This window comes from Grus americana, chromosome 1, assembly GCF_028858705.1.
Source record: "Grus americana isolate bGruAme1 chromosome 1, bGruAme1.mat, whole genome shotgun sequence".
In the NCBI taxonomy this organism is placed as follows: Eukaryota; Metazoa; Chordata; class Aves; order Gruiformes; family Gruidae; genus Grus; species Grus americana.
The window spans coordinates 10225855-10514212 of record NC_072852.1 but is presented as its reverse complement, the minus strand read 5'-3'; the positions used below and the strand labels follow the sequence as shown (position 1 = coordinate 10514212).

The 288358-nt window shown below is 37.5% G+C and overlaps 1 protein-coding gene across 1 annotated transcript; it reads right to left on the bottom strand.

Moving 5' to 3' along the window:
- Positions 1-60357: 60357 nt before the first annotated feature.
- SEMA3E (semaphorin 3E) lies at positions 60358-207853 on the bottom strand. Its single transcript, XM_054835466.1, has 17 exons — positions 207255-207853; positions 131147-131307; positions 122853-122912; positions 117966-118085; positions 99792-99885; positions 92884-93003; positions 90570-90712; positions 87673-87787; positions 87261-87330; positions 85822-85966; positions 80803-81025; positions 78066-78157; positions 76815-76856; positions 73630-73796; positions 67764-67831; positions 66111-66250; positions 60358-63567 (listed from the first exon to the last, which is right to left on the bottom strand). The coding sequence occupies exons 1-17, from the start codon at positions 207367-207369 to the stop codon at positions 63115-63117; spliced, it is 2328 nt and encodes a 775-aa protein (XP_054691441.1). The 5' UTR covers positions 207370-207853; the 3' UTR covers positions 60358-63114.
- Positions 207854-288358: the final 80505 nt, after the last annotated feature.

Genomic DNA, 288358 nt, shown 5'->3' with positions numbered 1-288358 from the left:
CAGGTTTGCTGGCAGGACTTGTGACCCTGTGGGGGACCCACGCTGGAGCAGTCTGCTCCTGAAGGTCTGCACCCCATGGAAGGGACCCACATTGGAGAAGTCCATGGAGGACTGTCTCCCATGGGAGGGACCCCAGGCTGGAGCAGGAGCAGAGCATGAGGAGTCGTGCCCCTGAGGAGGAAGGAGTGCCAGAGACAGGGTTAGACCACAACCCCCGCTCCCTGTCTCCCTGTGTCGCTGAGGGGAGGAGGGAGAGAATTTGGGAGTGAAGTTGAGCCCAGGAAAAAGGGAGGGGTGGGGGAAAAGTGTTTTTAAGATTTGGTTTTATTTCTCATTACTCAAAGCTGATTTGATTGATAATAAACTAATTTTCCTGAGTTGAGTTTTGCCCATGACAGTAATTGGTGAGTGATCTCTCCCTGTCCTAACTCAACCCACGAGCCTTTTGTTATATTTTCTCTCCCCTGTCCAGCTGAGGAGGGCAGTGATAGAGGGGCTTTGGGGGGCACCTGGCCTCTAGCCAGGGTGAACCCACCACAGCAGGACACCTTCCATATGGACACTGTACCTTCTGCTCAGTAGAGTTCAGAGAAGGGCAACAAAAGATCAGAAGTGCGCGAAATTATATGTTAGACAGTAGGAGTAAATCCTGAAAAAAAGAGAGAGACTGAAGAGGAACAGAGTAATTTTCACTTAAATAAAAGGATTGTACAGAAGAAAGGAATAATGTCCTTTCCATCTGCTGTGGCTGGGTCTTAATTATCAAACTTCATACTTTTCATTAAAACTGTCCCCTTAAACATGCTATGTAAAGAAAATACAAAAATATTCAAAACAATGTCAAAATATTAACATTGCAAAACCTTTTCAGGTATGAGGTTTTGAAATAGTTGAAGCAACCAGTAGACAAGAAGCCAAATTGACCCAACAAGTAACTGCCCATTACTAGGAATATACATTATTTTGTTAAAAGAAGGTATTACTGAAACAAGGTTGCACCAAATAGAACACAGATGCTCAAATTCAAAAGGCTGCATTTTCATTCTTTTCTTTCCTTTTGGCACCACAGCACATCTCTAGAGGAGAAAAAGCAGTGAGATAGCAGTGACTCGTAGTCTGCTTTCCACAGGGTATTTTTGTCTCTCGCTCCAAGGGAATGAGCACTACTTAGAATGTGAATCCGTTGAATGAAAAAAGAAGTCATCTATCAAATCTTTTACTGTAGAAATACAGAAGCATTTTGTATGCTGCTTTTATATTCCAATGTTGAAGAAACATATACTATTTAAAAATGAAAGAAAAATCAATGCTGCTGGAATTTGTTACAGAATCATAGAACCATAGAATCATAGAATGGTTCGGGTTGGAAGGGACCTTAAAGACCATCTAGTTCGAACCCCCTGCCATGGGCAGTGACAGCCTCCACTAGACCAGGTTGCCCAAAGCCCCATCCAACCTGGCCTTGAACACTGGGGCATCCACAGCTTCTCTGGGCAACCTGTTCCAGTGATTCACCACCCTCACAGTAAAGAATTTCTTTCTAACATCTCATCTAAATCTCCTCTCTTTTAGTTTAAACCCATTCCCCCTTGTCCTATCACTCCATGCCCTTGCAAACAGGCCCTCTCCATCTTTCCTGTAGGCCCCTTTAGGTACTGGAAGGCCACAGTTAGGTCCCCCTGGAGCCTTCTCTTCTCCAGGCTGAACAACCCCAACTCTCTCAGCCTGTCCTCATAGGAGAGGTGCTCCAGCCCTCTGATCAGCTTTGTGGCCCTTTGTGTTGTTGAATTGAAAGTGTTAGCTGGAACACGTTAGCTCATGAGTGCTTCCGTGCTAAGACCAGCCTTCTGGGAGGATCCTAAGTAAATGGTTGTGGTTAGCAGTAAATTCTTCAGAAGGAAATAAATATTTTTGTGAAATAAAGACAAAAGATGATACAACCTGCTGGGTAAACTTGGCACTGCCATTACTGAGGGAACTACAAGCCAGTTCTGTGACTCCAAGTTCTTATGGGACATGTCACCTGAGGAACAACAACTTCAAAAGTGTTAAATCATACATATTTTAGTCACTTAAATACTGAACTATGCTAACAAAATCAACATAGCAAGCCAATTATTTTTTAGATTAAGCAGATTCAAAGAATTAAATTAGTATGAATAAGTCAATCTTAGGACAGGTTTTTATAATATCAGAGAAACACGGCATCTCATTAATCAAATCTATCCTCTAAAAAGGAATGGGAATATGCAACTCTCTGGATTCCTTTTTCACAGAAAAATTTAGCCTACAGTGTCTGCCTCTTCCCTTCTTGTTTTAGGAGGGAAGATCGGTCTCTGTTAATGCTGCAGGAGAGACTATGCAAGTTCTGGCAATTGCTGTATCTGTAGTTGTACTGAGAAAAATACAGGATTGTTATACTCAAGAGCTCACATTATTGCTGGAATCGGCATCTTTGATCAGCTGGCAAGTAGTCATGGAGAACATAATCTATCAAAAGCCTACCACTACCCCTGAGGTTTTTATAGCCCATATAAACACATTTGGTTGCATTAAAAATTAAGGAATCATAATATTCAGTTATTTCTTTTGATGGATGAAAAAATTAAGTATACTAAGAGGAACAATAATGAGTGGCTTGTATAATAACTAAGTAAACTTAATGTCACAGTTCTAGTAAGTAGTTTGTGATCTAAATATTAATGTTACATTTTAATAGAACAGTACATAATGGCTTTTGTTCCCTTATGCTTTAATATTTACAAAAAAAAAAAGTTAAAAAATCAGGCTTTAAGTAACATGTTAAATTACAGCCTGAGAAATGTTCGCATTGAAGCACTTAATCTTTCAGAGAAATCCTCAGCCATCTGTTTGCCTAAGGTTCAGAGTGCTGTCTGAAAAGAAGTAGAGAATACACCTCAAAGTAATTTAATTTGCTTTCATATGCTGTCAGATTCTGTCATAACACTGAAGGTTTGCACCAAATAGTAACATACAGCCCAAATGCTTATGCTTGTTTTAGTACCATAGAGAACAGGCCCCTAAACAGGAAAATATTGTAATTCCCCCTAAAGACAAAACCAAACCACCATGTCTGTGTAGAATAAAAACACTAAATGAGAAGATAATTGTTCTCTCAGCACATAGTTTTCATGGAGTACTTCCTTTTCTCCACACTTACCTATTTCTTGAAGAACACAACAGATTACTGAGCGAAATGTCTAATACCAAACTTTAGTAGTGTCTTTACTACCTTCATTTGTACGCTCAGAAACAGCAGCCATTACATATTATTCTCATACACAGCACCACAGTTTCTGTAGCTCTGTCTCCTGTAGAATTTCAGGCTTCACCTTCTTCTCCTCTGAGGATGAAGCCACATAGTTCACTGGAGCGCTAAGTGAGAAAGCCTAAATTTACCTCCAAATAAACAGGTAAATCTAAGAGATACAGCATTGTACGTGGGCCCAGGCTATCCTATATATTCCACTGTAGATTATATATACACCCTAATTTTGCTCAAACATTTGCCAAATATTTCTTCTTGCATTGAAAAAATGTTCAGCCTTAAAAATAAAAAAATTGCAACCTCTCAGATTTGAAACATGCTTACAAATGAGTTTGAGGCACTCACAGTTCAAGTATTAATCCCATCAACAGTTAAGTCCATAAATAGGAGTTAAAAAAGAAAAAGAAAAATATATAAGTTTATAGGTAGGAGGAAATGCTAGGTGTTATTTTACTGTTTTATTTAATATTTTTATTCTAAGACCATTAATAGACCAAAGACATTTTAATGACAGAAGGATTTTCCAGAAGTGCCTAACTAAACTAGACCCCAAGTCTGATTTCTCACTTACAGAAGGCACCTATCTCCATTTTTCTGTCTCTAACCTGCAAGACAGACCCTTAAACTAGGTCCCTATTATTTTGTGGTTATCATAAGCATAGTAATATGATGGCCTCTACTCTGAGGACATTAACTGTAATACTTCTGGTAGGCGGAAGGAAAAAGGAGCAAACATTAAGTTTATCTGTGATTTGTGCAGGATTATTTGTAAAACTCATTGGTAGTCAGAAGCTTAACAATTAAAAGATAGAGATTTTCTGTACATTTCATTGAAGGTAGAAGTTTTAAGAAAGGTTTTCAGCACAGATGATTTGATAGATTTGCAGATCCTAACATATTTTTCCAAAGTGTCTGACAGACAGATCTTCCTGATAAGGTATGTAAATAAATGGTCTATTTTATAAAGCTTGATATGGTTAGGAAGAAGAAGCTAAGAGAACTGTGTCAGGGCTTGTGCAAAGAGACATCTCAAATTTCAAATTTTTCAGATTTAAAATCTTACCATGAGCCAGTTCCTTCCTAGTATTAACAATTTCTGTCCATAATTCCCAACAATAACTTCTAGATAAAGTAACATGAATATCTTAGAAGACATTTGTTTTAAAAAAAGGTATTTAAAAAAACCTTGTGATACTAATTTCTTCCCTTTCCCCCGATATTTAAAAATTATAGCAAACTTAAATTTTCATGATTTTGTAGTGTTATGTTTATGCAAATTTAGTTGTGATAGATTGTAACATCTTTTTCTTTAGCAGGTATGGGGCAAGAAGAGAGGTGAAGATCTTTTTTGATTATTCATGGTCTTTATTGCCTTAAATAAAATCTTCTTTTTTCTTTTTTTAATCACACTATCAATGATGTGGCATGCAGACTTATTTTGTCATGCTATTAATATAGCATTCTACTCATTAGAAACAGATAACTATATTTAAGAAATAAGAAGGATCGGTATGGTCATCTAGTTTGTTTTTCTGTGCTGCACAAACCAACAAATCTTCTTGATTTCTAAATTGAACCCATCAGCATCTACTTAATGTGCAACAAATGGTTTAGAGGACAAATATTTTTACCTAAAGGTAATGATAACCTATGACAGTAATCTCAAATTATTTAATTGTTCTGGTATTTAAAAAGTAAATGTTTAAATGATATTTAAATGAAAGACAGAAATTCTCAGATGGCTTAGGAATTAGCTGTGACCTTTATATTAAGCTGCCAAGTCAAGTCACTATCAACCTGAGCTGAATCTGAAACGCCTCATACTCTGGTGGCTAAATGAAGGCTTCTGTGAAATTAATAAATGCTTTTACCTGTTTCTTCACAGAGAGAGGTCTTAATTATGTTTTGGTTTGTTTTTATGCTACTCTGACTGGCACTTTTTTGTGAATCAAACAGAAGAAAAAGAAGATCGAGTAGGACAGTGTCAGAGAATAAAATCCTGTAGTTCCACACTGTTTCTCCAACTCAAAGTAATGCTTAGCTATGAATGGATATATAGAGTTGCACTAACATCACCAGGCAATATTTATTGCCTTCATTCAAACTGGAACACAATTTTTATAAGACCTGAAAGAAAGCTCCAAAAATTTATTAACTATAATCATTATCCTTCATAGACCTTGGGTCCTGGTTTGTTTGTATAAGACTTCACATGCACGTAAAAATGCCTTGGAGTAATAATCAATAAATAATAAATATTTTCTTATGAGAATGCCTTCATTCCCAGAAAACAGTCATTTCTGAGAGAAAAGAGAATACTGAAGGTGATGGTGAAGGCAGAAGTTAAATAATACAATTTGAGTTACCATTTACAATGCTGGAATAACATTTATTTGTATATTGTTCAGTCAAAGAGGGCTAAATAATAAAATATTTTTAAAAGATAAAGCCAAACCAAGCATTTATTATACTATATTTAATCGGAAATTCACAAAGTGTTACAGATTGTTTTCAAAAGTCCCCTTCTGTTGATTTTACCTAGATAGTACTTCACATATATACAACAGTAAGAAGAACCATACCAAAATTTACAGAGTCAGCATAGAAGTTTTATACTGAAAATTCATCAAAGCTGAGTCAACTCTAAATTCTCATTCAAAGTCACATAAGGAAAACCCCAAAAGCAAGCATAGAAAAATATGCATCTAGGAGGGGTGCTAGAACATTGTGACTTCAGCCTACAATAATATATTTGATTTTGCTAACCAATAAAATAGTTTAAGAATGATACCTTGTTAGGTTTTCTAGGCAGGTAAATCCATGACTATATCATTGAGATGATGATTCTGAGGAAACGTGAGCTGCCAGTAAGAATAAAACTATTTTGAAATAATCATTTGGCATAAATAAAATAATAATTAAAAAAATTAGAACTGTTATTTCAGGTCTAAAATCAGGGGACTAAGGCCAGGATTCATCAGATCAAATTCAGCAACCCACAGTATAAAGATCTCCCTTAGTTAGTTGTTTAAACTCTCTTTACAGTCGGTGGAGAGTATAAATCTTCTCTAGAACATGATTCATCTCATCTCCTGAAGTAGCCATCTAAAATAGGTTAGATGAATCATGCCCTAGATGTTTGTTTTTTCTTAACCATTTCTAAAGGGCATCTGGGCAACTAGCTCAGAAGTAGCCAGATGACATAAAACTGTGGGCTGCGTCTCTTTCAGCAAGTATGCCCTGTAAAAAGGAAGAATCTTTCTGGCCCATGAAGGTTAAAGCAAAACATCAGCATATTGTTAAATTTTGTTAAATATTGTTAAAAAAAGAAACACTGCCTATAAAATAGTTGAAGAGCTCACCACTCTGCTCTTGACGTATGTTTGGAAATATTACTGGAAATAATAGAGTAATAAGAATTTATTTTTTCAACCCTATCATAATGGTGTCCATAAATAACATCATTAAAGTATGCAATCGCTCATTGTGTAGCCCCCATGTGCACCTACAGTTCTGAGAGGTGACATACCCACTGCAGCAGTGGTATGACTTACAGGTTCACTATTGTGAGTTTAAAACATTTCCAAAGAGTATGATTGTAAGCATATTGCTTTTGGTTTATGGTATTCACTCCCTAATGGTTTTGTGTGAAATGTTGTTAAAAGCATTGGAAGGACGTTTCAAAAAAGCTGAAGAGTCAGATCTCTGCTTGGCATTACTACATTATAGATCAGCACTCTGAAAACTGGCATAGAAATCGCTGAAATATTGCTTGATTAAAATCTTGGAAGCAGGTTATCTGATTACACAGAAGTAAATGGTAAAAGTGGCTTGTTGTAAAATCATATTAGAAAAACATGAAAACATCTAATCAAATGTACTATGACAAGGATTCATCAGAGCTAAACCATTTGCAGCGATCAAACATGTAAGATATCAGTGGCTAAAAAGACTGCACTTGTAAATTCATTCCTGACCCTGTGGAGATGATATTAAATCAGGACAGTCATGTAGATGAAACATAAGGAGGTTCCAGCTTTATACACAAACAGGAGAAAAAACAAGCAAACAAAGAAACAAACACCAAAAGCTGGAACCTGCATCATCATTAAAACCTAAAATAACACAAGTTGTGGAGGAGCCAATAGATCTGACAGCACAATGGGCAAAACAATTCAAGAGAAAGACTAAAATGCATGGGATCTGAGGTCTCTAAGATCTGTGAAGCAAAGATCAAGCCAGAGACTACAAGAGAGATCTTGATGATATTATCTTTCTCAGAGAGTAAAAAAAAGTGTTGATAATGCAAAGATAACACCCTCTAAGAAGTTTGGATTGAAATAAGACTCCCTAAATCATGCACATAGTCAGTTATTATGGGATCACTCGTTATTACTAGCCTAGGAAAGATGTAGAAACACTTCTTTTCTACTCTGCCCTGGAATTTCACGTGTATAAATTGTCCCCAAATCGTAGTTCAAATACCACATTGCAAGAACCTCTGATGTCACTCCCATCAAGTCTGATATGCCCAGAGAAATTAAATCTATCACATTTAATAAGTATAGAAAACTAATTACCTTATTAAAGAACGATCACAAAATTACAAAATAATTTAAATTGGAATGAACCTTTGGAGGTCATCTGTACCAGTTCCAAATCAAAGCACAGCTAACTTCAAAGTTAGAGGATGCTCTTGGCCTTGTCCGGTTGAGTTTTGAGTACCTCCATGAATGGAAATCTGAAAACCTTTTTAGAGAAACTGTTCCAATTTCTGACCACCCTTACTACAGAGAATTCATCCTCGCATCTTTCTGGTCCACACATCTGCTGTAACCTGTGAATGCTGCCTCTTGCCCTTTTCACATGTGCCTTAAAGAAGAACATGGTTCTCCCTATAGCCAGCAACTTTTAAGTCATTGAAGACAACAATCAGATTTCTGCTCCCACCACCACCTCCCCACCCACTTCCTTCTCGAGGGTGAATAAATCTAGCTCTCTTCACATCTGCTCACACACCCTGTGCTGCAAGCCAGTGGCAACACTGATGGCCTTCTGCCAGACTTGCTCAAGTTTATTGAAGTCTTCATTGTAGTAAGAAGCCCAAAGTAGGACATAATACTATAGTTATGATCTCACAAGTACCAAATTAGAAAGCAATGACTACTTCTCTTAAACTGGTGGCTCTACCCTTAGTAAAGCAGCCCAGTAACAAGTTAGTCTAAACAATCTACTTACGATCAAACTTGGAATGCATTTTACTCAATTTCCTGAGTATATCCATATCCTTAATTTTCCATTCTTTAAATCTTCATGTAACTAATCACTATTTTGGAAACTAGAAATCAATCTAAACCAATATCCTAATCCATACTGCTGAGCATTTAATTTTATTAACAAATACCAGCAACAGTGTCACATACCAAAAATTTCCTTTCTCTGATTCAAGGATTTTAATCAGTTAGCCTATAGTTTTATTTATGCTTAAGTCACAATTTACACACTTTTAACTTAAACTCAAATTGAATCAATGGGAAAAAATTGATAGAAGTCTATTTTTTGACTGTTTCTGACAACCACATCTCCTAAGGTTATCTTCATATTTTGGCAGAATCAAATCTAAACCAATGTTACCTCAGATTGCTTAATGACTAGTAAGAAATGACAACAATTACATCCAGTAATATCTGTGCCCTACAGCATTAGGAGCCTTTCATTTCAATCTGTATCTCAGATTTTACAATCCCATTAAGACACAATTTCTGATATGATTTGTTTCCCTAATACCATTAGAGAAACCATATCACTACCCAGATCTCAGTCCTAGGTCTATTGCAAATTTCTGAGCACAAGTTCAGTACAATTTCTTATACCCATCCTTTCTCAAAGTAATTTTACCCAATTTGTTTAAGGCTGAAAGACACAGACACTCTACTAGCCCTAGAATCATAGAATCATAAAATTGTTTTGATTGGAAAAGATCTTTAAGATCATCAAGTTCAACCATGTACTTAATGCCAGTCCAACCACTAAACCATGTCCCTAAGCACCATGTCTGTGTGTGTTTTAAATACCTCCAGGCATGGTGACTCAACCACTTCCCTGGGCAGCCTGTTCCAATGATTGACAACCCTTTTGGTGAAGAAATTTTGCCTAATATCCAGTCTAAACCTCCCTTGGTGCAACTTGAGGCTGTTTCCTCTTGTCCTATCGCTTGTTACTTGGGAGCTGAGACCAACACCCACCTTGCTACAACCTCCTTTCAGGGAGTTGTAGAGAAGGATAAGGCCTCTGAGGGAATTTTCCGTGACAGTCATGGTCACTTAGCTGAGTAAAGATATTTCTGAAAAGTAGGTGTTCCTTCTTTTTGTGCCAAGACTTTTTTTTTTTTTTTTTTTTTTTCTGGAAATTGTCAAGAAATTAAGACTAAAGAGCTGAAATTAGGGAGATATGCTGCATTTTACTATATACTGCACATATTCTACCAGCCTAAATCTACATTGTGTTTCAAATGGATAAAGAATGAACTATATTACCTGCATCTTCCCCCCCCTCTCCCCCCTGCCCCATAGTACGTTTTCGTAAAGTAGCGGAAATGGCAGACGGTGAGATTATGGGAACGTACATTTTGTAGTTCTGGAGTTACTTTGGTGTGAAGTAACGCTTACTCTCTGTTAACAGACTCTCATGTTATACCAGTGCAACTACTAAGGAATAAATATGCAAGTTATAAGCAAGACTTGGATACAAGATCTAAAAAAAAAGCCTAGCAGTATGGTGACATTTGTTTATTTTTTTTAGCTGCATGGAGTAGAATGCACCTTGCATACTTTAACACATACTTATGATCTCAGGATTGATTCCAAGTCATAAGTGACATCAAAGACTTTATCATCAGTTAAAGGAAGTCATGCATCTGGATAATATCTCCTGAGGCCTTGTAAGTCTGCCATGAAAGCAAAGTACTATGTAGATCAGGGCCCTGTTCGTTACTGGGGCTTTACATTCTATCTTTATTTATTCAGACATAGGAAAAAGGGAGAAAAAAAAATATAGATTTTTTGAAATGGAGCAGGGGAGGCATATCTATGCCACATCTCAGATGGCAAAGAAACAACAGCTTATAGTAGCCATCCAAGGACCCTAGACTTACCAAGTCAGAGACATATTTTTATAATAGGAGTTTCCTACCTTCCACCTCACATTCAAACCATCTACTCTACACAAGTCACCTGACCCACTACACCAACCCTCAGAAACTGCCCTGCCTCTATTTCTCTATTGTATTTTTACAGATTTTTTTAAAAAGTATGTTGAAGGTACAAGTACTGGGAATAGCAGGACACTCTATGGAAGGAACAAAAGGACAGAAAAGATCTACAGCCCTGGGACCACCTACATGATGTTCTCCATGGGAGGCCAAGCAACATCTCATTTTACAATCTATAAATGAGCAACTGGAGGCAACACCAAATACTCCCATAAAAAGAAGGGCTATGGCTGCGTTAGTGCTGAGTTTCAGTCTCACACCCTCTGGATTAACACTCATCATGGGTAACCTCTGCTGGAACCACGTGATTCTCTGTGTATGGGATTACTGACAGAGTGAATGGTCAATTAATCTGGGATTTTAAGGTATCTCTCTTCAGAGCCTGAACACGTATAACAGGATAGTGTAGAGGCAGCCTCTTTACTTAAACCAAACCCGAATAATCATGGAGATGTCTTTTGAGATGATCTGGTTCAACCCCTTCAAAGGATAGCTAACTTCTATGTTAAAGGGGCCTCTCAGTGACATATCTAGCTAACTTCTAAATATCACCAATGGTGGAGATCCCATCAGCTCACTAGGAAGCCAACTCCAGTGTGGCCCTTTCCCTTGTAAAGAATCTTTCCTTTCTAATTCTAATCAGAATTTCCTTTGTTTCACCTTGTATCCTCTGTCCCTCATCATTTTGTGGTGTACCTCTAAAAAGAGTTTGGTGATCTCGCAGTAGGTAGCTTAACCAGCAGTGAGAGTCCTCTCTGGCCTTCTCAGCCAAAGTGTGAACCAACCCATCTCTCTCACTTAAAAAAATAATATTTTTTTTCTCAGAGCCATGAGCTATGAAATCTCAGATGACACTATGTGTTTCAGTGCACCAAAAGCAACTAGAAGACAGACAACATGTTCCCCCATTTTCCTCACACGTGTTTCTCAATACTCTATGTTCCTTATTACTCACTGCTCTCCATGGCTAGTCATCGCTACATGACCTGCAGAGAAGGTTCCTCTCAGAGTTCAGTTTGAAATCTGTAGCATTAGTCTGATCCTTATGTGATTAGCAGCATCAGGACATGGCTATTCTTATATATAATAGATGTCAATCCAACCTTAGAAAGTGTTCTTTGACTGACAGCAGGTTTGAGCAATCCCTTCCCTCTGGCATGCTCATAATGCTAATATCCCTTTCTAACCATGATAGTTTAACCGTATAGATCTCATTCCATGCAAGGAAGGAGACTATCACAACTCCCTAGAGATGGCCAAGTACTTTATTCCCACCACTGAATATATGTGGAAGGGAACTGAATGCTATGTGATGCATGATAGTAGTCTCAGTATTCACTTGAATTATACATACTTTGTTTTAATATATCAATTATATCAATTAATATAAGAGTAAAATGTCAGTTTCCCATAGGGTTTTTTTTTGCATTTCCAATAGAAGTTTCTGCCTTAGTGTACATACTTTTAACACCAACTCTACTTAACCAGTATATCACTTGCAATTATGGATCTTAGAAGAAATAACATTGTTTTCTAGGATATTTATCCTGTATTGTGGTGTTTTTTAAGTCAAAAATATAAGTTCATGCATCAGGTGGAAGAAATAAAAAGACCTAATACATGCCTGCTAGGTATAAAGCTACAGAACCAAGTTTTCACAGGGTACAGCAGTAAGTGGAGTGGTTACAAAAGTAAACGTTAAGATCCCCAGCTGCTGCAAATGAGCACAGCATCATCATCACTGAGGGAACTACACTGATTTCTACCACCAGATCTGTCTCTAGTTGAGTGCATGCTACAGGCTTTATTTCTGTCCTTTAGTTTCATTAGATTATTTATACTAGTGTGAGGGAGACAACTATAGAAATGATATCAGTTTGTATTAGAAGAGTCAGTTCTATATTTTCCCAAATATTTATTGTCTTATCACAGACCCAGCTGTAGTGGAGAGTGAAGGAGTATTTGTGACAAGCTTAGTATTCATTAAGCAAAGGAAAAATATCACTGTTATTCAACTCAGAGCAGCATTGCTGTTTGGAAACCCCAGGGAGATAGAGTCAGAAGCACAAGAAGCTGGTAGGCTCATCTACCACTTATAAAATAAATCATAAATTATCCAGAAAGATGTATGTACACTAAGAATGGAAATATGGAAATGGCGTTGTGCAGGAATGCAATCCCAAAGTTGTACAGGGAGTGTATAACATCAGTTGTGCTTGGAAACAACCACAAAACTACAAATGACAAATCTGTTTCCCTCTACCAAAGCCCGTCTCAGTGTATACCTGCCTGTCCCCACCAGCTGACCTTCAACATGGAGTAAGCTTGTCCTACAAGCCAGTGAGTTAAGGACGTGCTGAAGTACTGTGGTGGGTTGACCCTGGCTGGAGGCCAGGTGCCCACCAGAGCCGCTCTCTCACTCCCCTCATTCACTAAACAGGGGAGAAAAGGCATAACGAAATGCTTGCAGGTCGAGATAAGGACAGGGAGAGATCACTCACTAATTATCATCACGAGCAAAACAGACCAAACTTAGAGAGGGAATTCATCTAATTTATTACTAGGCAAAACAGAGTAGAGGAATGAGAAATGAAATCAACTCTTAAAACACTTCCCCCCACCCCTCCCATCTTCCCGGGCTCAACTTCACTCCCGGCTTCAACCTTCCCCCCCTCAGCGGCACAGGGGGACGGGGAGTGGGGGTTACGGTCAGTTCATCACACGGTGTTTCTGCCGCTTCTTCATCCTCAGGGGGAGGACTCCTCTCATCGTTCCCCTGCTCCAGCATGGAGTCCCTCTCACGGGGTGCAGACCTTCAGGAGCAGACTGCTCCAGCGTGGGGTCCCCCACGGGGTCACAAGTCCTGCCAGCAAACCTGCCCTGGCGTGGGCTCCCCTCTTCACGGGTCCACCGGTCCGGCCTGGAACTTGCTCCAGCGTGGGCTTCCCACGGGCCGCAGCCTCCTTCAGGTGCCTCCACCTGCTCCACCATGGGGTCCTCCACGGGCTGCAGGTGGAATCTCTACACCCCCTCATCCTTCCTCCATGGGCTGCAGGGGGACAGCCTGCTTCACCATGGCCTTCACCACAGGCTGCAGGGGGATCTCTGCTCCGGCGCCTGGAGCACCTCCTGCCCCTCCTTGTTCACTGACCTTGGTGTCTGCAGAGTTTCTTACATCTTCTCACTCCTCTCTCCAGCTGCAAAAGCTCTCTCTCTAAGTGTTTTTCCTCTTCTTAAATATGTTATCACAGAGGGGCTGATTGGCTTGGCCTTGGCCAGCGGCGGGCCTGTCTTAGAGCCGGCTGGCATTGGCTCTATCAGACACAGGGGAAGCTTCTAGCAGCTTCTCACAGAAGCCACCCCTGTAGCCCCCCCGCTACCAAAACCTTGCCACGCAAACCCAACATAGAGTATTAACATTACAGTAGTTACGTGTTATCCTGCAGCAACTGCGTTACTGTTTTAGTCAGTTAAGAGATAGAAATACATATCTATTTAAAAACCTACTGTTGTGGGGTTTGTAAAGGAAAACCTAACATTTGCACTATGTTTCACACAGGCTGATCAGGCTTAGCGTGAGGTGCTGGGGCTGACTGACAACACATCATTCCTTCAAGGTGTTACATTCATGCTGTTCAAATGTATGTGTGTCCATGTCCAAAACTTTAGCCAAAAAGAAGTCACTGGGGGGATGAGGCACTGGCACGGTGGGAGGCCTGGGGGGTGGACAGGCTGCTGGTGCTGCTGGTTGCACCGGCCAGAAACCCCAGGGTAGGGGTGGTGGGGCTGCAGGGGGGGTCCAGCACTGCCCTGGGAAGGTTCACAGCCAGTTCTAGCTCCAAAACCACGGTGAAACAGGCTGTAAACATTGGTGCTCAGGGGCGGTCAGACAAGCAGCAGCCGCTGGGGCAGAAATATCCCTGATGGACCACAGTGACCCTGGTGTGAAACACTGCACCTTCCCTGGCCCCGGGTATGATGCATTCTGCAGCTGAGCACAAATCAGTTTTGCAGGTGGCTCAGCTGCAGACGTTGGTGGGGTGGAAGTGAGAAACCAGAGACACGGCCCCTGAGGAAAGCTGGCAGGGTGAAAACTACACACGGGAACCAAACCTGAGGAAGAGAATGTGTTGACAAGATGATAGATTTGTCACGCAGAGAAGAACTGGGAATAAACAATGATGAAGTAATTAATGGAGAACTGAAGAAAAATGGATCAGAACAGCAAAAGACAGTATCAAAGATAGAAAGGGGAATACTGATGAAACTGTAATAAGCTATTTATTTTCAGATGCAAAAGCTGCTTTTAAATGACTGGGATGATCTGAAAACCCCACACCGCTGCTCCTTGTTCAGATGCTCATCAGTCATTTTTCCAAAGCTCTTTTGCCCACCATTTTAATGCCAGCTGCTGCAACACTGAAAATGCAGAAATGCTCCGGTGCTTTCTGTAGGACGCAGGCCCAGACGGAGAGGTGTCTTGCTGGCGGCCGGCTGCCGTTACCGGCCTGCGCCTAGCACCATCTAGTGAGCCTCGGCTGGCCTCTCTGAGCCCACAGCTTCTCTTTCCAGATGAAGTCGGTAAAACAAGAGTATTAAAAATAATATTTGGTAACTTTCAGCCCACAGAAACATTTGGGGAGCTGTGCAGCGTCCTCTGAAGCCTGAATTTAGGTGCAGCAGGAAGACCCGTTCCAGGTGACTTCTGAGGATGCAGATCTTCCTTTCTTTCAAACATAGGCCTTATCTGGGATAAGGAGCAGGGCAGAGGTGTGTGTTATGACAGCAGCATGGCTACCGAGACATTCCATAGATAATAATAAACTAGCTTGAGTGATTGTCCTTTTATTAGTATTATTGGTTAATTATATTGGTGATTAGACTAAATAATATTTTGTCTATTATTATTACAACATTTTTTTTAAAATCCTTAGAAATTAATGTATATTATTCTCTCCAATCAAGATGAGAACTAGTTTACTAATTAGTAGTTAAATAATTACAGCAACCAGCATTTCCCTGGGAAACACGAATTATTTTGCTTCTTAGACAGTTGTTGCAAAAAGGAGAATCAGTACATACTATATAATTATAGTAATAATTACCAGTACAATTAGAACATACTTCAGTCTAGAGCACTTTATGAAGTTAGGTGCATATGAGCCACATTTCACTGGGATACAAACTGACTTAGAGAAAAACTTCATTATTAGTCAGCTTCAGACCAGAAAACAACTTTTGGATCTTTCAACTCTTCACTCTGAACTTCTAATAATCTTCTAAGAATAAAAGTCAGAGTCAAGAAGAGGAAAGGTAAAATTCAGCAGGTAGATGCAAAGACAGAATGCAATATTTGTTTAATGAGATCCATTAACTGGAGCATAACCAGAGGAAGATTATTTGTGTTACTGGGGTTCTATCTTTTTATGTTGCTTTCTGATAATAAACTTGTTGATAAATTTCCATCTCTTTCTGTCTTCCATTCCCTCCTGTCCTCTTCAAAACATTACACGTTCAGTAGGAGACCTTGGGGGCACCTGGAGTTTTGCATGAATAATCCATCTTCTTTGGGAATGAAGTGAAAAATGAAAAAATGAGCAAAACAATCCAATCTCTATTTCTGCACACACTCACACAGTTGAAATAAATCCTGCACACAAATTCTTTACAGTGCTCCTTAGAACAGGATCTCTGGAGAACCACCCCACCAAAGTTCTTACAGGCAGTTTATGTTAGGACACCTCAGGTATTTGAGCAGAATTTCCATGTATTTTCAGCTTAAAACAAAAAGAAACAAAAGATGCCTGAATTTGTATTGTGCTTCTAAAACAAAAAGAGCTAACAATCTTTGTATTGTTCACATATTTGTATTTTAGCATAATTGACTCTTTCTTGACAAAGGAGGAAATGTTTTAGAAAAACCCCACAGAGGCTGCATTTAATCTCAAGTCCTAACCTTGTACCAGTATGTGTACTTTAAAAAGCAGTTTGAAAAGGAACATAGTATAGTAACAAACTAGAAATGGCTCAATAAAACAGTATTTCAAAGGCTCATGTCAGGTTTCACATTTGTATTTTCAAGAAATGGGGTGGCTGGAGTCCATCTTTATGAGGTACTTTGTAGATATTGGAGCACAGTGAATTTGATGCTTATGAAGGTAGGAGACTCGGTGTTATCAAAGCCACAGAATACGGACCCTGAATAATCTTTCTCAGCGAGTTTGCCTTTCCAGTCCCTGTCAGTGACTGAAGAAAAGCTCCTGCACCCTTCTGTTGGCATTTTCATTTGTATTTATACATTTTCGGTACATTCAAAACTGATTTTCCTCTCTTTTCACATTCATTCTTATGAGCAATATTGATTCATATGAATGGCTATTGAACAGACATTTTCAGAATGTAACAGTGATTCATTTAATTAAGGAAAATAAACTCATTTTGTGATGACATTAATTTCAGGTTGAAAAAATTAGTCATCCTTCTAGCTGGGTTTATGTACTATGCTCACACTACCAATCTGTCTTTAGTGCTTTCATTCAGGGAAGCAGTGGTGTAACAGAAAAAAAATGTTCAGGTTTGCAAATGTCTAAAGAAGTATTCAGTACTAAGAAATCAGTAATAATCTATAGGTAAAATTTGATGCTTTGTGGGTATATGATATGATATTAATGAAATTTTTACTGTTTGCTAAGAGAAAATAAGGCTAATTTAAAGAGATACCTCTCTTTCAAATAAATTCTCCAGTCACTTATATTTGGCAATGTCCTATTCATTAATCGCTTAACATAGTCTGACTACATAAAATTAGGTGAAGAAAAATTAAATAGAAAATTTGTCCCCAAGGAAATCAAGTGAAATGTGCAATGGACTTCAGGGAAGCCAGGGTTTAATTTAAAAGCTACGAGACATAGTTTTATTGAAGTGATACGTAGAATTTTAACTTTCTTTTTCATGCAGGCCCCATTCTGCCAGTTTTTCCTTGTGAATGCCTGTGTTTCCCCTGAAGGAAAATGTTAATGCCTGCCACCCAGCCTGTCCCTCATGCAGTTTTCTCCACCAAAAAGTGGAGTAAATTGGGTATTAAAATAATTCAGCTCTGCCTAAAAGGAATGTTTCTTCCTGTTAAGAACCAATTACCTGCTAAGACCCTTGAGGCTATCTGGAATTGTAACAGATTTAGGTTATCATAACTTACAAGTTTCCTACGAGTGCTTTCTATTTTCTTCAGTTTAAGGTTTGTTTTTTGGGGTTTTTTTTGTTTGTTTGTGTTTTTTTTTTTTTTAACTGGAATAGCAGACCCCACATTGAGCAAGGTTAAGTCATTCAAAGGACTGAAAACCAGGCTACTTGCTGAACACCAGAGTTTGGGCAACTACTGTTGAGTAAAATCTGTAGAACTAGCTGAGAGGCAGAGTTTCCATATGCTGGACGTTTTGGGGTTTTTTGTTTGCTTTCTTTTAGTTTCAGTTCAACAGAACCTGTTCTCCCCTCCCAGAGACAAAGGAATCTGAAAAAATGCTTCATCTTACATTTTTAAGAGTATGCTTACTTTTTACAGATTCCAGCACTCCTTCACAAGAGTAGAACTGCTGAAAATTTGTGACTTCCATGAATCTTGCCAACAAGATAGCCAATTTCAAGTGGCGTTGAACAGAACTACAACAAAACTTTCAAGTTAGCTTTGATTTAGAACTCTGAGTTAAATACTTAATGTTCCTTAATCAGTGTCTGGAGGGAATTAAGTACCACAAAATGGAATTCACTATAATTTCCTTAGTAAGTAACATGAAGCCTAAAATAGCTACTAGGAAAATCTGGAAGGGTGGAGCTAAGACTGAGTGCCTTTGTGGTGGTGTGGCAACTAACTGAGGATTACAAGGGGATTCCTATGTTAGGTCAGAATCACAGCTACAGCTGCTCTCTGACTTCCAGGAGCCAATATCACCACTTTTCAAAAAATGGAGCAGGAGTTTTTATTTTAAGTGTAATGGTTTTAAAGCATAAAACCTAGACGTTAACATAATTAATCCACTAGGTGAGGATTTTAAGCACTCAAGAACTTTTTTTTTTTTCCCAATAACTGTGTATATATTTTAATTTACTCTTGGAGAAAAAGCTAGGACTTTCTCAGTTCCCTGATCATGACCCAAGAGGCTGCATGAAAAAACAGATGTCTTCTTTCCCTGAACTAAGAAGTATTCAATTTTTGGTACACAAAACCAACCTCACCACACAGGTTGAAAGCTCTTCCTTAGAACAGGATGCTTGCCTGAGAATGGGAAGAGCTGGGAGGAGAGGGAACCTATTTTTCTCCCTTTAACTCTGGGGTTTTTGAATTAAGAAATGGAGAGCAAACATTATCCATAAGATCATAATTTGAATAGAAGTGGTTTTGTGTAGAAATGAATACAATTAGCACATTAAGTGAACTTTGAGGATCTCTAATGTGTTGATCCCCTTAGTAGACAGATAAGCATCCAGCTTAAAGATCTTGAACAAGATGAAACAACTTTCAAGCTGCTTGGCCCTACCAAATAGACACAACTTTTAACCAAAAACAGAAACAAAACTGTGGATATCTTTATAAATTTAGTAGAGAAAAGCAGGTTAATGTGGTGGGTTGACCTTGGCTGGACACCAGGTGTCTACCAAGCAGCTCTATCACTCCTCTGCTGCTGAGGGGCAGGAGGAAGTGTTGAAGAGACAGCATTGATGCTGTGCCAGCACGGCTCAGCAGTAGCCAAAACATTGGTGTGTTATCAACACCTTGCTGGCTACCGATACACAGCACAGCACTGTGAGGGCTGCTGTGGGGAAAGTTAACTCCATCTCAGCCAGACCCAGTACAGTTAAATTCACAGGATTTAACCTGTAAATATTGAAAAATTCCATCTTGGGTGGTTGGAGATTTTAGCATGTTAAGTCCTTACAAAGGTCCATATTTACATCTGGCATGACATCTGACTGACCTTGCAAGATGTCAACCCTCCCTGGTCTCAGTCATCTCATCTAAACACTTGTATAATTGTCTCCATGACAATAACGAACTCTGAAAATGGACCTTTATCTTGAAGAGTAAAATGAATGTCTAGGGCTTGCGAGAGTAGGACTTATAAAAGGACAAGAGAACATCTAGCTAGAGTAAATATGGCAGAGAAATGTAATTGCTGTATTACAACATAAGTCCTGCAAAATAAAGACAGATGGATAAATGGTCTAACCCACTCAGTCATCCCACCCTATTTCCCATCCTGAGCATGAGTAAAAAGGCAAGTGCTACCGAATCATTTCCTTATTCCTCATGATATTGTATTTATCAAGTGTATTTTCAATGTAGATGTGGGTGTTCTCTACGTATGTTAGGGACAAGAGAACTGACTGAGTAATAGGCCAACCTAGCAGAAATATGTTATGAGCATCACCATTTAAAAATATATTTATGAGAGCTGAAATTCAACATCATATAAACAAATACAGCTAAGTTCTACAGCCATATCTCAGCTTGGTTCTGAGGCTGGATTTCAAGGTATAGTTTGTGTTATTTAAAATATTGTTACTGGCAAGAAAGGTACACTACATATATAAAACTAAAGCATCGGAGCTGAATTAATGTTTTAACAGTCTAATCATCAAAATTATCTAACTGAAATAACAATTCATATTAACGATACAATTTAAATCATTACACAGAACCCCTCTTCCTATAGCCCTCCCTTTTCTCTGGCATTATGATCATCCTTCCAATGTTCCTCTTGTCCTCAGGTTGAAAGTTGCAGTCTTCTTCAAGAAGGAGTCAGGGTGGTGGTTATGATGTCAGTTTGTCAGGTGGTTATGTTGTCAGTCTTTGTTTGTCAGTTATGATGAGCTGAAATCTTTAGAATGGGATGGGATGAGATGGAATGGAACTGAATGGAATGGAACGGAACGGAACGGAACGGAACGGAACAGAACAGAACAGAATAGAATAGAATAGTTCAGTTGGAAGGGACCTACAAGGAACATCTAGTCCAACTGCCTGACCACTTCAGGGCTGACCAGAAGTTAAAACATGTTATTAAGGGTGCCGTCCATTGCTCTTGAACACTGACAGGCTTGGGGCATCGATCACCTCTTGAGGAAGCCTGTTAGAGTGTTTGACTACCCTCTTGGCAAAGAAATGCTTCCTAATGTCAAGTCTGAACCTACCCTCCCTTTGTTGGGATGATGTTCACAGTGGGTGAGAGTTTCTTCCTCATCTTTCTTGGGGTCCACTTGGAGTTCTGTTTACATGTTTTCTCACTGTATTTTTCCATCTCTTCGCTTGTTCCCTGCTGAAGTCTGAAACTTGCCTCCTCCAGACTCAGCTGATATCAAGGGTTGTTTCTTGCCAGGTAGTGCCTCCCCAGGTTTACCGGACCTTTACCATTCTTGGTGTTCACAAAGCTTCAGCTCATACAAATATGAAGCAATAGTCACTTTGCCACCAGGTGAATGTTAATATCAGCTGAAACCATGCCAAGACAAACCCAGACATGTTCTGACAACCTGCAATGTCAGGTCAGTCCAAAACTTTTACAGGTCATGGCAAAAATCACACTTCCTGGGCTACACAGCATTCATAGAATCATAGAATCATAGAATGGTTTGGGTTGGAAGGGACCTTAAAGATCATCTAGTTCCAACCCCTCTGCCATAGGCAGGGACACCCTCCACTTAGACCAGGTTTCCCAAAGCCTCATCCAACCTGGCCTTGAATACTTACAGGGATGGGGCATCCACAGCTTCTCTGGGCAACTCTTCCAGTGCCTCACCACCCTCACAGTCAATAGTTTCTACTTAATATGTAATCTAAATCTGCCCTCCTTCAGTGTAAAGCCATTACCCTTTGTCCTATCATTCCATGCCCTTGTAAACACTCCCTCTCCAGCTTTCTTGTAGGCCCCTTCAGGTACTGGAAGGCTGCAATTAGGTCTCCCTGGAGCCTTCTCTTCTCCAGGCTGAACAAGTCCAACTCTTTCAGCCTTTCGTCATAGGAGAGGTGCTCCAGCCCCCTGATCATCTTTGTGGCCTCCTCTGGACTCCCTCCAACAGCTCCATGTCTTTCTTGTACTGGGCCCCCCAGAGCTGGATGCAGTACTCCAGGTGGGGTCTCACCAGAGGGGAGTAGAGGGGCAGGATCACCTCCCTCGACCTGCTGGTCAAGCTTCTTGTGATGCAGCCCAGGACACAGTTGGCTTTCTGGGCTGAAAGTGCACATTGCTGGGCCAACCAACACCCCTGAATCCTTCTCAGGGTTACTTTCAATCCATTCTCCACCCAGCCTTGTTTGCCGATTTGTATGCATACACTTCAGACAATTTTTATGATCAGCATTTTATTTACTTATAAAGATAAAATATCTGATTAGGAGTTTCATATGGTATGCAGTCTCCAAGTTGAGAAAATAGTCCCTCTTGCTCAGTAGGGACATCCATGCCAGGCTAAGCCACTATTTTATCTCCAGCCCACAGCTGGAGGACACTGTGTGTAATAAACTGGACATACAAAAAAAGTCAGTGTGGATGTTGTTAATAAAAAATACGCAAAATTGAAAACTGAAAGTAAATACAATGGAAACACACATAATTGCTGTCTCCAAACTGAAAATGCTTTTCAGCTTTTAAGATCTAGCTCTTTGCGATGCATTTCTAATTAAGAGCTAGGAAGCAGATTTACTTGCTCATAAATGATTAAGAATGTAAGTTCCATTCACCTTAAGACTAAACCAAATTCTCCTACCATACAGGAGAGCCTAAGGATAGCTCAGGTCTTCCTGCAGCTGACTCAGATGATATAGTAAGTTGGCACGGACAAGGCTATATGTTTGGCATTAGATACTATTCATCAGGCAGGAAGATGGATATGTTCATATATATTGATTTCCCAATCAGTATACTCATCCTGAATAATGGGTAAGACATCAAAACTGGAAACAAATGTGTATGTTATTTCTACAAATGTCTACTTCTGCTGTATCCATAGTAAGGAATTTATTGAGAAGTGAACATTTATACTTTTCAGTGAGCTCTCTCTTACCTTCTTGAATTAAGAAAGTGCATATTAATTCCATTTGGATATTAAGATCACAACTCTCAAAGCTTTCAAGGCAAGGCCAAGATTTCTGACGAACCTGGCAGGGTGCTGGGAGAGCCAGCAGCTCCATGGGCTGGGGGTGAACGGTGTTGGGGGTGGCAGGGCAGGGCCTGTCCCCCCCAGCCTCGGGCACCAGCCACCTCCCTGGGGATGGGGATGGGGACGGGGATGGATGGTCTGGGATGTTAGCCAGTGGGTGGGGGTCAGGATCCAGACTCGGGGGGGCCCAAGGCCGGGCGCTGCAGCACTGCTGGAGCTGGAGCTCAGGTGGGGGCTGGAGAGTAGAGGCTGTGAGCTGGCCCTGAGATCCCCCTGGCCAGGCTCTGGCAGGGGCCATGCCGTGAGGCCCTGACACTCTCTCTTTCCTTAGTAGTCCTTCTTTATAATCGCCACACCGGTATTTTCCTCCCAGGTTGTAGAGGGACAGGGACAAGGGAAAAAGAAGACAGTAAAACTCCCAACTGTTTGAAACATCTGTTCGAGTGTCCCTGGCAGTGCTTCACGGCTGAGGTGAACTCCCTCAGCAGACCTTCACAGAGACGGCATTTGGTCACTGATATTTGCAGCTCACGTAAACGTACTCCAAGGCTGTAGAGCTCCTAACAGCTTCCTTCGCTTACATCAGTAAACTGCTCAAATGAACTCAAACCAGCTCATCTGTCCATACGCATCTGAATTAGCATTTGCAGGACTCCAGCCAGACCATGGCAATAATTCTCATCCTGTAAGTGGAACTGTTACAAGTAGCTGCTCATAAATAATACGTTTCAATTTTCAAGCTGTGTCAATTGGACACAGACCACAAAGCACATCTTTCTTTTGCCCATTTAGCTGCCAAATGGAGTGTGACTATCTGCAGATATAGAACACACTTTTCACACATCCACTAACACACAGTAAAAGCAGGATAATTGTACAAACTCACCTGCTAGCAAAATCAGAATGTAAATACAGTGAGGAGGAAAATTAGTTTGAGGGAATCATTTAAAAGTAGCATCGAAAGATTATTTGCACTAGTCATTGTACTTTGCCTCTCCATTTCTAGGAATGCATTAGTAAGCTCTTTTTTCGTTTTGTTCATGCTCGAGTCCTGTACCCTCAGTATCTAACAAAATTAACGAGGCAATTATCTGGCAAGAAAAGGTAACTCAATAGCTTATTCATTAAGAATACTTTAATAAATAGTCACAGCTTGGACTTAGTTCAGCACAAACTTGAACTGTATTTATTTTAAAGAGAATTGAGAAACCTAAAAAGAAAATGTCTTGACGAAATTCAAACCAAATGTATTAGTCCTAAGCCCCACCAAAAAATTCAGAGAGAACTTCAAAGATTTTTTTTTTAAATTGGACTTCAAATATGTAACAGTGTGAAGTGATCTAATTTTCTATGGGCACATTTAGAAGATGGTAAGAAAAAATATGAAATTGTAACAGGGTTAGTCAAAAGCTTTGGAAAAGAGTAGCATGCAGCAATTAAGCTAAAAAATGGCAGATTAAGGTATTCAAAATCTGCAAAAGGACTTTGAATTGGCAGTCAGTTCTACAGGTCTGGTGTAAACATCACACTACATGCTTGCCCAGAGAGGTTGTTGAGTCTTCATCCTTGGAAATGGAGACAACATTCCCCAGCTGGCCACAATGTCAGGATAAGAAACACTTCCTTAGATAGTGACCTCCGGCTTTAAACAATTGTGAGGGAGTTGAAATTAATATAAACCATATTTTATCTGTCCCCTCATAGTACACAGTTTATGTCTCTCAATTCTTACTACTATTTTCTTTAAATTTTTTTAGGCTTAGTGCAATAAAATTTGCCCTTTGATATCCATTGTCTTTTAACTGCATTCTCTGAAATTAAGGAAGCCCAACTGGTTGCAGTGATTCCCCATCTTCATCAAATACCACCCTCTCCCCTAAGTGTAGTTCATAATTAAAAATAACCCAAAGGAAATAATGAAATCATCCCTGTGGCTGGCTGTCAATCTGTTTCTCAAAATGAATATCTCTGGGGCTAATAATCACTTTTAACTACTGAGTACCAACAAGCATACTCACTATTTTGGGAAAAAAAAAATAAAAAAAAAAAGGAGAGAAGTGCTACAAAATATACACAATAAGTATGGGTACCTTAGCTTACAGTCTTAAAGCTGCAAGAGCCCAAGGAAGTTAATTCAGGCTGAAAATGCTGTCCTTAAGTCACCTGGCATTTTTGTTTTTCCCAATGACTTAAGAACAGATGGCCAGCCTCAATCCAAAATGTCTTTCTTTTCTGAGTTTGATTCAGCCCCACAGTACAATTTGGAAGTCATTTTTCCTGATTAATTTTAAACATTCTGCAATGGAAGAATGAGCTTTGATCTGCTTTCAGGACATTTACATCTTTTGTATGGTTGCTCTTACACAAAATGTAAATTGATGTTAGGCAAGATAGGCTATGGTAATTATGATTATTGTAATTGGTTACAAAATGTGAAGAGGAAAGTGGGAGTGGGAATTAGAAACTAGAGCAAGATGGAGAATCTCAGCTTCTAATGTTATAGGATACAGAATGTGCACTTGGCTTGCAAAAACCTCCAGATGCTTGTCAATGAAAAGTGAAAACAGGAAACAGAAAATCTGGGAGATCTTAAAGACAGATGCAAAGGGAGTGAATTTTGAAGACCAAAAAGATCAAAAGCAAGTCATTCTGAAAATTTTGGCCAGCATGTTGAAAGTTCCTGAACAGAGCATGAGGAGGTATATATCCTATAAATAAAAGCAATAAAGTTTTCAGAACCTTTAAGAAAGCAAATTGTACTTGCTTTGGCTCTCGAAATCCAATCAAAATGCAAGGAGTAGCTTCTCCTTCCTCAAAACACCTTTCATACAGACAGATTTCAAGATTAGAAAAGATCATTAAATCATGCTGCCTTACACCCCCCCTCTGAGTAAGTCATAAAGTTTCAAGCAGACTTGTACCTACCCCAGGCTTTAAACCAGTATGCTTTAAAAGCAGTCTGAAAGTATTTTATATTCGAAGCAAATATGTAGTGTTTATGAATACTTTCTGCATCAAGGGAGAGAGAGAGGAAGATATTCTCAGCCTTTTAGTTAAGAGCAACTTTGGGGTTTAAACTGGAAGCTTTGTCATCTTAAATCCTCTGTGTAACCTCCAGAGAGAAAAGACTTCACCATTAATTATGCTGGAGCTCAGGGAAATAAACTGTCCAGCTTAGCTGCCAGCCAGGGTGTGAAGAAGGCCTTCCCATCCACAGCATTTTTGTAACTAACCTAATCATGAACAATTTAATAACAATTAGATAAACTGCCAATGGGCATAATTTGCAAAGTCTATTTTATCTTTCCCAATTTTCCTAATGTGGATTAACTATGAAAATGGAAATATTAGAAAACCTAGAATGACTACTTATTTGTTTATTTGGACAACTTTGGCTCCCAGAGTTTGATTCTTGGTCAAGGTGATGGATCGGCAGGGAGCAGAAGAGTTGCATGCTCAGCTCAAGTCATAAATGTCGTGAAAGCAATGAAAATCCTTCAGAGTTAGATTGAATACTGTAATTCAGAAGACACAGCGAATGTAAATCACATTCATTGCCAATCCAAATGTTTTCTTGGTTAGCTAGACTTACTCACAGGGAATTTTATTCCTTTTAACAAAAACTGTTACTTAACTGAACTTCCAATATGAGAATAAGAGTGGTAAACTACAATATGGAAATAGAAAGATCCACACTAGGATTTCTCAGCAAGAATGTTAAGGCACAGTTTTGCCAAATTTTCTTGAATATATCTTTTTTGTTCAAAGAACTCCGTTAATTTATATCTGGTTTATAGGATTTGCTTGATCTGCACCTCACTGATATTCCCTGGGTGGAGTCAATCATTTAGAACATTGCTGGAGGCCCAACATGAACCAGGTTCTATCACAGCTGACACTGCAGCCTCTCAAAGAATCCAAAACATAAAGAATAGCTGCTATCATGAGTTTCTTGAGTGACATACAATTACGTCACCTTTCCCATATATATTGCTATTTTTTACTATTTCTATATGCCTAATTACATTTCAAAAACATCACATCATCAGAAACATCAGGACGACAAAGATATAAAAGGCTTTTTAAATGTGATGGATTAGATGTTAATCTCAGGTAAGAGATCACAAGGTCAAACTAACGTTTCACATTTAGGAAATTGTTCAAGTATGTAGACAGCTGTGGCAGAAGATGGATGCTAATGGACCTTTACATTTAGTTGCTTTTGCTTCCTTGTTACGTTGTCTCCATGCCACATAGGGAGTTTGCCAGGCAACTTTTCACCTGGCCAAGACCATCATCGATACACAAGTCCTCGACAAAGGTACTTTGAGTCCTGATTCACTACTAGGCAGGTGGTGACATTTTGTCATCCCAAATTCCACCATCTACAGTAGCATACAAGCGTGAACTTACATGCTTTTTCTCAATCAGATTGCTTTCATGTATCAGGAACTTTAAGTATACTTTAAGTCAGATTTCTCAATATGGATTTAATAGCAGTTATGGGGGAGGACACAAAACTCTCATGCACTTCTTTGAAAATGGAGTCTGTTAGAGAAGACTCTAAATTAAAGTGTCTGACACATCTTGCCATACATGTGACATAATCATCTGTCAGAATGCATTAGTGGAGTGATGAATTATGTACCAGTGCCTTCACTGCAGCTAACAGTGGAGTCTCATTCTTACTCTAGTTTCATATGGTTTTGGTTACTTCAAGGAAAGGAGCAAACCCCTGGCTTTTCCCTCCCCCACAAAGCCCCACAAAGCCAACCAAATAAGATGATTTTCCAGCTAGGTCTGTTTTTTTCACATATCTTTTAGGAGTTTTCATTTCAATCCTAGATTGGTGTTTTGATTTTAGATACTAAAGCAACTTTTAATTGTAGCTGTTATCTATATGGAAAGTATTAATTAGTGAGAACAGTGTAGGAAAATGTGTGAAGGCAGTCAAAGTGCCTTTTTTTTAAAAATAAATACAGATGAACACATTTGTATGTCGGCTTGTTTCCTTTTCTAAAAGCCCTGGGTTTTTATTGTGAAGTAATTGCGAAAAAATTCCATCAAATGGATTTCACAAAAGGCATCTTAATGGAGAGGCCAGTAAATACATTTATTACAGGTCTTTGTACCATGGCAGAGCTTAAAGGCTGAAGCTGAGACCAGGGTCCCACTTAGACTATCCACAGTATAAACAAGTAGAAAGGGAAAGTGCTTCCCTGAAGAGCTAATAAAATAAGTTATGAAAGGAGGTAGAGATGCCCACAGCCACATGGAAAATTGGTAGTAGAATAACAGATTGGCAGCCGCTGTCCCTGTCAGATTTTTTCTAGTCTCATGAAGAGAAGACTATATGATCATAAAGATGAGCTCAGTGGCCTGACTTTGGCACTGGCAGTGTCTGTGCTTTCCGTGACGGAAACGGACACCTCTTCAAATGACCCCACGTCTGGGCAAAGCGCTTACACCACATGCAGACATACACACCTACATTGTGGGGCAGCCTCTCCATACAGCTTATTTGTCACATTAAAACATAAAAAGTGGATGCAAATGTGTACAGAAACACTTTACTATAAATTGGAGTTCCGGCTCCCATCGTCCTAGTGACAAAAATAACGCATCTTTCTCTCTGCTTTTATCCCACAGACACCTATCTTGTAGGCATGCAAAAAAGTGAATAATCTCCCTATTGTTGCTGAGTCACTGTCAGTGTAACACTTGCCTACATATTTAATGAATCACAATAATGTGGCATGACGGCGGAGCTAGTAGGAGAGCAGAATGCGCTGGGGATAACCGGAGGTGTATGGGTGGAGATAATGCTCCTGGGCATATTCTTCAAGTGAATATTTCAACTCTGACATACCTAGGAAAGGCTAGTTTATCAAACCAAAGAAAAGTCATCTGTCTAGTCATGTGGGGACAGTTGTGGACAGAAATGCAGAAGGAAATTAAGGATAAACACTTCTGATCCAAACCACTGGTTACACCTGTCTTTTGGAGCATGGAAAAGAGAAGGAGTGAGAGGGAAAACAAAGCAGCACATCAAAGCCTTCCTGCTGAACTGGACATTGCTGGAGAACATGGCCCAGGAGAGAGAGTCACGTTTATGAAACAGACTGAGTGACCTGACTATTCTTTGCAGTCTCTAATTTTTGCTAAAAATTTGTTATATAGATTTCTGTAAGGAACCGGAAAAGGACATGCCTGGATGACCGGCTTGCCAACCAAATATACTGGGCATATTGCAGTGAACTGGCTGTTTCTAGCAGTTGGTATCAGACTTGTGTAGATGGTTTGCATTGCCTTCTTGGGCAAGAAAGGCCTGTCACCATCATGCACTGTGACTTGTTTGGTTTGTCCTGCAAAAAGGGACTTTTTTCTCTGCAACTTCTAAGCTATATTATAGCTTTGAAATGCAGAAGAAAATATTAAAGAAGTTATTAATGGAAAAAATACCTGTATATTCTGCTTTTGTTACTCTCACTGAGAATAACAGTGTGTTTTCAAACTCACTTGGCCAATTTTCACTAGTTTCCCAGAAATTAATGATATTTGATATCTTTAATTCCAAACATCCAGAGTCAGATTATAAGATGAAAAAGTAGCTTTTAAAAAAAAAAAAAAAGTTTTCTTGAAAGAAAACTTGAACTCATAAGCTGGAGTAACTTGAAAATATCAAAGTAGAAGGTATATTCATTTTAAAATCTCCTGATGTCATTATTTTCAGATAACAGTGTATGATAATAGTCCAGTGCTCAGACAGGACCACTTTGTAATATTTATTTGGCCCAAAAGAAAAAAAAGTGGAAGCATTCTGCTGGGAGCTCACCAAGGCGATCCCGGATTCTGGACTGAACTCACAACTCTGTCCTATATTTGACATTAACACAGTCGTACAATTATTTAAAACAGGAATGAGAAAAATACCCAACTGAACTGTGGGTTTCCAATGTTGCAGTGACCACCTATCTGGTGGAATTTTTCCCAGCTGGCCTTGTAAACTTTATTGGCTAAGCTGCATTAACATGTAAATCAGGAAATACTTAGCAGTAGTAAATGAAATGTGGGGAGATGTAAATGCATCATTTTTTTGTGAAGCAAACTATTTGTTATTGCAGATATAAAGTCTGAAAATGCTAAAATAGCCCATATATTTTGTTCTGACAGTCTTGGATTAGTAGAATGACATTCACAACAAGGACATTTTTAGTGCTGAACGTAAACTTCATGGATTTCATTGTTTGAAGTACAGCTTTTTTTAACAAAACAAAACAGCAAGCAAGTCTGTAACTAGGATGCTGTACCAACCAGACGGTACACTAGATAGAAAAGAAACAGCAGCCAGACAGAGTGTAAAGGAGAGTTAACCTGTTAAGAGAGTTAACCTGTATTTACAGAGCTTGCCTAGAATTAGTACTAACAAGATGAAGGAACTTAAACAATTTTGCTTTGCAATGTATCTCTTTACTTAACCAATATTCATATCCTATATATTTTCTCATATTGGCACTGCCATATCAACAGTTTATTACCACCTGAGGACAGTGCCTTGCTCCATTTAAATAATCAAAAGCCATTCCTCTCCACCACCCCCAGTAATCCTAAATTCATAGCTTGAAAATATTCCTATTTCTGCATTGTCCTATCCCTTTGTAGTACAGGTCTCACTTTCTCAGCTTATTTTTCCAAATCTGAATTTTTTTTAAAAAAAAAAGAAAAGAAAAAAAAGAAATACTTTACCACTTTCAAATGCCTTGAATTCATAAGGCATCAAAAGAGCACTGTGTACAAATACAAGTTTTGCACAACCACAGCCCTGGGTACAATGATGCTTCAGAGCTGTCCTCTGCTCAGGAGGTCTAGGCTCACTCTCTTTTCAGACAACAGATGTGGCAAAGCTCAGTCCTAGTAGGCTGCTGGTGCAGACAGACAGGGACTGACAACAGGACAATACATCATAGGCACACCACAGAGAGTTATAAATTAACAGTAATGGCAGTTCCACCCAGAGGTGACAAGTGTCCCAAGCCTACCAATACACACTGCAAACGTAACATGTACTTTTGAAGGCAAGATAGCCAAAACAGGTCTAGCTGCAGGATCCAACACTTCAACCTTAGTTTGGCACCCGCTGATCAGGTAGTTAGATACAAAAGGATTGTCACATCATACTGATTTTATATGCCTTGTCTTTCTGACAGTCCCCGTCCCCAAAGACTTCTCCAAATTTCAGTGTAAGCAGACGTCTCACACCTGGGGAGCGAGACTCACAATGCCAGGTTTGTGCATCACTTGATAAGCACTGCAGCCCCAGCTTTCCTCCCAGTCCGTGACCCCACACCGCGGTTCCAGCCAGATCCATGCTCTGCTCAGCAGCTGTATCTGCCACTTGACGTTGCTCCTGGGGAGGAAGCTGGTCACCGGCTGTGAAGCAGGAGAGTGGCTTTTTGAGATCCTTTGGGCAGCTGAGCCTATTGGAGGGCATGCCCTTGTCTACAATATCGTGTGCCATTCTCCCCTTTTCACATAGTTTAACATAGCAAGAGTAGATGTTGAGAGAGGGAGAGGGAGAGGAGAGTTTAATTATCAATTAAAGCTAGTATATAACTTTGTGCTCTGAGCATAAGTCTGCTGGCTGCCAAATTGGCAGGCAATTTGGCCCAATTAAAGCCATTTCAGCCTATTATTAAGCAGAGAGAACCATCTTGCTCTGCCCCAGTTCTTGGTTATTAGCCCTTCTTGCTCTGCACAAGTACAGAACACTTAGATGATTTGTTTTCTTTTGCAGGGAACCGTGTAACTCCTAGGTTTGCTGGGAATATACAGTTTTAGAGGAAAACTGAGGGTCTTCATCTTTGACAAACTGCTAAGAGCTGTCAAACAGGAGTGTGATAAGGTTAGAAGATTGGGAGAAGTTTATTAGATTTTAATATAAAACTTGGCTTATCTTGATGAAGAAACGTTTTTGGCAAAATTGGCAGCAGTTGAAATATATCAAGTGAAAATTGTACCTTTACCTTGACCAAAAAAAAATCCCAGCCTGTCTTTTCATTTTAAAGTCTTAGAACTGTTTCTGGAGGTTAAGCTGTGCAAGAAAAAATTGTTCCTTTTTATTAAAAAAATATTGATATAAATTGAGGACATAAAGACATATTTCTTCTTAAGTGGCTTTCATATGTAATTATACAAAATGCAGGTCAAAAAAGGCATTACAGGAAAAGAAAATATCATGTCTAGCTCTAGTGTAAAGAAATAAAATTAAGTTAATTGATAATTAATAGGAGAACCTGGAAACATAGCTATCTCAAATGGGCAGTAGCTCATAATGTTTTCTTTATGATTCATTTTATTACTCCAGTGTGGTTGGTATTGCTTTTTTACATTTTACCTGATCAAGAAATACTGAATAGTTTTGTGCAATTGTAGTACCTGAAGAATTAAATAGGGGACTCTGCTACAAATTCTAGAGAAGCAGATAGTGAAATTAATATGGATTATTTAACAGTCAGAAACTTGGGATTGACCTCCTATTGTCAGAAGCAAAGTAGATAATTTACAAAGAAGTTATATAGCATGTGCCTGCAGTGGATTTATCTAAGCATGTTACTAACTGCTTGTATAGCTGCTTGAAGGAAAATCTACCATAATTCTGTGCACATAGAGTTAGACTAAGCAACATACACTGGACCCTAATATCTCACCTACGTTGGGAAGTCTCAACCAGAGCTCATGTACCAATGTAGGAGGCGATGGTCACAGTAATACCCTTGGGGCTGCTTCAAGGGTCACTGTAATTAGTGAGAGAAGATTCACCAGCTTCATGAGCTGTGATTTCAAATGACTGGGTTCAAAGAGCAGATCGGACTGAATAGATGAAATTATGAATCATCACAATATCATATTTAATCTTTGTATGATTATTTAATTGTCAGTCCTATAATCATTACATGTATACTTTAGTGATCAACGCTATTCTGCCTCCCTTCATCCAGTAATATTTTTCACATTAAAATCCAAGAGCATCTATACCTTATACCAAAAAAATCCAGTTAACCCGAGAGTGCATTACAGCACTGTAAAATATGAAAACCCAAAGTTGTATAAAAATGCATTTGAGTACAACAGGCAATGCTTGTGTTTGCTCTCAGTCATCTGAGTGACACAAAACCCTGCTTGAAATACAGCGCTCTATCCCACCACCAAGGTTAATGTGTACACTCACGCCTCACCAGATTTCAACGTGACTGCCTGTACATACTAAATGATAGGTCCTTTGCATTTTCCAGGCACTGCAATCAATCACTTCCAGCTCTGCATCTGGCCTCTGTTTGGCAAGCCTGGTCATTCTTGACTATTAGCTGTACTGTGTCTTTATTAATCATACCGGCTATTAACTTCTTAGGTCAAAATCTCATTGATAACTATGGCAACAAATTATGATTATTACAGAGACCCAAGAGAGAAAACCCCATCTCAGAAAGGCTGTAAGCTAATCAAACTTTAATGATCTTTATATTCACTTGTCACCATTTAATCATTTGGGGACTGATCTTTATTCTTTTGCCCAATCTCTTCCTGCTACTCACACACATTTCAACCTTTATGCTTTTTTCCACCTTCCAGGGTGGGAAAAAACCCCCATAATTTATTGTATTACATGGTTTGTTTGGGTGGTTTTGCTGACCCTTACTAGTTGTCTTTAGTGAAGAGCAAGGATTGTTGTTTTAAAAGGATCACATTATAATCACAGCAGCTGTTTCCTGTACCTTGGTTAAGTCCTTTTTTTATCATTTGTTCATAGTGGCTCTAAACCGGTTCCTACCTCTGCCCTGTCTGGAGGAGCTATAACTGGTTTTGATCTGGCACTATTATTTGCATGGATAAAAAATTCTTGCCTGTGAATAGAATCATTTAGAAAATGAATATGAAAAGGACAGATTCTAAACAAATTCAGATTTTATTTGGGCAGAATATTTTAGGCCACCAGAGATATTTTCTGAATTGCAATCATAGTTGAATGCAGCCTTTCACAAGTAAGTCACAACTAAGTGAAACGTTCTACTTAAGAAAATCAGGAAAGAATATAGCTGAATTGTACTGCCTAACACATTAATAGAAATATCACTGTAATATCTGTGGACACAGAGAAGGCTGGGACAAAATAATTCTATCACTTTTTATTTAGGTAAACTTTGTTTAAACACGTGCACTCCCAGAGTTTCGATCAGCAATAGAGACAAGTGTCATCTCAAAGTCTGTGTCCAGGCCAGCAACCAGAAAGTCCTGTGTGCCAGTCCTGATTCTCACTCTTGGCAGGTAAATTGCCTGTGATTGAGTTAATGGCCACTAACTCAAAAGAGCTATTTCCTCATTTCCCTGGGGTAAATCTGTTAAGAATTGGGAAGAGTGATTAGTCTGTATTTTATGTGAAGAGTGCTTTGACTACAAAAGTATTCTGTAAGTGATGGGATTGTTTAATATGAAAGGAACCACAAGCAGATTTGAATAAATCAGAGTCTATATGTAACGAAACTTTTGGTATCTAAGAAATGTAAATCCTAGAAAATATGAAAAAAAAAGGTTTTTCTGTACTTTGGGAGATACAGGAAAAAAATTGATGATATGACCAGTCAAGGAAAAGTTAGGAAATAAAAGAAAATATATGAAAGACAGTGCATCAATTAGACACCATCAGAAACCAAGAAATTATTGGAGACATTACAGGCCTACAGACCTTTTTATTTCAGAACAGATTTTTTTGATACTTATGTGATATAAAACCTATTCAGATGGTTTTGATAGTGCACAATCAATCATGATCAAAATCACCCTAAAGTCAGTTCAGAGGCAATTTCAGGTTTGGTGGGTTTTACTTTTCCACTAGGTGTGATTTTTGTATTTCTTAGCTGAAAACAGTCTCATCGGTTTCCAGTTAATTTCACTCTCCATTTCTCCTGCACCATTCACATTGACATGGTTTCTGGTTGGCAAATACTGCAATGAAGTATCAATTTTTAAGCTATTATTGCAGAATATTCACCGAAAGCACATTTTGAATCCATAAGCACTAGCGTTTATTTTAGAAACATGATTCTGGAAGTTATATTATAATATACAATCAAGGAGAATAAAAACAGGCATTCAAATAATATAAAGTACCTGGAAATTATGAGTTTATCCTTAAAATAATGAATTGTTTGAAATACATCAATATTTAAATATTGGTTACCTATATTTGCCTCTCACTTTCTAAAAAAATCATTGAGTCCCACATTTTCATACTGTTTCAGAGTCATATGGGCTATAAATATGCATTTTAAAAGAATATTAAAAAGTTACAGTCTAAAATAAGAACTCGATTCTATGAGCTTACGTTTTTAAAATGGGAAATGGTTGTCCTTGCAACACTTAACAGGTCTCTGTGTATAGTTTTAAAGGGTCTCTGAGCTTCTCACAAACAAAACAGATCAAGAATTATTCTGTAAAACCATTTGCTATAATTTATTTGTATATATTTTTATACACAGACCAAAAGCTTCTCAGGCCTGTTCTTACTGCTAAACTAAGTATGAGAAACTGCTTCTAATTCCCTCCTGACTTATGAATTATTGGAGACTTTCTCCTCATAGCAGCATTAATACATCTCAATTTGTGTCACTACCTACCATCCATGTAACCATGTCTGTAGCTTTTTTTTAAAATACAAGGCTTATTCCCCACTGTAAAGTAAAGCCTCGTAACTCAGCCATAATAAAAACTGAAGAAACCCAGATGATTACAAAGAATCCCCAATTCACTCTTTTAGATAAAATCTAGTGTTATTTCTCTTTCAGTGCAGTATTTTCTTTGTAGTCATATTTCAACCAATGCCATCCATATCTTTCCCTGAAAAAAAAAAAAAAAAATGTCTGACAGCCAGGGAATAAAGACAGTTAGAAAGAAAAGGAGCCATTAAGATATAAGGACAAAAAGGAAAGATTTCCAAAGCCTTTTCTAAAGGAAGTAAAAGCAAAGTTAGAAAATTTAGAGCCTCACCCCTTTATTCTCTTGCACTTCATTAAATCTACCAGGTACCCAAACCCTATATTGACCTCTTCCTAAATGCAAGAGGTGTGCTTCCAACCAACTTCTTGGAAGACAGGTTTCAGATACTAAACTTTTCTGATGCAAAAAGTTTGCAGACACATTATCATCTTAAATCTGTTAAATAGTGCATGTTTGAGACTAACCGTGGCTTAAGTAATTGAAACGGTCATGGTAAGTTTGGTGATATGGATTCCAGACTCCAGCACCAGGACAAATCAGTAAGGGATGGTGATATCTCCCCTAATACTCTCCCATTCTCCACCTTTTTCCATCTCCAGGAACTTCCTGGAGCTGGATGTGTATTTCACAGAATGCAACAAATCTATCTGCCCTGAAGTTGTCCAGTTTGCTCTGGAGCCTGTGTAAGCTGTCACAGGTAATCATTCACCTGCTGCATGATAAATCACCCCCTTTGGTTTGTTTTGAAGCATGCTCCTACTAGCTTCATTTGATTCCCCCCCAGATTTTGTGTTGGTAGAGACAGTGACTAATCATTCTCTACCTACCTTCTCCATGCCACTTGCAATTCTGCAGTTCTTCATTATACATCCCTCGCTCAGCTCTTTTCCTGGCTGAAGAGGCTTTATTTACTGATCCTTTCTTCCTAGGATGGAAGCCATTCCATACCTTTCGCCTTTCTCTTTGAGGTTACACACTTCTGGACCATCCTTCTTAAAAAAGATACACTAAATTTTAAAACGTTGAAAGCATATTTAAGGTGTGGATAAAGCATGTATTTGTATAGCAGCAAAATGTCCAGAGACTATAATTTGATACATAAAATTCAGATTTTTTTCTCTTGTTCATCCCTTCACATTGATTTCCAGTGGATTCTTTTTTTTTCCTGTTTTACCACGCCCTTAGTCTCCTACTGTTTTCAGTCTGCCCTTGCTCGTATTACCTTGAATAGCTTCCTAATACTGGGAAACTTCTTCATCCTTTACTGTTTCCAGTTCTTTTTAAGATTTGTTGAACTACACAGTCCGTAGCAGAGATCCCTGAGGAACCCCACTGGTGATTTCCTTCTATTATGAAAGCTCAGCATTTATTCCCTCCTTTAGATTTCAGTAAAATAGTGATTACATTGTTTTAAGGCTCCAGTTATACTCCGTAACCTAGAGCTTGGGCAACCAGCTCTGATTCTGATCGCCTGTTTAGGGCACTGTAATAAATTCCCATAGCTCTTCCTAGCTGACCCCACACACTTCCAGCACCCATCACGTGCTCTTTCTTCCCTTCATTAGTTTCATTTGTAATTTTATTTCCTTTGCACAGCACTGACAGGAAAGTACACATCCTGGGCCATAGCCAGCAAAAGCCTACAAAATATATTTTGGAATATACTTTCATGTAAGCTAAGTCAGGCAACATCTGAAAACATAATATGGACAACATCAGCTTCTTTGTGGCGAGCTGTCTGGCAGTGGTGGGAATAACTGAATGCCAGGCTATCGCTGCTGTAAATAAAGTAAGCAGCAGGTAAATGCTACAAAATTTTTCTATATTTTTCAGCATTCTGTTGATGAATCTTGTTCTTTCTCCTCGTAGTTGTCCAGTCTTTACCAAGCAAAGCATAATTGTAATTGTAGTTCTGTTTTCCTGCTGATCTTTATTTTTAACTTTGAAAGAAATAAGCAAAACCAAACTACATTGTTATCCTGCTAGAATGCAATTTTCTGTTGCTACGGGCAACAAAGCTCTGTTTACCTAATGGGTTGTTTTGCTACAAAGGGGAAAAATATCCCCTGGGGATCAATGCAGATTGTGCCCTGTACTATCACATGTCTTATGACTAAGAGGAGCAGAGAAGCTTCTAGAGGGTAATGAACTTCAGTTACCAGAAAGAATTAATTTGTTCTCTGTCCTCTTCCCATCTTCCATTTCCCCAAGCAGAGCACATACATGTTACTTCTTGTAATGCAGCACATTTTATCACAATGCTGAGTTGTCACGGCAGGTTTTACTGACTGGTATATTTTCCTATTGTACTGCTTCTCTAAGAAGGATCATCATGAGAACAAAGAATGGCACAATATTAATTCATTTGCATTATAACAATGGGAATGAGAACAGAAAAACACATTGTCTTCCCATTGTCTTGACAATGTGGTGGGTAGAAGGAGGCCAAAAATAGCCTCAAATGTCCCGTGACAATCCGATGAGCAGAATGAGCAACAAGAAATTATGCATTATACTTCATACTGCTCTCGAAAGCCAGCAACGGCAGTGTTGTGGTGACATACCAATCCTTTGCTCTCAGGCTATGGTTATGTGACTGTGACTTACAGCAGCTTAGCAACTTATCTCCTCACAGCTGTGCTGCCTTTCTGGCCTTTTGTGCATACTTTTAGCTCTCTCATTTATGAAGCAGGATGTGTTTAGACTTTCTGACAGCTGCAGAAACGAACCTGTTTTGCCCCACAACTAGAAGGAGTCAGGAGCAAGCACTGGGTCAGCCATGGCATTTCAGCTGATAAGGGGCCATAATTAAGATTTCCTTTCTTTAGTTACCAGAAAAATCACAGCTAATATCAACAACTGTATTTGTTTTATCTTTTACAATCACTGAAACAGCCACAGAGCTATCCCTACAAAGGGGCTAGCTGCCATTTAGTTACCCAATAGATAAATCTAGACCTTCATAGTACCTTGGTTTTGTAGCTATGGCCTGTGGTCTGTAATTCCAGGCAAAGTTTTCCAGCTATAAAGCCTGAGTAGGGGGCAGGTGTGGAAAGGTATAGAAGAAGTTACCTGGCACTTCTGAGGGGTCTTTCAAACCAGGGGACTATAGCTTAGGCCACACTGACTCATACCTTAATGCAGAACCATAAACGTCCAGCGTTTTATTGGATCTATAGTCTATGTAACCAAATAAAACATGCTGTAACATTCTATAGACTGAGATATGATTTTAATTTTAAAATTTGCCTTTTTTTTCAGTACAGAAAAATGTATTTGTGGTATTGTTGTGCTTTTTGTAAGTTTTCTGCAAGGACCCTCTTTTTTTTACCACCACCACTTTTTTGCTCAGGACTCCCTGATGCCTTGTTTTCTGAAGACTATTAAAACTATAATCTGTTTGTTTTTCACAGTAGTCATGGGATAGAATTCTCGTTATTTTTGTTGTATTTATAATTGTTAATACTTCTCTACACAGAGTTAATGATTAACTGACTAGTACAGAAAACAGAATGGAGGAAATCAATACTAGATCAGAGGAGTAAAATAACCTGAGTGGTTCACAAAACCTGCAAAGGAAAGCAAACAAAACCTCAGATGACATGATGATGAATGCAGTGTAATAGCAGGGGATGGAAGAAATGGCTTATAGCTCTCACCCCCTACACTTCTATTTGCAGTATTAAAATGCTCTGGCAATGCCTCTTGAAACTACAGCATGCTGCTGCTACAAAGCACAGTGTTCTCAGTGCTAGACTGAAACAGATCCTCAGTGGTTAGTCAGCTGAAAACCAAGCAGCTCCTCCACCCTCTTAAAAGGAACAGCAATTTCTGTCCTGTGTGTGTCTTCAGACCAGACCAGCTCCTAAAATACATCCAAGCAGTTCTGATTCTGTTCAAATTATGCTTGACCTCACAAGGTGCAACTCAAGAAACTGGAAGCACAGATAAACCAGGTCTGCACAAGCCAAATCTCTCCTCTTTGTCTTACTCCTCTGTAGCAAAATCAGGGACTGCAAGGAAGTACGACCACCAGCAGACTACAAGAATGCCACACCATCTGGGTATTTTCTCAATATTGGAAGAATTCACAAACAACTATATGTTGTGCGCAGGAACAAAGTAGTCTAGAACATGTCATTAATTACAAATGTCCTTCTTTTCTAGAACCAAAAATACAGCAACTCACATTTACACACAACTCATTTTCCCAACAGCTCAGACACAAAAATACTGTGTCATATTATAATTAAAACCATTTAAAAATATTTAACAAGCTGAAGTGTAAAGCAGTATGAGTGTATGAAAAGAGGTTATTTTTTAAAAATCTAGCAGACTTTCAGGGCAGAAGGCAGCAACGATGGAAGGATAGAAGTTTTCAGCAAAATTGATATGCATAACCAAGCGTTTCCCATAGGGTTATCGCCTGTGACAAAATATTGCATCACAGCTTTCAAGTTACTTTTTAACAACTTAGGCTTTTTGTGGCTGTTGATAAGGCAAGAAAGATCATAATTCTTTAGATTTTCAAGAGTCCCTGCGATAGGTAGGTACTAGTACTTAAAATACAATGCAGTAAACATGGATGTTCCAATAAGAGAAGTGATTTCCTATCACAGAAAACTGCACTCATTGATTTTCACCAAGACTGGATTGAGAACCAAGGTCTCTTTTGAATGGAAACACTATTGTTAAATTGCTTAGACTTTTTAAAACTCAGAAGAGTACTTTTCTCTGTTAGACTTAACATTATGTATGGGCCTCTACAGGGATATCAACAGAAGATGCCCATAAATATCCAGCAATACTAGACCATGCTAGGCATTCTGGGCATCTGTTTCGGTTTGATCCCCATTTGTGTCATGATAGGAGCAGCACAAAACTGTTCCTTCAAATACTCCCCTTAAACTTTTCAGATGCCACAAAACAAGAAAAGATAGTCATGTGTATCAAATACTAACCATCAGGAATGATGTGATGTTTTGTGGTTGGGTGGGCGGGTGGGTGGGGTTTTTTCCCCAAAAGTTGCATTTTTTTATCTCTTACTATCTCAGAAGTAACAAAATGACTTAGCAGCCTAAATCTGTTCGCTTGCAGTGAGTCTCTGAAGTCTGCGTAGTCAGCACGCTGCTTCCCACTGCCAACTGCATCAGGTACAGAGCTAGGTGTTCCAAGGACTCATTGCCAATATAGAGAGTTGCTGGATTTTCCTCAAAGACCTGCCTCACAGCCCTACCAAACTCCATTCGAGTTCTATGGATGTAGGGATGTTTTGTAGGTCCTCACTGTAGAGCATGATTCTGTAGTACATCATATGTTTAAGGCTTTTGCTCAGAAGGAATTCAAAGCTAATTTCACTTCATGCATTAAATATGAGACTTGTGATTCTTGCTTCACAAAAATCCCAGAGACTCAATGAAGTTTTGACAATTCAGCTGTGTAATGTCTGTTCCTTCTGTTCCTGTGTGTGCATCTTACACCTTTAGCACTGAGGATGACTCACCACCCGAACGCAGCTGGAGTGAGAAAAACGGCTGCAGCCAGGGGACAAAAATCAGGTTTTCACCCTGCCCAGCTGCAGGGCTGTTCTGTGCTCACATGGTGTGCAGAGCTACTTGGCAGGGCTTTTAATGTGGCACGTGGCTGTGCCAGGCATAACAGATCGTGACACGCTGTCACATTAAAGCCCATGACCCGTACAGATGTCTGTCAGGAACCTGAGTGCAGAGACCATCTCTGCACCCTTTCCCCCTGCCAGAGGTTTGGTGGCTGGTGTTGGAGGTCAGCTCTGATGCGGTGCAGCCGTGTAGCCTTGCTGACTTGTTTAAGAAAGAGATCCTTTTGCCCTTCACTTGGGAACTGCATTTAAGCTCAGGCCCTTGCCTGGCCCTTGCTTGAGCTGTACTGCAAACGTGCCTTGGACTTGCTGAGCTTGACTCTGGTCCACAGGCTTGACTTCCCAGCTAGACCTTGGACTTGCCTCATTGCTATGGACTTGTCTGATCATCTGGACCCTGGGCTGAGCCCAGCTGCCATCCCCAGCCTGCCCCGCTCACCTCGCTCAGGAGCAGGCCTTGGTCGGTGAGGCCACTGCGCTCCCAGCAAAGGTAGCACATCCCCATGCCCTGCTGCTCCTTGGCAGTCTCACCCCTTCCACATTCTCTTCAAATCTGCAAAAAAAAAAAAAAAGAAAAAAAAATAGAAAAAAACTTTTAACATTACACACTGAACCATCTGTCTGGGAGATAACAGAGACCTGAAATTAGGACTGAGGTCTCACTGTGCTATACTATTTGTCCAAGGTAGCAAATAGCTTCATAAAAATCCTCTTTAGTTTCTATCTATCTTTTCCTGCCCCATGATGACTTATTAGCTAATGCTCGGAGGTCATGGAGAATGTTTGAGATAAAGTGACGCCTTCTGGAAAATGTCCCTAAATTGCCAGGAACAGTTAAAAAAATTTTATATATATATATATATAAAAAAGCTTTTCATTAAACTCTTTTTTTTTTTTTTTCAGAAAGGCAGAGCGACTTTGACTTTTCCTCTGTATCTTGACAGTATTAATGACATATCAGAGGTCTTGCTGTGAAGTGATAAAATGAAATTATCAGTTTAAATACTGTGAAGCATTTCTAGAATCAACATTGACTTAGAAGGTGAAAGGTGAATCTCTGTTCCAAATCTAATACAAGAAAACATGACTTTTTCTGCCACAAAAATCAAAAGGAAGATTACGGTGGGCAGTACAGCATGAGTGTACATGTATGCAGATATGAACTTTTCCTCATTAAGGAGAAATCATATATTTTATATATTCATTTGTGCTACTTTTTGATGTAAAAGTTAGCACTCATATAACTGATTTTGTTATAACTATTTATCCCATCATGAACTTGATTCTGAGGATGAGAATCTTTTGGCCAAGATCAAAGACAGGACTTGTTCTCTACACTTACTATAGAAGAAAACTACGGAAACTAAATCTCTGACTGTCAGACGGTTTTGTATAGGTTTAGGTTCATATAGATTCTCTGCAGACACTTTAAATTATTATCACAGCTTATGTTTTAACATTCAGTTGTTGTTGTTGTTGTTGTTGTTGTTGTTCTTGTTCTTGTTCTTGTCGTTATTACAAGCAATCAAATACAACTCACAGTGAAAAAAACTCAGTCACATCAATCTAAAAAATCAATGGTTTAAATCTATTCTGAAAGGCACCTCTAGCAGAGATAGGCAGTTGCATTACATCACATATTGTACATAAGTAAATAAAAATATTATTAAAAACATATTAGTAAAGCCTGACAAATAAATCATTCCAAAGTTAAAAAACATCACAATTAATTATCTTTGTAGCTTTAATTTGATCCTTTAATGTATATACATTCTTTACAATCTGTAGCAGAAGGAAATCATAGCTTTTCCAATAGGATTCCTGCCTTATTCAGGGCACCAAATAAACAATAAGTTATTCAATATTTTGCTTTATACTTGTACTGGTTATTCCTCATGACTTAAATTGTCTACAATTTGAACAATTTGAATTCCAGAGAATTTTTCATTTCTTTGATGGTCTGGCCTCTAAGTGTATAATAAATGCTAAAAGTGATTCATTTCACCATATTTCTCAAGGCACAAAAGAGTCAAAAAGTACAGATTTTTTTTTTTTTTCAGTTCAGCTAGTTTACATATAGGTATGTGAGGAGCAGACTCTACCAGACTGTATCAAACTATACACATTTAAGTTCACAAGTCCGCATATGTGCCATGGCAACATCCTGTCTCTGTCTGTTAGGGGCATACACCAAGCCTATGCAATGCCTTTCAAATAAAACTTGGTATAGGTCCTAGGTGGGAACCGTGGATGCTCAGAGTACCAAAACTGCAGATCATGCGTTACATTGTGGTAGCTAAGTCCTAGTCTTGCCAAAGAGATCTAAATCCTACGGGGGCCCTGTCGCAGCTCTCGGTGAGATGGCCAGGCTCAGTAAATCATGCGTGTAGAGGGTTAGGTACCTGAGCAAAGGAAGCCAGAGACCAATTGAACAGAGATGCACCTTAAGCACCAAGTCAGAAATGGAGAAGAGAGTAGCCTAAGAGCTGACCCCGAAGATAAATGTATTATTACATGGGTCAAGAAGTCATCATCTATTCCATTTTTCTGATTATAAGAAATGCCCCCAACACTGGGGAGCTGATGAGCCCACAAGCAGGCCTTGTTCAAGGGTCAGATAAGGCATCTGTAAAGCAGAGAAAAACTTCCCCTATTTTACTACCGATCTGGGACGGCAGACTGCTCTTCTTCTCCATCACTCACCTGGGGAATTGACTAACTCATAGCAAAAGGGACCAAACTGCCCATTAGTATAATAAGGAATGTCAGCACAGCTTCTTCATGTGTCTTTTTTCATTACTTTTTTTTTTTTTTTTTTTTACCTTGACCTGGATGGAGAAGGTTCAAAGACCTGTTTGGCAAAAATTCTCCAGCCCAGGTAAGCTCAGCCAAGCACAGAAGTGAACTGAAGAATAAGTTTATTACTATGGTCAGTGGTGCAAGTGATCTCCAATTCAAGGATTAAGTATGCCTCCCTGCAGTTTGGATGGAGGGAATAGAGTCTGTCTATCTGACAAGGAGTTTGGCGTTTTCAGGAGCTCAGGCTAAGATGGATTCCTTTTTAATTGCTGAGAGAGATGGCAATGAATATTTATGCTTTGTTGCAGCGTGACTGGTGGGTTTGAAAAGGAATTGATGTTAATTCTTTGACCCAAAGTTCTGCTAGGACATGAGCCTGAACACAGCATTATACACCAAAAATGTGTACCTCTATGCCTCAGGCAGACTATACTTTTATTTATTTATTTTTTCTCTCTGAAATGGATGGGTTTAGCTTTTTGTCTTCCCACAAGAGCACCTGCATTTGTATACTTGAATTTGGACTGCTTCCAGGCCTGAAGTTCAGGTACTCATCCCTATAAATGGTAAATTTAAAGAGGCAAAGGAGAAAGAAGTATCACAGTAAAGGCAGCATCTCTCCATGATCCACAGGCTTTTTGAGAATTTACCAGAGATGCCAGGTGATCTGCAGAACATGCATGCCACTGTTTCTCATCCACAAGGCAGAGACTTCCACATGGAGTGTGAGAGTTTTTCATTCATTTAGGGGAACTATGATCTTCATATCTAATCATATCCTTGCACACAGATCTTGGCATTTCCACTCATTAATAATGACTCCAAGTAGCTGTGCCTCAGCAGTTGCACGCTATGGATCACTGCATACACGTAGCATCCAGCCAGAGTTCGGAACTGATATCCTACCTTCCACCTTAATTCTGAGCAAACGTAGCAACACCATGAGGCTGATTTTCACTAGTTAGGTACAAGCCTCTGGGGTTCTTGCTGCCTTTTTGTGTTTGATAGCAGATTTTAAAAAATGAAAGATTGTCGGGACATTCCTTATTTGCAGCAGTAGCTTCCAAAACATTTTTTAAAATTTTGGAATGGAGTATAGACAATAGACTAACCCAATATTTTACATGTCATTTAAAACTATCAATGCAGAGGGTGTTGTGGGTTTTTAATTAAAAAAAAAAAAGCCATTTATCATAATCATGACTTTCATAGAAAAGAACTATCCTCAGCACATAAGATACAACCTGATGCATGTTTTTCACATTCAGATTAATTTAAACTACTGATGATTCTGTTCATTGATTTGCTTTTTCTTTAATAGCTGATAAGAACAACACATATTCTGGAGTTATCCATAAAAATTACTGGCTTTATTTAGATATATTGTCTTGTATATATAATGTTTTCCTTGAATAATCTTCTTCAAACTGTTATGTATATATAGTCCATGTTATATGTTTCTTTTCCTTTGAGAAAGTAAATATGTGATATTCCTTAGGCTGAGTAGAATGAGGGAAAATCTTACAGCACCGTTTTATGGCAGTTGTTCACCTCACTTTTGAAAATCGTTAAGGTGATGATTATAGCATGAATGTAACTCCCTCCCCTTCCTCTTTCACAGGCTGCTACAGTGCTAATAACTCAATAGCATATTCTTTCACATTAAGTTTATTAATTAGTTTAAAAGCTCCCAATTTATGTAAAAAAAAGTGAGAATACCAACTTCATTTTGCTTGCTTCATCTTCCCAACATCCATTTGCTTGGACTGCTATATTGAAGGCAGAAGATTCTTCTTTGCCCCCTACATGAAGTTTTGACTTCTGGTAGCTTTGCAGTTTAAGAAGGGATAAAGTTTTGTGTTTCAGAGCATTATAAATTTTTCAACTTATAGAAGATGGGAAAGAAGCAAATTTTTTGTACCTCCTTTATTTACCATTCCTGTGGAGCTAGTATATTTCATTGATGGACCAGTGCTTTGAGCTTGCATGGCTGTTGCTACTTCCCAAGGCAATTTTCGGTCCGGCATTCCATTTACAACACTGTTGAACTTAACCAGTGACAGTTTTCAAAACTCAAATTGTGAGCTGTAGAGATTAAACCAGATTCTTTCTTCTTTTTTTTTTTTTCAAATGACAGATAATAATATTTGGTACATCTTATATACTCTTCACTGTATAAAAATTCTTTCCAAATAGACTATGTAGAATTCTACAGCCCTTCTTAAAAATAAGGTTGCTTTCATAAGCACTGGATTGCTGCTTTGCTTTCCTAAGATACAGATGCTGATTCAAGGAGTAAATTGCACACCACATGTGGCAGTTGTTCAGTTTCATATTTCTGTCCCTTCAGGATTTGGGGGTAAATGTCATCCAAACCTGGAAATTTGTTACTCTTCCATGTACCCATTTCTTCCAAAATCTCTTCTACTGACACTTCTATTAGGGACAATTCTTCAGCTCATCCTGTGAGGAATGTGTATGAACCTTGTTTAGGAAACTCTCTAACCCCTGTTTAATGAACAGCACATAAAATAAATCTGATTTAGCCGTTTTCCTTATCCCCCTTGAATGCTTCTTTTATGGTTATCATTTATCAGCCATGTGAATTCTCTAGCAGGTTTTCTTCTTCTGATGTATTTGAAAATTTTCATTATTAGTTTTCATGCCTCTAGCAAGTTTCTCCTTAAAATATTTTTTCTTTTTTTTCCCTATTCTAGCTTATCTCATTGCAGTTTTATATTTAACTTGACATTTTATCATCTTCTGTGCTTTTGTTTTACAGTCTCCTTTTTTGGAATGATGACTTTTTGTTTTTAATACTTTTTTTTTTTTTTTTTTGACATTAGGCCATGATAGTTCTTTTTGTGTTTGTGTGTTCCTTATAAGTTTTATTCCTTTCCTTCTAATTAGTGGTGTATTTTTAAATTTAAGCATCTAATAAGACAATTTTAATTAATCTTTGATTGGAAGGGTGCTATACTGTCAGCAACTCTTTTTATTTTGTTCTAACTTCCTTCATCCTGTATGACTCCCATTACACAAATATGAAATTGCTGAATACGTTATTACCACTTCAGTCTTCTGTCCTGAACCAGGATGCTATTGATGTAAAAGTCAGTTGGTCCCTTGTGAATGCATTATATCTACTCTAATAAATAGTTATCAAAGGTGTTTTAAAGTGTAGGTTATACACCATGTTCCACATGCTCACATTGATTATGGCGGTTTAACTGAACTTTTACACTATTCTTGTTTTTATTCATAATTTTTGTAAAGTTTGTCATCATTTTCAGAACATAGTCCTCCTTTTATAATTTGGCCCATGCATAACTCTGTAATTAAATTATTTCTAATTCAACCAGGAATTTCAGATTATGTGCTATAGTGTGACAGAGATGGCTTAATTGACTCTGGTTATTTTTTAACATGAATGTCCCTCCCTTTCACAAGTGCAATATACTCTCTCTCATTCCTAAATAATTGGATGGTAGTAATAGACAGTATGATTATTATTTTCTTTCTATTCAAGTTTTCAACTTACATATTAAATATATATTTATCTCTTATATATTATTTATCATAAATATGTATTATTCAAAACTGGGTATTTTCATCTTCCAGAATTTAGTAAAATTATAATTACATAGAAGTATTATATAAAAAGTAAATTCTTGTAAAAGTATCAGTGCAGATAGTCAAAATCTAGCTGATTATTTTTACTTCCCCATTTAACTGAATTTGAAATGTTTAGCTTTTACTTCCCCTCTTGCCTAAATTTTATTTACTGCTGTTATATCCTTTTTTCTAAGAGTCCTTTTAAGAATGAATGTTCTCAAACTTTTTTCCTTTTTTCCCCCCTTCTTTATTGATGTTCAGTTCTAAAACTTCTTCAAAAATATTAAGTGCCAGACAACATATTTTTCTTCAGATTCCATATTTCTTGAAAAGCTTTCACTTTCTTTTAACCTAAACCATTTCTCTTTATGTGAGTGGATTTGTCTCTCTGCCTGCCTGTATATCCCTGTGCTTAGAACTGGAGATATTTTGGAGAACGCTGTCCAAGAAGTTCAGATCCAAAGCCTCCAGCCAAAAGTCTACGTCTGCCATCAGGACTCTCTCTCAGGACTTCTACGTGCCTTGTTGGTATCCTCATGAGCTGCCAACCACTGGCTCCTCTACAGCACTCTTATGGCTGCTTTGCATTCAACAGACTCTGGAATTCAACTGTGTGTATGCTTTGTAACTTATATACCAGCTCTCCATCCTGTCTTTTCTAAATCTTGAGCCTCTCAAACACAGATCCAATAGAGGCAGCAGGAACATAGCTGCAGGTTGTTCTTTGGCACCTTTATTTCCCATTTCTCCCTGTAAATATGAATGCCAGCTGGGGCCTTGTGTACCTTCCCACAATTCAGGCTCACATTTTAAGCACCGCAAAACATATCTGCATGTACACATTTAGGTTGGTTGTGAGAATAGAGAGTAAACAGCACTTAAAGTAAAATCACCTATGGATTCCAGCTGTTCCTGGAGTTTGTTAGCTGCAAGTACCATTTTTCATGCCCTAGCAACAGATTCTAAATAACTGTAAGACAATAAATTATTTCATGGGGGAAGTCAGACGGCTGCAGGCCAGTTGTCAGAGGTAAAAGATTTTGGAGCACACTGTATAAGAATCAGATTAGAGGACCTTGAACTTTAGTAAGAGGAGGTGGAAACTGGCAAACCAAGTTTCCCATTTTGCAAATTTTCAGCTGGTGGGGTAAGGGTAGACCTGTACCCTGTTTACTGAGCCTAGATTTGTGGTATGTTGCATTTTAAATATATCTGTATAAAGTTCTAGTTCTGAACACTTCAGTGCTGTGTCTTCCTCTACTTCCGGTCCAAGCTGGAAACACTTTCCTTTGTGTTTAATTGCCCATAAATTTCAGCTATTCCTGACAGATACAAATGCGAGTTTTTCATGCAACATCTTTAGGTCTTTAAGTATTTGTAAGACAAAAAGTTATTTGAAAGCTGCGCAATCTGATTCTTATTCAAGTTTGTTATGATTTAGGTGTACAAATAGAGTGTAAAGGGGCCATATGCCGGAAGGCTTTCTGAATTCTCAGTTTCTGGACTTACCATTACCCACGTGTTGGAGTTTTCGCATCTCTTAATGAAGCTATTTAGGGTGCCCAGTTAATGCACCAATGACAGCAGCCAGGCCAGCTCAACCAAGTGTTAGATACTTCTACTTATTTAGAGAAGTTATAATTTCTTAGGCTTACTTTGTACTGGAGGGAACACCACATAGGTTCTGGTTGTCAGAAGCAGGACCAGAATGAATGGGTTCCCCACTACTTTAGTTTTTATGAAGTGTTTACATTTATGCAAACCACGTATATATTCCACACCACTATTTGCTAAGAGGTGTATTTTGTATGTACATTGCACATGTTTAGGTGACTGCATAGCCTCAGATATGTACCCAACTCATAAACAGAGGGCAACACATGGAAACATTGGAAATAATTCTGGAAAACAAATAGCTCTTAAAGAAATTCAGGATTTTTTTAAAAACAAATTGTTTCTGATGCAATTGAATGTGTAAAATGGTCATGGATGCTTTTTGCAATAGCAAATTCAGCTTACACATCAAATGTCCATCCTGGTTTTTTTCTGTTCCTACTGTCCTTTGCCCCTCCTGTGCCTCCTGCCCAGTTGTATCTGTTATTGAATTCCTTGCTTTGGTCCCCTGCACTAACGCCACAAACCCTTGTTCAGATACAGCTGAGAGGAGTATATAGGGGAAGTAATCAGGGACCAGGTCTAGCGCAGTTGAAAGGCAAAAATTACTCAAGCTAAGAGCTTGTTTATGGAGTGAAATGGGGACTAAATTCAATTCAAAATTAAAATGGCACACTTGATAAATTATGCTGCTCATTTGCCTGCTCTTTCTGATGTGTGTACCTGGTGCAAAGGTCTTAGGCGTTACAGCTGTCCTGGTCTGCAATGTCAGGTAGAAAAAATGACATTCTTAGTTCTTTTCAGGAAGTAGGACATGTAGTACTTATTTGCTGAGCAACAGAATTGCATCTTCACTGGTTATCTCAGGTATATCCAAAGGAATTAAACTGTGGCTCAGAAATGAGACTCTGGAGAAACTATACAGTAAACAAATTCTCTCTGAATGTGTTTGTCCACATTTCTTTTCTGTATAGTTCTATAGATATCTAAATGTTTGTAGGGTTTTTTTTTTAACCCAGAAATCTAGTTAAATACCAAATGATGTATGCATGCAGCCTATTAGCATGCAGTATCATGTAATAAAGATGACGACTTAGGCATATGAGTTAGCTTTCAGAATCCACAATGAGTTTTTCCAAAAGTGGTTCACAGTTCATATTTGCACATGTCCAGACACATTGCTGCGTAAATCTAATGAACTGCTGATATTTCTCTTTTAAGAATACTAACCATGCTAAGTGTGCTAAAAGCTGAGTTTCAAGTTCCTCAAGCTAAGTCCCTGATCTGAAGAAGAGACTCTCTGCTAAGAAGAAAGTCTGTGGCTGATTTCTGTGAAGTGTCTAGTATGGTGTTTGCATCTAAATTACATTTTTAAATAAAATAATTCAAAAAAATATTCACTGGAGAAATAAGGGAAACTCAAGAGACTGCTAATGCAAGAAAAGCCTCACAGACATAATAAGAGATTTGAGAATACAGTCGTAGCAGAGAGACAAGATTCTAAGCAGAAAACTCCGAGTGTAACATCCTCATTTTCTGTGAACAGAATGCAGACTTTCACTCTGAAAACCCAAATTATAGACTAGTTTTGCAGATAGCTTTAAAACATTTGAAACTGATGATATAAACAGAAATGACAGGAGTATGAAAATGGTACTAATAGAAATAGCAGAAGATGTCTACAGGCAAGGTTATTGTGCCATGTGTAGTACTTAACAGTTAATTCAGCAGTTCCAAGGGAGTTCATATATCTAATGACAACTTTTGACTGTACCTTCGTTAGAACTGGCTAGGCAACCTCTAACTCTAAAAGCTTCAACTCTTGCTATCTAAAACAGATTCATATCATCTTTGTTACGAGCACAACCGATGTATGTGGCTTACACATACAGTAGCACTATGAATCATAGAATCATAAAATGATTTGGGTTGGAAGGGACCTTTAAAGATCACCTAGTCCAACCCCCCTGCAATGAGCAGGGACATCTTCAACTAGATCAGGTTGCTTAAAGCCCCATCGAACCTGGCCTTAAATATTTCCAGTGATGAGGCAGCCACAACATCCCTGGGGAATATGTTCCACTGTCTCACAAAAGAAAAAGAAAAAAATTTCTTCCTTATATCCAATCAAAATCTATACTCTTTCAGTTTAAAATCATTATCCCTTGTCATGCCATTACAGACCTGGGTAAAAAGTCTTTCTCCATCCTTCTTATAAGCCCTCGTTATAGATTGAAAGGCCACAATAAGGTCTCCCAGAGCATTCTCTTCTCCAGGCTGAACAACCCCAACTCTCTCAGTCTTTCCTCACAGGAGAGGTGCTCCAGCGCTCTGGTCATTTTTATGGCCCTCCTCCTGACTCACTCTAACAGGTCCATGTCTTTCTTGTACTGAGGGCTCCAGAGCTGGACGCAGTACTCCAGGTGGGGTCTCTTAACAGCAGAGTAGAGGGGGGGAATCACCTCCCTCAACCTGCTGGTCATGTTTCTTGTGATGCAGTCCAGGATACAGTTGGCTTTCTGAGCTGCAAGGGCACATTGATGTCTCATGTTGAACTTTTCATCAACTAACACCCTCAAGTCCTTCTCTGCAGGGCTGCTCTCAATCCATTCATCTCCCAGTCTGTACTGATACAGGTGATTGCTCTCACTCAAGTGCAGGACCTTGCACTTGGCCTTGTTGAAGGTTCATGAGGTTCACATGGGCCCACTCCTGCAGCCTGTGAAGGTCCTTCTGGATGGCATCCTTTCCCTCCAGTGAACCAACTGCACCACTCAGTCTGGTGTCACATGCTGATGGTGCACTCAATCCCACTGTCTGTCATTAATAAAGATATTGAAAAGTACCAGTCGCAGTCCCCTGAGGGAGACCACTTGTTACTGATCTCCATCTGGACACTGAACCATTGACTGCAACACTTTGGATGTGGCCATCCAGCCAGTTCCTTGTCCATCAAATAGTCCATCCATCAAACTCATCTTTCTCCTATTTAGTAATAAGTATGTTGTGTGGGATCTTGTCAAAGGCCTTGCAGAAGTCAAGATAGATGACATCTGTTGCTCTTCCCTTATCCACTAATGCAGTCACTCCATCGTAGAAGGCCACCAGATTACTCAAGGAAATATGGACTTCATGAAGTCCATAAGGCTTCTAATTTTAATTTCAGATAATATAATGATGGAAAGCAGAAATAATCCTGGGGCAGGGGTGTGGGGGTGTGTGTGTGGGGGGTGGTGGTGGTAAGAAAATGAAGAAAATAAGGACAGGGCTAAGCCTGGATCAGAGTTGCATGGGAAGAACATTCTTTCTGATCCCTCACATGAAAACTGATGAGCCTTCAGCATACCACATGGGCATCAGCTAATCTGAACATCATATTTCCATTTCATCCATTTGGTGAACTTCACTTAATTGCATTACATGTTAAACAGCAGGCATTCTGAACTCAGAGTAATGTTCTTCTTTAATGATGAAATTCTGCCTTGTTCACGTTATTCTTGGGCAGAGCCATCAGGTGTTTGATGCCTGGGAAGCTCTGATAATTGGAGTAGCTACAGGGCTTGCTTTCAAGTCTTGTAGTACGTACGTATGCCAGGGCTACCGGCAGTATTGGCTTTTCATCATTGTGACTCAGGCCTACCAGGAGGTGAGTTTTTTTCTACTCTGGACATCTTCTGAACTCAAAAGAATTAGCAGTGGAGCTAACAAGTAAGGAGTAGCTCTTCAATTAAATCCCACAGAGGGCTGGGAAAGCGATAAGGCCGAGGTGGATCATGTGGATCTCTCAGCAACTGTCATTGCTGTTACCAACCTGTGTGAAGTATTTCCTTCTAGCTCCATCTTTTTGAAGGTTGGAGCTTCATTCAGTCAACAAGTAAATCTGTGTGCACTTTTCCCCAGTACCCAGATCTGTAGTGAGGTAAGAAACTGGAGAAACAAGTTATTAAACATGAGAAAAACATACAGCAGAGAAGCCTTCTTCAGTTTTTAACCTGGATATGAAGAGGCACCAAAGAACATATTTTCACCTAGTACTTTCTCTTAAGGATAACTGTCCCTGTTGAGGCATGACATCTCTCTTTCAGGAAAAAGTAATGGAAAGATTTTACAATTGACGGGCACACAAATCTGAAGCCAGAGAAAGACATAAATAGCTTTACTTTGTTTTCAACACATACTAAATGTAGTGCAATTAATTGAATTGTGATGTTCACGGACTCACCAAATCACAGACTAGCCTAGATTGGAGGGGACCTGGAAAGATCATCTGGTCCAGCCTTTCGTGGGAGAAGAAGCCTAGATGAGGTTGTGTTATTTGCTTGTGGTAGAAAGTCCCAAAGAATTCCTGGTAGAATGGAAAGCAAAGTGCTCCTTGTAGTGATGAGGATGTTCAGTCTCTATCAGATCCTGCCTCTGATCTAAAATCAGTTTTCTTCTGAACAGAAATCTGATCCTTGGAGTAGCATAAATCAAAATATGGAGAGATTGCTTAGCATGGACATCTGTGTAGTAGCTACCTGCTCCTGTCATTAAAGAGGAGGCTGGAAATTAGTTGCTACTTTGCACACTATTGTGAATACCTTGAAGACTTGGCCACAAGGACCTAGCTCAGTGGCCTGAAATATGTTCTTGGAAATGTTTCTTCTTTTGCCATGTATTTGATAATCTCTACATTGTGCATCTTAAGTAAAGTCTCATATCTGTCACACAAAGCACATGACAATAAGATGTTTGTTTCTGTTCCTGCAGCACTTGTGTGGTACACCAGAAAAACCAGCAAGAGCAGTGAATGTATGAGAGGAAAACCTCTTCTTAGGACTATGATCAGAACAAATGCCTCTTATTGTGTGCCCTCAAACTTGTCACGTTAGGAGATAACCAACTCTTGCTGAAAGAAACAAAATAGTTTATCTCCAAAGAAAGCAAAGTTAGAAGTAATTTCTTTAAGTCTGTTACATAATATCTATTGATTGCAAATTCAGCAGGTTAATTTTACTTATTTAAGGTACAAGTCTTGTATGCATTAAAGAAAGACACTATCTGTGCTGCATAAATCACTACCTTGACTATGATATCCTTGATTAGTCACACCTTGGTCTATTTGCCTGTCTAGACCTTGTGTGGGGAGAACAGCCTCTGCTGTGCTGATGACAGGAAGGTTCTGTTTCAGGTAAGAAGAGATTTCCCACAACATGGCTTTTGTTTGTGGTTACAAAAATAGACTAATTACTTCATGTGATACGCTTTTTAATGTGGCTTAAAAAACCCCAATTCCTATGTAGGGGATGGACTGAATATGGGACCAGAAAGAGATCACAGTCTGTTTTTCAGCTCTTCCACCTTTCAAAGTCTTTTATAGCCTTATGTCTAGTGAGAGGAAAGAAAACCCACTTCCTCTACAGCCCAAATAGGATAGGGGCCAGGCATGATTCCTCTGCAGCTTTTGAAATTGTAGCCTCCATGCATGTACAGCTCCAACAAGGCTGGTAGGGTTTTTTGGGGTTTTTTTTTTTTTTGAGGCCTTTGTGTAATTGCAGTGATGATGGCTCTCTGTGCAGACTGAAAGCTCTGTGCAGCATGTGGCATCTGCTAACCAAATGGCGCCATTTGCTTACTTTTAATTCTGTGAAACCAGCTTTCGAAGAGGGTAAATTCAAAATACAGAAGTTACAAATACTTTTTTCCTACCTCCTTCTCCTGCATTGTAAAATATCAAATGCAGTGAATTGCAAGTAGTGATTGTGAATGTGAAATGGTTCCTCACATTCTTCATCCCCTTCCCTACCAGTCATCCTACATCCAGCTGTCTTCCACCAATGCGTCCCTTTGCTCTTGCCACATAGCTTTTGCAATGTCCACCAGAAGACTTCACAATCCGTGTGTTGCCTAATCCCCTGGATCAGAGCAGCGCTGCAATTGAATACACTGAAAACAGCCAGTGGTGAAAGTCATCGCTGCTGGGGCATGCTCCCTGGCACAACTGCAGCAGTGGCAATCCTCTTGGCAGCTTCAGCCCCACTGACAGCTACAGAAGAGGATGGGAAGGTCTTTAGCTTGTACTGACTCTACGTTCACCACCAAAGACACAGCAGTTGACCATATTAACCAGTCAGGAAGCACTGAGGAAGCCCCAGAAAGGCCACCCTTGCAACTGTTTCCTCTATTCCATGGTTTCCTGATTTGTGCATTTTAAGTGCTTTGAAAAGGATTGATGGGATAGAAAACATTTATTTATTTATTTATTAAGTTAAAAAAATATTTCTGGCTTTCTGGAGCATATTATCTATGCAATGAAAAAATTCCCCACGATTCATAATAACTATATATAACTATAAGTATATATATATAAAACTATGATAACAAATCACAATTCAAGGTCCTTTCTAAACGCTTCTGTGGGTAACCAGTTCTCAAATCATTATAGACACTAAGCCAACGCCAATATAAAGCTGAATATTCATCTACCACCTCACAGTTCTCTGTGCCCAGGGTAACATTTAATGAATTTCACAAAACAATGCCACCAAATGTGGAAAACAGTCAAAAAGTCAGAGTGCAGAACAGAAATGGTAATGTTCTAGGCTGGAACGTTTATAATTTCAAGACATTATTTTATATTCTGGAGGTTAAATGAATTTTTACCATGTTCACATTCTTAAAAGGTCAGTGCACGTAAAAAAAAAAAAAAAGTTATATTTTTTAGATGTTAAAAAAACTCCATCTTTGTTCTTTGTCAAGATGATTAAAAGGCAGGAAGATAGAAAGGCCAAGTATTCTTTGCAAGTTATACTTCAGGTTTATGAATATCTTTTTTTCACAGTAACATGGTATAAAAGTGAGTGAACACATAATTCCTCTAGTTTCCAAGCAAATCTAAACAATAATGATTTCTTATGAAGACTAGTCTCTCTTCAAATATGACCTCCGAATAAATGAGAATACATCACTTAATGATTTCTGCTGTTTAAAAACAAAACCCAAATCCCAAAACAAACCCCAAATCCCTCCATCCAAAACCATTTCCCAATATGCATTTTCTTGTTGAACGTTGTCAATATCATCCTCCTCATAGACTTTATTTTCTAGCTCTGTAAAACAAAATCGTTTAGAAGTAGTTACCATATTTTCAGCTGTATTGATAGTTCTGATGTTTTGGAGTATTTACTTTGAGACAAAAATTAGCTTGAAATGGTCTTTCTGATTACCTTACAGCATCATGGTGGAATTATGCTGATGAATCATCTCATCCTAATGAACACATCTGAAAAGGACCTGAGAGATTGCAATCTAAAAATGTCTATTTTTCTTCAACAATGTCGCATGAAAGGGTACAAGTCTGATGTGTGGCTGAGGGAGGCCCTCCCGTTGAGTCACGAGGTTCAGAAAGGACCCCCTTGCTTTCTAAACTCCTTCTCAGAGAGGAGCCTAGGTGCGGCTAGGCCCAGTCTTAGTCCCAGACTTGGTCAATGGTTTATGTCTAAAAGATTATGTGTGTAGCCACATATCAGAGTCAACGTTTGCCTGTCAGAGCCCCGCTAAGGATTTTCACTGAAACAGTTTCGCAAAGTTGAAAAGAAAAATAGGTAATTTATTGAGGCAACAGATATAAAAAGTTCGGAATTGCCATTGATAAATGCATTTATTGCAACAATTTTGAGCTCAAGTTAATAGTTCAGCGCTTTTGTTAATGATAGTTTTCCCGGCGTAACATCCGACATAATCAGAGGCGCAAGTCTTACCAAAGAGGCGTCCCTGCTTGGGGAAGAGAGAGGTCCAGGCCCGTCCGGGCCCATCGACCCTTCCGGATAGTTGGAGTTCTCGTCCTCAAAAAAAGAGGATTCTAAATGCCAGATTTATACTTTTGGCGAGGTGGGACTAAGTCAGGTATTGTGTGCCGACTGGCCCTTAACAAGGCTCGATGTGCAGTTGATCGGGGCTGGGGGGGAAGTGGCAGAGAACAAAGGTGTTCAGTACAGAGGTGCAGTGGTCTGTTTAGTTTTACCAAAGTAACGTTGAGCTGTGAAGGCTCCCCCGCACCCCAGGCGTCACTTAGTTGATTAAGGAGTAGACCCGTCAGGCGCTGCAGCTTGTTAAGATGAACAAATTGCTCATCTCCTGCCCCTGTTCAGGTCCGGTGCTTATCAGTGCAAGATAAGCAAGTTGCTCAATCCCTGCTCTTGCCCAAGCTGGACTCCCCCAGGGCCCCTTCTGCTGGGTCATAATGGCCCTGTATTCGGCACTAACAAACCTGGACTAGTCCGGCACCCCACAAACAACTACAAGGAAAATAAAAGAAGAAAAAAAACCCACTCAAACAAACAAACCCCAACACGTTCCTTCCCCCTCCCCACCCACCCCCCCAAAAACACCCCAAAAAACCCCACCAAAAAACAAAGAACCCTGAACATCCACAGGCTTTTGTACTTTAAATATTAATATGGACTGTACCCTGGACTCAGTCTGACAAGACCATGAATGGACATCACCATAAAGAGGCTTTATATTCCTTAATAGACTTACTAACCTCTGATTTTTCTCTTTTACCCTCTTCCAAAAGTTTCCACCCTCTAGCAGGAGTGACTGAGCAGGATGTGTTAGCCTGTACTACCATAAACTGAAGCTGCTTGAAAAAAAAGTTGATTAGTACAAACATGCCCTTACACACTGCTTTTGGAGCACAAGCTGGGGTCTCTGCATGGCATCACACCGTGTTGATTTAACTTGCCCACTCACCTGGTACCACACCGCATTGTGTCGTGGGGGAGCTTTGTCTGGCCATGGGCCATTTCTGCTCCTGTAAACCACAGAGTAAAGGATGCTAAAAGGTATTTTCATCCCTCTGGTGGCTGTTGTGAAACTAAGCAAATTTTGAACATAAAAAGCGCTATCAAATATTTTTACTGACTGCAAAATAATAATGTAGTAACTAATACATTTTAGCTGAAGAAAATGCAGTAAATTAATACTAATGATCTGTATGCCTGAATTAAAGCTACAGGTGGAATATTTCCATTACCTTGATTTTGACAAAGTCCACAGTGCATTCTTCAAATCCTGATTATTAATAGCACCTTTTAATACATCTAGCAAATTAAAATGCAGAAAATTCTCATAGTGCATTAGTTATGCCCATTGGTCTGCAAATTTCATCTCTTATTATTGGGAAAAGGAGAAGATAGTGAGTTACAGCTGTTGCAGCTTATGATGATGATGATGGTGATGATGATGATAGACATTATTATGTGCCATCACAGACATGCTTGAAATCCGTGTTGAGGGCACGGGATGAGTGTGATTCTTCAGAGTGAGAAAAAATCATTATGGGCTACATGTGTGATTTTTGTTGGATACGCTGAATTTCAAACTGACTAGAGATATTCTGAGAATTCGTAATTTGTATACAAATGCACCCACATTAAATGTAATCCTAGACTGTACTTCTTCAAACTTGGCTTTTGAAAGATGTGTAAAAACACTCTCAAAGGCATGAAATTCTGCAGTTAAATTAACTAACACTGCCAATAAAGAGATGTTTTGTTTCAATGGAAATTGCCGAACGTTGCAATTGGGGAAGTCTACTGAAACAAGTTATTCGCAATGGCTCTTTAGCCCACAGATGTTCTGAAACAGCATCTGTGACTCACCAAACCATTCACGGATCTAGGCTTCTCCTCCTGCAATTAAATCTGCTTTTTCTAGATATGGATAAGAATCTCAGGAAATCTAGGAACTGGGCAACTAAGACCCCCTTGCCCCAACTACATTCAACTATGCTCAGTCCTGCACCTCTCACTTCAGCAAATCATGAGTAGATGTGCGCAAAGGCTTAGCAATGTATTTCTTGGTTCAACATTACATAAGAGTCATATCCCAGAGGGGCAAAGTTATTTCGTGAAATGGGATTATGGTGATGGATTAGGTTGATATTTGGTAAATTTGTTCAGAAATGTGTGCATCACTGTAAGATTTTGCTTAACTCATAGCAACCAGTAGCTTTACTTGACATTGCTAGCTCTGCCACTTTTCTGTCTATAGTGCTAGTCAGATAACTTATTTCCTCAAAAAAAATTAAAATTAAAATTAAAAAAAAAAAATCAGTTATTACTAGCAGAGAAAGTAAATATCACCCAAAGGCAAGACTTGTCAATCGTGGCTTCATTTACGATAAATACCCACGTTAACTGGACATGAATTCTCCTTTAAAAGCGGTAATTTGGTGAACTGAACAGGACTCCAGGGCTGATAGGAATTGCAGACGTCCTGCTAGGTTACAGATGTAGAAAAGCTCACTTTCAGTGCCTCTTATCTGGACAGTGCAGCTTTCAGAGGCGTTTGTGCCTTCTGGACCCAGAGACATGAAGTTACATAAATAACTCCAGCCTCACTGCTCCAAGGTAGACTGAGCAGATTAAAGGACTTTCAGAAAGGGAAACTGACCAACTGCTTTTTTTTAGGGGGAAAAGAAAATTGATTTTTTCCCACCAAATTAAAAGAAAATAAATGAACAAGAGAAACTCTATAACTATGCTACTTATGTTAATTCAAGAACTTCTTCAAATATGACTGTTAACTCTGCTCTTCAGGTACCTGGATGTAGGGCAATTATTCTTCTCTCTTGCCTACGTAAAGAGATCTGGTTTATGCTACTGAAAAGTTGTGTAGATACTAAAATCCCATTTTGAGATATATAAGCCAGAAATTTCACAGCAGGCTAAAACTCTCCTGGCTTGAGGTCCCAACAGAATCTGAGAGCACAGTAGTTTGTACAAGGTGACAATAATCTCATTGACAACAGAAGAGCAAGAGCAAAGCAAGGTAAGTGTTTAGTCCAAGCGACCTGGCTTGTCCCTCGTCAGGCAGCAAAGCAGAGTTTAAAGCTTTATCCAAATTGTTGTTTCTCAGTGAATTTCCATCAATTAGAATCTTCTGGGTTTAAGTGACCATGTTGCACTCTCAGAATACATTCATGCAGCAGATGCTGCTCTAATCATAGCGTTCCCAAATCTACCTGACATTAACAGACTAAATCTACTTGTTGCTCTGTGCCACAGTTTCCCATTTGGCTAACATGCCTCTGTCTTGACCTGAGATTGCTCATAAAGTGCACAGTGAAGGGCATCTGTAAATAACAATGGGTGACTGGTGATCTGTGCATAATCATATTGTCTGGTGAAAATAAATTATGAGAAATAATACAGATTATTTCAGCCAAATATGGTTCTTAATTATATTTATAATTTTACCACTTCATGCACATACAAAATACATCAAAGTCATAATGAAAAGAAGCAGACAATGCCCCCCAAATATACAAAGAAGCATTTTAAATGACATTGTCTGTGTACAAGCACATTTGTGCGTATCCTTCCAAAATACATTGTCACTCTCTCTCTTCCATAGATGTCATAGCACTCTTTGAACAAGACCTTGTAGTTCTGAATTCTCACAGGCATTGCAACCATGAAAGTAGCAAGGTGTGAGATAGATAGAAATTTAAATTTTAAAAGGTAAATAAAAATTTAATGCCATTCTCCACATGTAACCACTAAAGGGATGGGGAGCTAAAAATACACGCTCTTGTATTAAATCAGGAATCCTGATTTGCATATCACATGATTTCCACCTGAAATCTCAGAGAATGAGACACAAAGTTATATTTGTTCCATCAGGCTGAGATGATGTTATTCCTTTCTAATAGTCCATTAATGGTACATTTGGCACTAGATACTAGCAAATGAATCAGAAAAAAGAAAAACATAACTCCTATTACTGTTGAAGTGGACTACATAATTCATCAGAAAAGGATTTCAGTAGTGTTTTAACAGTTTTCCATCAAGGATGCCAGTGAAGATTGTATAGGGGACCAAGTATAAATCAGTGATGCTTGTTCTGTGTACGCTGTCTCTTCCACAGCCATCAGTGCTAGCGCTTTCCATATAACTGCAAACAAACAGAGGATCCTAACTGCAACTAAGTGCCATTAAACTGTCATGGAAAAGTGAATTTATCCAATCTCCTGTATCAGGTCAAAGTTAGCAACTGAGTGAATTTATGCAAAGCTGTGCACAGCATCTGGTCCCATCTCTTAGGCATTCTAGCTAAACAAAATGCAAACCCTCAGATAAATTGATTTTCTTAACACAACTGGCTGATGGAAAGATTTATCTGCTGTTATACCAACACAAGGTGAAACCCTGTTTTCCTCATACTCCGGGTGCTGACAGTGTGCCCACAGGCCCCTTTCAAACACCGGGACAGTCTCTGTTCCCAGAGGAGCGCAGCAAAGCTCACTGATCCTGCCAGCAACCGCGCGATCATCTCACACACAGCCTGTTTGGGAATCACTGGGTTAGCATTGATTGCTGCGTTTGTTAACACAGCAAACTTCGCAAAGCTCTGATACCCAGGCTGTTAATTCCCACTAAATCTAACTTCTGTCAGAAGTTGAAGCTGAACATGAACTTCTTTGTAGCTGGTGAATCCCTTGTATATTTTCTTGGTGGCATCAAAATCTGTATCAGCTTGACTATTTCCCCTACTGGCATCATGTTGTCATTTGAGGAGTTAACTCATTTGTGATTCATTTGTGTTTATAACTTCCCTATCATTTTTTTTAATTTCCAATTGAAAAAAAAAAATCCAATTCATATTGTAATATCAGATTTCTCAAGTAGTGAAATGCTAGTTTTTCTGCATTTTCTACATCTGGTTTCTTGCACTTGAAGAAAGATTTATTATTTATTTATTTATTTATTTATTTATTTTTAAGTAAATCTTGAAAGACCTAGATTATAAGTGACTTTTAGTTCTTTGATCTCTCCTGGTATCACTCATGAGAGCAGCAAATCAGCCCTTTTGACCAGAGATCACATATCAGGAAAAGATCTACTGGGAGCAGACCCTGAATTTATAGAAACACAGCTGCATAATGTTCTTCTTGGTTTTAATCTACATCCTAAATTTTTATGACTGCATTTTACCCCCAAAGCACGTTAACAACATACAGCATTGCTTACTTTAAATTCTGTCTTTCCAGTATTAATGACTTCCAACACTGCCTTCTAAATCTGTGGATTCAGCACACGGAGACTAGAAGTGTGTGCTGAAAACAAACCAGCTGTGGATCTGGGTAATACTTCTTCGCTATACACATTTCTTCAGAAAATAGAGGATAATATCGGCTTTTGCTTTGTTTTGCCACAAGAGGGCACTCCCTCAATTCCTGTCATTACTAAGGCAAGATCCATTACTAGAGGCAAGATAGACTCGTTTTCTATCTAAACCATTATTCCAACTTTTTATATAAATAAGTTGAAGAATTTAGTTCTGTTTGTGTTCTCAGCATGCATTTGACTTACATCAAGTTACCAGGCAATATTATTTAGCTGTGAGAGCACACTGTGCTTCATAAATGACTGATAAGACAAAAAATGGTGGGAAGTAAATAGGATTTCCCTTCATTACCTTTAGAAATAGCAGTACACTGTATTAACACAACTCATTGTTCTCAGTGATAAACTCATACAGGTCACAATCAAAAGGAGAGATCTTAAGACGTGCTGCTTTCAGAAGCATGAGAAATTAGTGAAACTAAGAAAAGACACGTGTTGTATTTTTCATCCACTTGTGAATGCTTAGCTATTTGAATTTGTTAAATATGCCATCATGTGCAACAATATACAGCGCAAGCATGGTCCACACAGGAAACTGATTCGAGCACTCAAAGTCTGAAGATTGTCACGTCCTCCCTAATGCAAAACTCTGATTGCATTGACCTACCTAGAATCAGATAGTTAAGAAGATTTTGTTTAAAATACTTCTAAACAGTCATCATGAGTGTACAGTATAACTTACCAGAGCATTTTTGTTTTCAGTCCCAATATTCTATATATATAGACCTGTGTCATTTACCAAAACCAAGACTGTTTTCTCCCTCTTTCTTAAGTCCAAATAAAATTTCGCCCAGAAACTGTGGATATATTTTGTCCATCAAGAGTCAGCTATGTTCCTGGGCAACCGGTAATGCTCTGGCCGGATCCTTGCCTTCTTCTCCTGAGGGTTGGCATATTTCCACTTAGATGGAGACATTTTGAGCTTTTTTCTCTTCTTATCTGTACACCACACTTTTTCACAGTATTCTTCCACCCTCTGGAAGTTGCTGTAACCTATTAGTTGAAGAAATTCCTTGTACCATGGCTTTGATGCCTGAGGTATACTGCTCTGCACTGGGCATGGCATTTTGTGAGGTATCTCCTCCTCATAGTCTTTACTGAACATTTCATCTACGCGTTCTTCCTCAACTATTTCCAGGGTGATTTTCCTGACAGTGTGAACAATGCTGTGTTCCACCGTCTGACAAAAATAGGTCCCTGCATCCAGCCGATGCAGCTTCAGGAATAAGAGGCCGAGGTCCATTTTGATTATTCTATCATCTGTCTTCACCTGAAAAACAAATTGACGCAGTTATAGAGCACAGGCTTTTACTATTGCATTAAATCAGTGCAATTACTTCTGAACTGTACTTTCATGAGTATAATATTAAATTCTGAGAGGAAGATTAGAGAGCTATGGTCCTTTGATTCAGAGTTTTTAAGTAACGAAAATATTTACTTGAAGTAAAGCAGAGATTGAGCTGTGAAAGGAAAGCGGTTTAGAGAATCTGGCAAGCATGGAAGAACAGATAGTGGAGCAGATAGTTTCCTGTTTTCCCAGCATGGGTTAGTCACTCATGGCTAAATCACAGAGGGAAATAAGGTTGAAACATGCAAATAAACGGCTGGATGGAAAACAAGTGGGCATTTGCCAGCTGACCTGCAATGTGTCCCTGTGAATTCTCTTACACATTGACAAATAAGTGTCTGAGGCAACAGTCAGGTATTTGTATATCTAACTGCAGAACCACTGCAATTTTAAAGCCTCAATTCTGAATTTGGTGTTTGAGATCCCCCTACAGCTCCTGGCAGCTAGGTTATTAACTATGAGGCATTTACAGATGCTAGCAAGCAGGGAGCACTGAGCTGTCTAACCCAGCCAGCAGAAGTGCCCAGGAGAATGGAATCTCCGTCTTTCTATTTAACAGTAAGTGCTGAATATTAAGCAGAAGTACTGGGTGTTGGATAGACTGACAGCAGCCCTGCAGAGAAGGACTCAGAGACATTGGTAGATGTAAAATTGGACATAATCTGCCCTTGCAGCCCAGAAAGCCAACCATATCCTGGGCTGCATCACAAGTGTGACCAGCAGGTCGAGGGAGGTGATCCTGCCCCTCTACTCCGCTCTTGTGAGACCGCACCTGGAGTACTGCGTCCAGCTCTGGGGGTCTCAGTACAAGAAAGACATGGAGCTGTTAGAGCAGGACCACAAAAATGGTCAGAGGGCTGGAGCCCCTCTCCTATGAAGAAAGACTAAGAGAGTTGTGGTTGTTAGCCTGGAGAAAAGAAGGCTCCAGGGAGACCTTATAGCAACCTTCCAGTACATAAAGGGGGCTTATAAAAAAGACATAGAGAAACTTTTTGCCAGGGCCTTTAGCAATACCACAAGGAGTAATGATTTTAAACTGAAAGAGGGTAGATTTACATTGGACATAAAGAACAGGGTTTTTTTACAATGAGACACTGCAACAGGTTGTCCAGAGAGGTTGTGGTTGACCCATGAGAAAGTGTTCAAGGTCAGGTTAGACAGGGCTTTGAGCAGCTTGATCCAGTGAATGATGTCCATGCCCACGGCAGGGAGGTTGGATTAGATGACCTTTAAAGGTCCAGCCATTCTATGACTCTATGATTCTATTTCTCTCTGCTTTTATTTGTCTTTTTTTAATGAGTATATACTTACTCACAAAAAATGGAATAACTTTCAGGGGAAAACATTAAAGCAAATTAATCCTTGTAGTATAGTGTTCAAATTCACACTCTTGTTGTCCAGTATCGGCACTACTGGATCTAATGGGATGTATATATAATGGGACATCCTCCCCCCACACACACACACATAGTTCACTTCCTTTTGTAAAAGGCCTTATTAATAGTTCTATTGTAAGAATAATTATGCGTAGGTAGGGGTCTTCCATCTAAATACATGAGGAAATACCAAGTGTGAAAACCCATGCAGAGATTTGGGACTTGGACAAAACTTCAGGCAAAAATGTGCCTGAAGTGGGGATGGCAATCATCTTGCTTAATTTCAGATATTTAAAGCAGAGTGTGGCATCCTTGGTTAATTTTGTATTCAGTGGTTTACTGGTCCTTTTTTACCTGACCAGATGAACCTGTCTAGATTAGCTTGTGGTGATACCGCTGGCTGAAACTGCAACACCATCTAGTCTGACTTCAAAGGCAGCCTAAATCAGCTAGCTCCTGGGTAGATCTCTTTATTATAAATGTCCACATTTACTGTCAGATGAGTCCCACTCCAGAGATCTGCAGATGTCTATGGCCAAGCTGGTGTCTCGCTGCTAGGCTTTGGTGGTTTGGGGCTTTTCTCCCTATGTCCTTCCACATGCTAAGTGGGAATACCTACACTGATGTGGACCAGAGAGTTAATGAGGAATAAATATAACAACACTTATGAAACACTTTCATAATAGGGAAATATATGTAAAAGAAGCAGAGAATCCACCAACGCCCATTTTCAGAAGGTTCTGTAATGTAATGGGTGAGGCAGCAAGAATTAATAAATGTCACGCTAGACTAATACTGGGAGTAATATGTACACATTCCACCTCTGCAGTAACATACCAAGAGAAGTGGTGGATTCTCTTTTAGTTTGAGATCTTAAATCAAGTTTCACTATATTTTTAACATCTGGGTTCAAGATGCTGAATGCAAACACCAGATGAAATTCTCAGGTCTATTAATTCAAGAGAACAGATGAACATAATGATTTTCCCTTACACCCATGTACATTTCAACAACTGATGACAGGCCTTTCAGTGAAGATGTAATATTACTAACCACTGGCTCTTTTATTTAGGCTATAAGAATAATTACCTCTTCCTTCTTAGTTTCATGTGCTCGCTGGACAAACCAGATTACTTTTGCTTGTAAGGTCCGAGGGGTGCACTCCAGAAGGGTGCTGTTGTACTCTATTCCATAAACAAGTCGCTCCTCAGTCTTCTCCAGGACTTCACCTGGAAGGAAAAGAAATGTTTTAAAAATATGTGCTGCTGCGAATACTTGTTACATTCCATATTCGAGATATATTTACTTTTAAGAGTGAAGTTTAATTCAGATCAAACCAGATGACAGTGACTGAATAATAGTATCTGGGGAAGGTCTGACCTACTGAGTGAATTTTCCCATCATAGACTCTCACAGGATCTGGCCATAAGATAAACAGACCAAATTGTGCCATGATTCAGCTAAGATTTTACACAGAGAAACAGATCTCAGCCTTTCACACTGCTAATTACTTGGGCCTGGTTCTTATGAATAGTTCATCTATTTCATTTTCACTCAGTGAAACAGAAGGATTCAATACATGCTGAAATATAATGAATAATTAAATATTGTAGGGATAATAATGAGAGCACATAGCCTTTTGCATAATGAAACTCTTAAAAACTATCAATACCCTAACCAATATTATACATATCCATGTTATACACATGTATAAATGAATGTATAGTTTTGGCCCAAGGATGCTAATAAAAACAAGGTGAATGAAATTAATTAAAACTCGATTCTGCTTTTCCATCTAACAAAACACTTGGATAAGCTAGCATCTCTATGATGGAGGATATCAATTGCCTCATTAGTGAAATCATCTTATTCCATAGTAGTGAAAAATATTCTTGAGACCAATCAGTTTTATACCCTAAAAATACAGGCTTTGATATCATTGTTATTTCTCTGTTGTATTTCAAACTTGCTGTGTAATTAATATTTCATATTGCAATATAGTTTGCAAAAATCTACTATATCCTCCAATGAACTTCAATTTTAATGAAGCTTTCTCTGGTAAAATCTCTATCTCATATTTAATATCTAAAATATCTTTTCTCTGGCTATCTCTCTGAAATAACCTTTTATATTTAATTTTTTTTTTCTTCTATAAATGTATTAGGTGCTATCCTGCAAAATATTGAGGATGTCCAGGCAACTCTTTCTGTCCGTTTTGCCATTCCTGATACCAATGTTTGAAATCATCACTTTCCAAAGTTTAGACAACAGCATTGGACACAGTAATCTATCTTTTTTTAGAACAAGTGTTGATACTGATCATAAATACACATTTGTGTTCTTTCGTGTCATTGCCCATGGCTATGCTAGGGAGCTCCTTCAATTCCCATTTCTGGCTGAGCGTCCTGGCAGTATTTCATATTCATTTCAGGATGCAGCCCTGTTGTTTCCTATCCCTGCCCCATCTCACTTTCTGTTGGAAGTCCTTGAGATGCACTGGCCACGTCCCTGGTCTGAATGACAGGGCTGTGGGACTACACGAATGCATGGGTTGGACCCGACCTGCCATCGAAACAAAGACATCCTTAGACCTGGATGACAGGGGCTGATCCCCATGACTCTTATAGGAATATGTCAGAAAAAACCTCAGGTGAGATCATGGTCTGGCTTATACTCTTGGCAAAGTCTGTGCTCTCTGCTCCAGGCATTTGCTAGCAATTTGTAAACGTGTGAGTAGATTACCAATGAACTGCTGGCCAAAGCACTGCTGTGCTGCATTTCCGTGTCGAACATCTTGTCTGCGGAAACGTCTGGAGGGGAAAAAAAGGAATTGTTTGAGATAACATGTTTGGCTTACAGGTTGTTGGTTTTGTGCTAACGTGGCATTCATTAAAAACATAAGGAGAAAAATTTTGATTCCTAAAAATTTAACATTGTTGTGAGAAATATGCAATTATGCATTGATATTTTCTCCCTACTCAATCTATTGAGAATCACATGTCTGAAAAAAAGAAACCGAGTTGTCTGGGGAAGAGGCACAACTATGTGTCCAGTTTATACATAACTACACTGATGTTATAAATACTAAAACACGACCATCTCAACCAACTGCGCAACATTCAGTGCTAGGAAGAGTTGAAGGGACCTTTAGCCTGTCTTTGGGTTCTATCTCTCTGGAAGCCAAGGAAATTTTCCTTTTTTTAGTTTAGAACAGTTTGACTTGTATGTGAATGGTAGTTCTTTTATCCTTCACTCTCATGTTAGTTTTTTCACTTGGGAATCTCAAAGTGCAGAGCAAATACTTTATTTTATTACATCCGGGCAGTAGACAGTTGTTAAGCTCATTTTTCCCAGTAGGGAAACAGACACATTCATGATTTGCCCCTGACTAGAAAGTGAGCTAGTGGTAGAACTGTGGTCACAACCTGGGAGCCCTGGCTACGACCTGCAAATAATGCAATTGCTTGTGAGAGAAAAAAAAAAATGTTGTGAGTTTTGGGCTTAGGTTTTTTGTACACATTTACAGAAAAATAATGAAAACCATAATTGTACAGTACATTTGCAGAAGAATTGTGCTTTTATATGGCAATTTTTTTCTCTGGGTGTCCTGATAAATAAAATTAAGATTGCCTACTAAGGAAATGAAAGAGCCTATTGGGATGTCATATCTTGCCAGAGGTAGTATTTCCAACAACCTGGAATTTAGTTACTAATGAGACCTTTCCTATATTTGCATAAAGAGTAATTCTACACAGTATTACGAATGTCATACAGAATAGATTAACAAAAATATGCAATGCAGCAAATCTCACACAGCAGGTATGTGTACAGTATAAATCATGTATGATAGAAACAAGCAAAGCATAGCAGTTTTGTTATTCTTTGTATTTCTACTTAAATAATGCTTTTCTCCAGTCCTATGTGAACACAAAAAGCAGAATTTTTATTTGGTGTAAATTGAATTTACTGAAAATATGTAGATTTACACTATTTAACGATCTTGCCTGTGGATGTTACTCATCATGTTTCTAAACTGGCAGTAGACAGTGATTATTTTCTGAGTCCTGTCACCTGTATGGACTTCTGATCCAGTGGTGCTGGTGGACCGAGAGGACAGCTTTAACCTTTACTGATATTCACAGCAGAACCAGCGTTTTGACGTTGTTCTTTCAGGGGAATCTGCAAATTCAGTGGGGACCACATTGGGCCTTTTAGGCAGAAACACTAAAAATACGTGCATATTATTAAACAAAAACTGAGATTCTGAGATAGCAACAGGGCTTTATCATGCCCTGGGAGTTCTCATAGTAATGTATAGATGTTGCAGCCGTGCTTACTGATAACTCTGCAAAGTGTCAGTGCTGAATAATGCTGCCACCAGCTTTGCATAGCTGTGTATACAGATTATTCAGAAGAGACATTCTCTTGCACGGATATACATAAGTACTATAGACATTAGCCTTGAAAAATCAAACCAGAAAACCCTGCTGGTGTGAAGCCCAGCAGCCCTACCTAGCAGGAACAGGACAGTTAGCAAGCATGTGCTATTTACTCTTCAGTCCCTGAAGATCATTGAAGAGCTAAAAAATCCTGTAAGATAGGATGTTTCTCCAGTTGTTAGAACCATTCAGGAAAGAGAAACCTTTGATGGATTTTTACTTCTGTGAGTGTGAAGACTGGGGAAGATACATTTATTAGTGCCTTCACTTGCTACCTTTTTGAAGAGAAGGAAAAAATGGGGAGAGGTGCTGAAAGAGATGGAGATGCTGGGAAATAAACTTATTTCATAAATACTGACATAAGCCTGGTATTTGTTATTTTTTCTTAGTAATCATTTCATTCAAAATTCCATGAATAATAGAGTACCAGACAATTCCTGAGATAAACTACTATACGGAACAATTTTCAGTGACTAGCAAATGTACTGGATATATGGAAGTGGCTTTTGCAATTTATAACTTCATGAATTTAGATTTCAGTCTGCAACTCTGTGCTTTCAGGAACTTAGTAAAAATGATCTGCAAGAAAGCAACAGAGTCATCATCATCATCACCATCATCTTCATGTTTCTTTATTATTTCCCAGGGATAGACGAAGCAAAGTTGAAACGGTTCAGGGAGAAAAGGCATCGTTGCGGTTTGCTAAGTAAATCAGTAGACTGAAATCGAGGTTGCCGAACTAAATGTTGTAACAGCGTGACACTTGGGTTAGCACTGGGATTCAGTGGCAAGGCGAAGGCAGCCGCTTACACGCCCCCCACCAGGGTGTTTGCTGGTGCAGAGAGAGGCCAGAGAGGGAGAGGAGGCAGGAAGGCTACTGTCAGCTTCTTAAAATTAGCCAGGGAATCACAGGAATCACAGCCCTACCCAAGCTGAAAGATATTTTAAAATTACTTCAGCACTTTTTCAGCCTGGACGGTGAGCTGGCACAGCAAAGAATCTCAATTTAGTGCTTGTTTAGACATAAATGGAACCTGCCTAAATCAGATTGCGGAGGTAATAGTGAACTAAAGCATTTTTTTAAGTCCTGGACGTCTCTGCTTTCTCAAGCACACTTCACGGAAGTTGAATGCAATATAATTTCCTTCTGGCATCTTAAGTATTTGCAGTATGTAGGAGCTGTACACCTGTAACTACCGTGACATTGTGGTGGGCTGCACTGTCAGCATCAAGATATGAGATTTTGGGCACAGTTTTTATTTGTCCTCAATTAAATCCTATATCTGATTAATTATCCAGGCTATGCATTTACAAGTAATTATATTATAGGCTCTCACAGTTCAACAAATTAGTGCCGGCTGTCAACCAGAGGGTTTTTTTATTTATGCTGCAGTTCTCTCTATCTATCTCCTGTACATGTCTTAGTTTACAGTTTTTCTATTTCATGTTTCTCTAAACACTTGTCATACATTGGAGACATTAGGATCTAAAGCAGAGAGCATTTGAATCAAAGTGGGGAGGACACATTGTGCATCCCTGCTTCGGTTCAACTCTGCACCAGTAGGCCTGGAATTGAAAAGAGCACTCGGAGCAGTGCTGACTGCACTAGCAGGGCTGCTCTGACAAGTCAAAAGCCCACCTAAATGTACTATCTGAGGGCCACATTTGAGCAGATAGTGGTGGTACTAAAGGCAGCTCAAGTGTCCTCTAATGTAAGGCACAGCTCCACAAGTCCTGATGAAGTGAGGGCTGCCAGCAACAGGGGGGGAACAAGTGCTCTCCAATGCCCCTTCTAATCACGTTGCTTGTACTACCCTGTACAGCTTGAGCAGAAACCTGGAGTCCTGAGACAAGGTCAAATCAAGACCTGTATGCTCTGGCATGTAGTGTTAATTGTACGTGGAGCCCTGAGCAGCCATGTCAGGGTTATTGGCTGCTCAGGGTCAGTTGGTATCAGAAAACTCCGTGTTGTCTACCGACACCTGCCTTTTCCACCAGTGCTCTCCACCTGGTACCCAGCAGGAGGCAACTTAAAACAACTTCTATACACACGTCCTGAGTAGCTCTCCCTGCCTCTTCATGTACCACACAGTTAGTGTAAGCTCGTAAGTTTAAAATGCTCTGAGCTTCAGCTATGAGCTAAAGTGAACAAAGGAAATGCCATCCATCCCTCTCAACATTATTAGTTCTTGCTGGCTGTTCCCCAAACTCTTAAAGTAAAACAAGTTTTGCAGACTTCAAGAACATTCAATGGAGTGCAAATCCCTTCTCCACTGCTGCAGTGCTTATCTTAAGAGAAGGAGGCTGATAACAGCAGTATTTTCTTCTTTTAGAGACTGACCTGCTGAATGTTGGGGAGGTAAGGCACAGGAAGGTGCCTGGGGTGCTGCCCATATCACTCAACCCTGGATAAACACGTGTGTCAGGGGACTTAAGGGCTGCTACTCTGGAAATTGTCTTAGGTGAGAAATATGCTAAAAATGTACAACAGAGTTCAGGACCAAGTGAGTTTCTCTTATCTTTTCTTAGACAATAAGTAGCCTGCAGAACAACGTAAATGCTGATACAGTCCTAGCCGGCTGCTGGGAAATTTTTTAAACCTCCCCCCCCCGCCCCCCTTCCCCAAATGACTTTTACATCATTAGATAAGTAACCCATATGCTTTATAATTATGGTAATCCAATTTCTACTTAGACTGTAGGAAATTAATCTCCCTGACCCACTATATAGCTGCTCATCTTTCTTAATCTGAGGCCTGAAAATTTTAGCCAGACTCTTCTCACATTGTGCAGACAACCAGAGCCCTCTTCCTCCCTTAGGTCTGCTTGCAAGAGGCATGAGGAGACTATGCAATCCTGCTTGTAAAAGTGGTGTAGGTTTAACCTATGCCTCAGTGTAATAAGTCTAAGAGATTCTTAATTGCTGAGTCATTGGCTATATTTCTTATTTTATATTTTAATGTGCCCTACCCAAAAAGTTGGGTTATCCGATACTTTCTCTGTTTATTATCTTCTAGAAAAATCCAGAGAAATGTCCGTTGTGCCTGACTCTAGTCAACAGTGCATTTGTTTGAGTGCATCTGCGTTCATGGAAAGATAAGGTGTACAGGACAAGAAACAAACAAACAAACAAAACCAAAAAAACCCCAACAAACCCTTCCTGTGTTTCCTTAAGAAACAATAATCAATTTGGGATAGAGTGACTTGGTTTTGACTGGACTTGGTTTTGACTGAACCTTCTCCACTGTTTTTTAAAACTGTCTCCAGAAGTTACTCAATTAATTCTAATCCTTGCAGTCCATGTAGATCTAATATATACAAGAATATATTTGCAGAAACAGTAATTGTAAAAAAGCCACAGAAAGGATTTGAATTATAAATTAAAAAGTTTTGCTGACTAAGGCTAGAAATTACTCTCTCTAGTGGCAAAGTTAACTCAAAATCTTGTGAAAAGGTCTGAATTAAAATATGCATGTTCTACATGCTTGATCAAGTATCTGTGTAGCTGAATTTGAGGACGTGGGTTTGAGAGGGAAGGGAACAGGACAGGTATATGGGAAATTACTGCACAGAAGAGTGAAGGCTAAGAAATATGAATATGTGAATGGTGACAGAGAGAAGTCTCCCTAAGGGAAAAATTAAAGAACCCAAATTAGGGTCATGCTTTGAACTGGCCTGTAGAGTAACTTGTCTTTATAAATTCACTGGAGAAAGCCTAAGCCTAACCTTAGCTTTTGGAGAAACTCTGGTTTCATTTTGGCTGGTGAAGGTATTTAACCACTAACACAGATTCTTCTTTCCTTTTTTTTTTTTTTTTAAGTTTTATTATATATGTTATTGCAGTGTGATATATTCGCTGTATAATACTACCAAAATAGGTCTTTGATGTTACAAACCATCTTGCACACCATAAAATGTATAAGGAAACTGAGGTTTGTTTAAAACTTACTACTTAAATATTCCTGGTACTGCAGTCTATGCCATCCTGTTAATTTGGGTCCTTTGCAATCCCTTATGTTTGCGCTAATAAATTAGCAGCTAACATATCTTCTTACTACTCAGTTATTTTTATGAAGGGGAAGATATGAAGTACTTTGTGTTGCAGTAGGAACTCTGTAGGAGTAGCTATTTTGCAAAAAAAAGGATATCACAAAAAGCAGCAGGTCTCACCTCTTTGCCTGCATTCCTGTGGGATAGTATCGGGAGCAGGAGATCCCATCCCAAGCGCAGTACGGATCTCGAGCGAGGCAGCAGTCCGCACAAGCAGTGCCATACATGTCACACTGGTGGAACTTCACTTGCACTATGACTGACTCAGATCCAACGTAGAGCTGTTGCTGGAAAAAAATACACGATGTACAATTAAATTCCTAGAACTTCCACTAAAATTTCTGTTACCAATGGAGTTATTAAAAAATGTTAGCTTTAGCATTGCTTGCCAGTTGCGCATCCAGCCTGTGCCCTGAGGGAGGCAGAGTTACTCTGTAGGAAAATATCTGATTACAGACTAAACTCTCCTGCATGAGGACAGAGGATAGAAAGAAGATAAACCGAACGAGTTTATTTTGGCATTTCCTCACTTCTGAAGTGTAAGCTTTGTAAGCTCTGCATTTGAATAAGCAGGGTTTTAAGTTTCTTCTTCTTCCTCGAGATATTTTCCAATGCCTCTCTCTTTACACTTCCCTTCACCTAACTTATCTACAAAAAAAAAAAAAAAAGAAAAAAACCCCAAACCAAAAAAAACAAAAAACTTGATATGAAAGACTTTAAACAAAGAAGTTCAAATTTGCAAAAGTTATAAGCAACCTCTGTCTTAAAATGGGAGTTATCAAGTAAATTTAGCTCTTGATGTGGCTACTTACAATATGGTCACATATACACACGCACAGTAATATTATGATTTGTATTATCCTTCAATGCATAGGAGATAGTTTATTTTTCCTGGTACTGGGCGGTCTTTCCTTACAAACTAAATGGTCAAAATCTACTTCTTTAATATTTATTTGCAGGGATTTGGGTTTTTTTCACCATTAGTGTTAAGACTGTTTGAATCTTCTGAGTTCACATAAATGTCCTTTTCAAATCAAGATGGCCAGTCTGATTCATAAGTTGCTGACATAATAAATTCAGGAGAGAATAGATTGAATTTACAAGGATTTCAGAAAAAATCTTATTGCTGGTGAATGTAAATGGAGTGAACATAGAAATATGCAGTATGCACTGCAACAGGAACTGCTTATGCACTGTTCACTTCCATGGTTTTGCCAGTCAGAAAAAGGATTCCTAATGAAGACTTAAGCTGTGCTTATCCTAATGGCCAAACTTAGTCTGTAATTCCCACTCTTAGACCAAGCTTTCAAAATTTTATATTTTAAAATTCTTAAATCTGGAAAGTGCTGGCAGCTTATTTAGTCTGGCTTGCCTATCGCAAAACATGAAATTTAAAACTAGGAGAAGCTGGTAACAGTAATGCTTGAAGACTTTTTCATCTGAGGCAAACCAGATAATAGTAGCAGGAACTCAATCTGCCAACTGGAATAAAAAAGAAACCTAGGATCCTTGTTTGAGGGGAATTCTTTCTTGTCTGCACAGGCTGCAGTGTGATTGTCCCAGAAGACATGAACAACAGTCAATGAGACATACAAGATGGGATTTTCTCTTTCATCTTTTAGCAGGGGTAAAGACTACTCTAAGTCTTGGTTCATCAGAGGAGGGCAAAAAGCATCTGATATCTAGCAAACTGAACATCAAAGAAGAACATTCCTTCCCAGCCTTTGCAGATAACTAGCTCAGCCCTGAAACATGACATTTTATTGTACTGATGACTTAGTGAAGACTGGTTAGTGTTATACGGATACCGAAACTAAGCTAGCAAGAAGGTCTCCACAGGCTCACAACTCCAAGGTCAAAAGAGACTAGCCAAAATGCTTGAGCAGAGAAGCTATGTAACTTTTTTCACATAAACTCAACTAAGGTATACTTCTGCTTTTTAAAGATAAAATGACTTGGTGCGAACCCTGTCCCTAACATGTATTGCAACATTTAATTGTCCTCAGTACCAGAAAACTGCATCGTATTTCAAGATTAAGTTTATCTTCATTCAGCAAGCTGAACTTGGCTATTTAATCTTGATATTGCTTTGCTATCAATGTTTAAGGACCTCTATACACATAAACTAGGAAGTCACTTTTTTGGGTAAAAAGTTATATCTGGGCATCCTGTTGTCTCTCAGTCTTTTCTTTGATATCTTGAAAAAGTTAAGCTCTGTTTATGTCTCACAAGAATGCTCATTCCTCAACCGCTAGATTGCTTTTGCAGTTTTTTTTGCAGGAGGAAGACTACTTCACTTTTATACCGTATCTCTTTTTTTACTCTTCCAAAACAATCCTTTTACCATGACATTTCACTGAGAGCTAGAGGTAAGGCAAATGCCTGAAATGACACTGAAGTCTTTCTTTAAATAATCACTTGGGCGCAGTGTTAGACAATCTAGAACTGCTTTTCACATGGAAAAAAAAATTAGATCGATCCAGGAAATAATTCAGAATACTTATACCTAAGATCCTCCTCTGAATCACCATCAAAGGGGTTTGTCTTTCTACATTACTTACAGAAAAAATGCAGATTGACTGGACACCTAGACTAAAATGATCTTTTGGGGCACACTCACACCGCCTAGTAGTGCAACTTTCATTCTCTGTTACTCGTGTTTCACTATGTTTATGTGAACTTACATTGCATTAGATGTCTAAGATCTGTTAAGATATGACTGTCATAGGATGTTTATAATGGCTCCATCCTGAGATGATATGATGACATGGTATGGAAATCTATGATATGGTACAGATGAGAAGCTACCTACAAGAGTAATAAACTGGGTGTTTATATTAGCAGAAACTAGCAGAAACTCAAAAGGGAGTCAGATCCCAACAGCCCTGCCTTTCATGGGCAACTGAATACGTGGGAGAGCCAGCAAGGCTCTTCTTGCACTGATATCCCCATGGGGCTGACGTCTGTCTGCGTTTATCAGCGAGGAACTTTTCTGTGAGTTGCCATATCCACCAAGCTAATCCCTACTGTGATTACTATGCCAGTAACTCATGAAACAGATTGGGTTTTACTTGCTTTGATATGAATGATAGTGTGAACTAAGGAGATTTACCATTAGAATTGAAGAACATAAATGCTTCATAAAGGAACAGAGCATATAACCATAAGTTTATATTACAGATCTCATTATAGATTATGTACATACATCTGTCTATCTATCTATGTATCTATTTATCTCTATATAGTTTATAGCTTTGTTATATTTGAGTCATAATTTTCACATTTCAAACTTGTCAAATACTTACTCTTTTTGAAGAGATTTCCATAGAAATAATAGGAATGGGCACCTAGAAAATAGTAAATATTTCCTTGCTTAGAAAAAAGAATATCTTTTTGCTATGACAATAAATTAGGTAAAATAGTGTTGATGTTTACTTATTATATTCAGCTTTGCTAAATACTTTGACTTTCTTTAAGTTCTGATGCTACAGAAAGACGTGAGGAAATTGTGACTTTCAGAAGTATTGCTTTGAAAGAGTTTATTTAAAAACAACCAGCCAACACTTAATTCAGGATTATGGGAGCCACAGGAACACTACAATTTCCCTGTCAAACATGACATAAGCTCTTGCCACCACTGAATCTCTCTTGTCCTACTTGAGAGTGATAAGTGGAGTGTTCTTTATAACAAAACATTCATTGAAGATAAGATAAAAATAGCAGAAATTCCTTCTTTTACCATTGTCCTCTCTGCCCTCTGCTCAGATTTCCTGGAGCAATGGCAAAACATAGCCCCTAACAGGTCTATTGAAAACCAGCTTTATTAAGAGGGGCAATTTCTGTGATTTTTCCCCCTCCAGGCAACAAGTCAGTAGTTACATTGCTTAAATGCAGGTACCAGATTTAAATATCTAAGTTTGGTTGTTAGATTTTCCCTATGGTTGCAAGTAGGTTAGCCTCCCACTTTGTGTGGCTAACATGACATGATGTGAATACTCACCAAGAGAATTTCATTATATTAGCTTTGCCACATACCAAATCCTGAGCTTTAGTCATTGGTTAAACAGAATGGAGTTTTGCCTGACTAGGACTCAGGTTTGCCCACTGTAAAGACAGATTAACTGATTCACTCTTTCTGAGGAATGTTTGGTTGTTTTTTTTTTTTTTTATCTGGACCTCATTGAAGCTGCCAAGATTGTAGCAGGCATGTTTTTTGTGCATGTAGTTATGCTCTTTTAAAAACTTAATTGGATATGAGGGACAATTAAATAAAAAGCGATAAGTTTCTGATTAAAAGTCACACTACAACCTCCAAGCATGTAAACAGAGAGACAGTAGTCCTGGTTTGCTGCAATACGCTTCGGTACTTGGGCTATAACTCCACCTCAGAAAAACTTCAGTTGAAAATGAAGATTTCCTACCATAAAATAACTAGACCATTAAAAAGTTCTGGCACACAACTATTATATATTTGACTATTCTCAGATTTTTTAGACATTTTAATTCTGCAGAAAATTCAAGACTTGCATATGTGCTTCATATACAGCACAGTTCACCTTGAACACTTGCAGCTCTTCAAGAATCACTTCTTCCATTGATTCTGTCTCTTGATTGTAAATTGTAATGACTTTCAGCACAATTCCATTATCTGGGAATAAATTTAAAAAGAAAAAAAAACCAAACAATATTAAAGATTGTAATTGGTGGAAACATTTATATGGCCTTCAAATACATTTAATGACTTCTTCAAACTGATAATGGATAGGAATTTATAAATATGTACAGGTAATTGCTTACTCTTAGAAAATAAACACATATGACAATTTGTCCCTAGCAAATAAGAGTCAACTGAGACTTCCCTAAGCTATATGACTAATTGACTTGCATTTTTCAAACTCTGGGTCATAACCCCTTGGTGAGCTGCAAAAGGATCAAAGAATGTGACCATATTTCAGAAAAAGAAATGAGACTAGGCAGGAGCTGAGTCCATCAAGGCAAGGGAGTATAAAGTAGCTTTAATTATAGGATCTGAGTGTTTACACTAGTTAGGAAACTACTAACTATCCTTAATTGCTGGCAGCAGCTCCGTTCCTCCAGGCAAGAGTACAAAAACATTTAGGGGTTCATTGTTCACAGTTCTCACCCTCCTTTAAGGAAACACAGAGATGCTGTTGAGCTGAAGGTGTTAATCAAAGGAAGATTAACCAAAAAAAAGCTTCACATTCAAAAAGGCTAAGCTGGGTTGGAGTTTAGATTTACCAGCCTCTCTGTCACTACAACTCTTGCAGGAAATTAAACCACATGAATAGCATCTGGTCTTCCACCACTTCAGCTTTGTCTTTCTGACTATTATTAGAATAGTCTTATTTTCCTTAATCTGAAAATCTGTCACCAACAATGGCAAATAGCACTTCCTTTCTTCTGTTACTTTCAGTCACCTTTGATTTACAGGGGAAATATTAAGCAGAAAAAATGTTCAGCAAAACATCAAAGGGGCAAACATAAAGAGGAACCATTAAACTGGGGTCATACACCACTTCTCAAAGAGAATATGTAATCAAAGGCATCCATTTTGTGATGGAACAGTAAAAATAAATTGCATTCTGAGCTCTGATTTTCATAAGTAAGTCCATCTTCGAATCCTGCTGACAGACACGTGAAAGTTAGCCCTGATGTTCAGACTTTGTATTTGATGAACCTGTCTAACCTGCACTGCTACCCTAAGGAAACTTCTGCTCGGCTGTAAGGCCCTGTTTACTGATGTTACACAGCAGGTGTTGGACTCGGATAAAAAAAAAAGATTAACCCTTTCTAACATTATATTGTCAAGAGAAGCAGTGAGTTTTTTGATAGGAGCTTTGCAGAGCAGAGATTTCAGTGTTTGTTTTAAAGCTTTTGAAGCCCAAATTCCTATGCTGGAATTTCTTGTCACCTGAGATCAGACATCTTGAGAAGACTAAGCAGCTGTTGGGTGTCTGTCCAGCACAGCTCTAAAGCACACACTTAAGTCCCCTTGGATTCAGCTTTGCTGACTTCTGTACAACAGGATTTGATATGATATCTCAATCACAAACGCAACTGGAAAATATGAAAAATCTAGGCACCATTATAAAATCAGCTGTACAGAAATAAGTGACACATGACACGATGTTTTATAGACCACACAAAGTCTAATACTGAGACTACACTAAGGCCATTTAAAAGCTTAGAAAACAGCACTAATATAAATAAGCCTTTGCTCTTCTACAAATATGCTGCTTTTGAATGTTCTCAACACTGAAATGTGTTTATCAGAGGAATTTCATTAGTAAAAAATAATTCTCTGTAACTGCTTTCCTAGACAAAAAGGTCAAAATGATTTGTTATACCATTCCTGTTGTTAAATTGATAAAATGTGGATTTTATGAATCCTTGGATTTTTTCCAGACAGATTAGATGTGACTAAAGTCTTGTCTAGTGCCAGGTTTCCTCTTATTTTGTTAAATTTTCTTATTTTTCAAATACCATTAGAATGTAGATTTTTTCGCTGGTTGCTTAGAGTTAGGGCAGATCTATGATATATTTTACCTTAATCATATTTGTTTGGTAAATGTTTAAAAATCCTCTTTAAAGCAGCTCTCTGTATCTTATGAAAATGGCACAAAAGGAAGACAAGAAAACTTGGCAGTAAACTTCTAATAGTTTCTTTTTAAGAAACTTGGGTATTTCCTCCTTCCTTGACCTGTATTGTAACCCAAGTCTCGAAGCTGGTAGTTTCTTTCTAATGGTATCAGCTAGACTTGTGGTCTCCAGAATTGGGGAAAATAAGCTGTGGAATAAAGCCAATAATTTGAACTGGTATTTTTTAAAATCATAATAGCTTTGTTTCTCTCAGGTCTCTAGGTCTCAGCTTAGAACTATGCACAGATACATGATTGTGTTCTGAAGCTTTAAAAATAAGGCCAGTAGTTCAGGAAATTGATTTAAGGTTCTTGTTTGGAAAGACACACACACATACAAAAAAAAAAAAACAACGCGCTATACTTAAGTTTCTCTTCCTAGTCTTTACATAATTCCCTAACATTATTATTATTTTTTTTTCATAATGTTATCAGCACAGTGAAGCACATGTCTAGAATGACTAACCTCAATAAGTTGAAGACTGGCACAGTCATCCAAAGAATGATTGTTAAAAAGGAATGTTGTATTAACTTTTTATTTTTGGACTATATACAACTTAATTTCATTCATCCTGGAGGTAAAAAAAACCCAACCCTATTAAATCAATTGTCTTCCTTGCTCTCTTTAATTTACCTGTGCCAATGAACAAGACATCATATTGCCCGTCTTCGGCTTCCACTCTGTCCACTGCTATTTGTTTAAGATTGTACTTTCCGTCTGTTTTAACTAGTATTGGTCTTTTGTGAACAGGCTTGATGGGCTGATACATCAGTGGATGACTCCTGGCAAAATGGACAGCTTCATCAGGATAGTCTTTGGTGGTAGTGTACAGACCACCATTCACCTTGCTGGCACACTGCAAAAACATAAAACATAGATTGTCCTGAAGGCTTGCCAAATGAATTGTCAGAGACAGATCTTGTTTTCATAGGTAATGACAAGTTTATAGAAAACCTGGCATAAAAACAGGCACAGAAGACCATAGTAGGAATTGGGACAGTGAACTCTATGCTTTATGCATGTGTGGATTATTTATCATGAGAAACCAAGAAAAGGAATGCGGAACAGAGCCTTGGTGTTGTCATGTGTAGAAATAGGGAGCTCTGTCTGGCATATTAGCAGCAGAATAAATAGCGACACTTTTAGATTGTGACCAAAAAACATAATGCTCATGTCTTCCCCAAATTCATATTGAAGATGCAACCAAAAGGGCCATTGACAGAGTTAGGAGAAAGGGACTTCCTACCCCAGTAGAGAGATGGCCATGTAAAGTCAGCAGAATGTTAATGCTTGAAATCAGTCTCTAGTCTAATTACTTTTGATTGCAAAATGCATTACCATAAGAAACAAAGCACACTTAAAAATGATGCCAGCAGCAACAGTAATTCTTGATCTCAGGCATTCTAACAGTATTACATTTGATTCTAATTCCTAACTCACTATGACAGTATTATATATCACAGTTTAGCTTGAAATACCAATGTTTGCATTGATCAATCTACTGTTTTGCAAAGCAAATAGACTTTAAGTCAATGATTGATTGAAAGAGGCTTACTCCTTTGGTCAAATGTGCAATTAGGGATAATTTAATGCATTAAACAGAGAAGTTAATTTTAGGATGCTTTGTGAAGGATATAGTGTTCTCTAACTGAATGTAGATTCTACATTTCCAATTTGCTTCATGATGTCTAATTGAAACCACTTATGATCAAGCTGGAAATATCTCAGTAACTGTTTACTTTCTCCAAATATTCATAAGACAGTGTGGTTTTAAGAAGCATTTCAAGCAAAGCCACAGTAGCAGCCTTTCCCTATTTAAACTGGATTTTTCAATCAGTAAAATGAAATCAAATACTCTATATTTACTGGAATTGGTAATTTTAAACTCGTGGTCAATGGTAATGACAATAACAAACTCCTGCACTTGTCAAGTGGGGCAATGTTTGTTTCCACTTTTTGGGCTTAGCTACAGGAAAGTATTTGTTCAGTGTTGACTTTAAAGTAATTGTCTAATCAACCTAGTGATGGAATTTCACTGGCTGTTTGCAATAAAGATACAGAGCTGGAGCATGAAGACAGGCTAAGCCTCTGCTTTCCATGCGCTGCACAGCATATCAAGTGAATAGGCATTCCCAGGTTCCCTTTGCAAAGTTCTAGCCCTGGAGAGATTTAATAAAAATAATCCTTCACAGGCTTTTCATTTTTAATTACATTAAAACAAGTAGTCTAGAAAGGAAACAGTACAGCCAGCTGTCTCTGAAGTCTATCAACACCATTTTTGAGGTAACTGATGTCGTTCCCAGAAGCATCACAGTCTAAATGCACTGGAAGAATCAGCAGAGCAGGAGCAGAGGGTATGGCAGAAGCAGTCCTTCAATCAGGCTTCAGAGAGCAGCAGACTGCAGAGTCTGTCAGAACCTGTGCGACTCTTAACAGTGGTTTTCTGTTTATTTAGCTTTAAGCTCTACTCTCATTCCTGTAGACTCCATCTTTACCCATTCCATATCTAAGATCAAAGTGTGCTGACTCTCAGAGATGCCTAATAGTAGGTTATTTCTGGCCTCTTGTCACTGTCACTCCTGTAGTGGGAAAGGTAGTGGGACTCAGCTTGCCAATATGCTGACCTTTTCTTTGGAGTGTGAAACCTAACACTGTGGGCTACAGCCCGAAACATACTTTCTCTTCATGCTATAGGAAAAGCGTTGAAACGACCTCTCAACTGTGTCCTAAATGAGCAGCCAAAAATGAATCAATTAATCCTCTCTTAGCTGGCAGAGCCAGCTACTTCAGCCTCTGACGTGCTCTGCAACATATAGAGACAAACATGATTAAATCAATTAACACCCAGGAAAGACCTGGTTCCTCAACTAATCTGTTCCATCACATTGGGAAAATTACTTGTGCTCTTTTATATCTGTTTCAGCCCCCATGCCTTGCCTGTTGGGGAGGCTACAATCCAGTCTGACCCAAACGTGGCCATTCAGAGCCAAGGGAGAGAAGCATTGAAAGCGAGTGGAACTTAGGGCAACCTTTCTGTAAACCATCGTCAGCTTTGCTGAAGTGCTGGCTCGATGTTCTCTCCTTCCTACCAAAACAAACACCATTTAATTTTCAGTGCTAGGTGATCAATGTAATGACTGTAGTCATTAATATAGAATTCCTGTCTGTGTTTAATATTAGTCCAAGCAATGTATATGAGGTGTTCTGGGAAAAAAAAAAAATGAATTCCACTTAAAAAACTTGGACCATATAATCTTTGTAAAATATACAGCCATTCTGCAATCCATGCATGGTACTGTCTCATTGTTTGTTAGAACTGCAAAAACTGTACATTTGTTATGCAAAATTTCAAATAGGAAACCAATAATTCTTTTGCATTCAACCATTTCACTCAAAATGTGATAATTTACTATCTGATTTTCTATCCTGATTCAATACCAATGACTGATCTACATCAAACAAACAAAAACCCATTTGGTTTTGATGTTAGCACTGCTACAATGATAGCCTATTGGCCAAGATGGTCAAATCTTATTCATGTTTAAATCCCAGTTAATCTCTTTTTTGGAGCATTCACTTCTGTATTTTGACTTACGTCTCTAACCCCATGAGAAGCAGCGGAAAATTTAAAATGAGAGAGAACATGCACTTGAAATCATACTACAGGGAGAGAGGTTGTACTGGCATGGACTAGATAAGCTAATAGGTCTTTTCACCTCTCATTCCTGCGATTCAGTGATAAATGAATAGTATGCAATGTTTATTTCTGCAAATGATTGCTTTTAGAATAAAAGAGAATATTGATTCAGTTAGCAAAGGAAAAAAACAACACCGAAAGTAATGTTACAGCAACTGTTTATTCCATCGTTAGGCTCGAGAGAGCAATGCCCTAGCCTGAGAGAAGAGAAAGAGGTGAAGTGGGAAAATCCCGGGGGTGGGGGTTAACTACACAGCTATTAGAAATGTCTTTGCATCTCACAGAGTCAAAAATCTGCACAATGCTGACATGATAAGGGGTAGACCTTCAGCGAGTAAACAAAAGCAGCTTTGCAACAGATGACAGTTGCCATGGGTGGGAAAGACATTGTATTCTCAAAAACTACGTGGTGAAGAAGAAATCCTGGATGTGACGCTTCGCTGGGTTAGCCTGGCATTGCCTGCTATGGGGCTCCTCCTGACTTGCAGCAGGAAGGGGAAGGTGAGGGCAACCCTGGTTGTGCTCCTTCTGTGAGAAATTAATTACCTGTCTCTAAGTAATGAGTTTGTGATTTCCTCCAGAATTTCTATTTGCCAAATGAAAAATCTAAGTGCCAGGCAGGAACAACTCTTTACATGGCAGCACCTGTATAGTTGCTGAGTATGCTACAATAGTTGCCAGATTAATTGCATTTTCAAAATAGGTTTTGTTTATTTTCTTCACTTAATGTTCATTGGGGAAAAAAAAAAAAAGTGGTTTGTAGAGAAACTTGTGTGAAAATTAACAAAAAGCATGAGCAATCTTGCTGAGTTTGGTTCTTTGCAACATTGTTTTAATATTTCCATATTCTTTATAAAGGGTACAGAACAAGAATGTTAATAAGCTCAAAAACTTGATTTGAGGGTAATAAAATCTCACTCTATGATGTCTGAAAGCACACCAATTAATTGTGAGGATGCTAGACGATTGCTTCTAGAAAGAACCGGTCTTGGGAGGACATCAGGTGATGGGGGATTTACTCCTTATCTACAAGTGTATTTTTTCCGATTAGTTACTTTTGTTAAAATCTGTGTCTCATTTCTAACCTGTGCACTAATCCACATTATAGAAATATTGAAATTTGATCCTTTTTGAAAAAGAAATAAAAAAAAAAGAACCAGAACCCCCTGATCTTGAAATAGTGGATCATCTTTTTTTTTCTTCCGTCAAAACATGTTAAATGCCCTTGTGTCACCAGGTAACAGAATGAAAGTGAATTGCCTTGTGTAAGCTTGTTGTTTCCAGTAATGATCTTATTTACATTGGAAAATATTGCCTGTACCTTAACTATATATATTTTTAATGTAAATATAGGTACGTGTTTCTACTTCATCTTGGTTTTATTTTCTCAGGTCAAGTCAGTAGGGACAATTTGTTCCCCAGAAAGTTCCATTAGAAAAAAACCCCATGGTTCACTCAATGCACTTCAATAAATTTGATTTTTCATTTATTTCTTTGGTAATTAGATTAAAATTATCAAGGTTCAGATTCAAAAAATATGTCAGCAGCCAAATTTAGAACAGTTATACTATGCTCAATAGAAGTTCCTTCCCAGGTAATGCCTTTACTGCTTCTGAACCCACCTTCTACAGGTGCCTCTTTCTACCCCTCTTGCCTGAGGTCCTAACTTTGGAACCTTAACACAAGGTTGCTAAATTGAAGTCCCAACAGGATTTTTAAAAACCTTATATACTTAATTCCACTCTTTTCCTTTGGGAAATGTATGGTTCTAGGACTTGATTGAATTTATTGCTGACCCATGTCACGCTTTTCCAGAATAATGCTAGAGTATGTATATATTCAAATAAATATATTTTGGATTGTGAAATCTGGAAGATTTGTACATTAGCAGCAGACTGCTTTTTCTTTCCAAATTCATTTACATAACAAGGGAATGGAAAATAGATTGTACTTACTGAACCAGGCCTCGGATAAGGTACTTTTCCTTCGTATAGAGCCCAGTGGTATTCAGGTCCTTCTTTATGAGCATATGGTCCATTGAAAGCTGCTCGGACACTTGCCATGTGGTAAACACATATGGCATATCCTCTAAATATATTGCTATGAAGTAAAATTCAAAGACATTATTAAAGCAATATGTCACATCCTGTACTGGTATTATTGTGCGATTAAAAAAAAGTCACATTTCAACAATATTCAGGAAAAAAACCTACTCAGTGTTTCCTATATGCTTCTCTTATAACTGCTGTGTCCAGTTTTCTTTACAAAGTCTTTAATGTATTTATATTTATAACATTTCTCTGAAGAAGCTTTGTGCTGTTATCCCAAAATTTGAAGATGTGAACACAGGCTCTAAATTACTTGTTTATGAACACAGAGGAAGCGCAGCAAATGGAACTCAGGTCTTATATGTCTTTAATTAGTGACTTAAACAGTTAACCATTTTTCTTCTCTAAGATTTTTCCTGTTGTTGTTATTTTGGAAAAATGAGAACCATCCTATGCTGACTGAAATGAACAGGAGTCTTTCTATATTGAGTGGGAATGTTGGTTGGTGTTATTAGTTACATCATCAAGATCACTCTATGTAGATCAATCCACATAAAAGTATCTTTTTTACTTTTAAATTTTATTCACCAGAGAAACAACTAATTATTTTTTAAAGAAGCATCAGTGTCTCTACAAAGACATTATCTCTGAAGACTCCAGAAGGTGATTCAGGCCATTTTAAGTTGGTGTCCACCTTTCTCTACTGGCATTGGGAACCAGTAAGGAATGCTAGGTGCCTGAATTCCTAGAGGACCAGATCTACCTTGCTTTATTAAAAAAAAATTGAAAGAAAAAAAAAATACATCAGGAGTGTGAAATAGTGGCAAAAGTACAGCTGCTCTTCTCTACCAGTTACCTCCTAAACTAACAGTTGGATCTCCAAGAAATAAGTACTACGTGCTCACACTTGAACCAGGCTGCTGTTGAAAAGGAGGCCACCAGCAACATCACAGCTGGTGTTTTAGGCTTCACTAAGAAGTTAGTAGGAGCCGCTCTCTATTTAAACTCGAATTACAGTGGAGCTCTTAAAGGAAGACAGGTGGCTCTGACAGGCTGCTCTCATAAGCATGCAGGAGTGCATATACTTTGACACTAGGAAATTTTCAAGCTGAGAAACATTTAATTAATTTATGATCCAGATAGACTGAATGACTGAATGAGATTTCAAGCCCCCCGAGTGTCATAGAGCAGTTTTTACATTAACAAGGAAGTCCACTGTGAATAGAACAGGGATTAAAGTGTTTACTATATATTTGCTAAGGGATATTTATCATGCAGCTTCTATCTCTTCAATAGGCTGTTCAAACATTCCTCTGTTGCTGCTATTATTTCTTCTAGTTGTTTACCTTGTAGTGTTGAAGAGGCCAAATATCACTGGATTTTTGTTATCACGAGTTTGCAGCAAAAACACATCCTCTGTAAAATTTAAACGCAATGTTATTGGTAGCAAACTACTTTTCTCAGCCCCAAAAGAGAAACTTCATTGCTTGTTAAAAGTATAATCCTATTTTACTCATATATGCGATTTAATTTTATGCAGATTTTAAAAGCAATCTTTGAAAACAATGCAATAAGTAAAGGCATAATTGATGATAGTCATCTCCATGTGTTTAGAACTTCATATACACTGGAAACAAAACACTAACAACCGTTCCCTGTCAATGAATGCAATTATAATACTTGACAGTAAGAAGTGTTATCATGAAAGTGTATGTTTTATATGATGGTTTTAAGTTTGTTGCAGTCTAGGATATTTACCTAATTCATCAAAATGCGTATCAATTCCATTTCTCCCGGGCACAGAGCAAACTAGCCTGGTTTTGAGGAAAGTGCTCCATTTATTCACAAGCATTCTCTGGCCTCCCATATCATTCTGCGTAGAAGGAAACAAAGGCTGATGGTAATTTGCATGAGTAAGTCTAGAAGCACAAACATCCCTGCTGAATTAGCCACTCATTGTATCTTTTAATGTCAAAAGCATGCATTTTCAAACCACATGTCTATTACTAGTATTATTTCTCTGGAGTCAGTTTTCAAGTAGGATTGCACTGATCAAGTCCAGGTCTCATTAAGAGCTGTGGGTTTATAAGAATTTTTTAATTCTCTACTACATCCATGGATATTTTTAACTATACAGCTGTTGTAAAGCTTTTTTATCTCTCATTTTTGTTAACTGATGTACTGAGTACATTAGCAAAGTTTAGCTTTGCTTCAGGAGCTCAGTGCAGGGTGAGATCAACACATTTGGAGACTGAAGTGCTGAACCTATCCATAGAGCTGGTACAGCTGGGGCAACTCTGAGGCAAGTGTCTACGTGATGTTCTAACAATTTCTCAATAACTTCATGTCATTCCTGCTTTGCTATGACTGTCTCATCTTTTTCTTGCTATTACAACTCTTGGACTGTCAAGAAAAGGGGGCAGTTAGTACAACTTAGTAATCAATTTGTAACCTTTGGGTAGCTTCCTCAAAGCTATGGCCTTATATTCAGGTAGACTGTGTAACTAACTGTTGAAGCCCCTGTATCAGGCTTGCAAAACTCCTCTCACAGCTTCATTCTAAACTACCAAACTTAACAGATTTCCTCAGCTTCACACTGAGATCTTACAAAATCAGAGATCTGTTTTCCTCAGAAAAGTAGAAATATACAGAGTAGATGACTGTGTTGCAAAATCTGTTCTAGCTCAGATGAAAATATAAAAACTGGGAGAAAAAAAGCCTGTTCTTGAATCACCAGCTAGCTATTTTCTGTATTCATTAAATCAAATTTGAATTATAGCATTTGGCTGTGAAGTTAATGTTCAGATGATAAAGCATTTGGAGTTTTGTACAAGTGGAATAGAAAGATCTGTGGGATTTTGGTTAAACCTATGCCTAGAGATAAGACATGCAGGTGGATGTATTTCAGACTTAGAGGGAACTATTAAAATAATCTATTCAGACATCTGCCAGAGCATAGGCCAAAGAATTCTACTTCAGATCTTGGTGCAGGCTTGAATTCAGAAAGCCAACTGGCTTTGTGAACATTAATATCTTAGGCTGCAATTTGGTACTTTGCATACTTCAGATGTTTTAAGTTATACATGAGTACTCCTTAAGAAATGTTAATAGGTAGTATGCTGGTGAGCATATGTGACATATCCTATACATTGAGGTGACAGGAGATTTTTAACTTGTATCTTGCTCTTTGCACAATAGTTTTAGGAAAGTATCCCCTACAGTTAGGAGAGGGAATATAATTTTTTTTTTCAGAAACAAAATCAGATGCTAATAAATAAGCTGCTTCTTCCTTTCTTTAATCAGTCAGATGTAGTCCCAATGGGGATGGGAGAGCTCCTCTCATCAGCCTTACCGTAGTTCAATTAATAGAAAAGGAATGCACCCAAACTTCAGCAGTTGTTCAGAGAGGACCAATTATGGGCAGCTTAATCTGGGAGGTCGTATGTTAACAGTGCTCCTCTCCAGCAACTACCCGAGATCTTTCCTGTGGGGGGGGGCAGGGAGCCAAAAAGAGATGGGATCAGTACATCAGGAGCGTGGCCTGAGTGAGAAATGGATAATCATGCAGGGCAGTGGAGGGAAGCAAGGTCTTTTCTCATGATTTTTCTGTGCCTGCTGGTAAATCTGCAATGATAATTTGCTGGACAACTCAATGCTCTGTTCTAGTTTCCTATCTGCACAATTTTCCTTAGTTGCTGTTGAGGAGAAGAGGAATGAGATGAAATGAAAACATTAATTAGCTACTATTAGTAGCTATTATTAGCTACTATTTATAAAGCATTCTATAGATGGTTGACATTTTATCTCTCCTATCATTCATGCATCAGAAAGAGATTTTCAAAATTTACAGAATCACAGAATAGTTGAATTTGGCAGGGACCTTTGGAGATCACCTAGTCCAACTGCCCTGCTCAAAGTAAGTTGCCTTGAGTGAGCTGCTCAGCCAATTGCTCAGACCCATATCCAGGCAGGTTTTGAATATCTCCAAGGATGGAGACTCTGGGCAACTGGTGTCGGTGTTCAACCACCTTGCAGTATAAAAATGTTTTCTTACATTCAAGGGATTTCATGTGTTTCAGTCTATGCCCATTGCCTCTTGTCCAATCCAGCTGTCTGATAGGATAGCCATGGCCGCTGCACAAATGTCTGCTCCTTGCTGACAGAATAGGAAGGCAAGAGGGAATGTCAGAGAGGGCTGGTGGCTGGGCTCATCCTGTGACCAGGAATATGAGGGAATATCAATTTATGTCAGCTGTGAGAGCTGCAAGAGGCCTTGGACCTACTGCCAACACTAATGGTGATGGAGCCTTGGTCTGATTTGAGAATATGGATGGTAAGAGAGTCAGTCCTATGGGCAACTGCTATTACTGTTACCACATATCAGCACAAAGAGAGATGGAGTTGAGTAACAGGATTTCTGAACTTTGCCGTCCTCCCTCAGCAAAATTCGGCTTCAAGCCCAGATTTCAGATTGCTTTTGAATTTTCTAATGCTTGAGGCTGTTTAGATGGAGGGTTTTCATTCAGACCTATAACTTTCACATACGCTAACAGATGTTGTATTTGCCTTGGGGAGAAGGACCAAAGAAAGGAGAGTGATTTTTTTTTATTTTTTTTTTTTTTCATTTAGCTGGGGAATCAGAAAAAGGATCTTACCGCACATACACGTCCCACTCTGGTATATATAGCATGAGTGCTTGTCTCAGCTTCTAATGCTTTTTCAGTAAAGAAGAAATATACTTTGTTATCATCGTGGTCTTCATTGTCAGGAATCATGTATGAGCCAACAAATTTTGGTTCTTTAAAAAAAAACAAAACAAAAAGGAATTGAATTCAAGTTTATTAAAACATTCATTTATTTTTTTCAATCCTTAAAATCAGCTGGTCTCAAAGGAAAAAATAAAATTAAAGAATCAGGGATCTGTCAGTCAGAGAGCTACCTAAGGGGAATAGGGTGATAGAAATAGGAAAAAAATCTATTTTTTTTTTTGTGGGTGAGTATCTGTAGAATATGTGGAATACATTAATGTAAAACTATTTTTATAGCTTCAATTCACAGATCAATATTCCTTTGTATGTGTGCAAGAAAAAGACCTTTTTCCAGTCCCATTCTCTGGGGTTTATATGTTTTAATTTGGATTAGGCTAAAACCTGGCACTATTATTCACATAACAGCCTTTGATCCCGTACAAACCAGGTGTAGGAACGTCAACTTTGGACAAACAGCCTTTTAGATAAAGCAAAAGCTCAGCTAATAGATGTTATATGAACATGTATCTTCATAGACAGAAGATGTATGGTGTATCTTTGTCATGAAATAAAAACCTTCTAAATTTTTCCTGTTTTGACATTTTGCTGCAAAGTTGAAACCTAAGTTCAGACTTCAGTCTATGCCTGTATACCTTTTAACCCTACACCAAGCAGACCTGTGGATGATTTCATCCCACTGAATTGTAGCAAAGTTTTTACAAGTTTTTTAAATGACAATGTCATTCGTACAATTAGTACGATTTCTTAAGAAGCAGCGGGTGATGTAAATATTTTCTAACTTCCTGTTCTCTATGAAAACAGTCATTGCATTTTAAGACATTGATACAGCACTTGCTAATTTTCTGAAGTGTTTTTAATATACATTTTAAAATATTCCCTTTCTGCAAATTTAAATTTCAAGTATAGACAAACTGAAAAGCAAAGTTTGAGACTATAATTTAGAGAATTCTATACTTAAAATAATGAAATCTTCCAGAGGGAAGAGAAGAGAAGAGAAGAGAAGAGAAGAGAAGAGAAGAGAAGAGAAGAGAAGAGAAGAGAAGACTTCATTTGCACATTGTGAACATCTACCTGATTGTTGCTACCCTTATCTAGCCAGTCTAAGCACTCAGTTTGGCAAAGCTCTAAGTATTGGACTTAAAGCATATCTAAGCATCTTCTAAACATATTTTAAAAAAAAAAAAAAAAAGAAAATAATTCAAGACTAAGGTCAGATTCATGTCAGAAGAATTATGCAGAAGAACTATTTTCTCTCTTCTGATCTGGGAGAAAACTGCCTTGAAATTTGAGAGAAAAGACTTCTATGACTTTCACTGAAAATATGATGCTCACCATATGTATCACCATAAAAGGCAATTGTTGACTCTCCTTAACAAAGATTGCAGCAATTATGTCAATGTTATGATGAAATATTGCAACACTTTTGGAGAAAAACAGACAGTTTTTTGATGGTTGGAACTGATGATCTTAGAGGTCTTTTCAACCTTAAGATTCTATGATTCTATGATTCTAAATCAAAATTCTGACTCTCCATTTCACAGAAATTTCAATACTTTGAAATTCAGTTAGATTTCACATTGAAGAGTATGAAAAAATTTCTAAATTTCCCAGCACATGATTTTTCTCAATATTTTTCTTGTGGAATATTTTAATTTTCTTCTTTATAATTGCCTGCTTTAACTTTTTACTTCATTTAACTTTATGATCACTGTATGTTTATTATTTTGCGTTATTGCATGACATCTTTTTACTACACAGCTTGGCAAAGATTGAGTTGTTTTATTGCAATATAAAGACAAAATGAGCTCATCTAGAAAAAAGAGTACTGTGTTCTAATTAGAAGCTACCATTAATTAAATACATAATTTTAAAGTATTATTTTAATTATATCTGGCATATCATGAAATAGTATAGAATACCCAGAGTATAAATTAAAAGTAATTTTAAAAGTGAAAAATGAAGGACTTAAAAGTTCCAGTTGTTAAATCTAATATGTAATCAAAGTAAAGATTTCAATATGTTCATCCTGGCAGAAGGTTCACGAAAAATTTAATGGAAAAAAGATAGTTTAAACAAATTCATCTCCAAATGGATATACCTATGCATGGACAGTATCATTTTAATTTCTGGTTAAACAGAAATTCTCTAGTTATCTGAAACACCTCTGGCTCCATGTTCTTCTTTCTCCTTCTTCCCATACCTTTCAAGAGGCGCTCACTGTCAGGTTCAGTTCGGAGATGGGCCATGCGATTCATGGTGCGAAACAGAGCAGCGTCTCTTCCCCAGTAGTCACTGTAGAGACCAGTAAATAGTTCACCACCTGCAGACCATAGATTAAAAAACAAAATCAAAACAATTTGGTAATGCTCTACTTATTGATTTCATTGCATATGATAGGAAATGCATTATAAACATGGCTCATTAGTATTTCCTCAGATTCAGGTAAGAGGGTGAGTCAGTAAGTTACATGCAGTCTAACCAGAATATGGACATGGTTTCTACCAGCACTGCAACATTTACTGTTGGAACAGCACAAGGACAAGAATTTTAAGATGCATTCATGGGCTTGGCCTCATTTACAAAACTGACTTGATGACTTTGGGATAGATTCACGCACAAACCATGAAGGCATTAAATTAACATCTAACCTCACCTGCCACAAAAAACATCTGCTACATCAGGTACCTAAGTTCAAAGATCTCACTGTCATTCCAGTAGTGCCTGGCCCTAGAGACACCTACCCTTTGCTGGCGCCTAAATTTTCACCAGTGCAAAGACTCTGACCAGTGGTTTGCTTCTGAGCACTTCCAGACATGCCCTGGTCTTGCTAATGAGAAGCAACAAATTGCTTGGGCCCAGAACTGGAGGGACCATGTTAGGTTTATGAGGAGCCAGAAATAATAGGAGCCAGAAAATGGGGTGAAAATGCAGCAGCAGGTTTCAGAGGATGCAGTGCTAAGCAATAGTGGTAGCTGCCCCGAACCACTGATCACGGCTACACTGCATGGATACAGCTCAAGGCTAAACCGTACCTGGATCCACAGATTAGACCTCAAACAGCGGAGTGTTTCCTGAGCATAGTTATCAGATTGGGCTCTGTGCAAAACATGGCTGAAAAAAGGATTCATTGGTGAAGCACATACTGAAAATACTGGAGGGCTGGCTGCAGTTATCTACCCAGCTGGAGAGATAGCAGCAGTACCTGCTACCTTAGAAGTTATTTCTATAAACGAGCACATGTTTTATTAGGCTGAGGGGGTTTTCCAGTCAGCTTACTGGAGCTGTTCCACTTTACCTGAAATAAATACAGTTTGGGTGTAACTTGCTGAGGGGCTTAGGTGTTCATTAAAAAAAAATAAAAAAAAAAAAAAGAAAAAAAAAAAGAAGAAAAAAAGAAAAAAGAAAAAAAGAAAGGGAAAAAAAAAGCACCTATTTTTCTCTGGTCCAGCCATAACTTGTTTTCATCTCCTTATAATATTCACCAGAGTAGGGGCAGGACCTGAGATCTCATTTGCTCTGCACAACTATTTCCTGAAAAATTTATGGGAACAGAAATTGGGTCCCATTTTCAAAGGGTTTAGGCGGCATTCACAAATTAAGTAAGCATAGGACAATATTAGAAACAATACATTGATTGCCAATAACAGTGGAAAATCTATATGTAGTTGGGTACGACTGGATCATGCATATGTTCAAAAATCCAGCCTATCTCTATCAAACCCATCTAAAATTGTGATATCGGACATATCTTACTTTAGTGAAATACCAGCAATAATTCTATCTTGTAGTTATGCATGGGCATAATTCCCCTTAACTGACCAAGCATTAATAATAATATATTTCATATCCTTGTGGACATAGATTAGAAATTTTTTAAGCCAAATTTAAGATGCAGACAGTTATTGTCACTAGGTGGCATCCTTATGTTAGAAAATAACGCAGCAGGACTTAAACTGCACAAGAAGAGAGAAATAAATTATTTCCAGTTCGTGGCTAATATGAGTGGAGGTTTCAGTGACATGGCTTCCTACCCCCTAATCAAAATAAACATGATTTATCCATTCAAATAACATTTGCTGGTATTTATAAAGGATTATAGCAAAAGCAAGAATTTTAATTGTTGGTCTCCCTCAAAGTGTGAATTTTGTTTCTCTTAAGAAATAATGTATGAATTGAATGGTATAATAAGTCTGAATAATGATTCTGAAAAGTTTGTAGTTTGGCAGCTGGGGCTGGTTCAGAGACCTCTGCTGATTCAGAGCTGAGCATAGTTTTGCTTTACGCTTCACGATATAAAGAATGCATATTGCCTTGTAAAATATATGGTGGTGATTTAGTGTAAAATATTGGCAACTGAAATGAAAAGTTAATATAAATTACAGCATCAGTAGAAGTTAAGGTTACCCAAAACTAATAGAGAGCTTTATTTTTTAAACAACGCAGATCTGCTTAAACAACAGAATTTGCATCTCCGAATAATGTTCCAATCTTCACAACTCTAGTTAATGCATTACATTAGTCATAAATCCCCCTTTAAGAATTCTGTTGGAAAAACATCTCAGACTGGGTGTTTGGTTTTTAAATTATGGTGCTGCGTAATACAAAACACAATGTTTTTATCCTTTCAACACCGTAATGAATCTTGGAAAATGCATCAGTGCAGGGCAAATGATTCATCACATATTGCTGGTGATCAGGATTGACATTTAGAAGTCCAGATGTTCAGAAATTTGGACATGAAGCCTATTCCTTCTGTTTGACATAGGTATAAAATATCAGTCTATGTAGCTAACCTGCTGGTATGGCATTCTACCATATGCCAAGGAAGTTATCACTGATTTTATCTGTGAGATCCTGGGGGGAGAAAATGGATGTTCCAGTCTTGGATGGATTTTGTTCCATTAAAGATATTGTATAGATACAGAAATTAAACCTGATTTTTACCCTGAAGTGTTACTAAACTAAACATCAGACAAGTGTCAAGTGTGCGCACACATATCACCTTGCCTAAGGAAAGCGATGAGACAATACTGATGAGTGTGGCTGGCAAAGATCTCAGCACAAGAACACTCAACATAATTCTGAGATCTTTTTCACCTTTCATATTAAAAGCATCTTGTCTTTTCCTGTTCAGTACCCTTTTGCACATCCTTTAAATTCATATTACAAATTTTGAACACCACTAGGTTTTTACAGGTGCTGACTAATTCTAGATTTAGAGACAACCTGAGGCTGAGCTTTGGAAAATCCTGGCAAGATTTCTACTCTTTTCTCCTCCATCAAAAGGCTACTACTATGTAACAACTCACTCGTGTCTTGGTTGTAGGGTTTTATACACTCATAAACCAGTCTCTTCCAGCAAAAATCAACTGCAAATTAAACAATTTCACAGATCTTCACAACTCCTCCCCTCTTCCAGTCCAACCTCAGCTTCTCATGTATTTGACTAATTACTAAAATTTAAGTTTTAACATAGCCTAGTTAATCCTGCTAAAACTAGAATAGAATCTTTCTTTTTTTCCTTATTTAAACAAACAAACAAACAAAAAAATCCCATGGACCTCAAAAACCAGTTTTAGCTCAAGTGGTACATGCATACTTTTTAGCTAGCATTCTTTTCAAGACAACAAGTACATCAAAGTTGAGTTGGGACCACTTAAAGGATACCTTTATTTTTTGCACTTTTCTCAGAGTTAAATATTAACAAAATCAAACCCAAACTTTTTCTTCTAAACCCAAGATTTCTTAGATGACAATATTTAAAGTAAAACATTGAAGTATGTGATTTTATTAAAAAATAATATATATATATATATACACACACAAGGGATTTCTATAAATTGGCTGCTTCCACCTTAGAAGCAAATTTCCTTCATTTGTTTTTGGCATGTTTTGTATACCTGCTTCAAATTGGAAGGTAATGCAAACATAAGCTATTATTCATCAGTAGTCCTTTTTGTGTAAAATCCCCATTATATCACTTTCTACAAAGTGGACTAGCTCTGTTATGAATAAAGGAGTAGAAAGTAATGAGTAGAACATAAGCAGCACCTTTTGTGCATTTCCTTGACTGACAGCCAGTTATTACTCACATGACAACTAAAATCAGAATGCCAATTCACATTTTTAGCAAGTGGTACTTTTCACAGTAGGAATAAAACAAACTCAAAAGAAATTAGCTATTGCTTAACTGGTAAACTTTCTCTGTACATTAGTATTTTCTGTCACTCAAGTATTCTGTCTTCTGTTTTGAGATAATATGTAATTATTTTATTTCATTGTCTAAAGTAAAAGACACAAATACATTAAACTGTTTTGAAACTACAAAACCAGAAAATATTAGCAGAATGGATTGCCTGGATAGAAAAACATATTCAAATGTAGTTTAGGTTTTTCACCACTTTGATATATTGCAGGTAAATTAATTTCTCAGCTTTCAAGAGCTAGTGTGGCGTGCATGATCTGATATAGTTTTGGCTATTGAAAGCAGATGGGAGAGTTCATTAGAAATTGAAATCCAAAAATCTTATATGCAGATATTCTAAACACATACGTTCTATTCATCCTGTCTGTCACCCAACATCTATTCTGTTTCCTGATACTGACAATAAATTGCTAAAAGTTAATTGTTCATAAATTGAGGAATTTATCACAAGCTACTTTACCACTGAGTCATATAACCTGTAATAAAACTTATGACAGCATGGATATTTAGTTTTAAAGCCAAGTCACGAACTATTGTTTTCTTGAAGTGGGTATTTTAACTGATGTGTTGAAATACATGAAGAGATACAGAACAAGAGATTCTCTTTCTTCCTAAATTAATCTAGCTAAATCTGGTTCTAATTAGTGATGATGCAAATGATCCTTCAATATCAAGATTTTAAAAGCTTTTAAACTTTTATCAGAGGTATGTAAAGTTTCTTTGTTAGTCTAATCCTCACTGTTAGTCAATAGCCATGCTGGTGTAGGCTGCTGTGTTAACCGTAGAATCATAGAATGGTTTGGGTTGGAAGGGACCTCAAAGATCATCTAGTCCCAACCCCCTGCCATGGGCAGGGACACCCTTCACTAGACCACGTTGCCCAAAGCCCCATCCAAACTGGCCTTGAACACTTCCAGGGAGGGGGCATCCACAGCTTCTCTGGGCAACCTGTGCCAGTGCCTCACCACCCTCACAGTAAAGAATTTCTTCCTTATATCTAATATGAATCTCCCCTCCTTCAGCTTGAACCCATTAACCCTTGTCCTGTCACTACACTCCCTGATAAACTGTCCCTCTCCATCTTTCCGGTAGTCCCCCTTTGGGTACTATAGGCTGCCTTCACATTACAGAATTGTTAGCTTTGTGAGATTGTTTTTATAAGTCTTTGTCAGTGGATGTCCAGGACTGATCAACATTTACCAGGGGAGAGCCTGTTGAATGGATTTCTCTTTCAGATAAAACTGTGAGGATCCATAGGACCTCCTATAATCCAGGCAAATTAATGAATAGGCCAGAAACACAAGGACTAACCATTAGTCTTGAAATGCTCAGTGGAACAATCTGGCTTCCATTTAAGCAAATAAAATTCACATTGATCTCACAGTAGGAACATGATCAGGTTAATTTATTTACTTAGTTCTGTCTGAGGAAGGGTTGAGAAGGACTTCAAGATTAGACCATGAGGTTTCAGGCCTACAGCAAATTCCACGGGATGAGTCTTTGTTCCCAGGCTGAGCTAAAACTGGAATCTGTTCAAAGCTGTAGAAACAATTTAGAAATAAGGGTGGAAGAAAAGCATAACAATTTGTGCTTCATGGATTTTCGAAGTTCAGTCAAAATACAGCAGGTTTTTTTCTGATTCTTTCATGACTTCTTAACCCACTAACTGTTAAGAATTTGAGCTGTGATTTTTTTAATGGAAATTAACAATATTTTCATGAATTCCTGCAATTTGAAAGATTTAGCATTACTGATGAAGATTCTTCTTGTAAGTAATTTGTTAATGTAAAGGAACAAACAAACCTAGCATGTAAAAATACATGTATCACTCATCACCAATACTTCCTCAAAACCATGGGTGAGCTATATCATTGTAGTTAATAATCAGAGACTGGCTGTCTGATTTTAAAATACGAAGTCAAATGTAAATATCAAAGGGCCCTAAAATCCTCTAACTTTTTTATCTCTAAGAAGTTGAAAATGTATTTGATCTTCAGCCTCTTTTTTCTAGCTCTGTCTTTTAATGACTATTCCTTTTGAACGCTCAGTTTTCATCTTATTTATGTTTCTAAAAAACAGAAATCTTTGTGTTACTCCCTAAGTGCATCTAGCTTTCACCCTTTACCTGCTGTTCCAGTCTATTTTTAGTCAATGTACTATAATTTTGCCAAGTCTTTGTTTACTTGATCTCACAAAATGTTTTCAGGAAAACATTATAGAGGAAAAAACATATGGTTTGCCATACTACAACGTCAAAGGTCCCGGCCCTACAGCGATGTACTTACCAGCAAGGCAAAGAAGAGCACTATCTCAGCACAGCTTTCTGGCACTGCAGGACTTAGACTGAATTCTATTTTTATAACTGTCGAGTATAGGATCAACTCTTCTATCTGAGAATCACCAGTTTTGGATAGTTTTGTTAGAAGGCAGCATTGAAAAAAATCTATTTTGATCTCAAAAGCTGTAATTTATATAAACAATAAATGCTTAATATAAAAACAGTTAAATTCACATTTTTACAAGATGGTTGTTACACAGATTACATCTCAGTATATGAAAAAGAGTAAATGTTGTGTATTGGTCTCAGTGGTATAAAAGACTAAGCTAGACATATTGCTTTGCTTTGAATGAAAGCAGGAAATTTTGGTTTCCAAAATTACACAACAATCAATTACCTCCTCAGGATGGCACGTGTCATATAACATCTACTTACTTCAGTGTGACACCCTTGCTGGAGTTAATGCTGCCTGAGATGTAATATTAATGTGGGCAGCACCGTGAGGATTAAGTCTGACATGTGGAAGGTTCCGATGGAAGACTGACAACACTTTGGTGTGCTGAAGAAAGAGACTCAGAATGACAGATTGACAGGACCGTGAAGTTTCTGACATAAAGATCATTACCAATTAAGATGGAGGTGAAGGAAGAACTGGGGTCAAAAGGGCACCTGCCTCGTCCTCTCTCAAATTTGTGCGATTCCAGTTGAAACAGATGATCCTTTAAAAAAAAAAAAATCACAGAAAACAACATAAACCCTACAGGCAAAGAAAAAAAGACCTTAGAGATGAGCTTTAACTGTGTTATACCTTTGTAATGGATTGACTTCATTAGGCAGAGAACACAATTATCATTGCTCACTGATGTATGAGTAAAAATTCTCTGGGTTTCTACAAATCACCTTTGTGTGTGCACTGCCCAAAAAGAATCAGTAAAATATGCACTAAAATTGCATTTATTTCATTTCTGTGGGAGTAGGGAGTGAAGATTCCTCTATCTTTTCTCCAAATTATCTAAACATGAAATAGATATCTAGCCATGGAATGTGTTTTCCCTCTTTAAACATTTTTTTCCAGTAGTTGTTAAATATATCATGCTGTGTTATCTTCTCTGGGTAGCTTTGAGAAGTTTGTACATCTTCTTCATAAAAGTACAGTTAGGAATGAATCCCCAATTATGGTTTTCACAGCAGATGTGATTTCTGAAGTGGATTTAACAGAATATCAGTAAAAAAATAATATTGGCAACTTAGTTTAATTTGTCTGTATAAGGCTTTAAAGGCTGAGAAATAATTTACATTTTAAATTTTCATTTGCAATGCTACCTTAGTCCCAGCTTTCTCAAAAGAGCCCATTAATGTCTGATTAAAATATCAAGTGAGAGCACAATATTTTTTTAATTTACGTATTCCCAAAAAAGCATACCACAAAACACAGGGATAGGGGAGAATAAAAGGGTAAATAGAGAGAAAACTATGAAAGCTTCATAAAAGATATGCCGCCCAGCCATCAAGTGTGTGACTAGAAAACATTTTGATAGTCTAGCAGTTCCACTTGTTCTGTGTAACAGTTTTATTCAAAAGTCTACTGAAATGCAGATTATGTTAGATAAATGCAACCTACCTGTTCAGTAAATTAATCTCAGGTTCACATTGCTAATATACTAAGGGAAAGGTTTTGTGAAGCATAAAATTACACGTGACAGGACCCTAAATCCCCCAGAATTTTGAGACGGATCTGTCTGGATCTCTCCCTTATAGCAAACATTCCTAAAGAGGTCCAAGAGGCTTTTTAACCATAAAAATCAGGTTTCATTAGACCTGACTTTTCAGGTATTTATTATAATAACTCAATATTTGCACAGAAAAAAAGCTTGATATATCTAGACTGTACCAAATAGTGTCCTGATAGTCCGTATTAAAGTGTATGCAGTCCTTTTAGTCCTTATGTCATTATGGCAGGTTCTTTTTCCTACTGTTGGTTATCATTCATTTAATTTTGGGTCATGGATCTTGGTCTCTAGAATTTTTTTTCTTTTGAGAGACACAGAAACCTGATTATGTCTGCTCTCTGCAATGCTGTATTCTCCACTCCCCCTTCAGATCACTCACCTACATCCACTCATCCCACCCTACCACCTACAAATCTCTCTCTTCCCAGCCAAGCACAATTGCCTCCAAAGCAAAGCTAATGTTCTCTTCAGGTAGCTCCACTCATGACAGCTATGCTCTCCTGAAAAAAACACGTGAAAAAGACAAGGAGCAAAGAAGCACAAGGTATGCTAACTATTACATGGGATGGTAGACTGGTAAGATAATAATAATAAAAATATTTTTTTAAAGGACAGAAAGAAAAAAGATGTAAGGAAAGTGGGAAAGTTATAGAGCTGTTAGTGCTCACTCATTGAGGAATAATTAAATATCTCTATGCTTTTCATGTAAAAGTTAATCTTGAATTTGTCACAAGCCCCTCCCTTTCAAAGCATTACTCACTTCTTAATCCTCAGATCAGCCAAGCTGATGTACCTACCTTCCACGTCTAAATAATACATGCCATTTTGCTGCAACTTCTGATCAAAAAGTAAGATTCCTATTACTTAGAGAGTTTATATAAAAATGGGATATAACTCAGAATGCAGTTCTGGAAAAATAAGACATCTGCTTCATGTCTACTTGAAGTGAAAAAGCCACTCCAAAATAAAAATAGCAAGAAAAAAACATATCAAATTGAAGTAACGGTCCTAAAACTCACGAAGTAACAAGACATTCAGAATCTCACCTCTCCAGAAGCTCCTGTGTTGGCCTAACCCTGGCATGTTAGTGTCTGATGTTAAAGCTGATGCAGCAGAAAACAATCATCCTGGGTAGAGACTGGTGGTGCTGGAATATTATTTTCTGCTGTATCAGCTTCAGTTGCACAGCAGTAGTAACTATTCTCCCTCTGCTGTTGGGTAAATGTCAAACAATGAAGAAATATTTCTGTACGTGTGGAAATCTCAGGCCCATTCCGTACTTTTCAAACATCACGTACCAGGTATTTTTCAAAACTAAATACCATAACATTTTTGGTCAACAGTAGGAAAAAAAAAAAAAAAAGAGTAAGGTGAACTCAGGAAGGGAAAGAAAAACCTTTTGAAATCTTGAAAAAGGGCTAGGGAGTCACAATCGTCATAAAATATGATGTAAAGGAAATATTTCTTAAAACAATCTGTCTGTCTGATGTTTTTTATTTGCTAATCAGGTATTAAAAACAACATTACTCATTAAAAAGCGTCTCTTCTGGGATCTCAACTAAACTATTTGTCAATGAATCAGTTCAATAAAGAAAAAAAAATTACAGAGAAAGACATAAAAGTAAGTGGGGAGATAAACTGAGAGTTAAAATTTAATAGATTTTTCTAGTCTTAATGCTTTCTGTTCACTTTTCCTCACAGTAAAATAAAAATGTACTTGTCTATGAAAGGAAAAAGTAACAAATTTAAAATTGATTACTGAAAAGCCAGGTTGGATGGGGCTTTGGGCAACCTGGTCTAGTGGAGGGTGTCCCTGCCCATGGCAGGGGGGTTGGAACTAGATGGTCTTTGAGGTCCCTTCCAACCCAAACCATTCTGTGATTCTATGGTTCTAAAAAACATAATCAGGTAAAGTGTTCAGGTGTGGAAACAAAATTCATTTGAAGTAATACTTGAAGAAGTTGTATTATCCATACTTCATGGTTTGTAGTGTATGGTTCATATTTCATCCTACATAGGGAATAGAAACTGAATTTTTTTGTACTGTAGGACAAGACATGATCCCACCAAGGCATCATAAACCATACTTCATATTCAGGTCTTCCCCTGGTAAAATGCCACTGATACTCAAGACCAGGGAGACTTGGCCAGTACGGGAGTCTTCCAGATGATGTAGAAAGATTTTGTGTCACTGTACACCAAATTATAGTATCACAATGAAAAAAGCTACTAATATAGTTAACCATTCCCCTGAGAATCTGACTTAAATCTGTGGGAAAGAGAAACCCATCTCTTTTAACATTCAGGACATGAATGTGTTTAAAACAGCCAACTATACAACCATGGAATGAAAATGTTAAGCAGTATGCACAGTGTCCTTTCATTATCTACATTTTAACAGCTGGAATTTGTGAATAAGGATTGTAGCTTAAATATGTAATCTAATGCTAACACTGAAGGTAGACAAAAATTTGGATTTCAGTGCAACTTGGAGAAGTTTTTAAGTGGATCTCACCGGTTTTGATATAAAGCAGGATGTGTCTCTGATAAATGCTTGCAGATGCATGTAACCATCTGAAAAGTCACTGAAAATGTAAGCAATGACTCCTCCAAGAGAGATTTTCCACCTTCACCTTTTAGGACAGCATACCAAATATTCCATGGTTGCAATAAGTTATTCCCATCACCAGGGAAAGTAACTGAAGATCAGGTGTTAGATGTGTCAGCTTCCATGGGATGCTAATTTAAATGAAATAAGCGTTACACATTAATAATCAGCTTTGAAGGCTAATACCATAATTCTAGCTCTCCTTGCTGTTTGTGACATTGGAATCCCTTGAGAAATGTCAGAAGAAAACTGACAGTTTCCTCACAGATTATTCAACACAGTAATTCAACATTGCAATTTATTTCACAGGCACTTTTCAGTGGTTAGGGTAAAAGTTATGCAAAAGTGCATATGGAGGGCTAGGAGTGGAATTACAAATTTCTACATGCAGTTTGAGAGAAAAAAATGGGGCTTTGGGTTTGATTTATGATACCTATGACTGAGGAAACGTAATACACTTTCAACTACTATTGAAATAATAGTGTTGTTTAAACAGAAATACAAGATATTTCCGAGGACATCAAGCATTTTGCCATTAACTTGATATGAATTGATAATTTTAGACAATGAAGAATAATGTAGGTTATAAATAATAATGAAAGAAAAGGTCAATCAGAGCCATTAAAATTTAAACACTGCGTTTAACTTTTGTTGCAGAAAATTGCTTTCTCTAATGCCAAGTGCTGCTTTGCTCTGGTTTTATGCGTGTGATTTATTTAAAACATATGTTTACTTCCATTCCTATTCAGCAAAGTACCTAAGTCTATTCTCAACTTAATACAATGGCTGTATCTTTTCACTAAATCAGGGATTTAAAAATATAGATGCTTTGGTTGGGTTTTCTTATGATATTATTTTTATGAGAAAAAATAATTTGATTTTCTCTAAGGAGATTTTTTTTCACTTTCAATTTTTATTATTTTCCAGGTAACAAAAAAGTAAAACATATCATACTGGCATTTTTAAAAAGGAAATTTAAACCATTTTAGAACCTTTAATTACATACTTAACTGTGTGTGAATATGCTCCAACAGTGTAGCGAAGATGTGCTCTCCAGGATACTTGTGCCTTTTTGTAGTTGGTACTTTTTTGGTAGGGTTTTTTATGTGTGTGTGTGTGGTTGTTTGTTTGTTTGTTTGTTTGTTTTTAAAGAAGTCCATGTTACTTAAAATGTGGGATAGTAAATCATATTTAGAGTATTGTGGGGAGAGACTTCAGATTTTTGTGAATGTAGTTTTTAGCACGGGCTATACTACCCACTATTATTGTAACTCACTGGACAAAATTAATTCTTAGCATTAATGATCTCATAGTCATTCAACCTTAGAGTAAGAATGACATTACATGCAAGAACTGTTGCATTTAATTTACTAGGGGCCATATATTTGAGAAGTTTTTAAAGAGAACTATGAATAAGAAGGTTCACATGCAAAGTGCGTTGAATGGGAAAGCGTAAAATAGTGATGCATTGCTTGTGCGAAACGAAGAGAAATGTTCTTTTAAAAATCTTACTAAAGCCATGTATTCCAGTGTCATATGATGTGCTCTTTTTTCTGTTCAAGTAATTCCCAAGGCATCAGAAAAGGGAGTTTAAACATCAAAGATTAACCTTATTTGATCATAGTGCCCTGTTTGCGGAAGAAGACTTCGGAAGGGATACGACACACTGGGACACCCTGACTCCATGGGGAAAGGACATCTTAATGGACCATCTGGTAAAGTGGGCTTTCAACAAGGGTCAACAGAGGTGGCGACTGAAGCCCAGAGCAAGAGGGAGAGCTGCAAATGGAGAAGGTATGGGAGGCAGAGGGCTGCCAAGGGGATGTTCACATTCCCTACTCGGAAGACAGCGTGTTCAGAACCTTTCCTCGAACCTCTGTGCAAAGGCTGTGAGGTTAATTTTCACTTGCAGGGTTACATCCTCTCACAGAGCACTTCCACTGAAATCCATTGCAATTTTACCCTGGTTCTTTATGCGAATGATGCTGGGACTCTTGTCCCAAACAGAGGATATTGTTCTTGGATTCACTGGTTCCATGTACTCTATTTTTTTCCTAATACTATCTTAAAGCCAAAGTAACAAAACAATAAAGTAACACATTGGAGAGCTGTGATTTAAAAACTTCACCAATTTAGGTAGACAGTGGGCTACCACTGGAGATCTACTGACAGTCTTTAGCACCATGGAAATGAAGGTAACTTATGCAATCTACAAGACAGTAACAGACTTTGTTCTTTAGAAAATATAATTTCAAAATATCTAACATAGCAGGTGTGCTATTTGTAAACAAAGAACTATTTGTTGCCCATATGTACTTTCCCATTTATTCATGTAACTTGTAAGTCTGGTTTAATCTTAACATTGCACATTTACAGTCTGGCATTTTGCACACCCATACGTACCCATGCACACTTGCACAGCCTAACATGAGGAACCAAAGAACTTATTTCAAAATTAATAAAAGATAAGATTTGTAGAGCATTTCACTGATGTGACTGGATTTTTTTTTCCTTGTGTGAGAAATTGAATCCTGAGTGAATCCAGAGAAATTTTATGATCACAATAGAAAGTGAAGTGGAATGCACAGAATAAGCCTTATCTTGATTTCCATTCTCTTTTGCACTATAATGTTTTAGTATAAATTCACATGACACAATTTTGCAAATATTCTTGTGTTCTGGATATTTTCAAAAAATTTTTTCACTTTTCTTTTTTCTTGTATCTTTCTTGTATCTTACTTATCCTTACATTTTTATTTTGACATAGAAAGATGCACTAAATACACTATGCAGAGGCTTCTTTTATGAAGGATGAATCTTGACTTTCCAATTAAAAAAAAAAAAAGAAAGAAAAATCACAGAACATGTCTGTAAATCAGCAGAAAATATAATTCAAATATAAGTCTCCAAAATGAACTCTCAACTCCATGACCTGTCTTAATCTGTACACTTGCCTCATCAAGAAGGCACATGGTAGAAGAGATGTACAGTAAAATATTTTGTCTTTGCATAATAACAGAAAATAACATACTGGATCAGGCCTGAAAAGATGTCTCACATCATATAGCCTTTTGTGTTTAAGCAGGCTATATTTTGGTGCTAAGAAAAATGTGTATTAGCAGTATCTGATAACTATAGTCCCAAATATTACTTAGGTGCCTAATCATCTAAAAATCTAAAACTAATAAAAAATGATTCAATATCATGGAGTTTATGTAAAGGAATCTATTCTCCAAATACTTATAATAATACTAAGAAGTTCATATTGCAACCTACTGGTCTATTTAAGTCAACATAACACAGGCATACAGATATATGGGTGACTAACAGAAGGATGCTTCATCAATGAAAGAACTTTTCATTTCATGATGTAACATCTTTAAAACTTCCAAACACTAATTTTCAAAAGGACTAAGCACTGGAAAAAAATTGCTTTACTTGTTGTCAGAGGATTACTAACATTTAAAATTACACCATGTTCACTTAACTTTATTTTCCAAGCCAAATGGGGATACAATATTAGGAATAGAGTCCTCAAAGAACTGGCTGAAATAGTCAGGTCTCCACTATTTGAAATAATTAAGATTATTTGGGAGGTAATTTTTCTTCTGAGGATCTGTTTTCAATCCTCTTTACTATCCAGCGACATACTGAAAAGATCAATCGTCCTATAGGAGGAGAGTGCATAAAATATTACAGACATTAAATCCTCCCTAAAAATTCAGATGTATGTTTCAGGTCTATTCATTTTATTCCACAGTTCAATGATTAAGACACATTGGGCTCCAATCTAAAAACATGTTTAAAATCTGGAGCTATGTCAGACTGCTGTCTGAGTTTGCTAAAGGATTAGCAATTTGTGACTTGTGTCAAAATATCTGGCCTAAAGTGACAGAAATAATATATTTCCCTGATTTAATGCGTGTGAAATACTCTGGCAATAGGAAAACAACAAAAAAACCCCAACCACCACCCTACGTCTAGAAATCACAGGCATTTATCCTTAGCAGTTCAGAATGTTTAAGCAGATGTGATTGAATTGGTCAGAATTTTAGGAGACGCACCTTTGCATGACCTTAAACTAGACACAAGTCATTAGGGTCCTACGGCATAGAATAGGACCATGAGACAAATCAATTATGATTATACTGCACTAGTGTGATAGTTATATATGAAAGTTCCAGGGACAACATAAAGCATGTCTAGAATTAAAATGTTTGCATAGCTGTATATGGAGATATAGTCTTATGACCAGGTGAAAGAGGAGCTAAAGATAGTGCAAAAATTGCTATACAAAAGTGAAGAGGTTTCTGTGGGGAAGTGCACAGTTTTTACACAGAGCCTCACTAACCAAGACTTTCCCTTTTCCTTGATTTTGACAGGCTAAATTTGTGTTGACATTGTGAGGGTCACATCAGAGCAAATACCTCATAAATGTCTACTGATTGCTATCACAGCAACCGGGGACAAACATTGTGAAAAAAAAAAAAATGAAAAAAGGATACAGCTCTATGGTTTGAGCTTACAGTCGAGGCTTTGGTGATGGATGGAGCAACAGATGCATTGGGCATGGAGAGGACAGCAGCCACCTTCAACTGAGAATGGATTTCCAAGAGAAAGCAGATACCCTGGGGAAGTTCTGTCTGTCTCTGTAGTGTGGAGACCTAGACAGCCAACAGTCCTTTTGCAGAGCTTCAGCAGGGCATGCCAAAGCAGGTTGGTCTGGAAGAAGGGGCAGAGGAGTGGATCCACTGCTCCTGATGACACATATCAACTGCAAGTAATACTTCTTTTTAGTTCACTTCTTATAAACTGGAATCATTTTCCTGGATAGATCTCAGTCAAATAAGAATAATTATCAGTCATAAATTACAGAAGAATTATATAATATTAAGGGGCCATTTTATAAACTTGTGAAATTATTAACTAAAACCTGTCATTGTTCAGTTTTTGCTGGTTTTAATTATGATGACTAACACCTTCTTGAGCAGTACGTCCACTCTTCAAACAATGCCATAGACTTCACCAGGTGCTCTCACTTAGAAAAATACTTTTTCTCATAAATAAAGGTGGTGGAATCTAAAAATCATTATGATGAGAGCTGGAATATTTTACCTACCCCCATCAAATTACCACACAGGTGGAGTATTTCTTTCTTTTGGGGATAATAGTATTACTCCTCTGTATTGATTCATTCTCTCCTGACCATCTGTCTTTAATCTTGCAAAGGGTAGGTCTAATAAGACGGAAAATTCATTTCATATGGCTGATCAATTCACATTCTCTACCAATCTGACAAATTGAACTTAACGCATGGCCGTATTTAGACAGTATTCAAAAGCAATGAATGTCATTCACCTCATTTTATGGATGGAGTACTGTCAAACAAACCTGTTGTCTGTTACAATGTGTAAGAATGACTGATAAGAACAACTGTGCTGATACAGAATACTTGGCTTTCTCCAGAGCCCTTCATTTAGTACATTGCGATTTGATGAAACAATGTGCATTGTAGAATTATTAAGAAATATAAACTGCTAACATATATCAAAGTATAGTTGTTATTTGGTATGTATCGATGAATTCTCCTTTACTGATGGTTTCCCTAATTTTTTTTTTTTTTGATTGATAGAAAGATGACTTTATTTTTAATTTAGCAGTGATGTAAACCATCATATGATTTCTTTCCTAGTAAAGTTTACAAAAAGACTGGGGAGGTATAAGTAATGAAGAGAAAGGGTTAATGAGAGCTCCGGGTACATTCAGGTTATGGAATGCTCTGAATACTGTGTCAAAGGTCAGAAGCTAACAAAGTAGATTTTAATACAAACATATTCAAAGTGATATATCTTGGAACAGTTTATATCTGAGGTACATCAGAATGCCCTAGAAGGTGGAGGTTCAGATCCTTGTTCAGACTACTTTCCTATATTAGGCTGAGGTGCCTCATCTTGGACATCCTAGGTGCCTTGTTACAGCTGACAGTGACAGGCATCTCTAGGAATCTCTTCATTGACCTTGTCGTATGAGACTGCTAATTAGGTGCCTCAAATAAGTGTGTAAACTGGGATAACTGTGTTCCAGAGAAGAACTTTGGGTCAAGTGCAAAATGCTAAAAAGAGATTTCTCCTTGTGATGCTGTGCCAAGAACTCAGCACTTGAGCCTATGAAAAGAAGAATCTCAAACAGAGGCAGGGAAGTGACCTTGCCTGTATACACACCGTCAAATAGCGTGTCTGGTTCTAGTGTCCACACTTCCAGAACATGTGAAAATACTGTAGAGGGTTCACAGGAAGGACACAAATATGACTGAGGAATCCTTGTGACAGGAGGTTTAAGGAGCTATATTTATTCAGCTTATCAAAAAAAGTGAAGAGGTGGATTGGTCTTTGTGCATAGGTACTTACATGTGGAAAAGATGTAGAAAAGACAGTGGGAGACTTTTCAACCTTGCTATCAAAGGCATATCAAGGTTAAATGAGAGGAAGTTGAAGTCAGATAAATTTAACCTTGAGTAAGTGGCTACTTCCTAACATTGAAAGTAATTAAATATTAGGACAGCTTACCAGAGAAATGGTGGTGTTACCATTATCTGGATTCTTTGAAATGGCAATACATATTTTCATGAAAATGTTTTAATTCAGTACCTGGGAGCAATTATCCATGCAGTGTGTGACTGACCACATAAAATGTTCTAATGGATCCTTCTGTCCTTTGTTTCTATTTATGCAATTCCCACTATCCCTTTCCTAGCAAAGCATGGGAAGAACAGAATTGTCCTTTCTTCATTATCCTTACTGAGCTTCACATATCCTGCTGCTCATTAAGGTAATTATCATAGGCAAAACTCATGAAATTTAATTTCTCAAACAACCATATGCATTGGTTCAAAAAGAACTTTTTCACCCTGTTTCACAAGAGGATGTTTATCCTTTTTTTTGGAAGGTTCAAAGATTGACCAGTTGCAGAGGTTGGGTTGTTATTTGAGCTGGTGCAGAAAATCTTTTTCATGTGTTGCTTGGCTAGTGCTTTCTCATTTTCTTGGGAGCACATAGATAAGCCATGGGTTCAGTCAGAAATACTTCTTCAGATTAAGACTGATGTGGCTCTTCTGCTTTTTATTTTTCCCTTTTGCAGCACAGCACCCTTGTTGTATGCTGTGAGCATAGGTGTAATCTTCACCTAATTAATTTCCTGCCTATTATGAATTTAGGTACTATTTTAATCTCTCTTGAAATGTATGCATATTTAACTTCCAAAACCTGAAATGCTTCAATCTAACTGAAATTTGGGGATTTTGGATGTTTTGGTGCAATTTCATGTGGGCATTCAGACTAGATAATGTAATGAACTCCTCTGGTAAAGGATTCTATGATGATGTTGTGTTGCTTACTTGGTAGCACTTCATATAGATGAACACTTGATATTGGTTAAAACATCACCCAGATTAATGACTAGTTTCACATGAGCTATGGATGCAGATGACTGCAATAAATTGTAGTATTTAGGATTGCAGATTCAATTCCACAAATTGAGTAAGTTGAAAAACCTGCTAAGATTTAGTGGATGGCATTCTAACTGGTGGCTTTTTATCCATGCAGAGGGACACTGTGTCTCTGAGCAAATATTTCCAGGGCAGGAATTTGTCACACATTCTAATGAAGGACTAACCAACACCCATTTCTGTTTGGTCAATGAAACCAGATGTTCCTCCTCCTTAATCCTCTGCAAACTGAGAGCGGAGATGAGGTAATAGGAAAAAGCATGGAGAGGGAGTAACTGGGCAGATCATTGTTTGTTTTGATTATAAAAATACATCAGAAACAGTATCCTAAAATAATAAGTATAAATGTGTATACAATTGTGTTTCTTAACAAAGCTGAAAGAATGATGACATTACCAAATGCTAGTCAAGAGCAGAATTATGTCATGTAAAAATTAAACTGAGGTATGACTGGAGCATTCTCTCTTAACTTCCACGCCAATTCACTTCAATTTGTTAAAGCAAGAGCTGAGGAGCTCATGTTGCCTACATTTGTTTGAGGTAGAGACGCAAATGGAAAGCTTATTGCACAGTTGAACCTTACCCTATTTTTGCTTTGAATCACAGAATATGTAGAAAAAGAAGTGCCCCTCCCCACATCCAATGAAATATTAAGGGCAACATAGGTTAGCAAGAAGAAATTCCAACTTGACTGAACTATCCTCCAAGCCAACAAATACACCTGCTGCTTCACTAAGGGCAATTCCTCTCTAACAGGCCTTACAGACTTAGAATTTAGAACTGTTGTTCCCTGATAAGCAGAATCTCATCTGGCTAAGTGAAGAGGAAATAGCATAATAAGGAATACATCAGATTAGGAACAGCTAGGGGAGACTCCCAGAAATCAGCAGTGCATGTTGTAGAAAGGGTGACTTAGTCCATCAGCCTTCTGAGGTGGAGAAATACAGCTGTAGGCAGCTTACTGAGTTAGATGAGGCACTGAAAATGGTTCTCTGCCAGCTCAATGTACATATTAAAAATTTACAGCGTGTTCTGGAAGAAAAATTCTTCATGCACTGTTCTTTCTCACAACTTTCATTCCTTCAACAGGTTTTGTCATGCAGAGATGCTTTCCTCTCCAGGAATCAGCTCTATCTTGTCACCATATAGTTCGCAAAAACTCAGGATATTATTTCTGCACATTGTTTTCTTTTGCAATTTCCACTCATTTTGCAGGTCCTATGGAGGCAGAGTAATCTCTTTAGCCGTATTTGGTGGAACTCCCGTCTGGACTTGTTAAAGGCGCTTTGTGAGTTAGTTAATAAGGCAGTTTGGATCATTGGAAGGCCTCTGGGGCACCTCTAAAACCTGTTGCTCTGCTGAATAGATAAGTCATTAAGATAAAATCATTGCCTGACTGCAGATAGCTCACCCGTTTTATCTAAGGTTCGTCATAATTCACCTAGAGTACTTTGAGCTATACAGGACAGTAGTGGAGTACTGTTTTACTAGCAGTTAGATATGGAGAAACAGACTGAGACAGAAAGCACTTCTTCCAGTACTCATTTTTCACTACCAAAACTGAGAAGTTTATATAAATGCAAAAGGAAGAGACTGGATGCAGTTGCTTTCCCCCCCACCCCCCCTCGCCCTTGTTAGCACCAAAGGCAACAGGAGTGACAAATGTCAATTTGGTGAGAATGGAAGGAGAAGAATTTTTTTTTTCCTGCACTTTTCTTCATCATCTATATTTGTTTTGAAGACTTATCTCAGATTTTTTCTCACAGAGCACATGGGAAGGATGCATATTCAATTCATCATGTGGATTTTGGGGTGGAGGGTCTCTTTTCTTTAGAAAAAAAAATGTTGATTTTTAATGAAACGAACTCTCCTTCATTTCTGGATGATAGACAAATAGAAACTGGAGGAACCCAGCCTTTTCTGACCTGCATGGATTTTTGACATTTGGAAACATTTCATGAAGTCAGTGATAATGAACTCACTGGCTGGCAAGTAACTTGCTTATATTTTTTTGGACAAGTTTTTGTATTATGTTCTTTTGCAAACACCAGTAGTTGTTCTCTCTGCAAAGTCAGCACTCATATTTTCCCAATTTGTAATTTATTTCTAAATGGCAGAAAAACATTGGGTAATTTGCTGAAATGTTTAAATTTGGGAAAGCAACATTCATCAGAGACAAAGTAATTAGAGAGAAAAAGATGAAAAGCTGCATGTTGCTGTCAGTGACTATACTTGTATATTTTTAGAAAGGTAATATCTGGCAACAGCTTTAATAAAGTGAACAGCCTGGAATTCCAAAGCAATATCAATTAAACTAATATTGCAATAGAATGACTGCAGTAAACCATTATATATTTAATCTTTCAAATGGATATATAGAGTATCACAGAATTTATAAATAATTTGATTTAGAAAAATATATTTGGTTAGGCTCTGGTTGTACAACACAAGTTTGAGTTATAATTCAATAAATTCAATATTTATTGCTTGTTGTTTTATATGATCAACATATTCAAGTATAATTATTTATATTGACAAAATACATGGTATCATTAAATTTCTATACACCATGAAAAGCATGGAAGAAACATTTAAACATATATAATGTATCATAGTACAATTTGATTGTGAAAGAGTTCAAAGCACATTTCAATTCCTACATAGTAAGTTAGATTAATACTTTATAGAGAGACTGGCTAGAGGGATGGACATTTTTACTGTGTTTTTTGAGAAAATTAGTGGTTCTGATTTTCAGTAAATTCCAAGGAGTAATGATCTGCCAATGAGGTAATCAAATTCTGCCTGTTTTTGGAGACAGAAATCTCCTGTTGGCTTCACTATTTGTTGACAAGAGCTCAGTGTTCTAACACATCTCAAACTTGTTTTTGATAAGAAAATATGAATTTGTAGTTGCATAAGAATGTGAGACTTTATATAGGAAGCGGAGTGCTCCTTTTCATAAGCTGGATTGCACCTCACAAAAACATGTTAAATACTAGATCAGGATGCCATACAGTATGGTTCTGATCATGGCTTTGGGATAATGTCACTGTTGAAAAGCAAAAAAGTAATGCTTTGTTTTCTTACCAAATGGCTATGAAGAAATGGATGACTTTACATAAACTTTTGTTGCAAGCCAACAATGAAATAAAATTTCCTGCACCATAGGACTAGTGAGAACCAAGAATAAGACCCTCAACTGGATGTTTTGTTCCAACAAATTGTTTCTCTTTGGCCTGCTCGTTAAATTGTGAGAGATAAGGTTGTAGAAAATAAAGTCCTGCTATTCTATCATGTTCTTAAATGTCTGTATCTCTAATTTGTATTTAGATACAGTTTGTAATTTAAGAACCCTGCAGATTTTACTGAGAGGGTTGCATCTTCCCTTTGCCATCAGCTCAGGCAACACTATTGAAACTTATGGTTAAGGTCCCTGACCAGAGAGAAAATATTTCCTCTGTGTCGATACTGCTGATTCATCGTTCCATATGGAAGAACGGAATGAATCTAGCTTCATATGCTGCCTTAGCTAGGTATCTAGATACGCAGAAGTCTGTGATAAGGGCTCCCTTTTTACCTTCCACCCTTTATACCTCAACATGCCTGCAAAGTGTCATTGTTCAAAAGTATCTAAGCCTCAAATACATCTTGTGCTACTTAAAGTGATTCTGTTCAGAAGCAACTTAGTTTGCAGATCAAAGTTAGATTTTACTCATATTGAATTTCAATATATTTAATAAAAATGTCAACAATATCTAAAAAATATTCCTTTCAGCCAGCTGTATATTATGAACTGCATTTAACTGCATATAACCTCATAATATAACCAGCATTTACCCTTCAAATTGAAAGTCTGAATTTTACTAGTTTTTCAATAAAGGTGTTTGCGTCCTGTTTAGACATGGAATAGTATCAATATATTTTTAAGGCTGTTTCATTTGTTACTCTCCTTTCCATGACAGTCAGTGAGAAAGAGGCAAGAGAGCTGAGGTGGCAGAAATGGGAGGGCAGTAATCGGAAGTCATTGGAGCAGGACACATTGGCCAAACAGAGAGATCAGCAGAGAGAGACTGAACCACAATTTTCTAAGGAAGGTTCTTGTCCCTTCACTTCCTGCAGTTACACGATGTCCTTATCAGTCAAAGAAAGCAAGATTACAATTTGCCCACTCAATCACTTACCATGTGTTATTTTTAACCTACCATATACATAGCACCTGCCTTTTTTAATCCTGATGGTCAGCTTTTCAGATAATGGAAATTAATAGAACTACTTATTAGTGCAGCAAATATATTTCCTGTTGGTCTACACAAACAGAAAAATAGTAATTTTCCCATGACTTCAGTGTGGGTAAAATTTTAGAACTTCAGATTGACAAGGGAGAATAATAAACAAAAAGAAGGGAAGGAAGGACAGTGATACATAAGGGGAGGATCATGGGCCACACATTCTTCTATACAAGTCTTGTTTCTCATTTTTTGTTTGTTTTGTTTCTATTTTTATTATCCTGTTGCTTATGCTTTCTTAAATAGTGTTCCTAAATATACAGACATTGCTTTCTTTAAACTGTACCAGGAAGCCTGACAGGAGGTTCATGAGAGGAGCAAAGACCACGTGCAAAGTTGCCTTATTTTAAAATTGCTTATTATTTAGTTCCTTCCTCAATTTCAGAAGACAATGTTTCTGCAATTCAAATAACTTCAAATGTAAGTGATGTGCTCAGTCTTAACTTCTGAGATGCTTCTGATTGTAACAGCAATTGGAGGTGCACAGCCTGGGTTGGATCCTTGGAGATTGTTTCTGGTGATGTGATTCTAGTTTGGTTTGGTTTGTCAAAGGGACACACCTTCACTCAGAAGAGCTTATTAAAAAAAATGTACTAAAGTAAATACCATAGTTGATTTATATGAGTACGCTTTAACAAACTTTACATCTGCAATTGATGTTTATTCAAGCCAAGTGCTTATTTTAAGTCAGCTCCAGCCCCTGACCTCTGTTTTCCTGTTATTCTGACCAACAGGCCAGTAAACAATACTGTAGGTATGGGACAAGTTTGAATCGTAGCTGCTTTAACTCATTAGGTACAAAACTGTCAGTTAAATGTGGAGTATAATAATTAAAGTGATGTAAGAGACAGAATAAAAACAGTTTGGTTTGGAGAGCTTAAGCTGAAATTTGTGAGAAAAAGAATTAGGAGAAATACATTATTTATAAACTGATAAACAGAGTAATTCTGATGTGGAATAACAGAAAAAAATTCAAACATAATTCAGAATTTAGATTTAATTTTTTTGGATACGAGAGTTTTTTCCAATGTATCCGAGTTTAGCTACATAAAACATTAAACACAAAGCTTTCATGTTTTCTTTTCTATATATATGTATACACGCACCAACTATTTATAATGTAGCTTAAAGTTTTTTGGTAAATATTCTGAAATATCTGGAAATGAAAAGGAAAGCACTTTTGACTTTATCTGTTTTGAAGCTTTACTTTTTCTCCTGGTCATCAGTAAGGTTGGTTTTTATGGATCACTCTATATTATTTTATTAATAATATCCACAAAATTGAACCTGCTTCTAAAGTGGACTTATGTAATTGAAATCACCTTGAAAATCCCACTCCTGCCTGTTGGGGGAAACAAGAACTCTCTTGGACGGTGCTTTAGCATCAGCTCCATGACAAGTGCTTAGCTTTACCAGGAGACATCACTAAATATGAACCAACTAAGCAAGACCATTGTCCAGCATCTCTTCCTGACATTTGCCAGTAAAACTCCGTCTTACCTCTGGGCTACAGATGATCTCCATCTATTAAGTTCCAACTTAGAAAGTGCGTGACCAAGAATCCCTGGTCAGATTCCTTAAGTGGTCACCACATGTACCTCTGACTGCAGGGCAGCTCAGATAAACAGTGGCATCCCTTACCAGTTGTTCTACCTTATAACTGAATAAACGATTTCTTCAGCATTACTAAGTTTATGTTAAGGGATAACTTTGAGTATCCAATATTCACTGTCTGGACTTCCAAGGTCCAGACCTAGTATTGTAATTTATAACTTGTCTACAAATTCGATCTGATAATAGTTGAAGAAATTCAGCCCTTCATAAAGGTTTTTTTAAATTAGGAATTTCAAAATATATTCATAAACTCTATACGTTTTTTAGACTGGCAATAGGAATACGATGAAACAAGGATGCAAGGAAGCAGGATGTAAGCAGGATCAAGTTTGGTCAGAAGTTTGGTCTTATGTAGCAACACATAGGATGCATATAATCAGGATTAGGTTGAATGCCTAAGGAGGCTTATAGACTAATCTAAAATGAGAGATTGGTACTTTTGCTGATTCTTTAGCCCTGATCTAATATAAATGAGACAGAAAGGATCCAGGTTTCAGAAAAATCCAGGAAATTTCTAGTTTTGCATAAGAAATATATTAACAATATTGATTATATTCTGCACTTAATGATCTTCTCTGCAGTACTATTTCACTCAGCTACAGGTGTCGTTAAGGAGCTAACACACACTTGCTGAATATGATCAACACTAAGAAGCTGAATTTGACAAAGAATTATTAAGGTATTCCGTCTCCCATCAAACTAATATGAATTTTGTTATATGGTGTATTATTTCCTAAAAAAACCCATAACAACAGATTTAGCTAAAAACCTAAAAATATTTAATAATTTTTGGTAAGCTTATCTAGTAATAAATTTCTAAGATGAAAATTACTTTGAGTTCTTTGCATGATTATCCAAAATATACTTTCAACACTTAGTGAGTTCCTCTAGTCCCAAACTGAGTTTTAGACTGGCATTACACTTCATCGGAGAAAATATCTCTTGTACAGTTTGTATGAGAACTCCGAGCAGTTGAATTTAAATATTTATTTTTAACTATAGAGGCTTTTCTAGAATACAGACCAAAAGTCTCACTACTGTAAAACAAATTTCTTACCTCTGATGGATGTCCAGCTCTAACAAAAGTACAGAGTGGATCAAAAGCTCCTGTTCCACAAGCTAGAAGATGCGTTCTGTTGTATCGGTGAAGGACACGGATGTAATTTGCACATTCATCCTAGGTTACATAAAAAATAAACATAGGAAAATATTAACTTTTTAAAAAAAGTTTTGTGGGTTTTTTTTTTTGGTTGGTTGGTTGGTTGGTTTTTTAAAGATCTTAAATGCCCTTAATATTCTGCATAATGAAACTTTCTATTCTGTTAAATATAAGATCTTAGTTGTCCCACTTCATGCTAGTACCTTAGTGCCACTGGTTTCATGGATGGACATTTGTGACATGAAAAAAGCAGGTTTAGAGCACTGATTTATCACAATTTATTTTAGATGCTAAACCAGTTAGGAGTTATTAAGTTATAAAACACACTCTTGTGCTTCTTCAATCTCAGAGATATTCTGCAAATCTAAATATTTGTTTTACTAAGCATTATTAGATGTGCTAGACATTACACTCAGAGCACATGTGAATAGTCAGCAAATGGCTTGTCTCTCAAGTTAAAAAAAGTTTATCTCAAGAAAAATAACACTTTTTCTCTTACATTTTTTTCCATAAAACCACTGCACCATTAATTTATTGTATAATTAATTGTTAATCAATATTTTTTATATTTTATAGCCTCATGCTTTATCTGTTCCCACTGTTCGAACCCTTCTTTGAAGAAGCAGCTATTAATTTACCCCAGGGTAATACTCTGGGACTCATTAGTGTATTTGCAGCTTCCATAAATATTACAATTAAAAAATTTTCAAACATCCTTTTGAGATGTGAGGTCATTATCCTTCCTGTGCTAAACTAGAAATGGAGACAGTGAGATAAAAGTATTCATTGGTTTTGGGACTCCTGGGACTTGGTTTTACGGAGTATTTAACATTTTGTAATGATTTCTATGTTTGGAGCAAAATTCCTGTTCATTTCCATTCATTGCTCAACATTTCTGCAACTCAGACCCTGGGTTTTAAGACAATCACACAAAGTTTAAGATGCCAATTATAATGGGATTAATCTTAGCTAACTTTAGTTATTTTAAAGTTTAGACATATAATTTATGCTACTCTCCTAGGCTTTTTCAGTAGTCAATGAAGAAGGCCAGACATCTCCAAAAGAAAATTAATTCTATCCTAAAATTAATGTGTAAAACAGAGTGGAGGAATTTCCTTTTTGAAAATTCGCTGTCCTTCACTGATGACTAATCAGTTTTCACACTGCTATATTTATATGAGAACAATTCTGGATCTGCAAGAACTTAATGTCACAGAGGAAGAGTCTGCGACAGGGTCATGGGCAGAATTTAGCTCTTGCAAATCCACATTGGGTTCAAAACTAAGAAACCATATTTCTTCTTCAAACCCTTGTGTCATTCAGTGCAAGTCTTCCAACTGCTCCAATAAATAAGGATCATAAGGAAAAAATCTGCTTTGCTACATGATTCTCCTTAACTGTTAACCTTGGAGACATATCATGCTAACTGAAAGAAGCAGGTAACCTACACAGGAAGGTAACCTGTTATGTAACTAAATATTACATATATACAAAAGACAAATCAACCTTCACATGGCATCCAGACGGTCTCTCACCTGGACAAAAATTTTTAGATCCACCAAAAAAACCTTTTACTTGATTTGTCAGACAAACTGAGAGCAGAATGAGTTGAGATTAGTAGGATATGCATCATGTATATGTATCACGTATAGAGGATCAGCACTCAAAGACAGAGGTGCCCACTTTGTATGTGCATTTCACAAACATCTGCTGACGGGTGGTAGCAGACTGATAATACATAGGAATTTTATGATGCTTTGCAGTTTTTAAATAGATGCTTTACTGGGCACTGATGTGGTTCCTCATTCTCCCTCCCCTCCAAGTGTGACCTTCCTGACTTATCCCCTCTGTTCTTTCTCAGTGATGGCCTGGTCTTTACTCCATGGTTTCCTTTTTTATCCACATATGCCTGCAGCTCTTGATCTTTCTCTCAAAAGAACTGTGGAGGAAGAGAGACCTTAGATTTTTATTTTTTTTAATGGGCAAAAATTACACATTTTTTTGCTCTTGTGCATCTTCATAGAAATGCCTGAAAAACTCTGCAGAAAAAAACAGGATGAGGCAGATACCAAATATAGAAAAAAGTCATTCCAAATGGCTAGACTTTATCATTTATAAACAAATGAAAAAAGGTGCTATTCTGGGAAGTGTCAGGCAACTAGACGTTGCTGCTGGCCCCATAATGTCCTGTACACAGAACTAGGAAGAGGCACATTAGCCAAGGGAACGTTAAAATAAGTTTTCTTCCTACTATATTAATTAATTAAATATTGTGGTTGTGTCTAGGAGGCTCTGTAGACATATTAATAGATCTGTGGAATTGCATTCATCTGAAACTTTTCAGTGTGAAGGAGTTAGTCATCACTACAGAATTTGATTTCTTTATCTGAATGATTTCCAGTTCTGATAAAATAATTGAAAGCATCAAAAGCTCTCACACCACAGGTGTGTTTCCTGGCACACTGGATGAGAGCAGGAGGGTTTTTAACTTGGCTTGACCTGCATCAGAAAAGCGTGGCCTGAGTTTAAGATGATGCAACTGTTGCTAAGACAGGGCTAACTGTCCTGTTAAGTCTTACAAGCTCTCTGAAATCGTGTTTATGACTGCACTGCTTGCAGCTTTACTGCTACAAGATTAATTGATAACTTTTAAAGGTTGCAAAAGCTTGTAAAAGTGGCCTGTTCTGTTATATAGAAAGAGGTAGCAGAGAACACATGAAGTTCCTCAACACCAAGATGCTTATTACAACATTTTCAGTTCTACTTAATGTTAATTGTACCTTGAGTAACAGATCATTTACAAAGGAAAACAAAGAAAGAAACAGCATGGAAATAAGCAAAAAGGTTTGAAAGAGCACTGACGAGTAATTTTTTTCTGGGACATACAGTGCGAAAAATAGCATTCAGAACTTAGAAACGGCAAAGGGTTAATTTCAAGACATTACGCCATTAAGTTAATATTGGTTTATGCCTACAAAAAATGAAGACAAAAAGAAAAGTTATAGGAAAGTTTTTTATTCTAATTTAGATTCCTTTCAGGTTGAGCAATTTAGCTTACTGAATACTGAGCATGCTAATGATAATTACTGATGTTTCCCTGGAATTAATTAGTCTTACTCATTCACATAGTGCCATACATAATTAAGTCTCATGTGAGGATTAGGATATTGTTTGGTATTGTTTGGTGTTACAATATTTCCAGCTTTTACAATTTTAACACCTTTTTCTAAAGGACTCCAGTTCTGGAGGTTTGTGATTATTTAAAATTCTGTGTTTTTCTTTTAAAAAAATAGAGACACCAAACTTTCACCGTACAGAGAGATGTGGGAAACATATGAAGTTCTTTAAATGATCACATTCATTACAATGCAAATTTGAAGACATAATAATAGACTGGATTGTAAAAGTGTTTGAATTTTATAGAATCTCACGAGTCTGAAATGGATATCTTTACATTATATTGGAATAACAGTACCTATTTCTGTATTTATTTAACCCAAAGAATATTGTCAAAGTATCAGAAAATAAATCCCATCATGTAGTGGTGAAGGAAAGATGACAGAGCTTTAACTAATAACAGCCTATGCTGAGAGGTAGTATTAAATAAAGCTCAAAGGATTTAGGTTTTGGATTCATTTAATATGACCACGAAGTTTGGATAATGTAGAAAACCACCATTTTCATCCAAAACCACCTGAAATTCTCAAGGGTACAAAAGCATCCAGAAAAATGAAATTAACTTTTAAGCTACCTCAAAAAGGATCAGTTCTAGGCCAGGTGAGTGCAAGGAGTGGAGTATCATGTTGGTTTATTATTATTATTATTATTAATTATTATTATTATTATTTTCCAGTCTGGTTCACCGATTCCCTTGATGTGGATAGTTCTCATGCTTGTACTTCAACAAGAATCTTTATAGCTTCCTAAACTTCACTGGGAATACGTTGTGGTTACCATCAAGGCTGTCTGTTTGCTGTGTTTGTGGGAAAACCTTGTATGTGCCCTTCTATGTCCTACGTTCCTGTCACTGTTGCTGTAAAACTATCATCATTTTCAGATCCTTTGGTACAGTGTGAGCTCTCTCAGCTGTGGGATTTATTAGGTGTTGTACTTGCTGTGTGTTTATGAGGTGCAGATAATGAGCTTGGTGCACTGCAAAATTAAAGAGAGCTTGCATCCAGAAGAACTTTCATCCTGTGGTGCCAATGATATCAGCTGCTGTATGTCAGCGAGCTTTCAGGTCTTTCCCTGGGAACTGATTACAGGCAAGGCACTGAATCACGAGAACAGAACAGTTTGGGGGCTCATTAAAGGACAATATTTTTAATATACCATAAAACCTATAGGACAAAACAATTTAGAGTATATTTTATAATTACTAATAATTTAACTGCTTTTTTGAATATTCTAGAGAATGTGAATTTTAAAGATAAATTAGAATGTGAAAAAGTTTAAACAGAGAAGGTATCCTATGTGTATGAAAAGAAAGAGAAATAGAAATGCGAAGGAAGAATTATTAAGGTACCTTCTTTGATATCACCAGAAAAAGAATTAGGAGAAAGTTCAAATGATCAGAAGTGTTCACTGCCCATTTATGAGCTGGTTTGAACAACAATTAAACTAATAATTTTGTGTATTCACAGTACTTACACATTTTTAAGCTGCAACAATTAGAATTATATCTGTGTTTTGATCTTTCCAAAGTTTAGGGATGCCTGAATCCTTCTTTTGGACCAGCCATTGGTATAATTAAAGTATTTTTGATTTATAATTAATGATACTTACAGCATCTCTTCCTTTAATTATGCATTCTTCTGCCTGTAGAGGTGTACTAGGCCAATGGATCTGAGGGAAAACAAACAAACAAACATAGAAAATCATTCAATTGGCAGTCTGACCATGTCAATCCAGCTTTCAAACTACTTTTTGTGTGGAAGACTCATAGAAGAGAATTATAAAATCATGGAACAGCCCACATTGGAAGGGATCTCGAAAGATAATCTGGTCGAACCTTCCATGGGAAAGGGATCCTAGATGAGATTATCTAGCATCCTGTCCTATCACATCTTTAAAATATCCAGTGACTGAGATTCCACCATGTCCCTGCGGAGGTTGTTTCAGTGATTGATTGTTCTTACTATAAAAAATTTATTATCTCCTGGTGCAACTTGTACCTGTTGTGCCTTGTCTTCCCCATGTGGCTCCTTGTGAAGAGAGAGCCTCTGTCCTCTTTGTGGCTGCCCTTTAAAAACTGGAATACTGTGATGAGTGGCCCCTAAGCCTTCTCTTCTCCAGGGAGAACAGGCGTGACTCCTTCAGTCTTTCCTCCTAGGGCAGGTTCTTCAGCCCTTTGATCATCTTTGTGGCCCTCCTTTGGAGCTTCTCCAGTTTGTCCACATCTTTCTTGAATTGTGGGGACCAGAACTGGACACAGTACTCCAGGTATGACCTGACAAGAGCTGAGTAGAGAGGCATGATCACGTCTCTATCTCTGCTAATAATGACCCTGTGGATGTAGCCCGGATCCAATTTGCCTTCCTTGCTGCAGCAGTGCACTGATGACTCGCGTTCGGCTTGTTGTCCACCAGGACCCCCGGGTCCCTTTCAGCAAGGCTGCCCCCCAGCCACACAGATCCCAGCCTGTACTGGGCTCTTTGATTATGTTGTCCCAGGTGCAAGACTGCACTTGTCTTTATAGTTGTCTCATCATAATATACACACACTTTTTGTTGCATGTTATAAAGTTTAGAATAGTTTCTGATACCATTTGAACAGTTTTCATGTAAAATATTCCAGTTTTATTTTTAAATATCTATAAAAGTTTACAATAAGGTAAGAAATATTTTTGTTGAAACATCACTATTTTGCCTAGGGTAACTCAGTAAACTCAGTACTAGTCAACAGATTTTAAAAAGGAAGTTAATGTATGGAACAATTAATACAAATTCAGTAGAAAAATCTCTGCTAAATTGTCAGTGACTTTCAACATAGAATATTAATTTTGAACTACTGATTTCCTGCTTTAAGTGACACTTAGGAAAGAAAATGGTTTACAGCGAATTAATGAGGGTCAGCAATTAACCTCATGGGAGTAGGATCGGCTCTTCACAGTCAATTAATAGAAGTGAAGCCAAATTACACAAGCAAGATTTTTTTCAGCTACCTACTGTATAAAATTTATGTTTCATTCCAGATGCATGATTTGTTTGGATGAAAGCAGTATTAAACAATGACTGAGCAGACTGGAATTATTACTTAATTTCTTAGAACTTTAAAAAGTGACAACAAAAATATGTTCACTTCAGTGATATCAGGCTTGGCTGAAACCAAATAAGTATCAAAAAATGGATGTCATCATTAGGACATTTTTGTCAATAATCCAATCACAAATTATTCTTCTATCTGGAAAACATTTTAAAATTAAGTTGTTCTTCTGTAAGGCTTTTTTTCTTCCTTTTATTGTAATTGAACTAAGCTGTTTTCTTGAAATAATTCTAACCTCAGAAAATCTGGGGATAAATTATAAGAAAAATAAATTTCAAGAAAAGTGGGGATAAATTATAAATCCTAGAGGCCTAGTGCTTAAAAGCAAGAGATCAGCTATATGTTATTCTTGTCAAATTCAGCAGCCTGTCAGTGTTTATGTCTCAGTGCCCAAATCAGGCCACCTATGGTCAGACACCATCTAAATCCTGCAAGAAACCTAAAATTAATCAGAACATTTGTCTTCCGTCAAATGGTCTTATAATCACCTATGTATGATCAGAAGTAACTCTCACCTAGTCTCTGTGCTGCTGCTGTGTAGTCTGGGGAGGTAACTGAACTCTGCTGAACTCCCATGAGGGCACTCATCCAGTCGCCCTGGTCAGATCATTTCTTGTTCATTCAGTGTGAAACTCGGGGTCCACAGTCATTTACTTTACTCACTGGTTAAGGATTGAATAGGCAACAGCCTGTCCTTAACCCAAAAGCCTAGAAGTTAGGAGATATGAACTCTAGGATCTCCTGGGCCTAAAAATTTGAAGTCACAGCTTCCACTTCCCAAAGAAATGTTCTAACTAGCAGGATAAAATGGGGGCTTTTGCCCATATCAGCTGTAGGTGGCTGTTAGGAACAGAGAAACCACAGAGGGAATAAAACACTTGACTCTGTAACCTAATATTAAATACACTGTGTGTAGGTGATTATTTTTGCATTTGGATACATAGTCCCAGTGCTATTGAAAATATTTTATAGGCACATTTTCCACTTAAGACATACTGAATTAAATGCATACACAGAATTAAGAGAAAAAAGCTGAAGAGGTAACCCAATGCCCCCACTTTGTCTGGAATGTTGAAAAGCTGCTGCAGTGTAAGCAACAAGAATTTGGTCCTTAGCATAGCATTATAGAATGAACCATAGAGTCATAGAGTGGTTTGGGTTGGAAGGGACCTTAAAGAACATCTAGTGCAACCCCCTGCCATAGGCAGGGACATCTTTGACTGGATTAGGGTGCTCAAAGCCGTGTCCAGCCTGACCTTAAACATTTCCAGTGATGAGGCAGCCGTAACTTATCTGGGAAACCTGTTCCAGTGTCCAACAAGCTTCATCATAAAAATTTCTTCTTTTTATCTAATCTAAATCTTACCTCTTTCAGTTTAAAACCTTTGCATTTTGTCCTCTCACTACAAGCTCTGGCAAAAAGTCTCTGTCTTTCTTATAAGCCCCCTTCATATATTGAAAGGCTGCAATAAGGTCTCCCCGGCGCCTTCTCTTCTCCAGGATGAACAACCCCTTTCCTCAGAGGAGAGGTGCTCCAGCCCTCTGGTCATTTTCGTGGCCTCCTCTGGACCCACTACAGCAGCTCCATGTCTGTCTTGTACTGGGGACCCCAGAGCTGGATGCAGTACTCGAGGTAAGATCTCATGAGAGTGGAGGGGCAGAATCACCTGCCTCGACTTGGTCATGCTTCTTTTGATGCAGTCCAGGATACAGTTGGCTTTCTGGGCTGTGAGTGCACATTGCTGGCTCATGCTTATTTTTCAATCCACCAATATCTCCAAGTCTTTCTTCACAGGACTGCTCTCAATCCATTCATGCTGACGAAGGTAGTAAATAGTATTGGTCCCTGTACAGATCCTTGAGGGATACCACTTGTTACTGGCTTCCACTTGGAGCCATTGACTGTAATTCTTTGGATGTGACCATCCAGCCAATTCCTTATTCATCAAACAGTCCATCCATCAAATCCATATCTCTCTTGAAATCTTCACGAGGATTCCTTAGCTCAGTTAAAACATCTGAGAAGAGCTGCTCGGTCTGTTATGATCATTTGCAAAGAAATCCATAGTAAGTGACTCAAGTAATACTTTACCAAGTTGTACCTACTGTACTTAATTATATTTGTGTAATTATTGCTCTTTTACTGAACTAGCATAACATAGGATGTGCTTGCACTGCATGGAAAGCCAGATTAATCAGCTGTAATGGTAGCCTTTACCATGCCACATATTATTTTTCCTGATATTTATGCTTTAGAGTTAGGACAACTATCAGTTTTAACTTTGAATTGATTCTTTGCCAGGATTACAATCTTTTGGCAAGCTGTCAATAACTATTGTTGGGAAATTTTCCTGTACATCTAGACTTGAATAACATCACAACAACATACATTGCACTGGGCTGCATGCTTGACATAATTATTATCAAGCAAAATTGAACATAATTTTTCCAAACTTTTCGCCCCTTCAAGTTACTGCGAAGTAAATTTTTTTAATTGCTTCTTTCGTGATGTTTTCTCATCTTGCACCATATTATCATCCTTGAGACCTGGATGATGTAATTTTAGCACTGTATTTAAAAGACAGGGAAATGCTACATTTAAATATACTCCTCATGCAAAAAAAAATGGAATTATAAAGCAGTACAGACAACAGCTACTTAGCAAACTGGAACTGTAATGCTAATTAATGTCTCCAACAGCTTCCCTATTCAGTAACTAACCTCAAAACCAGGATGGCATATCTAATGAAAATTAATTTTGAGAAATTATATGAGCTTTACAGCACTTCAGACCAAAACAGACTACTGTGTGAGCTAGTCTGAACTCTAGTATGACAGAGCAATTAAGCAATTCAGCTATTCCGTCCCTGGTTTAAGTCAATAAATAGTGCTTAATTAACATATAACTTGTGTTTGGCTGAAGCACAAATTCTGAAAAAATATCTGGTTATGACTGGATATTATATATATTTACCAACAAAAACATCATAGCCACCTTGCCTCTTGGGAGGTAATTCCAATGGATAATCAATCTCACTGGTAAACTGCGTGCTTCTTATGTCAGCTTGAATATATGTACGTTCCTGCACAGTATTCAAAGGAGATACAAGGAAGCCCTGCTCTTGCAGACTTGTGTTCAGCCATCTCTGGAGTGGAAATATAGCCAGCTTCGCTAGAGGCAGGATATAGTATGAGGGCTCTGTAGTTTATTACAACAAAGCCCTAAATCCTAATCTGGAGCTATCTCGTACTAGATCAGAAACAGCACATTGAAATCTGCCTGCACAGGCCTGTTTGCAGAAGTAGGAAGGCTTCCTTTTCAGAGCAAGGCCTTCATGAGCCCTTTGCAGCAGAAGCTATGGAGGAGGAGTATCTGTAAGGAGTTTGTGGACAAATAGAAAGTGCAAGGGTTTTTTTCACTCCAACAAGAGACAAAAAGTAGAAACAAAGGTCATCCTTTTCTATGAGCTGTTGGATCAGTGGTGATGAACTACTGGCATTGGTTCAAGTTTCCTGTCAGCAAAGATCTGCTCTGGCACAAATTGCAATGAACTGAAATGCTTTTCAAAATAAATTTGGCACAAGATATGAAAGAAAGTTCTCTATCAGTGTGTTAGATCATTACAAGCCTTAAAGACTTTGGATCAAATCCCAAATATGTGTAAAGTTTGATTCCAAAGGTGATGTCAAATGGAATGAGATCTTAGGGAAAGCAAAGGTCACATGGAGGGTACCTCCAAATCTTTGGCTTTACACAAGGTTTCAAGTGCTTCTATGGCTTTAATTCTCTGTAAATATTGGTATCCATATTTCATATTCTCCCTCATTCTTGCTACTGTTAGTGTTAGGGCATTCATATAGAAACCAAGGTTCATGAGTAACTTTGTTTCAAAAACTTATGGTAAGATATGTTAAATACTCAAAGCAAGAACATTTCTGTGTGTATTATATGAAAGGTGAGATACAGAGAGTACCAAAAAAATGCAAAATAGGTAAAGGGAATATAATTTGACCAATGGAGAGGTGAGATTCAGTCTTTGTCCAAGAGACATGGAAGGTCTATTCTACAGTTGAGAGTTCAACCTGAATCTCTGGATTCCCCAACCAATGCAGGAATGACAGTAGTAGTTTTCTTCCCTGAAAGATTTTTCCCATTTTTTGTGTATCTTTTCTTTACTGGATATGAAAAATGGTCAAGATAATACATGTTTAAAATAACATTAGTAGATATATACATAAACAGCGAATAGCTTATGTGAAAAACTATAATCTACCCTTCAGAGTGCTGCTTTGTATTTGAAAGCTGAAGACAACTGAACCTTAAGAAAAAATGTAGTCTATTAAATGCAGATTTATAGGATGCATACCTCATATGCATCACAGGCTGAATTTTTTGGAAATGTTGGATTACTTTGGCAGTCAATAGGTCTCAATGCAAAAGCATTTTATGTCCACTCAGCATTTTGTTGTTTTTCTTTGGAGGACTTCTAATATGCTCGCTAGAACCAAATTACTGGGTCGTTTTACAGCAGAAGGGATACGTGTCTAATTGGGAATAGGTTTTAGCTTGGTTTTTAGAAAGCATATTCATATTCCAAATTGTGGGGAAAGGGATGGCAATGAATTAAAACACATAAACTTTTTTCCAGAACACACAAGATGAAAAAGATCTATATGAATCTACCCAAAACTACCAACTTTATGAAACATCTCTTTTGCAGCTAGTGACTCATCATGGTTACCAGAGAGAATAAAAACCAGGAACTTGCCTACATTCCTATACTTTCACTAGATCATAACTAGTGTTTTAGATTAACTAATCTAAAGTCTTCAATCTGAAAGAAAAAGTCAAAGGCCTACCAACACACAGTTAAAGACAGGTTAATGAAGAGCTTTGGCAATAATGAATCAACCTGTCTTGATTCCAGGAACTTCCCCCAGTGTATCTCAGTAATTAAGCCCTCATATAACAGCAATGTCTCTTTCCACACTTTTGCTGATAGTGCTGTGGGGCAGTCAAGTTTTCCCTAGCTATCACTGGATGGGATCTCACTGAGTGAACACTGGGAAAAGGGAAAAGGATCATGACATTTGTATTCACGGGAGCTAAGTCCCAGTGAGTTCATGTTTCTCAACATGCTAGGTCAAGTTCCATTTATTCCAGTTTCTCATCTTTTGCACATCATAAAAGCAGGCAAGTGGGCAAGAAGAGCTTCCATTAATTTGTCATACTCTGCATACAGGTCTCAAGACAGAGAGTATGTTTTCAGAGTAAATGGCTGATCTTCCATCTAAAAACAACAACAAGAGCAACGAACTTCAAGAGAGTGTCCAGATGGGACAATGGTGGTTGGACAGAAGCATAAAGTGCTCTATCCTGTCATCTTTCCTCATACAGATTTACTGCCAAATGGGCAAGAAGAGAGGGGGAAAAAAGCTTATTTTATAGAAACAACTGCTTCCTAAATGTTTTCATATCCCTGAGCTCTAATATCTTATGACAGGATAGTAATAATTTTTATCAAATGGAAAAGGAGTTAACTCATATCTCACTGTGGAGGAATAAAGCTCAGTATGTAACATTGTTCCCTGAGGAGTTAAAAATTATTTTTTATTTTTTTAATGTACATAAATTCTCAAATGGCCTCCCTGAGTATATCCATTTCCCCGTATCTAGGATTGACTTTCCCAAATTGTTTATAAAAAGGATAAAGCATATTATATCTGTTCACAGTAGTGGAACATGCTAATTATATTTGGAGATAAGCAAGGTTGCTTATGGTAACGTTGACCAGAGTGTTGACATGAGAATAGTGATATTCACTTACAACAAGGAAGCAGGAAGAAAAGAATTTGAAACATCAGTGGTCAGTGCAGTATGGACATCAACAAAAATCATATTTCTCCAGAGGGGTTTTATTTTAATTTTCACTTTTTCATTCATTTATTAATTTGAGAATGAATGAAAATGAATTGAGAAAATTTAAGAAAGTAGAAAAGGAAAACACTGAAATATTTTAAGGCAACTTTTATGTACAGTCAAGATGGCTGAGGCAGGAGCAATGCTCCTCCCAGCTTCCTTTGCTACTGCAAGTTTCCAACCCTAGCTGCCAACAGCTGAGGTGAGTAAGGAAGGCAACGCTCACATCAGCTCAAACTCTGGCCTCTCCACCTCAATTGCCAGTTTGCTGATCAGCTGCAGTTTCTACGATGTATCGAGCTCTCTGGTAGGATTATGACTTGAACCACCTTTCTCCCACAGACCACTGAGCAGACTTCAAATGCCGCTTTCAGTCACTACTTAATAGCACGTCTGGCTCAAAGTCAATTCAAAATCCAGTCTCTAAAGAAGGCTAAACATTAGCTACATGGTTTATGCTGCTATTGAATATCTCTTATCATGTATGTGCTTTTTTTTGGGTTGGGTTTTTTTTTTTTGGTAATGTTTTCTCTGTTGCTGTGGAAAAGCCCCACAGAAATATCAGGGAGAAATTATTCCTTGATAATATAGGGTAGATACAGAAATCAAATATGCACAAAGTGCATATGCTCTAAATATCTGTAAACATGCTGAAAAACAGTGAGAAATAGCTATATGATCCCCAGATCTCTTCACTTAGAGTGACCCTTATGGGTTATTACTGGGGGACAAATGGTAATTAGTGTATTTTTCTTAAATATAAACATGACCTTAAAGCTTGTGCACAAAACATTTACAAAACCACCATTATCTCATTTCCAGTCATGCAAACTCTGATATTCTGTGCTACGCATTATGACGTGAAATGACTAATACATATAGCTTTTTACTCCACCTCTCGGTAGTTGTCGCTGACTCGATCCAAACTGAGGGAATACAAGAGGTCTCTTCCTCCCACGAACAGTCGCTCTTGATACTCATCCAGCAGCATTATACGAAGACCAAGATATCCAAATGGGCTATGAAAGACTGACGTCCTGTTTAAATCCCAGAGCTCTGAAATACAATCAGAGTGTGTGTGATAAATACCAAATAGCTTAGCTTTCATGGTTTCATTTTCATATCCTCCTAGGGAACTAGAAAAGAAGTTGTGGGACATTAAAATGCTAATCGTATAATCTTTGAGTAAGAAAGAGACACAAAACACCTGGGAACAATTTTCAAAGTGAGCCAGCTCTCCAGGAGATTTGTGTGTGAATCTTTACATCATAATTTTTGTGCTCAATATATCGTGAGAGGAGGATGGGGCAAAATAAGTTTTCTTCTTAACATTTTCTGAAAAGGAAAAAATACTGCTTAGGACATTAGCTGCAAATTGGAAAAAATGATTGAGCTAATGGAAATTGAAATAATTACTGAAAATTGTGTCCTTGTCTTTCCCTCAGGCATGTCAAACTGCAGATTTTTACTGTACGCACAACGTTGTTCTGGTTTTGCTTTTTTGGGGGGATGGGGTTGCTTGTTTTAAGCGCAGTACTGTCTCCACACAGATCACGGAAAATATTGCCTCTAAATTCAGTGAGAACAGAAAGAAATCTGTAAAATGCATATTCAGAATTTTCCAAGTGATTACTGATTTTATCAAGAAATATGATGACCAGATAAGAGGAGCTGGGGCTTGGCTGCACGTGATCCAGGCCAAAGTCACTCCCACAGAGAAAGGGAAATTCATCCCAGGTAATGTTGCAGAAATTTGGAATCAAGCCTCAGGAAGGAAGAAAGAGGCAAGCACAGAGGTCTATCTGCACTTTTGAGCAGATGGTGCAGAGCACAGCCTGGCTCGTAGCAGGCCAGAGAGGCTGAAAACCATTTTGCTGTCAGGAAGCCTCAACATAAGTCATTACAGAGCGCCTTAGGACTGTCTCCAAAACAGCGGAGCTGGGACTGAGGGAAAGGAACTATGTTCCTATGTCTATGTTGTGGTGATTGTTTTATTCTGAAGAAACAAAATTGCTCTTGGTAAAAGCAACTAAATTCCTTTTAGCTTATCCTCACAGCTACCCCTCAGCATAACTTTTCCAATTGTTTGGATGTGGCCCAGCAGCTGATGTTGGGAGAAGCAGGATTGTCACCACAGCTAGTGAAGACATCCAATGGGTCCTCATCCAGTCTGGGGTGGAGGGTCCAGCTTGTGTGCCACACCAGCAGTTATGTTCATTCATCCATACAGCACCTTGTCAGCCACGTAGAGGCCACAGATGGCCTTCTGCAAGGAGACTTGTCCTACATGTCAGAGAAAGTCCTTGCACAGGTCTATCACTATGACAGCCACTGGGGATGCCATATAAGCCATCCATATATGCTGTAGTTTTCAGAAATTTATGTATATCTTAATCTGAGAATACATCCTCATAAAGTATCAAATATTGAAGCATCAAAATTCATAATCATTATTGAAAATCTGTCCTGTGTTCCCTGAGAAAAGGATGTTCCAAACCAATGAGATTTGAATTCTAATTTGAATTCAAATTTACCTTACCCACAGAAAGATTTAGCATGACCAATTTTCCGCATGAGATACCTACCTTATATCCTAAAGTACAGAAAAGAGAACAAATATTTTGAGCCAAAGCAAGAAATTTAAGATTCAATGAAGATACTAATTTAATCCAACAAATTGCCACAATTTCTTTTTCTTTTAAATTATTATTTATATTGTGTGTGTGATGATAAGGGAATTTAATAATAGGATAAATATGTTTTGTTCCATTTGTCGACTAGGTTTGATTCAAGTCAAGAGAAGCTGAAAGCAAGTAGTTTCTGAAAGATGTTTCCCTAGATGATAAATTTTCTATCAAAGGAGTCATACTAGAAATTCAGTCTCGCAACTGATTTCTTTCCTGAGCCATCTTCAGAAAGAATCAATTGATTAAATAGCTGTGAAGAATAATGTTAATATCTATGCTTTCCATAACATTTTTTAATAGTAGAGGTCAAAATACTTTGTACCTGGGTGTGATTGGCCTCATATTACAAATGTAAAAACTAAGTCACAGAGGGGAGCACCACAATGAGCAGAAGAGTCTTTTTTGTCTAAGGTTTGCATACTGGCCAATGACCATATATACATTCCTTGACAGCGATACACTCAGCAAAGAACTGCACAGGAATGTGGAAATCATGCTTTCAAAGCAAGCTTCTCTCATCAAGCAAATCCACCAGATTGCTGTTTCAGAACATTGCTTGTTTGTGATCAGATTAGAAACAGAATGAAAGCAGAACCAGATATTCTCTCAGTCCTAAAGAAAGTAATTTTTTATTTGCAAGAATATAAAACATCCAATATATTTTATTTTTGAGTCAGTCTTGGAGTTAAAAGAATTGCATTTTGAATTCTAGTTATGTACAAGCCACAAAAGGACACTGTGGTAGCTTCCCTTGATTTATTTCCATGTTGTCCTGAAGGCAAATTTTTCATAAATGAGGCAATATTTCTATACATAGATCAGCGATATCACTCACATGTTCTCAATGAGAACACAAGGCATGATGAACACTCCTCTACCTGAGCATGCACACCAGTAACTACTCATATAAGACTCAGTCCTGCCAAGTACACCTGCAACTTTCATTGTCTTAAATGAAAATTGAGAATATTAAACACCTTTCAAGATCAAACTTGTATAAAGAGATATTTCTAAGACTACCTCCATCAAAGCTATACAGGCGTGTTTTTGCCGTGGGTGTAGAGACAAGCACAGAAGTGAACCTGACATCTGGAAGGGCTGGAAAACACCAAGCAGTGGGACCTGGGGAGTGATTTCATTACTGAAACACAAAATATACTAGTATTATGTAGTTTCTTTGAAAGGTACCAGGATTTCTGGATATTGTAGGATAACTGAGATATTAGCATAGTGTAGGTAAATAGGATAAGCACCTTCTTAATGCTAGGAGAATGGGTGGGATAGCCAGGAATCTAAAATGGCACTAGATGTCATTTCTAGGCAAGTGAATCTCACCATGATCTGGCCTGATGTAAATGACCCAGGTTTTGAAGCAATAGGACTTCATTTATGTGATGCTACACTCCTTCGGCAAAGTTGATTGGCTTTGATATAGCACTACATGAATGCAGCTGTACTGCTCCCGGACTTGAGCTGCTGCAGCCACAGGCTGAACAGCCCTCACGCTCATTTAGTGAATTGTTAGTTCATGGATCGTTGCACTTTGCAGTGTTAAGATACCCTTAGTCATTGAAGTCAAGGAATGATTGGGAGTGAGATACTTAAATTCAAAGCTTAAAGCAACTTTCCCCAAAACTTACCCTCAGTTACCTTGAAAAAGCTTATGACCAGGGTCAACTTCTGACTATAGACTCCTCAAGGTGTCAAGAGTTGTGCTCCTGGTCATGCCAACGCCCTCAATTTGTAAAATTCAGTTAGATCATGCCTAAACTTGAGCGTAACCCAAAAAGAGGTTGTTCTTCTACTTAGTACTAGGATTTAATAGCTACATTTATGCTGAACACATCTAGCACACTTACAAGATCAGGTGCAACCGCAATTTTCTTCGAGAACCTGGTCAGAGAAAGTATAGTGCTGCCTAATGTTTTAAAAATAGTCTAGTGGCTAAATTGGTCACCTGAGAAACAGCAGACATGAGTTCAATTTCCTTTTTTAAATGGATTGAAACCCAGATCTTTCATTTTCCGTGAAGAGGTCTAATCACGAGCTATTAGCTACTGGATTGGTAGGGAAGGATGAATGCTTTCTCCATTTCCTGTTGAAGCTGTGCAACAAAATATTCAAGCTTCAGGAAGAGTGAATGAGCAGTAGCATGACTCTAATATAATAGTTAAATTGCTTTTCAGGGAAAGAAGTTCTGGCTCTAGTGCTCAAAATAGTCTATGCATTTTATATTAAACAGTGAATAAACTCTATAAACTGTTCTAGCACATGGGCTAGAAACCCTCATCTCCTCTCTCACATGGAAATGGCTAAAGATTTCAGCTGAGTAAAACCCTTCCTTGTATTGAGTTTCTATAGATTTCTGTGACAAAAACCTCTTCTTCTATAAAGATCTTGTGTAAAGAAATAAAAAGGAGCAGAAAAAGAGGATGAATTATTCCAGGAGAATATATTGTTACTGCTCAACACACAGGACAAAAGAGAAAAGACTATTCCTACTATATTTTGGTAAAAAATGAGCTTCAAGTTGCTTTGGTGTACTGATCCCCAAATTTGAGAAAATGTTATTTAGCTTAGGTACTGTAGTGTTTTGCCATTTAATCTAAAAGCTCAACACCAAAACTAAAACCACACCATTACAGTACAAACAATATTTTACTCAACAAAGGAAGGACTGCTTCAATATTTACACACTCTTATATGGCACTTCACTTACCTGTGAAAGCCTTAAAGGAAGCCTGGACTGCTGGAGTACATTTCATGAGAGAACAAATGCCATTTCTTTCTGCTTTAAATACTGAGTATTGTTATCTGTCTGCCTGAGCTTGCTGGCAAATATTCAGACTGATCTTGCTTACCACATTTTCTCTTACAGCAAAACTACTTTGGTGAACATATTTGTACTATATCCTCTTTGACAAGATTTGTTAACCATTTGTCAAGTAATGTTAATTATATTAACAATAGTGGATTTCTTGAATGGTTTAATGATCAGTATGTAATTAACTTCTAAGATTGTGTTAAAACAGTCATTTCTTCTCCTGCCAAAAAAGAGTCACTTTTTTATTACGTTATTTTGATATTTTTTAAATATAAATGCTTGATAACTAAAATACGCTTAGGACATTAAATGCAAAAACCTTGTTGCTGCTCCACAGCAGTCAAAGTATAGTAAGATCTCTTTTATAACAGATTCTTATAAGTTAAGCATATAGTAAGATGTAACTTTGCAACTTGAATATTGACAAATATCACTACAGATTTTTTTTTTTTTTATTCTTTTCTCGGGGAGTGACAAAGCTGCTGTTGCTCTGCTCTGTTTTTCATGCCATTACATCATCACAACTGCACAAATCCATTGCTTTTGCCCTTTTTTGCCCTCATAAAAATCTTTGGTTCCCCTTTTAAATTCTACAGAAATATAGTCTCACCTCCCACACTACTTCATTCCGCAGAACATTCTTCTGGCAAAGATGTTTTCCAGATGCAGGGCATTGACAAATGAGTCTGGCACTTTGAACATGTTGAGTACGTAAGGTGGACATCTGAGTGCTGCTCTACAGGAAGAGGTAACGACTGGGGTTGCCTTCTGTACCCATCAATAATGCAAAAAACCATAGATACAAAGTCTAGGTAATGTGAACACCTGAATGACATTATGTTTCCAATTATCAGGATAGTCCTGGAATATAAATATTACAGTGCAAAAAGTTTTATAAGAATTGGGTGAGCCTTGTGTAATTTTAGTTAATTCAACTTTTTGCTATGTAGCTTGCAAGTGATAACCAAAATCTGCTTACATGTGACAAGAAAGAGACAGAAACAAAAAGGAGGAAAAACAAAAAGGAGACATAGGGGAGAGCTGGCAATGTCTGTGACACAGTTTATGAACTACAGGTTAAAAGTAAGATCAGGCAATGCAAGTATCCTCCAGTTTTAAACCACCAGTACTTTAAGGCAGATTACTATTCAAGGGTACTCTAAAGAGTCATCCATCACAAGGACAAAAATATAATCTTTCAAGTGGCTGGATCTTTCTGACAAGGTTAAGACCTCTAACTGGCAATATTCCGTATAAAATTGGTAACAGGAGGCAGAAGATTTCTTCCCTGGGGAAAAAAAAAATAGAGACCATATCTACCCCAAAAACCTATGCTGCTGAAGATGAGCTAATGCATTAGCAATTTTTGCTTTCCTATGCTCACAGTCATCCATCATCTGTATCGCTGCAAAAATAATTATAGGGTCACGATAGTGATTGCCAGGTAGGGATACAATAACTCAGGTGAACCAGCAAGCAACTGAAGCAGTTGAGCAATAGAAAAGGAGACAGTGGAAATTGGCCAGAGATGTCTGAAGTCAACGCTGCCACATGGGGTTTGCCAGCAAAATCTGAGCCAAGAACTTTAAAGGCAGAATTAATTTCAAATAGTAAACTAACTCAAAAATCTTGGTAGCAGTAATGCTGAAAGTTGCCACTGTTCTTTTAAAACACAGTTCTTAAGATATTTTAGTATTTTATTTGAGGAACATGAATCAGTAGGAGATAGATAAACTTAAAAGGCTGTTAGGGAGATTGAAGTATGAACTTTCACTGCTTGAGGTTTTATCTGTGTGGCTGCCAGGCAGATGCCTCAGAAACTTGGCAGGGTAGGAGACAGAAAGCAAAGTCGAGTAATGACAAGCAAAAACCCATTAGTCCATAACTAGTCTCACATGGTTCAACCTCTGCTCTTAACAGCAGGTGAGTTTGGCTATCTAGCTATATTTGGATAATCTAATTGGCTTCATGAAGTGAGCTGGTGCAGCAAAGTCCATGAATAATTTTGTTTGTTTGGTGCTTTTCCTCCGAATGTGTGGATCTAGTGATGAATTTTAAATTATAGTTAAATCTTCAAACAAAGAACTTTCCCTGTGAGTTTGCTTAAATTACAGAGGCAAAATTTTCTGAAACTAAAAGGTATCATTTGGGGAGACAAGAATATTTTCAATCTGCATGCACTACAAAACTCTCTTCTCTCTTTTTTCTAAGTATATTGGAAAACCTTATAACTGAAACATATAATAAATCATAGGGTATATCCTTTTTTCTTCTAATTCTACTCAGCTTATGGCAGAGAAATTTCAGTGGAACTTGAAAGTCTTTTACACAGCTAATCATGTTAGCTCATGTCCTAATCCTTGGTATTTCCATTTCATGTTATTATATGTTACATATATACTGTGACATATACATACTCTGTCACATCTAGCAAATACTTAGTTTTTCCACCCTGCTGGCAAAATAACATACTCAGTTAGTCCCGCTATAATTGATCTGGTTTTAGTTACTGAACAGCAGAAATATAACCATTACAAATCTATCAGGGCTTATAGTATTGATATGCTACATACTACTAAAAAAAAAAAAAAAAAAAAAAGTGTATGCTTGCACAGTAGTTCATAATGTTTCTAGTTCTTGCTGGAAACTTCATAGTGTACATTAAAAATAATCACACATAATCTTCATGCAAGGTGAGTTTACTGCAATTTTAAAATGCCCTTCTAGAAGTACGTGCCAGTCAAATAAAAATTATCTGATATTCAATGTAAAGTTACTCACTCTTAAAAAGAAATTCAATGCAGTGTAATAAAATCTTGATATTTTTGTTATTTAATCAAACCCACTTAGTAATGATGGACAATTTACAGACTATCTTAGAAGCAAACTTCTTTGTAAATCAGCTGAAAACATTTACGTACTTGCTTAGCAGTAGTGTATGTTGAAGTGCTATTTGTTTTCTGACAGTAATATATGTGACCCTACCAATTTCTGGATCTTATTGTTGATTTTCATTACTGCAGTAGTAAGCTTCTGATATAAGGCCTAATCCAGAGCTCATACGCCATTTTTCCCAGTTAAGTTCATTAACTTTCAGCTAGGTGATCACAACAATATAGATGAAATAGGTGTGAAATAGTATATGAATAGTAGATTTCCTCCTGTATTTTATCTGAACCTGAGAAACAGCAGACAGGGAATCAACTCAGAATGATAGTAAATCTTCATAATTCCAATGTTAAATTTTTATTTAAAGGATGATTTCTTCCATGCATTCACAACATGGTTTTAATTGTAACATTTAATATTTAATAATAATAATTCAGTCAACATTTATTTTCAAAGATTTTAAATTAAGCTTACTGTGTTGATTCAGTATCTATTTCCAGTTAGCTGGATATTGCTTGCCAAGTGATGGATTTTTTTTTTTTTCCCCAATTCATTTTGGTATTAGATAGCAAATTTTGGCATGCATCCAAACAAATTTGCTATGGTCAGGTTGACATACTCCTTCTACCAGGGACTCTATTATAAAACAAATTATTTACCTTTCCAGTGTGATATTTCTCAGAAAAAAATACACACATCCCCAAAGTCTTCTCTGACAATAGAGTTCAAAAATGTGGTTGTGGTACAAAATATTAAATCATATTCATTGCTTATGCAAAATGACATAATGCCATTGCTGTTACAAGTCCCCAGGTCTCAGTCCAAGGTAGGGTAGATGTTTATTCATGTGAGCAATATTAAACCAATATACTGGGGCTGCCTAAAATTCTCTAGTGATTTCAAACCCTAAAGATTCTTATCTCTTTAATAAAGCATTTTGAGTAGGTGATAAGAAGTGATAATGTTGTGGTTAATAAAAATATTTATTAATGTTAGAATTTTTTTTTCTAAATGTAGAATGCCCAATAGAAAGCTTCAGAAATGTGTCTATAAAAACATTTCAGCAGAAATATAAATTGGAAATTTTTAATATTAAAATATTTCAGTCTAAGGATGACACAAGCATCCATGATATAAGCCTTTGATCACATTATCTACTTCATCCAATGCATTTCTAAGGAAGTAAGCATACAAAAAAAAATGTCCCCTTTAAATTATACGCACAGAAGATGTTTTACATTATGTTTAATATCTTAATACTGTTAACAAGTGAAAGAATCAATTTATAAAACTCTTGAGTTTTAGAAGATACATATGGTTCAAATAATCAGAGCCCTTTTCTGATGAAACACAGACAGTCCAGTCTCTTGAGGACTTGATTTATTAAGGTGTACCACTTACTACATGCTTATTACCGCACCAATCTGGGAAGGGTAGAATTCTTCCTATGGAGAGATCCAGTGTTTTGACAGAAAGAGAATCTGGTGCTTTCACTTAAAATGAAGATGCCAAAAGTCAGGGTTTTATGCTATTCAAAATTACTGTTAAATTGAATTTCCTTTGAAAAAGATGGATAAAAATGAACTATCCCATGTGATTTTCAGGGGCATGTGCTCTTGGGCAGGATGGCATGTGATTGACAGTATGCGTAAGGCTATCTGGAATCATCACCATGATAAAAAACAGAAGGAAGGAGAAAGGAAGCATTGTAAGAACAGCAAAAGGCAGAGATGGAAGTAACTAAAAAGATGAAAGGAAACTTTCAGAGTATTTTTTTTTGCCAAATCAATTACTCACAGAAGATGCAGAGTTTGAGATAATATTCCATAGGTGAGTTTAGAAAGATTTGCTACACCTCACGCACTGAAATAAACCCAAGCTTTACCGAGCACAGAAACTCTAAACAACAATGAATAGATGTATGCAGAAATCGGTACACTGTTACCCCAAAGTCTGTTCTCTTTAATTGAACAGAATAGCTTCTCTGGGAAAGAGAAAGGAGACAAGTATTCAGCTGCTAAACATCAGTTTCTTCAGAAGACCTACCTAATTTGAGGTATCTAGCACTAATCTATCCATGATTTGATCCTGCTTTTCCTAATATGTCCCAAATACTTTTGAATATTAATGAAAACTGAATAGATCAAAGGTCTGTTTGATGGCTTTATTTTAATTATGTTATCTATTGTACTATGAGATGGATTTTTATGAAAGAATTCAAGCTCTTCTATTGTAGGTGAGAGATGTCATATTCAGCTTTTGTTCAAAGTCAGTGTTTAATTTAAGATATTTATCCAGCTGTCTTTTTTATCAGAACAAGAGAAGGAGGCATTTTCCATTTTAAAATTCCTTTATAAAAGAATCTAAACACATATCATCTAAAAGTAGTCATTTCTATACTCCCAATTTCAAGGAAGTCTACTAATTTTTAGATACATAGTTAAATGTAGATGAATACCACCCCAAAATGTTTTCTATACATAAGCTAAGGCTATACTTTGTCAGTGTTTGCAATTTTAAGCAGTGCAATGAAGGGAAATACATAGAAATAACTGTGCTTAAGAATCTTTGTTGTCTCTATTGTTTCTCCCTCAGTATGCCTAATTATCTGTAAACTGCTGGCTAGGTTAAATGCCTTGGAAGAAAGAGAGAGAGAGAGAAAAGCTTTATTTGAATAACTTGAGACATATTTGAAACCTTTCAGAATCAATAACGCTTTGCAAATATTAGCAGTCAAAACCAGAGACATGCTTCTGCCATTTGACTTTGAGCCGGTAGAATTCAACAGAGTTGGTCTTAAGTAGTGTAACCGGAGAATAAAAGTCAATATTAGGCAGCTGTTAATGGCCACATAACTATTATGAATTGTATTAGGAACCACTGCATATTATCCTTAAACCTTCACAGATATGGGTACCTATCGTCCCCTTCTTTTTTTCCCACCCTATTCATTTGTTTCTGGCAGATTTTGCAAGGCAGGGAGGAAATCCTAGTGCTTTTTTAGAAATTTATTGTACATTTGTCATAAACATCTTTTCTCATGGTAAATTTGAATATCTAACAGAGTCAGACAATAGACCCTACTGAATATCAGATGCAATTTGTGCTCCTAAACCCTTCTTATGCTTTTAGTAAAATACCCCGTGGCAATAAAAGACCTGTCAGACTGTAGAGAAATCTACATGTAGAAGGGAGAAACAATGTCTCCAAATTACTAGTAACATCTCTATATCCTCATTTGACCTGATGGTAGCCATAAAAAAACCCAACAACCCTTCCACCTTCAAAATGGAACATCATCTCAGTATCAGGCTGTCCTGACTCATTTTGTATAATATGTATAAACACCATACACTTATGGGGTGTTCCTCCGGTACACTGTTCTTCACGGTACTGTTAGAAATTCACCTTCATCTTGATGCTTGTTTTAGCATTGGTGCTTAACTTCAGATGTTTTGGGGTCAGCCTGTCTTTTCTTCTTATAGCTGGCTTCACAGTATGTAGAACATGAGATAATTTCATTAATAACCTATAATTCACAAAAGGGCTATTGATCTTTAGAATTATAGAGGTACTATGGAAATGAGAGGTTGATACAGCAGATTCATTTTTGTATAATACAATGTTGTGCAGAAGCCCCTAGTGATCTAGGCATTAGATCATAGAATCATAGAATTGATTTGGGTTGGAAAACACCATCAAAGATCATCTAGTCTAACCCCCTCTGCCGTGGGCAGGGACATCTTTCACTAGATCAGGTTGCTCAAAACCCCATCCAACCTGACCTTGAACACTTCCAGGGAAGGGGGCTTCCACAACTTCTCTGAGAAACCTGTTCCCATGTCTCACCAGCCTCATCATAAAAAATTTCTCCTTTAATCTAAATTACCCTCTTTCAGTTTAAAATAATTACCCCTTGTCATATCACTGCAGGCCCTCGTAAAAAGCTTTTCTCCATCTTTCTTATAAGCCTCCTTTATTTATTGAAAGGCCACAGTAAAGTCTCCCCAGAGCCTTCTCTTCTCCAGACTGAACAACCCCAACTCTCTCAGCCTTTCTTCATATGAGAAGTGTTCCAGGCCTCTTGTCATTTCCATGACCTCCTCTGGACCTGCTCTAACAGGTCCATGTCTTTCTTGTACTGATGACTCCAGAGCTGGACACAGTACTCCAGGTGGGGTCTCACAAGAGTGGAGTAGAAGGGGAGAATCACCTCTCTTGACCTACTGGCCATGCTTCTTTTCATGCAGCACAAGGTACAACTGGCTTTCTGGGCTGCAAGTGCAAATTGCTGGTTCATGTCTAATTTTTCATCCACCAATATCCCCAAATCCTTCTCCACAGGGCTACTTTCATGCCCTAGTCTGTACTGATACTTGGGATTGCCCTGACCCATGTGCAGGACCTTGCACTTGGCCTTGTTGAACTTCATGCAGTTTGCATGGGCCCACCTCTCAAACCTGTCAAGGTCCCTCTGGATGCATCCCTTCCCTCTTGTGTATCAACTGCACCATTTAGCTTGGTGTCACCCACAAACTTGCTGAGGATGAACTCAATCCCACAGTCTATGTTGTTTATGAAGATAGTAAATAGTATCTGTCCCAGTACAGACCCTTGAGGGACACCGCTTGTTACTAGAGTATGTACTGCTGAGCACGGCAAAAATATAGAGCACTGGACGATCCTTGTCTCTAGGAATTTGTAATCTAACTGGAAGACACAGCCAAAAAAGAAAGCAAAACGGAAGAACATCCATTATGAAAATGGGGAAAATGACAAAATAATAATTTAAGTTTTCACAGAATTCTCCAAGGTTTGATTTAGTTTTACATGATTTGCAGCAATCATTCAGGAAGTTTGTATGTAACTGTTGGACACTTCATATTTTGAATGCAAGTACAATGAGTGATTCACGAGGCTACTATCTTGTGATGAGAATTTGCCGTCAGAAAAAAGGGACGTGAAGGAACACACATGAAGGATTAGAACTACGAGGGAACTTTTTTATAGATCTGAAAGAATTTTGAAAAACTTTGAAAAATGTTTCCATCCCAAACTAGAATAAAATCTTCAGATACAGAACATTTTCAAACGTAGAAAAAGCCTGTTACTTTCACATTGATGTGATGGAACTATTTTGATAATTTTACATATTTTATTTTTATTAAAGCAATGTCATCTTTTTATTGTCAGTCAATTAACATTTGAAAATGAAATGTTCGTTAAACAAAATAGAAGTCTTAATTTAAAACATATAAATATCCTTTTTTTTTTGCCAAAATATTAATCAATGAAAACATTCCATTTCCATGATTTCATAATGTTTCATAGAGGAAAAAACAAAACAAAACAAAACAAAGCAAAACAAAACAAAACAAAGCAAAGCAAAACAAAACAAAACAAAACAAAAAACCCCGAGTCTGGGATCCATATTGCCATAAAAAAACTTCTGCGTACTTTGAAAACATCTCCTGTTATTCTTTCTATAAAAAAATTTTAGTCTCTAATAAATTTTAGCTACTTCTAAAAGCAAAAGAACTTTTGAAAAAAAGAGTATTTCATTAGTTTAACTGCTATGGATTTTTCATAGTAATATGTAGAGATGGAAAGATGTAGAGAATAAAGGACACATAGAAGACAACATTCAGAAACCTTTTACAGGATTACAAGACAGTTCCTAAATATTGACTTTTGAGATATGAAGATTACTTCCAAATTAGCTTCAAAATAAATATGAACAATCTGAAGATACATTAGAACTATATGTCCCAAGTACCACATTACTGAATCTGACTGCAATGCTTTTGTTTAGAATACAATAGAAACAGCAATTTATATTCTGCACATTATTTATGAGTATGGGACTATCTGAGGACATGTTAGTTTTGTAATACATGCTGCATATTGCTCCAGTATTTATCCATCAGGTTACAATTCTACATTGCTGATACTATGAAAAATATGTAACAAGGGCATCATGAACTGTATGAAATAGCTTTTCACAGATTAATATATTTATCAAACTGTCACAGGTAAGTATATTTAGGAATGAATAGGTCCTAAACATATATTATTTAGCTGAAAGCTCTTTAATTGTTTATATTATATTTCATTAATGCTTTAGAGGAAAATGTTACACTTAAGTAATTCTGACACTTACTATATAAGCTTAACTGAAGTTCAAGAGAATTTTCCCTCTTTAAGAATTAAAGAATGGGGAATATTTTATTCTGTTCTGACCCTTGTAGGATATTATAAAACAGTGTCTGGTCTGAAGGCAGCGAGACAGCTTGCTTTATAGAGAAAAATAAAAAGCAGGAAAAGCATTAGAAAATGCTCATTTGTGTAGATGTAAATGCAATATATCTAGTTTATTTATGCCAGCTTTATTCTCAGAAATAAGTATCATCTATATAAACAGTTTCTGATTTCAACAGGCTCTCTTGCAGAGGGATATATTTCTCAATCTAAGAGTTGCATAAACAACTCTTATGTACCAGTGGATGGCTGGCACTAAGAGACCACGTGGGCCGTGATGTGTATTATATTTGTGTCACAAGAAAACCAAGGAAAAATGGTCTTCATTGCATCTTTTGTAATGTCACACACTTGTTCAAGTTGAGTGTAAGATAAGTATAAAACACTCCCTCCCCATTTTCCACTGTTGGAAGCAATGGAAAATAAAGTTGTTAAAACACAGCATAATTGTATATACTTGCTTTTGAAAAAAAAAGAAAGAAAACAGCAAATACTGCAAGGACGAGACAAGGAATTGTGTTGGGTCATTTAACAGTAAGGATACAAATAATGTGACAGTCAGATGTATTAGCTTCAGAATAATCTGCAAAGGCAAGCACCAGAACTGCTATTAGATGAGCCAATTAAAAAAAAGATAGGAGGAAGCATTTGACAATTTACTCTAGTTAATAACCATGCACTAGTTGGAAAAGGATTAACTATCTTCCAGGTTATTTCGCCATCTTCATTTTCCATAATACAATTTATACTGAAGAACAAAGTTGTCTACATGCACAGGATATTGATACAGGTCATTAGTTGGATGTGTCACCTTTCCAAGTAAAATATTTCTGTGTAACAGTAACATAAAAAAGAATATTTACGTCCATCTCCTTGGGAGTACAGGCATCTGAGGAAAATATTCTGTGACCCACGGAATGTGTGTTTGTGTGCATGTGTATATGTAGGTTTATATGCATATATAAAATATTATTTCACACAAAGGTCTCATTTTATAAGCAAAGCTGCTTGCCATCTCAAACTATTCTAATAAAAGTGGCATCAACAAATTAATAAAACTGGTACAAATATGATAGCTATAATGGGGATCAAATTTTTCAAAAGATTATGGGTCAAATACAAATTTGATAAAAGCAAACAGCAGACCGTCTCTTTTTTTTCCTCTTGCAACTTATTTCTTTTTTTTTCCCTTTGAAACTAGTCTCAGTGCCACCACTACAGAAAATAATTTCTAAAAATTATCACCAAGCTCATTTATATTTACATATTTTCTCTGTAAGTCTACCGTGCTGCTACTATTAATGCCATTGGTCAATGACTGTTTTATCTGTGGTTATCAGTTCTTTTGCCCATAACCGTCATCACTATCTGAATAGCTTTAAAAATGCTAAATAGCTATTGGAAACAATTACTTTTTCTTCCCTACAGAATTTAGCATTTTGGTAATTCATAGCTCAGTTGGTCAATGTCTCAGTATCAATTACTAAATCATTTCAAAGACCCTAACATTTTGGAATTTGCACTACTTGCTTTCTTGCTCTTTCTAGAAGAGTTATAAAGATCAGAAGGCAAGTCTTTAAGCAGGATTTATTTTCACTGCGTGTCTGTTGGTGGTTTACTATGATCTAAGGGTTTGCACACGCTATTGTAGTAAGGCAGCAATATAGAAGCTGTCTGTACTGAAATCTAGAACTCCTAATGTTTGCATAGGTGCCCTGACATTGTCAAGGCAGCTGTGGCTTCCACTAAGCCTAGCTGCCCTTGTTCTTGCATTTGTACCAAAAACATAAGCATCAGCCCGTTAACACAAATTATGTGTCCTGAAATACCATCCTCTGCTTCAAGTTGTACTAAAGACATCTAAGGAATCCCTTCATGTTAAATATTTACTCTACCTCCTTTTTACATTCTTATGTCAGAGAGCTTCAAATGAAAAAACCAAGTAGAGCAAGCCTCCAGAATATTCCTGTAAACATTCAGAAGTTTCATTACACAAGAATTCTAGGAAATTTGGATTCATTTATGCTTAATCACCTTCATCTGTCTTCCAGTACCACCCGATTTGGGCTTTCAGTCGCAGAACTCAACACACAGTTATAAACACTAAATTTCACATCAAGCTACAAAGTCTATCCAGTCTACTGGCATTTTTTTCTTGAGTTCTAATGAGTCTTTTTGGGGGAAAAAGGAATAGAAATACATGTGGTTAGAGCGTAGTGTAACAAATCCTGAAATGGATGGATTCCACATAGGTAGGGATTCAATTTCAAATGTGCCATTCAGCCTCAGTGTCTCCAGGCAAAAGACCGTAGCAGCAAAAGAAGACGGCATGAACATTGTGCAAAAGATAGTATTATACATTGCGAGTAATTTTGCCCTGCTGAAACAGATTCTGAGGGCCAGTCATGTAGAGGTGAAGTTCATTTCAGTTAGCCTATTCCCACTGGCATAACTGAAGTGTCACTTATTTATACCTGTGTAGATCTGGCCCGTGATGCACTACATTTCTGTTTCTGATTTATTTATGCAGTCTGCTGAGCTAAATTACAGAAAGAATTTTCCAGTGTTAGGAACAAGAAGATATGATGCTTACTATTAAAATCCAAAATACTTCCAATGTACCAAACAATTCTAAGATAAATTAAGAACAGTATTGTTTGCAGCCCTTTCTTTTACGATTGCAGTGAGCTCTAACGATATTGAAGTAACACTATAATTTTCAGTTCAGACGGCACAGATCCATGCGTTCAGACTAAAGACTGCAGGTTCTGTCTCCACGGTACTCGGCCTCTCCTTACACATTAATCATGTGTAATAAGTGGCAGAAACCTTCAAAACGTATTAACACAGGTGGACCTCTGGTGCTTATTTGTAGCCCTGTTGAATAAGCATGCTTCAGGCTGTTTGTAGAGGTCCGGTAGCAGGGTTAGAACGTGGGAGTGATAAGGTTACCTAAACTGTAGCACAACTAAAGAAAGGCAAGTCATCCAAGAAAATCAAGGCTGATTTCTACATGTTACATTTAAAAGCTAAATATGTACATTGCCTTAGGAATTCATTTGAAACAGCAAAGTCTGGTAGGAAAGAAAGTTTTAAGAGCACTATTTCAGCAGGGATATTTCTACTGGGAATAAATAAACTGCTGAACATACCTCATTTTTTAATGCCCCACAGATGTAAACTGTGCTTGATTCCATTGTCTATAATTTAATTTAATGCTTGGAATGTTGCAGTAATATATAGTAACTGATATGCCCTTTGATTGAGAAACAGCCAGACCAAAAAAGTTCATAATTTTTCCTGCACTATGGAGCCTTCTTATTGTAAAGAAAAGATTAATTTTAGCACAAATTTCTATTATTCAATCTTTATTAGAATGACATACAGAACTAAGGCAAAGACAATGCCTGCTTTATGTCTTTTCTAATTAATTCGAAAGCTTTTCTGTTGTATGGAAATTTTCTTTGTGTTGTTAATTGTGAACAATATGTTGCAAATATCTTGCAAATTTAAATAATAGTTCAATAGAAGCATTGGTTGAATAGCATCAGCAGCAGTCCTATGAGATTATTTTACTGCAGTGATAGAATTGTTTTTTACCTATTCTTATGCTCACTCCTGTTAAATATCTCTTAATTCCTTGAGGAACCAGGCACTTAGCATTCAGTACAAGAAAGATGTAAATGAGTGCAGTAATATTCAAAAATACTTTTCTCTTTGAAATATTTCTAGTCAGAGAATTAACTTAAATATTTATATTAATACCTAGATCTATGTTGTGACTCATGGTGTAATAGAATTTTAATGTTTTACTCCATGTTATTTCAATACATTTCTAATACATGTGAATCAGAAAAATGATATATTTTGATATGTCAATACTTTGGTTTCTCTTCAAATCAGAATATTTCTGTTATTTCACAGCTGTTCTTCAATCAGCCATATATAGGATAACTATATTTTCATTTTGAGAAGGGGCTAATGGAATATTTGTTTAAAAAAAAATCCTCAATTAAACAAAAAAACCCGCATTTAACCTTTTTAAAAAAACCTGATTACCTATCCCATTTTTCTAGTGACAATCTATTAAGTGACCTGAAGGCTGCCTTATTTTTTCCATCAAACTAGAACTTCCTAATTTTATGAACTTTTTGTTAGGAGAGTCTTATGGGTTGTTGTACTCACATAGACCAAAATTGCTAACACAGGTGCAATATATTGCTTATACTCAATTTATAACCTGTTTTAAAATGTTGTCAGCTTCCATCATTTTAATGTGACTGTTGCAGCACTCACTTTTCTGAAAGTCCTTACAAGTGGAGTGTTGAGTGTATATGAGAAGCTAATGTTTTTAAACTGCAAGTTTCTCCTGTGATTGTGGAGAAGGTGCAGAATGTGTGACAGAACCATGAAGACCTTGAAGCAAAAAAATAATTGAAAAATAAAAAGTCTAATTTCATTTCATTTCATTTCATTTCAAAATACTTTTATATCATTGCCTCTGATTTTTAAGCTGACTCCAAGATTTGACACATACATTTGACTATTTAGTTTAGGCAGTGCTTAGTTACACAATATATTAGCTTTTATTCCTTTCGTAAATTAATTTTGACACAAGCAACTGACCTTATAAAATTATGACTAGTTATGTTCAAAGTTTGTTTCTGACAGAAGAAAAACTCACACAGAAGAGGCTGGAAACATCTGGAAGCTTGTTGATGACCAGGAAATCTCAATCTAACAAAGTTTTTGAACTGTTGAAAGTACGTTTTTTTGGTTGTTTCCACCAATGGTAACAAGCGTGAAAAGTGGGATTTGCTTTTTTTGTTTTATTTATCACTTTTTAAAATGGTGAATAGTGAACAATGAACAGATCTACACACATCACATGTTTTTTAGCACAAATCCATGTCAAGCTCAAGGATTTGTAAGTATCAGTTTAATGCTCTTTAATATATTATTAAAAAGGAAAAGAAGAGGTACCAGAGTGCTTATTTATTTACCTGTGCATACAAATCAATAGAAATAGAATACTAATAATTCATTAACATTATAAAACAATCTGCTTCCTTCTTCTGAAGAACTGGAGATTGTTGAAGGCTGAATCACTTACTACTAAGGATACTGTCTGGATATAAATATTTGCATTCCTTGGAGGATATTCTTCTCCGCAGGAGCCAGGAGCACTTACTTTGGCTTTATGCCTAACTACACACCTTTAATGCGCGACTATCTCAAAACTCTTCTCTCTTGTATTGTACCTGGAGGTCGAGTGTGGCATGTTAAGGGGACACCAATTTCAATTAAAAATGCAATAATGGTATTAAAATATGCACTGCCATACCTTCAGTAAGGTCTCTTGTCTGTTACTGTCAAGAGGAATTAATTAGGGTTTGCTTAATTATGTGTGCACATGGAATGATATAATTGCTAATGGTGTGGACAGTGGCACCTGAGCTGCATTTCAGAGCAGGAAAAAACCCAGCATTTTAAAATTGCATCTTCACATTTTGGCACTCTATACATGTGAGGGGTAGCAGGTTTTACCGTCAGAGCTGCTGACAATCTGCAGTTTTCTTCTGACTTACCAGAGGAAAAAGCATGAAAAAACCCGGATATTTGGTAATGTTTAATTTAAGATATATTAAGTAGCAGTAATATGTTAAACAGGCACCAGCAGCACTGCCCAGAAAATCAATGAATTATGTGCCAACGATAAGGTTACTGTGCTAGGTAATTACATAGGTCTACACAGTGCTCAGCACGTAGGAATCTGCCATTTAGACTTGGTGAGCTAACAAACTCTGAAAAGTATTCCAGCTTATTTAAAAGTCTACCTTGAAATTGGAAGCTGATCTACAGTTGACAGGTTGCTTGCCAGGTTTTTTATTCACCTACAAGTTCAAAAGATAGAAACCTCTGAGCGTCAAAGCAGGGAGAGGGGAAGTTGCCTTTGAACAAGCAAGGGGAATAAGGCAAGAAGATGACTGAAACTAAAACTTTTTATGTCTTGAAAAGAACATTCACTGACTACTGGGAAAGCATCAATTATTAGTGTTGTGAGCAATAATTACTATTACTAACAAGCATCCTCACTTATAGATACGATGGCACATGTTTTAAGAGACAGATTCAGCGGCAGATTTTTAATGAGCTCACTTCATAGTTACAAATACTCTTTTGCTCCCCCACAATACAGAAGTGTTTAATCTCTTCCCCCACTAACAGTTAATTTGCTTACTATTTCTGTAAAGTTCTCTTCTTTCCCTCTGAACTAGTTAGTGAGCTGCACATTAATTTTCTCAATTCAGTTTTACAACAGATCTTGAAAAATTCTTAGCTCTTTTTCTTTCATTATAAGGATGTGGGCCACTGTGCTCCATGCAGCAGCTTCTCTTTGTGTGCCAACACCAGAGATAGTTGTTGGCGTGCAAAAATCTTAACGTGCAACGCTGGTGCTGATGCACCTGGAATAGGAGCAGAGTCAAAGGTTGAAGACTTGGTGAGAGCTTCAGAGGTGGTCACAGGCCTTCACTGGTCCTTTTGCCTCTTCTGCACTTCTCTGTGATAATTTATCTTCTGTGGGATTATCCACAATTGGAATGAAGAAGTAAAACAATGGTTTAAAGGTGACCATTTGTCTTCTGCATAAATGCGCAATATCTCATTTACTGTAGTTAAATTACTTCTTTTCACTCTTACTTCTTTTCACTCTTTTTCCCTCACAGGTGGCATGGGGAGTAAACAAGAGGAGTTGGAAACATGCACACCTGCAGGGCTATGATCTCATTAGCATCACCGAGATGTGGTGGGATGGCTCTTGTGACTGGAGTGTTAGAATGAAGGATACAGGCAGGGGAAGTGAGGAGGGGTTGTCGCCCTCTCTGTCAATGACCAGCTGGAGTGCTTGGTGCTCTGCTTGGGGATGGATAAGGGGTAGACCTAGAATTTATGGGTCAGGACAGGAGACACTATAGTGGGGGTCTGCCTGACCCGGAAGACTGAGCGGATGAGGACCTCCATAGACAGACAGGAGCAGCCTCACATTCACAAGCCTTGGTCATCGTGGGGGGCTTCAGTCACCATGATAACTGTTGTAGGGACAACACAGCAAGGCATAAGCAATCCAGGAGGTTCCTGGAATGTGGCGGTGATAACTTCTTTCTCCAAGTTACAGAGAGGCCAATGAGGAGAGGTGCCATGCTGGACCTTGTTCTCACCAACAAGGAGGGGCTGGTGGGGAATGTAAAGCTCAAGGGCAGCCTTGGCTGCAGTGATCATGAAATGGTGGAGTTCAAGATCCTTAGGGCAGTGAGGAGGGTGCACAGCAAACTCACTACCCTGGACTTCAGGAGAGCAGAATGTGGCCTCTTCAAGGATCTGCTTGGTACAGTACATTGGGGCAAAGCCCTGGCGGGAAGAGGAGCCCAAGACAGCTAGGTAGTATTCAAGGATCACCTCCTCTAAGCTCACGAGCGATGCATCCCAACAAAGAGGAAGTCAGACAAAAACACTTGGAGGCCTGCCTGGATGAACAAGGAGCTCCTGGACAAACTCAGACACAAAAGGAAGCCTACAGAGGGTGGAAGCAAGGGCAGGTAGCCTGGCAGGAATACAGAGAATATGTCCAAGCAGCCAGGGATCAGGTTAGGAAAGCTAAATTCCTGATAGAATTAAATCTGGCCAGGGACATCAAGGGCAACAAGAAAAGCTTCTATAGATACATCAGTGATAAAAGGAAGACTAGGGAAAATGTGGGCCCTCTCATGAAGGAAATGGGAGACCTGGTTACCTGGGATATGGAGAAGGCTGAGGTACTCAACGAATTTTTTGCATCAGTCTTCACCAGCAAGTGCTCCAGCCACACTGCCCAGGTCACAGAAGGCAAAGGCAGAGACTGGGACAATGAAGAACTGCTAACTACAGACCAGTCAGTCTCACCTCCATGCCTGGCAAGATCATGGAGCAGATCCTCCTGGAAAATATGCTCAGGCACATGGAAAATAAGGAGGTGACAGCCACCATGGCTTCACTAAGGGCACATTGTGCCTGACCAACTTCAACTTGGTGGCATTCTACGACAAGGTTACAGCATTGGTGGATGAGGGAAGAGCAACTGACATTGTCTACCTGAACTTGTGCAAAGCATTTGACACTGTCCTGCACGACATCCTTGCCTCTAAATTTGAGAAACATGGATTTGATGGATGGACAACTCAGTGGATAAGGAATTGGCTGAATGGTTGCACTCAAGGAGTTGCAGTCAATGGCTTGATGTCCAAATAGAGACCAGTGATGAGTGGCATTCCTCAGGTGTCAGTACTGGGAAAAACACTGTTCAGCATCTTCGTCAGCAGCATGGGCAGTGGGATCAAGGCAACTCTCAGCAAGTTTGCCGACACCAAGCTGTGTGGTGTGGTCGACACACTGGAGGGAAGGGATGCCATCCAGAGGGACCTGGACAGGTTTGAGAGGTGGGCCCATGCAAATTGCATGAAGTTCAACAAGGCCAAGTGCAAGGTCCTGCACGTGGGTCGGCGCAATCCCAAGCACGACTACAGGCTGGGCAGGGAATGGACTGAGAGCAGCCCTGAGGAGAAGAACATTGGGGTGTTGGTTGATGAGAAGCTCAACATGAGCCAGCAATGTGCGCTTGCAGCCCAGAAAGCCAACTGTGTCCTGGGCTGCATCACAAGAGGTGTGACCAGGGAGTCAAGGGAGGTGATCCTGCCCCTCTACTTTGCTCATGTGAGACCCCACCTGGAGGACTGCATCCAGCTCTGGGGCCTCTGGCAAAGGGTCTGTTTACAGGGGCATATAGTGATAGCACAAGGGGTAATAGCTTTAAACTGAAGGAGGGCAGATTTAGGTTAGATATTGGGAAGAAATTCTTCACTGGAACAGGTTTCCCAGAGAAGCTGTGGATACCCCATCCCTGGAAGTGTTCAAGGCCAGGTTGGATGGGGCTTTAGGCAACCTGGTCTAGTGGAGGGTGTCCCTGCCCATGGCAGGGGGGTTGGAACTAGACAATCTTTAAGGCAGCTTCCAACACAAATCATTCTATGATTCTGTGATTTATTGCTTCCAGGCATATACTCAAACCTTATAATCTGTCACTGAACACTGAAGTTTTTTGTCAAACACAAGTATAGGATTCCAGCACAGCTGATGCTTGTTATTATTTGTATTTTATCCTTGCTCAAACACCATTACTGCATGTGTGTCAACTCAAATTCAAATTGTTTTCATTACATGTGAAATGTAAAATAGACTAGCAATGGCTTTTTCTTTTCAAATACTTTGTTAACATTACACCCCATAGAAGCTGTAGAACGAAAAATAGTTTTGTCTAGAGAGATGAAAACTGAGTGTGTGGTGGAGAAATCAAATATTATGACAGCAAAAGTGTTTAGTGGAAACAATCCCTCGAAAGCTGAGGCTTTTTGGTGGGTAAGTGACAAAACAGGTGACTAACTGGGAGGATGATTAATTCCCTTTTGTATATAAATGCTATAAGAAAAATTCTCATAAAAGAATCAACTAGCTACAAGTGTAAAGTATGACATACTATGAATGCACAGATTAATCAAACTAGGCTGTATCTCATTAATCATATATCTCAAAATGACATGAAAAGAGCTTTATTTTATACCTTTTTTATGCACTGTTGATGGGCTTCATGCATTTTTGTGAAGTAGCCAAAATATCAGCTTGACCAATGTTTTCATGTGATCAAAAAGCTAAAAATGGTGTGATTTCTGTTGCATGCTGATGAATGCAGGAAACTATAGCATAATAAATTGCAATGTCTGGAATCAAGGGTGACTTTGTCTTGGCAAAAAAAAAAGTGATATTTAACAAAAAAATTATGGAGGAAAGTCACTTGGAGTCATGTTTTCTCTATTCTGCATTCCATTAAATTATGAAATGTAAATGAACAAACCAAGAGATTGTTTTCAGAGATTGAATTAAAATTCATTTATACTAAAAAGTGAACATAGTCAGCAACTCTGTGTTAACAGTCTTGCTATTGAACAAAACTAATGAATTATATACGGTACTTGTCAGCATTATCTAAATTGCATTTAGCCACTCTTATTCTCAAATAAGATAACAAATAACAACAATAACAAAGAGCTGTAACTGATGGAATTACAACACAACCCATACAGCCGTGAAACTGCGGCCAGGTCTTCTGTTTGAGAACTATTAATGCTGTAATAGGCCCTGCTACACTGAAAGAGTATGGTTTCCTTGGCTGCATAAGTATTACTAAATAAAACCATTTTATGGCTCAGAGGCCACATGGCATACATCCATAAAGCTAAACTGTTCCACTGTCTTCATCTCAAGCAACATAACGTCATCCAACCCCCCTGCTTAGAATGGTCCTTGTTGTACTGTCTCCTGAACCATGCCCAAATATTATTTGGAAGAGTGCTGGTTTTCACAGTTGCCAAGAAGAACATAAAAAATTTAAATACTAGGATAAACACGGGTCAGTGCTTCAGTGGGTGCTTGTGCTCTGGATTTACTTTTTAAAATTATATGTAATCTTTACAAAGCTATCCCTGCTAGGTTTGAATTTGGATAATTTTTCATTTTGTTGTATTTCTATTTTATTCCAGAATTGAATAATTATTATTTAACTGATATATTATAGCAGGGGAGAGAGAGCTAAATGAGAAGAGTTTCCCTTGTTCCAAGCATCTCACATGTGTACAATAAAGAGCCCAGTTCTTTGCCTTTGAGTTTGAAGAAATAATAGGGAAACATTCACTTGCTGCCTCATAGCCAAGGGGCAATAATGAGCACAACTAATGTTACCACAGTAATGTTAACGAGCAGTGGTAACTTCAGTTGCCATCAGCAACAGCTTTAAGAAAAGCATATATGTAATCTGTTAATTAAAAGCCAGTTACAAGCTGCTTTAACATACGTAGGCTGACCACATAGCTCAATAATAATAATCTTGTCTAATCCAGGAAGCACTTGAGTATGGAATGCAAAATTAAGAAATTTCTTTTATTTAAATTAATCCAAATCTCATTCTAAGTGCATGTCCAGCCCTCAGGAAATCTACATCACAGAATTTGTCCATGGGAAGGGTCCTAGGATCAAATAAAACAGGCTAGTTCACAGTGACGATATATGAAAAAAGCTTCAAATCATGGAAAAAGTAATCTGTAATTATCTTGAAGACAGTGAAATAATATAGGTCACTTTTACCCAGCAAGGTCTCATCCAATAAACACGTGTCCTACAGCAGGTGTATAAAGCATATAATACTGTGTGTAAGTGCAAACTCTGGTCCCTAGGGAAAATAATACAGTTGCGTGAAAAACATTTTTTTACAAGTAACTTAGCAACTGTGACTTGTTCTAGAGCCAAGAACAGAATCTAAAGGTTGTAGTCAGAATTTTGCTTCAATGTTTTTTCCTTCTATCGTCAGTGCCCCTCAAATTGAGAAGTGTTAGGTTTATGTACTGTTGTGGAGATTCCTGCTTAGAGCAGAACTTCAGATACACTACTCAGCATAGTAAAAGGATGAGTTTTTAGGGCAGGGGAGGGAGCTGCATACTATGTCTCCTTAAGAAGTAATCTACAAATACAAATGTTTGCTATTATTATGAATACATTATTTAGAATTTCAAGTTTTCCCTTTTTTATGTATATTAATATATTCTATATTATAAACCATAGTAGTGTAACTCTGCCAACCTCTTACTCAACTAAAGCATGAAAGAGTTTCATTTTCATATGCTTCTGCTAACCTTTGCCTTCTCACTTCAACTATGCGATAAATCACTATCTTGTTTGCAGAAGCCAATTTTTCTTATTTAAGAAATGAATAATAAGCTTGAGTCTGCTACGAGGTCAGCCTTGCCGTGCCAATATATCCTCACTCACTTTTTGCTGTAGGCACAATGCTGCATTTTCCACTCTGTAATGTAGACATGCTGAATTGCATAATCTAAAATTAAACAACCTAAACTACAATACCACATCAAAGTAACACAAAGGAGTTAATGAGACCCACAAGAAGATTACAGGTATGTTTTCCACTGCCTCAAGTCCATTTAGCTAATTGTTCTAAAATATTTTTCTGATGCTAAAAAGAGAATGCAAGATTAGTTCTAAGTTAAATCAGTTGCTTATCTTAACTAGCACTTTTTCTGCTGACCCTGGCAAAAATCTGAACTATGAATAATTCTAATACTGACTGGGTGATATAGTATGTGTGTTGCCCCAGAGTCTTCTAGTATATCATACGCATCTAGAAGCATGAAAATGGATTGCTATTATCGTTCATTAATAAGTGCTAATGTCAATGGCATTAATAGCTCATAGCTAATTCTATTAGTACATTCATTTGTATAAGTAAAACATTCTGTCCTGCAGGGTGCCAAAAGAACATAATCCTTTTAATGTGCTTCCACCTTACTATGTGGACATAATTTTAAATGATACTGTATATTCGTCTTCATATTCACTTACTCATAGTATTTGAGAATATAAAATCTTTCCCAACTCTCCGTTAAGTGTTACATTTAATTAGGTCCTTGATAACTCGATCATATTTAAATATATTCAGATAAGATTAGGACAAATCAAAAGCCATAGTAATTAATCTTAAGTAAGAAAAAGATGACATTATTAATAAATATCAGCTCCAAGACATTATTGTCTTCAACATTTTTAACTATTAATAAACCACAAATATTCCCACTGCATACTTCCAGTAGTTACAGTTTGAATACCCCTCTTCAAGAAAATATTTGGCTTTTCCCTGGTTTACTAGTGGTGTGAAAAGTGTGCCACTAGAACAAAATTTTCATTAGCAGTATCAAAGCATAAAACATAAAAAGATTTGAACACCAACAATACAAAACCTTAGACAATGAGTTTAGGAAGCCATTTAAATTAAAAAAAACATCATGTTCATATTCGATGCTAGGTAACACAGTTTTGGTTGAAAAACACAGGGCGTGGTAAGATTTTTCAGAATTGTTTAGAAATTGAGAGTTTACCAAAGTTTTCAAAAGTACCCATACACAATAGGCAACCAAGTCCCATTATTTTCAATCTGGCTAGATTTTTACACTTAAAACCAAGTAAATTATACAAGAGAAGTCTCTCTAGAGGCCAAAGACTCTAAATATAAAGCCATAGCGAAGAACAACAACAACAACAAAACCAAACCAAACAACCAGCCAAATACACACACACACAAAAAATAACCAAACCAAAGAATCTATCTCATCTGCTGCTCATTAGTGCTGCACAGTAACTCACAGACTAGATAAAGATATACATGGACTTCCTGCTGTTTGTACCTAACCATTGTTTGTATGGAAATATGTTCTGTCAGCATAAATGTGGCCATATTCCATTCTGGTCACACTTTAGTGGCATGTTCATTCTGTGTCATTTGTAAGACCTGCTGATTGCACATGGAAAACTCTGAAAAAAGTCTATTTAGGGAAAACACTGTTGTGATAGAATATATTTGCTGTTTCACTTTTCCCCTTGCCTTACTCCTGGATACATTTGTACAAAAATAGTTTCTTTTCCCCCCAAAGTTCATTTTCTTTCACTGCTTATGATTTTTGGCTGCTTACTACTTGTCTTGCTACTACACAATTCAAACAGGATTTTTCCACGGCATGAGCTGTGATGGTGGGAGATCGTAGTGTGGAGGTGGTGGGAGATCATAGTGTGGAGGTGGTGGGAGATCATAGTGTGGAGGTGGTGGGAGACCATGCTGCTTTAGCTTTTAGCTTTTTTCCTGAGTAAAGGTCAGTAACTCTGGCTCCTGAGCCACAGAAGGGACACCATGTGTTTACAGAGTTTTGCTGTGGGTTCTGGCATCAGAAATAGGAAGCTGGAGAAGTTTCACAGAGCTGCACAAAATTTCTACCTTCTCACTTGGAGTCCCAGTCCATGGGCCTGGTAGGTAACAAAGCAGCTTGTCTTAAGGCTTGATACGGGAAGTGGTGCTCAGCATCCTCGCTGGCGCTGGGCTGGCATCCATTAGCAGTCTTACCCACGCCTTGTGTAATAGTATTTCCCGATTCATAGAATCGTAGAATCTATGATTGTATGCTTCAGTCTTACCCATGCCTCATATAATGGTAATTCCCAATTCCATTGGAAATACTTTGCTTCATAGATTTTAGGAGCGCCTTTTTCTTTTCATGGCCAATCCCACTGTCTAGCTAAAAATATCTCTAGGATGAGCCCTTAGACTTCTATTTTCTCCTTCCCTGTGCAGCTTTTAACAGAGTCATTTCTTATGCACCTTTATGTTCACAATCAAGCATTTGGTACTACTAAAATTTTATTCCATTTATTTCGGTCTAACACTTTTTTCTTAAGGCCATCTATTTTGTGCATTATCTCCTAATTTCATTAGCACACTGCTTGTTTTTATGCCAAGCCCATAAATATGTCTATCAAATAAAATACATTTCATGAATAACCCTTCTGGAATTCACAAAAAAAAAAAAAAAAAAAAAAAGCAACACCCTTCTTCAAGCCCACTCTCCTTTCTTTCTTTATTTTATAAGGTGTGTGCTAATACTTGTCCAACCCTAACCCTTTAGCTGACTAATAGCATCTCATAGCACTATATTAAATATTTTACTGAAGTCTAGACACATTTGCTCTACTACATTTCATCTGTCTGAAGAAATGAATCATATATCAAATAACAATAAATTAGTACAAGTGCATTTGTCTTTGATGAAGCTGTCTCCAGTGTCATCCTGCTGTCGATTTAATTCCATGTTTTAAGGACTGTTTTTTTCCTTTAAATAGAGAAGATACTCCACCTAAATTTAGCAAAACAGAATATAGGCATCTAGTATAAAATAGGCTTTTAGGTTCCAAATAATCAGTAGGAAGACATAAGCATATGTGAAGAGTAAAACACCTCATACATATGTACCTATATATACACAGGCATATTTAGAATTAAATAAGATACCTATTTTCTCTCTTGAATGAACTGGGAGCCATACTTTTAGACAGCTGGATAAGCCTACAATTTGCGTTGAAGAAGATTGTGTTTTCTGACTGGAGGTTATCAAAGTCCTTATGTTTTTTTCTTTAAACCAAATAGAGACACTTCTCTTGCATAAATCTATTGTTATTAACAATCTTTTATTCCTGTATTTGATATTACTACCCTCATTAAAAAAAGAAAAAAATCATTTAGCTTTGGGTCATACTTAGATCATCTCTAAGTTCGGCCCAGTCCTTGCTGAACAGTGACGTAATTGCCTTCTCCTTTATGTTCTTTCTTTCAGACACCTAAAGATCTTATAGGTGCAGCCACTGTGAAGGCTCAGCTTCCTGATGTTTTAAAAAAATGTGTATTATATAAGCGTATCGAAAGTGGCGCCAGGAAATAAAAAAGAAAAAAACCCAGATTTTATTCTGCTTTAATGGAGACAGACTAGGCATACTAAAGAAAAAAGCCCCTACTGCCTTTAATGGACATGACTTAATGGACCCTAAGAAAAAAAGCATTGATGCAACCAGCAGACATATATTCTACCTTTTTGCTCAGAGTATGTCTGGGAAAGCGTGTCTCCCAGTTCCAGCCTCCCAGCCTCCCATGGGCACAACGGAAGTACTTGACTAAGAACAGTAGCTGAACTGACAGCTTTTTCATTTCATGGGCTTTTGCTACTGCATTTTAACATGCCTGCTACAGATATTTTTTTTCCAAAAGCCAATTGAGGGTGCCAATTCTAAGGATACTACTCTGAAAATAACAGAAAAAAAATCTGCTTCTGTACGTATAAACATAACTATATCCTTATGTCAATGTTATTTTTTGTGCTTTTGGATGTCAAATTGGACAGCAGTGACACAAAGACCGTAATATGAAGTAAAATGAATTCCAGATGGATTGCCCCAGTTTGTTATTTCACTAGCATTCAGAACAATTTCAATTTATTTTTACTAAAAATTGTAGCTTACAAAGATGCCTTTGATAGTGTAGCTCAAGGGTGTAAATACATAAATATATACTTGTGCTTTAAAATGAAGACCACAAAGTCCTTAAATGTCAGTAACAGTAACAGCTAGTCAGATGCTCCAGTGTATGAGATTTGGAACTTTTAGCAATGGTCTTCATCAAAGCTGTTCTATAATTTTAGAATTCTATTATTTTTATGTGTGTGTGTGTATGGGTATAAAATGAGGACACATACCTAAAATTCAGCTCTTAACTTTCCTTATTTTGATTAAGACATCCTTATCTAGCATTAACCATTCATTAGGAGACTTCAGTTAAATCAGTGTGAACTTCTTTTATGAAGCAGGGTGCAATTCAGTTGGCTTGAAAAGATACGTCAGTGAAGACGGAGAGGGCTTGTGCAGCCTAATGAGCAAACATGGATTTGACCCTAGGTTAACAGTTAGTTCATTATTTTGGAGGGAAGACTCTAAGGTTTTGGTTCCTGCTTCCCAGGACAATTTTTGCTTTTTCAGTCCAAAGATTGCACATACCTATCAGGGTATGAGGTATAGGATCTGATGACATTTCTTGATGAATCGAATACACTAATCTCTGATTTACTGTTTGGAATTTACATGATCCAGATCCTGGATGTTTTATCATTTCCTTTGCACTCTCCTCAATAATTTTTTGAGTCGTGTGGATTCAGAGTCATTCCACCCCAAGTAAGAACTTATCAGAGGCACGCAAGCTACATACCCAGTAACTAAATTCCCTAATAGTTAACAGAGAGAAATATGCCCTTCCAAAGAGTAATTTAACCTAATCAGCATTGCCCTCTGTAAAGGCCCATCCTTTTCCATTGACTGCATGAACAGCTTATTAAGACCATAATATTAAGCACTACAGGTGCCTGAATTTAGATAAGACAAACATATGTTCTCACTCCTACAATGAATGTAGTGACACAGATGTGGCTTTGATGTTAATTGAGATGTTGTTTCCATGTTGTTTGGTCTATGAACGTCATATATTATTGGCGGAGAACATGATACTTTGATAGTCTTTGAGCCAGGAAAGTTATTTTCAGTTACAATGCCAGTACATTATGTATGGTGGCAGTATGTGTTGTGAGTAGTGGCAGTAAATATTTTCCTGCCTTTGCTAGTTATTTGTCTTAGCTCTGAACTGCAGAGAACCACCCACTCAGCTGCAAGAACAGTTCCGTCCCTATGCCATTCAGTCTTCACTGCAGACTTTGGGACCACCAGGAAGGTTGAAATATCTGAGCTCCAGATTGTCTACACAGTTTGCCAGTTACTATTTACTTGCTAGCCAAATAATTGCATGCTTCATGTTTTGCACTAATAAAGACATTCAACCCTATTTACTTAATTTAAAAAGAAAAAAAAAAAAACCTAGCACTTAACAGTCATTAGAATGTTATTAGAATATACGTCAATCAGAGTCAAGACTATTTTGGTTTTAGGCCAAAGGAAATTACAAATACACCATTATTTCTACTAATTGCAACTAAAGTACTTTTCGAAACTTCACTAAGTGCCAAGGAAATCACCATTAAAAACTGCAGTGGTAACTCGAGCTTTGGTAGCAATTGCAATTCACTTGCAATTTCAATTGTTTTCTGTCAAGCGCATTAGAAACTGCTAGGGCTGCTGTTAAGGCTTCCAGGGTAGCAGGCATTCGGCAATACTTGCTCAGCCAAAGAAGTCGGAAGACTGGGCTCTGCTTTCAACTTTTGCATTTATAGAATACTTTCACTCATAGCACTTCTCAAATAAAATCTCAGCACCACATTTAGATGACAGATTAATGACATTGTCCTTGCAGCCTGGAAATATTTAAGCTTAGAAACATTTTTTTTCCTAAAAATATATGCCTAACACCTTACAAAATCTAATATTTAAGGTAGGACATCCAACTTCAGAAGTCTGATATGTAGATGTGTTCTAGCTGTCTAATCTTTCTAAAACAGAGAACTGAGTCATTCTAGGAAGAGACCTGTTCAGGTCATCCTTATATATGTCCAAAATTGCTGAAATAAATTGCAATCTGGAAGAGCTTATTTCTTTTCACTGGTTATCAAGGATGCCCATATGACAAGCTGAGGTATAGCTGTTGGCACAAGAATGTTTAACATCTTTGTTGACGACATGGACAGCGGGATCGAGTGCACCCTCAGCAAGTTTGCCGATGACACCAAGCTGTGTGGTGTGGTCGACACGCTGGAGGGAAGGGATGCCATCCAGAGGGACCTGGACAGGTTTGAGAGGTGGGCCTATGCGAACTGCATGAAGTTCAACAAGGCCAAGTGCAAGGTCCTGCACGTGGGTTGGCGCAATCCCAAGCACAACTACAGGCTGGGCAGGGAATGGATTGAGAGCAGCCCTGAGGAGAAGGACTTGGGGTGTTGATTGACAAAAAGTTTAACATGAGCCAGCAATGTGGGCTTGCAGCCCAGAAAGCCAACCGTGTCCTGGGCTGCATCAAAAGAAGCGTGACCAGCAGGTCGAGGGACGGGATTCTGCCCCTCTACTCCACTCTTGTGAGACCCCACCTGGAGTACTGCATCCAGCTCTGGGGGCCCCAGTACAGGAGAGACATGGAGCTGTTGGAGAGAGTCCAGAGGAGGCCACGAAGCTGATCAGAGGGCTGGAGCACCTCTCCTATGAGGACAGGCTGAGAGAGTTGGGATTGTTCAGCCTGGAGAAGAGAAGGCTCCGGGAAGATCTTATTGCAGCCTTCCAGTACCTGAAGGGGCCTACAAGAAAGCTGGAGAGGGACTGTTTACAAGGGCATGGAGCGATAGGACAAGGGGTAATTATTTTAAACTGAAAGAGGGTCGATTTAGATTAGATGTTAGAAAGAAATTCTTTACTGTTAGAGTGGTGAGGCACTGGAACAGGTTGCCTAGAGAGGTTGTGGATGCCCCATCCCTGGAAGTGTTCAAGGCCAGGTTGGATGGGGCTTTGGGCAACCTGGTCTAGTGGAGGGTGTCCCTGCCCGCAGCAGGGGGCTTGGAACTAGATGATCTTTGAGGTCCCTTCCAACCCAAGCCATTTCGTGATTTTGTGATTCTGTGATTCTATTAATTTGATAGTCCTATTTATAAGCATATTATTGATACGATAGATTTCATTACCCCCATCCATCTGATTCACTTGCAGTTCTAAAGTGAAAAACTGACTTTTAAAGACTCTTTATCTAACAGTGTTGGTCCATCTGTTTTTAACATCTTTGGATTTCAGAATCTGCTCGCAACCCATTTATAGAACCATTGTCATCTTGGTACACAGATGATGTTTTTGGTATTGTTTCTCCTGGGTACTGTCTGTTAGCACATTGTTTTTTCTCTCTAGTCCTCTCAGATTACTTACATTATAAAGCCAACATATAAAAAAGCTCTAAAGCATCTGAAACATTTCAAGTGTGATTCTGTGATAAGTAAACAAAAGCATGCTGTCCTGCTATATAATAAATTTCAAGTTTTACCTGAATGTCCATTATCACCTATTAATGTATATCTGATCTGCGGTACTACCTCCTGTGCAGCATTTAAAGCAAAACTTCCAGATCCCTTTCACTTACTCTGTTAAAGTATTTGGCATAATCTCTCTGTCTAAGAATAATGTTTTACTTTCAGGTTTTCCTGGAAGTTAGTTTAAGTTTAATAGGTTATCAGTAGATCAAAAATCTGAAAACATGGAGACTGAAATAAAATAATAAATATCAATATGCTGGATGTAGAACTAGAGCTTTAGGAGGCAAAATTTAACATTCATGCTTTTGGTCTTCAGTTTTGTTTGAAGTTTTTTATCCAAGAAAACAATACGAAGAGGGACAGCCTCCTGGTTAAAGCTGGGCTGAAAGTTTTTTGTTCAGTATTTGCTAGCTCTTACTCTGATTATAGGATGGTCTTCCAAAGAGGTATACACTTCTATAGAGTGTATTTCAAAATTCCCATGACACACTATTCATATTAACAGTACATTAATGAACAGAACTAACTTGTCTGATGACTTTATGTTGTAATCTTAAAAGTCCAATTGTTGGTGGCTCTTCAGATCACCTTCAGCATCTTAAATCTCATCAGAGTAAACAAACATTCTCTTGGTTCAGCAGTTACTAGGAGTAAAAGAAATTACTGAGGTCAAAGCTAAACCTGTAGCGCTGAATAGTGAAATTCAGCCAGAATTCCTGCTGAAATCACACAGTACATTGAGGTCTACGTGTAGCTGGTCCACAGACAGCAAAGGTGTTTTTATTAAAACTGTTAGATGTTTGGCTGATTATGGAAAATAATTGGTTAAAACTCCAGTCTCCACCAACACGTGTCAAAAACCTAATATCAGTGAGGAATAGATCACACAAATTCATGCATCCCTTATGATTTTCGATTAGAATTTGCCAAGGCTTCAGAGATTAGGTAACCTATAAAAATGTTCTCACATAATTCAGAATGAGAACCACCACTTCTGAAACTACTGGAGGATTTCACAAGACTTTTCTTTCCCCTAGTCTGATTAAAGTACCTAAAATGGTCTATGAAAACGTGCAGATGAAATGGTATATTCTGTACTGATGCAATTTATATGTCTGTGCGTATTTTAAAATAATGAATCCTGCCTTGAAAACAATAAATTCAGGTACATGGAATCTTAAGAAACAAGCAAGCAAAAAACCCAACACCACATTCATTCTCACCTAAGATGTTATGGTCTCTTAATGTAAAATGTTTACAATTATTAACACAAGAAAAGTCAAAATATCAGTTCCAACCATTCCTTTTATTGAACTGGTTGTCCCTGAGATAAATTGATTTTTTTTTTTCCTTTTTAAACCAAAGTACATATGTATGTATGGTATCATGGTAATTCTTGGTGGGTTTACGGCCAATGTCATTTTAGTCTACAAGAGCTTACATCTATGTACTGCCGTTTTTCACCAAACACCTCATTAGTTTAAAGCCACCAGAGAGATTCTTCAGATAAATTCATAAATTATATCTGGCCATCCAGCAACATTTGAGAAGGATTTTTTGAGTGGAATTCATTTTTTATAAATTTTGTAGGTCTGACCAAGAGATTACTAATTACTAATTGTCTCCATAAGTTTCTCTTCAAAAATTAGATGAATATATTCTTGTTCTTCCTATCAGAATGCATTTACTTCAGAGAGAAGGTTTATTTTAGGGCTGCTTCACACAGTGTTTTTATATCATTACATTCATTTCAAAACTAGTATCACTGAGGCACTGGAGTCCACTAATTACTGGTATGAGATATGCATATGAATACATCTATATAATTTTAGCAATCCAAACTTTGTGCAGAAATCTCAAGTTTCACTTTATTTTATTTTAGTCAACACAAATAATCTCATAATCCATAGAAGACTCTGCAAGCACAAACAGAAGCAACCAGCTGTAAACCGAGCTGAAGAAGCAGTAAGGAAATATGTCGCCGAAATACCATAATGCTTTCTCCATAGCCTTCAGGCAATTTCTCCCCTTGCAGGCAAAGTCTTAGATTTAAAATGCCTGCTTTGTGCTAAACCTGCCATATCATTAAATCAATCTCTTTTTTTTTTGGTCTTGACTATTCCAGTTATTAAAAGATATAATCAACTTCTTTGATGGATTAAGTCATCACCCAATAAAAATGCACTCAGCCAGAAGATACATTTCTGACTGTGTAACTCCTATGTTGAAGAGTTCTTTTATGAGAAAAAAAATAATTTAAAAAAATACCAATTGGTTCTAATTAGTCTATACCTGTTCCAAAATGCAGTGAGATAATCTCTTTTATTAACAGATGGTGAATATTTAAGACTTAAATCCTCCACAATACAGGCTAATGCAGGTATCACTGTAATCAGAAGCACGTGATGATGGGGAAAATCATATCTCTAAATTTAATTAAATACAGACATAACAAAGAAATGTTTATAAAAATATTTACTTTTTTTTGGCTTGTAGGCACTAAAATTACAAAAGCAATTACACTACATACTTTGCAACTGTTTGCTAGTTAAAGTGGATATTGCAAAATAACCCTGTAAGATATGTAACAAATGCTCAATTTTATGTTTTAAGAACAAGCTACCTATTGGACTGCAAATGCATCTTTTACAATTGAGATTTTTCTCAAAGGAATAAAATGTTTTGATTCCTTTCTAAAGGGATGAAACACTGTGTATGTATAATTATCATGCTAGAAGCTGAGAAACTGGGAAAAAATAGAAATTATTAATTTAAATTAAGCAGAGTGCAAAAGCAAATATGATTAAAACAGTACAAAAATGTCTTATCAGTTTTCATGATGCTAAAGGGTTTTAAAATTACTTATGAGCATAGCTCTTTCCCTTAATTTTCCTTAATAATTTTTAATCCCCATATCTCTTATTAGCTTTCTTTTGAAGATAATTGAGGTTCCATTATTTAAAAAAAAAAAAAACAAAATAAAAAACCCCCAAACACAAAAACCAAACAACCAAACCAAATTTGAACAGCATGTACATTGACTATGTTTAACTGTGTATAGATTTAATGTGATTTAATCATTCTGTCACATATGGAAGCCACTATTTTTCAGTTCAAAATCAGCTATAATGATATTTTGGATGTTCACTGCTGAAAACATAAACCCCTCTTCTGCATGTCTAAGGTATTTCAACCAATATTCCATACTATGTCAAGGCAGGGAGCATGGCAACTCAAACTCATCCCTGCTTTCCAAATTTTGGGAGACGCATCAGTCTTCCATTACTCCTTGAGAAGGGACAAGAAGAAACCTCAGTTGCCTTGAGAAGAAACTGTTCATTTCTCCCCCACAGAGAGCTGGAAAATGAATAGAGAGAGAGATCTGCTCCAGAGAGAGATCTGCTCCAAACCATGAAACACTGTTGCTCAGGAGAGTTCAGGATAGTCCCAGTCAGACCTTCTGTTCCTGCAGCTGGCTGTACCAACTGGCCCAGACATATTTTCAATTAAGAAAGCCCTCACCATTGGTTGATATACAGAAGACTAAATATTGCTATTCTAGCTACTCAGGATAGATATACCAAATAAAAATTAAAAAATGAAATAAAGGAAAAATATTCTTGCTCATAATACTAAAGTGCATTTTTTTGCTCTGTTAGGCCATTATTTGTCTTCATACTTTTCAAATTTTTCTCCTATCCTTTAAGTTTCCTATTTTTTATGTCTTTTTAAGAATTTTACATATGACTCAACTCCTATATGTGGCTATTCTACTAGGTTTTAATGTAGGATTTCTGCACATGTCTGCAAAATCCATAATAGGATAAAATAATCGATTTGCCATAATGGCATTTTCACCCTTCCTAGTTTCTTTTCTGTTCTTGTACATTTTTTAGTAATAAACTCATGCTAATATCATCAGATGGAGAGTTGATAGAGGCTCATGTCCCTTAATGTCTGTCTAAAAATTATATGTCCACTCTAAACAGGTTCGGAGGGATCGTACATGTCTGTATACTTACCCACAAAAGGTAGCCACTTGGAGATGGAAATTCAGCCCATCTATCATACGAATTACCTTTGGAAGTGTCTTTTTCTTTCCATACACTATGGAGAAAATTTGAGCTGACTGGACTCTTTGAGTAATTAAAGTTAGGTGTGATGATTATAAGTCATTAGTTATCCGTATTTAAAGTGTTTTTTCTTTTCCATGTTTCGTAATTGCTTTTGGCATGCTTTATTTTCCAAATGACCTTCTTATTTTCTGATTGGCAAATTTTTACTATTATCTTTAAATAACATTTTAAAAAATAATGTTTTAATATGGGAAGATATTTTCTCCAGCATGCAAAAAATAGCACTTTTCTTTTTGAATAAACTTTATTTTTTTCATATGTTTAGTTTGTATGAAACACACAGGGCACAGTCTTCTGATAATAATGGTATTGAAGATGGTATAAATCTGAAAAAAAAAGATTTATCTACGGTATTTAAAAAAAACAACAGTTATGACTTATGATCACAAGTACATTAAAGTCTTGTCCATTACCGAAGCAGATCTTGACTCATCAGTGATTTGACTGGGAACATTATCTAACAAATTGGTCATTAATTGCTGTTGAAAATCAATTCACTGAAATAATGGCTTAAAAGTATTGCTGAATGGTTTGTCATGAAGGATATATATGGATGAAGATAAAATGCTTTAATTTCAGCTGCAATTTATAAGTTATGTCTGGGCTGCCAATCACATCTAACAGTCAGGGCACTTCTTCCAGCGGTCGGAAATCCTGTCAGCATTTTCACAAGTAGAAAGTAATTGCATTAACTGCAAAACGCTAACATTATCCCTTTTCATCTGCACTGAAAAGAAGAAAAATTACTCTTCTTAGAAATACTGAAATGTTTTAAGACAGAAGCAATTAGGGGTCACAACAGCAGACTGACCCCCTTTAGATTCTGAATTGCAGGAGACTACTACATTATATGAAGGAGCTAAAAATATAGGCATTAACTTGCAAAAGAGAAAAAGCAGCAGGGTCCTAAACCTGTGTCTCAGGGAAGTCAAAAAGTTCTGTAATTGACTAGAATAGGATTAAGCCCTGCTCCTCAGCACGTAATATATATGATGTGTGTATACATATACGCACACACTCGCTATCATAATATTCAATATAGTAAATATTATAACTGGATATTAAGTAAAATCTTAGCAGCTTCATTGGAAGTTGTGTTAGTTATAATGAGCTAAGAAAAAGCAGATGGAAAGATGCTAAATTTCCACAGGGACATTCAGCTGTTTTCACAGCATGATAAAGGGGGTACTTTTATCGGGTTTGTCCCTTGGTGAAAGCATACAAGATAAGAATAATGAAACCTTTCACACCCTTGAGCCCATCTCCTCAGAGGACAACTGTGCATTAACGCAGTACATAGATAACACTTTAACACCAAACCTAAGGGTTTCTTTAATGAATTAAACTAATGACCAAACAAATTATAAAATACTTGGTTATGAAGATATTAATACTTAGTTACTTTTGGTCAGCCCTGAAGTGGTCAGGCTGAAGTGGTCAGTTGGACTAGATGATCATTGTAGGTCCCTTCCAACTGAACTGGTCTAGTCTAGTCTAGTCTAGTCTTAGTCTTAGTCTATTCTATTTCAAACAGACCAACATTTTTTGTTTTTAAAAAAATTACTAATTTATGACTCTCTGAACGCTCAGCATACAGCCTGAGAAACAGATACCTTTCCAGTTGTACAAAAATGTTCCGGGTCTAAACTAAATCAGCCCAAATCATTAGTCATAGTTGAAAACAGAATATTGATACCGAGAAAAACAGTTCCATAAGATGGGAAAACTGGAGCCAAACTGAAATAAGCTGGAATAGCGGCTGATACTGTCAGCAGGAGCACACAGTTTCTCTGAAGCTTCTGGAGACACCTCATTGCAATCACATAAGAACTGAGTTGTTGCCTCAATATTAAAGCTGCTACAGTTGCCACTGGGACATCTCTCTGTTTTACTTTCAAGTTCCTTCTGTGTAGGTGCAGAACTGCCCCAGATCCAGAACTGTTGCTGAAAGTAACAGAGCAGCAGAAGATATGCAAATAAATTTTTGGGCTTTACTGAACTGTTTCACAACTACTGTTGTCATGCTCCACATTTTACACTGAAGAGCCTTCATTTTATATCAAATTCACATTACTTTTTTTTCTTAAAGTCTGTGAGTAGAACTCTTGTAAGCAGAATTTTTCTTTTCTTTTAATCTATCAGGCAACAATCAATTTTCCAGTTACTACTATACCATGATCCTATCGCTATGACAAAACAGCAGTGCACAAAATAGCCAAAGTAATTTTACTGACTGGACAGCTTTGTTTAATTACTGAATGAAATTATGAACTCGATTTATCAGCTTACAAAGCACTTCCGAATCCTTTGGGACAAAGTAGAATTAAGAATATAGCTTTTTATTGCCATAGCAAAAACCTAAATAGGTGTATAGCATTGTATCAATATCTCATTCTCCTTCATAACACATGATTACATAACACAATAGATTAAAAATAAATTACCTAAAATACTGTCTGTTTCTGTCTTCACCTAACATAAATGAAAGTTTTGTTCATAAGTTTATTTGATGAAATAATTTTCTTATTGAACTCAATAGGAGTTAGGCCCTCAATTCACTTGGCCACAATTTCACCTGCAAGTGCAGACCAAAAAGGACTATTATGACTCTTTAGTTTGACCTCTTTAGCTACACAGGGCATAAAATTTAATTGAGTAATTTCTGCATCAAGCCTAATAACTTCCTGATGAGCTCAAGTACATGATTTAGAAAGACACTCAGCTATAGCTACTCCGTCACTTTGGCTAGAAAATTCTCCCAACCATTAATTATTCTCATTACTGAAAAAAAAAAAAAAGTGTCTACATAATTTCCCTTCCAAATCTCTCTTATTATGTCTTTGTCTACTATGTTGCCAGTGTCTACAAAGATAAATTACTCAATGTTGGCATCTTTGGAAGGACTTCTTATGAATTCGAGAAATACACTGCTATTTTTTTTTAACTTTACATGGCCATTCAGGCATGGTGATGGGCAAGATGCCATTAGATAGTTTCCTAATTAACCCAATTTAGTCTCAGTTGAGGACATAAATGCTCTCTGAAGCAAAGATGATAAAAGCAGGCTAAAAGAGCAAATTACACAAGTAAGCCAAATTAATTCTTAAGGCATAAGACAAGTCATATATGTCAAATAAAGTGAGAGAGGCAGATGTGCCAGAATGGTTCTTCTCAAGAAAAGAAAGAAAAAAAGAACTATGACTTTTCAAGTAAAAAAGCCCCATACAACATATATCCAATATTGCTGCATTGACCAAACAGACTTTACACATGGATGTCTGTAAAATATAAAGAGTAGAATAAATAGCAGAAACGTCACTATGATTTCTACTGCATGCAAATTATTAATATACAAAGGAGAACCTGGATTAAAATTGTATATACCTTCTCCAAGTCCCCTGAGAGATGGTAGCATTCATAAACATTTGGCTCATTCAAATTGCCAAATACATTAAGGGGTTTATAAACTGGTGAGCAAGGAGTTTGATTCAGTGTTTTCAACTCGTGTGGTCTATAAAAAGTATGTCCACGTGGAGAAATAGGGAAAAGAGAGGAAACCAGATGCTGAGAAAAATGAAAAGGGAAGTCACCCTATGTCTCGCTGAAGCCAAGCACTAGTGTTCCTTGCCAGCAAAACCGTGACGTGACCTAAGGAAACTCAGCATAGTCTGAAGAGATCTGATATTTCTAATTACGGCCTCTTTTTCATCAGAAATTGGGGGTTTAGCTTTCTTGCACATACTTCAGAACAATTTGTCCTTATCACCTGTTCTTATTTTTCTGAAAAATAAACTCCTTATAAAGCTGTTTCAGACAGGAGAGATATGAAGGATTTGTTTACAAGCTTATAATCAGCAGCATATGAACTCTATAGCGGGGATAAAATTACACATACTAACCTCTTGCCTCATTCACAAAGATCTGAAGTTTGGCCCATGATATAAAGTCTCAACATGAATGACCTTGTGAGCCATAATTAAAATTCCTTGAAACAAAGGTTTTTCAAAAGTTTTAATAGTTTGCAGCAGTGGCATGTGTAGCCCATGCTACTGGGACGCTGACTTATGTGAACTGACTACAGCTGATATGGGACTACAGCAAAAAGTGGGGATGAGATGAAAAGATTATGTCGAGTTTTGCTACGGAATAACTCTTGATGCTTTTGTCCCATTAGCGTCAGCGTGGGTCAGCTTCTTTCTTACACCAAAAGAAAGGGGAAATAAAAGTGTAATGACAGTTTTCTCTTTTTTTACATGTTGAAGGTCAATGAAAATTTATCTTTGCATTAATGCAAATGAAAAATGTAAACTTTGCAATTTTGTCCCGGTAAATCATAATACAAAAGAGGTTTAGAAACTGTTCCTAAATAAAGGGGATGACATCTGTTCTAGTTTCAGGCAGGGTGGAAAGCCTTCTCTCTTTTGGAAACATTTTCATGTGAATTTATTTATACCACAAACAGAAGCGTCTTTCTACTTTCCTAAGGAAGCTGAATGTTAAACTTGAAGCATACTACACAGACTTCAGACTATGAATGCATGTATTATCTTTCCTGTTTCCCCAAAAGAGGAATTTTCTCCCTTGGAGGAGTATGGCCACTCGAACAGTGAAGCTGGCTGAAACTTCAGTGCTGGGGAACAGAACCATGTTTTAATGGAAAACTTTCTTACAGAAATGTAAAATTCTTGCTATGAAGTTCTGATACTTAAGGATATGGGAAAGATATACTTTAAATAATGTACATAAAGAAATAACTGATGTTGGATTTCTGTTCTATATGGGAACAAGAATTTTGCTACATTAGTTGCTGCTTTTCTTTTTTTTTAGCTAAGTACAAATTTGTGAATGATAAAAATATACATTTATTAAAAAAATAGATAGAAAATGTAACTAAATACCTATTGCACACTAATTAGTGAATGAAAAACTCTTTACGACTTGTGCACAGGACTATAGCCGAGAAAATACGGTAGAGTGCTAACCCACAGCACAGGAACAATTACTGCAAGGGCTTTTATGAAAGATGTATATTTAAACAAGAATGAGACTTTATAAACCAAAAGCGTGGAGATATGTGTGCATGTGTATATACATGTATATCTATGTATACACATATAAAGACACACATTAAAGAAATATTTGTATATATACACTGATATACACACTACATCATTATACATATAAACACATAAACACAAATGCACACAGTTATCTTCATCTTACTTTATCAGAAGAATATAAGATCACAGGAAAATTAAGCTGCCAACTATTTCACCTTTATCTAATGCCAAGGTGTTGGTTTGGGGTATTTTTTAAATGTGCACCTGGAGCCCAGTTTCTCTCTTGGTGCTGGCAAAATTCTCACTGAAGTCAAGAGCACTAAATTATTACCTAATGCTGAATTATATTGATTCAAGGATATACTTTCCTCATGTTTCACTAGAAACACTACTGAAGCTTTAGGGGCTTTTGTAGAGATTCTTCCAGCAAAACACTGAAGTTTTAATGCTTGAAATTCGGCTGGGTCCACTTCTCAGTTGTGCTGCTCTGACTGATTACAGTGAGAGAGAGAGCAAGCAAAGGCTAAAGTGCCTTCCCGCTGTCTTGATGTAAAAGCAGCAAATCAGGTGTACAAAAAAAAAAAAAAAAGCTATTTTTCCAATTATGAGAATAGGGCACTGGAACTGGGAAGCACAAGCTGTTCCATGTTTTGTTTCTTTTACCAAGGCAGCTATTCAGTAAGGCAAAGAAAAAGATTGTCACTGCTCTTTTGTAGGTGTGTGCTCTGATTCGTATGAACAACCTTACTCAGAAGGCTATTTGAGCATAATTGCCATCCTAAGGAGGAATGGATTAATACTGAGCTGAGGGGATTTATCAGGGATAACTGCGGGAGCCAAGTGTATTTCCTATGTAGATATATTCACAGAAATGTTAACATTTTAGCTCTATTAGGACATTGGAACGTGAATGCATTTCAACACACCCTGAAATGCAGGGACACTTGAAAGTCTCCACTAGAATAGAGTGAAGCTGCAGAAAAAAGCATTCCTGCTCCCAGGAAACAGCCAGCTGCACTGTCAGTAAACGGGTGTTTAGAACCCAGTTTCAGCTGGCAGATGTCCATCAGTGAGGCTGTAAACCTTCTAGAGTGAGAAACCACGTCTTTATATTTCTATTGTGATGCGTACAGTTGTAGTTGTATTTCTCACTGTGAGATTCATAACACAATGGAAGGAATGAAACAGAATCATGATCTCAGGTTTGCTAATGACTTCATCAGTTACTTCAGATGCCCTCAAGTTGGAAGCACAAGAAAACACAAACATCATTAAGAAGTCACTCTTTGCAAACCCTTCCAAGCTCAAGTTGTCAGTGCTCACTTCGCTGTTGAACGAGATTATACCTTTACGTTCACTCCAAGTAGGAGGCTATGTGTAACTGCTGGGTAGCCCAGGGAAACACTGTGACTCACAGACATCCCTCTGAGTCATAATTCCTCCCTGGCTTCCTCCTTGCTCCCACAGCCTTTCCATTAGCTTATGGTCTTTTCCAGAAATAAATTACTGTCCCACCTCCATGCCAGCTCAGCTACACTGGCCAGCAAGTGGAGGAACGGAGCCAACGACAGCGTTAATTCCCTGTCTGCACCTTGTCACCTGGGCTGGGCAGGCAGCGGAGCCAGCTCAGTGCTCCGCGTAGCCCTGCCAGTCTGGGAAGCTCAGACAGGAATACAAAGCAGTTGTGGGTTGTCCTGTTTTAACCCTCTTTTGTGGGCATTTAGCTCTTCTTCTTAATCTAACCATTCTCATTAAGACCCAAGATAGAGAGCCCAGAAGAAACTAAACTGCACATGGGTTTCGGTGATTCAAGAAGTACAAACATTACTGATACAGAAAGAAATAAATATAACTAGCTACTGGCAGCAAGTCTCCCAGGGACCCACGTTGGCTAATAGGGATCCAGACTGAAGAAAAAGCTAGTGTCCAGACATTGGGGGGGTTTTAACACATTTGTCCAGTGTTATTTTTTCTCATTTGTCAGCAAAAGCAAACTTTTTCTTCCAGAACAGGCCTGTGAAAGCTGAAAAGTCTTCAAAGCAATTAAAATTGAACTTCTGAATCACCAAATCCCCAATCTGAATCTGTTAGCAGATAAGTTGGATCTGCCTTTCCCAGACTCATATTTTCTCTGCAAATGCTGATTTTTAAGGCTCTGAGAATAACCTATTAGAACAACTTAATAATACATTAACATTCTTGCGTACTTTTAAATGACCGGGCTCCTGTTCAGAATTTAAAATAAAAATTGATGTGAAAAGCAAGGCAAGGTTACAGCAGTCTCAGAGAAAGCTAAATTCAGTGCTACAGTACAGATGACATATGCAGGTTTTACTAGCTGTGTAATAAATTTCTGCAACAAAGATAACACTTAAAACAATAGTTAGAAACTCAGTTTGAAATACTCAAAGTTGGTATGCAGACAACTGCCTAAATATGCAGAGGATTTCAGGTTCTGGATGTCCAGAATTTCCTTAGCCAGAGCATTGCTGTGGCTTTCAGGTTACCATATGCTAGCCTTACTTTCACTTGTATCCTCTCTTTAATGACCCAAGTGTTTTTATAAAAGTGATAGCTGCAGTGGGAGGAGAGGCAAGGGTCCTCGAAACCATATCAAAATTCTCCATTAGAGGTGAAGGATAAGAGGTTGAATTGTCATCAGTCAAGGGAGGAAGCTGAGTTCAGATCTCTTACATCTCAAATAAAAAATGTTCTACCTATTAAGTTAGGTGGGAATGAAGCTATGTCAAGAGATAAAAACTGAGACCTCTTCTCTTATTTCAAAAGTATATGATTACCTTTAAAAAATAAAAGGGTTCGTAGTCCTGACTTGTGGATACCTGAAACCGTTAGTTACCTGAGGACTGGTACTATGATGTTGGCCTTTTTTCCTATCAACTAGCACCGTGCAACTCCTTAGTTTGTTTCTGATTTAAATAGTATATTTGGCAGTGTGCTGGCTGTTTTCAGTCTGCTGGGGTATATAACTTACACATGTAAAGGGAGACCGTGCACTGATATAGGGCCTTAGGCTTCATTGCAGAGGACAATAGTCTCAATTAAGTAGTGGAGCGTCTGAATTTGTACTGAATCAGCCAACATCTTGAGATGTCTCCTATTTTCTTTTTCTGGTTTATTCTCTCATGTCTCACATTGGGGAGTTATCAGTATAAATAATTTATTCCAGTTTTGTTCAATTTAGATTATAACAGAGAAGCAAGATTTAACTTCTCTGCTGTTCTCATATTGTCTTATATTTGCCTAAATACCTTCTAAAAATCAAGCTTCTAGTAGTTGCTGGCCCTAATGAGACATTTGTTCATGAAAGAGAGGATAGACAGAACAAAAGAAAATTCATCCTATAGTCATTTAATGATAATGCTCCTTACTGTAGAATATTTCCACTTTATTACTTTCTGGCCAGTTGCTTTCCAATATTATGCTCATTATGATAAAATTTTCCACAGTTCATCTCCCCTCAACTGTAAATTCTTTCTGATTATTATGCAAAGTTCATGAGGAGGTAAGATAAATAAATAAACAAAAAAAGTCAACAAATGGAATATAACCCTCCCAAATATTTTCCATGTCCATTTTTATGTAAAATTGCTGATGAAATAACTTGTAAAGAAAAGATGATGCATTTTGGAAGCTTTAGGGGTTTTTTAATAACACTTTGTGACTTAAAAATCAAATTAAATCTGAGGGCCATCAACTGAATAGTTTTTAAATTATAGCTCTTGGAACTGGGCAGAGACAGCATGAAATGTCTTACTTTGCTATTTTTAATGCATTTCTTAAAGATGCCTTCATTGGCAAAGTTTGTATACTTTGCAAACTGGAAATGGCTCTGTTTCAATGAATTTATATCCTCTACTAGAAAATATTTCTATAATAAGAAACATACCAACTTAACTGAGTATGCCTGAGAGTTACTGGAGCTCGGAGAGCCCCATGGGGTTGGGGCAATGTGGGGGGAGAATTTGCTGGGCTGCAAAAGTGGTTTAGCTGGGAAGGGAACTGGGATACAAGATTCTCAAATTCGTGTCACTTGCCTCTATGAATTAGACAAGTGGCTAATAATAATTTTTCAAATGTGACAGTAACATGGGTAGCTTAAACCGACTGACTTTTCACAGGTGCCATGCACAAGAATGTTGTTGTTTTGACCTCTGTCTTGAAAAGGGCACAAAAAATTATATAAATGCAGAAGACACGTGTTGGCTTTTCAAATGAGTAAACCAGGCAGATGGCTGATTAAATGAGCACCGTATATTTAATGAGTGTTGTACATCTTCTAAAGTGCTCTGAGAGCTCCAAGGGAAAAGTAAAGTCAAAATACAAATAGTCGTGATACAGAAATTAATAGCTATAATAGCTAAGTATAATTTAAATCAATTTAATCTTCACTGCCACTCAAATAATGTCCACAGTATAGTGCTATGAAATGTTAGATTTTTGTTCCAACCATAAGCATCTCTGTCATTCTGACAACATCAAATTTTCAAATTTTTCTCTTGTTTGAATAAGGCTACTTATGTATAATTTTAAACTTTCATTTTATATCTTCCCTTTTCATACCAACTGTATTTCCATTCCAACTAGCTTTTAACGCAGCAAATAATAAAGTCTATATCCCTTCAGGTTTTTAAATCTTTTACTCCCATGTTGCTTTTTAATAGGCTGTGTTTCTTTCAGAGGTGAGCAATAGAACTTGAGATATTTTCCAATTAGTAGACAAACCTTATTCCCTTCTTTATTTTCCATGTTCCTAACTAAATAGTGCTACAATGTCTTGTGAAACCAATATTTAAAATAACCCTCCCCAAAATAAAAAAAAATAAAAAAGGAGTCTGGTTTAGCTTTGAAAACCTTTTTATATTTAAAAATTAATTGATATACGTAAGACATTCGAGATACTACCTGAATCTGGTGAATTAGCATACCTATTTCACTGAGGACAGTAATTCACATGGATTTCAGTGGATTACACGGTAGGTATCCAGGTAACGTCTTAATAGCTAAAAGTCTGGATTCTTCTAATTTCTTGTCTTTTTCTCATCTTTTCTGATCATTGTATAAATTTAACCTGGCTTTTCATATTCATCTCAGTGATTCTAGCTTTGCCCACTGGAGCTGTGTGAGTATTTAGCAATGATGGTCACCTGGTAAAGTACTTCTCATAGTTAATGGCCAGGTATCAAAGTTAAAGTCCCAAAGTAACGTTAAAGAAAGACTCAAGAGCAAGAAAAAGACCCAAGTCAGACCTCACAGCAATATGAAAATAAGTTAGGAAAAAGTAATGGAAGTGATCTGTGTATGAAAACCTTCAGCAGAGCATGTGTACAGTGGACTGAACAGAGTACCCATTTTCCTTAGGAGAAATTACCAAACGGTCATGAATACGTAAGAAGAATTAGACTCCCAGTGATTTATTAATGATAATACTTTCAAGAGCAGGCATCTTTATTAGTAAGTGAAAAAATGAAAACTCTTTTGTTGTGGCTACTCCTAAAATGTAACCTCCCAGTTCTAAGTAAGGAACCCAAAGATCTCCAAAACTAAATGGGCTTGTGTCGTGGTTTAACCCCAGCCGGCAGCTGAGCACCACGCAGCCACTCACTCACTCCCCCCACAGTGGGATGGGGAGGAGAATGGGAAGGAAAAGGCGAGACCTGGTGGGTTGGTATAAGGACAGTTTACTGGGATAGCAAAGGGAGAAGGGAAGACAGAACAAAACAAAACAGTACTCAACAGAGTATACGAAACTGGTGATACACAATGCAGTTTCTCACCCAAGGACCGTACAACTCAGACCGCACGCTCAGACCTGTCCCAAAAACCGGACTGTCCCCAAACCACGTGTCCTGGAGCTGCTGCCCCCCTCCCCGATACTCTCCCACATACCATGCCAGCCCTGACTATTCAGCCTTGAAACTGGTGATACACAATGCAGTTTCTCACCCAAGGACCGTACAGCTCACTACTGTGAAGAAAATGAACCCTCTAGAATGCTGCAACAAGTGGAGAGAAGATTAATAAAAGAGAAATTAGATGCTGGTGATCTTTCCAATGTACTCATTGATTAGATGAGGAGTTGTCTAAATAAATATTTTAAAAGTATTGATGACAAGGAGAACTCCTAAGTCCAAGACCTTACATGGAACCATTTGCCTCCAGGGCTAAGCTTCAGTGTCATTATTCAGGGATCTCACTGAAAACAGTGGTTACTGAAGGCACAAAGTTAGTGTATTTAAAAAAAAAAATGCTGAAAGGAATTCCTTCACTAGTATGAACAGCTCATCACAATCATCAACGCGTTGTGAAGAGTTTCTGACAATGCAAAACCAAACCCTCAGGTAACATTTAGGCCTCGGATAAGATGAAGATTGAATTCTTTACCAAAACAAGACATATATTCCCATTTTCATAAATCATGATGTTCTGACTATGTTAAAAGATTAGGAGAAAAATAAAAAATTAATAGTGGGTAGACAGAGCCTTTTCTCACCTCTGGAGAATGTTGGGGGGGGGGTTGTTTGTTTGTTTGCTTTTCTAATTTGCAAGCATATATATCTTTTACTTTACAAGACATCACAAAAATATGAAAGGAATTGAAAGGTAAAATGTAAGGATGCAGAGTTACCAGATCAATATACAGACTGATGCTAAAACATATGTTTCTAGCAGTGCTCCTGCCAATCCACAATTCTATTGCAAATAGCGAAATAAAATTAAAACATGAGATTCTTATTTACAAAAAGGGATGTTATATTTGAGAACCAAGCAAGAATATGACAACTTTGCTTAGAAATGTTATAATTAGTTATGCTCAAACTGAGTGAATAACCTGCTAGATTTGCTTCCATATCGTTCTGGTTTCCATAGAAATTAAACTCAGTTCAGTGAAATACTAGCAAACAACGCATGGTTTTGACCACCCAACAATAACATCATGATTAGGGGTTTCTAAGATCAGATTATGAACTGCTTCCAAAATTAGATTGTGTTTCTTGGTAGCAAGAAGTTTTAAGAGTCAATTAGTTGCTGCCTGAATGTGGAGTCCCCATGCCCTTTTTCAGTCAAACAGAAACAGTAACTTCACAGATGTGATTACGAAGGTAAAGAGAAAACAGGATATATCCTGTTAAAAATGAGTGGCTCAAAAGTCAATGTAGAGGATGTCAGATGGCTGCCTCCAAGAAATTGCAGAAAACCACACAAGTGATTGTGTCTGGCCTTCTGTGCTGTGTAATTATGAAATCATAAACTGGATTTTGAACCCTATTTTGTCTGTAACTCACATACAGTATCATTCATGTCTGTGCAGCAGTATACAGTGCAGACTACTCCATTTTTTTCAGTATGATTAAACCAATATAAGTAAGGAATTTGACCTATGGATATAAAAACTGAATTAAATGCTCAGAAGAATAACATTTTAAAGTTAGGTTTTACTAGATTACAAGATTACAAAAATGAGAGCCATCTCATTAAATCCTATGGATGTTGCCAGAATAGTAATAAATTGCTCTAATACTTATGTTTTTCCAGCAAAAACAGACATTATATGGATATGCAACCAAAACTGAGTTTAATACTCCAGATATTTTCAGACAAAAGCCACGTTGTTCTCCCTGAGAACAGAAGAATCTTGCTACAGATTTGTACAAATGTCACCCTAATCTCACTTACATCCATTAGAGATAAAGGCAATAATAACATAAAAAATGTTAATAACTGAAGACATATAGATATGTCAGACTATTGTAATACACCTAATGTTAGAAAAGCATTTGGTTGTGCTTTAAATTGGTATGTTTATGAATATTTGATACAAAACTGATATATAATTTAAAATATATATAAAGCATTTTAGGGAGAATGATAAATAGAAGCTGTGCTAGATTATATTGCCAGCTATAAGTATAGTCATTTTTATAGCTGTCTTTTAATAATTCATACTTTTCTTACAAGAATTTTTATCCTTTTCTCAGAAGATAATTAATTATGTTGTTAAACTACTACATGTGTAGTAAAAAGTTAGAATTGTACTTAAAATAATAAAAAAAATCAACTAGTTTATTTGAATATTTAACAAATATTACCTGAAAATTACCTGTTCTTCTCCACAAAGACAAGTGTATTTCAAAAGACTACATTATATGTCATTTGAGAAGTACATGGGTGCTTTCAGAAATTATTCATTATGAGAATTCAGTAATTAATGGTAGGATTTTCAAAGGGATTGAAGTGGATTAGATAAGGACTTGGTCACTGAAATCTCACAGGCTTCACTGAAAATGTCAGCTAACGTGAATGTTTCAGCAATAGTCACACGTGCACAGTCACTGATTTATGGGTATATTGTGTTTAGTTATAGTGTATTCGAGCCAAAGAAGAATCCGAGGGTTTGAACAGAGACTTCTATACAAATGCAAGTCACCAATAGGAGGTGTAGTCTAGTGTTTAACTCAAAATAAAATGGCTAAGTTAAACAAAGTATATTCTGGTTTTAGGTTGCATTTGCCTGAAAAGAAACACTGATTCATTTTCTTTGTGGAAAATATATTTTTGACTTTTTATGAAGTGAAAAATGTCCATGAAGAATTCTACTTCTCAGGTACTTCCATAAAAAATCCATTCCACAAGCAATTGCAAAATCAATTCACGTTAGTATTTACTTTTTATGAAGCAGTAAATCGGTAGGGATGACTCTGCAAACACAGTTATCAGTAAGGCAAATGGATTGCGTGGAATCTCTTGTTAAAATTCTATGATATTCCAGACATGGTATCTTAAACATTGTACTTGGAGTTATGCATCTGTATATGTAAGACTTTAATTTAGAACATAATTAGGAATGGTGTTAAATATGCTAAAGCATAGCTGGATGGATCCCAGAAAGTTCTTCCGTTGTTGTATCAAATATCAAGTCACATTAATGCTTTATGAAACCTGAATGCCTGCAGAGCCTCTACATTTATCCAAAGCATTAAAGTGACAGCTGCTTCTCTCAATTTAAAACTAATTGCTCATTATTAAATATCTCTGAGTGTGCTAATTAAGCATACTTACATATGTTTCTAAAGAAAATACATCCTGGAAGTCTCTTTTTTTTCAAAGAAAGGAACACTGCTGAATCTATACTTCTCTCTGTTCTCTTTTCTAAGGGTTTTTTTTGCTTTTAATAAAAGCAATGTGATGTGATTTTAGTTGTTAGTGTCTAAAGTTTTCCATTTTCAGGGCTTTCTAAAACAGTGAAATCCATTAAAGTCAGAGAAAACATTATGCTATACATAACAGAGTATCCTTTTCAACCAGAATTATTTTTTTTTCCCTGAGGATGGAAAAAAATATGCTGTGGTTAAACAGGATAAAGCTTCCTACTTTTTTTTTTTTCTTTCTCTTTTTAAATTCAGGCATGCAGTAGCAGCTAAAATGATAAATTTCATATGTTTGCTCAAAGTCCAATAAAAAAAATGTGCATTAGATGAAAACTGAACATTAATGATGAAAGGGTATCAGAACTGCCTTTATAAATTAGGAGTCTATTGCCAGTGAAATTGTACTAAACCTTTACATGCCTATGCATTCAACAGAGCTGGACTGAATCATGCCAAATAAGAAATGTCCCAGAAATTTGAAGGATATAAGAGAACATTATAATAATCCATCCAGACCCTGTGCACAGTATAGGCTGTACTATTTTAATAGTCAGAGATATGAAAAGACTCCTTCTTGTACCAGAGATATGCTCATAGGAAATGCCATATTATAGCCACTGCTAGAAAAATATTTGTATTTAGACATATATGTTTCTTGAGAAAACTTTAATATTATTTATCCAATATATATAACGAGAACCCAAAGACAGAATGATGTTCGCATATCGGTTAAAAAAGACTAACTAACAGTATTCAGATGAATAGACATAGTATTTCCACATATATCAATTAATCAGGTCAGTTGTCAACACCTATCTAGACACAGACAGCCATGTAAAATTATACATCAATATCCACCCAAGTGGAAAGTCTAGGTTTTCAGGCTTTTGAATTTTGCACCTTTAATTTGGCTTCAGTAGCTGTGAAAACAATCTTCCTGGTAGGTAGTAGAATTTCCTAACTGATGTTTAGGCACTTCCATCTAAACTGGGAGACAGATGAGTTTACAATCCTTTCTTTTCTCTTTTTTTTTTTTTTTTAATACATGTTTGTGCAATAAGTAACACAATGAAGAGTTTATCTTTACTGACTCAAGTTATTACTAAACTTAGTGAATAAATCATCCCTTGCTGGATTCATGAGACAGGCCAAAGATTGAGTGGAAATGATAAGCGCAACACTGCACTTGGTTGCCACGTGTGATGATTGCCTCGGTACAAGAGAGGTTGAAAATATCAAGCAAATGCCAGCCTTTAGGAGAGGAGAGACAGAGCAAAGGACTCCACTGGCTCTTGCAAAACCTCGTTCAAGCCTATTGAGCTAATCCAGAGTAGCAGTACTGTGTCTACCACCCTATTCCCTTTCAACTTTCTGGCTGGATTTATGCTTTGCTGAAGTCAAGAACTATTAATCCATGCTGGCACATGTAGGATGACTTCCTTGATTGCAGCCCTTCCTTTTTACACCTGCTTTGTAGTTAAAGAGAGAGTGACTAGAAGTTTCTCTAGGCATTGAATCTGAAGAAGAATTAATATGACTGGGAGCATGCTTGCAACTGGTTTTTCTTCCAACTGGTCTTGTAAAAGTGTTATCTTTGCCAGGGTGATGAGCATTTTTGATAAGAACTATGTTCACTTTGATACAGAAAAAATATCTGCTACACTCTAATTCAGTTGATTATGATTTGAATATTGTCTTTTTAAAACAAAATAATGAAATGGTTTTGTTTATGTTCGGGAAGTGGTCTTCCACTTAACTGTCAACCATCACTGCACATGTTGGCTGGCCCAGCACATCCCTGCAAGTCTAAGGAAACAATAGGCATACTGAACCTGCACTGATGTAAAACAGCGAAATCAATGTAGATCCACTGAAGCTCTGGGTGATACGTCGATTTACATTGAATGGTAATGTAAATTGCAATGGATTTGCAATTTGTATGCAATTTAATTTGCACTGAGTGGCCATGGTAGTTAGTCTGATTATATTAAAAACGAGTAGTGGGAAACCCCAGTACTGGCATAAGCAGAGAAAGTGTAAGTAGAAACTTATGCATATGTAGCATAACAAGGACAATTTTAATTCCTGGATTACTCAGTATCTCAAATTGGAAAACTATTCTTTCAGAGAGAATAAAAGTGTGGTGCTATTGAAATATTTGCTTCATGAATAAGTGTATAGTCACGCCAGGAAAAAAGGTGTTTGAAGTATGATGGTTGAAATGCCAGGTGTAGACTAGACTCGTTTTACGTAACAGCATTTGTTAAAGAATAAAATTATCATCATCGTCATCATCAGCCCTGATTCCTACTGTACTGCTGCAAACTTTACGTTGATTTATCACATGTAAGTTGTGAAACTGTTTGTACCAATACGTAAAACAAATAGTTAAGCCAGATCACACACTTTGTCTCAGACTCTCCAGGTTTCTCTTATGTAGAAAGGTTATAGAAACAGCCAGATGTGGACAAAATTTGCTCAGAGGTTATTACTACACACTTGCTCAAACATCTTTTTACAGTCAATCACTTCAAGAAGTACAGGTTGAGACAAATCATACTATTATTGAAACAATTGCTGCTGCAAACCGGGTTGTGCAATCCCCTAAGCAATCTCTTCCAATACTGATATTGACTTTCTGCTCTGGAGGCCCCACTCTTGGATGACTGTGTTGGAGACTGCAGGCATCGCAATTCCTTTTGTTAAAACACAGTTCAGCTTGTCAGCTGAATACGCTGAGTAGGAGAAGAGGAAACTGGACAGCCTTTTTTAGCTGTGAACATCACCTTCTCTCTGAGTAAGTGCAGCTACTTATCACCGCAGGCGAACAACAGGACTTCCTGCTGGTGCAAGACATATGTTATTTCAATATATAGGGTGAAAAAAATATTGCTCCACGAGATGTGGACAGATGTATTTTTTGGATCTGTAGGAATGATAAACTGTCTAACTGATCCATAGTGAAGTAGAAAACTCTATCCTTGACTTAATTAATAGTCCAGGAAACTGGCTATACTCCATGGATCTACTCCCTAGTAAGCTGAAACACCGGGGCTCTCTGCTTCTCAGTTACATGTAGTGAACGGCAATTGCTACGCTCCGTGCAAAATTTCAGTGTCCTGCAGGCTACTCAAAATTGAAGCCTTGAAAAGAAAATTGAAAACATGAGATTTGTTGGTTAAGTCACAGAGTGATCTGCAGCATCTTTTGAAAGTCTGGATATACCGATGGGAGAAGGACCAAGTGGTTAATGGCTCCTCCTGCCAGGGTGAACTACAAAGGTTACTCAGCTAAGATATGCTAACCTTCACATTATAACAGTTCATCTATTTTCCAGACAATCCTGTAGGATTAAGGAACCTGGCTTTAGAACTTCAAGTGGTATTACACACCAAGGTATGGTATTGAAATATTGTATTTAGCTGTACGAGGATTACAAATAGTTGAGTCTTACATCTCTTAATATAATCACAAAATAAATAATTTATAAAGTTACTTACTGGGAAGAACAGGAAGACAGCTATCATGCTTTATAAGTATCAAAATAACACATTGAAAAATATAATATTTAATAAACACAGCAAATATTATATTTAATTAATTATTAAATCTAAAATACCACAAGAACCAAATAATAAGTGACAAGGTATTCAAATTAAGACCTATGCAGTATGTGGATTTTGCCTCTAAAGATCATTCACATAATCTAGAAAGAGAGAACAGTTTTTATGATAAGATTATTTTTATTTATATTTATTATTGTTAAATCTTTCAAAAAAAAGCAGTATTCACTTATACTAAAATTTATGTTTTCATTTGAGAAAAGGTGTAGCTTTTGCAAGATTATGTGTAAAAAATTCATGACATCTACCTCATTGTTGTTCATTATTTTTCATATACCAAGCTGTGTATTGGTAAGGACAAAAAAGGTACATAAAGATATACACAATCTGCTTCATCTACATTACATCTATCTGGGACCAGACTGAAAGTTTTCTGCAGCTATTTCTGTTATTTGAAATAATAATAATAATAATAATAATAATAATAATAATAATAATAATATCACAATGTCTCAAGTAAAGAGAAACACACATCTCCTTATCAAATGTGAAGCAGTTAAAAAAAAAAAGCTATTTTGAAAAATTGTATTTATCATGCCAAGTGAGAACCTGGCATTTAAGTTTGTGTCATAGTCTATCAAAGCATAATGTAGTATAATGCAACATAGTTCTTCAGTTCAAATCTGTTTTAAATGTGCTTATGCATGCTAGCCTGAGATGACCAACTGTAGATGTGGAAAGGCAACATTGGTTTCCAGTCCAGCAGTTCCAAATAGCCAATTTGTCCTAAAATTGCTTACCTCAAACTGTATTCCCAAGTGCAGAACTAGCAATGAAAGAAATTCGGAGTTATTAGCCTGATTTAAGATGGGATGAGTATACAAAGGAAATCATATCTGAGGGATTTTTTTTTTTGTAATTCTATATCTTCCTCTAGAATATTGTCACACTTCTATTTCTGATCCTAGTTATAACTACAAGGGTAAAAACTAGGCACAAGGGAAATAGCAGAGATATTTAGATAAACTATCTAAATATTAAATATCCCACAACATTGCTGTTCTTCATTTTGGTTTTCATTTTGACAAAGTAATTCTTCTGGAGGGTACCATTATATGAATCTTTGCTAATGACTAGTTTTAAAATAAGTCAGTCACTTGCTACATTTTAGTTGTAGAGTGTGTTTATGATTTTCCTAGAATATAGGTAAGGAAAAAAAGAGGCTACAGCTTCTAACGCCGAAACAGTTGGGAGAAGCAACAAGCTTTCAGACATAAGATCTTTTCTGCAAGTGTCTCAGATAGAACGTTACCACCTCAAATGTAGGATAGTGATCTCACAGAATGACAATTAGTATTTTAGTTAGATTAAGAGTGTCCTACTGAGGAAGATAACCCAGCTGCCCCACTGATTACAGATCCAAAAAATTAGAAGGATCTCCTATTTCTTCAGTGGATATGTTTCTCTAACTCTGCAACATGGGATGGCATTTAAAAATACAACTAACATAGGTCAAGATTAGACTGATATTGATCTATCAATTTAGATTAAACTCTTCTGTTGCTGCTCTCTGACTTTCTGTTGTGATGACCTGGACCCTATAAATAATGAGAAGGCTGTGGATTCTCATAACAAGATGAGAATACTGGATCTATCATGATCCTGGTTGTAGCATGAGGATTACGGGAGTATGATGGACACAAACTGGAACACAGGAAGTTCCATCTGAAAATGAGGAAAAACTTCACTCTGAGGGTGACCGAGCACTGGAACAGGCTGCCCAGAGAGGTTGTGGAGTCTCCTTCTCTGGAGATATTCAAGACCCGCCTGGACGCCATCCTGTGCAACCAGCTCTAGGTGATGCTGCTTTAGCAGGGGGGTGGGACTAGATGATCTCCAGACGTCCCTTCCAACCCCTACCAATCTGTGAATCTGTGGATCTGTATGCACAGGCACAAAGCCTGCTGAGATAGTTTTAAGAACACATGCCAGAGGAAATGTGTCACAGTGGCACAGCCTTACCCAATTTCGACACATTAATCTGTACCATCCTGAATCAAACTCCAGTGTTTTTTTAAATGTGGTTGGTTTTGGTGGTTTTTGGTGGGTTTTTTTTTTTATTTATTATTCTTGGAGGGTGGAGGAGCAAGGCAGGGAATGACTTTCTCCCTTTCCTTTCCTCCTGGCCCCCTGAAAGTATGCCAGAGGATTCTCACAGACAATTTCTTTTAGGTGCAACCGCGGATCCTACGTGCACATAACAGCAGGGATATAGGGATAGCTAACACGGAAAAGACTGTAGAATCGTAAACAACCAGAAACTGGGTGTGGACTCACAAAAACCCAGAAAAATTATTAGTCATTTTAAGAATCAGAAGGGAATACTCTGCCGGAATATGATTAGTAACCACCAGGACCTAAACTCAGCTTTACTTCCCAAACAGTACAAAGTCATCAGCATACTTGTAATATCTTGAAGAGATTTAGTTAGCTATGAACAGAATGAAAGAAGTAATGTTTGAAAGGATCACACATCTTCACTGCACTGTTAATTTGGGCTTTTACTCGGTTCTCATTCAAGAAACCTGAGGCCAAGTTAGGAGTACTTCAAACGAAGTGAAAAGCCCAGCCCAAGTTAGGAGTACTTCAGATGACGTGAAAAGCCCAGCTTGGGCTGTGAGCTAATTCTATCCTGATTTTGCAATGTGCATGCAGTGAAAACAAAACTAATTAAGCTTCCAAAAACGTAAGTTCCATCAGAATTTGGAAAAGATCAGAAGAGCCTCAGCCAGCTGAAGCACTAAAGTCAGAGGATATGTTCACAGAAGTCCCAAACATATGTTTAGAGGATATACTGAACTTGAGCTTCAGCATGCGATGTATAGCTCAAATCTTATTCAACAGACCTTAATGCATACAAAAATTAATACAAGTGTGATGTATATGTAAGTAGGGAGGCCTTGTCCTTTATCTTCCTTGTTCCTATAGAATATTTTTGTAGAACTATCTGGTCATCAGCTGAAAGACAAGTTAATCTTGATATTACATAGAATACAATGAATTATTCATCAGATATTTCTGAATTCATTATGGAGTGACTTTTACAACTCAGAACAAATCCCATATATTCTTATATCAGTCTTCATTATAAAATCCTTATTGAAAGGAATGTAGGCTTTTAACACAGAAACAGACACAAAAGGGTATTCAATTTAGAAATGCTTAGCTTGGGAAAACAAAAACATGCCACTTATTCAGTAGTCATGAATGATCTATTGTTCTGTTTGATTATGTCACTCTCTTTCCGGATTATCCAAGGGCAGAAAAAAGTTTTCATCTGCTGTAAAACTCAGGATAACCTGAACAGTACATCAGAAATATAGTCTAATAGTTTAGCCATATAAATTTTACCCATGGATTTATTGCAGATTGAGAGCTTACATTTGTCTTAGGTTAAAAGTTTAATCATTTTAGCTAAGAATTCAGTCAGTTTCTCCATGTCTCTCAGTTAACACCCAATTTACTGCTGCTGGAATTCTTCAGACTTTTCAGATTGCAGTGGAAGCTTAAAGGAGCAAATAAAAAAATAAAGCTAATTTCTGAAAAAAAAAAAAAAAAAATGACAGCTTTGGGAATCAAAATATAAGCAGTTCCACTGCCAACAAACATGTTCTATTCTCAGGTTAAATGCTTTAAATAATAGACAATTTTTCAGAAAATTTGTAAGCGTTCCTCCTTATCTACATAGGTTAGTAGCATTATAACTACTGCTGGTCTGAAATGCACACCTGTTAGAGTTATTAATATCTTCTGCAGTTGATTGACAATTTGGTGTCTCTATTCTCATTGCCATTGATAAATCTTAAAAATTAATGTCATGAAAATTTGGAAAGAGATATGTTGGTTATGAAGTCCAGTTCCATCTAACTAAAAGTAACCCTGCAACAAGTGCACGGTTTAGGAGGACTCCCAGGAGTTACTAATATTCCAGACATCAGTATGGGCTACAGACCACACAACACAGTTTCCAACTTCCTATAACAATCTGAGCACCACAAACAAATCTGTTAATAAAAAGTGCCAAAGGAAGGTAGTTCAAGCATATTGTCAATGACTGCATTAGCAGGAGTTTGTTAGATTAAAGTCATAGCTGATCTGAACAAGTGCCAGCATCACTGATACAAGGCACCTAGGCATACCACCAGGTCATATTCAGCTGGCTGTTGACCAACGTCTCCAGGTCCTTTTCCACCAGGCAGCTTTCCAGTCACTCTTCCCTAAGCCTGTATCATTGCATATGTACCAAAACATAAGCTGTGCAAGGACTAATAGTCAAAAACGTAATTAGCTATTATTTCCACTATTTCTGCTATTTAGTTACATAAATATTTTTTCCAAACTAATCAAGCTCTATTTAAGAAAAAATCAGTTATCTACAGGGAAACAAAAGGGTTAATACTGTACAGAATGAAAAGGTCTTCTAATATTGACAGTCGGTCTACCAGGAATACTGATACGGTACCGCTTCAGTGCTGTGCTTCAGTCATTACAGTGTCAACATCCAATATCTTCCAATAACAAAACAACTCATTTTTGCAAACCTGCTCCTTATCCGGACTTTAAATAAAAACTGTCTTAAAGAAAAAGTGATAGTTTCTAGAGGTTTTAAACATGTGCAATTAAAATACAGTCCCCCATTGAAATTAACTGATTTCTTTTACACTAAATTGCTTTAGTAAGTCAAAGTAAATCCTCTACCTTGAGTTGCTTTCTGTTTTCTCAAAGTCATATTCAAATATAGTAAAAGAAAGGTTCACTCAGGAAAATCAGACATCATAGAAATTCCCCTGTTTATAAAAAGGTACGTTTTTCTTCATCCAGACCCCCCAAAATCGAGCAAGGGACATATGCCACAAAAGAATGAGTAGAAACACTGCTATAGTCTACAAACAAGAACATGTGCATAATAAATACAACTGTTTAAACAAAGTAAATATATTCTAGAACATGAGAAATGTATTTATTTTTTAAACTGATGTCTGTAGAGAACATGGACAGTACCATACAGATATGGTACTTCTTCTACTGGAGAGAATGTTAATGACACAGTCTTGGCTGAGATCAATGAGGCCACAGAAAAAGAATAAAATTAAATTAGAAAATGTCTTGGACATCTCTTTTTTAAACTGATTGTCTGGCATAATAAAGAAAACATTTAAGGAAGTTCCATTTTGTCTGTTAAATGATTCCTTCTTGGAATGGCTTGTTTTGTAACATATCAAAGGAAAAGCTAGTCAAAAAAATGAAAAAGTAGTTATACTTGAGACATTAAGTAATAGTGACCACATCAGAGTTAAATTTAGCTCTCTTAGAGGGGGAATAATATTAAAAAGGAAAAAAAAAATATATATATATATAAATTAACCTTATGATATGAGACTTCAGAAGACATTAAAAATCAAAAGCAAAATATATACAAAAACAAAATAAAAAAGACCAAAATAATTTTAAATCCTTGTATTACTAGCTGGAAGTCACATAAACATATGATACCAATCATGTATATTCAGGAAAATTAATTTAAAAAAGAAATCCACAAAGCAAAGCAGAATGGTTCTTTTTTTTTTTGAGTCAAGAAACCTTTTTAAAGAAAGAAACAGCCCATTGAGGCCAACAGAAGAGAATCAACTAAGACATGTGAACTGATGGAGATTTGATGCACGATCAGTTTATGATGCGATGACAAGTTAACGTGCATCAGCTAACTTGTGATAACTGCATGCCTTAGAATCAACGTAATTTTGGCCCCAAATTACAATGATTCTGTGAAGTTGCTTTATTTTATATTTGCTGCAGGCCATGAAGGTGCACCCAGACGCCACATGCCTTGCTAAACCATTGCAAACTGAGTGTGCTCCTGGGTCCTGTGTTGGTGATTTGCAAAGCTACAGTGAAATCTGAAGAATGAGTAGCCAAACTCAAACCCAGATAGTCTGCAGAAGGATGCAGGTGTCGCCTGGGCTACCTTGCAACAAATGAACAACTGAACATTTCCTTGCAGCTGTTCTTCACCACAACAATTTACACAAATACCTGCTCAAGACATAATCAAGTAATAATGATAAGCCTTTGTCCTAGAGGAAAAAATACCACTTAAACTCACTGATAATGTATTAATGAGTTATTAGTATGTATTGACATTTATCAAAAAGCAATTTTGCCAAACTCAGGTAAAATGGGGGATCAGACTTTCTGAAAAAGCATGCAGTATTTCAGAAAATAAATGCTAAGCTCTTTCAATTTACTGTCCATTTCCCCCAGTATTTGGAGTTTCTGTTTCCAAGAATTCTTTGCAATGCTGAGCACTACAATTTTTAAAAACTAATATTCTTAAAAATTTTTAGATGTCAGTACCTAGGACTTCAAAGAAAAAAATCTGTATCTCAATTTATTAATATGGAAGCCTCAGCATCGCTAAGTCAGTTCATATAGAATTTGTGAATTAAATACTTAAATACAAGCAAAAAGAAGCATTCTCGGGGAGACTAGAATTGAAAGACACCACCTGCCATTTTCTCCTTAAAAGTGTTGTTACTGTTTCTGGGAATTGAGAGACAGCGAGACTTGTTTTAACATTCTTAAACTATCTGCAAAATTGCAATTAATTAACAGTATCTAGATAAACATTACAAAAGAAGAAATGTCAGCAGCTTAAGGAGAAATTTGGTTTCATCAGCACACTAGAACTTTTGGAATGCATTTGCAGTACAATCAATAAAAGGAAAAAGCTTAATTTATCTGACTTATTATCTCAAAACACTTTCAGTAAAATGCTGCTGTACTTAAGTACTTTGGAGGTTACTGATAAATAAATAAAACTGCTTGTTAGTACAACATAAAACTATTTATTAATAGTTTATCACTCAGAGCTGAGTGACACCATCTAAGATAATACAAAGTAAACAGAGAATGCTTTTTTATTACTCCTAAATTAGAATATGCTCAACATATCCATAGATTTTATTTTTCATCTTGCTTATCTACACATTTGTCAGCTGCTGGCCTGATAAGTTGGGGGGGGGGGGGGGTGTTTTGTTTTGTTTTTTAACTGTTCACATTACCAAGTCTATTGGTGAAAACTGGCTGATACTGATACAGTGGGACTGATTCAGGTCAGATGGAGCCCTATCTCACTAGGCTGGCTATCTGGTCTATAAAATTCCCAGTTCATATGTTTTTCTAGTAAGGACTCTCATCTTCCACAGTCATATAGATTGTATGTGGTCTTTTTTTTTTTTTTTTTTCCTGATGTTCTTTTCTTTTAACACTATATTGACCTGGGCAGTCTTCTTCATTCTTTGGCTTCTTGCTTTAATATTCTTTGTCTAGGAAGGTCAACATGTGTGTACATCTCCAAGACTCTTCTGGGAATAAGATCCTGTCAAAATCCTACAGGGACAGGCAAGGGCTGGGATAATAATCCTAACCCATCTGAAAGCAGGGAATGCCACAGAAAATCTCTTCCAAATATTCATTGCACTGTCCCCAATTATTGGTAAAGGACAAAACATTAAGAACCAAACCCCACATATATATTACTTTTAATATTTTTATTCCTTAAGAAAGGAGACCTAGTGCCTTTAACTCACGTAATAAGAAAATATTTTCAGCCTAAATTTTGCTTGGTGATCAGCTGGACTTCCTCGGAAAAGCTACCTGCAACACAGCAGAAGACCGACATTTCCATAGGAACTATTGGAAAAGATAATTGCAATTGCATTGCTACTAAATCTTCAGGAGGTTATCTGGCTTCACTACAAAATACCAGTTTGAAGGGGTAAGAGGATGATGATCTATCATAGTAAAGACACTGATTCTCTTGTGATGAAAACAAGTCTCATTTCCTAAGAAAAGGAGGCTTTTTTGATCACTCTGCTCATTGGTGACACAATCCATCGATCAGTTTGCTCTCTCTGACACATGAGATCCCTCTGATATATTTCAAATTACTTGGGAAAAGGGTGGGGAGTAAGAGCAGTCTAAAAAGCATTAAGTTTTTCCAAATTTCATGAAAATCAGTAGTTAAGAAATGGAAAAACTCCATTAGTTCCTTAACCAAAAGAAAGAATAAAGTCCATTATGTGTGCTGCAGCAGGAAAACATTAGGGATGAGGAAAGGTGCGTGTGACTTTGGAAGGATTAAGTGATTTGTTAAGAATTTGAGATACTAACAAAGCTAGTGAAGAAGAGGAGAAGATCTCAGACTATTTCAGTAGAGGAAAGAACAGAGAAAGCCCAAGGGATATGAGATACAAGTGTATAGGAGACTAGAATACATTTATTACACTTTTCATGTTTATTTTCTGCTTTAATGTTTGCCTCCTATTGAGGTATGTCCTTGTTAATATTGCTCCTTGCTGGTGTCATGCTGCTCAAAGATATTTCACTCTTAACTAGGCAAAACAATAGGTAGTTGGAATGAAGTTTTATTCTCACATTTAGGTTAGATAATTCTACTGGGAAAACAACTATGAGATTTAGCGAGATGTAAATACTTGAGGATCCCAGGAGCTTGTTCAAAGTTTTTCATAAAGCTTCAAAGTGAATCCAGATTTCTCGAATCTAATAGATTATTAACACATTATTGGTGACCCAATCAGCCTAACAGAAATACTCTCAATGAAAGAAAAGGACTGTAACCTTTCTTTCCTGAAGGAAATGTTTTAAATATAAAAGGATTTGATTTAAAATTGCACGCAGACGTGTTTTAAGGGTACTATAGCTTCTATAAGCATCACGTCAGATCTCTGGAGTTCACCATCTAAGATAGCTACCAGCAGCTGCGAGGTCTTTTTACAAGGGTAAAAATCAGTAACTGCTTAGGTCAGGATCTGATGGGTTGAAACCAAGTCTTGTCCAATCAATAACGTTACGGTCAGCCTGAAGGCTTTCTAATTCAATTACGCAAGCTGCTCTCAGGACCTACCTCCACCCTTTAGTGCTCTCAGATGCATTTTTAAAAGTCCGTAAACAATCCTGTAGTGACTCAGTAGTATCGGCAGTATTACAATCCCTGCAAAAGCAACTGCAGAGCTCCGACACGCCAGCAGAGACACGTTATTACCCTGTGCTACTGTAACGCAGTCACAACCGTTAAGTATGGGACACAGGTGGATGTGGTAATAGCTAATGCCTGCCATCGAAATTACAATGTCTGGCAACAGCAGACCTTACAGGCTGAAGGACCAAACACTTATACAGCAAAACCACTGAGACAGAATTTGCACAGAAACCCACATCTGTAGAAACTCACCCTCATGTTGCGAACAGTTAAAACACAGAAGCCAAACCACACCAGCAAGGTTGCAGCAGGACTACAAGTCATGGATATAATGTATGACTAACTCAGCAAAACTCTGAAACACCTTTTCGTCACAGATTAGAAAGCTACTTTCTTTGTGGTAATTTATAGTTTACACCATTTAAAATATAAAACATGCTAAGACATGACAAGTCTAACTCTCAGATATTCCCCACGGGTCCTGCAACACTCCCAGGCAATAGTATCAGATATCAGTATGTGTCAATATGTCTGTTACCTTTCAACAATCCTAAGGTAGAGCATTTCTATGCTGCTATCAAATTCACAGCACACTTCAGGAGCTGTTTCAGAAGAATGTATAAACATCAGTGATTATTATTTTCAAGTCTCCATGCTATAAGTATTTTGGTTTGTTTTACTTTTAAATTAAGAGTACAAGGAGTTTTCAACAGCCCAGAGATCCAATTTTACAGCTCAAGGGTTTTAGTGCTATTACACATTAAAGCAGTAAATGTGAAACCACAAAAAAAAAAATCCAATCCATTAACCTGATATTACGAAGTAATCTGTTACGTTTTCTAACAAAAGGGTTGTTCTGTGTCAAGGAAATTACAGAGACCGCACATAGCACTTGTAACATCTATTTCTCAGTTCTAAATGACAAGGACCCATAGTGCTCTATAAAAGCCTCAAAGAAGTGTTTTCTGAAAATACCATTTTCCATGTAACAAAGGAGCATAGTAAGTTGTAAGTCTCCAGCCTTTTCATAAGTGTTTTATCCAAAGAATAAAATGGAAAGTGAAATTATACACATAAATCAAAATTGTCAGAGTTTCATGTTGCTTTGTAATGCCTGGGGTATGGGCAAAATAGAACAACTTCTGTCATGATTGGTTATAATCAATCACGCTATAGGGATGGCCACAAAGAATCTGTGCCTTAGACTTTGATCTTTCAAACAAACCCCAACTTAACTTTTCATCAATGGAGTAATTTGTCTGATTAAAGGTACACACATGATCAAGTATTTATAGAACGAAAGTTTTAGGATATGGTCTATAAGGCTGCTTTGTGTGCAGCGGAAATAACTTAAAAACCTTCTATATAACCACTGTGTATTACTGCTTCTTGGCCAGAGAGTAGCTGAGCTCTGGCAGGCAGCTGTGAAAGACTTACCTATTACAAGATGAAATGCATGGGTTTAGTTTAAACCGTTCCGAAAGATGCTTAACCTAAGTCAGCATATCGTGCTTAACCTAAATCAGCATATTGTGCTTAAATGAAGTCAGCACATTGTGCACTGAAGCAGATGCAGAACACATGTCTGTGGTCCAGAGATAGCTGTGTCCAGCAGTCATGGTAGCCACTTAGATTGCTCAAGTGACTACACCTTTGTCCTCATCTCCCAGACCGTTATTAGATCAAAGACACACTACTTAGTAATAATATCCTCACTTATACTTTATCAAGGCAATAGTGCTGCAGCTTACAAGCTCTGCAGCAGGTCATTCTCAGTTAAAGGGTTTTATCCTTGGATGTGTAACATCATCAGACATTCTTCCCAAATCCATCTCACCTACTTTTATCTGAGTGTAAGCTAGGCCTCTGGTTTAAGCTGATGGGTGTTCTCCTTCTATGCTCAGGAGAGAAAGAAATACACTTCCAGGCTAAGTGCAACAACCAAATGAATCACCGCTTTCAGAAAGTAAAGTCAGGACCAAGGAATACCCTCTCAAATCTTTAGTCACAGAACTTTGTGGGAGGTTTGCTATTGTCCTTACTAATAGTGAAATAAAGCCTTTCTTCTATTTTTGTATTAAATGTTTCATATATTTAGCAGTAGAATTTAAGTACAGTGTGCTACATTCAAAGCCGTTGCTGGAGAACCACTCTTCACTGTTAACTGCTTATTTTGTCTTCTCAATGTGAAGCATTTTATCTACAAGAATTCAAGTATTTTAGAAATGAAATAACCCATTGAAGTGTTTGAGTGTTGACCCACGGAAACTGCAGTCACTCAGTAAGGAATACTATGGAATCCATAAAGAGCTTGGGACTGTTTACAGCCTGGTTCTGAGCTGTAATAAATGCTCAACCTGCTGAATACTTTAACACCTCCTCAATCGTGTGTTTAGAAATGACTGCTATCCCATATGCTTGTGTAACCTCAAAATATGCAGGAGGACATGGCCATGCCTAAGATAAGCAGAGAAGGGAAGAGAAGAGAAAATAATGACTTACTGCATGTAAACACAGGCACATAAGACATTTTTTTCAGCAACAATGTTAATAAGAACAAGATCTCTAAGACAGCTTATGTCTTTCTGGGCTCCCAGACAACACGTGTTTTCAAGCTTTGCATCATACCATTCTCAATCAACTGAGATGAAATATTTAATACATAAAGGAATGGGTTGATTTTCCTTTACTCTTGGCTTTTAGCACACACCCACGGGAAAGCACTTAGCTTAATCATAAATAAAGAGTTGCAGGAGCTCACGGAATTGGGCAACACTTGCTAACCTTTAGCTTTCTGGCTGAAAAATGACCTTCAGTGATGACCCCAGTGAATAGTGCTATCTGGAATAATTCCTTCACATCAAGCAACCTATTATTTGACTATTATTAAGTTTTAGTAACACTGCTGGGAGAAACCATCTGTTAAAAGAGAAACAAGGTACTGACCCTTAGGTATGTGGGGACTGTTGTTTTCTGCAATCAGTTTAAGGCACTTTTCATTCATTTTGTACAATTTCCTTTCACCAGTGTCATGAAGATCAGAATAAGAAAAGGCCAACATCCCTGTGATGTTTATTGCACATCAACAAATAAAAGATATATTTACAGCTGCATTCACCATTTTACTAGGCCTATTAAACAAATGCGTTGCAAGAAAAAAGCCTATAAAGCAAACTTAGCAACAGTAAAAAGCCCATTGTTTGACTCCCCACTGAAGCTTCAATTGCTTCACAGTATGAAGTCAGGAATCCTTCAGATAAAAATAAACACAGAAGAAGTAGAGAATAGATACATTAAGGATGTTAAGAGGAGTGAAGTCGTCTTTCACTGAATGCCTGTCTTCCAAGCACTGGTTCCTCGGTTTAGAGAACTATTTTGCAAATAGTTTGCAAAAAACCCCCACAAACCATCATCATACTAGAGGGATCCAGTCAGGAATGTTTTAAATTTGTATGTAAATAAATTTTTGGAGATTCAGAGAAACAGAAATAGAGGATAAACGTCACATGCTACACTGAAGAGTGAATTTCCTAAAACCTGAAATTCTTTAGTACTGATGAAGTAGAAATGTTAGCAACATGATTTCACAAGGATCATAAACATCTTTTTTTTTATTTAGCTGCTGCTGCCAAATACCAGTCTAAAGAAGACTATATATTGCCTGTCATCAAATTCTTACAAATAATAAACATCTTCAGCTCAGGCCAAAGGGATATGAGAAGTCATCAGTGACTTTTTTTTTTTTTTTTCTTTCCCCTGTTTTTGGCTAGCAGGCTCTGTCTGGCTGGGTTTGGTTTTTGGTTTTGGTTTTGGTTTTCTTTTTTCATGAATGAAATGTTTGACCTTTTATTTCTTCTGTATTTTGACATTTAATATTCATAGGGATCCTTTGAACTATATTGTAATAGATCACACAAAGCACAAAAATCCCATTTATATCATACAACCTTCCTTGACTGGAAATTTAGTTTTGAATCCTTTCTTTCATACTGGAGATCTAAGTATCAGGAGTCAACCAGTAACAGGCAGGTGACTTACAGAAAGTGCTATGGCACCAAGTTTCTCCATGGAAGGCAAAGAGACAACATGGCAGAGAGTGTTGCTGTTTCCCGGTAAACTTCATTGATTTCGTACTGTGAAGCGTACGAGGTAAATGGATGGCACTTCCACCAGACAAATGAAGTTTCAGTCTGAAACATTGCATTGCACTCAAGACAAATCTTAGGTCATTCTATGCAACTGGAAGACTCTTGTTGACTTTTAATAAGAGTCAAGAAGATTCTGATTGACAGAAGAGATAATAAAGCATACCAAGCACTATATTGAGACAGGGGAGCAAGACATGACATAAACAACTACCAATTATCTGCTTTCACCCGAGACTAATAAAAAGTAATTTAAAGACGACATTCAACTTTTATTCCATCAAAAATTATTTTTCTGCTACATGAGTGATCCAAGTTTTGCAGCTATTGGCTACGCACACAGTCTGTGTGTCATGCCAGGACCAAGATGTTTGGCAGGCATCACTTTGTTGACATCTTTGTGGTTACAGACCTCCTGTACATACTTGCACATTAACTATAAAAGGAACCTTTGACATGCCATTATATTCCGGAGGTCCTGCAGATTACAGGTAAGAAAAAAGAATGAGAGTAGGCTAGAAGAGAAACAAAGATTCATCACTAAGATGATATATTCACCTAGAGCAGTGTGGCTAAACAGTGTATCCAGACGCCTGATCGTAATGTGCTGTGATTTAGAAATCCTCTGAAAAGGTCTATCATTAAGAAATGTCACAAAGAAACCCTGAGAAAAAACAGAGAAACCCTTCCTTGTGTTCATAATGTTGTTTCTTTAAACAAAAAAATAAAAATCTCAAAACACTTTTGCTTTGGCGATTTTTATAAGCATGAAAATCATCACAGGGTAAGAAAAAACTGAGTACATAATGATACATTCCTGTTTTACATTGTTTTGAAAGGGGAAAAAAAAAAAGTCTTTAGACTGCTGTAAAACAGTTTGCCAAAAGGATGCAGGATGAGTGAAAGCATATCAATTTATAACTTCATCAAAACTAACAGAAGATGCTTAGAGGAGAAACACAGTGAAGTCAGCCTTCAATTGAATTCATTAACAAGGTGAAATCTCTCTTCCAAAACAAGAATTTGTAGCCTTGAGTATTATCAGAAGAACCAAGATCAAGGGAAAAAGAAATTTGTCAATGTGAGATGATAAAAGTGAGGAAACAATAGGTTGGTAACATTTGTTTTTGAAACTATGCTCTGAGAGAATCATGATGGTTTTATTTGTTTTAGTGTATGTAGTAAACTCAGTTCCTCAAACTGAGTCTTGGTGATGACAATTTACAATTTTCATCAATTTAAAGATGGAGTTTATTTTAAAAACTTCTCAAATATTGTTTCTTCAAAGTTCTTTATGTCCTTTCTTTACAGAAGTTTGGAATTATAAATAAACTACGCTACGGATTTTCTATAATGCAATATTTTCATTCTTTTTTTCTTTTTTAACATTTTCTTTCATGTTTAATTATGAATCCTTAACTGATTATTTAAATGCCAAACATTAACTAACCAACACAAAACATTTCAAATAGTATACTCAAGTTAAGAGCACTTTTTTTCTGTAAAACAAAGATTATTATCTTTATCCTTGCAGGCTATTAATTTCTTTAAGAAATGAAGATTTTTCTAATTAAAGCTGGCTGCATGCTATAACTTCATCATGTTTGCCTGGCTACATGAAGAAAACCAGGGCAGCAGTTTTAATAACATTTGGTATTCCCATTGCACACTTTCAGAATATTTATTGACCAAAAGTTTCTCAAAAGGCCTGAAACAGATGCTCACCCTTACACAGCATACTGTAAATCATACAAACAGCATTAATCCCATTTTCATTGAAGTAAAATATAACGCTTGCAGTGAAATAATGATGAGTAGAGTATCTGATGAAGAGTTTAAAATAGCAGATGGTGTCATCACTTTGAAAGTGGGGAGGTAAGCTGCATAGAAGCAGCAGCATGCAGGATATTCTGGTCTTGCACCTTCAGATGGCACTTAGTTCTTTAAAGAAAAAGCAGGAAAGTGATTGATGTTACACAGCAAACAGTCTGCTGCTTGCATCCCTGGCGATGGTGCTTATTGCTTCAGAGTTCTGCTACAGCAATACTTACAGAAGCCTTTGTCAACAAAATGCAGTTATGAAAGGAACTAGCATGGATTCTCTGCCAAAAAGTTCCTGTCTTGGTGAGCAAGTCCCTCTAGGATTACTTGGAAACACTCCTGAACTTGCTGCCAGTCACCTCTTGCGATATGGATGAATAATAAACGTAAAGCTTGTCCTGATTGTTGGTAAAGAATCAGTTGTCCATCCGGCGGGAGGAGGGATGCCAAAGCTCTCCTCTCCACCCCACAAGTGGCGCAGACATATTTGTGTGTCTTTCCCTAAGACATTTCTAAGCTGACATTGAGTTCTCTGTGACCTCGAGAATTTGGGTAAGAAGAAGACACTGCTTGTCATGTAGTTTTTCCAAACACTCATAATTCTGGTTATCAGCCCTTATACCCAAACACATTTAGACCTGGAGACATAATACAGGATAATACAAGTCTTTAGTTCCTAAACCCTTGGAATTATACTGCTCTTTAATTCATTGTAAGAAAAATCCAAATTTCAATCTGTTATATATACACACATATTTTATAGATACATATATATGTGTGTATATACATATATAATTATCTTTTTTTTTTTTTTTTTTTTTTAAATACAGACTTCTCTGGACTATATGTAGGCATACACCACAAGCTAAATCTTATTCTGGTACAAATTCAAGGTGATTTATATCTAGCATGAATTAACATCTTTCTCAAATTTGAATTTGCCTTGGTAGGAAAACTAGTCTTTCCTAGTCATTCAAAATCAAATTCTATTACAGTGAAAGCTGTTAAAAATAGAAAACATTTTTGTGCATGAAATTGAATTAGTCATGATTCAGCTATGGGTTATGTGGCCAGTCATTAATTAGCCATGATCTATGTGGCCAGGTGATTACTAATTGAAAATACTATACTTTTACATTAAATATATTTACCTACTTCAGTATTCACAAATGCCTGACTTAATGTTCCCTACATTTTTGTTATTCAATTTGGTCATTAGTCCCTGAGTAAATTTTGCTGCCACCTAGCTAGAGAACAGACACTGTAAGATATCACGGATAAGCATGAGATCATGGATAAGCATGATATCCAGGGCAACCTGGTCTAGTGGAGGGTGTCCCTGCCCTTGCAGGGGGGTTGGAACTAAATGATCTTTGAGGTCCCTTCCAACCCAAACCATTCTGTGATTCTATGATGATTCTATGATTCTATGATGAAACTCTTAGTGTTAATTAAAATGAATTCTAAATTACAATTATCAAGAAAGTTAAGGTAGGTGTGTTGAAAGTCTGGCTCCTGCAAATGGCAATGAAACATTTTTTTCTGCTGTAACAGACATCAGCAGCTCTCAAAGATCATTAGGCAGCCCTAACAAACCTAAATTCTTATACATTAAATGTTTTATATTACACATTCTACGTATTAAAGTCTGTATGTGAACATGGAGAGTATCACTTTTCTTCTGCAACATTTCTGCTCTCCTTTGCTTAGTCATCTGCTGCTATTGTTTGAAATATTTATGCTTGGAGAATAAATTTTCCAATCCGGATTATTTCCTTCTAAATTCAGTCTTCTCCTTCTGCCTGCCGCAGCTTGACTCTGCTATAGAAAGCAGCAAGCAGTTCCCACAGCAGGGAAACGGGAGATATTTGGATGGATAAGGCAGGCACAACTGCTACTTAACCATACCTTTTCCAGTCCAATGCATAGCTACACAACCAGAGATCAGGTGATGCCAAAATCCCTCAAGTCACTCAAGAGCAATGTAAATGGGTAAACCAGAAAATAGATCCCTCAAGATCTGCAAATCTCTGCACATAACCAACTATACCAGATCCCACTGCAGCAACAAAGTTGTACAGACCGCTGGAAGGACTCAACCTCTCTTTTTCATACTATGTTACCTTTGCTTTTTGCCATATTCACCAACTAGGGGAGAAAAAAAAAACAGTTAGAAATACACTGCAAACCGTGCATAAAGCTTGAATTATACAATTACATCCTTCATGGGCTCTTCAGGCCTACATGACTCTAGCATAGCTCTGTTAGGCTTATATAAATATATCCCTCCTGTCCTCTGGAAACCCAATCCATTTCAATCTGTAATGTAAATAGTTTCTTTTTAACATGCAGTGTGTGCTGATTTCACCTTAATTATATATTTCCCATTGCGAGAACTCAAACCGTGGGATACTGGGAAAGAATTTAACCAGCAGCCTATAAAGAATAGGGGCTAAAGCTTGGCTTTCATTAACACCTCATTAGGCAGAGCCTGTACTGTACGTAAAATGAGCTAATGATTTTAAAAGTAGTTGTCAACCTATAACTTAATAATGTAGAAACATTATTTCTCTGTAATACTGAGCAATAATACATTTTTATCTCTAAAAATCAACATGAAGTTATTGGAGTACATTATTACCCCAAGCAAGATCATTGGTCACCATCAAACACCGACCTTTAGTGCAACCATACCACTAATACCATCAGTGGTACTAAAAGCAGTGTAAAATTTCTGATAGACAAAAGCTGATGGTTTGAGGAAAACACCTTCAAGTCCTGGATAGAAATATATTTCAGCTTACTAAATATATTTCAGCTTACTAAAAATGAAGTTAGAACCACAACTGTTAGGTGGTTATAGGATTAATTCTAATCCCATATAAAGGAATGGCAAAATTCTCATGTTTGAGTTTACTGTGAATAAAGATCATCCTCTACCTTACCAAAAATCACCATTACCGTTTGCATTAACTTGACAGGTTTAACAGTAGTTCAAGAATGCAGGACTTTCATGAGCTCCCACTGAAGCTGAGTAAATGGCCATAGAGTCAAACAGGGGTTGCACAATATATCTCTTAATTGGCAAGGGGATTGTGGTATTCCTATCCATCAGGTGACCCCTCCGCACAAGGGTTAGGACCTGATCTTGTTGCAGTGGGTCTGGAGACATGTGTGCGCTGCAGGTGAAGCCTGGTTTGCTATGAGAGCAAAAAGTTCTCATTCATTGTCAGTTCACTACACTCTCACTGAGCATCGCTTTTAATGAAAAAAAAAAAAAGAGAGAATTTGTGAATTTATAAAAATCAAATAGTCTTCTTTTCTAATGTGTGGAAGCCTTCTCTTGACTCTTTAAAATAAGAATAACTAGTTGTAAATACTCCTCCCATAACAAAAAAAATCTCATGTGCATAAACCTCATCATACTTGCCACAGAAGCTTTTAACTTACGAGTGAGCACTAGCCTATCTCGCAATGGCCTGCATCCGAAGTAACCACCAGCATCCACCAGCATCCAAGGGAAGCAGTGAGCAAGCATGCTTATTTTCACATTTCAGGGTTTTTGCAGTGAAATTTATAACTGAATTTACAGCTAAATTTACACATACAGGCTTCATCATCTGTACCAACACGGCAACTCCCAGGACAGGCTGGAGCAGCTCTGTGAAGAGGGTGCGTGACCACCCCTTCCGAACTGCCCCGTGCCTAGCTGGTACCCACAGCAATCTCTCTCTGGAGTCAAAGCAATTAAGATGAGGGACCCTCCTGCTGTTCCTGTTTGATTAGTGAATACAACGACGACATTTACTCATTGTCTTCATGCTTGGTCGCTACATTCTTTTGGCTGGGAGAGTTGCAATAGCTGTTCCCAGGGTGCAGGCAGGTATGCCATTTCTAACCTTTGACTCGGGATACGCGGTCAAGCACTCACTGACCGCAACGCAGCTTGGAAAATCAGTCAGTCACATTTCATAAGAGTGAAAAATGCGGCAGGGTACTGTACAAGGCGAAATATAAGATGGTGATGTGTGTGTTCATGGTACAGAATTTACTTGGGGCAGATATTTCTGTGTCATTGGATCTGAGCGAACTGACATCAGGCAGGGGAGGTTTGGCTCTCTGTGAGAAATGGATGTTTTATGTGTTATAGCCAAATTACTGGCTCCCTGCTGAAAATGGAAGTAGTATGCAGTGAAATGTACACTGATTCCAACCAGCGGAAAAACAATTACTTCTACAAGCGAGCACAGAAGCAGTTAATAGTCGCAGCACCATAGTGGGGAGCTTGCCAAAACTGGCAGCTAAGCCAAAGTCCTGAACCAACGTAACAGTAGGTCTATTTGTCTCATTTACTGTGCTTTTCTCATCTCCCTTACCCCATCACAAGCAAACAAATATCAGTAATAATGATAGCCTTAGTAATTACACCTAGAAATAAATCCATGTTCAAATGCACATTTTCAACAGTAAGAGATATGAAAGGATTATATAATCAGCATTTGTCCCTGGCTGCTACTGTACTCTGAAACTGTAGGTTAAAAGAGAAGTGGTTTATATATTAAGAGGGATCATTTAATTTATTTCATTGAAATTAATTGTTTACTTAGAAGACAGCTTTCCATGACAAATCTTTCTTTCTTTAAAAAGTGTTTCACTGCCCTATAAAAGCAAATCCATTCCTTATAGCTTCCTAGCAAGACATTCAGACCAATTATCCTATTCAGCTTTTCCTTTCTCTATAATTGGTAATTTAGCTTGCTATATAAAACACAATTAAACCTTGTTTAGACTAAAGCTGTCTACACGTGGAGCTGCAGCTGATGCTAATTCTTAAATCTTAGCCATACTTAAAATAGGTATTCTCATGTACTTCACACTGATGCAGCTTAGTTATCACTTTCATAACTGCAGAAATGTTCTTGAGTAAATTAGCATTTGCTCATTCCCAAGTATGTCAGCAAAAAGGCATTTTCTTTTCATCTTTGCATAAGAGGTAATATCAAAACATTACTGATTGGCCAACCATCAATTTATCTTGCACATTTACATTTTTTCACTCCTACTGCAATAACTGCCTGTCATATATTTCTAAGTACATCATCTACAAATGTATGTAATGCTGCAGAGAACTGGAATGACATGGTTGTGCACAGGTATTTTTATATATACACAGTATTAAAACCAAATCATAGGGAAGAGTTTAAATCACATACAATCCAGAACTGAACAAGGAGATATTCTGAAGGAGCTAAGGAAGAATCGATCAGGCTTCAGGTAAACTGAAACTTAAATAACTTAAAACCAAAAAAAGTTATAAGTACTCTACATACATATGTCAGAAAAAATAACATTTTTTTTCTTTGGGTAACTCAGTTAAACTGCAAGCAGACTTACGTTGGCAGTTAGTCATTTTAATTATAGTGTGATGACACTTGCTAGTTTAGAAAATGAATCATATGGTTGCACAGGAATTCAGTCTTTTTGCCTTCGCTATATTTGTAGATAGATAGAATTCTAAAAGTGACACAGGCATTTAATCATTTAAGGGTTACTTGATGCATAAGAGTATATTTATGCAGCAATAATTTCAGGTTACCTTCTCCATTTCTCATATTAGGGACCAGACATCCTTCTTACAGCATGGAGGCTAAGACAGAATGACAAGCAAATCTAACACACTTTCAGGTAGAAGAATATTTCAGTAGCCTAAAATCATCACTGTAAGTAGCTTGAATCTTCCTGAATTCAGTAAACTTAATGATGAATGCAGTTTAGTACAAGGAAACAATTCACGAGATTTCTGAACAGGAAGATTTTACTCTGTCAAAGGACCATAATTTAACCCCAATGCAATACTTTCAGTGCAGTCAATGAACCTGCATTAGCATAAAGTCTTTAAAAACCTGACACACTGACCTACCTTTATGTGACAGACGTAACCTTGGCTGCCTCGTATCTGTTGCATGACATCCAGTCGGTAGCTCTAGTAACAAGCCATACAGTGCCAGGATTAAAAGGTCCTGGGCAGATGCCATCCTGCCCAAGATCAAATTCTTGCGCTCTTCACTTAACTGCTGCTGTTTGTTTGCTGTTTTGGTGGGGTTTTTTTAAGGCTCCAAGTTCCACTTCTACTTTCCCAGTGCAGTTAGATCTCTCTCTTTGGTCAGTTTGTGGGGTATCTCTATGGGAAATTCAGCGTTCATCAGAGAAGCACACAGCCTCAGCTAGCCATTTGTCAAGCTGTGCAAATGTCATGTAAAAATATTCCCTCCCTAGGACAATTGTTTATAAAGTGCGAGGACATTCCAAGGCGTTACTCTGCAGTGTTGTGTCTTGAGCTCTCTTTAGTAACTCTGCCAGTGGATTCAGGAAGAAGCTGTATTTTCAGTCCCTCCTGCAAGGCAATTCATTCAGAGAAGGAGGGAGGGAAAAAAAAAAAAAAAAAAAAGAAGAAAGCACCCTCCTCCTTGGTGCTCTTCAGAACTCAGCCCCTTGCTCTGACTTGCCAAACAGCTAGTTTTAATTCACCTTTCACCTTTGCTAATTAAAAACAAGAAGTGCCATTCCCTCCTGGAGTTGCAGGATCCACCCAGCGGGGAAGCCGGGCTGTCAGGCTGCTGTATTTACTGAGAAAGTTCAGGGAGGGTTGAGGCAATGTACAGTACTAGCTGTTTCTAGGAAGCGTTTTAATCCACGTGCCGTGCACTGATTCCTCAATTGCTTCGTGGTTTCACGTTGTAAAGCATCGGGAGAAGGGTCAGAATTCCTCCCGTCCCTCCTCTTCGAAAAGTCATTTCAGCTTTTGTTCCCGGCTCAGTTTTAGAGGAGGATTAACCCTTGAATTAACTATTTAAGTACATTATCACTTAGAGTCATTAAACAGCATGCTACTAAGTGGATCAGAATCAAAAGATTCCATTTTTATATCCTTTTTCACTTTAAAGAAAAAGGTTTAACTTTTAATTTTTTTTTTTTTTTCCAAATGTAGTTTTAGACAGTGGCTTCTCCCAATTACATTTTAAATGTCTGTTAGTCTGGAATCTTAGGACGTCTATGCATGTCAGTAAAATTACTTATGTGACTAGATGCCTGTAGGATTGGGCAGTATTTAAAAAAAAATCCTGAGCAGAATGGTGCGGAAACATGATGAACAGCATCAGATTTACAAGTGTCAAGCAGCTATTTCTTATACTGCAACTAACAAATACCAGAAAACTTAATCTCTTTTTCACATCATATGTAATTTAAAAATATACCTGTGGCAAGAAGTAATTTTTTATAAATAAAGACTATAAATCTATGTCTGGAATACATTGATTCAGGAATAAAGTCTTCTGGAGGTAAGATCTCATGCATAGAATCATTTAGAATTCTGTGAGCTGCCTTTTAGTCATTAACAATTGCATTTTTTAATGGGATCGGGTATTAATGTCATGTCAAGTCTTTATACTTCTCATTGTTTTATACAGAAAAAGAATCACAAAGAAAGGAAAATGGAAACTAATATATGCATTTGAAAATAATGCACTCAAACAAATTTGGTAGCCAACAAAAGATAATGATGTCTGGAGAGAAAGATTTAATATAAAATTTCTGTATGCCAGCAAACTGAAAAGAATCCAGTACAATATTATAGTGAAATGCTAATAATTTTAATAGCAGCATGTATGGATGGGGGAAGACAGAACTGTTCAAGAAGGATAAAAAATATGAACTACTGGGACAGAAAAATAAAGCAACTTTGGTGAAAAGACAGAAGTAAATCATGAGAGTGCCCAGGGGCTCCTGGAGGCTGTAAAAACAGGAGCAGGGAGGAGGTCATGTCTACCTGTTAGTTCTTCAAGAGCAGGTCACGTACACATACCTGGGCTTGCTTTCAATCAGCTGGAAACTGTGCCAACAGCAGCTGAGCCACAGGAGCAAGAGCTAAATCACACAGCTGTTTGCTCCAGTTCTTGCACACAACTGCAGGATGCACTGATTTTTATGCTGATGTGCCGGCTGTCTGGCAGTAGCTCAGCGTGCGTACTTGAGACATTGTCTGTGGAGAAGGCAATGTAGGCACTGCCTCCAAGCACTCACCTCAGCATGGAGGAGTTTATCTTATACCCGATGGGACTGTTATTATTGGCACCTTTCGCTAGTACTGAGGCATACAAATGTTTGACCATTGCAATCTGCTCTAAACAAGCATTGTCTGGTACCTGTTGAGGTTAGCGAAGTCTCTCTGAATACTTTAATTTGTCTTTGGATGTGATTTTGTGAGTTCTTATTGAAATATTTGCATTTTTCCTCAAAAAAAAATCAATAGAATTCTCAAAGAATTATTCTTTCTCAACGTAAGTCTGCAAAACTTAAACAATTCCAATTCTTAGATAGCCCAAATGTTCGTTGTTTTTTTTTTTCTTTGAAGGATCCTGATATGGAAAACTTAACACTTCTAACCTAATGTATGTATTTTCAAAAAGGACACAAAGATCCAAATGTGAGCTCACAGTATGAAAACTAAAACCATATTCAGTGAATAAAGCAAACATTAGTGCAAACCCCCAAATCCTGCCTCTCTCCAGAACTCCTCTCCAAGCTGTACTAGGGTGTTGTTTTATTAATTTTCTCCGGCTGCAGCTAATACTGTAGATACTCAACAGACTGAATAGTTAGATTTCGGGTACCCTGAGGTGGTACAAAAAAATTAGTGCGACAAGTTCAAAACAATTTCCCCAACTTCAAAATTCTGGTTTCGTTTTCCATTTGGGGAAAGGGAACAGGGGAGTGGAAGTGCAAGGGAGCTGCTGGAAGCTCTGGGCCTTGTTTTGTATTTAGATAAGAGGTAGGGTGCAGCAGGTCTATTCAAACAAGACATACATACAAATAAGGGCAATTCCCCCAGAACCTGAGTTTACATGCTCTCACATGCATTTCTAACCCCACACGTCCCCCGCCGTTACACAGCTCCTTGGCTCCCTACAAACACAACGTGACCCAGGGCTGGAGCTCCAGTAGAGTCAGAAACAAGCTGATTTTCATATTTGTGCCTAAGGACAAAATTTTTTTGTCTGAGATCTGACTCTCAAGCAGGGTGGGCTGTGCGGGTGCCTCAGGCTCCTTCCTCTGCCTGCCGAGGGAAGGGCCGTGGAGCAGCGGCGCAGAAGCAGAAGCTGGAGCTGCCGCTCAGCGTTAAGGCTTTGGCTGTCAGCAAGAGGTGCTGGCATGGGAAAGCTGGGAATAGCTGCTGAACACGGGGAAAGATGTCTGCACTGGAAAGGGACTTAACAGGATGGAAGAGAAAGGGAAAATTCACGTATAGGTATATGCAGGAGACTGACTTTTTTCTAAGAAAACTGAATGTTCTGAGCAGGTGAATCCTCACCTTTTTTTTCCTCAAATTGCTGTATAGGGATCGCATGCCTTACACCCTTGCACAACAAGTTTTGATGCAAAGCAAGTAGTGGAAAGGTACCCACAATTTCAAGTCAGGAGAAACGCGTGGCCTCAGGCAAGGCAGTCAAGCTCTTTGCCTCAGCATCTTTGCAATTAAACAGGCATATGGTCCTGCCTCAAGGGGTGTTTTGAGAGACTTCTTCCTAAAGGATTTTAAACAGTAGGTAGAAGGATGGCAACAAAGATGTTCAAATATTAGGATTCAGTCTTAGATGAGTACAAACACAGATGTCCCGGGGCTGCGGAGCCCACATGTAGTACAGTGCTGGGTCTCTGAAGAGTAAACAAGGTGGGTTTACTGCTTATTTTCTGTTAATAAGGCAAATACAACAGATCTCTGTCAAAGCTGAGTTTGTTTCAGTAGCAAAATCTCCAGTTAAGTAAATGCTGACAGATAAGTAAAAAATCATGCCTGGAAACCTGTAGGTAAAGAGTATTTGGCAATATACATGCAAACCCTGTATTTAATTGCTGGGGCAGAATTCGTATAATTACACAGTCTTAAAGAGGAAGATGACAGGTTGTCTTAATAGAAAAGGAAAAAAAAATAAGGTTGCTGTGTACATTTGCATTCTTTATGTACAGTAAAGAAGTCCATTAAAAGGACTACAAATTAATCGTGAATTGCTATGTGAAGTCTGTGAACCATAGTTTGATTTGCTGCAGCAGCTGCAGATCCAGAGCAATTCTAATGAAGTCATTCAGCCTGTAAATCTAAACACTCTAACACAAAATACTTCTGTCATAGTGTGTGAACTGGTTTAAGTTTAACTGATAGAGTGAAATGTAAACGCAGGAGTATGATATAAATAAGTGGATCTGTAGCTACTAGCACCAGTAACAAATTCTAAACATTATAACTATAAAGCAAAATGAAATGTTTAGAAATTTTAAAGCTGGGGTGGTCCAAGAATTGCCATAACCATAACTTAAAACCAGGTTTAAAAGTTATAAGACTGCCTCCTTCTGATGACGATACACTGAGCCATGGTGGGAATTCTCTTTCTTTATTGGGCTATGCTTGCAGATCAAAAGAAGGTGTGCAGTCCCTAACGGAGCTGTGTGGCCTTCGCTGATGTTACTGATGCCTTTATCTTCATTAGCACTATAACCCGTGGCAGCTATATTGCACAGGTTGTCGTATCTTCATTTATTTAATAGACAAAACTCTAAAAGACGCTTAAAGAACTTATCTCACAGTACTTCACCCGTAAAACCTCTTTATGTCACTATTTATCCACTGGGCATTGCAGTTCTTATTGACACATCAGCTGTCAAATTCTATCCTACAGAAATCCTTACAGCAGATGTAGGAGATGAAGAAAAGTTCTATATATCATGTAAGTATTATCTCTGTCTTATCTCTGCCTTTGAGGTGGGAATTCATGTCTGCTCCAGTCTCCATTACAAACTGGTAACTGACTCTCTTGTGTCAGCAGTACTGGAAGAAATGGTAACACAAAACTGCTTGCATCGGTGTGGTGCAGATACTGCAGCCTCATGACTCCTAATCAACCCATAAAAAATTCTGTGAACGCATTAAGTAAGAGCACTGACAAGACATAACAAGAAGAAAAAGCTGATCCAACAGGTGAGTAATCACTCAATAACATGTTCTGGGTTCTCTCTCAGTGAAAGGAGTAGAACCACCACTGACCCTCGGGAGGATATGCCGATAGCAGAAGAATGTTGCCAGATCCTGTTTGATACAAGGAAATAACAGCAAATAATAATAAAACTTGGTCCTCACATGGAACTTTCAGATTAGAAGTGGTTTAGGTCTTTGCTTTTGTCTGCAAAAGTTGGATCCTAACCCTGCGTGAAAGTAGCTGTGTTTATATGTAATATCTCCAGGACGGGGAAGTGTTATTTCTCTTGTTTTATACACAGTGCATTCTCTCTTTGATCCAAGATCAAATTGAGACAATATTCATTAAGCAAAAGAATTTGACTGAACATGAACCTGTACTTCAAACTAGCCACAAAATTACATGGCAAATTAATGCTCTGGAGGAAGAATAAGAACTCTCAATTAAACTACATTCCTCTTAATTCCAGAAAGATTGGGTTTTGGCAGGTAAATATTGAAACACACTGTCCTTGGAACATTGTTGTTTGTAGAAACATCATTTCTGTGACTAATTACAGGTGAATGTCAATACTACTTGGGACATAGATTACATACTTCGGTTAACCTATAAAAAACCAGGTGGAATAAATGTTTCTTTTTTCACATACAGCCCTCTTGAGGGATTTCTTTATAGCTAGCACTAAAAAAATGGTAAATCGGCGTATCTTATTCCTGAAATCAACTCCATGTGCCTGACTTACGATTAGTACATGGGTCACAGCAATCTGTATGGTTAGTTATGGATGAAAATCAAATTACTGATTTCTCTAGGGGAATGTATTTTTGATGGTATTTTTGCTACTAAATAATTGCTGAAGTCTCTCAAAAAAAAATAATAAATGAAACTGTTGTTGTTGAAGATCAAGATGCAGTATGGCATGTCATATTTTCCACAGATCACTGAACAGGAAATAAAAAGGTAATGGTCAAAAGTCTAATATTAAGTAATTATGGCTATCAGATATTTCCTATTACCTCAGAATGAGGAATATATTTTATTAAAAGTTAATTATGGCTTTTTTTATCCCAAATGAACAATGTGAATACTGCATAGTTCTCTCTTTATATGATGTTGCTTCCAATTGATTGTTTCTTGATTCTTCACTATTGAAAAAAGAAACAAAACAACAAACAAAGCACTGGTTATATAAGAATGATATTTTATGCCTTAAAGGTGCCATTTAGTTGCTTCAGTTCTTAGCTATTAATTTCTCTGTGCAAGAATGAAGTGATTTGGCCATTTGTCAGAGGGCTGTAAACAAGTTTACTTTCCTTGATCAGACACACAAAGATGTAACCTACAAATTTTCTGTCTGAAGCCTATGGCCATTTTTTAATGTAATTATCATCTTAAAGGTGAAATGGAAAGCATTTGTAAAAAATAAACCGTTTTGACCACAAATCAGTTGCAGGTTTTAAAGCTGCAAATGCATGTTGATGCAAAATATTTGAAAATCAGTTCCAGTTCTATTGCCTGCTAATGGATACCATATTCCTTCTTGGGCAAGGTGATGACATCATCAGTCTGGACATGACTCCTAGGCTACATTTAGTTTGTATTTTCACTTACACCTATTAGTGGAAGACATACACCATGACAGATCCCAAAAGCAGAGAGCAAGAACGGGTATATGCTGTGATTTGCATCAGTGGGATGTAATATGCTTTCAGGAATGAATTAGATTTCTTATGACAGCAGCATGGGTCCAAAAACTGAAGGAAAGATGAAGGAAATCTAAAGACACAGTTTTGGGCATTTAATATGAAGCATGCTTAGAAGTGAGCTGTCTGTATTCGAATGCAATACAGAAAGAAGCTTAGCTGATCTTCTTCTCTGTCACAGTGGTTAAAGCATTAATTCTCTCCTTGGTTTAAAGACGTTCATAGGTATATCTCCTGCTTTGAATCCCTTTACAGTTGTCAGGCAGATAACATGTAGGTACTGTGACGCTAAGTACTGAAGCGCACAAATCCCCAGTATTTTGCAGTAATTCCTGGTGAGCAGTGGCTGATCTCACTGTAGCTTTGGGAAGTGCAGGAGACATTGAGCATTTCAAACTCTGTACGAAATATCTCAAAGGAATGAGGAGCACAGTGTGGTGGGAACTGAAGAATCTATTCCCTCTAAGGTCTTTAGAAATCCCAGCATTAACCAGATCATCACTTTCAAAGGACAAAACCAAAAAAAATAATCCATTGCCATATTTCTAACTAACTGCTTTGCCACATACACACCATAGCCTATAATACCTCGATGTAAAAGAACTTCTTGTCTGATTAACTTACTGCCCTTCACTGTGCGGTAGTTGAAACAAAAAGATCTGTCTTTGCATTCAGAACTTGGGTGTTCCTTACACCATAAACACTTTTTTTTTGCCATCTGCTTTATTATTATCATGAAGAAAGTCATGATCATTGGATTTCACTTTTGACATCCATCTAGACAGATATTTATTTGAACCACCAACACATTTACTTGAAAAAAAAAAAAAGAAAGAAAGAAAAAACAAAACAAAACAAAACAACCAGAGGCTTTAATACATTTTCTTTATTCAAGAGCCAACAACTTTCAAGAAGTCTCTGGACAGGGTATCAAACCGCGTTAAGTTAATCCTTTAAATTATAAACTTGAGGAAATGAGAGAGGAGTGTCAGTCTACGTTACAACTAGATAAGTGAATGCTTTATCTCAGGGAAATGTGTTGTCTGTCTGTTGAGATCATTTATGTAATTATTAAGGATGGACAAGTATTACCCTGATCTGCTAAGATACTGCTGCCTTCATAGGAACTTGGTGTTGTTCCAGTAACAAAATCAATGGTTACAGGCATTAGAATAACTACTCAGAAATCCGGTTTTAGAGCTGTGTAGCAAAAGTGCAATAGTATTGCCAAATGTGAGAAAAATATCCAAAATTGCATCCTGAGGCTGTGTTGGCTGATACAGAAATTTCATATACACAAATTTCCCCAATTCAAAAGAAGAGCAACAAGATAGAAGCATAAACAGGGGGCAAGCAATTGTCTGTACAAATGTGGAAAGCTGTCCTCAGGCAAGGGAGGTTCACTCCCTTGCTATAGCTGAGCTGAATTCAAAGCAAGAGGCTAGAGCTAGGAAACAGGGTATCAAGAAAAATCAAGGAAAGCGTCGTGGCAGCAGGATGAATTAGACAGTGGACTGGCTGGCTCGGGATGTGGGCAAAGCCATGTTATTTGGGGCAGTTTTAACTACACTACCCTGCCCTGCTGGGGAAGTGTACCGGATGATGTATCACTTGTTTTCCATCCCTAGATGCTATGATCTTATAAACGTTGTGGCTCAAGACCATGTCTATTTTGAATTAACAAAACCACTTTGTATGTAATGGGCAAGGCAAGGATCAGAGAGCTGATTAATTAGAACAGTACAAGACTATTTATACAGGGACTTTGTATACTTGGTGAGGGCACAGTGAAAACCACTCTTCTCTGGTTAATCTCTCTGTAGGGATTCTCTGAATCATAATTTGTTTTTATATAAGTGACCATCTTCCTCCAACACCAAAGGAGGGCATGACCCAAAAGGGAAAGCCACCATAGACTGTAGTTTAGTCTTCTATGACTTCCCTGCTCTAACACAAAGCACATGTTTATTCCCTAAAATAGAAAAGTTAAAGCAGGCAAAACCAGAAGGACATACAAATTATGGCTGCCTGGGGGAAGCCCTGATTTACAATACAGCAAGTTATACAGTCTGGTGTTACTGTGCTACTTGATGCTCAGCATAATTACCATAGCAGTTACTATGAAAAAGTTTTAAAAATAACATTAATTAAAATATTAGGTAGTTGTTAAATCATCTGGAATACAAACGTTGTCTGTAAAATGCAGAACCCTCTCATTTTGGTTCCTGTGTATCACTTCTTCACTCTGTGTAGCTCTTATTCCTTCAGTTGTATTTTCCTAAGGTTTCAGAGCCAAATTATTGCATCACCAAAAAGGCCAGAAACAGAATGGCCTCATTTTCTGGTTGTGTAAAATGACTTGATTCAATTTCTATTAATAGGGACAGCTAAGAACACCAAATATATTGAAATTATAACTCTATTGGTGAGAAATGTGAGTATGCTGAAAACTTTCATTTGGAAAAACTCCCCTTTTTTATGCCTTAAAATTCCCCAAATTGAATTTTTGGGGTTACATCAAGTTAGTTGCTATTTATGAGAACTGAAAACACAATAAATAAAATACACTTCTCCTATTCCATTAATCCAAGACAACACTTCAGACAACCTTCAGACTACAAACAATCCCACTGATTTCAACAGCAGCATTCATGTGCTTTAAGTTAAGCACGTGGTTAAGTGATTTGCTGGGTCAGGGTTAAAAATCCTGAATTTTTTTGTAGTAGAAAAATAGAAAATAAACCAACAAAAAAAATTGTTCCCAGTAACAGTGTTAGAAAAGAATGAACTATTCCTTAGTTTTACACTTGTTTTCCCATTTTGGGAATTCCCCCAAAACAGATGATAAATTCTGTGAAACTGATACCAGATAGAGATCTCATTTTTTTGCATCTGGACAGTAAAAAAAATCAGTGCTGAGCTAGTGGAAAACTGAGGTTTTATGGGGTCAGTTGGACAGAGCCAGTTCCAGAGAAGTGAGGGCAGGCAAAGGGGGCGAGGGGTGGAAGTGGGGTTAGAAGGTACCTCTCCAGTGCTGAGAGGATTGGGGGATGCTTCGTGCCTACAAGAGTGAGTGGCACAAACTGACCTATGTCCGTACTGCGTAGGGTTAATGCACTATAGTGCACATCAGCCACAGCCACTTACATTAAGCGTGGACCAAAGTTTTCCCTGTGATCCTGAGTTCCCGAGGTGTGATTATCACCCTGTGTGTTTTATTAATTTCAAACTGTCTAATAATACCTTGGGGGTTGTGTTGCAGTTCACTAGTTTGGCATTTTTAGGAAACAAAGTTAAGGTTCTGTGATTGCATGCCATCAGGTGGGTTATGAAGGCTTGTGGGCTTTTCTGTGGATGCAGAGATAGTGTTGAAGGACAGCGTAGGGTGAAGATTGGTGGCCTTTTTGTGCTACCTGCCCAGAGGTATCTCTGGAGTGAATTGTCTCCTGGACTGGAGACAGCTGGTTGGAACAGTCCAAAAAAGAGTCAGGGAGCAAATAAAATATTAATGAGTCCTAATCTGGCTCAATGAAAAGAGACCGAGATGGAGTCCAAAAAATTTTAGAGGGATCGGAGTGAGGGCAGGGAGATTTCTCTCTGTTCTCCCTTTTCAGATGTGGGACAGGAGCCATTCCCTCCCCCCTCATACCTGCAGACCCCTCTGCCTTCCCTGCTGCAGCAGCCTTTGGCTGCACTCAGCGCTCCTGCTGCAGAGTAAGCGCTCTCCCTTTTTCCTTGCCACTGACACCTCTCCTATACATCTCTGTGTGTATCTTAGGCTGACGTGAAGGCCGAGCTGCTTTTACATGGACTAAGTGCGGATCTGTTTCCTCTTCTTCATAAGGTCAGGGATCCAGAAACTTCTGCTGTGGAAAGTGTTCCTGCCTCCCCCAGCCTGTGCATGAGTAGATAGATAGGCTCAAAGACTCCTTCCCATCCCAGCTGCAGGCACAGGGGACTGCCTATTGCCTCTTGCAGGACACACTTGTAGGCAGTTGCCTATCTCTGTTTATGCTGTGCAAGCTTTCAACAGTCAGACACTGTTTTGTGAGAACAAATTCTCATCAGCGCCTATCAGTTATTTCACTTTGCTGAAAATAAATATTATTTAGGAGGCTAGGTTAGGCACTTCTGTCATCACACAGCTCTAGCTGTTCTTCAGTTTCTTACCATATCTCTGTAATCTGCATAGTTTCTCTGCACCGCTTATGAAGTTTCTTGAATATGCCTTATTCTTTCCTTTTTCTAACTGTGCCAATGGAAGCAAAACAACCTATTTGTAATTGAAATTACTGCTTTCCTCTTTGAAAAGTTTGTGAATTCATTTGGCCCCTTTTTTATTTTGTTCCTAGTGCCATAATCTATAATTACTGTAGGTCATTTCTAGTCTCGAGGTCAAAGGATGCTCAAGTTTGAGAAGATTCACCTGAAACTTACATGAAATGATTGTTAGGAATCCAAAGAAAAGGATGTCATGAATGATTTTGTGTAGAAGAAAAGGAAGTAAACAGTATAACATGGAGAATTTTACCCCATTTTGACTTCACTAACACTTTGCCAGGGGAGAAACAGGATACCAGTTTAAGGGTGCATCTGTCTACATGAACACTTTTGTTCTGATCAGGACTATGACTTTGGAGTGGATCTTCTGATTCATGGAACACACTTTGGTTTGCATTGCAGAGCAGTGGGGGAAGACGCAAACTGGATTCCTTTCTGATGAAACTAGACTGGAAGATACGTTCCAGGATTGCACCCAACATGCTCCTACTGTTACTGGGCACCAGTCCAGCGAATAATCCAAAATCAAACTCCTGGAACTCATAGAGCATAGATGTCAGGTCTTGTTAATGGTATAGAACTGATAAAAAAGACTAAGTTGTTTCCTGGCTGCTGACAAATCCACATCAAATTAATTGAATCGTTTCAGATACAACTACTTTTCACAGAAATAGTGAGGAAGTGATTAGACTCATAAAACTGCTAAAGCAAGAGTGTGCATCTTACCTATGTTGATCCAATAGACCAGTGATTAGATGTCCAGATGTGAGAGATCCAACTTTAAACTATGTCACAATTTGATTTAAACCCATAAATCTAAACTCTTTTTTTTTTCTTTTGAATGAGGCAGTGCATAAAGTTGAACGATGGTCCAGTATTTTTACGTGTCCACCCCAAACAAGAAGATTATCTGACATAAATCTCCTTGAACCTTTCCTCTGAGGTTCCCAGCAGAAACTTTTTTTGGGTTTGTTGGGGGTTTTTTTTGTGGTTGGGTTTTTTGGGGTTTTTTTTGAGAAAGAGAAAAAGATTTTCACATTCTATTCAACTTGGAACTTTATTCCACTTTTAAAATACTGAAATACAATTATTCACATAACACTATTCACAGGACCTCAGCAGATCCGGCACTCAGTTCCCATATTCAGATCATCAGACTGAAACACTCAGCAGAATGGAAGCCTGTCTGAGAAAGATTGCTATTACTTGTCACTTTCATGGAAATGTGCCATTTTCTTCTAAAAAAGGGGTGTGCTTGATCAAGAAAGTCTGCCAACTAAAAGTACATATTTATAAATACATAAATCTTGATCAGCCATAGCTGGGAGCTTATTTCTCTGTGGGCTGAACACCCAACAAATGACCAATTGAGTTCACTGTTTGAATAGCTGTAAGATGGGAGGAATTATTTTGTACTGAAGGTCATATTTTATTTATTTCAGTTCAAGGGCCAGTAATTTTCCACAGCTAATATCCTGTTTTTAAAATATCTTTAAATGATCTCCCTAAAAATAAAATTGTATACTCACACATGTCTTTCACTGGCACTTAACTTTTGGAAAGACTTAATTCTAAGCTTGTGTCATTGAATTAGTTCTTTCCACATATATTCTTAGGAATTTGTCTTAGGATAAATATTTCTTTGAATATTTTCCTCTAGATTTTAATGTTCTGAGGATTTTATGACTATTCTCTTATAATTTCTATAGAAGATTCACAACTTTGAACCCCAAACCCCACAATCTGAGAAGTATATTAACCAACTATGTTTTCTGCATTCAGTAATTTTATATTTTCACTGGGCAATTACAGAATCACAGAATGCCAGGAGTTGGAATGGACCTCTAGAGATCATCTAGTCCAACCCCCCTGCTAGAGCAGGATCACCTAGAGCATGTTGCACAGGATGGCATCCAGGTGAGTTTTGAATATCTCCAGAGAAGGAGACTCCACAACCTCTCTGGGCAGTCTGTTCCAGTGCTCGGTCACCCTCTAAGTAAAGTTTTTCCTCATTTTCAGATGGAACTTCCTGTGTTCCAGTTTATGCCCATTGCCCCTCGTCCTGTCACTGGGCAACACTGAAAAGAGTCTGGCCCCATCCTCTTGACATCCACCCTTTAGATATTTATAAGCATTGCTCAGATCCCCTCTCAGTCTTCTCCAGACTGAACAGACCCAGCTCTCTCAGCCTTTCCTTATACAAGAGATGTTCCAGTCCTTTATTCACCTTCGTAGCCCTCCGCTGGACTCTGTCCAGTAGTTCCCTGTCTTTCTTGAACTGGGCAGCCCAGAACTGGACACAGAACTCCAGAGGTGGCCTCACCAGGGCAGAGTAGAGGGGAAGGATAACCTCCCTCAACCTGCTGGCCATGCTTTTCTGAATGCACCCCAGGATGCCATCGGCCTTCTTGGCCACGAGGGCACATTGCTGGCTCATGGAGAGCTTGGTGTCCCAGGTCCTTCTCCCCAGAGCTGTCTACAGACCACTTCAACTTTGCCTCCACAGCAGTGGAAGAAGCCATTAGTTCAAAATGGAATGATTTTGTCAGCTTTTGGGCCTAAGTATCTTCATTTAAATTTAGAAGCAACACTACACAGAGACAGTGTGCATTCTGGTGCCCAAGCATACCTCTGTATTGACAAGGGAAAAAACAGCACACCAGCAATCTTGTTCAGAGGAATCACATGATTTTATACAATCATATCTATATTTGTCCTTTTTTTTTTTGCTGAGGCCATCACAAGATGTCAAATGTGATTTTAGTGTATTAAATCTAGCTGAAAATGGGACTCAGACCAAATATTTCACACTGACCACTGGACAATAAAACTAGAATTTAGCCTGTTATACCTGCTAATGTTATGGACTGGATTTGGCCTGGAAGAAATCCCTAAAATGTTTGGTACTCTGCAAGTTGTGAATTTGGATCAGAAATGTTATTCTGTAGACTGTATTAATTTTGGAATGGTATTCTTCATAAATTTGTAATTTTACTCTTAGTTAGAATATAGAGAATACAAAGCATTTAGGAAGAATAAAAAATAATAATCAGTAACAGTTTTAAGAACTGGTTTTAATTTGGATCTTCTCCTTAACTCAGGCTGCCCTTCATCCCTGTGGGGTTTCTACAGCCATCCACATTTAATTGACCCCTTGGTAGCAAAAAGCTCATTTAAATTTCCTGGTCTTTAGTCCACTGTAAAGGCTCATAGCAACATTTGTGATGCTGCATTGACTAAAATGCCCGAAAACGCAACTCTCAGGTTGAAATTCCTCACTTCTTTCCACCTTATAAATAACATCTAACATTTGCATCTGAGTTCCTTCTATTAAAGCTAATATTTTTATTAACACCAGATAATGAAATGTGATTCCAAACCTCACTAGATATTTTTGGATTAAATTCCCTCATAATAAAAACATAATAAATATACATCGTGAAGTGTCTGCACTAATGAATAATTAATTGTCCTTTATTGCAGATAACTTGATTTTAGGCATGCATTTCAGCCTCTCTCAGACCTCCCCCACCATTTTCTTCCCTTTCTATAAAGTTTCCTCATATGGATAATTTCTGTCATTAAATAATGATCAAAATTAAAAAAAAAAAAAAAAGGGATTTTATTTGTAAAGTTTGTTTCTGTTTTGGAGAAAAAGTTTATTATTTTGACTATTTGGTGTGAAGATCATGAGGTATTAGTACAATGTTTTCTTCTGCCAAAATTTGACTAGCAGTAACAAGAGCTGGGTTTAAATTTTATAGGGGCCTCTGCTGGCCCCTATACACACTGTCTCCATCCAGAAACCTGGGAAAATTATACAAACACTTCTGCTGCTCAACGAGCTAATTTTCTAAACTGAGAAAAAAGGTTTAACAAACCTTGTTGAGCAATCAAAATTTTCATCCATGGAAGAAAAGAGCACACTTAACAGGTATATAAACAGAGCAACAAAAAAATTCCTGGAGGGTAAATATAACTGCTTAGCAGTCTTTTTCTCCTGGGATGCAATTCTTTCTAAAATAACAACCTCTTAAGTGTAACACATACAAACCCAGGTATGTCTTAGATCTCTCTATTTGTCCTTTTCATTTTTTACCTCATTGCTCCACCCAGTGACAAGACATCTCCTTCTCTTGTGGCTTCCTCTCCCCGCCGGAGTTCTTGGGATGCAACCGATGTCTTGCTCATGAAGCTTAAGTAGGCCTGGCATGAACACTAAGCACAGAGTTCTTTTCGCCTTACCGTTAGTCAGCCACTAGAGTTAAGTCTCAGAAACCTGTCTTAGGCTATATTGCAAGCACATCTCTTTACTGACTGGAGAGGACGTTCAGACTCTATAGCATAATTTAGATGTCTATACATATTTAAGCAACTAAATTTAGCTGACCTAAGATCTACCTGAATTGCTCAGGTTTACAAAGAATCAATCAGTCTCCAAAAAATATTGAAAATATATATTGCATTTTTCAATAAAAAATATGATTCCTAATTACAAGCTCATGTCTTCCAATTGGCAGCTATTACGTAGCACCATGAATCATGCACCTTCATTTCTTGTTTCATCAGCTGACTATAAAAGTTAGTTTCAAGGTCCAGAAAAATGGAATATACTTGAATAACAATTATCCACCTGCTTCCTTTCACAGTTGCTGAAATTAATATGCAGCTTTTTGCTGCTTTCTAAACCACATGACTGCTCTACTGGGAGCCAAAAGAACAATGTCAGGAATGTCAAATGAAAGATGCTGAACAGCAATACATCATTTCTTTCCTAAAGCGTTAATTCAGGAAACAAACCCACAGCATTAGCCTTCAGGAGATCCAGATTCAATTCCTGGCTCTGCTTTTGTGATATTTGTTCAGGTCGCTTCATTTCTTCATGTCTGAGGTTCCCCATAAGAAAACCCAGAGATAATACTTTTCATATCAGAAGTATACAGCAAAGATATTTCTTTGAATATTTATGGAGTCTAAAGATATCAAGTCTGGAATACAAACACCTTTTGGATAGACAATCATCTTATAAAAGTGTATAAATTCTTAACTTCAAAATACTTTACACATCACACTGTAAGTCTAATTCTTTGTATTCATGTATTCCCTACTTAAGCAGCCACAACAGAAACAAGCTGAATTTTAAGTCAACTGTGTTCTTTCAGATTCAAAAGCTAAGATAATCCGTTTTCTAAGAAGCTCAAAGCCCTTTAGAAAGTTGTATAAGCCTAAACATTTAAAAACTTTTCCTAGAAGTCTCATGCAAAACTTGTGGAAATGAAGCAACTTGGGTTTAAGAAACATCATTTGTCATGTAAGGGAAGCGGATGTTATTAATTATCGAAGTAGAGATCACGCTCATACTGCACAAAAGCCTAAAAAGTGTAGTTACACTGTAAGTGAACCATAAAATAACAATGTGTTATTTTTGCTAGAGGTGGTAAAACTAACATCATCAGTAAGAAGGAATGTTGCTTTTCCTTTAAAAGAAGATGTTACAGGAGAAATGTCTATATAACTACGTCTGTCAGTACTGTTCATCTGAAAGACTTTGTCTTTTGCATTAACTTCTGCTTTTATAATGGTACAGAACTGATGAAGTTCGCACTGGAATGGAGTGACAAATTGTGGCAGTGTCCAGCAAGTCAATGTGATGTGGTTCTGCTTCACTGGCTTCCGATGTGGGTCTGAATGACCTGAAAAGGTCATTTTTTTCTCTTTCCTTCCTTCCTTCCTTCCTTCCTCTCTTTTCAACTGTTTGCCAGAACATTTTTTATGACACACCTGAGTGTGGATTGGGACTATAGGACCCAACCTCAAATGCTCTAGACAGAAGTTATTTTTTCTTACTTTCTTTTGTACTCAATTATCTCCAGATAACTCAAGATATCAAATACATTGAAATAAAATTGTGTAACTCGTTCTTCTCCCAGCATCTGTTATAAACCAGGGAAGATGTATTTCTGAGAACAACCTGTACTCCTTTACACTTGCAGTCCTTTACACATCACGTGATAAATGACACTTATTTTTGTATTAAATGTTGACTCTTAGTAAGAGGATGCTTCAAGGTTTAAAATTCTGTAGGTATACCAGAGTAATCAATGTAATAATAATCCATTTAACACAGCACAGAACTTGTGTGGTTTTCTTTTATTAATTTCTATAAGAAACCAAAACCCTTTTTGATAAATACAGACAAAAAAAATGAAAGCAGCTAAAGGCTAGAGTCAAACTAATACAACATTTTACTGCTGACATTGCTTTTGATTTGTCACAGAATTCACTTTCCAAAATTGGAAACTCTCACTCTTTCACTGAGAGTTACTCATCTTTGGAATAAATTATATCACCATATGTTTTAATTTTTCTTAATGATTCCCTCATATTGCTATTTACTTTTTTTCTATGAGACCATTTAGTTCAAAGCTGATCTTCATCATTTGACACTGAAGATTCAGATCTAAAATTAGCGCATGGGAAATTATAAGCCAGATGAGTAGATTCATCAACTTCTTTAATATTGCACACATTTTTTAACATTGCTCAAATCAGTCTTTACTCATGTAATCATTTGTGTCTAGGCTTTGCGCAAGTCTTCTAGTTGCAAACTCCACAAAACATTAATTCTGCTTGTCATTAGGTAGATAGATAAGAAACTAATCATCAATAGAAATGAATTATTTCATTCAAAAAATCTGATTTTTAAAAATATCTATTCAATGTAAGTTAGACATTGATAGTAATTGGAAAGCACTTCAACACTGAGAAGACAGAATACAGACCCATTACCCAATAATCCCATCAAATTTTACAGACTTGCAGATGAAATTTCACAGGTGTCAAACGTCCTACTTGTAATTCTAAAAAAAACTATATAATTGTTTTCACAATCTATTTTTTTCTTTGCAGATGTGAAACATGATTTTTCCTGGTTACGTAGACAGACTATAGTGCTTTCTTATTCTGTTTAAAGGTAAGAAGAAAAATGAGAAAAAAAATAAAAAATGTATCTGAAGTAACATTATATTTACAATTTTCCTAAGATATATCATACACCCTTTGCAGAGGAAATTGTGACAGGGGAAGGAGAAGATCTTTTATGTAAAGAGAATAATCAACCAGTTGGGGACTAATTTCTCCAAATTATCTTGTGCTGAGCTCTTTTCTAAGGACAGTCACCCGCCTGCCAGACCCAGTGGCTGACTTGGGAGGGATTCTGAGAGCTCCTCTGATGTGGAGACAGTGTGATAGCACAGTGCCTTGTGGAGCTTCAGCTAGCAAGAGCTCCACTTGGCAAAATTGCCATCTCCTTTTCACACAATCTGTAGCGTGCAGCCGGATGTGTGACAAACGTGGTTCAGTAATAGCCCTGTACATTCTCTTTTATTATACCATGCCAAAGTAGATATCCTTCTACTTTGGAATGAAACATGAAGTTAATGAAAAGTCTGAAAAACAAACTATGAAACAAGTTCAAAAATGGGTTTTTCTTGGTTATGGACCAGTGCTGCTTACAGTAAAAAAATACATAGCTTTCTTTTATTTCTGATCATTTCCTTGCTTAGAAAACTGAAACTCAAGTTTCCAAGCAAGCAGAAAATTTCCACATGGTCATTCAAGATTTCTCAACTTTCGTGTTGAAGACCCTTACAAGCAGCATGCTTAGTTTCATTTCTATCCTTCTGGACCATGTCTTTTAGGTTAGATGGAGTCCAGTTTTTTGGTCTATGTATGTTAATTCTTGATATTTATGTGAAATTATAGTCCAATATTTTATTAGATTATTTGAATATATTTTTTAAATATATTTAGAGTTATATGTAGTATTTTATCCTTGTTTTTATATAAATGGCACAGTGCTATTTCTTCAATGACATTTTCTGTTTCTCAGTTTTGCTTCATCAGCACCATTTAATATTACTTTGACTGTTCCTTTGCTTTTATGCTATATAAAATACTAACAGCAACGCCCTGTTGTCTTCCCTTTCTCTACGTGGGCTGGCAATTTAATCCACAACACAAAAGAAGGGTGGTTTCATGCAGTTCTTGCCAATAGAGAGGGCGTTTCCTCTGTAATGTAGATTACCACCACCTTCTCAACCAGCCCTCCCAGGAACTTTGCAGAGCTGGTAAACAGGCGCTAGAGAGAGAGAGAGAGAGAGAGAGAGAGAGGCAGAAGGAAGAATGTCTATTCAGCTGGTAACTACTGGGCATTTAGAGGCAGTGGAGTTGTGATTTGTCAAGATCTTTCTCCCAACCTCAGTGAATAAGCACTTTCTGATTTAGAAGCAGTAGCCTAACATAATGGTCTACTTTCTGTTCATAGACGTTATAGGTGATTGTTCAAAGAAAAGAAAAAAAAAATTGTGAAGAGTTAACGTAGTGTGTATGAAACCGGTAAGTAATAGGATCTGTGTACTCTATAATGACACTTGTTAAAATTTTAGAAAATAAAAATCCTTTTTTATTTTATTTTTTTTTAATTACTCATAGTGAAATAAAATATGCTCAGAGTATGGTTGGATTACCTGGGTCTTCAGGACAGCCCAGTCATTTGTTTCAGGTACAGAAGTAAGAAGTGAACTTTTAAGGAAGGAGTTAGACAAAGACAGAATCGCATTGGTGTCCCTTAAGGATGCAGTCATGTGATTCTGGTCCATCTAGTTATAGATAAAATCTAGTTTCTGATAAAATGAATGAGTAGAATCCTCAACTTACATAGGAATAAATACTTTCTAGAGAATGCAAGAGCATGGCTGTGCAAGATCCTGAACATTTTTAGTTTCTGTCAATGACTAACTTGCTTCCTGAAATACAACAACTATTATAGTGAATCACACTTGTCTAGTCTAGAATTTTTTCCTCCACAGTGATGGGAACCAGATAATTCAGAGAAAGATGCAAGAAAATTAATGGGAAGCATGGAGTAACTTTGCACAGGATAATATTCCTGGCTGCTTGTTTGATAAGAATTATCAGCCAGAATCAAAAGATACTTGAAATCTATATTCTCATATTAAGGAGGAAAAGTCAGTCAGAAACTGATCACTCTGTGTTACTTATATCCAGAAGATTAAAATTGCATTTGCTTTATAGTGCATTCTCTGAGAGCTCAAATTAAATAATATTTCCTTATTATATCAAGATCAGGAAAGAGACGTTTCAGAGAGCAGCAGATAAAAAAAGAATTAATTGCTGACAAGAAAGATCTTTACATTTATTTTGATTATGCTATTGATTTTACTTGACCACGAGTTCACATTCTGAGGCAGAGTTTTCGTCTGTTGATCAGTGTTAAAAAAGACTGTACAATCTTTGGGTGAAGATAGAGAGAAATTTTTAAACTTTCCAGAAAAGTCCAAAAATATATTGCCTGCTAAAACTGGCAAAGTAAGTATCGAGCTATGTCACCTCACCCTGACCTAAATTAGATCCTTAGTTCACAAGTAGTTCCATTTATTTCCCTGAGACTATTCCTGGACACAGGTGATACTCGGTCTAATAAAAGTCATTCATTTGTTTTTAAGAAAATCCAAATAGAGAGAGCCTGAAATTCAAGGATTGCACACATCTTATGTTAGAAAACAGATCCTGAAAAGAGTCCTATTGGCTACATGATTCCTTCAGTTCTTCAACCTATACTACGAAAGTTGAATCAAGTGCTATTAATGTGAGGAGAGGGACTTCCAATGTTTGCTCTGATACTTCTAAAGTTGTCAGTAAAGGTTGTGTATTTCTTTAATACTGTCATAAGCAGTGAGTGAAAACAAGACAAAAAGACAGATTCTTATAAAGTACAGCTGTTTATCAATAGGATTTCCAGTGCTATTATTAAACCTTTGTAAAATGAGAATAAAAATATCAAGGATACTTTAATCTTGTGGTGAAAGGCACAATGAGAATCCATGACAACAAATTTGACAGAAAAAATTAAATAAAACTAAGGTCCCTATTCTTTCATAACACAATCATGTTACAGATTAGGAGGACGTGTTGGATTGCACACTTCTAAATCCTCAAAATAAAACTAAATGCATTTTGGAAGCTGTGCTTTAGTCACATGGAGTTATTAGCTTCTGTAGAGGAAAAACTAGATTATTTTTTATATTGAATTACACCAGAATTTTATATACTCTGAATTATGCAGGAAGTCAGACTTTATGAATTAATGATACGTAAGGTATTTATGAATGACATTCTCATCAGAGACCTGTAACAGGGTCTGACACAGCATATGTTTGTTCTCTTCAACGAACACGTCAGTACTTACCAAGCTGGAGGCAGAGTTTTATACATAGAGGTTGATCTCAGGCCTTCTATCCTCCAGGTATTTTCCAGGATGTTAAATCCTTTTGATGATGCCCATGAGATATAAATCAGTATTTAAACCCACCTCTATTTTTTTTTTTTTCCTTAATCACCACAGAGGATTTCAGCAAAGGCTCTGCTGTGTCTAACAGTGACCATTATCCAGTGCAACATTCCTGATGTTTGCAGTGACGGTTGAGTTTGGCTTATCCGACATACTCTTTCATTGCTATAGCTACTTTGCAGGAGACTTGGGTGCACTTGGCAAGCATCATGCATTGTAACTATCGGATCCCCTAGAAACAGTTGTGGAGGCACTGAGGACAGGCTGGTACTTCCTTACATGTGGCTGGAAAAAGCTGTTTGTTTCCTAATGGATAGCGTACCCCCAAACAGAGTACAGTTATAATGGTTCTTTTATTAAGACTGATTTATGTAAAATCTGATTTATGTAACAGTCAGCCATCCTTCTGAAGAGCTTAACTTCCAAAGAGATTGTGGAATACAAAGCCATTCTTTGGCTTTAAGGTTGCTACCAGCAACATGTAATAATAGACTGTAAGTCAGATGGAAAATAGAAAAAAATGATTACAGACTCAAGGCACATCTCTACTCCAGACAAAACATTTTTTAAAAAAATATTTTATTCAGAATATGGATCTTAACTGGTTTTACTGATATTAATTCGAATGACTTTAAAGCTATGAATCACATTATAATTGTAAAAACAGAAGACAGGATTCACTATCAGGACTTAAAAACATAAAAATGTACAATGATGTGTATCCAAACAGACAGCATTCAAAATGTGCATTGATTTATTTTTAGGACTATTCATACTGAATATCAATCACAAAGTTACAGTCTTGTGGCAGTTGAAAGCCAGGTTTTTTTCCCTTGTACATATATTGGTATTTCAGATTTTTCTTATTTCCTTTCTCAAGCAGCTGTAGTACTCTCTGTTTCTCTAAAAGCTACCCCAAAATCTAAGAATAAAAATCTTTTGTGACACTTGTAATTTTCTCTAAGTCCCATCAAACTAGTGTGTAAGTACTCTCTGTGGAAGGCTCCCCAATGTCCCTGTTCAGCATCAGTTGGATTACTTTCGACATGAAAAAAGGTTTCAGTAGGAAAGCATTACAGCAACACTCTATGGAGTGCTGTGTAGCTTCTGCCTTCTTTTATTTAGATGATTTGGTTTTGTCCCATTTAAGTTCTCTACTAAAAGCATTAAGTAAAATCTTTATATGCTACCATTAGCTCACAAACTAGGGCCAAAAAAGTTAGTAAAGCATTGGCGTATGAGTGTGATAATCATAGTAAAGGTTATTTATGCTATTAGACAATTGAAAACATTTTACTCAGTATTTAAGAAACTAAATGTTTGTTATAAAATGCCAGTTTAGCGTTAAGACTGATTTACTGACTGGGTTAACTCAAGTTGTTCTGACTGATAAAATTAGCTAGCAACTAGCTAAAGTTCTTGGCACGTGAAGATATTAACAATGAAAAAAAAAAAGAATGAAAGTAAGTAGAGAGCCAAGATCCATAAATATTATATAATAAAGCCTGTTCATTTATTTGTTGTAAAACCATTAAAAAAAAAAAAAAAAAGAAAAATTAAGCTCCGGATCTGGGAAGGAAATGCTGCATTGCATCAGATAAAAAAATGCGCCCTTTGTTCTTACTTAATCTGGAGTCTCTTCTTGTTTTTGGGCACTGGTTCCTGCTTGTCAGCATTAATCCCCAATTGTTCGTACCTTAAACACTATCTGATTGAACTTCTTCCTCAATCGCCCTCTAACAATTGGATTGATTCAATACATTCATTCAAAGAAGATGAGAGAAGACATGAGGAGAAATAACAAGTGTGGTTTTTTTTCCTTGTATTTCAGAAAGACACAGCAAGTAAATTCAGATATTAAATGCAAGGCCTTTTGGGCAAAACACATAGCACCAACTTTTCTACACTGGAATAAGTGGACTTGCAAAACATTTCCTACCTATAATGTACAGCCATCATTTCCATTTGACAGCTTCAGATATGATCACAGTTCTACAAGGAATTTGGAAAAGGTGAGGAGGTCGAGAGAAATTATTACACTGAGACTGAAAGCAGCACTTTTGACAGAGAGAGTCTGAGTACTCTATTTCCATTAATTCAATGGAAAGCATTATACCATATTTTGATAGTACATAATATGTATTTCACATTGCTTGCACAATGATCTGTGCAAGAGAGAAAGAAAATATGCTAAAGGTCCTCCTTTAACCCCGCTTGTTCTTGGTAAGCTAATATTACTAAAAAAGATGTCCTGGAGTATTTTTGGTAACAGGGCACTCTAAAGTAGGCTGCTAGAAACTGGGTGGTAAAGATCCTCATTTTTTGCCCATTCCACAGAAGACCAGAGGGTGTTATGGACTGAACAGTGGAGGCTGATTTTCATACTTCAAGTTGGAGAAGTCCATACGCTCAGCTACGGAGATCTTTAAATTTTATATGGCAGCCATAGCGGTAACTATTGAAATAATCAGTGTCATAGCGCTCTGCCCAACTGTTAGAACTGAGCCTTTTTTATAGGAAGAGTTCAATAGGAATTGCAAAAACCATGCTCATTTTCATTATAAAACTAAGGCCAGACATAATTTTAAGTTTTTCAAATATTGATAAACAAGGCCATCACCAGGAAAATATGTCTATGTTTATCTGTTGTAGGAATGTTTAAAATGCAGTGTGTTATTGCACTAAAGGGGGTGGAAGTGGGAGGAGAGAAAAGCAAGAGGGAAGGATTAAGCAGAACAGAATATTTTCTCTTTTAGAGTTATGGCATCTTTTCTATCTCCTCATGTAGGTGATTGGGACTGTGCTGCAAAAGCTCAATTAGGCATGAACTGTGATCCTTTGGGGTACTGTACTGATGTTAAACTGAGATGAAGTTCTCTCCCACATACATCTATTTCACTTTAGAATTTAATATGGATGAAGTAGCTTTTATAAACCTTCCAACTGAAGAAACATAATAAGATTCTGACAACTGTACTAGCAAGTGTCGCTTTGCAAATATATAAATTCAGAAATTTATTTTCTTTCTCTAATCTTCTAGAACCAATATGTAGCTGAGAATTCTAGGTGTTTGGGAGCAGATTCATACTGGCAGAAGAAATGAACGATATAGGCTCTTTTCTTGATATCAAGAGCAACTGGAATTACTAGCCAAGATGTAGTCCTTCTCATGCTACATGTTCCACAGATATTCAATGAAATACTGTCACTGCAATAACTGAAATTGGCAAAAGAATTGAAAGAAGGAAAATGTCTCAAATTTCCAATTTATATCTATTAATTTATTTATGGCTTGAACTCTCATGGAGAATGATAACATAAGGCAGGAATGGATTTAGCAGGGGTAGAGGAGCAGTTGCGTTGTTGCAAACAGAAACTAGAGATTAATTTTGTCTCACCTATGTTTTTCCCTGCAAAAGTTAGACTTCTAATGTGAAATCCTATGGTGTCTGTTGAACACTCATAAGTACAACAAGGATAACTTAAAAATCCCAGACAATCAACACTCAAAATGAGTCAATATTTCTTTTTTTGTTAACTTCTAAAGTATTTTTATTTGCTTTAGTATTTAGAAGTACTAAATATTGCTGCAATATAGTTCTATTATCTAACAGTTTCAAAGGATCATATATGATTTTTCAGTGCAACTTATTACTCTTACTGAAGACACTTGTTTTGAGGATTTTAAAATTTACGTTATAGAACTCATACCTAAAAAAGCTCAGATTAGCTTTCAAGTTAGGTAAAATGAAAATAATTAAAGATATATGGGACTTCTTGAATAAAACCAGTGAAGTAGTTGCAGAAATGCAAATAAATAATAATATTTAAACTTTGCCCACTTGAAAATTAGAACTTTTTCTTCAAAGTATATCTTAACATTTTTTGAGACATGAAAAAAATATATCAAAGTCAGAACCATATCAGATAGATCCGATTCTGCCAGTTGCTCCCTGCCCTGAGTTAGCATATTGAATCCAGCGGTACTCATTTCAAAGAAATGCGCTATTGATTATGACTGCCATGTTCTGCAGTTCATATACAGAGCACATGTACAGTGTGACGTTGTGATTTTCCCTTTCCTTTTTCACATTTCAGCTTTACTCTTAAACTTTATGACATTTGAGAAACTTCCAGTGAAATCAGGGCATTGTACAAAGGTATAGGGCACACCGAAGCCTCTGTTCTCTAAAACATAAATCTGCTTGTAGACTACAAGCACCGAAGCTGTTCCTTTGGGGCAGCAAATGTTAAAACAAAAGCTACGTTAATGGCTGAAAATGTACCAGTACTTAAATTCTTTTTCATTTGCTATAAAACTAATCATGGAGTCAGGTCTGTATGTTTTTTCTATATCCCTACAGACACAACTACTGTGTTCTTAACATTGGTAAAAATCTAAGCGTTTGTTACTCTAAAAAGCTCTGTTTGTTGAAGATCCAGTAAAGTTCAAAGAATTTTCTTTTTCAGTCAAACAGGGCTGGCTACATTGGGCTAAGTGTTTATTACCAGCTCCTTTCACCCGTGCCAATTAGCACCTACCAGTGAACACAAAGACAGATGGTCATTGCCGGTGAGGGCTTTCTGTCAAAAATTTCCCTTTCCTAAGTATTGGTGTGGGGGGGTGTTGGGGTGTAGGGAAGAAAAAGTTCTATAAAACCCTGCTTTGTGTTTTTACAGAAAGGAACCCAGCAAGAAATTTTATGATGTTATCACAGCTAGTTCTAAAATAAGAATTCTATTTAAACAGAATAAGAGTTCCATTCTTCATCTTATTTTTGAAACTTTGCATAATACGAGCCCAAATGGATTTAGCTCAGGTACTTTGGAAAACAGATTTACAGCATTGTGTCTGACTGCTTTCTGAATATAAGCAGTTCCCCCAAAATCCTATTTTTTAGATTCTGTGCTGGTTTTGGCTGTGATAGAGTTAATTTTCTTCATAGTAGCTAGTATGGGGCTATGTTTTGGATTTGTGCTGGAAACAGCGTTGATAACACAGGGATGTTTTAGTTACTGCTGAGCAGTGCTTACACAGAGCCAAGGCCTTTTCTGCCTCTCACCCCACCCCACCAGCGAGGAGGCTGGGGGTGCACAAGGAGTTGGGAGGGGACACAGCCGGGACAGCTGACCCCAACTGACCCAAGGGGTGTCCCATACCGTATGACGTCATGCTCAGCATGTAAAGCTGGGGGAAGAACAAAGAAGGAGGGGACATTGGGAGTAGTAGCGTTTGTCTTCCCAAGTCACCGTTACACACGATGGAGCCCTGCTTTCCTGGAGATGGCTGAACACCTGCCTGAGATGGGAAGGGGGAATGAATTCCCTGCTTTGCTTTGCTGCGTGTGTGGCTTTGCTTTACCTATTAAACTGTCTTTATCTCAACGCATGAGTTTTCTCACTTTTACTCTTCCAATTCTCTCCCCCATCCCGTGGGGGGGTGTGGGGTGGGGAGGAGTGAGTGAGGGGCTGCATGGTGCTTAGCTGCTGGCTGGGGTTAAACCACACCAAATTTAGAAATGAAACTATTAATCTTGCAAAAAACTTAACAAATCATTGCACCACAAGTAAAACTGACTTATTCATATCAGGCAATTTATCAGCAGTAATTACTTGCTATTAATAATAATGAGGTGAGGAACACAAAGTATATTATACTAAATAGAAGTACAATAGCATATTATTACAGAAATTCTGAGAGATATTATTCTTTGAGTAAGATGCAAATGTAATAAAGCTAGATTTAAGTGACACAGAGCCATAATTATTGGATCTTGACTAAATTTCACTTAACTAATTTCTCGTATATCCATATTTCTTACACTGGTATGAAGATTCCTTATTACTCTCCCACCTTATATATCATCTTGATGTACGTTCACAAGGTTGTTCTATTCTGTCTCCAGCTGTAGCTGAATTTCAATAATGGATACAGTGATCTAAAATATAGGCTGTAAAATGTGAGTGCTCTTGGGTCTTTGGATAAGAGCTGCTATATGCAAGACTGTCAGTTAAATAAAACACCTCTCACTGTGCTCTCCAGTCCAGCATTTTTTCTTCCAAATATTATATCTTACTACTTTTGCTTTAGAAGGCTGGTCAGAAAACAGTTGTATGGATTAGAAATTAAACCCTTGTGAGGTGGTAGACGTTAATGGGGCACAAAATAAAAAACATATAGATGGAGGGAATTAGTATCTAGCATGTGTATTATTTTAATATATCCCTTTTTTTATGACAGTTTAGAAACCTCTCAGTTTAAGGCAGTCAATTTTGCAAAGAAACCAAGCTCATCAAGATGGAGGAGAAGGAATGTTCATTACTGTTTGTATTTGATAAGTCATCTATGAGAAAAGCAAATATTTAGAAGAACCCAAATTATGTACTGATTGTTAAGAGGGTATAGGCTTGTACTGTTTGCATTTGAGTGGGGGTTTTCCATGATGCCACCAAATAACAATTTAGAGTTAAAATAGCGGAACATCTTTTTTAGTGCAATGTCTTTATAAAATAAGGCACAGTTAGAAACAAGATCTAAAAGGTGCCTCAGAAACATGTACCCCCTTTTTTTAAGAGTGACCCTCAATGAGACTTTGAAACTCTAAACACTGAAATCCCTACTGAGATTAGAGCACATACTCCAAAAATAAAAATGTTGTTCTGCAGATATTTCGCTCTCAGGATGATATGGGAGGGTGGATGCTAATACCAGGACTGTGGTAATGTTATTAGGTAGTTAGTAGCTATTTTGATCCTGGTATTTCTCACTGCAACTCCTTAATTATGTTTATGTGTTTACATGGGGTGACAAGTACACATTCAGTTCACAAAATATTTTTCCCCTGAGTAAAGAATTTCAGGTTCTTGTTAGGTGAGAGATTATGCATAAACATCCCTTGCAAAACAGATTAGCTTGAGCTGTGTGCTGAAGTTGTTTTCAAGCACTGCCACATAAGTACTTCTGGAAGAACATGGCGTGCTCTGATATTTAATGTTTTATTCCCATTTGGAGGGTGAAAGATAGAAATTCCTTAAGTTTAGTTTTGTATTTCTTCTCTTGTCCTTATTTTATGTCTTTTTTTACTCCCTTCATTATTTTAAAGACATCTTAGAGAGCTTCTGGTCCTTCAGTGAAATATTCCAGTCTTGGAAATTTGACCTTTTATGTGTACATTGCAGAAAAGGAGTAGATTCATAGCTTTTAAGGCCAGAAGGGACCATTCGATCATCAAACCTGACCTCCTGTATAACACAGGCAAAAGAATTTCCCCTCTATTGAGTCCAATAATTTGTCTGTAAACCATCTAGTAACAGGATGTTATATTTTAAGAGCAGTTTAAAACTGTACAGGTCTCATTTTAATATTTCACCAGTGGTTTCAGTTTATCATTCCAATAATATTTATAACAGAGAATATCTGTATGAATATTACTAGTACTTTATATAGATCTTTGGCTAAGTCTTAGTTTAGTTTATTAATCCATTGGTGAAGCATATGTTGCTTTACATTTCAGTGGTTACAAATCTGAGTCTTAAAATTCTCCAAATCAGAGACTGTGCTTCCATAAGACTAAATCATTTCATCTCACTCACAGGCATCCACTTGCACCCACATAAATTATCAAGTTTAAATTCAAGGCTTACTTGTTAGTTGTGAACACTGCATAGTTTCTGCCAGATTTGACTTTCACAGTCCTATACAGTATAGAAAAATGAAAGGGCAGTATTAAATTGCCAGTTCACCTCTATTTACATCAAATATAGCAGCCTTTATCTCAGCTTTATTCAGCTCTGACTCCTGAGCTGCTTATAAGTTGATGGGAAAAGTTACATTATGCAACAACTGAGAGGTATGCTGTGCAAACAGGCTCAGCATAAAAGACCAGCAATGAGAACCATGTTCAAATTATACAGGGTTTTTTTGTTTTGTTTTGGTTTGGTTTGGTTTGGTTTTTTTAAAGCGTGAAAGCACACCAAGTGCTCTACTGAGTTAAAGTGCAAAATGTCTTCTCTGAGAAGAACAGGAATAATGGCTCTCACAGAGGTTTCAGGCTAGGTCAAACCCAACTCAAACCTCTTAATCAGTAAAAAAAAATGTGAAGGAAGAATGTAATTCCCCATCCACAGCTACTCTCGAGTGGAAAGAGGCTTTTTCATTTTCACTGAAATAACACTGAGTAACTCTCAGACTCACCTGTTGGTAAACGATTACTATAGGGCACAGAATGTGGAGATTATATAGTCACTAATTTGTAACATCCTATCGCAGTTAGAAGAGACATCAATAGCTACAACCACATTGAATAAAATGTAAGAAATGTAATAGATATTATAGGAAAGACACAAATCAGACTTCTCAAAGCTGACACATAGTTAACTACCCCTAACACTGTGTTTGTCTGAATGTGATACAAAGCAGGGAAAGTCATCTCGACACACTTGCAGCCTTAAGTCAAGAAGCCACAATTTACTGTTTTGTCAGAGATGGCTAAGACACTTACCGTTTGTCAGGAAATAACAGATATGGGTGCAACCTAACTTCTAGAGAATGACTGGACACTGCAAGGAAGCTAACTGTCATGTTAGGAATATTCAAATGCATTGGAGGCAAAGTTTCCAAAGAAAAGTAAATGCGAATATGTTATAGAGGACAATATTAAGAACTAATTTCCTGAGGGATTGGAGGGACCTCCACACTTTTAGAGGGAATCACCATCACGCATTGCCAAGGTAACTATCAGTAATGTCAGCATATCACATCACAGGCTCACTACTGTCTTGAGCAGAGAGGCAGAACAAGGACCAGGTTCATAAAAAAAATCCATTAATACAGTCTTTTGTAAGCATGCAAAGAGAGGTGTTCCCATAGTTAAATTCTCCCAAGCTTGAGCTCATGCATCCTGTCTTTCAACCTGTTGGATTTCACATGGCTGTGGGCTGGCTTGGAGCACAGGGAGGGACAACCCCACAGGGGGTTGCTTGCTTACCTCTGCCATTTAGAGGTAAATGTCATCTAGACACGTATGGCAAATACCATCGAAACATGTTCATGGTGGCCTTTGAAGGCACTGGCAAGATATGTTAGAAACCAAGCTGAACCCAACCATGACAGGAGAGCATTTTGGAAAACTGCATGATCAAAAGATCAGCAGAAAACTGTTCCACAGCATCCGCAAACTACACAAACCCCTGGGAGGTGAATGAACTATTAATCAGGAAAAAGAAACAGGAAAGATCATCTCACTATGATTCAATGATTATATCACAACTAGGAGAGAACTCTGCAATTTGCAGATTACAAACAAAGGAACAAGAAAACAGTTATGCAACTCAGTAGGGTAATACCGAAAGTTGTAAAACAAAGACATAATACTAGACTAACTGTTCTGTATTTCTTTTTCAGCTCATGAGGTGTCTTTTTAGATCATAATTAGAAGAAGAAAGAATTGAGTGGGGAGAAGAATCAGGATGGACAGCAAGAAATACATATTTGAGTGAATTTTATTTTTCCTTGAACTTCGTTAATTTTCCTCGTGCCAAAGATTTACCAAGTACTCAAAGTAAAAGATAGTCTACAGTGCTTGAAGTTCATTTCTGAACCTCGCAAAAAGTCTAGAGATGCAAGTAAGGAAAAAGACAGTGAAAGGCTCCTGAAATAGAGGAGAGACTCTTATGCATTATTTATATTTTAAAATAACGGAACATATAAGCAAGATACTGAAAATTAGGGAAAAAGGATTCAAAAAGTCTTTTTAAAAAGAATAATTTTGAGACAGTGTATATGTAGGGACAGCACAAAGTATTTCTTCTAAAAATAAATACAGAAAAGAACCATAAGTTTGAGTAATAGCTATGCTATTAATATTTAGTGAATAGTAAATGTTAAATGTTTAGGAAAAATGAACAGGAAGTAAATGTAGAAAATATTTTTCAGGATATAAGCATTTGTGATTTATATCTGCTGCCTCTCACTGAGATACTGCTACTACAAGATGTAAACTTCTGGCTCAGAGCTGAGAGCATCTGGGACCCAGAGTCTGGGAGCCATGGCCTTACGAAGAGGCAAGCCGTAGCAGAATACATGGTTGCTGTTGTTTTGCTTACGTGAGAGACGATTCCCCAGCTAGCCTTCTCAATAGTATTTATAGGAACACAATGGGAACAAGAGCAGATGCCTCATGAGGGGCAGGTAACTGGCTGATATTTACTTTCACGTGGGGCTCTGCTGAGTTCCTGAAGTTTCTAAATTTAGCTAGGTTCTCCCAAACTACCAGCATGAAAGAAAAGTACTAAAAACATGAATGCAAATCACCTTGTTGATCTGCTGGAGCTAGATCACAGGATGCCCTTCCATCCTTAAAATCATCTCTGTGAGCTCTTTTGTTCTTGGGGCCTCTGGTACTCGAGACTTCAGTGAGAAATTTCCATGAATTGTTAAAGGTATCTGCCCTGATTGTTTCAGTGCTGCACTGCTGGGGTGCTGCACTAGATGGTCTCAAACCACAACGTATATGTGGTTGCTATCAACCACTGTCTTTCGCTGAACTAGAAGTGAAATGTGAAATGTAGATGTGAGCCTTAAACTTAGAGTATTATTATAATTGAAAGGGTCACTGCTGAGGTGCAACTGGCTAGGAAGAAATGCTCTGTCAATCAGCTTGCCATACTCAAGAGAAATTTGCTTCAAAGTCTGTGGGAAATATAGTATGAATTCGGCCTCTGAGTTTTAATATGTGGCTTCTTGTATCCAAGGAAAAGATAAGCACATTTCCTTGCCTAAGCAGAGGAATGTAGAATAGCAATTCTTACTAGGCATTGTCAAGTAACTCGAGGTATAGAATCTGAAACCTGGATTCTCATCTCCATCCATCTTAATTTCATGCGCAGGGTGTCAGGCTTTAATACATAGGGTTCAGGGATATAACCCCTTTTCATACTTCTCCGTGCATTGTAAATGTTCAAGAGAAAAGACAATTAAGAAATATGCTAAAGTTACATAGAACTTTGGAAGTTTTAATGCTGACAGACACAAGGTCAAACAAGAGAAGATCAGGCACTATGACAACCAGCAGAATGCAAAGGAGTAATTAATGTGGAGAATGGATCATCTGAGATGGCACCAGAAACCACAGCTGTGATTATTCAAAAAGTGTTAGACAAGCACTTTGAAGCAATGAAAACATTAGTGATGCGTTACTGGGAACGACTGCAGTGGACTGCGTGGCCTCCTTCTGCCCTGAAGCATTACTGTAAAGACTTGTAGTTTAATGCTGAAATAAGAAGGGAAAAAAGGTTAGCAGTGCTGTGATGTTAACACCATAGACTTTAAACCTAGAAAATATATACTAAGCAGACAGATGAGCACTTATATTTGTATTATTTGAAGGAATGGAAGTGAGAAAGTGGCCTGAGCACAGTCCAGGAAACCAGGACTCTTCAAGGGTAATCCTGTCTCTCCCAGAAAATTTTGTTTTACCGTGGAGTAAAATCCTAATTTCTTTGCCCTACTTTCTTCCTTCTGTAAAAAAAACAAAAAACCCCAAACAAACCAACCAACCAACCACAACAACAACAACAACCACCAAAAAAACCAAACTTGTCTGGGTTGCAAGAGGAAGAAATTAGCAGTGAATGTTGAACGCTTTGAAAATACTAAGTTGCTACTCAAGGGGACTACACAGGGCCACTAAGTTTGGCCACAACTTGATATGACTAAATGGGCGGTTTTCAACCACAAAAGTCAGTTTCTGAGATAGGTGTGGTTTACTAGCCTATCACATATGTTAATGCAGTTTCTACTGGTCTCATGGTGGCACATATAATTCCCTGAGAATGGCTTTCTTTGCTCCCCCCTTCTCCATACCATTTTGAGAGCCAAGTGCTGGGGTCTGTTGGGGGGTGGGGACTGTTGCATTCCCAATATCTGTACTTCAAGATGTAAAGTTAAGTTGCTGCCCTATTCATCATGTCTTTCATTGCAACTGCTCCGGCAAACTGAGTTTGTGCCACACAGACATAGAAATGTTGCAGTAAAATAAGGCTTTGCTGAAAAAAATGGAAGGAGTTGAATAAAAGTTGCCTGAGGCCTTGTCTTCACAGGAAAGTTTTTGTGTGTAAAGTTAATATAGAAATTTCTGGCACACTACCTCCTTCTAGAGCTCAACTGTTCACATTGGGAGTTAATGTGGGATAACTAGTGTTCCGTAAAATCACATCCTACCTTACTGAGCACTAACTTCCCTTTTTAGACAGGACTGGAAAGTTTGAGATTTACTCATAAAAAGGGTTTTGGAAATGCAGTTCCATCTGACATTCTTGTGAAAAGTAAATATAACCTGCTACACAATTAACAGTGACTTGTTCTTGGCAATTCCTTTTAAAACAAATGAATTACTAACAAGACATTGGGTAATGGTATCTTGTCTGCAAAGATTTCTATTTTTACGTTTTGCTAAGCATAGTTTGAGTCTTGGCTTTGTAATTAAAAAGAAGGTGACATTTTGAGTTCAGTTTTCATGGAATCAGCAGGCGTTGCAGGCAGCTGGTAAAACAAGGGAAAAGTTCTTTTACCTTTTCTCTCTAACTCTGTATGACTTTGATCCCATATAAGCCAGAATTCTGGACCCAAGCACAATCCCAAAGTCAACAGAGCTCTGTACAGTCATAAAAAACTCACTGCAAAAACATTGTCCATTTTCTATCATCTCCATTATTGCTTGCAAGTAACTTCAGGTCACCTTGTACAATATGCATAACTACCCATCTGTGGGGCAGCTATACTCTGTGGAGGGCCACCAAGTTGTTACCATTAGCAAACGCATTGTAATGAGTGTCTGTATCTTCCCTTCCTTTCATTTGAAAAGAAACCCAGAAATGCAGGGGTACAGAACCGGGCAGCAACCTGGGGCTACTCAGGGTGAGACCTCGGAGCAAGTTGTGGAGTGGTCCTTCATTTTTAACGTTGTCTCAGACAGAAACTGATGGTGGTAGTAGTATTTGTTTAATTTCTTTTCCTGCAGAGCAACTGTCACTGTGGGGACAAACATCCCAAAGTCTGTGCAATGTGTTCTGCAAGCTGATGAGTGTTTTGTTGTACTTTCTACTACTACTGTGATAGTACTTATGATTCATAATCCACCTGACTGGCTAGGAAAAACTCCAAGGTGTGGAACATTGATGGTTTCTGCAGAGAATCAGTGCAATTATGTTGGGATAAGTTCCAAATATAATCCATTTTTTTTAGATGAAGAGATGTTTTTCAAAGACATGCTTTCAGCTGGGTTTTGCTTTGAAACTGGAAAGTTCCTGTACGCCCCCAAAAACGTTACTAGATCTGTCATATCATAAATCAGGGCTCCTTTGGCCCACTAGGTGTTGGTAAGGAAGTCTATTTTCTGTTAAAACTGTGGAAGGAAAATACCTTACATGTGTCTGGTAAGTGCGTGCATTGATTTTAGCCAGGTCTTGGGGAATCAGCATAAAAGTAGTCAGAGGGCTGGAACATCTCTCTTATGAAGAAAAGCTGAGAGAGTTGGGGTTGATCAGTCTGGAGAAGAGAAGACTCTGGGGAGACCTTACTGCTGCCTTTCAATAATTAAAGGGAGTTTATAAGAACAACGAAGAGGCCTTTATCAAGGCCAGTAATGACAGGACAAGAGGCAATGGTTTTAAATTGGGAGATTGGATGGGAGGAAGAAATTTTTTACAAACAGGGTGGTGGGACACTGGAACAGGTTGCCCAGAGAAATTGTGGAGGCCCCCTCCCTGGAAGTGTTCAAGGCCAGGTTGGATGGGGCTTTGGGCAACCTGGTCTAGTGGAGGGTGTCCCTGCCCATGGCAGGGGGGTTGGAACTAGATGATCTTTAAGGTCCGTTCAAACCCAGGCCATTCTATGATTCTATGACTTTCAAATTATGCCTGATGAAATCCAGGTATGCAACAGCTTTCACTCTGACTAGGACATCTCATCTGTAACCCAAAATATCTAGGTCAAATTTTGACACCGTGGAAATTAAAAAGGATATACATCACATTTCCTTGTTCTAAAACATCTCTAGAAAAAGGGGGGGGGGAAAAAAAGCAAGAAATAGGCAACTTCTGAGTTTATTTCTTTTTTAATTGAAAGAAAGAAAATCTCCCTTATAAAGCCTGCAGGCTTAAATATATTACAAGCATTTTCCAACTCAATAGCCATACAATGTGATCGTTAATGAGTCACATATATCTCACATAAATCTGTATTAGGGTCAAAATAATTAATTCACAGGTTGGAAGAATAAAAAGAGGTAGGAAATGAAAATACCTAAATTAAATTAATACCCAAAGCTGGTGATTTACTTAATTGCTTTATAAATACAATTTTATTACCTTTTCCATAGCATATGACAGAAATATGAAATACAGATTTTGTAACCTAAGACAATACCTTTAGAAAAAGCTACAGAAAGCAATATTTTTTAACTTACTCAGATTGATTGCCATATATGCAACAGGAAAGTAAAAGGCTACCAAATTAAACAAATAAGAAGCTAAAACCAAATTGGGGGTAAAAGATATCCAAGACATAAGGCAGTTGAGACCTTTGATTTAAATCAGCTGTGTTCAAGGAAAATGAACAGTCCAGTGACATCACAGACTTTGCTTTCATCCCCTGTTCAGAGCAACAGGGAAATGCATCTACTTACATGTACTTTACTGTAAATACATTCAAAGGGTTTATTACAAGTTAAGTTTATTGTATGTAACCAGAATTTGGCTCCGTGACATTTATTTTTCATTGTTACTAAGTACACTGCACTTAGTTTTAACAGATGAAGAAATCACACTTTTTCTTCATTTTTGGTTTTTCAAATCATTATTCAGCTGACAGTGATCAAAGACTGCAAATTGGCCTGTTCCTAAAATACAGCATGAGTCATTGGCTCATGCGGATGTAAGCGAAAGCATCTTAGACTCTGTTTTCATACAGAGAAATATATTGTTTTGCTGACACTAAAAATGTTAGCTGCAATCAAGAAATACATACTCTTTTACAGTGCAATAGGAACCATGTTTGTTCCTAACAACAAATATCAAATACTTTCTGTTGGGTTTGCCACTGCATAGGAAGTTTGGACACTTGTATAATTCACGCTTAATATAGAATATGTTCCATGAATATTGAACTTGCCAAATCATGTGCACTTTCTTATCAACGCAGTGTGAAACACAGAGGCCCGTTACTTTCTTATTATTCACACAAACCCTGTTCAAATGACGTTGCAGCATACACAGTGTAATTAATGCAGTTCAGATTCGGTCATCAACAGCAGCAAAAAACACAGTAACCGTGCCGAAAGTTACAATAAATGAACCATTACCATACCTTATACTGAAATTATTCTCTGTACAGCTTATCCCAGATCCAGCTGGTTATACTCCAGATCTAGCTATGGGATTTCTACCAAGTCATGGCTCTGAGTTCAGGCTCAAATTCCCAATTCTGAACATCAGCTGCATGTTGGGTCGCCCTCTGGCTGTGGTTTGGAATGAGCCAACTGATTGTATAGGATGGGAAACTTGTGCCTATAAGACAACTATTCATACTCAAACTCTACCACCAGCAGAATTAATAGTATTTTCCAATTTCTTTTTTCACTATAAAAGATAGAGATATCTTAAGAATTTTAATACTTTCTCAACAATTAATTAGACATGCTGTATTCCCATAAAAGCCAACCAAAATGAAGACATGTTAATTCTAGGATAATTAAAAAATCTAAACAAACTTCTCTAAAAACAGATCACATGTGTAAAGCTTTAGTGATTTCTGAATTTCCAGGTTTTTTTTTTAAAAAGGAGTTTTTTTAAAAGGAAAAAAACCCTCTTATTTTGACTTCAACCCAAAGTTTCTGTCCAGAATCAAGATGTTCAGAAAGACATTCAGCTTCACATGTGAATGAAAATGAATTTCAATTAAGTCATTTAGAATTTTTCAGAGATTGATCAGGAAATATATACTAAAACTATTTTCATTTTTGATACAGTCATTTGGTGAAACACTAATATCAGCATTTTTTTCCCCAAAGCAGTTTTAGGTTAAAGAAATATCTACTTTCTCAGACACTGACATTTTTAGATACTGTTATGTACTATACTTTATATTAAAGACTGTATTCTAGAAACATCCAGCTGACACATAGAAAAAGAAACTAGGGGTCATTTGAACAAGGACCACTTCCCAGTAGGAGTTCTTATAAATCTCTTGTGAAATGAGATTTATATTGTCTTGCCTGATACTAATAAGACATAATGAGTTGAATTTCTGAAAGAGCTATTGTAGTCTATCTGCCAAGTGGAAAACTGTATGTCCAAAGCACTAATTAGACTGTTATCATAACTTAGAGAAATTGTGAATCCAAACTGAAGGAATCCACTGGGACTAGTAGACTGTTCCTGGTCTCCTGTTCACATAAATTTAACCCTAATGACTATGCTAACAGAACTCTTTTGCTGAAATACAGGTCTATGCCACATGTGCAATTTTAACTTCAGAAGGTACCTCCAAAAGCAGGAGTGAAATGGTGGGAGAGAAATTCTATTCACTGCAACTGGGAACAAGTAATTGGCTTTGTTCTTGCCAGATCAATATGATACGCATTTACGTGTGAAATGTTTTTTTCAATAATGTTTTGCAAATAACAGATGAATTAAAATGAGACTTCCTTAACTTTCTGTTGAATGAAGTAATAAATGTGCTTAAGAATATATATATATATATGCAGCGAAATACCAGGGGAGCAGAGAGACCCTCCAGGAGCCAGCTGCTCTCCTGGGAGATGCTGATGGGGCCTGGGCATCGCCAGAGCCATGATGGCCACCCCACACCTACAAAGGGCAGCCCAGGGAGCCCGATGGGCCAGGAGAGCTGCAACCAGAGTGGGCAAACAGGGCGTGGGGCAGCAGCCAGGGCATGGTGCAGTCGTTGGTGTGGCAGTTGACGCAGGAGGGCATGCAGGGAGGGTGCCTCTTGAAGGAGGGACATTCCACTGGCCAAGTGGGAGACTTGAAGTACACATAACCCAGCAACTGGGCACCATCCTGTGACAGGCCAAGGGCACCCATCCCACCTGAGCCCCAAGGCAGAATGGTGGGCACTTGTCTGAGAGTGAAGGCTGCAGCTCCAGCTTCGGGGATCTGCACCATCTACCCCAGCAGTGGCCGATACCTCCATCTGGAGGGAGCTGCTGAAGGGAGAGGCTGCAGTGCAGACCTCAGGCTGCAGGACGTGCCCAGATCTTTCTCCTGGGGCAGGGACAAGCGGTAGACCTGCCTGCAGAAGGTGTGCCCAGGTGGAAGACCTCCTGCAACAGGTGGCTGAGCTGCAGGCAGCAGTGAGAAGGCTGCGTAACATCGGGGAGGCTGAGAAGGAGTGAGATAGCTGGTTCCAAGCACAGTCTGCAGTGGACCCACAGCCCACAGCCAAACTGCCAAAAACTCCCCCACCGGCACACACAGAAGGGAGGGGGGCCAATGATGCAGAAGAGTGGAAGCTTGCGACAGCAAGGACCAGGAGGAGGAAGAGACTTCCCCCGAAGCCTGAGGTGCCCTTGCAGAACTGCTTCACAGCTCTGCAGACTGAAGAGGAAAGACCTGCCACATCAGGAGAGGTGCTGGAGCTAAGGCAGCCCGGTCTGCACCCCATGTAACTACCAGTGCAGGTAAGAAAAGGCAATGGGTGATAGCAGTAGGCGACTCTCTTCTGAGAGGTACAGAAGCACCCATCTGCCTACCTGACGGACTCTGCAGGGAGGTGTGCTGTTTACCGGGGCTTGGATTAGGGATGACACCGAGAGAATACCAAGCCTCATGCAGTCCACTGACTATTTTCCACCGCTGTTGTTTCATGAATCCTCCCTATGAAAGGGAGGGGGTTTGAAAGGGCCAGTGGAATCAACAAATGGTTACAGGACTGGTGCCACAGCCAGGGGTTCGGCTACTTAGACCATGGGACTTGCTTTGAGAAACCTGGTTTACTGGGGGCTGTTGGGGTCCATCTGTCAGGGAAGGGGAAGAGTATCTTCAGCTATAGGCTTGCCAAGCTGGTAAAGAGGGCTTTAAACTAAAGTTGGTGGGGGAAGAGAAATTCAATCCATCCCACTCCTACCAGTTTGATGCCAGTAACAGCAATAAATGCCCAGAGCCTGGACAAGGATCACAGGTCAGCAGAAGAGCACCTGCAGTGCAGCACAAAGGAATTCCACCTACTCCAGCCAGTAAGTCAGCTTCATCAGGGGGCCAACTCAAATGCCTCTGTGCAAACACACATGGCATGGAGAATAAACAAGAGTAGTTAGAGACATGTGCATGCCTGCAGGGTTATGATCTTATTGGCATCACAGAGACATGGTGGGATGGCTCCTATGACAGGAGTGTTGGAATGGAAGGATACAGGCCCTTTAGAAAGGACGGGCAGGAGAGATGGGGAGGGGGTGTCGCCTTCTATGTCAATGACCAGCTGGAGTGTATGGAGCTCTGCCTGGGGAGCTGACTGAGAGCTTATGGGTCAGGATTAAAGGGAAGGCAGGGACAGGTGGGGGTCTGCTACTGGCCACCCGACCAGGAAGACTGAGTGGCTGAGGCCTGCTATAGACAGATAGGAGTAGCCTCACGGCCGCAAGCCCTGTTGCTCACAGGGAACTTCAACCACCCCAATATGTGTTGGAGGCACAACACAGCAGGGCATAAGCAATCCAAGAGGTTCCTGGAATGCGTTTATGATAACTTCCTTCTCTAAGAGTTAGAGGAGACAACGAGGAGAGGTGCCATGCTGGACCTAGTTCTCACCAACAAGGAGGGGCTGGTGGGGAATGTGAAGCTCAAGTGCAGCCTTGGCTGCAGTGGCCATGAAATGGCAAAGTTCAAAATCCTCAGGGGAGCAAGAAGGGTGCACAGCAAGAGTTGTGGTCAACGGCTCAATGTCCGAGAGGAGACCAGTGACAAGTGGCATTACTCAGCAGTCAGTACTGGGACTGGTGCTGTTCAACATCTTTGTCGGGGACATGGACAGTGGGATTGAGTGCACCCTCAGCAAGTTTGTCGACGACACCAAGCTGTGTGGTGCGGTCGACATGCTGGAGGGAAGAGATGCCATCCAGAGGGACCTTGACAAGCTTGAGAGGTGGGCCTGTGCGAACCACATGAAGTTCAACAAGGCCAAATGCAAGGTCCTGCACATGGGTCGGGGCAACCCCAAGCACAACTACAGGCTGGGCAGAAAATGGATTGAGAGCAATTGTGCAGAGAAGGACTTGGGGGTATTGGTGCATGAGAAGCTCAACATGCACTTGCTGCTCAGAAAAGCCAATTATATCCTGGGCTACATGAAAAGAAGCATGACCAGCTGTGAGAAACTGGACTGTAAGAACTTTTGTCTCAAAGATCACTTTGCTCAAGCAGAAAACCCCTCCAGCTACTGAGTGATAAGGACAATAAGGACGGTTGCCAGGTCGTAAGGACAATTGCCGGGTCATAGAGACTTTCAACCTGCAAAAAACCGCCTTGCGGGGTCATGCGCCAGGGAGTCAGATAACAGTCGCGTGAAGAATGGGGCTGGAACTGCAAGAAGTGTGTGTGCATGTGCAGGAACGTGGAGCTGTGTTGCATGTGCCACCGTGAAGACCGCCACCAGTATAAAAGGGGACTGCCAAGATGAGGGTGGCACGCCTTCGCCCACTGCCACAGAACAAGAGATTTGGACTCCCCCGAGACAGACCCCCGAGACGCTGTGGACCCACGCCTTCGCCCACAGGATGCTGTGGACCCGCGCCTTCACCCATGAGATGCTGTGGAGCTGCGCCTTCGTCCACCGTCGCAGAACGTCGCCCACGAGACACTGTGGATCTGTGCCTTCGTTCGCCACCGCAGAACGAGAGATTTGAACCCGCCCTCCCCCAAAACACCGTGGATCCATGGCAGTGACTATTCTTGCGATTCTATCCCGGAGTCTTGCTTGGTTTTCTGCCTTTCTTTTCTGCCCTGTCCTATCGCTCTTATCAGTTACTTTTACCTTTTCTTTTTTTTTTTTTACTCTTTTCATAATAAAAACTGTTTCTGGTATACAGCATTTGACCTCGTTTGTGTCTTAATCTCGCTCTTGGTATCACATCGAAACCTCCCCGACATTGGATTGGGACACCAGCAGGTCAAGAAAGGTGAGTTTCCCCCTCTACTCTACTCTCGTGAGACCCCACCTGGACTACTGCATCCAGCTCTGGAGTTCTCAGCACAGGAAAGACATGGACCTGTTTGAGTGAGTCCAGGGGAAGGGCATGAAGATGATCAGAGGGCTGGAGCACCTCTCCTATGAAGACAGGCTGAGAGAGTTAGGGTTGTTCAGCCTGGAGAAAAGAAGGCTCCAGGGAGACCTAATAGCAGCCTTCCAGTACCTGAAGGGGCCTACAGGAAAGCTGGAGAGGGACGGTTTACAAGGGCATGGAGTGACAGGACAAGGGGTAATGGCTTTAAGCAGAAGGAGGGGAGATTTAGATTAGATGTTAGAAAGAAATTCTTCCCTGTGAGGGTGGTGAGGCACTGGAACAGGTTGCCCAGAGAGGTTGTGGATGTCCCCTCCCTGGAAGTGTCGAAGGCCAGGTTGGATGGGGCTTTGGGAAACCTGGTCTAGTGGAGGGTGTCCCTGCCCATGGCAGGGGGTTGGAACTAGATCATCTTTAAGGTCCCTTCCAACCCAAACCATTCTATGATTCTATGATTCAAATATTCTATGATGATATCTTCATATATCTTTACATATATATATTCATGTATATATACACATACAAACATATAGCTGCACTTCTAGGAGATATATATGTATGCATAGAGATATATGCTTAAAGAAAGACAGAGAAAAGTACATGAACTTCAGATGAGAGACTTTTCTTTGAACAGTATTGATAAGATTCCAAGTTAACTGTTACTTTGAAGTAGAACTATCTAGACCATTCCCTTATTATGAGCTCCCTGAAGAAGACCACAAGGCTTTTAAAATCAATAAAAGTTACATTTTTATAAGAAAGAAAACTAGAATTTGTGAGTTCTTTTTATACAGAGGAATATTTTAGAACTCTTTTTATCCAAGGAGTACAGAAATGAAATAAGAAATATTCATGCACCAATTTCCCCTTTCCCCACGTGTCCTTGCAGGTGGAACTTTGCTTTCATACAATGTTGTAATTAATGATCTTTGAAATGCAGTAAACTTTGTACATGCTCTAATCTCTAGGGAGTTTCTCATTTCATTTCATCTAGACCCTGACTGATCAGTCCCTGTTTTTCACAGCACCTTCATCATCTCTGAGCCGCATTTCCCCAGTCCCATGTTTACAAGCTTTTGCCTGTCACCCCCTGAAGTCTCTGATACTTTCTCTCTTTGCCTCCCGGTGATTCTATCTCACCTAATCTTCTTGAAAGAAGAAAATATATGACCAAGAATAAATATAACACGCATTTTACCTGTCATAGAGACTAAAATGCATAAAAGACACTGGTTTGGAGGATAGAGTTTGGGGAAGAGGGGAAAGGGCCTTAAATAAGTCAAGAAAGTTCTGAAGCACAACCAAGCAAGTGTTGAAATAAATCATTGCATCCACCCAAAAGAAAATTATATTCTCTCTCACAAAGTATCAAATATTCTTCCAGACAGTTTTTTTGAAGACAGTTAAGTAAAGTTATTTCCAGGCACTGAGTTTAGCTTAAATTAGATAATGTGAATAGATTGCACAATAAACCTTCTGTAGTCACTGTGTTGGCTCCTCTTTATTCCTCATGAGGAACTGTTACTGCTGTTACATACACTTCCAGAGCATGCTTTGGCAGAAAATGGACCACAGATTGGTCCAGGAGTCATGGTCATTATGGATTTCAACACTCTCATATTTTTTAAGCAACTAGAAGGACCAGACTGCAAGATTTTCACTGAGTGGCACTGAGTCATTTGTAAGGAAAGAATAAATTATGAACTTACTTTCATCAAAGTTGACTTCTTATATTTTTTAAAAAAAACCCACCCTTTTTCTGAAACACAAAGCCTATGTATATACTGCTGGCAAAATGCTACAGAAATTAAGAGCTGATGACCTCTTTCTCCTGAGCCCAAACAATTGGTAGTGTGTTGGAAGAAGAAAAATTGTAATTGGTTATGGTGGTGTTCTGACTGAGTATTAATGATCCTAGTTTCTCTTCCCAGTGTCAAACTCTATTCTGATATTTTATGAAAAAAATACACAAACCAAAAACCTTTATTCCCCACAAATCAAAAAAGAAACACAAAGCATGTGGGAGTAATGATTTAAAAATCACAATGACCATACTAAAACTGAGCAGCTGCTGCAGATGCATTGCTAGAATTTTTCTCTTGTCCTCAAGATACATTATTTGGTGCAATCATAATCTTGTCAAATAAAACATTGTTGTTTGAAATAACACCATGTTAATAATAATGAATAGTGATGGAGAACTGGCTAGCACCCAAAAGTTTCAACTTTACTTTCACTTAATAAATATTCTGAAAGCTAGTTGCTTATCTGAATACCCAAGCTTCTTGAGTCTACAAATGACGGCTGGAAATCTAGTTCTTTCAATATGTTTGATATCTTTTTTTTTCTCCCTGTCAGGCCAGCTATATCTTAGGGCTAGGCTTTCTTGAGTTACTCTTCTTGTCATGACTGACACTGAAAAAATATAAAAGGGGTATTGATTTTAGTTTAGACATGGGAGTAAGGATCAAGAAGTGTAATTTCAGCGTTTGGCACAGAAAGTCAATCCAGGTCTCAAGTCACAGACACGTGGAAAGTCATGGTGCCATAATGAGTTACCCAATATAGCTGATCTGCAACAACGTTTGTCTTCAATCTCTTAGCCTGTGACAAGTGTGAAGTGATTTACATTTCTTTGGTCCTCAACAAAATATGTGATGAAAGAGGATAAGGATTATTTGAATTACTTCACATTTGCCACAAACCAAGAGAACACAAAAGGACAGTTACAACACGTTGGTTGCTGTTCAGTAAATTCTTATCTCCGTGGGAACTTGTCTATGTGTCTAAGCCTGTAACTCTCTACCTCTTGAAATGAGATAACAGTGCTTCTTCCTCTTCCCTTTTCACCTCAGATGATTGTAAATTCATCAGGCCTAAGGGGGGGGCTCATAATAAGTGACTTTTTTGTTGAAACTACTTCTCCTATATGAATAAAGGAAGTTCAATATATAATACCTACTTTTCTTGACTCAGATAAAAGTATAGGACTGTTGCCAGCTAAAGATATTTCCATTTGCAAATTTTATCATGTGATAAATCACACACTGAACATGAGATACACCATCAGTGGCACTCGAATCTCACAGCTTCACCATTCAACATTATCAAATTTTGTTTAAAGCTCTAACTTCTTCAGGGTGACCCTGAAGGGAAATTAAAGCACAGAAATGAAATTTTTCTTCCAAGTTATCTAGCAACCTGAAGGTAGAGTAAGAACTAGGTGAAATTTCCAGCCCAGCTCTCTGTGTAGCAGATAATGCCACCCTGGTATATATTAGGTAGATGCAAATAAAGAGCTATAGCCATTTTTGTGAAAGGAATCTATTTGGTCTCTGTATACTTTTCAAAACATAACAATTTTGCAATTTACAATACCAAAATAAGCTTTCACAACTTGCTTATTGACTTATGAAGAATATCAAAAGCACATTGGAACTGTAAGTGTATTTTCCTTGTATGAAATAGTCTCTTTATGCTATTTTTGTAAGCCCTGGTTAGTAATAAACCATTCAGAATGGAACAAGTTTTTCAGATTGAAGTCAGTCTAAGGAAAATGGCAGCAGGACAAAAGACAACTCATGAGCAGAACCTTTCTGCAGCGGCCTCTTATGCCAGTCCAAAATGGCAAAAGCAGTGAGACCAGACAGGAAGCTTGCCACATACTATGTGCTATTCTTGGTGGAAAAATACATTCCTGGCCTTGGCATCAAAAACTGACAGCAGTAAATTTCAACCTGTGTGTGGCCAGAGAGTCCTGGCTGCAAAATTAGCATGTTTTAGGAAGTCAGGTGAAAGGGAAACATGGATGCTGGAAACCTGTCAGAGCAATTTCAGCACCAAAGAAAGCAGAGATGGGCTGTATGACCTGAGAACAGACTTAACAGCTACTTCAGGAAGCGTACTGCCAAAGCATAAATGCAGTTCACATACTTGCACATTCAGGGGTGGTATATCACTTCTTGCTATTAAGAGCACCTAGTAATTTCCATCATGAAATGTTGCCTTTAGTTTTTTACAATTTTGACAAAACTAGTATTTTTAGGGTGAACTTCCATAAGTCTGCCATAGGTTGTACCTTTTCTCTGACGGTTTCAGTGACATCAAAATGTCCAAATTAATGAAACAAAAAGAAAACCTGCAACAGGCTGAGAATAAGTCTGAGAATAACACTATGTGACTATGTTAAATTCTTATCATCCCTTTCTTTGAGAAGGTCTTGCCTTAAGCATTCAAAATGGTAGGAGAATAAAAATTGGAAGATGACCTTTCTCTTTTAGTGCCGAGACAGCTGTGGGAATAAAGCCACCACACATACATACATGGGGAACTGGACTGAAACAGAACGAGGCAAGGGGCTGTCTGGTGAGAATAAAAACTGGAGAAGATAAAGTGGAATCAGCAGGACCTGAAAGGTGCCACTTGAACCTTGAAGGAGATAAGAAGGTTGGACAGGAAACAAGGAGCATGGTTTGAGCTGTGCATTTGTGCTTCATCATCTTCTTCAGTGAAACCTAGGGCAAAATGTATGAGTATTCATTTATCTCACCCACATAAAGAATAACAACAGTTGGGATTACAGACAGTTAATAGACGGTTACCTGTGCTGGTAAGCATATCTGAACAATGAATCTACAGTTCAAACTTGTTAGTGGCTGAGAAAGTGGTAATGTAATAGAGTTGTTATTTTAATCAGTCTGGTTTTTGAAATGTTGATACTACACATCCAAAAATCTCTGTAAATTATGAACTCTCAAAATTAGGAAATAAGCGACATTCTTTTTCATTTGAAATATGATGTGGTCTTTAAATATATGACTAACTTTTCTTCTGCCAAAGGGCATATCACATATATATATGCACAAGATGGTTATTTATCTTTGCACAAGTAAACTTACACTTGGTATTTCCTTAATTGTCAGAGGCTGTTTTAATAAACTTATTTTAACATAGACTTATACATTCAGTAATGATACAATGCAGAAATGACCATTATCTTAATTCTTTGAACTATTATGGACTTATTTGCATTTGCTGGTTTTCACTGGATGACAACATTTGGTGGAAGGTCTGGAAAGCCATAGTTAAAAAAGAGGGACTATGCAATCTCCCCACAAGTGCAAAGCAGTTGCTGTTCTTTTTCAGATGGTGCTTCACACTGAACCTAGTAAGCTGTCCTGTCTGCTGCCACTAGCTCTGGTGGTGAACCATCCTATCCTTACACCGGGCAGAGTGCAGAAACCACAATTTATCTTTTTACTTTTCCCAGAACCCCATGTTAAACATGATTCAAATAATTTGGTAAATGCTTGAGAGTCAGATAAATCTCACTGAACTTTTATCTTCGTTGGCCAGGGTCCCCTGGCAATGAGAGGTGAGGGAGAAGGTACCACCAGACTAAAATGGGTGGTTCATTTCAGGCATCTTAGACTCCTTTTTCAGAAGGGGATGAATCAGCCCTCGAAGGCTCAATGAAACAGCTAACCTTGGGGAAGATGCGTCCCGTGTTACGCTGCAGATACAGGGCTCAAGCACAGTGCTGAGGAAAAACAATGCAAATTCTTTCACAGATATGAGGTAAGGCACTTTAACTTAAATATTTTTAACACACTTAGACTCATGTTCACCATGAGCATACAGCACGCAAAGGGTCAGTAGTCCAGACACTAATTCATTAAACTTTAGGATTTGACTGAGCTTAGATCCCATTCAAAGGCTGCTACGTAGACATAGTCAAAGTACTAAAGGCTTATAAATCTTCTAAACCCAGAAATTATCCAGTTTTCAAAATTTCTTCTCCAGTTAAATTTCTCATTCAACCAAAATACTTCTCTGTAATAATAATTCTCATATCTCTGTCTTCCCGAGTTTGTTTTTTGCTGTCTCCTTTTCATAAGGAAATGCTGGCTACCAAATATAACCACAGGGTTTGTTAATACTTTTTTTTTTTCTAAAATATGTATTTTTGATGCATAATTTCGCACATGATAATTCCTTATCACTGAGGATGGGAGAAAACACACAGAAACATACAAAAACTTTCCTCTCCAAAACTCTGTTCTTTTCTACAAAGAAAACAGAAAATAAAACTCCCGAAGTTATCTAACTGTAGTGTGGATCCCAACCTTTTTTTTCTTTCAAACCCTGCATAATTTTGGCTGTTGATTCAATTTTCACAACTTTTTCTGGAACTGTTTGACTAACAGGGTTTTTAATGTATTCTGTGTTTCTGCACACCTCTCTGCAGCTCTCTTACTAAGCCTGGGCAAGCCTGTCTCTTTCAACAGTTTGGCCAACAAAGGTAATTAGGAATGTTGTTCTTGCCAGCTCTCCAGGGGAAATATTAAGGAAAATAAGCAATAATAGAACATTAAATATTTTCTCTAGCTGAAAAAAAATCCACAAAAGGCATCTGTACAATAATTAATATTTTTCCAAATTTCAGATCATTGCATTCAAGATTTTGACAATTCTCAGTGTTAATTGGAGGCAAGGGCATTTCTGCAGCACTCAGATAAAAACTAATCTCAGTCTTCTCAAAAGTGAGAAATATTTTAAGCTCAGAGGAAGCATCTTGGTTCATTCCAAAACTGTCCATGTGCTGTTGTATATTGGGAAATCATGTGGACTCAAATTTTATCTGCTTAATCAGTCTTGTCTCCAAGGTTTTTTCTTGCTTTGATATTAACTTGTTCTTTGATACTGTGTCTAGTTATAGTCTAATTTCTACATTTAATTAATATTTGTTTTCTACATTCACCTGCACTTCTAAATTATCTGTAGCTTTCCAAGGCCTTTCCATTGGCAGTTGCTTTAATATCTTTTTTTTTTTTTTTTTACACATTTCTTTCCTTTAGGAATCCCTTAATTTCTCACATCACAAAAATTGCTGATTCCTCTTTTGCTCTGAGGACATTCCTTTTCTCTCAATATTCTTAATTATCTACTCTCTTCCTCAGAAATTGTTTACTGATATGCTTCAGCTCATATTTTAGACCAACAGTTTACAGGTGCTAGTGTTTTTCTAGCTTGTCCACTGTCTCTGTTGCAGGTCTTTGTAACTGGTGCACACTGCAGCAATTACCCCAAGTAGGGAAATTCTCATTTTAGCAGGCATTACCAGATTATATCACTTTGGCCTATTTATTGCAAGGAAAAAAAGACACAATTACAAATGAGAATCACTGTGTCCTCTTCTTAAATATTTTTAGGATAAAAGAGAATTTACATAATGAAGTTCCTATATACTGCCCAGAAAGCATCTGGCTTCTGCAACATTTTCTGTTTCTCAAACTTATGAGGTGCTACTTGGTTTATAATTCATGTTCTGGCACAAAATGCACTGAAACCATATACATTTTAAATGAAACACATGTATGATATACAGTAATGCATAGACTGAAAGCTACTCAGTGAAAAATAAAGCAAGTTCCCAAAGCACAAATTCTTCATAAAATATTTAAAATAACATATAGTGATGCACTATTTGTATACACTACTGTCTAATGAAAATGTTAATGCTGTAGTCCACATCAGAATGACCTATGTGGGAAAATCTACTGCTTAATAACTGCGTAGTGGGTGCTGAAATACAAAGAGAATGCTAATGAGCTGATGTTAATAAATTGCACTGTACAGGCTGTTGGCCTTACCATTGTACCTACATTACAGAACATTGAACTTACTTTCAGGCTTGAGGGAGTGTCCCATATTACCTACCTAATAACAATTTTTTCATTACCAGAGTTTATTAAGACCAATATGGTTTTATGAAGCATCTCCATCACAAAATGTTGTTTTCATATGGAAAAAAAAAAAACCACCACAAAAAATTAGAAGCTATCATCTCATACTTTAAAGATTAAATTATATTCTTCATTCTTACACAAAGTAAAATAAGGCCCTCTTCCTTATATTTTAGTCACACTGGCTTCATAGCATTTTATAAAACTTAATTGTATGGGGGGAAAGAAGACTATTCCTCTGTGGGAAGTTAACTCATTGCTGCGGACAGTATGGTTTGTGATTTGAAGACTTGGCTGCAATTGAAACGAAGACTCTAGGGTCCGTAAGTCCCCTGTGAGGTCCATTTACCTTGCTAACAAATTCCATCTTATCTCGGACCAGAAGGAGACTTTTTCAAAAAACAATTCAGATGATAGCTATTCTGCAGTATTCAAATGAGACCTAAACCTCAAGATTCAGAATTAGTATTATCCTTTAAAAAAAGAGAAAAAAGTCTGCATGAACTAAGAATGTAAAAACTTTGTGTTCAGTTTCTGATACTAACCTTCTGAGCTATGGTCAATAGAAAATAAGTCTCCCCCTACCTTTCTTGATAGATATGAATCTCCTAATAAAGGTATTTAAGAGAACTGTCCCAACATGATATAATTCATCATCCCAAAGGGCAGAAACAGACGCCATTATGTAACAGTGATACAGCAGAAAAGCCGCAGGACATGAAACCTTCAGCGTACACAACATTCAAAATAGTCTTAAAAGCTGAAGCATATTTCCTGAGTAACAGACTATCAGGAGCATATAAAGTCTGTTCACTTTTAAATCTGGCATCCTAACAGATTATCAAATAATATTCTTGGGCCCAGTCATTATTTTTATGTCATTCAACACTGTCAGTCAAATGAATCTAAAGGATCTTGTAGTGACAGATGATTAGTATGTTGGTAAAACTTTCATTACTCATGTAAAAAAGTAAGTTTTTTTCTCCCTAGAACATTAGGGTTTATCAAAGGATAAAACAGAAATTATGAGTCAAATCCTACAGAACAAAAGTCACCATCATTCTCATCTCTTATGTCAAGTCCAAAGGAAAAAAAAATTCTCATTATCTTTAACATAAAGGTATTACTGTATTACTATATATAAATAAGATTAAATAAACCCTACTCTTCATAAATGGAGTATAGGAATGAAAAGAATAGAATATACAAGAGCAATGTACTATTGGATATAAAGGCTATAGTCATAGATGCTTGGAACAGCTCACACACCTCTACAAAGCAAGCCTTCAAAATGTCTGTGATGAAATGTGCATTTATATTCTGCTGTTGACCATGAAGGGTAATTATTACTTTGTAAATGTAATTAACTATGATATGATGGAAAAAAATGTGTTTAAAATGTGTGTTAGATTATATGATTAAAAGCTAATCACCATAAACACAGAATTCCAGCAGCATGCAGAGGAATAATGTCAGGCTGAGCAAACCCAGTAAATTAGTGTGAATGGGGCACCCGGAGCCACTTCCCTGAGGCTATCCAAGAAGAATGGTGAACCCTTTGTGTCTGGTGGGAAGCCCAAGGAGAGCCAAGGACACTCATTCATGCTCAGCCTTGCTGAACCTTGGAACGTGGAGTCACAACAGCCTTGCATTCATTGAACTAGTGGATTCAGCAGACTCTAACATTTTAAAATAAAATATTCCCAAATCATTACAGCTTGAAATAAGGACAGTATTTTTCTAGCAGACACCCACATTAAGAATCATGTGCCCCATTTTATTTTAACAAGCCCCACTCTCCCCTACCACCCACATAATATAATTAGAGGAATCCCTCCGAAATCCTCTCAGCAATAATATGATACATCTTCTATCAGAACAAGATAATTTTACCTTGCACAATTGTCCTAAAAGGTTGTAAAGCTGGTATGTTGTAATATTAGAATAGAAATTTTGGAGAGGGATCAGGAGTTAGTGTTTCTCCCATAAGAAAGCCAAAGGTACGTTGTGTTGCTGGTGATCCACAAAAATTGGTGAAAGGAGAAAGGGTGCCTCAAAATGCAAAATGTGAGAGAAGAAAAAACACCTTAACATTTCCTTGACTTTTTTTTTTCTTCTGTTTTGTGCTGTGATAGTGTGTTGACTGTTGGCCATTCCCATCAAACTGATACAAATGATCTGATGTTTTACTTTGCTTATATCCTAGAGTATAATCTTTGGCTTCCTTAGAAAGCATTCCTGTGTAGACACTGAACAACTCTGATTTCTTGTTTTTATCAAATTCCTGAGACTTAATTACAGAATGCAAAGTTTCACCTGAAGATGATGACACATTTACTGTATTATGACACTTTCAGCAGAGAAGTGGGAAAATCCCTAATGATAGACATTAGACAGCTCCACAGTTTCTTACCAAATTATGATTGATACATGCTAACTGGATACAAGCTATGGCCTCATTTCATAAGTTTCTCTTGAACTGCATTCAGCCTCACATCCAGGCAAAGCAAATATCCTCTTATTCACAACGGTTCCCTGAAACTTAAGCTGGTTGACAGCAGGTCACTCAACAGCAGCCAGGAGCTGCTAGATGATAACCCATACCTCACCACATAGCCTGGAGAGGGATGAGTCCACCCACTTTTTCTGTCTGTGGGTTTACCAAGACAGCATTTTTGAGCTCTCTAGGCAGTGTAAAAGCTGTGATTTTGTTGCTAGAGCTTCATGATATGCTTAAATATTGTGAACCAAAATCTGCCTTCACATACTTGATAGTTAATAATCAACCATTAAGAAAACATTATCACTGATTAAAAGAGTCAAGCATATGTGTCAACCACATGCCCTAATCTGTATATGTCTCAGAATAAAGAGGTATAAAGGATGATTACCTGATTTAATATAATAATCTTTCAGCCAGCTTGAAGTTTACGGTGCTGAAGCTAATTGATATAGGAGTGACCCCCACATCTAAGGCTCTGGAAAGAGAAATGTGTAAGTATAGATTCTAGCATGAATTTGGAATATCTTCTTGAACATTTTCAGATTCGATATCTTGAAAGTTACTGGAAAATAAATTGCAAAATTCTAACAATCCAACATTATGATTGAAACTATTGAGCTGAAATCACAGGAAGTTCTCTTTGGTATACAGCTTTTATTTTGTATGAGTATAGAAATTTAATAATGTATCCAATAAAGTATTAAATACGTGTTTGAGGCCAGGCTACGGTTGTGGTGGGAACCATCATCATGAACTTCCTGACTCTGGTGAAAGTAAAACCTACATGGGAATATATCATCTCCATTTTTAAAGTTTCAGGTTTGAGCTCATAAAAAAATTGTAAGACAAAAACCACTACTGATGATCCATTTTTTAATTAAAACCACACAAACTTAAAGAGCTCTCAAAAAAAATCTTTGAACATAACTTTTTGAAGCAATGATGTGTCCTTGATCAACAAGAACATTTGCATCACATTTAATGTGTAATATTTGAGTTTATGTAGTTTAAAAATATATATTAACTTCAAAAAGGGGATGTAGATAACCTTTAATTTAGTCCAACAACAATGATCTGAACCCAAGCATATTTGTCTACCACCAACATTTGCAATGTTTGGAACAAGTTAATGAATTATAACAAAATCCAGCGTTTTTTTTCTCTTCTAAGTTTCAGAGCTGGAGCATCATTTCACTTTGGACCTAAGTTATGGTAGTTGTCAAAAAGAAGACACATTCAACAAGCAGTGGAAAAATGTCAAAAAGGGAAAAACTGCCAAAGCAAACAATAATCTACGTGAGAACACACTACAGTAATTCTGTGTTGGCAAAGAATTATGTATAGCTGTGTGTAAAGACATTTTTTTATTCTTATAGTAACAGTTCAAGACTGACTGAAAGCAGAAATTAATTGAGGAATAGATTCACAATAAAAGATATAAGGAAAATTCCATGCTTGGAATTGTCAAGCAATAGTGAAACTTTGTTTTCCTCTATATTCTGTTTAACTTTATGCAGAACTCTTTACATTAACCTCTCTGTTGTCACTATATTCAATAACAGCACCTAAAATATTGTTATTATTTTAAGTATAATACTATAACAAAATATTTATAGCAGTAAATATAGCAAGACAAAATACTTTATTAAAACTTCTCAGACAGTAAGAGCTCAAGCTGAAAACCTGGAAAATAGCATACGTGAAAGCATAAAAGTGATGACAGCCACACTTACTGGCTCTTCTAAAAATAAAGAACTAGGAGTGAGGTAGTTTAGCCTAGTAACTATGTCAGCTAATGTGCCAGTTTGGGCTGGGATTGAGTTAATTTTCTTCATAGTAGCTAGTATGGGGCTATGTTTTGGATTTGTGCTGGAAACAGCGTTGATAACACAGGGATGTGTTAGTTACTGCTGAGCAGTGCTTACACAGAGCCAAGGCCTTTTCTGCCTCTCACCCCACCCCACCAGCGAGGAGGCTGGGGGTGCACAAGGAGTTGGGAGGGGACACAGCCGGGACAGCTGACCCCAACTGACCAAAGGGATATTCCATACCATATGACGTCATGCTCAGCATATAGAGCTGGGGGAAGAGGAAGGAGATATTGGGAGCGATGGTGTTTGTCTTCCCAAGTCACCATTATGTGTGATGAAGCCCTGCTTTCCTGGAGATGGCTGTGATGGGAAGTGGTGAATGAATTCCTTGTTTTGCTTTGCTTGTGCGTGTGGCTTTTGCTTTACCTGTTAAACTGTCTTTATCTCAACCCACAAGTTTTCTCACTTTCACTCTTCTGATTCTCTCCCCCATCCCGCTGCAGGGGGCAATGAGTGAGCAGAGTGGTGCTCAGCTGCCGGCTGGGGTTAAACCACAACAGCTGAGCAAAACCTCACTAGAGTAAAACTTAGTCCCGAGGTGTTTCACTCCCTCAGATTGTTTGATCCAGATAACAAAAAAAGGAAGCAGAGAATATTGAGGTCATATGACAGTTTTCTAGTTCCCAGATTAAGTGCTTCAGCTCAGATCCTCAGGATCAAGCAAAATCCAGAAGACACCTGGGGCAAATCTCACTGATTTCAAAGATAAACTATTGGCAGCTTACAAAAAAAAAAAAAAAAGGAAATATACAGGAGCCTGCAATTTTGGCGTATAAATGCTTTCTTGCTTCTTTTAAGGCTTTTTTTTAATAGAAAGAATCTTTTAAATGTGTAGGGCTTAGGTTAGAAAATTCATTTCATCACTATTTTATGCATACATCTCGTATTGTTTAATGAAATTAAGACATTTACATTAATTTCTCCCCTCCTTCTTGAAATCTAGAAAATTAAGGAATTAAATTTGCCTGCCTTGTCTTGTCTGTACCTGTAAAAAAGGGTAAATGCAATCTGAGAGAGACATATTCAAAAAGCATTCCTGGAGAGACCATTCTGACAGTCATCTCTGCATAAATTATGTTTCAAGACTGTTAGCATGGGACACGCATTATGACGCACAGTCCATGTATTTGACAGTTAATGAAAACATCTATTTTCACAGCCAGCATTTCACAGAAAATCAAATCTGAATGAGACTTCAGTAGTATACATCTTTTTTTTTCCAATCATACTTTGAAGTTATACTGCTGAATATGACTGAAAGGATCCAGGTGGGAGAAAACTGACATACATATACCTGCTAGTGCTAGAAATTTGTACAACATGTGGTTCAACTGCTGTAACACATGCTCAAAATACTAGCTTTGCATCTCTGGAAGACAAAGAAGTTGAAAAACAAAAATGGATGACCAAAAGTATGTACCAACATGTCAGAATATCTTAACTTTTGCTACATACAGTGTCTTTCATGAAATATTTATCAAATATAAGAATAGGTTGAAGCTCCAGCTGTAAATGTACTCATTGCAAATTTTGGCAATGACATGAAACAGTCCAGGATTTAGACCTAACAATTTTATGAATAGGAATGTGAAAAGATTTTAGGAAACCTTTAGAGGTCTGAAGTACTCAGTAGATTTTGGGTATATATTAACAAAAGAAAACTGAGACCATTAAAAACATCAGGGAGCAGAAACCATTCTTCTTTAAAGTGTAGAAAATAAGGAGGAGATTCAAAACCTGGAGAAATGGGAATGTCCTATATGTTATACTTCCATCTTCATCTGTGATAGTCTGGGCTGGACCGGTACCCTGATGTGCTGGCAAACACATACATGTATCTGTCTTGCTGGCTGTTGGAATAACACAAAGGTGTGCCTGGATTCACAGTAATGGAATAATACGTGAAAAAATGTTGTAGAGCTTTTTAAACAAAGGACTTGTAGATTTTCAGGTTAGAAACAAGAATAAAGAAAACAAATATGAAAGTTTACCAAGTGATTTAATTATTTTATAGAGTGAAAAAATGATGAATTTTATTATTCGAAGAAATAGACAGCATTCAAATTTCCTACACTGGGGGTAAAAGTAACACTAGCTTTCAAACACTGTTTGCTTTTTTATTACTTCTTACATATTTGTAAAGAGTAATGACTATTATTGGAAGGAATTGACATGATCTTTCCATATTTGTAAAGGCAAGCTCTCCCACTGACTTTGGCACAGGCTGTTTGTAGAGAAAGGATACTGGGCTGGGCCCACAACAGCTTGGTTTTATTTGAGCTATGATTTTCATTACTGCAGCTCATGTTTGTCATCTTCTAGGGAGTAGTTTGTTCCCTAATACTTTTCAATACTATATACTTAGGGTATGTCTGTTGTGTGGCTTGGATGTATACTGAAACACATGTAAAACTACCTCTAATTGATTTTATCATACATCTAGGATGTGGAATATTGTGCCCCATGACCTGCAGTATTTGTTCAGCCTCGCAATGCTTTTGTCATTTTGTGCTGCTTACAGGGTTGTGCCTATTAGTACATGGGGCAGCTGGTTTACACCAGTCCCAATATGCCTACATGTCCTGAAATTACACCTTTGACTGCAGGGTAGAGAGGCCACAAGGAAAGTGCTGAGAGTTGGCTCAACCTGGTGGTTCTGTCAGTAGAGATCACATACATGAAACCACTGAGGATTGGAAGGAAGACCTTGGCTGAAGCAGAAAACATTAGTTGTTTCCCCGTCTATGGGCACTTTTGCCAGGTGATGAAGTTGGTGCAAAGACTGTGTTGGACAGCTGTTTAACACCACTGCAGCAAATGTACAGGTGTCCCATACTGCGTGCCTTAACTGAAGGATCGTGATATATCACCTCATGCTACCTGATAATCTGTTTCCAATTTAACAAAAGACAATGGCAAGCTGGCTTACTTTGAAACATCTGCTTAACACTGTTATGCTTAAAGTTAGGGCTTTGATTAAGTGCTTTGGTGACTCAAAGTCTGACTACAGAATAAAGACAAATGACAAAATATTAAAGTCAAAACAATCTCATTAATCTTTTTTTTTTTCTAATTTATTGGCAGATAAGAGCTTCTCAAGAATTCATGATACAAAGTTATACAGTAGAAAGTCAAAGGTGTATCTGCCAGATCATGCATCATCCTTACATTGATTTTCATTAGCTTCTTAATGTTGAATCAGCCATTACCTACTATGTCAACAAGCATTAAGAGCTACCATTAAACAGCTTTTTATTTATTTAACTTCAGCTTGAGAGGTGGAGAGGCCTGCTTTATTGAAGGCTTTCTTACCAAGAATGTTAAAGAAATTTCTAAAATGTTACACCTGCTGCAGACAGAAATATCTGTCCAGGGCTGATACAGAGCTTAAAGTTTTTTTTTCTTTGGTGTGTTTATAGAAGGTAGCAGTGTTTCTAGTCAGTGTTCATCAGCAGACTGAAACTCTATTTTCCCCTTTGTTTTACAATCCTGACTATAATACCTGAGATGGCTTTATTTATTTTTGGGGGGATGGCATTAACTGTGGTCAAAAAATGTGAAAGAACTAAAGACAATAGGCCAGGTGGATACTAAGTAAAAACAGATTAGAATATGCAGAATCTTACAGAACAAACGCACAGTCACTATGTCCTATTTATATCATCCCTTCATCCCCAGTTAGCTGTGAATGATTTTGTTTGGAATATTTTCCTGAAGAACACTTGTGAGAAGATAGGAAGATAAGCATTGTAGCTTTGCTTCCTTTTAGTCAAATAAATAGCTGTAGACTTAACTGACAAAAGATGTACTAGACACAAACAGCTTCCATTTGGGAATTTTTTTCAATCTTCCACTTTCACAGTCCCTTTTTATGGTTTAGGAGATTCAGGTAGGATTTTCTGAGGGAGAAGGGAAAAAGAATCTTGTGAGTGGGTGGATTAATTTATTATTTACTTGATTTCTCTGCTGTTTCCAAGGTATTCAGGGGTAGCTCAACCTTTTGAAGCAAGACACAAAAGATAGTTACATAGATGAGCTCAGTGGTCTGGATCCTGAGAATTGTTTAAATTCTTCATCTTCAGTTTCAAAGATTTCAGATTCCCAGTCTGTAACAAGCAAACTTGGTGTAATGACAAAAATAAATCTATCTTTTTTTAACTCATGTTAGCTTGGCAAAAGAAACAGAAGAGTGAGATAAATTCAATCCTGCCTTATAAGTCATCAAGAAAAGCACTCTCTTTTGTTTAGCGCATAGTTTTAATAAAGAATAGTGGTGCATTGGTATATTTGGTACAATGGGATAAAAATCTTCATTTTGTATCCAGGCCAAGTGATGACAAGAGAAGTTCTTTTGCTCAGAACTAAATAATGGAAAATATTGAAGTCATTAAGTAGTAATAAACTCATGACAGTGATTTGGGATCTTTCAGTTATTTTAAGTATAACTACATTATTTGCTGAAGTATCCTTTGGGGATTTCAGCACAGGAATATTAGTAGAATAATGCTACTACTTGTTAGTTGCACAAAGATATCAAACAAATTAGTTCAATACTTGTGTACAGTACTTGGATTTGTAATGGGATGCCCAGTCCAAATAATCACCCAAAGAGGAGTAACAGTGAAGGGAAGAAAAAAAAAAAAAAAAAAAAAAAGAGAAATCAAAATAGCTTAATTCTATTTTAAAGATTTAAACCCTACACTTTGGTATTCTTGCCCAGGACAGCAAAGTGGTGAAATGTGGGCTTCCTTTAAGGCATGGGAGGACTCCCTTAGAAGTCAGGGAGATTGCACTCTTTGCTTTAAGTTTCAGAGGTATTTAAGTGCTTTACTGTAGTGTCTGCCACAGTACAGGGTAGGGTTTGTATTCCTGAGTTCCTCCAACAACCGCATTTCAGGGAGCACTTGCCCCCATAGTTAGCTTTAATAACATGGCCCGTTTGGAGATACTGGCGTGTGACAGCTATAATCCACTGCAAAATCATGTGTTTCAGGATGAAGACTGACTTTAGTGACACATGAATGTACCAAAGGCTCAGTTCTCCTCTGTTATACTCACATCAGTGTGCACAAGTTATTTTGATAAGAACTATCCTCAGCCACATATACTTAGCATTGCAACCTCATTTGACTTCCATTGTATAATAAACTCATTCATGAGTTTTGTTTAAGTTCAGCCAAAATAAGTGGAATCACATATCCAGTCAAAGTAAACCCCACACTAAAGCTACCTGGCTGAAAATGCAACAGATTATCGAAGAAAGTTTTACTAGCTCGTAAAAAATTTTTCATCTGTGTGTTCATGGAGAGCTATACAATTTATGTCTGCACAAAATCTCCACCGAATCCTTTCTCTGTATTTTTCAACCTCTGACTAAACTTTGGCATGACCAAAAGAAAAAAAAAAAAGTACATTTGTACTTGACAATCCTTGAGAGAAACTTAATCTCTCTATCAGCACTGGCATGCGCGTTGCACTGTATACATCGTGCCTGCTCTGAAGCAGTTCTCATTCCTTCAGGACAACTTCTTTATGAGCGTCTGAGTACCGAACAGAACACGTATAAACCAACTGACAGATGTTCTTAGTAAATCATTGGGAGGGTCACATTAAAAATTAGCCACCTGCATATTTATCTGTTCTTTTCTAAGTATCAATAAATTATTTAGAACACTGAAATGTCTGTTTGAATTTATCAGTACATTCTTGTTCATAGGTATTTCTGTTCTAATTTCCCAGGAATCAAAAAGATAGGAGAATGCATTAAATATGATTGTTAATTTATTGCAAACAGCATTATCTCTGGCTGCAGTAACACAATTTCTGGCAAAAAACCTCTCAACAAAAACCACAAAACAACCCTTTAAAAGAAACATGGCATTCAAGTTTCATCAGGTTTTCTATTTGCTTGTTTCTTCAAAAAAACAGATGCCACCCGTCAAATATACAGATCCAAAGCAGTCATAATATAGTCCTTCTCTTTGGGGACAGGCAGAAATTTGCTACCTGCACATTCTAATAGGTTCAGCTGTCCTTTTAAAAGAAGTAGTTCACAGATAATAGCAACACAAACCCTCCTCTTTCTTATTTGTGCTAAGCTGCAGTGAGAGAATTATGTGACCAGTTCCTACTGCTGAGAATCTTGTTTGACAGTTGAAATTCCTGAAATTCAGTAACATTCAAATTTAGTGTCCATTATATCTTTTGTCCTCCTGATTCTTGTCACCATGGCATAATTAAGGTAACTGAAAGCCTGTCTGAGTTCAAGAAAACTTTATGAGATAGTTAGAAACTATGAAATTAACAATTTCTGAATATGTGCACATCTGGAGATGAAACAAATGATCAGAGCCCTGGCACTTAGTTGAAATCTGGCATTAGGTACAATAAATGGTGGCAGTTCTTAGAATTTAAACCAGCTCCATCTGCAACTAATCAACTGCCTCCCAATTGTACATGTGAGATGGGGGATCAAATAATTGCTTGAAGATCACCTGGTCCTCATAAAAGCCTGCTAAAATCTTGGTTGTTGGGGATTGGGCAGGCTGGATGGTTTAGGTTGACAGAAAGAGCATAATTGATGCTTTGAGCTTCTGTTGAATTATGTTGTTCTGAAAGAGTCAAACTTTGTGTCTGAGGGAAAAGGACTAAAATTTTGCACTAGGAAGTATTTCACCTGGGTTTATGGTTTGATTAAGCACTTACAGTCAGGGTATTTTTCTTTCAGGAGCTTGATTTTTCTCATAAGCAGATTCCAGAATTGCTATAGATAACTAGGTCAATACGTAACTAGGTTCTTGCTCTGATTCATCCTGTCTCTTTTTCACAGTAAAATCTGTTTAGGCATGTTAGGTTATAAAAATTACATATATGGGAGCTTCTTCCCTTTTAATAAAGGATTTCAACCTCAGCTTAACTATCTGAAGGTTCTCTAAATACTCAGTATAAGAAGAAAATTGTCTCTTGTCAAGGATTTGATCTTTACTTTTTTCTCTTGGAAAAAGAAAGCTTTGAGAGGTTTTGTAGCTTTGAATTCTGACAGGTACCTGCCAAATTGTCAGAAGGGTAAATGTTACACCACCGTATGCTTCTTTATCATTTCTGACTGTTCAGCTTCTGGAACATGGAGCTACCTGGAAATTCCTCTCTGTATTGCACAGTAGCCTTGTGCACTGGCTAATGAGACTCGATGCCTGCCCTGAGTACATAAGTGTCCAGGGAGTTGGATACCCAAAAATTTGGCTGAGAATTTGCTGTTATCATGTTACATGTCTTAATGCTCATACATAACTTGGTAGCTCTGCTCCACTGCTAAGGTTAGGAGAGGATAATAATGTATTGACACGAAAAGGAAACCTGAGTAGAGAGTGGAAATAAAATGCATCTCTAAAAATCAGCTTAGTCTTGATTGATATTACTGAAGAAAGGTACACAAGAGTGTTGTAAAGAGTGAAATGGAGATGTTGATGTTCAGATGTAAAATAAACCAATTAAGCCATGCTGTTTGATATCAGATGAAGTCACACATGATGACCTGGTCAGACCAATGGCATTAGTGAATAAAAGCAGAAACTCCATCAAAACCAGATGCTACATCAGGGTTTAACTCTAATAAGCATAATATACTTGGAAGTGAGTACTGTGAACAAGGTATTGTGAACTCATCCTCTATTTTGAATAAAAGTACAATGCCCTGAAGGAAGCGTATAACTTAAACCACAGTCTTAAAAAAAAGATACATAGGGAAAAAAAGAGGATTAAAAAATCCAACCCTTGTTGCTATGTTACTAGTCTTTGGAGCAAGATCATGCACACATGGAAATCAATGTCAGTTCTGCTTTTTTAGTTTTCCTCCTGTGTCATAACTTTCAGAGTTCCTGGCTGGGAAACAGATGATAACAGAGCCAAGTCTTAATAAACTCTGAGTGGGGTACTCCAGCTGAACAGAGCATATTTTGAGCAGAGAGATTCAGTAATTGCTCATAGCAGGAATTGCAGACTTTTATTAATTGTATGCTGAGGCTGGGGAGTGCGTTAAGGCACTTGGAATGTGTGGCATGGAAGCCAGGAGACCTTCAGGAGACACCATGGCTGAGAGGACACATTTCTGAAGCATTACTTATTCTACCTCTGCAACAAGGAACGAGGGGGAGGGAAAGCAGTGCCACGGCATTAAGATCAGTATTGCAAGAGCATGGCTTCATTATACTAGATGCTGCTGAGGTGGAATGAAACAATCTTGATCCCAAAGAGTGGCAGTCCAAGTGAAAAAGTACAAGAAATGCATGGAATCACAGAGAGGAACATGTGAGGAAATGTGATGTTGTTCAGAGTAGCAGGCAGGAATCTCACCCAAACCAGCATCTTAACTGCTTGTTCGCTTTGCTTCCAGTCTCATGGAAGCACTGAAATCTCCAACACGAGAAAAAGACCCAAGTATATTGAAATTAAAGTCTATGTAATGAAGAAATCTTTCTGAACCAGTTTACATCCAAGAAACAGTGAATGCAGATAAGTTAGTCTTTACTTAATTTCTTCTTGCTTTCACTTGAGCGAATTTAGGGAAGGCCACCAAGATGATTAGGGGGCTGGAGCATGTGGTATGTGAGCAAGCAGAAGCTCAGAGAATTGCACTTGTTCATCTTTAGAAACAGAAGGCAGGTGGACATCTTATTGCTACCTTGAGTTTACAATTAATACTGCTTTGAATGTTAGGGCTGACCTGATGACCTCCAAAGGCCTTTTCCAACCTTTGACTATATGATTGTAGGAACAAGGGCTGGAACCTGTCATAAATGAGGATTCTTCAAAAAGTATTTTAAGTAATGAACCTAATATAAAGCATCATGATACTGTGAAAGTCAAAACAGTTGCCAACACTGCTATGACACAATTTGGGACTGATGATGAAAATAGATGAGGGATCACAAAGTCATTAGCCTATGTTTGACAATAGAGTTCAAAGGCAAAAAAACCCCAGCTGTATGGTTTCAAGCAGCCACAAATATTAGTATAGTTAAAAACTTAGCTGTTCAAAAAATCCCCAAAGGGAAAATAGACACTTCCCTCTCCTTTCCAAATCAAATACAAAGAGATGTTATTGCATAATAATTTTGTTTAATTTATTTGTCTTTCTAGAACTTAACCTCAAAGCTTGTCTCTGCAGATCGATTCAGAAAACTTTTTAAAGTCCTAATAGATTAGGGCAATACACAAAGTATAAGCAAAGTATTTTATTTTCCCAAATGGAAACTCTGGAGGTATTCCTCAAAATATCTATTTCAAATATGAGCTATTAGCATGCATCTGTCTCATCAGAAATGACTGTAAAAATTAACAGTAATATTTTCTTTTTTGCTCAGATCAAACCCAACAATTTCCAGTGCCTTTATGATACTAAAGATATTCACAAGGTGTTAAATCATCCTGTTCTCCATGAAGTCTTTCATCTGAGTATCTTTTAATAACGCGAATTTGCAAAGATTGTAGGAGGAAAGGAAACCTCTCTTTCTCTCCCTGATTAGACTGTAGAAAGGCAATCGAAGCAGTCTGTCATCACTATCCAAACTGATTAACATTACTTTCGGTAGATACCTTGGGTTTAAGTCATATAATTTCATATTTTATGATGAAAATTATATGTCTATATAGGTCTACTGTCTATAAACAGAACAATGGTGACTAGATCATACATCTACACAAAAACATGTACATTTATTAATGGAATCCCACTATTTTTTCCTGAAATCACTATAATAATATATCAAGGTGGATTCATTGTATTTTGGCCATAATCTAGTTTGGACAATGACCTTCTTCCTACTAAAACTTCCATGTAAGTAGTGCAAGGACATAGAAGGGCATGGCTTGGTCCTGAAATGTTTGCTATGCTGCTATGACAATCAGAGGGCTGGAGCACCTCTCCTATGAGGACAGGCTGAGAGAGTTGGGGTTGTTCAGCCTGGAGAAAAGAAGGCTCCGGGAAGACCTTATCACTGCCTGCCAGTACCTAAAGGGGCCTACAAGAAAGCTGGAGAGGGACTGTTTACAAGGGCATGGAGTGATAGGACAAGGGGGAATGGCTTTAAGCTGAAGGAGGGGAGATTTAGATTAGCTATTAGGAAGAAATTCTTCCCTGTGAGGGTGGTGAGGCACTGGCACAGGTTGCCCAGAGAGGTTGTGGATGCCCCTGGATCCCTGGAAGTGTTCAAGGCCAGGTTGGATGGGGCTTTGGGCAACCTGGGCTAGTGGAGGGTGTCCCTGCCCACAGCAGGGGGGTTGGAACTAGATGATCTTTGAGGTCCCTTCCAACCCAAACCATTCTATGATTACATGATTTTTCATTAGTATCTTCTGCACATAAACAAACACTGCTATTTTTTTTTTCCCTTAAACCAAGATCAGCTTAAATTCATTACATTTTTGTCAACTGTTTATTTAATTTGATCTTCTGGAAGCTTCCATTTGAAAAAAAGACTGCATATGACTCTTACTATTTTCCCTCAAAATAGATTCTTCAAAGAATTTTTATTAAATGTATGTATGTTTATGAATAAGCAAATAGTCTTTCTTATACTAGAACTTGTTCACCACATTAACATTCAGAATTCTATTCTTTCAGATACCTGTTTTAATGGGGTTACTTTTTAATTTAAAAGATCTTCTAGAATGAAAAAATGGATTTAAAAAGAATATTGGTCTTACTAAACTAATATATTTTGGAAGAGATTGTTTCTAGTTAATTAACAAGATCTTTCTTGTATTTTTAAGGAAAAGCCTAGCTCAGCAATTTGAGTGCTGGCACAGATAGTAAGGGAAGTCTGCTTACACATGTAGCTGCAACTCCTGTAAGACTGCAGAGATCTTGTGAGGGAATAGACTTTTTGAAAGTGTCTAAAGTAATTTAAATATGATCCATGAATGACTTCTTAGAGGATTAGCCCCTAACCTTTAACTTTTGTGCATTAGTCACATCTCATCTTGACATCTATAATGGAATATTCTCCTATTCAATTGCTAAAAAAAAATGTCCGGTTTGACTTCCAATTGACCTCTGATGAGAACTGATCTCTTTAAAAGGGTTTAACAGTTGTAGATTCATTCATCTTTCTGTAAGAGACTAATGATAGGTGGAAATTATTTCTATAAAGTAGAAAAAACACAACAGAAAATATTTCCTGAGATTGAAAGTAATGAAATAAATGTTGCTGGGCTTGCTTCCTTCCTTTAAATCTGTAGAAGTATTTTATTCCAAGCAACCATAAGAAATAGTTCTTAGATGTTCCTCTGATCTACTAAAATAAATATTATTACAGGGAAAAACCCAACAAATTTAAAGGAGAAACAAATTTGAACTGAGAACCACACTGATAATGACATATATGTTATTTTTCACCAAAAAAAAAAAATCTGAAATGGTATTTTAAAACACCACTCCACAATCTTAGTAAGTAAAGTATTTAGGAGGATATCTTAAAAATGCATCCGGTAAATGGTAGCTCTAGAACCTGGAATGGACAATTATGAAAGCTTTTAATTAAAGAAAAAGACACCAAGATTTTGCATAGCATTCCTCATGGAATCTCTATGAGTGAGGTTCTGGATTCGGAAATATAAAAGGGATCAGCACCTGGATCCACGGCAGTTGATTTGTAATGATGAGCAACGTCTTAAAAAATTGACCCTAAGTTGTCCCTTAGGACAATAATTTTTCTCCTTTTCGTGCAACAGAAGATATTAATGATCACATATATTGGCTTATGTAGAGGGTATATATTATTATCCCGTTAGCCTTTGCTCCCCCACAGCTGGTAGGATTCATGTCAATTCAGCTACATTAAAATACAAGGGCACTACAAAACTGCTGATAGAGATGCTTTATTAAGAATTCAAGTAGAAATAAAAAGCCACATGTATAATATAGTTAAAGGAGGTTGAGCTTATTCTTATTGATTTTCAATTCCAATGAATGATTTAAAAGTAGAACACCATTAGTATGTGTCATGAGGACCAAAATTCAGCTGGAAAAACATTTTTTGTCTAATGAGGACACAGAATTTTTGAACTGATTACAAGAAGGTATTTGTTTAAGCCAAAGATATTTTAAGTCTCTTTGTGTTTGGGTGTCAAATATGATATCATCTGTTGGGCTGTAAGTCCACCATTTGGGAAACTGCAGGACAAAAAATCCAGGAAATTCTAAAATTTGTTCTGTACTACATTGGATTAATTCCTTAAAGATATAATGCCAGCTACTAATACTGACTATGCACAGACACTGTGTTCCTTGGTTCTCTACTTGACAGGAATTTTGAAACAGTTGCCTAATTAATAATATTTCAATATGATAATTTTGAATTAAAAAATGCAACTGAGAAGCAGTCTATTATTATTCTCCTTTAGTGAGAAAATCCAAACCAGCAACATTTCTAATCCATCACCCCAATAGAACCTTTTCCTTCTCATGGCGCACTTACAGTCATTAACAGGATGCTTAAACTTGGTCAGATGATTTATCAAATGATCATATATAGCAACTGATTCTGATCCCCTGTATACATTTATTGTATTTCAGAAATCATATAATACAGCATACCACAGAGAAAATAGGACCCTGGAAAACAGGTTTATCCACCTACAATAAATTTCTCAAGGTCTTTGTCTGAGCAACCATCTTCCAGTGTGCTTTAACATGAAATCTACTCATTTCAGAGGGTCAGAATTTCTGCCTGCCTTACCATGGATTTGCCCTTAATGATGAAGAACATACAAATGAACTGTTTTCTCCAGGTGTGACAACTCTTAAGTTTCTTTACTTGAATGATTTTCAATCCTTTTTTTTTTATTCTCTCTCTCTAGAAAAATCCTATGAAATAGCAACTGTTTTACTGAGTCATCAGAACTAGTATGTCTCACATCAGCGTTTACTACCAATCTTCAGATGGCCTATATCACAATAGCTCCCTTCTTAGTATAAAATGGACTATGTCGATTTACACCAGGAAAGAATACATAGTGCAATGTAATGCTCCAAATAAATTCAAAAGGCCTGTTTGAAGAATCATAGGGAATCATAGAATGGCTTGGGTTGGGAAGGACCTTAAAGATCGCCTAGTTCCAACCCCCCTGCCATGGGCAGGGATACCCTCCACCAGACCAGAATGCCCACAGCCCCATCCAACCTGGCCTTGAACACTTCCAGGGAGGGGGCATCCACAGCTTCTCAGGGCAACCTGTTCCAGTACCTCACCACCCTCACAGGGAAGAATTTCTTCCTAATAGCTAATCTAAATCTCCCCTCCTTCAGCTTAAAGCCATTCCCCCTTGTCCTATCACTCCATGCCCTTGTAAACAGTCCCTCTCCAGCTTTCCTGTAGGCCCCTTTAGGTGCTGGCAGGCAGTGATAAGGTCTTCCTGGAGCCTTCTCTTCTCCAGGCTGAACAACCCCAACTCTCTCAGCCTGTCCTCATAGGAGAGGTGCTCCATCCCCCAGAAAAGGAAATGTGATTGTTTACATTAAATTGTATGATTTATCAAACTTCAGGCATCTTGATTTTGAATGAAAGATCCTCTGTCAAAGCTATTTTTCACAGTAAGAAGCTCATGCCTTACTACTTTAGATCCTATGCTGCTGTTCAAACCTTGTTCTTCAGAGGCATAGCATTTTACCAAGCTATTTTTAAAAGGGACCAATTGATTGCATCAACTAGCCTGAGATATAAAATGAATAATGAGGAAGAATGTATCCTCCCCTGCCCTTTAATATGAAAGTATTTTCTGTTTTGAGTCTTTGGATCAAAAGAGAAGTGGTGTAATCAAAATCAGCTATTTTTGTTCACTGCAAGAACAGCAGAAAACAATTGAATGTATAGTTTTGGAAATATTCTCCAGAAATCTATGACTGGGTACTAAAGGAGAAAGTCTGTTTCTCAACAACTGTGAAACTGTGAAGACAACAGATACATACATTCCAGTCTGTGTTTTATTAGAAAGATGATATATTATATTACTGCAGCACAGGTTTTAGCTAACTGAAAACACCTAGGATTTTAAAGGGACAGAAGCTTTTCAACATAACCTGAGATGAAACTTGCATTTATTACCCCTGCCAACTATCTTATTTCATTAAACAGAATATGAAAACTGATTTCAATAATATGTTACAGTGTTTAGTTAATAAGATACAGAAATCACAAAGACATTAAGAAATGACTGACAGCAAGCAAAAGACCAACAAATACAGAAGAAAGAGAATCTGTTGGGAGAATTATGTGCTAGCCTCTACATTCTGACTTCATTCTGGATCTTTTATTAGTCATTAAAGTGTAAGTAAAAACAAAATAAAACAAACAAACAAACAAAACCCAAACCCACCATGAGCAGAAAAGGCAGAGTAACTTTTTAAGGCAGTAGTCACCTTAATGGTAAGATGGGTAAGTCACTAATGTAACTCAGCACCCTCTGTCCCATGGCCACTTAAATATTTATGCAAACTGAGGAACTCAAGGCAAGTTGCCTCAGGTTACAGTGACTGTACAGAGCTTGGTTTTGGCATGCAAGATGGGAAAAAACATTGTCTCTCCATATGATTCCAAGTCTAGAGGTTCCCTAGGACTTCTCATAAAGAAGAAAATGTATGGAAGTTGTCTGCTTGCATACCAGCAATGTGTCCCGCTATCCACCTTCTTTTACACACTTCTCCACATTAAGGATTCTGCAGGATGAAGAATGCTGCCTGCAGCTGATTTTTCTAAGGAATCTGTATGGATCAAAACTTCATTATCCAGGCTACATACCACACAGAGCAAACCGGTCCTGTATCTTGATCCTTGGAAGTCGCTTCTCTACAGAGGGATGATTTTCCTCCCCCTCACCAGCCATCAACATGATGACACCATGTTGATGTTGTTATTAAACTCCTAACATTTAGGAATTTTGAACTCTTATTTATGCAGTGCAAGGCAATTTCATTTTATGAACATTTTGACTTTATATTCTGTAAACTGCACTTATTTCCCAAGTGTCGAGGTGTTTGTCTTACTAATTGTCTACTGCGATGTGCCTATGTCTGCGTGAAGTGGACAAGTTTGGATATTCTGTTGCCATTGTTGAGCTGCTGCTGCTTCCCCAGGAAACAAGGTACGTGCATTTGCATTAGCTGCCTCCCTATCCATCTGTTAATTTGTCTCCCCGCTTTCTCTTCCTAATCACCTTTGAACATTTCAAACACATTTGAAAGAAGGAGAAAGTCTAAAAAAACATTAAATTCCTACAAGTTTTGTGAAAATAGCCATCTGCCTAACAGGCAGAGATTTGAATTAGCAGTCCTGTTGTGGGAAAAGACAGATCAAATTCAGACAGATAAGACTCAGATCAGACAGACAGAACTATATATTGCACTCAGACAGATGGCTGCCCTGCCAACATGGCAACAAAGAGCATGTGTACTTTTGGATTATCAGCAGCACATGTTAAATCTTTCCCAATTGTTGCCTGTGTCCTGCCATGGTTACTGCTGCAGGAAGGTTTGGGTACTAAAGAACACAAACGCATAAGAGATCAGCCTTCATTAGCCTCACAGCACATAGGAAATTCCTTTTATTTTTTTTTCTTTTATGTGTTCATTGAAGATTTACAATATCAAATCAGAATAAGTTTGTATTATTTTTATTTTCTTAAATCAAACAACCTTATCAAACAATGTTGAAGACGTCAGGGCAGCTGGAATCTAACTAGATGTGTTGTGCTTTATTTGAATCAAAGTCAAAGAAAAAAGAAGACTTCTTTCCAGAAATGTATCAGCTAAGAATGTCAGTCATGGCCCCTTTAAGAAAAAGCAGATACAAAAAACATACTGATGAAGATGCTATTTATAACATGAGAATTGTATATTTGAAGTGTGATGATTAACTCAATAAGTCAGTGATATATTTGCTGAGTTTGTACTTCCTAAACAATTTCAACTTCAACACAGCAAAATCTTTCTTATGAAAAATTTGGAATTGCATTTTCCTTTTACCTAATGTAAAGATAATGGTCTTCAAGAACGTTGCACAGCTGTTGAGATAATTATGTTCTGAAGATCAGTTTCTTTTACTGATCATTGCAAGTTACCGTAACTGCAACACTTAGAAGCCATTGTATGACAAGTGAAGACATGGAAGTTATAGTCCTCAGTGCAGAGAATTGAGGTGGACCAGAAAGGGTTGTCTGTCAGCTTCTCACCTGACAAACCTGGAGACCACTGAGATCTGCTCAACCATCTCCTCTTATTCCATCCGCTAGACATTTTCTTTTCATTGGGAAAGAGAAATACAGATCTGTCTATGCTGACTTTGTACTGCACAGAAGGAATCGCCAATATCCTCCTGAAGATATTTTCATCCTTCTTCGCGTTGCAAAGTGGAACAGGCAACTTCATGCAGGTCAGGCTCTGCTGATGCCATTACTGACACTTTCAGGGATGCTGTCCACACCTGTGGTGGTGTGAACCATGGCCTGTGACAGGGTGTAGCCCATATAGGGTACAATGACCAGTTACGGTATGTGGTGCATAGTGAGTGGCTACACTAAATTAATTCAGCATGACCTTATGAAATCCTCTGGTTAAAATATTAATGATTTATAAGCTGTTTAAACATCTTTGCTTAACTTTCTTATCATTAAAATTGATCCCCTGTGGCTGCAAAATAGAGAAAAAATAAATGAAAAAAAAAGATTCCCCTTTAGTTTTCAGCTTTGCCACAGATTTCCTGAGTCTGTATAAATTGCCTTTGTTTTGTGCCTTAGCACCCACCTCTAAACTTCAAGGTCTGTTTTAAGGATACATTCATTAATGTTTGTAGGGTGCCAGAGATGCCTAACTGATCCCTGGGGAATTAATTATACATACAAAGACCAAAATAAAATCAGGAAGTAACTAGCTGAAAAATATTAGAAGTGTTAGTTCATTACTTATACTGTATAGAGTTTATACCAGACTAATTAATGAACTTCCTTTCTTTTCCTACCGCTCGTTATATAAATCACACCACTGCACTCCTTTCAGTTTCCTTCCAGACTAATCCTAAGCTGTAGAGGTACAAAGTCCTGGCCCACAAGCAAGTCATTCACAAAGGTGTGGTTTATTAAGAAGTATTTAATTTAAAATGGAGTTTCATTTAGTCTTTGGCTTCCTACTGAAAGATGAAACAGTGTTAAGCAACAGGGAAATTTTGTTGTGAATCCTGTGTGGTCCACCCCAGGACAAAAACCTACTGCTGCCTCAAAGACAGAGGCACGAGGTAGCAAATACGCCGTTTGAATTCCTTTGCACACAGACTAACAAGCCGTCTCCTACCCAGTGCACACAAGTAACGTAGTGGTTTTGATACTTACACCTTTGCTGAAAATTCAGGGATAAAAAGTCCTAGCTATTATTTATTTTTAAGTCAACTTATAAAAGGCTGTGTTTCTAAAACCAAAAGTTCATATTTAATTCTTATGGAAATTCCGTGCCAGGGCTAGTGCAGATAATACGCTCCGTTTCCATGGAGGGGAATCACGGTGACAGAGCACGGGGCTGGGGGATGAAGTGGGGAGGTGAAGTGGAGAAGTCCTTGGTGCCTCACTCATGTACAGAGGGCCCTCTGGCTGCAAGGTCCTGTGTCACTAGCGCAGGGAGGGGTTTGTGATAGGCTGTTTGAACGGAGCAAAGAAACCATGGATTTCAATAACCACCGAGAGAAAATACAAACCAAAAACTAGTGATAAAAATAGGAAACAATAGTTCTCTTGAGATATCTAATTCTGCCTGATGCTAAACTACTGGAAAGATCTAAGAGTGGAAAAAGCAAGAAATGTAGCTGTGAGGTATAATGAAAATGCATCACTATAGTTCCAGGTTTCATTCTGCTGATATATTTCCATGAATATTGATTTTTTTTTTAAAGTAAAAACCTGCAAACAATAAATTCTCCTGGGGGAACTGAAAAGCTGCTGTGAAAAACAATGCAAATTGCTATGAATCCCTTAGTCAGGGTCTCTATTTTTTAACTGTTTGTCAGATTTTGTTATCACATTTTTTAGAGTTCGTAGCTGTTCACACTGGAGCACTAAAGTTGGCTTTGCAGAGCAAGACCAAAGGAATCTCAGTCAGATCTTGACAATGAATTGTGGACAAATTGCAGTGAGGATTATTGAAAGCCAAAGGTGTGACTGAAATGGGAATGCGTCGCTCTGACCTCTGCGCTTGTTTAACTCAGAACTTCAAAGGAGAGATTAACATGGAAGATACAGCACAAAAGGCATGAAATGCCAAAACAGATAAACATCTATGAAATATTGAACAGAGTTTTCTCCTAAACCAATCTCTCCATTACATTTTAGGTTTCATTCCTGTATTTTCAAAGTCATGTTATGGTTTCAGGTGAAATTATAGCTTTTGCAAATTTACCACAATAAGGCAATCAGTTTTCTAGCTTTTTATTATGACTTTTTTTAAGATTTTTTTTACCTTTCACAGGCTGATTCTAAGTCCAATATCTAAATTTTACTGGAGAATATTTGCTAAAAGATTTGATTAATATTATTTAAACATGCATTTCAAAGAAGTTTTACCAAGGCATTTTCTAGTCATTGAGAAACATGTTAAAGTGTACAACAGATATATTACATCTGATAAAAAGTCCATTTAGCCCAGTAAATTGTTTCCAATAGAGTCTAGATGTGAATGTCTAAACAAAACATAAGAAGAGAGTAAAATTAAAATTATACAACCCCATAATACTTTGAACAGTTTGATTCTTGGTCTTCCTGAGATGAAAATGATATCCCTGATGGCTTTCACTTCCATGGGCTTCCTCAGCTTTGCTCTTTATTCATGCAGAATTTACCACCAACAAGCTGTGGCAAGAACTTCCATAGCTTAGGTCCTTCATAATTTTATTCAAGAGGCAACACCCCAGTTTGTTTGTTACATTTTCCTTTCAGTTTGTTTGATGCTCCCTAGTTTCCTTAGTGGAAGAACAGGTGAACAGTCAATATTCACCCTCTTCTTGCCACTAACAATTTTAAAGAATACATTAAAATATCATCTTATTTCTGCCAGACTAAAACTTTTATAATGTTGCTTCTTCATTTTGTCATAGCTGTATTTCAAGCACAGATTCTGCAAAGACTGAAACTTCCAATCCTATTACATCATACTAACATGTAAGAAAAGATCTCAAAGAATAAGGAATGAAGAGTAGTAAAAATACTGTAGGTTCTCATGCCTATTTAAGTTTTTCTCTTAGAGTCAGAGGAACTACAGAATAACATTTTTTATGTTGGTGAAAAAATTATTCCCTTTCTCTCTTGAATACTTTTTCTTTCTTACAGTGGCCAATTAGGTCCATGGAGAAATGTTAGTTCCATAATAGTCTCTGAAGTGTAGGGATTCTATCCTGATGCACATTTACAGAAAAAAAAAAAACAAAAAACAAAAACAAAACCCACAAAACTCTCAACAAACAAACCAACTCTACATACCAAATCCTGGGATTTTTTTTTTTTTTTTTTTTTTTTTTTTTTTTGAGTCTCTGAATTTGGAGAGGATAGGAAGTTCTGTTGCATGGAGGAACAGGAACATCTTCAGGTACAAGGTGTGTGGGTTCTCATCAGGCAAGAGGAAATGCAGCAAGAAAACAGCAAGATGCTTTCTAGCACACACTACATGTTATAGAATGCATGTTATCACCTGAAAGCTGAATTATGGACATTTTTATAAAGAAACATTGGGAACTCAGTTCCTTTCAGTCTCTTTCTTCAAAATTATACAATGTTTCATGAGTATCATGTTCAGACAAGGAATAAATGTGCATGTGCTGGACAGAGTAGGATTTGGCTCACAATTAATACAAGGGAAAAGCAAATCAATGCATGTGTTTTTGCCAAATAAGAACCTTCACATCTGATCCTTTTTTTACAGTTTTCTCGTCAAAGTGTAATCAAAAAAGGCACACTGCAGTGCTAAGAACTTTGATTTTTTTTTTTTATCTCCCTCCAGCTGTAAAACATTGTAACCTCTCATTTCATCCATTGTATTTCTATTTTTAAGAGGTCATCTTTTTTTTTTTTTTTTTTTTTTTTTAACTAAATACTGGCAACTTTATAACAACTGTAAAGGCTGGAAAAGATGATTTATGGTCATGATCAGTAACCAGTCATTTAGACGCAAGTCCATTAATCTTGAAATGGACAAGGTGGTATTATAGAAGGCTTTCATTTTAGTCTTGATAAAAAGTTTTGGATATTCATGGAAAGTAAAAAAATCAAACCTAATTCATATAAAATATATTCAACGTAGCTATTGCATTATAAAATAATTCAGTTATTAGAGATAATCCATTGTCTTTAAACCTTTATAGAGATTTTTTCACATTGATATTATAAGCCATATTTTATTGCAAATTGAGAATCTTTCCACTTATTCCAATGAATTTTGCATTATCCAGTAACAGTGTAATAGTTTCTCTTAAATCACTAGAAATTACCATAGTTCTTTTGCTTATCTATATTTCAAAATACATATCAATTCTCTTGTCCTTTTGGTTTTCCACAGCTCTGCACGTGTTGCTCACCATTATTACATGCTATAGAACTAAGACTATACCACAACACATGTTGTGGGGGTCAGATCATGCTCTATATGAAAACAATAACACTGGATTTTGCAAGTAATTTTATTCCTTTATAGGATACTTTTCCGACTGGAGGTATTTTATCTTAAAACCCAGCCACACTCTATAAACTTCCCAATCTCCTTCTACAGATCCTTGTTGCTACTCTGGGGCTATAAAGGGGGAAAAAAAAAAAAAGAAAGAAAAAAAACCAGAAAGAAAAAAGGAAAAAAAAGACAATTTTAATTACATCAGACAACACTTTTACTAAGAAACATGTAATTTTAAATGGTTAGAGAATTAGATCAGCTTTATGACCTTTTCTGTAGCTGTCCTGTCTAATTCTACAGAAAGGACAAAACTATCTTGAGATGCTGAGGAAATGGCTGGATTGCACAGAAATCTTTACAGGTAAGGTAGAATTTATAGAAACTTGCATAGCTTAAATGTTAGTAGTTGTCATTAAAGCTGTGGGCCTTTCCATAGGACCTAAATACACATGCATCCTGAAGGAACATCTGCTACCAATTCTGCACAGTTTCTTCCCATACCCTTAAGCATCAGATATTTGAGTGCTTACCATATGCCTGTACCTTTCATACTTGACAGCATACATCTAACGCCAAGTCTGCAATGCCAAGTCCTCAATGCCAAGTTTATATGATTTGTCACAGCCTTCAAAGAGCCGAGGATGTCTACGCTTCTGCTAATTGAAGGTCTTTGGTCTTCTCTGCTTACCAGTGCTGCAGTCTTCCCTGCTCCCTTTTGCCATTGGGAAAACACTGTTGTTCAGTGCCGCCAGCAGTGGATGGCCTTTAAAGTGTATCCACACTTCAGCTTGCGGTGGCTGTTGGTTCAGCTGACTGTTTTGTGAAGGTAATTTACAGGCGATTCTGGATAAAATAATAACGTGTTAAAGGGGGATGTTTTCTCAAGTTGCTTCAGCCAGTTTGGAGACCAGATGTTTACTTGTTGTGCAAACATTGGAAATGTTTGCTCCTTGGATCAAGTTCGTACATATTTGCATAACTAATAATTACGTGGTTACATTTGGCTTGTTCTGTTCTATATAAAGACAGACAGCATAAATTCTCTTGCGTGGTGCTACAAGCCACATCATTTGGTTTATGCAAGTAATGGTTAACATACTTCAAAGTAATGGCTAATATAGTTCAAAGATTTAAAAAGACTTCAGTGACACTTCATTTTACTGGTAAATTTAGCTGCATGAATTAGATGTCTCCTTCCAGTTATTAACAGCTAAGAGATTTAAAATCAAATTTATTGTTTAATTGTAAATTCACATTTACTGAAGCTTGTACTGCACATTTTTTTTCCCTGAGATGCAATTTATTCTGTACCAAATAGTCTCCTACCTCAGCTCCAATCAAAACCATATCTTCAAATACAGTATAAAATGGTCGCAGGTCAGACTGTGACAGTTAAAGTGACCAACAGTTCCCAAACATTTCCAGTGGCAAATTAGGCTCATTACACCAAATATTGGCATGAATATTTTAAGGCTCTTGCAGGGTTCTTGACTTTGTGACGTTCCAAAGGCTAAATTGGGATCACAAGTCTGACAGAAACCCATTGTTTAGGTACCACTTTCTAAACAAAGAGAGGCATAGAAACATGAACGCAGGAATGGCTCTGTTCAAATCTTCCTGTGTTCAGAGAACCGGAACACTGTGTCCATTCTTCGTAGGATAAAGTATCAGATATTGCTGACTCTATTATTAGTTCTCCTTTCAAAATAAACTTGGTCTTTTCAGTTGTTTCATCATTTTTCTCCATCTTCCAAATAGTTGTATTAATTGCCATTACAAATTGCTGACATTCAAACCTAGAAATTTGTCAAAATCTTACAGACTGGAAGCTGATCAATCCAAACAATGTTTTCCTCTTACATTATTCAAACATTCACAGAATGAAAAATCAAGTTGTAAAACCTTCTAAAATTCACTGTTGTTCCTATCAAATAAAAATAATTTGTCAAAAATTTACTCCCAGCTTCTTGTTAGTTGATGTGCTTGCAGCTGGGTTGTCTAAAAACACATGCTTAAATATCCTGCTGTAGCTGACTGGGGATCTAAGAAGCAGCAGCACGTCTTCCTCTAAGAACGTGTCCTTGAATTTACCATGTATCTAAAACACTTACAAAAGTATTAAAAGCAAATACAGTCTGATAATTATCGTTTCTTGTCCTCATCATTTCTTGGGTGAATAGGAAGGCACAACTCCAATGCCAAGAGCAAGGACAATTGTTCTTCTGGAAATCTGGGAATCAGTAAAATAGGAAAATCTTCTGGAAATCAGTGAAATAGGAAGAGCATATGTAGATATAAGATGTCCATGTTACACTCTGTTGACGTTTTCACTAGAGTTACCTCAGTGAGCTATCACTGTGGGAAAAACATGGGAAGATGGTCCTCCACGCAAATACCGTAGGAAACTTCAGCTCTCTGTCCTCTCCATGTCCCCCTTCAGAGTCTCAGTACACAGATGCTATGGACACTGATGGCAGGATTAATTCCTCCAGCTTCAGGTGCTAATTTAACAGCCTAGCCACCCTAGGTTCATCTGTGCTCGGGAAGCAGAAAGAGGCATCTCGAGAAGGCAGTACTGCTAATAGGCGGATTTCAACAGCTGCCAGAGATTCAGTCAAATTTACCATGGGAAAGGTTTGCACGTCTCTACTGATTATAGAAACAGCTTTGGGAGACTTGGCTCCTAATGTAAATGTCTTAGATGCCTACACTTAATTGGAACAAATAACTATACATCTAGTAACATCGAGTGGGATGCAATCAGTTTACCTACTCCCCGTACCCACCTTCTGGTATCTTACTCCTATTCCAGCATACAGTTTACAACTACAAATAGGGGTAGACATGCAGCCCTATGAACTTACTGGGCATCGCTGAGAGACCATATTAACAACTAGACCATGAAACAAATTGCAAGGCAACTGGTTCAGGAGAAAAACATTTTTGTGTAGTTCTTGATTCAGTCATTCACTGACACGTGAGAGTCACGTGCCATCTCTTTGTGACTGTTTCTCTTTGGTTTTTCTTCCTGATTTTCTTCTCTAGGCACTAGGAACTAGAAAAAGCTATTTACATAACTAATAAAGTAAAGGGGCACCCAATGGGACACTACATCATCCCTAAAAACCTAAAAATGAAGCTGAATACCAAGATACCTTTAAAAATTTGGCTTGGCATTTTCTAAAGAAATAACTGTCCAAATTATTTGTCATTACAGTGATTAATTCAATCAGAACAGAGTTTCAGGTAGAGGTAAGTAGAGGTTAGAAAGTATAAAGCTTTCACGATGTACACATCTCCTATTTCAACACTAGCAAAAATGGAAACAAACCTACCCTCAACCTGATTAGGAAAGCAAGCTGTGTGACCACAGAGGCTCTCCCACGTCCCAGCATCAAATGTGAACTCTGTGATGCTAACAGGGAGACTACAAGGGCCTCCATATCCCTTTGCCTCTCTCAAAGCTATCTGAACAGAAATACGACGTTAGAAATAATCCTCATTAAAATGTAATAAATTGGTAATATTCATGGTACATACTGGAGCTTAGTCACTGGTATTACTATTTCCTGGATCATTATACAAAGATAGTATAAAACTGCCATCGGTATCAATACTACTATGAAATAATCATGAAAACATTTACAATCACTGGACATAAAAATGAAAAGAAATTTTAATTATTCATAGATGATTTAAAGGAAACATTACTGATAAATGTATCAGTGTTGCTTTGAGTGACTCAGCTGTAGCACGTTTTGCAAGTGTACTAAATAAATTCCACGTATAATCCTTGAAATGTATGGAATTTTTGTGAATATGTTTTAAGAATTCCTACCTCAGATTGTCTTCTACTCTATGGTTTGTTTTTCTAGAGTGCTTGGAAGGCTTTTTTGCAGTTATTATGTAAAGTCCTAATGCTACAAGTATTTATGATAATGTTTACCTTCACAGATAAGAACAAAGTTTAGTGAATACCTTAGTTTGCAAGCTTGCAGGAAGGTCTATTTGGAATAGCTCACTAAGAAAGCATGAATTTATCCTGCACTTCAAGCTGTCTTACTTAAAAGTCTTTCTTCCTCATCTTTGGAAACATATTAAAGTGTCATTGAAACTAAATGCTACTTTCCAAGGTAGTTGCAAAGACATTTCTATTGCAAAGATGTTCCTAGAATTCATTATTATTATTTATTAGTGGAATATTTTTTTGGCCAACTAAAAATTTTGAAGTCAAATGTGAGGAAAGTTTCATCCTGGCGTGGTAGTTCAGTTCTATTCCTAAAATAGAATCAGGCTAAAATAAATTTTGGCCTGTAAACAATATCTCTGGTATTTGATACTCCACTGAATGTCTATTCACAGTTCATTGTTGAAGGCAGTGTAGTAGCTTATGGGGCACAGGAATCACTAGCTTTTATAGTTGCATATAATAGCAATATTAGTAAGTGGAGAGTGCTTAATAACATAGATACAAAATCCCCTAATAGTCACCTGTCAAGAAATTAGTATGTCAAAAAATCTTTCTATATTGCCTTCTGCAAGTCTGCTTGGCAAGTCAGCAGAGGCCCCAGAGGTCTGTGCTGTCAAGTTTAGCCTGGGCACAAACCATTTTTCCCCTATTTCATGAAGTTCCAAGCCTTAAAGTTATTTAAACAATTTATCCTTAAGTTACCACAGTATAAGCCACATAAAGTTAAACGTCTATTCTATATTTCCTGTCTTTTCAATATAATTAATGACTGTTTGCCAAATTGTGCAAAATTGTTCCCACTTGTTTTCCTAGCAGAGAACACGATTCTTTCTAATGGCTCACAAGTTGTTAGATCTTATTACCAATTCTTTCAGAAGGCACTTCTTATTCCTTCCAGATCTCTCTTTTTGCCATTACTCAGGCAATTCTCAAGTCTTTTGTTTTAATAACAGTTCGGTTATCTTTCTAACCTCTAAGGTAATTAATGAGCCACAGGGGACAGCCTATATTGCACAACCATAATGATCACTTGAGACTAACACCTGAGACTGTAAGGGTAATAGTGTTTCCAAACCACATGGCAAAAGGATTAGCCTTCCAGCTTACATTCAGAGTTCAGATCTATTCCAGTTTATCAGTATGAATAATCAAAACTTATTCCAGTCAAGCTACTTGTGTTATTTTTTACAGTTTCAATGGAATGCACGTTTGAAGAGTAATAATATTGGATTATTAAACTCCTCTCCTATTTGCTGGAAGGACCAAAACTTTTGAAGCTTCACAAAACTGTGCAATGCAACACCTTTCATGTATTTGATACTTTACTTTTTCAACCGGTTTGTTGAATCTGGATATGCCTACAGTGATGGTGTTGGCAGAAGGCACCAACTTCTATTCTTGACGTCTTCTATGACTTTCTATGAACATTAATACATATTCACTTGAATAAATAAGTTCATAATCATGCATTCTTTTTTCTTGTTGCCCTTTATCTGTAAATCCCAATGAACTTTACAGATAAATTCTTTATCATTATCCCCATTTGAAAGAACAAATGGCAGTAGCTTGCTTAAGGTAACACAGGAAGTGATTTTATTCTAGCATGTCTTTGTTTCTTCAACCTCATTCTGGTGTTTGATTTGCTAAACCATAAAGCTTTTTGCTGAGTTTTGTTTTGTTTTGGATTTTTTTTTGTGTAGTGTTAATGTAAATGCTTTATTGACATAACTGCAGAAAAAGCATAAAAATCTGTATCAAAGCCACACAGGCTATTGACAACTGAAATAAATATTATCCCAGGAGTCTCAGGAGAAGGAAACAGAAGAGATGTGGCAGATGATAGGATTATTTATACAATTAAAAGCATTAGAGGTACATTAAATCCCAGGCAATTAGCTTGACAGTAGATAGTTTTAGTTCTTTTTAAACTGTGGATGGTAAACAGGGACTTTCTTTTAAATTAGATGTTCAACAGCTTCAGAAATATTTCTTACTCTTTTTCCTCAAGCATCACATTTCTGATATAATGAAGGTTGCTATCTACTTGAGCATTTTTGATAGGTCACTTATTCTGGAAGAAAAGAGAAAGTAAGGATCTCAACTTCAGCTCGTGTTTTTAAGCTGATTCCTAATGAAATAAAAGAGATATGTGTCTGTCTGCATATGTGACCTCTAAATAACTCTGGAATACACTGACCAATTTCAACTGAATCTGACAGACTGATAAATGTTTTAAAGATGTGCTATGGTCTTTGTACAGAAAGAGTCTGGTAGAGACCTATAACCTTTACAATGAAACCCAGAAAAAGGGTTCAGCTTTTCAGTAATATCGTAAAGCTATAGACAAAATTATTACTATTTCCATCAGCTCTTTTTATCCCTGTTATGTGTGCTGTTGTAAGACCAGATATACCACTCCACAGTATTGGTCCTGGAGTTGCACAAAGCCTTTGTTTACCTATAAACAGAGGTCCTCACTGCCCTGTCTGTCTGCTTGTTTTCACAGACACTAATTCACTTGGGTAATTAATTAAAAAGGAGTAGCCAAGTGCATTTGCCCCTTTCC

Coding starts and splice junctions, on each gene's coding strand:
- SEMA3E (XM_054835466.1), bottom strand. CDS start 207,369: ATGGCATCTGCCCAGGACCTTTTAATCCTGGCACTGTATGGCTTGTTA. Junction 99,886..117,965: donor GAGCTGGACATCCATCAGAG/GTAAGAAATTTG, acceptor TTTTTTTTAAAG/GATCATCTGTTTCAACTGGA. Junction 81,026..85,821: donor CTTATCCGAGGCCTGGTTCA/GTAAGTACAATC, acceptor ATGTTTTTGCAG/TGTGCCAGCAAGGTGAATGG.